General features: G+C 44.0%; 1 protein-coding gene across 1 annotated transcript; it reads left to right on the top strand.

The window, feature by feature from the left end:
• Window positions 1-114,730: 114,730 nt before the first annotated feature.
• LOC138651861 (galactoside alpha-(1,2)-fucosyltransferase 2-like) lies at window positions 114,731-284,212 on the top strand. Its single transcript, XM_069742422.1, has 3 exons — window positions 114,731-114,892; window positions 216,649-216,717; window positions 282,126-284,212. The coding sequence occupies exon 3, from the start codon at window positions 282,191-282,193 to the stop codon at window positions 283,259-283,261; it is 1,071 nt and encodes a 356-aa protein (XP_069598523.1). The 5' UTR covers window positions 114,731-114,892; window positions 216,649-216,717; window positions 282,126-282,190; the 3' UTR covers window positions 283,262-284,212.
• The last annotated feature ends 4,146 nt before the right edge of the window (window positions 284,213-288,358 follow it).

Raw genomic sequence — 288,358 nt, 5'->3', positions numbered from 1 at the left:
CAGCAAAGAGACAATTATATGCAAGCTGGACAAGACAAAAATAAAGCAAAACGTGGAACAAGAAAATCAAAACTTAGCTTGTCCTGAAGATTACTGAAGCCAGAAGCTGAGGTAACAAAACACTCTGATAACCTTGATAGCCGTCGGGGAAATGACAAGAAAGCCCGGTTAAATAGGAAACTCCCAAATCCTAATAGAACAGGTGGACACCAGAGACAGCAGAACACAAATCACCCAGTACCATCAGTAACCACCAGAGGGAGCCCAAAAACAGAACTCACAACACTGGCCTACAGGAATAAATCTTTGGTTTCCCCTTCTTTTTCTCTGATTCCTGCGATTAAAATTTTCTTTGAACTTAGGCCAGGTTCACATTGCGCTGCAGGCGACCGTTAGACGGACTACGTTACACCGTGGCATAATGCGGTGTAACGCAGTCCGTTAACGCCGCTATTAACTCCTATGTCGGACGCATCGCTAGCGCACGCCCATAATCTGCTAGCTCTATTAGCGCTAGCGCGCTGACATACCGGCATTTGCGTTAACAGCAGCCCGTTAACGCATGTGTTGAACGGGCTGCTGTTAACGCAATGTGAACCCGGCCTTACTAAGAGGGACATTATGCAACTTCCATCTCTTTCGGGGATCCCAAATAATCTTACACCCATCGAGAAAAGGGCACTTATCAAAAATAATAAAGACTTTGTTATCAAGGAAGCAGATAAGGGTGGGAATGTGGTCTTCTGGCCTGTCCATCTCTACACTGAGGAAGCCCGAAGACAGTTGGATAATAAGAAATTTTATGTCAAACTGCCTTCTGATCCAACGGAAACATTTTCAGGTAACTTTAACTCCTTACTTTGCCAGGCCCTTGATTATGGCATCATTAATAACAGTATCAAACAATATCTCCTGGTTGAATTCCCAGTCATTCCCACCTTTTATCTGCTTCCTAAAGTCCACAAAATCCCATCTGCTCCACCTGGGCGCCCCATTGTGTCCAGTGTAGGGAACCTCTGTGAAAAGGCTAATATTTAAATTGATTTCTTCTTACAGCTTCTTGCTACTGCCCTACCTTCTTACATCAGGGACTCGGCTCACTTCATCCGTGTTTGTCGCAATATTTCCCTCAGAAAACGGACTTTGTTAGTGACTTGTGATGTCAAGTCCCTTTACTCTAATATTAGCCATCATGATGGGCTGCAGGCAGTGGGTTACTTTCTCAGTAGACAAAGTACTGTAGATCGTCTCCATGATTCCTTTTTTATTGATCTTCTCAAGTTTATTTTACAGCACAATTATTTCCTTTTCATAGTAACATAGTAACATAGTTATTAAGGTTGAAGGAAGACTTTAAGTCCATCTAGTTCAAACCATAGCCTAACCTAACATGCCCTAACATGTTGAGCCAGAGGAAGGCAAAAAAAAACCCATGTGGCAAATAGTAAGCTCCACATTGGGGAAAAAAATTCCTTCCCGACTCCACATACGGCAATCAGACTAGTTCCCTGGATCAACACCCTATCAAGGAATCTAGTATATATATACCCTGTAACATTATACTTTTCCAGAAAGGTATCCAATCCCCTCTTAAATTTAAGTAATGAATCACTCATTACAACATCATACGGCAGAGAGTTCCATAGTCTCACTGCTCTTACAGTAAAGAACCCACGTCTGTTATTATGTTATTTTCGATCATTCTTTTTTCCGGCAGGTATCGGGAGTGGCGATGGGTGCATGTTGTGCGCCAGCCTTTGCTAACATCTTCTTGGGATGGTGGGAGGAGACCATCGTCTACAACTCTGACTCCTTCAGAAAACATGTCCAGCATTGGCATCGGTTCATTGATGATGTCTTCTTCAAATGGACCGGTACTGAACAGGAGTGTCTCCAGTTCCTTCAGTAACTGAACTACAATAAGTTTAATATTGTTCTGAAGCATACTTTTTCTTCTACTTCAGTCACTTTTCTAGACTTGAAGGTTTCCGTCCGAGAAGATGGCCTTATCACGGACCTCTTCCGCAAATCTACAGCAACCAATAGTTTACTCAGGTACGATAGCTTCCATCCCCTTCACACCAAAAGGGGCATTCCTGTCGGCCAATTTTTGAGAATTCGCCGTAATTGTACTTTGGATGAAGATTTTTCTTTCCAATCTAGGGCTCTTACGACTAGGTTCCGAGACCGTGGCTATGCTAAGAAATTAATTTCAACTGCCTTCCAGAGAGCTAGGGAACATAGTCAGGATTCATTGCTCTCCCCCAGCAAACTTTCTTAGGACAAATTTGCTTCATCTCGGACTTCAATGATCAATGGAGCAAGGTGAGAAACATTCTTATGTCCCATTGGGACATACTTACTATGGATGATAAGACCTCGCCTCTCGTTGCCCCGCGTCCCCTCATGACTGCTAAGAGGGCCCCCAATTTGGGGGATATTTTGACCAGGAGCCATTTTACACGTCAGATCAGATTGAACCGGGGCACCCGTTGGAGGGGGTCGTTCCCTTGTGGGGACTGCAGGGTTTTTGCTTATGTTCCTGTAACTAAGGACTTTTTTACCAATCCTAGTGACCAGAAAATGTATCGTTTAATGTCATAGTGGATGCTTTCCTGAAACGGAAAGTACTTGCAAGCAGCATAATACAAAGAATAGCAGGTTTACCCAGAATCCTTTGCAGTAGGCGGAGCTATGCAAATCATCTCTTTCCACCCCTGTCTAATCCACAGATGATTTGCATAGCTCCGCCTACTGCAAAGGATTCTGGGTAAACCTGCTATTCTTTGTATTATGCTGCTTGCAAGTACTTTCCGTTTCAGGAAAGCATCCACTATGTATTTCCTTTAACCCTTATCCGGCTGAATAGGTACAATTGTAACTATTCCGTTTTAAAATTGCAATAACTTTTTTTTGAAAAGACGTAGAGGGCTGAAATTTCGTGACATCTCTACATTTTTGGTCCAGAATATATTGGCCAAATTTCAATAAAATATCTCCACCCGCTTCCGAGATAAGGGGTCGAGATCTTTTTGCATCCATAACAAGCTGCATAGGTACAAATGTACCTCATATATTTTGAATGAAGATAATGCAAGGGAAAAAGCATAAATTTTTTTTTAATGATAATGCTATTTAACTATTATAAACAAGTAAAAAACTGTTCATTTACATTATAAAAGAAAATGTAAGAAACTTTTTTTTATTGATTTTCTTTGCAAGTAATGCATGTTGGCTTTGCTACAGAGTGTTCATCGCAAATGGGTTTCACACAAACCACACAAGACTTTCTAGTCTTGCGTTGTTTTCGCCTCAGGTCTCTGCAGACATAGCAACTACCAACAACAGGGGAGGGTCCACGACTACCATGAGGTATTTTGGGGCCAGCTGCTGGCTGCGATGCTACCACAATGCATCGTCCAAGCACCATTTCTACTGCACCTCGAAGAAAATGGTTTCTCATTATCATTTTGATTGTACTACGATCTTCAATTGCAATCATACACAGCTGATTTGCGAGATCTTTCAGGAACTTTCTTCGTTGATCCTTTGCCCTGAAGCTTGGATTGTGTTCTCTGTAGATGATGTAGGATGCTAACCCACTGACATCAATCATATTGTAGAAAAATGCCAAAGTCCAACGTGATGTTCGTCGTTTCACAGTGTACTCTCCCAACATTTTATCCATAACATCAACGCCACCTTTTGTTATGTTGTAGTATTTTATTATCTCTGGCTTGGCTGCTAGTGTCTCTTCAACTTCTCCCGTCATGTGCATAGATGATAGAAGCACGACTGATTTGTTCTTCTTTGGTACATATGAACAGACTGTTGCATCATGATTGTAGGCAAAATTTGTCGAGTATACAGGCCTTTCTTTGGCAGGCTGCATGTTGTTAGGTAGGAACCTTTTGTTTTTTCTCACTGTACCAACTAGTGTCATGTTCCAGGAGTTCAATACCTTAGCTAGTTCCATGGTTGTAAAGAAGTTATCGGTGGTGACATTTCTTCCAGAGCCTTTATACGAGCTCACTAGGTCCAATACTGTTCGTTCTCCAATGTTTACTTGTCGAGGACCATCAGTTGGTTTCCCAGTGTAGAGCTGACCTTGTAAAGGGTAGGCATTTGATGAGTCACAAGCCCAGAAAATCTTTATGCCATATTTAGCTGGTTTTGAAGGTATATACTGGGTAAATTTAGTATGACCTCTAAATGGAAATAATTGCTCGTCGACGGTGATACAATGATATGGCTTGTAGGCTCTCTCCAGATTACTGTTCAGCATTGTCCAGATGTCCCGTATTGGTGCAGCTTTATCTGTTTGCACACGTTCTGCACGTGTATTTTCGTTGTCAAACCTGATAAATCTGAGTATCATCTTGAAGCGGTCACGAGACATGGCTGCACGTATAAGAGGCAGAGCAGCAACATTCCACATTTCCTCCAGATTCTCTTTGTTGGCTCTGTGCACACCAGCAGCAATCAGTATGCCCAAAAATGCATGAAGTTCAGTTTCAGTAAATTGCTTGAATATTTTTTGTGGTGGCCGTTTGGAAGAATCAGGAAAACGTTGTACCAGTTCGTTGTTGTAAGCATCACAAACTCTCTTGGCCTTTCGATTCGTTTCCCGTAATATGATGTCACACATCTCGGGAGTCATGATGGACTTGAATAGCTCTTTTGCTGTATATAGGTTGCTGATTGCTGCAGGGCCACCTCTTTGTCGTAGGACATTACGAGATTTTGTTTGTGCATTTGGCAGTGGATTACTGCACCATTGAGTTTCATCCTTAGCAGTCCAAATGTCGCCTGCACTTTGAGGCACAGAATCATCCTCAACACTTTCGTCTGATTCGTATTCATTTTCATGCTCTATGACCATTTCTTGTTCAATGTCTGAATCTTCTTCAGTAACATCCACTTGTGGTACATAGTTTTCATCATCAGATGGAACATATGGTTCATCCTCATGCTCAGAATCAGATTCTTCTAGCATTCGCATTATTTCGTCAGACGTAAATCTGTAAATATGAAAAAATGTAAAATAAATAATTTTCCGAAATACTACATTATTGGCTTTTCACAAAATTATACTAACCTGCAAACACGTTTTCTTGGATTATGGCGGAAACTAGATCCAGCATTACTATCACTCATGATGACTTGCTAGATGAATTTTGGCTTCGTATTTTGTGCTGAATATAAATAAAACATCGTAAAACAATATGTAGATACTAATTATTATCCATTTTTCGTATAAAAATTATACCTATAGTGATAAGTTTCATACAAAACATATGTAAGCCAAGTCCAGGCTGAAAGACAATTTGACTGTTCTGTCCCCACATAATGAGAATAAAGGTATAACTGGCTGTTAGATGCTGTGAGACTTTCCTACCTTCGTTTCCAAGAAATTGAAGACTTCACAAGCCTAGAAATGTGTGCTCACAGCAATGAGATGAACAGCAAAATGGCTAATGAGAGGAGGGAGGCAGGAAGACAAGTAGAAGCCACTCCCAGTTTGAATTAACTTAATTGACAGCAACATAAGTGACCAGTAACAACACTGAACAATAGATATCAGCATAACATTTGTAGCTGAATGAACTTTAGTTTCTGAAACCAAGTAAAGTCTTCCCACAGTGGAGGTATATGTGAAGGTACAATTGTACCTATGCAGCCTGTTAAGGTTGTAAAATTATGCAGCCTGACAAGGGTTAAGTAGAGGGCTTTTCGGTCTCTTTCGTCCCGCTACATTTAGCCCAACTTGGGTCTCTCCCTAAGGTGGCTAGCATATATGTATCGTTTAATGTCATACATTAACTGCAAGACCACTAACATAATTTATGCCATTGTTTGCCCTTGCAGTAGGGTTTATGTAGGCCAGACTTCTCAAGAGTTCAGGAAAAGGGCCCAGAAGCATTTGTCCACAATACATTTGGCATCTTCTGATGTCAAAAAGGACAAGACCCTAACTCCGGTAGCTTCTCATTTTTTGACCCAACATGGTGGCTCTGTCTCTAATATTCAATTTTTTGGTTTACAGAGGATCTATCTGAATGCCAGAGGTGGGAATCTCAAGAAACTCTTGCTTCAAACGGAATCACGTCGGATTTTCAACCTACGGAGCCTGGCCCCTAATGGCCTCAATGAGGAGCTTGTCTACAGAAGCTTTCTGGGCTGAAGTCCTAATCAATCCGTTGTCAATTGGATTCATGACATTATCCATATGTGTCTTAGTATTGCTTATTTGCGTCATCATCATGGACTTTTTAATGGTTCCTTTGGGTATTTCCTACCCTTCCTTCAATCTAACCCCTCATGGCATCATCTTTTGTCTTGCCGTGGTGGTCATTTACTTATCATAATGCATTAATTTGGCAACTGCGTATTCCGTCCCTTGGGGTCAGCATGTACATGTGCACTGCATATATATATATATATATATATATATATATATATATATATATACAGTGGGGCAAAAAAGTATTTAGTCAGTCAGCAATAGTGCAAGTTCCACCACTTAAAAAGATGAGAGGAGTCTGTAATTTACATCATAGGTAGACCTCAACTATGGGAGACAAACTGAGAAAAAAAAATCCAGAAAATCACATTGTCTGTTTTTTTAACATTTTATTTGCATAATATGGTGGAAAATAAGTATTTGGTCAGAAACAAAATTTCATCTCAATACTTTGTAATATATCCTTTGTTGGCAATGGCAGAGGTCAAACGTTTTCTGTAAGTCTTCACAAGGTTGCCACACACTGTTGTTGGTATGTTGGCCCATTCCTCCATGCAGATCTCCTCTAGAGCAGTGATGTTTTTGGCTTTTCGCTTGGCAACACGGACTTTCAACTCCCTCCAAAGGTTTTCTATAGGGTTGAGATCTGGAGACTGGCTAGGCCACTCCAGGACCTTGAAATGCTTCTTACGAAGCCACTCCTTCGTTGCCCTGGCGGTGTGCTTTGGATCATTGTCATGTTGAAAGACCCAGCCACGTTTCATCTTCAATGCCCTTGCTGATGGAAGGAGGTTTGCACTCAAAATCTCACGATACATGGCCCCATTCATTCTTTCATGTACCCGGATCAGTCGTCCTGGCCCCTTTGCAGAGAAACAGCCCCAAAGCATGATGTTTCCACCACCATGCTTTACAGTAGGTATGGTGTTTGATGGATGCAACTCAGTATTCTTTTTCCTCCAAACACGACAAGTTGTGTTTCTACCAAACAGTTCCAGTTTGGTTTCATTAGACCATAGGACATTCTCCCAAAACTCCTCTGGATCATCGAAATGCTCTCTAGCAAACTTCAGACGGGCCAGGACATGTACTGGCTTAAGCAGTGGGACACGTCTGGCACTGCAGGATCTGAGTCCATGGTGGCATAGTGTGTTACTTATGGTAGGCCTTGTTACATTGGTCCCAGCTCTCTGCAGTTCATTCACTAGGTCCCCCCGCGTGGTTCTGGGATTTTTGCTCACCGTTCTTGTGATCATTCTGACCCCACGGGGTGGGATTTTGCGTGGAGCCCCAGATCGAGGGAGATTATCAGTGGTCTTGTATGTCTTCCATTTTCTAATTATTGCTCCCACTGTTGATTTCTTCACTCCAAGCTGGTTGGCTATTGCAGATTCAGTCTTCCCAGCCTGGTGCAGGGCTACAATTTTGTTTCTGGTGTCCTTTGACAGCTCTTTGGTCTTCACCATAGTGGAGTTTGGAGTCAGACTGTTTGAGGGTGTGCACAGGTGTCTTATTATACTGATAACAAGTTTAAACAGGTGCCATTACTACAGGTAATGAGTGGAGGAAAGAGGAGACTCTTAAAGAAGAAGTTACAGGTCTGTGAGAGCCAGAAATCTTGATTGTTTGTTTCTGACCAAATACTTATTTTCCACCATAATATGCAAAAAAAATGTTAAAAAAACAGACAATGTGATTTTCTGGATTTTTTTTTCTCAGTTTGTCTCCCATAGTTGAGGTCTACCTATGATGTAAATTACAGACGCCTCTCATCTTTTTAAGTGGTGGAACTTGCACTATTGCTGACTGACTAAATACTTTTTTGCCCCACTGTATATATACATATGTATGTGTTCATTTGTGAACCCTACCCAAAACTTAATCATTATATACTCATTGTTTCTATTATGCATATTATTTATTATTTTTTCTTTTGTATTGTGCATTTACATATATTTTCACTTTTGCATTATAATTTTAAGCAGATTCCTCGGTATTTTCTTCGCCTTCCTTTTTTCCGTTCACATTGTTTCTGTCCTCAAGAAATTCTTTTATATCTTTGCAGTGGACAGAACAGCGATATCCACCACATAAGGTCTGTGTCTATATTATACAGGTCCTCTTTGGAAGGGCTCTATTAGCATATATGCTCATTTGGCTGATTTCCTTTTGGTCTTCTCGTTCCTATGCTTTGAATATTGTGCCCCTTAACAGGAGATCGCTTTACATGGCGCAGGCGCTGGCCCTTTAACAAACGTCATTGGCTTTCTTGCGCCTGCGCCCTTTGCATCTGGTTACTCTTTCTTATATGAAAGGTTTCTTTTTTGGCGCATGCGTTTATCCTGGCCAGGATAGGTTTCTGGGTACGTACACTTTGTTCCTTTCTACACACCGGCCACACTTTATGCCTGATTGATCCACTATTTAAGGTTCTTTGATTCCTTCCCCTGACACAGTTCCCCTGACAAAGCTGCAGTCGGCAGCGATACGCATGGGGCTTCCCATGTCGCTCTGGTCCCTGAACCACTGTCTCTTTACTTTATACCTTTGACGCCTTTGAATTGCCTTACCTGGTGATTAGATGGTCATTCTATTTCTTGGTGTCATTCTTTTCTTCCTCCCTTCCCCCTTTTTTGTTCATTATCTATAGCCTCCCTTTATTTTCCACACTTTCAGGGAGCCATCTGTCTATTTGTTAAGAGGGGTCTTATGTTTACTTTAGGGTCTATTGTGGCCCTATTTAAGGTCCTTATCTATTTATCTCTCTGGGGACGCCCAGTGTGAGGTTCTATTTGATTTAACATTAAGTTATTATTTGTAACTAGTATTGATATATATATATATATATTTTTTAGGGTTGATTTGTACACATATATGATGTGTTTCTTTATGGTACTGTACTACTATGCATTATAGTTATATGGGACTTTGAGTGATGTGCCTTGTTTTTAAAATGTTTTTATTGTGGGTTTTTGTCTACTAATAAATTTTGCACATGGATTCATATATATTGTATATATGCAGTGGTTGGACAAAATAATGGAAACACCTGGAAACATCAATAAAAAGTTAGTTTAATATGGTGTAGGTCCACCTTTCTCCGAGGTATGGATTCATACAGGTTGTGAATTGTTTCCAAAGGAATTTTAGCCCATTCTGAAGTTAAAACAGCCTCCAGTTCTTTGAGCGACGATGGCAGCGGAAATCGACGTCTAACTTGAATCTCTAAAATCGACCATAAATGCTCAATAATGTTGAGGTCTGGGTATTGTGAGGGCCAGATGAGAGGCTCATCTTCATTAGAATGTTCCTTGTGCCATGCTTTAACGATTCTAGCTGTATGAATTGGTGCATTATCATCCTGAAAGATGGCGTTCCCTTCCGGGAACAGTGCTTGAACCATTGGATGCACTTGGTCGCCCAAATGCCTAAATAATCTCGGCTGTTAATTCTTCCATGAAGGGATATCATTGGCCCGGGGCATCTCCACAAAATAGCCCCCAGATCATCACAGAACCTCCACCATGTTTTACGGTTGGGAGAAGGCAGTCTGGATGGAATGCTTCTTTCGGCTGTCTCCAAATGTACACACGGCCGGAGGTCGGAAATAGGGTAAATGATGATTCGTCTGAGAATATCACGTTTCCACTGCTCGAGGGACCAATTCTGGAGGTTTCTACACCACTCTAAACGCTTGGAAACATTTGTCATTGAGAGCAGCGGTTTTCTAATTGCAGCTCTTCTGTGGAATCCAGATTTGTGCAGCTCCCGACGAACAGTTTTCGTGGAAACTGGGTTCTGTAGGTGTTCATTGAGCTCAGCAGTGATTTTTGGAGCCGTGGTCTTGCGATCCTCTCTCACAATTCGCTTTAGAGTCTGACGGTCTCTCTCAGTCAGCTTAGACTTTCGGCCGGACCTGTGCTTTGCTGCGGACGTTTTTCCTTCTCTTTCAAACGCAGTCATTACTTTGGGACAGTACCTCTTGACACGCCAAGCATTTGGGCACTTTCTGTTACACTAGCGCCTGCCATATAGCGCCTGCCATACGAGCACCAACAATTTGGCCTCTTTGAAAATCCGAGAGGTCTGCCATTGGTATCAGGTTCTCATCAATGTTCTTACAATTATACAAAACAAACAGTTAATTTACATACACATATCACATAACACAAATAATGAACTACAAAACATTACCATATGTCACAGTTTGCATGTTTATCACATATTCGAAGATTATGATGCCAAAATGTTGGGTGTTTCCAGCATTTTGTCCAACCCCTGTATATATATATATACATACATATATATATGTATGTATATATATATATATATATATAAAGAATTTCTTCATTATTTTGGGTGTGCGCCTTTTATGCATGGTTCTTTCTCCTTTTTTTTCTTGCAAGGATTATAAGAAGCACCACCATTTTTTTTTTTTTTAAAGTTTCTTATTTTTCTCCTCAAAATTTGGGGTGCGTCTTATAATCCGGAGCATCTTATAATCCAAAAAATATGGTATGTTGGAAAGGGCAAACGGTGTGAGGCATGTCAGCTGCTCCTGTCAGCACCACTAAGCATACACAGATGTTAATTTCACCGCAATCCCAATGCGATCGCGTCGGGCCTATTTCTAGTATATATATATATATATATATATATATATATATATATATATAAGTGACATATACAGTCATGGCCAAAAGTATTGACACCCCTGCAATTCTGTCATGTAATACTCAGTTTCTTCCTGAAAATGATTGCAAACACAAATTATTTGGTGTTATTATCTTCATTTAATTTGTCTTAAATGAAAAAACACAAAAAGAATTGTCCTAAAGCCAAAATGGATATAATTTCACACCAAACATAAAAAAGGGGGTGGACAAAAGTATTGGCACTGTTCGAAAAATCATGTGATGCTTCTCTAATTTGTGTAATTAACAGCACCTGTAACTTACCTGTGGCACCTAACAGGTGTTGGCAATAACTAAATCACACTTGCAGCCAGTTGACATGGATTAAAGTTGACTCGGCCTCTGTCCTGTGTCCTTGTGTGTACCACATTGAGCATGGAGAAAAGAAAGAAGACCAAAGAACTGTCTGAGGACTTGAGAAACCAAATTGTGAGGAAGAATGAGCAATCTCAAGGCTACAAGTCCATCTCCAAAGACCTGAATGTTCCTGTGTCTACCGTGCGCAGTGTCATCATGAAGTTTAAAGCCCATGGCACTATGGCTAACCTCCCTAGATGTGGACGGAAAAGAAAAATTGACAAGAGATTTCAACGCAAGATTTAGCGGATGTTGAATAAAGAACCTCGACTAACATCCAAACAAGTTCAAGCTGCCCTGCAGTCCGAGGATACAACAGTGTCAACCCGTACTATCCGTCGGCGTCTGAATGAAAAGGGACTGTATGGTAGGAGACCCAGGAAGACCCCACTTCTTACCCCGAGACATAAAAAAGCCAGGCTGGAGTTTGCCAAAACTTACCTGAAAAAGCCTAAAACGTTTTGGAAGAATGTTTTCTGGTCAGATGAGACAAAAGTAGAGCTTTTTGGGCAAAGGCATCAACATAGAGTTTACGTGAGAAAAAAAAGAGGCATTCAAAGAAAAGAACACGGTCCCTACAGTCAAACATGGCGGAGGTTCCCTGATGTTTTGGGGTTGCTTTGCTGCCTCTGGCACTGGACTGCTTGACCATGTGCATGGCATTATGAAGTCTGAAGACTACCAACAAATTTTGCAGCATAATGTAGGGCCCAGTGTGAGAAAGCTGGGTCTCCCTCAGAAGTCATGGGTCTTCCGGCAGGACAATGACCCAAAACACACTTCAAAAAGCACTAGAAAATGGTTTGAGAGAAAGCACTGGAGACTTCTAAGGTGGCCAGCAATGAGTCCAGACCTGAATCCCATAGAACACCTGTGGAGAGATCTAAAAATGGCAGTTTGGAGAAGGCACCCTTCAAATATCAGGGACCTGGAGCAGTTTGCCAAAGAAGAATGGTCTAAAACTCCAGCAGCGCATTGTAAGAAACTCATTGATGGTTACCGGAAGCGGTTGGTCGCAGTTATTTTGGCTAAAGGTTGTGCAACCAAGTATTAGGGTGAGGGTGCCAATACTTTTGTCTGGCCCATTTTTGGAGTTTTGTGTGAAATGATCAATGTTTTGCTTTTTGCTTCATTCTCTTTTGTGTTTTTTCATTTAAGACAAATTAAATGAAGATAATAATACCAAAGAATTTGTGATTGCAATCATTTTCAGGAAGAAACTGAGTATTATCTGACAGAATTGCAGGGGTGTCAATACTTTTGGCCATGACTGTATATATATATATATATATATATATATATATCTTTATATTTCATAGAGAGATAGCAGAATAGCCGATAATTCATTTGTCAGCTTCTGCAAAATCATCGCAGAAGCTGACAGGATAGGAGACATGGTTTACATACAGTAAACCATTGCAGAACAGTTAGATTTATATATGTCAGTGACTAAAACTGTTAGTATGTGTGTGTAAAATGTGGGACCTATAAATATTTAATAAAAGAATGTTTTCATGGAAATAAATGGCGTGGGCTCCTGTGCAATTTTGTGCGTCAGAGAGGGAAAGCCAGTGAGTGAGGGCAGATATTAATAGCCTAGAGAGGGACCAGGGATAATGCCCCCCCTGGCTAAAAACATCTGCCCCCAGCCACCCCAGAAAAGGTGCATCTGTGAGATGCGCCAATTCCGGCACTTAGCCTCTCTCTTCCCACTGCCCTGTAGCAGTGGCATATGGGGTAATAAGGGGTTAATGTAACTTTTGTATTGTATGGTGACATTAAGCCGGCTTAGTAATGAAGAGGTGTCAATAAGTCACATATCTATTACTAATCCTTTATTTTGTAAAGGGTTAAATAAACACACACATGCAGAATAATTTTTTTTAATGAAATAAAACACAAAACACTGTTTGACCATTTTATTGTTACTGGTAATCCATGCGACGCCCTCGATCTGCTGTAATAAATGATAAAATAACAAACCAACAATATACCCATACCTGTCCGGCATACAGTCAGTCCCACACCGTAATCCATATCTGACGTATATACAGTTTACAACCGGGAGTGGTGCTAATGCGTCCATCCTGGTTGTAAATTACTGGGGAATGAATGAAATGCTGGGAGCGGAGCTTCAGTGACTAGCGGTGATGTCACCGAAGCTACGCTCCATGCCAACATGAACTCAAATGAACTCTTGAGCATGGGAAAATGTCAGCTGATTTTCACACGCCAAAGAGTTCATCTTAGTTCAGGCAGGCAGGGAGCGCGGCTTCAGTGATGTCACTGAAGCTCCGTTTCTACCATTTCATTCATTCCCCAGTAGTTTACAGCCGGGACAGTCGCATAAGCATCGCTCTCGGTTGTAAACTGTATGTAACCCAAATTTGGATTACGGCATGGGACTGACTGTACAACGAACAGGTATGAGTATATTGTTGGTTTGTTATTTTTTCATTTTTTACAGGAGATCGAGGTCTTTGCTTGGATTACCAGTAACAATAAAATGGTCAAAACTGTGTTTTGTTTTATTTCATTAAAATACTTTATTCTGGCTGTGTCTTTATTTAACATCTACCAACTATAGGATTAGTAGTGGATAGGTGTCTTATTGCCACCTCTACATTTCTAACTAAGCTGGTTTAATGTCACCTTACAATACAAAGGTATTAACCCCTTATTACCCCATATGCCACCCTTAGAGGGCAGTGGAAAGAGAGAGGCTAAGTGCCAGAATTGGTTAACAATAACTGACATATTGGAAACACATTGAAGGTACTGACCCCTAGGCCACGAGAGTACGAGAGTAAAGTGTGTGTGGGGGGGGGGGGGGGGGGGCAAGAATGTATTAGTAGCAAGTCAAGGTATTGACCCAGAGCAAGATAGTGCATGTATAATTCTCCATGAAACAAGAGAGATCAAATCGGCAAATGCCAGACACACCCAGGAGAAATACTATTGCTCACCCTATCTAAGAGGGATCAAATGCTTACCCATGTAAGGGAGGTGAGGTGTGAACGCAGCAGCAAGTGGACGCACTAGCCCCAGTGCTACACATTTTAGAGATGCGTCATTTCTGGGGCGGCTGAGTGCTGGTGTTTGCAGCCCGGGGGGCCAATAACCATGGTCCCATCCTATGCTATGAATCTCAGCCTGCAGCTGTCTGCATAGACTTTTCTGGCTATTAATTATAGGGGGACCCCACGTCATTTTTTTGGGGAGTCCCCCTATTTTAATAGCCAGTAAAGGCTAAATATACAGCTACGTGCTGAGATTCATAGCCTGGGAAGATCCATGGGTATTAACCCCTTTCTAGGCTACAAACATCTGTCCCCCAGTCGCTGGCTTTCCCTCTCTGGCGCAGAAAATTGCGCGGGAGCCCACGCCAATTTTTCCCCTGAAAAGATTCTTTTTATTAAATACATACATGTCCCCTAATTTGTACACAGACTATATTAATTGTATTGGTTACTGACATCTATATCTCTAACTATTCTGCATGGATTTACTATATGTTATCCATGTCTCCTATCCTGTCGGCTTCTGCATTGATATTACAGAAGCCGACAAGTGAATTAATGGCTATTCTACTATCTATCTGTCTCTGAAATATAAAGATATATATATATATATACAGTACAGAGCAAAAGTTTGGACACACCTCATTTAAAGATTTTCCTGTATTTTCATGACTATGAAAATTGTAAATTCACACTGAAGGCATCAAAACTATGAATTAACACATGTGGAATTATATACTTAACAAAAAAGTGTCAAAAAAATAAAGGGGACACTAAAACAGCAGAATATAACTCCAAGTAAATCAAACTTCTGAGAAATCAATCTGTCCACTTAGGAAGCAACACTGTTTGACAATCAATTTGGTTTCAAGCAGCTGCTTGAAAAGGGTTTACTACGCTGAACCGAAATGTCGCCATGATGGGCTGAATAAAATAGCTCCTTATTCAGACAGTGGTGTGCTGCTTCCTTTTTTTGGACTACTACATGCAAGGTTTGGTATATGCCTGCATGCCTGTGGAAGCTTTTTTGCACCCAGATTCTTTCCATGCTGAATGTGCTGCTCTGTTTTTCTATTTCTTATCTATCTATCTATCTATCTATCTATCTATCTATCTATCTATCTATCTATCTATCTATCTATCTATCTATCTATCTATCGTTTTAAAATGATGTGTAAATTACTTAAAGAATTTCTCTATGTAAATGTGGATCGCCCCCACGTAAGGGCAGTGGGGTACCCGGTACCGGGTCCTTCAGTTCCCTCAGCTGGGATGTCACGGTGGCCCGACCCGGACCGTGGCCCTTTGAGGGGCGCCTGTTGTGAATTCTGCTTTTGGGCTCCCTCCGGTGGTTGTAGGTGGTAATGCAGTTGTCCCTGGGACGATATTTTGATTTTTTCCGATGATTGGGAGTCTCATGTGCAACAGGTCAGGATGGTATTTGAGATCCTTCGTGACAATGCTTTGTTTGTGAAAGGGTCTAAGTGTCTCTTTGGGGTGCAGAAGGTCTCTTATTTGGGCTTTATTTTTTCTCCCTTGTCTATAGAGATGGATCCGGTTAAGGTTCAGGCCATTCATGATTGGATTCAGCCCACATCCGTGAAGAGCCTTCAGAAATTTTTGGGTTTTGCAAATTTTTATCGCCGTTTCATTGCTAATTTTTCCAGCATGGTTAAACCCTTGACCGATTTGACGAAGAAAGGCGCTGATGTGGTGAATTGGTCCTCTGCGGCTGTCTCTGCCTTTCAGGAGCTTAAACGTCGATTTACTTCTGCTCCGGTGTTGCGCCAACCAGATGTTTCTCTTCCGTTTCAGGTTGAGATTGACGCTTCTGAGATTGTGGCAGGGGCCGTTTTGTCTCAGAGGGATCCTGTTGGTTCCTTAATGAAACCGTGTGCCTTCTTTTCCCGTAAGTTTTCGCCTGCTGAACGCAATTATGATGTCGGCAATCGGGAGTTGTTGGCTATGAAGTGGGCGTTTGAGGAGTGGCGACACTGGCTTGCTTGAGGGAGCTAAGCACCGTATTGTGGTCTTGACCGATCATAAGAATTTGATTTACCTCGAGTCTGCCAAACGGCTGAATCCTATACAGGCTCGATGGTCCTTGTTTTTTTCCCATTTTGATTTTGTGGTCTCGTACCTTCCGGGTTCTAAGAATATTAAGGCTGATGCCCTCTCTAGGAGTTTTTTGCCTGATTCTCCTGAGGTCTTAGAACCGTCTGAAAGAAGGTCTGAAAGAAGGGGTGGTCCTTTCTGCCAATTTCCCTGATTTACGACGGGTTCTTCAGGAATTTCAGGCTGACAAACCTGACCGCTGTCCTGTGGGGAAACTGTTTGTTCCTGGCAGATGGACTAGTAGAGTGATTTCTGAGGTTCACTGTTCCGTGTTGGCTGGTCATCCTGGCATTTTTGGTACCAGAGACTTGGTTGGTAGGTCCTTTTAGTGGCCTTCTTTGTCACGTTTGATGTGCATTCTTTTGTGCAGTCCTGTGGGACTTGTGCGCGGGCCAAGTGTTATGGCTGGCAATCAGGCAACACAGCGTGCAGTAATCAGCGCACATACAGAGATCTGGCAATAACCCAAAACAATAGAACGAGCTCTGAGACGTGGAATCTCTGTAGACTGCAGTACCTGATCTATCCTCACACAACTGGAAGCAGCAGTGGATTGCGCCTATCAACTACCTATGCAACTCGGCACTGCCTGAGGAGCTGACTAGCCTGAAGATAGAAATACAAGCCTGACTTACCTCAGAGAAATACCCCAAAGGAATAGGCAGCCCCCCACATATAATGACTGTTAGCAAGATGAAAAGACAAACGTAGGAATGAAATAGATTCAGCAAAGTGAGGCCCGATATTCTAGACAGAGCGAGGATAGCAAAGAGAACTATGCAGTCTACAAAAAACCCTAAAACGAAAACCACGCAAAGGGGCAAAAAGACCCACCGTGCCGAACTAACAGCACGGCGGTGCACCCCTTTGCTTCTCAGAGCTTCCAGCAAAAGATAATAACAAGCTGGACAGAAAAAACAGAAAACAAACTAGAAGCACTTATCTAGCAGAGCAGCAGGCCCAAGGAAAGATGCAGTAGCTCAGATCCAACACTGGAACATTGACAAGGAGCAAGGAAGACAGACTCAGGTGGAGCTAAATAGCAAGGCAGCCAACGAGCTCACCAAAACACCTGAGGGAGGAAGCCCAGAGACTGCAATACCACTTGTGACCACAGAAGTGAACTCAGCCACAGAATTCACAACAGTACCCCCCCCTTGAGGAGGGGTCACCGAACCCTCACCAGAACCCCCAGGCCGACCAGGATGAGCCACATGAAAGGCACGAACAAGATCTGGGGCATGGACATCAGAGGCAAAAACCCAGGAATTATCTTCCTGAGCATAACCCTTCCATTTGACCAGATACTGGAGTTTCCGTCTAGAGACACGAGAATCCAAAATCTTCTCCACAATATACTCCAATTCCCCCTCCACCAAAACAGGGGCAGGAGGCTCCACAGATGGAACCATAGGTGCCACGTATCTCCTCAACAACGACCTATGGAATACATTATGTATGGAAAAGGAGTCTGGGAGGGTCAGACGAAAAGACACCGGATTGAGAATCTCAGAAATCCTATACGGACCAATAAAACGAGGTTTAAATTTAGGAGAGGAAACCTTCATAGGTATATGACGAGAAGATAACCAAACCAGATCCCCAACACGAAGTCGGGGTCCCACACGGCGTCTGCGATTAGCGAAAAGCTGAGCCTTCTCCTGGGACAAGGTCAAATTGTCCACTACCTGAGTCCAGATCTGCTGCAACCTGTCCACCACATAATCCACACCAGGACAGTCCGAAGACTCAACCTGTCCTGAAGAGAAACGAGGATGGAACCCAGAATTGCAGAAAAATGGAGAGACCAAGGTAGCCGAGCTGGCCCGATTATTAAGGGCGAACTCAGCCAACGGCAAAAATGACACCCAATCATCCTGGTCAGCGGAAACAAAACATCTCAGATATGTTTCCAAGGTCTGATTGGTTCGTTCGGTCTGGCCATTAGTCTGAGGATGGAAGGCCGAGGAAAAAGATAGGTCAATGCCCATCCTACCACAAAAGGCTCGCCAGAACCTCGAGACAAACTGGGAACCTCTGTCAGAAACAATATTCTCAGGAATGCCATGTAAACGAACCACATGCTGGAAGAACAAAGGCACCAAATCAGAGGAGGAAGGCAATTTAACCAAGGGCACCAGATGGACCATTTTAGAAAAGCGATCACAGACCACCCAAATGACAGACATCTTTTGAGAAACGGGAAGGTCAGAAATGAAATCCATCGAAATATGTGTCCAAGGCCTCTTCGGGACCGGCAAGGGCAAAAGCAACCCACTGGCACGTGAACAGCAGGGCTTAGCCCTAGCACAAATTCCACAGGACTGCACAAAAGCACGCACATCCCGTGACAGAGATGGCCACCAGAAGGATCTAGCAACCAACTCCCTGGTACCAAAGATTCCTGGATGACCGGCCAGCACCGAACAATGAAGTTCAGAGATAACTTTACTAGTCCACCTATCAGGGACGAACAGTTTCTCGGCCGGACAACGATCAGGTTTATTAGCCTGAAATTTCTGCAACACTCTCCGCAAATCAGGGGAGATGGCAGACACAATGACTCCTTCCTTGAGGATACTCGCCGGCTCAGATAACCCCGGAGAGTCGGGCACAAAACTCCTAGACAGAGCATCCGCCTTCACATTTTTAGAGCCCGGAAGGTATGAAATCACAAAATCAAAACGAGCAAAAAATAACGACCAACGGGCCTGTCTAGGATTCAAGCGCTTGGCAGACTCAAGATAAGTAAGGTTCTTATGATCAGTCAAAACCACCACGCGATGCTTAGCACCCTCAAGCCAATGACGCCACTCCTCGAATGCCCACTTCATGGCCAGCAACTCTCGGTTGCCCACATCATAATTACGCTCAGCAGCAGAAAATTTCCTGGAAAAGAAAGCACATGGTTTGAACACTGAGCAACCAGAACCTCTCTGTGACAAAACCGCCCCTGCACCAATCTCAGAAGCATCAACCTCGACCTGGAACGGAAGAGAAACATCAGGTTGACACAACACAGGGGCACAGCAAAAACGACGCTTCAACTCCTGAAAAGCTTCCACGGCAGCAGAAGACCAATTAGCCAAATCAGCACCCTTCTTGGTCAAATCGGTCAATGGTCTGGCAATGCTAGAAAAATTACAGATGAAGCGACGATAAAAATTAGCAAAGCCCAGGAATTTCTGCAAACTTTTTAGAGATGTCGGCTGAGTCCAATCCTGGATGGCCTGAACCTTAACCGGATCCATCTCGATAGTAGAAGGGGAAAAGATGAACCCCAAAAATGAAACTTTCTGCACACCGAAGAGACACTTTGATCCCTTCACGAACAAGGAATTAGCACGCAGTACCTGGAAAACCATTCTGACTTGCTTCACATGAGACTCCCAATCATCTGAGAAGATCAAAATGTCATCCAAGTAAACAATCAAGAATTTATCCAGATACTCACGGAAAATGTCATGCATAAAAGACTGAAAAACAGATGGAGCATTGGCAAGTCCGAACGGCATCACCAGATACTCAAAATGACCCTCGGGCGTATTAAATGCCGTTTTCCATTCATCTCCCTGCCTGATTCTCACCAGATTATACGCACCACGAAGATCAATCTTAGTAAACCAACTAGCCCCCTTAATCCGAGCAAACAAGTCAGAAATCAATGGCAAGGGATACTGAAACTTAACAGTGATCTTATTAAGAAGGCGGTAATCAATACACGGTCTTAGCGAACCATCCTTCTTGGCTACAAAAAAGAACCCTGCTCCCAATGGTGACGACGATGGGCGAATATGTCCCTTCTCCAGGGACTCCTTCACATAACTGCGCATAGCGGTGTGTTCAGGTACGGACAAATTAAATAAACGACCCTTAGGGAATTTACTACCAGGAATCAAATCGATAGCACAATCACAATTCCTATGCGGAGGAAGGGCATCAGACTTGGACTCTTCAAATACATCCTGAAAGTCCGACAAGAACTCTGGGATGTCAGAAGGAATGGATGACGAAATAGACAAAAATGGAACATCACCATGTACTCCCTGACAACCCCAGCTGGTTACCGACATAGAGTTCCAATCCAATACTGGATTATGGGTTTGTAGCCATGGCAACCCCAACACGACCACATCATGCAAATTATGCAGTACCAAAAAGCGAATAACTTCCTGATGTGCAGGAGCCATGCACATGGTCAGCTGGGCCCAGTACTGAGGCTTATTCTTGGCCAGAGGTGTAGCATCAATTCCTCTCAACGGAATAGGACACCGCAAAGGCTCCAAGAAAAATCCACAACGTTTAGCATAATCCAAATCCATCAGATTCAGGGCAGCGCCTGAATCCACAAACGCCATGACAGAATATGATGACAAAGAGCACATTAAGGTAATGGACAAAAGGAATTTGGACTGTACAGTACCAATAACGGCAGAGCTATCGAACCGCCTAGTGCGTTTAGGACAATTAGAAATAGCATGAGTAGAATCACCACAATAGAAACACAGTCTGTTCAGACGTCTGTGTTCGTGCCGTTCTACTTTAGTCATAGTCCTGTCGCACTGCATAGGCTCAGGCTTACTCTCAGACAATACCGCCAGATGGTGCACAGATTTACGCTCGCGCAAGCGACGACCGATCTGAATGGCCAAGGACATAGACTCATTCAAACCAGCAGGCATAGGAAATCCCACCATTACATCCTTAAGAGCTTCAGAGAGACCCTTTCTGAACAAAGCCGCTAGTGCAGATTCATTCCACAGAGTGAGTACTGACCATTTTCTAAATTTCTGACAATATACTTCTACATCATCCTGACCCTGGCATAAAGCCAGCAGATTTTTCTCAGCTTGATCCACTGAATTAGGCTCATCGTAAAGCAATCCCAGCGCCTGGAAAAATGCATCAACATTACTCAATGCAGAATCTCCTGGTGCAAGAGAAAACGCCCAGTCCTGTGGGTCGCCGCGCAAAAAAGAAATAATAATCAAAACCTGTTGAATAGGATTACCAGAAGAATGAGGTTTCAAGGCCAAAAATAGCTTACAATTATTTCTGAAGCTCAGGAACTTAGTTCTGTCACCAAAAAACAAATCAGGAATCGGAATTCTTGGTTCTAGCATCGATTTCTGATCAATAGTATCTTGAATCTTTTGTACATTTACAACGAGATTATCCATTGAGGAGCACAGAGCCTGAATATCCATGTCCACAGCTGTGTCCTGAAGCACTCTAATGTCTAGGGGAAAAAAAAGACTGAAGACAGAGCTAAGAAAAAAAAATGATGTCAGGATTTCTTTTTTCCCTCTATTGGAAATCATTGAATGGCTCCTTGTACTGTTATGGCTGGCAATCAGGCAACACAGCGTGCAGTAATCAGCGCACATACAGAGATCTGGCAATAACCCAAAACAATAGAACGAGCTCTGAGACGTGGAATCTCTGTAGACTGCAGTACCTGATCTATCCTCACACAACTGGAAGCAGCAGTGGATTGCGCCTATCAACTACCTATGCAACTCGGCACTGCCTGAGGAGCTGACTAGCCTGAAGATAGAAATACAAGCCTGACTTACCTCAGAGAAATACCCCAAAGGAATAGGCAGCCCCCCACATATAATGACTGTTAGCAAGATGAAAAGACAAACGTAGGAATGAAATAGATTCAGCAAAGTGAGGCCCGATATTCTAGACAGAGCGAGGATAGCAAAGAGAACTATGCAGTCTACAAAAAACCCTAAAACGAAAACCACGCAAAGGGGCAAAAAGACCCACCGTGCCGAACTAACAGCACGGCGGTGCACCCCTTTGCTTCTCAGAGCTTCCAGCAAAAGATAATAACAAGCTGGACAGAAAAAACAGAAAACAAACTAGAAGCACTTATCTAGCAGAGCAGCAGGCCCAAGGAAAGATGCAGTAGCTCAGATCCAACACTGGAACATTGACAAGGAGCAAGGAAGACAGACTCAGGTGGAGCTAAATAGCAAGGCAGCCAACGAGCTCACCAAAACACCTGAGGGAGGAAGCCCAGAGACTGCAATACCACTTGTGACCACAGAAGTGAACTCAGCCACAGAATTCACAACAGCCAAGCCTTGTTGCTCCCGTGCTAGTGGGTTGCTTTTGCCATTGCCGGTCCCTGAGAGGCCCTGGACGCATATTTCTATGGATTTTATTTCCGATCTTCCTGTTTCTCAGAAGATGTCTGTTATCTGGGTTGTTTGTGACCGATTCTCTAAGATGGTTCATTTGGTGCCTTTGCCTAAATTGCCTTCGTCTTCGGATTTGGTTCCGCTGTTTTTTCAGCATGTGGTCCGTTTGCATGGCATTCCGGAGAATATTGTGTCCGACAGAGGTTCCCAGTTTGTTTCTAGGTTTTGGCGGGCCTTTTGAGCTAGGCTGGGCATTGATTTGTCTTTTTTTCTGCATTTCATCCTCAGACAAATGGCCAGACCGAGCTAACTAATCAGACTTTGGAGACTTATTTGAGATGCTTTGTGTCTGCTGATCAGGATGATTGGGTGGCTTTCTTGCCATTGGCCGAGTTTGCCCTTAATAATCGGGCTAGTTCGGCTTGGTTTCGCCTTTCTTTTGTAATTTTGGTTTTCATCCTCGTTTTTCTTCTGGGCAGGTTGAGCCTTCTGACTGTCCTGGTGTGGATTCTGTGGTTGACAGGTTGCAGCAGATTTGGGCTCATGTGGTGGACAATTTGGTGTTGTCTTAGGAGGAGGCTCAACGTTTTGCTAACCGTCGTCGGTGTGTTGGTTCCCGGCTTCGGGTTGGGGATCTGGTCTGGTTGTCTTCCCGTCATGTTCCTATGAAGGTTTCTTCTCCTAAGTTTAAGCCTCGGTTTATTGGTCCATATAGGATTTCTGAGATTATTAATCCGGTGTCTTTTCGACTGGCGCTTCCGGCCTCTTTTGCTATCCATAATGTCCTCCATAGATCTTTATTGCGGAAATATGTGGAGCCCGTTGTTCCCTCTGTTGATCCTCCGACCCCTGTGTTGGTTGATGGGGAGTTGGAATATGTTGTTGAGAAGATTTTGGATTCCCGTTTTTTTGAGGCGGAAGCTTCAGTACCTTGTCAAATGGAAGGGTTATGGCCAGGAGGATAATTCTTGGGTTTTTGCCTGTTATGTCCATGCCGCTGATTTGGTTCATACCTTTCATCTGGCTCATCCTGATCGGCCTGGGGGCTCTGGTGAGGGTTCGGTGACCCCTCCTCAAAGGGGGGTACTGTTGTGAATTCTGCTTTTGGGCTTCCTCCGGTGATTGTAGGTGGTAATGCAGTTGTCCCTGGGCTGCAGTCTTGGACAGGTGTATCTGCTGATTGCAATTCTGACTGGGGTATTTAGGTTTGCAGGACTCATTAGTCCTTGCCAGTTGTCAATGTTTCTTGGGAAGTGTTGGATCTTTGTCTGGCTTCTCCTGCTTAGTTGCCAATTCAGCAAAGATAAGTGTCTGTTTCTTTTTCTGTGGCACACAAGCTGTGTGCTTATATTCTGTGCTATTCATTTGTTTTCTCTTTTCCAGCTTAGACTGTGTCAGTGTTTTCTCAGTCTTGTTGGATTCTCTGGAGTTGCAGATATACGCTCCACGTCTTTAGTTAGATGGTGGAATGTTTTGTATTTTCTGCTGTGGATATTTTTGGAAGGGTTTTAATACTGACCGCTTAGTATCCTGTCCTATCCTTTCCTATTTTAGCTAGAGTGGCCTCTTTTGCTAAATCCTGTTTCCTGCCTGCGTGTGTCTTTTCTTCTACTACTCACAGTCAATATTTGTGGGGGGCTGCCTGTTGTGAATTCTGTTGTCGGGCTCCTGTTGTGAATTCTGTGGCTGAATTCACTCCTGTGGTCACAAGTGGTACTGCAGCTTCTGAGCTTCCTCCCTCAGGTGTTCTGGTGAGCTCGTTAACTGCTTCATTACTTAACTCCGCCTGATGCTGCTATCCTTGCTCCTTGTCAATGTTTCAGTGTTGGATCTGAGCTTCTCCTGATTGTTCCTGTGACCTGCTGCTCTGTATAGCTAAGTGCTTTTTGCTTTTTTGTTGCTTTTTTTCTGTCCAGCTTGTCTTTTGTTTTGCTGGAAACTCTGAGACGCAAAGGGTGTACCGCCGTGCCGTTAGTTCGGCACGGTGGTTTTTTTTTTGCCCCTTTGCGTGGTTTTGCTTTAGGGTTTTTTGTAGACTGCAAAGTTCGCTTTACTGTCCTCGCTCTGTCCTAGAATATCGGGCCCCACTTTGCTGAATCTATTTCATCCCTACGTTTTGTCTTTTCATCTTACTCACAGTCATTATATGTGGGGGGCTGCCTTTTCCTTTGGGGAATTTCTCTGGGGCAAGTCAGGCCTATTTTTCTATCTTCAGGCTAGCTAGTTTCTTAGGCTGTGCCGAGTTGCCTAGGTAGTTGTTAGGCGCAATCCACAGCCGCTTTTAGTTGTGTTTAGGATAGGATCAGGTGTGCAGTCTACAGAGTTTCCACGTCTCAGAGCTCGTTCTTGTATTTTTGGGTATTTGTCAGATCACTGTGTGCGCTCTGATCGCTAAGCACACTGTGTTTCTGGATTGCCTTCATAACACCTGTCATTAGCAAACATAACAGTACAAGGAGCCCAAACTAATGATTCTCAATAGAGGGAAAGAAAAAGTTCTGACATCATTTTTTTTTTTTTCTGCTCTGTGTTCATTTTTTTTTCCCCTAGACATTTGGGTGATTCTGGACACAGGTGTGGACATGGATATTCAGGGTCTGTGCTCTTCAATGGATAATCTCGTTATAAATGTACAAAAAATTCAAGATACTATTGATCAGAAATCTATGTTAGAACCAAGAATTCCTATTCCTGATTTGTTTTTTGGAGATAGAACTAAGTTTCTAAGTTTCAAAAATAATTGTAAGCTATTTCTGGCCTTGAAACCTCATTCTTCTGGTAATCCTATTCAACAGGTTTTGATTATTATTTCTTTTTTGCGCGGCGACCCTCAAGACTGGGCATTTTCTCTTGCGCCAGGAGACCCTGCATTGAGTAGTGTCGATGCGTTTTTCCTGGCGCTCGGATTGCTGTACGATGAGCCTAATTCAGTGGATCAGGCTGAGAAAAATTTGCTGGCTTTGTGCCAGGGTCAGGATGATATAGAAGTATATTGTCAGAAATTTAGGAAATGGTCAGTACTCACTCAGTGGAATGAATCTGCGCTGGCAGCTTTGTTCAGAAAGGGTCTCTCTGAGGCTCTTAAGGATGTCATGGTGGGATTTCCTATGCCTGCTGGTTTGAATGAGTCTTTGTCTTTGGCCATTCAGATCGGTCGACGCTTGCGCGAGCGTAAATCTGTGCACCATTTGGCGGTACTGCCTGAGGTTAAACCTGAGCCTATGCAGTGCGATAGGACTATGACTAGAGTTGAACGGCAGGAATACAGACGTCTGAATGGTCTGTGTTTCTACTGTGGTGATTCCACTCATGCTATTTCTGATTGTCCTAAGCGCACTAAGCGGTCCGCTAGGTCTGCCGTCATTGGTACTGTACAGTCCAAATTCCTTCTGTCCATTACCTTGATATGCTCTTTGTCGTCGTTTTCTGTCATGGCGTTTGTGGATTCGGGCGCTGCCCTGAATCTGATGGATTTGGATTATGCTAAACGTTGTGGGTTTTTCTTGGAGCCTTTGCGGTGTCCTATTCCATTGAGAGGAATTGATGCTACACCTTTGGCCAAGAATAAACCTCAATACTGGGCCCAGCTGACCATGTGCATGGCTCCTGCACATCAGGAAGTTATTCGCTTTCTGGTGTTGCATAATCTGCATGATGTGGTCGTGTTGGGGTTGCCATGGCTACAAACCCATAATCCAGTATTGGATTGGAATTCCATGTCGGTATCCAGCTGGGGTTGTCAGGGGGTACATGGTGATGTTCCATTTTTGTCGATTTCGTCATCCACCCCTTCTGAGGTCCCAGAGTTCTTGTCTGATTATCAGGATGTATTTGAAGAGCCCAAGTCCGATGCTCTACCTCCGCATAGGGATTGTGATTGTGCTATCAATTTGATTCCTGGTAGTAAATTCCCTAAAGGTCGATTATTTAATTTATCCGTGCCCGAACACGCCGCTATGCGCAGTTATGTGAAGGAATCCCTGGAGAAGGGACATATTCGCCCATCGTCATCACCACTGGGAGCAGGGTTCTTCTTTGTAGCCAAGAAGGATGGTTCGCTGAGACCGTGTATTGATTACCGCCTTCTTAATAAGATCACTGTTAAATTTCAGTATCCCTTGCCATTGTTATCTGACTTGTTTGCTCGGATTAAGGGGGCTAGTTGGTTCACTAAGATAGATCTTCGTGGTGCGTATAATCTGGTGAGAATCAGGCAAGGAGATGAATGGAAAACTGCATTCAATACGCCCGAGGGTCATTTTGAGTATCTAGTGATGCCGTTCGGACTTGCCAATGCTCCATCTGTGTTTCAGTCTTTTATGCATGACATCTTCCGTGAGTATCTGGATAAATTCCTGATTGTTTACTTGGATGACATTTTGATCTTCTCAGATGATTGGGAGTCTCATGTGAAGCAGGTCAGAATGGTTTTTCAGGTCCTGCGTGCTAACTCTTTGTTTGTGAAGGGATCAAAGTGTCTCTTCGGTGTGCAGAAAGTTTCATTTTTGGGGTTCATCTTTACCCCTTCTACTATCGAGATGGATCCAGTTAAGGTCCAAGCCATCCAGGATTGGATTCAGCCGACATCTCTGAAAAGTCTGCAAAAGTTCCTGGGCTTTGCTAATTTTTATCGTCGCTTCATCTGTAATTTTTCTAGCATTGCCAAACCATTGACCGATTTGACCAAGAAGGGTGCTGATTTGGTTAATTGGTCTTCTGCTGCTGTGGAAGCTTTTCAGGAGTTGAAGCGTCGTTTTTGTTCTGCCCCTGTGTTGTGTCAGCCAGATGTTTCTCTTCCGTTCCAGGTCGAGGTTGATGCTTCTGAGATTGGAACAGGGGCGGTTTTGTCACAGAGAGGTTCTGATTGCTCAGTGATGAAACCATGTGCTTTCTTTTCCATGAAGTTTTCGCCCGCTGAGCGTAATTATGATGTGGGCAATCGAGAGTTGCTGGCCATGAAGTGGGCATTCGAGGAGTGGCGTCATTGGCTTGAAGGAGCTAAGCATCGCGTGGTGGTATTGACTGATCATAAGAACTTGACTTATCTCGAGTCTGCCAAGCGCTTGAATCCTAGACAGGCCCGTTGATTGTTATTTTTTGCCCGCTTCGACTTTGTGATTTCGTACCTTCCGGGCTCTAAAAATGTGAAGGCGGATGCTCTGTCTAGGAGTTTTGTGCCCGACTCTCCGGGTTTATCTGAGCCAGCGGGTATCCTCAAGGAAGGAGTCATTGTGTCTGCCATCTCCCCTGATTTGCGGCGGGTGCTGCAAAAATTTCAGGCGAATAAACCTGATCGTTGTCCAGCAGAGAAACTGTTCGTCCCTGATAGGTGGACTAATAAACTTATCTCTGAACTTCATTGTTCGGTGTTGGCTGGTCATCCTGGAATCTTTGGTACCAGAGAGTTAGTGGCTAGATCCTTCTGGTGGCCATCTCTGTCACGGGATGTACGTACTTTTGTGCAGTCCTGTGGGATTTGTGCTAGGGCTAAGCCCTGCTGTTCTCGTGCCAGTGGGTTGCTTTTGCCCTTGCCGGTCCCAAAGAGGCCTTGGACACCTATTTCGATGGATTTCATTTCTGACCTTCCCGTTTCTCAAAAGATGTCAGTCATTTGGGTGGTCTGTGATCGCTTTTCTAAAATGGTCCATCTGGTGCCCTTGGCTAAATTGCCTTCCTCCTCTGATTTGGTACCTTTGTTCTTTCAGCATGTGGTTCGGTTGCATGGCATTCCTGAGAATATTGTTTCTGACAGAGGTTCCCAGTTTGTTTCAAGGTTTTGGCGAGCCTTTTGTGGTAGGATGGGCATTGACCTATCCTTTTCCTTGGCTTTCCATCCTCAGACTAATGGCCAGACCGAACGAACCAATCAGACCTTGGAAACATATCTGAGATGTTTTGTTTCTGCAGACCAGGATGATTGGGTGTCCTTTTTGCCGTTGGCTGAGTTCGCCCTTAATAATCGGGCCAGCTCGGCTACCTTGGTTTCTCCATTTTTTTGCAATTCTGGGTTCCATCCTCGTTTCTCTTCAGGACAGGTTGAGTCTTCGGACTGTCCTGGTGTGGATTCTGTGGTGGATAGGTTGCAGCAGATCTGGACTCAGGTAGTGGACAATTTGATCTTGTCCCAGGAGAAAGCTCAACTTTTCGCTAATCGCAGACGCCGTGTGGGTCCCCGACTTCATGTTGGGGATCTGGTTTGGTTATCTTCTCGTCATATTCCTATGAAGGTTTCCTCTCCTAAATTTAAACCTCGTTTTATTGGTCCGTATAGGATTTCTGAGGTTCTCAATCCTGTGTCTTTTCGTTTGACCCTCCCAGACTCCTTTTCCATACATAATGTATTCCATAGGTCGTTGTTGCGGAGATACGTGGCACCTATGGTTCCATCTGTTGAGCCTCCTGCCCCGGTTTTGGTGGAGGGGGAATTGGAGTATATTGTGGAGAAGATTTTGGATTCTCGTGTTTCTAGACGGAAACTCCAGTATCTGGTTAAATGGAAGGGTTATGCTCAGGAAGATAATTCCTGGGTTTTTGCCTCTGATGTTCATGCTTCCGATCTTGTTCGTGCCTTTCATGCGGCTCATCCTGGTCGGCCTGGGGGCTCTGGTGAGGGTTCGGTGACCCCTCCTCAAGGGGGGGGTACTGTTGTGAATTCTGTGGCTGAATTCACTCCTGTGGTCACAAGGGGTACTGCAGCTTCTGAGCTTCCTCCCTCAGGTGTTCTGGTGAGCTTGTTAACTGCTTCATTACTTAACTCCGCCTGATGCTGCTATCCTTGCTCCTTGTCAATGTTTCAGTGTTGGATCTGAGCTTCTCCTGATTGTTCCTGTGACCTGCTGCTCTGTATAGCTAAGTGCTTTTTGCTTTTTTGTTGCTTTTTTTCTGTCCAGCTTGTCTTTTGTTTTGCTGGAAGCTCTGAGACGCAAAGGGTGTACCGCCGTGCCGTTAGTTCGGCACGGTGGTTTTTTTTTTGCCCCTTTGCGTGGTTTTGCTTTAGGGTTTTTTGTAGACTGCAAAGTTCGCTTTACTGTCCTCGCTCTGTCCTAGAATATCGGGCCCCACTTTGCTGAATCTATTTCATCCCTACGTTTTGTCTTTTCATCTTACTCACAGTCATTATATGTGGGGGGCTGCCTTTTCCTTTGGGGAATTTCTCTGGGGCAAGTCAGGCCTATTTTTCTATCTTCAGGCTAGCTAGTTTCTTAGGCTGTGCCGAGTTGCCTAGGTAGTTGTTAGGCGCAATCCACAGCCGCTTTTAGTTGTGTTTAGGATAGGATCAGGTGTGCAGTCTACAGAGTTTCCACGTCTCAGAGCTCGTTCTTGTATTTTTGGGTATTTGTCAGATCACTGTGTGCGCTCTGATCGCTAAGCACACTGTGTTTCTGGATTGCCTTCATAACACCTGTCATTAGCAAACATAACAGGCTCCCTCCTGTGGTCATGAATGGTACTTCGGCTGGTTCTGTCCATGGACTTCCTCTGGTGGGTGTTTCTGAGTTTCCTTCCACAGGTGACGAGGTTAATTCGTTAGCTGCTGCTCTATTTAACTCCACTTAGATCTTTGCTCCATGCCACCTGTCAATGTTCCAGTATTGGTCTAGTTCACTCCTGGATCGTTCTTGTGACCTGTCTTCCCATCAGAAGCTAAGTTCCAGCTTGTATTTCTTTGGTTTGCTATTTTTCTGTCCAGCTTGCTATTTAATTTGTTGTCTTGCTTGCTGGAAGCTCTGGGACGCAGAGGGAGCGCCTTCGCACCGTGAGTCGGTGCGGAGGGTCTTTTTGCGCCCTCTGCGTGGTCTTTTTGTAAGTTTTTGTGCTGACCGCAAAGTAACCTTTCCTATCCTCGGTCTGTTCAGTAAGTCGGGCCTCACTTTGCTTAATCTATTTCATCTCTGTGTTTGTATTTTCATCTTTACTCACAGTCATTATATGTGGGGGGCTGCCTTTTCCTTTGGGGAATTTCTCTGAGGCAAAGTAGGCTTTATTTTTCTATCTTCAGGGCTAGCTAGTTTCTTAGGCTGTGCCTAGTTGCATAGGGAGCGTTAGGCGCAATCCACGGCTATTTCTAGTGTGTTTGATAGGTTTAGGGATTGCGGTCAGCAGAGTTCTCACGTCCCAGAGCTCGTCCTTTATTATCAGTAACTATCAGGTCATTCCGTGTGCTCTTAACCACCAGGTCCATTATTGTCCTGACCACCAGGTCATAACAGCTGCCTATCCTTTGGGGTTCTGCTCTGAGGCAAGGTAGAATTCCTATTTCCATCTATAGGGGTATTTAGTCCTCCGGCTGTGTCGAGGTGTCTAGGATTTGTTAGGTACACCCCACGGCTACTTCTAGTTGCGGTGTTAAGATCAGGATTTGCGGTCAGTATAGTTACCATCTACTCCAGTGAAAGTTTTCATGCTGCTCCAAGGTCACCTGATCATAACAGGCGCCCAATTAAAAGGTGATATAAGTTTGTAGAAATGATGGTAGTGTTCGTGACGCCACCTGTGGTATTTGGTCAGAGTGACCGACGCTGCTTAGGGGTCCGCTGGGGTGATGGAATGGCAGCTAGATGGTATACCTTGCCACAGGTGAAGTATATCCCCAGGGCTTCCCAGAAGTGTAGATGTTGATGGTAGATGGTGCAAGACGCGGTGAATAACGAGGACACAATGGGTGCAGTCTCTTTACCTTTACTGAAGGCTTCAGCATCCACAGTCCAGGGTGCCGGATCACAGGGTAGGCAGAGTCCGGCCGGTCCGATGGCAATTCCAGAGTTCCCCTATCCAGGTGGAAATCAGCAGCCTTCCCCTTGCGCACAGTAACGTAGTAGGTCCCTACGTGCATTAGCTCCCATAGGGTCCTCACTCTTGTTACTCTTCTCTCGGTTCCCCAGATGGATAGGACCAACCCGTATGACGGTGGTGGCCTGAGGCTATTTTCTAGGGACCCTAGCGTCGCCCCTCCTTCGCGTTGCCACCTTGTCTGCTTAGGTTCTTAGGTCGGGCAGCCAACTTGAAGATGACTGTCCTGCCGGTCTCTGAAGTAAAGCATAGAGTCTATTTCTCCCTCGGTGTTCCGGCTACCGGATCTGCGCTCAGTAGGAGGCAGCCAGCTTCTAGCTGGTCTCCCACTGGTGTTGTACTCCTGTTGCTACGACTTCGGTGCTCACTCACTATGGCACACTTCCTTTCTTGTCCTCTCCTTGGAGGCTGCCGCAATCAGGTGCAGGCGCAGCTCTGTGTCCTTCTTTCCTTCCTGGGCTGAGCCCAGTCTGCTCCTCTCCTCTCCTTCTGACTCTCTCCTTCTCCCTCCAGTCAGCTTCTCTCTCCGTCTCCTTCTGCCTCACTTCCTAACCAAACCCCCAGTTTTACCCAAGTGTGAGGAGTGGCCTAATAGATAGAACCTTTTGCTCCCTCTGGTGGCTGACGTGTGAAATGTGTGTGTGGCTGTGATACCTGACAGGGTGAACTCCTTTGGTGCCATCAGACGTAAGATCGCTCCCCCAGGTGGAAGAACGACATTACTGCAATGACCAGGACTCTGGGGCGCTGCAAATGTTCATGTTAAAATCACATTGCAGTCTGATAGCAATCGCACTGCATTCGGATGTAAATTGGGTGCTAGGTGTGAAGAATCGGATTGTACTCTCACAAAAAGCGCATGACACTCGCATGACAATTGCATTGCACTCCTCCGACTCTCCTGCATTAAAAGCGGACCGATTTTAAATCGCTAGTGTGTCTCCAGCCTAAGAATCTAAATACCTGTGTGATTACTGAGTTCACTCATTATTATCTCCCTTGAGCAGCCATATTTCCACCCTCTTGATCAGGACTATCCATGTAAAATTTTATTCCCATCATACTATAGAAGAGACCTCAGCATGGAAGAATACAGAGGTTATGAATTCTTGCTTCGGGTTATACATTTATTTAGATCCAGCAAAAGGAAGGAAATGATAAGGTCCGATGATTTGACCAACAAATAGTCTTTTTCATGGACATCTGTAATATGAAGAGCTGGGCATGTGAGAGGTGGTGGGGCTGTCCAATGCCGGATATAAATGCATTTATAACTTGAAGAAAAAAATGTTTAACCTCTGTCTTCTTTTGTGCTGAGGTCTTTAATAGCCCTTTCCTCAACCACGTAAAATTCTTAAGCAATGTTGACGATTTTTCGCAGATTTGTATTTCAATCATAGGCATCTTTTGTCAACTTTGGAGGTCTCAGAGAGCCCGAAAGATTTAAGTGTAGTGACACTACATCAACAAAAAAAACAAACTAAACATTTGAGGTTGAAAAAAAGATATACTATATTCCTTGATTACAGCTGCAAGTCGCTTTGGATAAGTCTCTATGAGCTTTCCACATCTGGCTACTGTGATTTTTTCCCATTCCTGAAGGCAAAACTGCTCCAGCTCCTTTAAGCTACATGGTTTTCTCTGGTGAACAGCAATCTTCAAGTCTGACCACAGATTTTCAATTGGATTAAGTTCTGGGCTTTGACTAGGCCACTCCAAAACATTTATACATGTCCCCTTAAATTACTCGAGTGTTGCTTTAGCAGCATGCTTTGGTCATTGTCTTGTTGGAAGGTGACCTTCCGTCACAGTGTCAAATCACTGACAGACTGAAACAGGTATTGCTCAAAAATATCCCTGTATTTTGCATGATCCATCTTCCCTTCCACTCAAACCATTTTCCCAATCCCTGATGCTGAAAAACATTCCTACAGCATGGTGTTGCCACCACCATTTTTCACTGTGGGGATGGTGTTCTTGGGGTGATGAACTGTGTTGGTTTGATGACAGACTTGGCATTTACCTTGGTGGCTAAAAAGTTCAATTTTGGTCTCATCTGACCACAGTACCTTCCTCCAAAATCCATTTGGTGATAATGGATTTGATGGTGCTCCGGGGAATCAACAAAGATTGGGATTTTTTTTATAATTCAACTCTGACTTATACTTCTCAACAACTTTGTCCCTGACTTGTTTGAAGATCTTCTTGGTCTTCATGGTGTTTGGTTAGTGGTGACTCTTGTTTAATGATGTGGCCTTTCGGAAAAGGCGTACATATACTGACATCCCATTTCACACTTAGATTGCACACAGGGGAACTTCCTGTCACTAACCATGTGACTTATGAAGGTAATTGCTTGCATCAGAAATTTTGTGTGGCTTCATGGCAAACGGGGTGAATACATATGCACCATATGCACATGACAATTTTTAGTTGTTTGATCACATACATTTAATTTATGTCTATATTTTTCTCACTTCACCAACGTAAGCCAAGGGGGGGTGAATATTTTTGCAAGCCATTATATGAAAAAACTTTACAGGGATTGCACTATTTTTATATGATAGTAAATTTAAATTTCCCAGCAACAAATGATTCTTAAATGGAAATCTCCTTGTGGATCCTTTCATTTGTGTGAGACTTCTTAGAAAAGCACTAGTGGGCTAATTTTTCGGCTTTAATTTTTGTTGTATGACTAGTAAAAAAAAAATTGAGATCATGTCAATACCAAAAAAAAAAACAAACAACAACAATAAATTCATGCTTGAGGCTCCTTAAAGGAGTCGGTCAGTTAAAAAAAGTATGCTTGGATGGTACATAGAAGGATATTGTGTGTCCTAAATTAATTGCTGAATCTGTTTCCGAAAACGTAACAGCTATTGGGTGTCCAAAATCAGCTGCTGTCCCATTTCTTATAAATTTACAGACTGTAACAGGCTTGAGAAGAATAGAAGAGAACTGCGCTATGTAGGCTGGGTACAATGCGGTTAAGTGGTTATATGGAAAAAGGATCTCATCTTTGAGGGTTATGCATCTATATCAGTGTTCCCCAACTCCGGTCCTCAAGAGCCACCAACAGGTCATGTTTTCAGGATTTCCTTAGTATTGCACAGGTGATGGAATTTTGACCTGTCCAGGTGATGCAATTATCACCTCTTCAATACTAAGGAAATCCTGAAAACATGACCTGTTGGTGGCTCTTGAGGACCAGAGTCGGGGAACACTGATCTATATAGTCACAATGCTATAGTTGTTCTTGTCCGAAGTGGAGGGTTTTCCTGGAGCCATAAGTCCCCTTATTGCTGGTGCCAACCTTGCTGTGGAGGTTCCAAAACCACAGACGTTTTTTATTCTTCGATTACTTTTTTGAGACAATAATAAAATAATAAATATCATCTATGGCTTCATCACCTCTTTCTTCCAGTATGAGGCGCATTGGCTTCCTGAATTTAAAGACGCTGATGATATTGATGGACTAAGCCACTAGTATCAGATCAGTGAGGGTCCAGATCCCAACACCCATCAGCTAAGTAAAGTAGCCTACTTTATTATTTCCCAAACTGATACCTTAGGTTGTGGCTTTGCCAGGTATTGCATCTCGGCATAATTTGCTGCTGTCCATTCAGTTAGCAGACTGGATTGGACGTTTAGAGTTATTATTATTATTATTATTTATATAGCACCATTGATTCCATGGTGCTGTACATGAGAAGGGGTTACATACAAGTTACAGGTATCACTTACAGTAAACAAACTAACAATTACAGACTGATACAGAGGGGCGAAGACGCTGCCCTTGCGGGCTTACATTCTACAGGATTATGGGGATGAAGACAATAGGTTGAGGGTTGCAGGAGCTCCGGTGTTGGTGAGGCGGTAGCTCCGGTGTTGGTGAGGCGGCAGCGGGGTCAGTGTAGGCTGTAGGCTTTCCTGAAGAGATGGGTTTTCAGGTTCCATTTGAAGGATCTGAATGTGGTTGATAGTCGGATGTGTTGGGGCAAAGAATTCCAGAGGATGGGGGATATTCGGGAGAAGTCTTGGAGGCGGTTGGGTGAGGAGCGAATAAGTGTGGAGGAGAGAAGGAGGTCTTGGGAGGACTGGAGAGGGAAGATATTGGGAGATTAGAGTCAAACCCTATCTTGCAGCGTATATGAACCTTTAATCTTTGGCACTCAGCCCTTATCTAAAAAGAACAAAAAGAGAGAAAAAAAATATATTTCTTTGTTTACATGTGAGACATGATGTTCTTTATGATCTGCTCCATTACATCTGATCATTACCGATATTTACTATTTACACACTCGTAAGTGGCCCTTTGGTCTCACAAGTATTATCACAACTGGAATTCCCCAGTGAGACACCTGACTTTTACTAGTATGGTGTCATAGCAGTAATGGGATGTAAGTCATCAGCTTCTAGTATATGATTTATTTGACTTTTCTTTTACTGTGTGTAGAAAGTACATTACATCACATGACATCTACATTTAAGTACACCCACGAGGAGGAAAGGAAGGAAAATATGGGAATGATAAACATAGCTTGATAACTTCATTATTAACCATCTTGGCACATACACAAAGGAAAAAGACTGAGTGTACCTCTTGAAAAACAAACAGGAAACCTGATAACACATGTTTAATATACATGGGCCATCATGTTCACTGGGTAACATTATTCTGTACAATGTTAGCATTTTATAAAAGGCTTAATATCATTATTAGCTATTCAGATGGCGCCAAAACCCCTAATTATTGTTAGGCCGATTATACTCTTGAATGGACTAAATTAAGGAGAACAACAAACAACCACAATTTTAGTCAGAAGCTATCAGATGAGTAGTTTTGGATCTTTGTATATAGAGAAAAAAAAGTTATTTTTCTGCTTGTTTTCTTTGTGTTTTTATATTGTTTATTCCTTTTTTTCTCATTGGAGCTCCATTAATGGGCTTGTGCATGCTTGATCATTGCATCAATTCACTGCAATACCTGAGTAGAGATTAAGTTCCATCTTTTTGTTATGTTTTCTTTCCTATCAATTTTTTAAGAATTTGTAAATATGTACAGCAGAAGCTGAATAAAATGATACCTTGATATCTGCTATCTGATGTCTTATTGCAGAGAAATCCATGACTTTCTTAATATGTAAATGAACTGTTAAGATCTATGGGTGGGGCACAGATCTCCCTAGAATCTGCCTCCAGAGCTTATAGTAAATGAAAGCAGTGTGATATGTAATGACTGACCATCTGCTCTCCTGCTCAGAGCTGTATATGATTATAACTAGCACAGTACATCAGAGCTGAACTGTCTCATTACAAATACATGTGCAGCAGCAGTCGTCCTCTAATAGCGCTTTGCTCGTAGCTCTGCTGCAGAGCTGTGCCTGATTTCTACTAACACAGTATATAGGTCAGTTGAACCTTGTCTCATTAGAAACACATTTGAAGATGTTCTTTAAGGCGATGTGCACACATTGAGTATTTGGATGCAGACATTTTTGCACCATTTCTGCATCTCTTGGGAGGAAAAAATGCAGATGCAAAAATATGTGTTTTTGACTTTTTAAATGTGTTTTCGATGTGTTTTTTCACCTTTGTCTTTCTAGCATTTTTGGATATCAATGAATGCGATAGATAAGAGATAGATAGATAGATAGATAGATAGATAGATACAGACAGACCATGGGGGAATGCTTTTTTGAATAAACCTGTCTTGTGTGTGTTTTTTCTTTTTACTTACTGGGTTAATGATGGGGGTGTCTGATAGACGTTTCCCCATTGCTAACACCTTGAGCTTGATGTCAGCTGTGTTTCTGGATACTAAACAGCTGACATCAACCCCCAAAACCATTACCCCAATTGCCAAAGCACCAGGGCATGGGGAAAAGCAAAGGGCAAAGCACCAGAATTAGCACATCTACTGTGATTGCCACTTCTGGGGCAGCTGCGGACTGGTATTGTTTGGCTCAAAAACCATGGACCTTCCCAGGTTGATCATACCAGCTCCCAGCTGCAGTCAACTGCTGCTGCACATGTATTTGTACTGAGACAGTTCAGCTCTGATGTACTATGTTAGATATAATCATACATGAGCAGCAGAGCAGATGGTCAGTCATTACATATCACTCTGCTTTCATTTACTGTAATATCAGCTCTGGAGGCAGATTCTAAGGGAGATCTGTGCCCCACCCATAGATCTTAACAGCTCATTTACGTATTAAGAAAAATGTGGCATTCTCTGGAATAAGACATCAGATCGCAGATATCACAGTATGATTTTATTAAGCTTCCTATGGCCTACATTCCAATATAGACGTCTTAGCAGGGTTGATCCTACTGACAGATTCCCTTTAAATAATAACGATCTACGTTTAAAACAAAAATTATTTTCTGGTGACCTATTTTTGCTCATCTTACACAATTTGAAGGTGCTGATTCCAAATATGAAGTCAGAATTGATGTATTAGGTCAGAAATTTTTATAAACGCAAAAATCTTTGTTTACACAATGTTATGTTTAATGTGATTAATTATCAAAGTTCTGAAGAAGAGAACTCTGAGTTGTTCAACACATAATCTGCGACCTTATGTGAGGCCCATGTTGCCCTATGATGCTTTTCTTGTAAATGATCAATTCCAGCTGAAACCAGACCAGCTATACTGTGAGGACAGGTACTGACTGGAATAAATGGATGTGAAATTTGGATTCGGCACACCAAAATTTACAAAGATGTTATTTTGCTGTTACCAAAATTGATGTAGACCATTGTTGTCCATACTGTATACATGCAATTGATGTGAGATTGACCAATTCAACATCCGCAATCAAGTGATGAAGTTGGCATACTTCTTCTTTGTTTTGGAGACATAATGGCGCTTTTTCCTAGACTCTGAATAGGTCAATACAGCTCAGCTCCAAACTGACTAATTCTATTAACGTGTTTGACAAGAGGTTAGCTACGATAACCCTTTGAGGTGCTGCAAATGTTTTAAAGGTGGGGTGATAAAGTTTTAAAAAAGTCCTCATTCATCCTGGGGTTATGGCCGCAAATTTACTACATTGTCTTTTCATGGGTGTACATAGAAATCATTGGGCCCCATAGCAGAAGTCCTAATTGCAGAATCCAGGATGCAGAAACAGTAGAAATTGTGGTGCCTGCTGTAGGGGCTGTGGTATATGGGCTGTAGCGGAGGGGCTGTGGTGGAGGGGCTGTGGCATAGGGGCTGTGGCATTGGGGCTGTGGTGGAGGGGCTGTAGCATTGGGGCTGTGGTGGAGGGGCTGGGTGTAGGGGCTGTGGTGGAGGGGCTGTAGCATAGGGGCTGTGGTGGAGGGGCTGTGGCATAGGGGCTGTGGCGGAGGGGCTGTGGTGGAGGGGCTGTAGCATAGGGGCTGTGGTGGAGGGGCTGTGGTATAGGGGCTGTGGTGGAGGGGCTGTGGCATTGAGGCTGTGGTGGAGGGGCTGTAGCATAGGGGCTGTGGTGGAGGGGCTGTAGCATAGGGGCTGTGGTGGAGGGGCTGTGGCATTGGGGCTGTGGCGGAGGGGCTGTGGTGGAGGGGCTGTGGCATTGGGGCTGTGGTGGAGGGGCTGTGGCATTGGGGCTGTGGTGGAGGGGCTGTGGCATAGGGGCTGTGGCATTGGGGCTGTGGTGGAGGGGCTGTGGCATTGGGGCTGTGGTGGAGGGGCTGTGGCATTGGGGCTGTGGCAGAGGGGCTGTGGCGGAGAGGCTGGGCCATTTCGACCTTGACTCATAAGCTTCAGAGTGGCCACAAGGTCTGCCGCTATTAACCATATGCCAATGTGTATTTGTTATCCTTTCCTACTATGCGCTAAATATGTACTCATTACGTATATCTGTTCATTAGTTACTCCTTAACTCAGGGGTAATGTAAACTTTAGTGTTGCAGTTGTTTTTTTAGAAGCTTGTAACACATTAACAACATAAAAATAGTCTTGTGTAGAGGAAATGAATAAACTTGGCTAACCACATTTTAAAGCTATTTTCAGGAACTGAGGAAAATACTGAAATACATTTTAACTTGGAAGTTAGAGATTTAAAGACATATATGCTACCTCATTTAACTGTTACGGGATCACCTGGGGAGGTGGATTCTCTAAGTCTAGGAGAGCAATTCAGACCCTAGGCGGTGACACAGGCGGCAAGAATTACTAGATGGCACAGGGTTCAGCCTAGACCAGGACAGTAGATTATACAGGCAGGCAAGTGGAGCAGGAAACACTTGAAGAAACAGAGCCAGGAGTGTGGATATTCAGGAAATGTAGATGTAACATGTTCACACTCACACCATGGAAACACAACACAACACCTATACCCAACTGGTCCCTGTACAGACTAAAAGCGCCCTAGCTGCACATCTGAAGAACACCACCTCAGACCTGGCTCTCTAGTAAAGGCTTCTCGTTCCTCCTGAGGAACCAGAGGGAAGGTTGAAACACACTACCGACAAGGGGAAAGGAAAATGTGCGGAGAGATAGGAGAAGGTGAGAAAACCAAGACACATTCAAATAAGGTGGAGGTGTGAAGGTTAAGTAGTACCAAAAATAAAAGAAACAAGTAAGATCTCCCAGCAACCTAAAGGTACCGTCACACTCAGCAACTTTTGAACAATAACGATAGCGATCCGTGACGTTGCAGCGTCCTGGCTAGTGATATCGTTGTGTTTGACAGGCAGCAGCGATCTGGATCCTGCTGTGACATCGCTGGTCGGAGCTGAAAGTCCAGAACTTTATTTTGTCGCTGGACTCCCTGCAGACATCGCTGGATCGGCGTGTGTGACGCCGATCCAGCGATGTGTTCACTGGTAACCAGGGTAAACATCGGGTTACTAAGCTCAGGGCCGCGCTTAGTAACCCAATGTTTACCCTGGTTACCATTGTAAATGTAAAAAAAAAACACTACATAGTTACATTCCGGTGTCTGTCACGTCCCCCGCCTTCAGCTTCCAGCACTGACTGTGACCGCCGGCTGGCCGTAAAGCAGAGCACAGCGGTGACGTCACCGCTCTGCTTTACGGCCAGCGCTCACAGTCAGTGCTGGAAGCTGAAGGCGGGGGACGTGACAGACACCAGAATGTAACTATGTAGTGTTTTTTTTTAACATTTACAATGGTAACCAGGGTAAACATTGGGTTACTAAGCGCGGCCCTGCGCTTAGTAACCCGATGTTTACCCTGTTTACCCGGGGACTTCGGCATCGTTGATCGCTGGAGAGCTGTCTGTGTGACAGCTCTCCAGCGACCAAACAGCGATGCTGCAGCGATCGGCATCATTGTCTATATCGCTGCAGCGACGCTAAATGTGACGGTACTTTAAGAAACCCGGTAAAAGGAAAAAGTACTGGTAGGGAAAGCAAATCAACTTACTGCAGGAAAAAATCTGGAGTTTACCCAGCAAGGTAAACCCCAATATAAAAAGCTAAATATACATCCACTGGGAAATATTTCAAAACTGCAGTTAGTATCTTCTATCACATAAGGTCTTATCTTAAAGTGATTACTCTAGGCTGGATCAAGGGTAGTGAGTTGCCCGCCAGGACCGTGGGGTACTCAGTACCGGGTCCGTTGGTGTTCACAGGGAATGTCACAGTGGCTGCAACCCAGTCCATGGCCCTGGGCACCCATGTAAAAGGGAAAGGTCATTAAAGGGAATAAAGTTTGTGTTGGTGACGCCACCTGTGGTATTCGGTCAGTGGGGACCGACGCTGCTTTAAGGGGTCCTCTGGGGTGATGTTATAGCAGCTAGATGGTATAACTTCCCACAGGTGAAGTATGTTCCCAGGGCTCCCGGTGTGTAGATGGAAGATGGTGAGGAGTGCAGTAAAGAACGAGGACACAAGGTTGCAGTCTCTTTACCTTGGTTTACTGAAGACTTCAGCATCCGCAGTCCAGAGCACCAGATCACAGGGCAGGCAAGGTCTGGTCAGCTTGAAGGCAAGTTAGGAGTCCCCTTAGGCTAGGTTCACATTGCGTTAGGGCAATCCGTTAAGCGCATAGCGCTAGCGGATTGCGCTAATGCAATGTTTATTTTGGGGCCGCATTCACTGTCCCCGCTAGCACAGATCCCCGATCTGCGCTGCAAGCAGTGTCCGAGGTCCGTCACAAAAGAACGGCACATCGCTAGTGCGTGCCGAAAATGGCATGCGCTAGCGATGCGCTACAGGCAGAAATCACATTGCTGTCAATGGGTGCGCTAACGGACCCGTTGCACGGCGTTAATTGCGACATTTTCACCGTGCAACGCAGTCCGTTAGCGTTAACCCATTAAGGCAATGTGAACCTAGCCTAACCCAGGTGGAAGTCAAAGCCTTCCTCTAGTGCCGTGGTGGTGTAGTCCCTTACGGCTTAAAGCTCCACATAAGGTCCTCACAGATGTTATCTCTCTCTCTGTTCCCTGGGTAGGATAGGACATAACCCGTGTGACTGGTGGCTTGAGGCTGTTTATAGGGACTCTAGCACGCCCCGGTCTCTGAGGGGTGCCACCGTGCCTCCTTGGTGTTAGGTCGGACAGGTAACTTAAAGTTTGGCTGTCCTGCCGGTCTCTAATGTAAGTCATATAGGTCCTTACAACCTCGGTGTTCCAGCTACCGGTCTCTGCGCCTCAGAAGGAGGCAGCCTGTTCAGGGCTGGTCTCCCCCTGATATCTTCTCCTGTGCTTTGCTCTCCTGCACGTTCGCTGCAATTAATTCGGCCTTCTAAATGTCTCTTTCCAGGAACTGCTGCACTGCAGCAGCACAGCTCCATAAAACCTTCCTCTGCCTCAGACTGATCCAGTCTTTTAGTGAGAAGAGACCGGACTACGTCCGTTTCGCGCTACGGCGCTTCTACGGGTCTCCGGTCTCTTCTCACTCCCGCTCCCTCACAGATCCCTGCGAATGCCGTCTAACACTCTGTATGGCTTGTATCGCGGAATAAAGGACACATGTTGAAGAAGTTTATGGGTGAGTGCTGCGTCTTTTTTCTTCTTATTCTATGGTCATGGACTTATACTGATGTACGCACAGCACCACCCACAACTCTTATTAAGGAGACCTCACTCGTCCTGCTGAAATAGATCACTTATGCAGACTTCCTATTGCGGTTCAATGAACCCTAGTGCCGGTCAATCTTTTTTCTCTTTATAACTTGATCCAGTCTTTTTCCTAGCAAGACTGAACTCCTCTCTCCCTCTGTGTCTCTGGCAGGAACTCCCTAACTTTCCCTCCAAAACTACCTTATATATGGGGAGTCACCTAGCAAGTAGGATCCAAAGCTCCCCCTGGTGGCCTGGAGTGTGAATGTGCTGCATGTTTGTGGTACCTGGTTGTAGTTATCCCTTGTTGCCCTCAAGCGTAACATCACACTCCCCATGAGGAAAGCAATGCTACTGTGACAACCAGGACCCTGGGGTGCCACACTAGCACTAGAAGGGAAGAGGTGGAGGATGACATTGGTGACCGGCAGCAGCTAATTTGTCTAGGCTATTGAGTTACACGTGAGAGAATGTGAAATATAGTGAAATGTATTCTGTATACAAGATTTTAGCAGAATTTTTTTTTTATTTACACACTTATTTCCATTCTTTCAGATCATATCTGTTTCTGCTACTTCTCATCGTGCCTAAGCAGCCTTGATTCCATTTGTTATATCTGTGGCAGTTTCACCATTTCCAGTCAAACGACGAACAACAGCACATTTGTCAACAAGCCCATCTTGCATATTTCAAAGTAAAACTTGCTGATCAAAATAAGTCTTGGCCCCTCGCAAGGTGTGCAAGCAGTGTGTCAAGAGTATATGGAAGTGGACGAAGGGAACACTTAATAAGATGCAATTTGGTATACCTATGGTTTGGAGAGAGCCAAGAGATCATTCCAGTGACTGTTACTTTTGTAAAGTGAAAACTTTAGGCTATAACTAGCAAAATAAATATGAAGTATCCTAGTCTACCATCAGCTGTGCATCCAGTGCCTCAGTCAGCTGAAATCTCAGTGCTAGTTTTCCTTAAACTACCCGCCTTCAAGATCAACATTATGGTGAAGAACAAAGTGACAGCTATGACGAAGATTTTGAAACTGAAGATGTCTCCGTTCGTAAGGGATTTGACCAGCATGAGTTGAACAATTTGGCACGTGATTTGGGACTATCAAAAAAGGCATCAGAACTCCTAGCATCAAGACTACGTGAGAAAAACTTGCTTCAAAAAGGAGCAAAGGTATTCCACCCTGCGATTAGAAGTGACAGGGGCTTGTTTATTGTCGTAACATACATGTTTAATTGAAAAATTGGAAATTCCAGTCTATAACTCAAAAGAATGGCAACTGTTCATCCATAGCTCAAAGCAGGGCTTGCAATGTGTCCACCTCCACAATGGAAATTTATTTGGTGTAGTCACAACTGGCTGTTCAGTTTCTCTTTGCGATGAACAGGAAGATATAAAAAGAGTAACTGAGTTGTTGCAATATCAAAAATACAATTGGATCATCTGTGTTGACCTTAAAATGGTATGCTTACTTCTTGGTCAGAAATGCAGATACACCAAGTATCTTTGTTTTCTGTGAATATGGGACAGCAGAGACTGATAGAAGCATTGGGTAGAAAAGAATTGGCCTCCAAGATCTGACCCAGGGCCGGACTTGGACTAAAATTCAGCCCTGGCATTTGAAGTCACACAGGCCCCCTTGTCACATGGTGACTGTATAATATCTTTGTACACTTGTAGGTTACAAGAAGTGAGGGGAGTGTAACACGACTATATAACATATAATTACAGCTGTATCCAGCATTACAGCTCAGCCCCCATAGAATGTAATGCAGCCAGTCCCCATAGAATGTAATGCAGCACAGCCCCCATAGAATGTAATGCAGCACAGCCCCCATAGAATGTAATGCAGCCAGTCCCCATAGAATGTAATGCAGCATAGCCCCATAGAATGTAATGCAGCACAGCCCCCATAGAATGTAATGCAGCACAGCCCCCATAGAATGTAATGCAGCCCAGCCCCATAGAATGTAATGCAGCCCAGCCCCCATAGAATGTAATACAGCACAGCCCCCATAGAATGTAATGCAGCACAGGCCCCATAGAATGTAATAGCCCCACAATCCAGTTATCACTCATTGATATATAATAAAAATAATAAAACAAACACTCTCCTCACCTTTCCTCTTGCCCCGCGCTGCTCCTGGCTCCGGTCTCAGCAGCTGCAGTCTGCCCACCCGGTCACACAGCAGGTGCGCGATGATATGACGTCATCGCGCACCCACAGTGTCAGCGGCAGACAGAGCGGGGAATGATGGGAGAGGGAGCGACAGCAGACACTCTCTCCCCCCATCATGCATTCAACTGTACCGGTGTTGAATGCGGAGCCGGGAGTGTGCCGACAGCGGGGGGAGTGTGCCGACAGTGGCACACTCGAGCGGCCCACTACTGCCACCGGCCCTTCTGGCATTTGCCAGAACTGCCCGATGGCCAGTCCGGCCCTGATCTGACCTCAAGCCTGATGATCCAAACATTCTACATGAGCCACTTGATCATAGAAAGAACATTATCTTCCCACCTCTGCACATGATACTAGGTCTTATGAAGCAATTTGTTAAAGCATTACCAACTGAAGGAAACCTCACATACCTCATTTTGGTATTTCCTAGACTGTCATTTGTAAGATAAAGGCTGGTGCATTTGATGGTCCCCAGATTCCATACCTCATCAAAGAGGAAAATTTCATTGGGACAAAGTCAGATCCACCGAAGGATGCTTGGTTATCATTCAAAGACCTTGTCATGGACTTTCTTGTAGATACACAAACAAACACTTCCACTGAAATTGTCCATAGATTGTTTGACAGCCACAAAATACTTGATTGCAACATGAGCATCGAGGTGCATTTTCTGCATAGCCATCTTGCTAACTTCCCTGAAAACCTTGGTGTAGTCAGTGATGATCAAGGTGAATGATTCCAGCAAGATTTGAAGGTCATGGAGGGACAGTATCAGGATAGATGGGATGTACGTATGATGGCTGACTATTTTTACAGTATCAGGAGAGATTGAACACTCCAGGAAAAACCATAAGCGTCCATTTTAACCTTAATTGCTACCTAGTTTTACTGCTTGCACACAATTTGACTTACATTAACAATATATCCTTTGTATCAACACAATAGCATTAAATAAACAAGACATTGGTATTATCGATAACCAGGTAATAGGTGCATACCCATGGCTCCCCAACCCCTCCCCACCGACCCAATAACGACAGGACTCCCAAATTGGATAATAATTGGCTACAGTGGCCTTTATTATAGAACAAACAAAAACACATAACAGTAAGATAAGCTGGGAAGGGTCCTTGAAGCTCAAAATCTGGTGTTAACCATACAAGAAAATTAGTGGACAGAAAACCAACCATAATTTACTCTTAGCCGTTACCCCACTGGCTCGAGAGCACCAAAATCCCCTGAAGGGTTACCATTGTCCACTTCCAACTTAGGAATCTGGCCTACCGTTGCCAAGATTCCCCCCAATTCACCAGACCCGAAACCAAAATTGATACCAATTGAAGATACCATATCCCGACGGATCCCCCAGGCCAATTTAGCACCAACTCCAAGGACCCCTCCCACCGCCTAAAGCCACTATGACCCAAATACATGAGATCAAACCGAAACTGCACAACGATCGACACAAGGCTGGGCGGGACTGCTCCATGGCCTCCTGAGCGGGAAGTGACCAGGCTCCACCCCCCAACACTTTCAAAACCTTTCCATCTTTTTCCCTCCCGATAAACTCCACCTCTCCTACCCCTTCTCTCCAATCCCCCTGTCATGACGGCTTGCACGTACGCCACCCGTGGGAGGGGGTGGGGCAGCTCGCTCCAGCCTGCTCTTTACATTCAGGTTATTTTTTTGTTTTATTTTCCATTTTATGTTCTTTTTTCTGGTTTTGGAGACAAAAGTAGGGTAGCTTAAAATGTTGTTTTGATGAAAAAAAAATGAGGTCACTTTTGGATTCAGAAGCCAAAAGTTAGTCAAAAATAAGTGTCGGATCTAACTCAACCAAAATTGTGTTCCCCAGTGAATTGGCAATTCGGTACCCTAAGTCCAGATCTTACATGTCGGGGCATGTCTGAACAGCTGGCCGACCTAATTTACCGGACGTGAAGTTTTTGTATACAGAATTCAAACCGTTAAGCTGCTTGGTAGCGCAAGCTGGTAATAACACTCATTCCATTACAAATTTCCGGTTACGCTTTTCCCTCCCCAGGATATCATGTGCTCTGCAATTCATTAAGTTTACTTCACGTCAGAGCTGCGTTCATTTACCAGATTTAGCCAAGAAGAAACTTTCCCAAGTTCAAACGTTGTGAAAAAGACAAGCTGTTTTCTTAACTGTAATATATTCCAAACATTTGTAGGCACTTTTTGTCCCCTGCACCCCCTTCATCCTGCTGGTCACATCAATATCTAAACCTGCGTAACCGCGGAAAGTACAGGACCCTCCAGAACACTTCATTGTCAACCACAAGATTCGGACATATCAATTCTTCATTACAAAGAATTGTTTACAATTACCGCGCAAGTAACAACTGGGAGAACTGTGTACTTCTCCAGTCCCTCAGCCTAAACACTTTACACGAATTAAAGAGAAATCCAAGTGGCTGGAAATTAGCGCTGTTCTTCACTGCCAGATACAAAAATAATCATTATTGTGCTATGCACAGCACTACGATATTCATCTAGGTTTAAAACTAAATACTGTTTGTAAAATACCGAACATAGATTCTTCTCACATACAAGAAATGTCATACATGTAGCCTAGTTTTTTTTATATATAATATTTTATGTTAAAGGAATTGAATGAGGTTGAGCTATCAAAGGATATCAATATGAGACCATGGGGGCTGCATCGGCAATGTGTCCGCCCTTGATCAGAGGTATCAAGCCATAAGACCAATAACTTTTCTAAGTGGGGTTCTTCTCTTGAGTTCTACTCCTTTTTTAATGATAGAATGTCATTAACTCTATAAATATACTAGCTATTGAACCCGTTCTATGCCCGGGTGCCGAGCATTTATATTGGTATATGGTCTCCATCCTGGTATGTGCTGCTCCATCCTGCGTCCCCATCCTGTCATGTGCTGCTCCATCCTGCGTCCCCATCCTGTCATGTGCTGCTCCATCCTGCGCCCATATTCTGTCATGTGCTGCTCCATCCTGCATCCCCATCCTGTCATGTGCTGCTCCCATCCTGCGCCCCCGTTCTGTCATGTGCTGCTCCCATCTTGCGCCCCCGTTCTGTCATGTGCTGCTCCCATCCTGCGCCTCCATTCTGTCATTTGCTGCTCCCATCCTGTCATGTGCTGCTCCCATCCTGCGCCCCCGTTCTGTCATGTGCTGCTCCCATCCTGTGCCCCCGTTCTGTCATGTGCTGCTCCCACCCTGCGCCCCCGCTCTATCATTTGCTGCTCCCATCCTGTCATGTGCTGCTCCCATCCTGCGCCCCCGTTCTGTCATGTGCTGCTGCCATCCTGCACCCCCGTTCTGTCATGTGCTGCTCCCATCCTGCGCCCCCGTTCTGTCATGTGCTGCTCCCATCATGCGGCACCGTTCTTTAATTTGCTGCTCCCATCCTGCGGCACCATTCTTTAATTTGCTGCTCCCATCCATATGCCCCATACGCTGCTCCATAAGATGCTCCATAGTATTGCCCCGTATCAGGTGGCGTAAGTAACAAATAGCTGTGGCATGAAGTGCCACAGCCTCATGCCACAGCAATTTGTTACTTACGCCACCTGATTCCTTTCCGCCGCCATTTTCTTAGTCCTCCTGCTGGCGGAATCGGCGCCTGCGCAGTCCGCCCTTTCCGGCGCCATTTTCTTGAAGACACACCTGCAGTGTGTCTTCAAGAAAATGGCGCCGGCAGTGTGTCTTCAAGAAAATGGCGCGTTCAGTGCTTACGCATACCGCGATCTCCTGGGAGCGTTACTCTGTGGGGGCCAGACTGCGCCTGCGCAGTCTATAAAGGCTTCGGACAGAGTGACGCTCCCAGCGTTATATTATAGTTTCTCTGTTAGATGGGGTTACGTTTGAAAGCCAGAGTTAAGCAGTCAACTTCCTAGCTATGTGCAATAGTATCCCTATTTCTACTTGACCAAACTCTTCTGTTGGCGGTTCATCCAGATATCCCAACATGAACTCAACTGAGTCTCTTAATACTGAAATAAGAAAGTCGGTGTTTACAATAGCTAAACACTCACTGTAAAGAGGTTTATGTGTGTACACATCCAAAAGTAAGTCTGCTTGGTCAGCAAGGCATTTAGAGTGCTGTTGTGAATTCTGTGGCAGAGCTCCCTCCTGTGGTCACAAGTGGTACTTCGGCTGATTCTCTCTATGAGCTTCCGTTGGTGGAGGAGAGTGGTACTGCAGCTTCTGAGTTTCCTTCCTCAGGTGATGTGGTGAAGTCGTTAGGTGCTGCTCTATTTAACTCCACCTAGTGCTTTGATCCTGGCCTCCAGTCAATGTTCTAGTATTGGACTTGCTTCCTCCTGGATCGTTCCTGTGGCCTGCTGCTCTGCATAGCTAAGTTGCTCTTGCGTTATTTTTGTTTGCTGTTTTTTCTGTCCAGCTTGTTTATTTGGTTTTTCTTGCTTGCTGGAAGCTCTGGGACGCAGAGGGTGTACCTCCGTGCCGTTAGTCGGTACGGAGGGTCTTTTTGCCCCCTTTGCGTGGTTGTTTGTAGGGTTTTGTGTTGACCGCAAAGTTACCTTTCCTATCCTCGCTCTGTTCAGAAAGTCGGGCCTCACTTTGCTAAATCTATTTCATCTCTACGTTTGTCTTTTCATCTTAACTCACAGTCATTATATGTGGGGGGCTGCCTTTTCCTTTGGGGTATTTCTCTGAGGCAAGGTAGGCTTATTTTCTATCTTCAGGCTAGCTAGTTTCTCAGGCTGTGCCGAGTTGCATAGGGAGCGTTAGGCGCAATCCACGGCTGCCTCTAGTGTGGTTGGAGAGGATTAGGGATTGCGGTCAGCAGAGTTCCCACGTCCCAGAGCTCGTTCTATGTTTTTGGGTTATTGTCAGATCACTGTATGTGCTCTGACTTCTATGTCCATTGTGGTACTGAATTACCAGCCATAACAGTACTGGAGGCCATAGTACTAATGATTCTCAATAGAGGGAAAAAAGAAGTTCTGAGACCATTTTTTTTTCTCTGCACTGTGTTTTGCCTTTTTTTTCCCCTAGACATTTGGGTGGTTCAGGACACAGGTGTAGCGATGGACATTAAAGGTCTGTCTTCATGTGTGGACCGGCTCACGGCAAGAGTACAAAATATTCAAGACTTTGTGGTTCAGAATTCTATGTTAGAACCAAGAATTCCTATTCCTGATTTGATTTTTGGAGATAGAACTAAATTTCTGAGTTTCAAAAATAATTGTAAACTATTTCTGGCTTTGAAACCTCGCTCCTCTGGTGACCCAGTTCAACAAGTTAGGATCATTATTTCTTTTTTACGTGGCGACCCTCAGGACTGGGCATTTTCTATTGCGCCGGGAGATCCTGCATTAAGTAATATTGATGCGTTTTTCCTGGCGCTCGGATTGCTGTACGATGAACCTAATTCAGTGGATCAGGCAGAGAAAAATTTGCTGGCTCTGTGTCAGGGTCAGGATGAGATAGAGGTATATTGTCAGAAATTTAGAAAGTGGTCCGTGCTCACTCAATGGAATGAAGGTGCGCTCGCAGCTATTTTCTATTATTCTCTGAAGCCCTTAAGGATGTCATGGTGGGATTTCCTATGCCTGCTGGTCTGAATGAGTCTATGTCTTTGGCCATTCAGATCGGTCGACGCTTGCGTGAGCGTAAATCTGTGCACCATTTGGCGGTATTATCTGAGCATAAACCTGAGCCTATGCAGTGCGATAGGACTTTGACCAGAGTTGAACGGCAAGAACACAGACGTCAGAATGGGCTGTGTTTCTTCTGTGGTGATTCCACTCATGCTATCTCTGATTGTCCTAAGCGCACTAAGCGGTTCGCTAGGTCTGCCACCATTGGTACGGTACAGTCAAAATTTCTTTTGTCCGTTACCTTGATCTGCTCTTTGTCATCTTATTCTGTCATGGCATTTGTGGATTCAGGCGCTGCCCTGAATTTGATGGACTTGGAGTATGCTAGGCGTTGTGGGTTTTTCTTGGAGCCCTTGCAGTGTCCTATTCCATTGAGAGGAATTGATGCTACGCCTTTGGCCAAGAATAAGCCTCAATACTGGACCCAGCTGACCATGTGCATGGCTCCTGCACATCAGGAGGTTATTCGCTTTCTGGTGTTGCATAATCTGCATGATGTGGTCGTGTTGGGGTTACCATGGCTACAAGTCCATAATCCAGTATTAGATTGGAAATCCATGTCTGTGTCCAGCTGGGGTTGTCAGGGGGTACATGGTGATGTCCCATTTCTGTCTATTTCATCATCCACCCCTTCTGAGGTTCCAGAGTTCTTGTCTGATTACCGGGATGTATTTGATGAGCTCAAGTCCAATACCCTACCTCCGCATAGGGATTGTGATTGTGCTATCGATTTGATTCCTGGTAGTAAATTCCCAAAAGGTCGACTGTTTAATTTATCTGTGCCTGAGCACGCCGCTATGCGGAGTTACGTGAAGGAGTCCTTGGAGAAGGGGCATATTCGCCCGTCATCGTCGCCATTAGGAGCAGGGTTCTTTTTTGCGGCCAAGAAGGATGGTTCGCTGAGACCTTGTATAGATTACCGCCTTCTAAATAAGATCACGGTTAAATTTCAGTACCCCTTGCCGCTGTTATCTGATTTGTTTGCTCGGATTAAGGGGGCTAGTTGGTTCACCAAGATAGATCTTCGTGGTGCGTATAATCTTGTGCGTATTAAGCGAGGCGATGAATGGAAAACTGCATTTAATACGCCCGAGGGCCATTTTGAGTATCTAGTAATGCCATTCGGACTTGCCAATGCTCCATCAGTTTCAGTCCTTTATGCATGACATCTTCCGAGAGTACCTGGATAAATTCCTGATTGTATACTTGGATGATATTTTGATCTTCTCGGGTGATTGGGAGTCTCATGTGAAGCAGGTCAGAACGGTGTTTCAGGTCCTGCGTGCTAATTCTTTGTTTGTGAAGGGATCTAAGTGTCTCTTTGGTGTTTAGAAGGTTTCATTTTTGGGGTTCATTTTTTCCCCTTCTACTATCGAGATGGACCCTGTTAAGGTCCAAGCCATCCATGATTGGACTCAGCCGACATCTCTGAAAAGTCTGCAAAAGTTCCTGGGCTTTGCTAATTTTTATCGTCGCTTCATCTGCAACTTTTCTAGTATTGCTAAACCATTGACCGATTTGACCAAGAAGGGTGCTGATGTGGTCAATTGGTCTTCTGCTGCTGTGGAAGCTTTTCAAGAGTTGAAGCGTCGGTTTTCTTCTGCCCCTGTGTTGTGTCAACCAGATGTTTCGCTTCCATTCCAGGTCGAGGTTGATGCTTCTGAGATTGGAGCAGGGGCTGTTTTGTCGCAGAGAAGTTCTGATTGCTCGGTGATGAAACCATGCGCCTTCTTTTCCAGGAAGTTTTCGCCTGCTGAGCGAAATTATGATGTTGGCAATCGAGAGTTGCTGGCCATGAAGTGGGCATTCGAGGAATGGCGTCATAGGCTTGAAGGAGCTAAGCATCGTGTGGTGGTCTTGACTGATCATAAGAACTTGACTTATCTCGAGTCTGCCAAGCGGTTGAATCCTAGACAGGCTCGTTGGTCGCTGTTTTTTGCCCGTTTTGACTTTGTGGTTTCGTACCTTCCGAGCTCTAAAAATGTGAAGGCGGATGCCCTGTCTAGGAGTTTTGTGCCCGACTCTCCGGGTTTGTCTGAGCCGGCGGGTATTCTCAAAGAGGGAGTAATTGTGTCTGCCATCTCCCCTGATTTGCGGCGGGTGCTGCAAAAATTTCAGGCTAATAAACCTGATCGTTGCCCAACGGAGAAACTGTTTGTCCCTGATAGGTGGACGAATAAAGTTATCTCTGAGGTTCATTGTTCGGTGTTGGCTGGTCATCCTGGAATCTTTGGTACCAGAGAGTTAGTGGCTAGATCCTTTTGGTGGCCATCTCTGTCGCGGGATGTGCATTCTTTTGTGCAGTCCTGTGGGATTTGTGCTCGGGCTAAGCCCTGCTGTTCTCGTGCCAGTGGGTTGCTTTTGCCCTTGCCGGTCCCGAAGAGGCCTTGGACACATATCTCTATGGATTTTATTTCAGATCTTCCCGTCTCTCAAAAAATGTCAGTCATTTGGTTGGTTTGTGATCGCTTCTCTAAGATGGTCCATTTGGTACCCTTGTCCAAATTACCTTCCTCCTCTGATTTGGTGCCATTGTTCTTCCAGCATGTGGTTCGTTTACATGGCATTCCAGAGAATATCGTTTCTGACAGAGGTTCCCAGTTTGTTTCGAGGTTTTGGCGAGCCTTTTGTGCTAGGATGGGCATTGACTTGTCTTTTTCCTCGGCTTTCCATCCTCAGACTAATGGCCAGACCGAACAAACCAATCAGACTTTGGAAACATATCTGAGATGCTTTGTTTCTGCTGATCAGGATGACTGGGTGTCCTTTTTGCCTTTGGCTGAGTTCGCCCTTAATAATCGGGCCAGCTCGGCTACCTTCGTTTCGCCGTTTTTCTGCAACTCTGGGTTCCATCCTCGTTTCTCTTCAGGGCAGGTTGAGTCTTCGGACTGTCCTGGTGTGGATACGGTGGTGGACAGGTTGCAGCAGATTTGGACTCATGTAGTGGACAATTTGACCTTGTCCCAGGAGAAGGCTCAACGTTTCGCTAATCGCAGACGCTGTGTGGGTCCCCGACTTCGTGTTGGGGATTTGGTTTGGTTGTCTTCTCGTCATATTCCTATGATGGTTTCCTCTCCTAAGTTTAAACCTCGTTTCATTGGTCCTTATAGGATTTCTGAGGTTCTTAATCCTGTGTCTTTTCGTTTGACCCTTCCAGATTCTTTTTCCATCCATAACGTATTCCATAGGTCATTGTTGCGGAGATACATGGCACCTATGGTTCCATCTGTTGATCCTCCTGCCCCGGTTTTCGTGGAGGGGGAGTTGGAGTATATTGTGGAGAAGATTTTGGATTCTCGTGTTTCAAGACGGAAACTCCAGTATCTGGTTAAGTGGAAGGGTTATGCTCAGGAAGATAATTCCTGGGTCTTTGCCTCTGATGTTCATGCTCCCGATCTTGTTCGTGCCTTTCATATGGCTCATCCTGGTTGTCCTGGGGGCTCTTGTGAGGGTTCGGTGACCCCTCCTCAAGGGGGGGTACTGTTGTGAATTCTGTGGCAGAGCTCCCTCCTGTGGTCACAAGTGGTACTTCAGCTGATTCTCTCTATGAGCTTCCGTTGGTGGAGGAGAGTGGTACTGCGGCTTCTGAGTTTCCTTCCTCAGGTGATGTGGTGAAGTCGTTAGGTGCTGCTCTATTTAACTCCACCTAGTGCTTTGATCCTGGCCTCCAGTCAATGTTCTAGTATTGGACTTGCTTCCTCCTGGATCGTTCCTGTGGCCTGCTGCTCTGCATAGCTAAGTTGCTCTTGCGTTATTTTTGTTTGCTGTTTTTTCTGTCCAGCTTGTTTATTTGGTTTTTCTTGCTTGCTGGAAGCTCTGGGACGCAGAGGGTGTACCTCCGTGCCGTTAGTCGGTACGGAGGGTCTTTTTTCCCCCTTTGCGTGGTTGTTTGTAGGGTTTTGTGTTGACCGCAAAGTTACCTTTCCTATCCTCGCTCTGTTCAGAAAGTCGGGCCTCACTTTGCTAAATCTATTTCATCTCTATGTTTGTCTTTTCATCTTAACTCACAGTCATTATATGTGGGGGGTTGCCTTTTCCTTTGGGGTATTTCTCTGAGGCAAGGTAGGCTTATTTTCTATCTTCAGGCTAGCTAGTTTCTCAGGCTGTGCCGAGTTGCATAGGGAGCGTTAGGCACAATCCACGGCTGCCTCTAGTGTGGTTGGAGAGGATTAGGGATTGCGGTCAGCAGAGTTCCCACGTCCCAGAGCTCGTTCTATGTTTTTGGGTTATTGTCATATCACTGTATGTGCTCTGACTTCTATGTCCATTGTGGTACTGAATTACCAGCCATAACAGAGTGCCTCCCCAGATCCTCGTTGAACAAGATCCAGGTAATTTGCAGAACGGAGAGCATGGGTAGGGTGGTAGACTGAGACCAGAGAGGAGATGTAGGGTGGTGATGAGCCATGGAGTGCTTTGTGGATGAGGTTAGTAGTTTTGTACTGGATTCTGGAGTGGATGGGTAACCAGTGTAATGACTGGCACAGGGTAGAGGCATCGGTGTAACAGTTGGCGAGGAATATAATCCTGGCTGCAGCATTCAGGACAGATTGGAGCGGGGAGAGTTTGGTAAGAGGGAGGCCGATTAGTAGAGAGTTACAATAGTCCAGACGAGAATGAATAAGTGAAGCAGTAAGAGTTTTTGCAGAGTCGAAAGTAAGAAAAGGGCGAATTCTAGAAATGTTTTTGAGATGCAGATAAGAAGAGTGAGACAGTGATCGCATGTGGGGGGGTGAAGGAAAGCTCGGAATCAAGTATGACCCCGAGGCAGTGGGCTTGTTGCTTTGGAGTAATGGTGGAACCGCACACGGAGATGGCAATGTCAGGCAAAGGTAGGTTAGTAGAGGGAGAAAACACAAGGAGTTCAGTTTTACATTCTTCAACATCCCCCCTTATAAGAACCCAAATACAGACCATGAAAATAATTTGATACACTTCCAAAATAAGTGAATTCTCCAACGAAAAGGGAAGTACAAAACCCAAAGTAAAATAGAATAATTTATTGACAAATAGGTTAAAAGTTAGAATCATGAATATTTAGATAAGGGAAAATAGAACAAGGCAGAGTGAACTCCGAGCAACCTACACCATAAATACTCAGTCAAAATAAGCGAAAATCATTACAGAGTCCATTGACAGCCACATGAAAGGTCATAAATATCAATATATGATTTGTGATCATTTACTATGTAACATTCAAAACTAATAAAAAGAATGTTAAAATGAAAAAAAAGAAATCCATACTGATGTAATTTCATTCCTTTTTCTCCTTGTAGCCCTTGCTCAAGAACGTTTGGTAGACATGATTAAACGCTATTTACATACAGATTACCCCACCATCTGCATGGAAATAGCATTTGAGAAAGTGAAGGGTTCCATTTAATAGGCTGAAATAATTCATTATTTGATCATCTTGGGCATAGAGCAAGATTTTATCTAATAGAAGAAACTTTCAATTTGACTAACGTGGAAAATATTTTTAGAGTCTTCAGCTGTTGTTGGTTTGTTTTCCATGGAAATCTTTTATTACGTGGCCTTAGAAGAAGATGACAAGCTTTGCAATCTAGGAAAATTACAGGAATACTTTCATTATTTTAAGATTAGACAGTACGCGTCCTGTAAACTTATTTTCCAGGGTGGTCAGTAATATCGTTCCAAGGTAACCTGACACCAGATTTCCAGTGTCTAATCTAACGTCATGATGCCGTAGGACGGGTAAGCAGCATTCTAAACATGCCTTTGTTGAAATCAACCATTTCTCATTCTGGATAAAAAGGAAGTTTAATCTCAGTTTAAGGCGGAATTCAGATGTCCGTATATCACAAGTGTGGACCAAGATTCACAGAGTGGCTGCGGGTCTCCTGCCCAGCAAGTGCTCGCTACTTTGCATAGGGTGCTCAGGTGACATGCTCGAGTCCCTGCCCCACATGTTTCATGGCTGTAGACACCAAAAAAAAAACATGCAGGAATCCGCGAGCACTTGTGCTCTACACTAGCCGTCATATCATCTTTTTTTTACTTTTAATCCCCGCCCAATTCTAACTTCAGCCCTAACACACGCCTAACCCAACCCTAAACCCCACCCTAATGCCAAAACATCCCTAACCCTAACCGGGGTTTCTGTCTGTACATTGCGCTGGTCTCAGATTAGGTGGCAAAAACCTGGTGACAGATTCCAGATCCATCAAACACCAAAACTCATGGCCTGGTCCACTGGATCATAGATGCTGCTAGCTTTCGTCAAGTTGTCTGTTTTCTGCATGTGGAATCTGCAGAGATTTTATTATACAGCTACTTCCTATGTGGAAAACCACTATAGACGCATGTATAGGGAACCCTTTTCAAAAACCTGACCTGCACATCCAAACATAGACTAAGTGTGAACAGGTGCTGAACCCAGAGTCGCCAACTCGTATATAGTTAAGTAAATAAGGCAGCACACTGCAGCGCTAGAACATACAAACTTGAAAACACGAAATTTGAACTGCATTACTGCACTAGAAATATGAAAAATGAGAGCGTTTAGCGCATAAAAATGGCCAATTTTATGTGCACCTGGTAGCCTCTTTACGGCATCTCTCTTATACCAGGTCCTACGCTTGACCTACCTCGCTGAGAATAAACGTCTCCATCTGAATGGGTACATGTGAAACCTCTTCCTAGACTAAAATTCTCTCTCTCTGTGGAGGGGTAAGGGACCTGCTGTAATTAAAACACCTGTGGCTAGGAGGCAGAGTGCACGATCAGAAGGCTAAAGAATACATTTCAAAAACCTGACCTGCACATCCAAACATAGACTAAGTGTGAACAGGTGCTGAACCTAGAGTCGCCAACACGTATATAGTTAAGTAAATAAGGCAGCACACTGCAGCGCTAAAACATGCAAACTTGAAAACACGAAATTTGAACTGCATTACTGCACTAGAAATATGAAAAATGAGAGCTTTTAGCGCATAAAAATGGCCAATTTTATGTGTACCTGGTAACCCCTTTACGGCATCCCTCTTATACCAGGTCCTACGCTTGCCTTACCTCGCTGAGAATAAACGTCTCCATCTGAATGGGTACATGTGAAACCTCTTCTTAGACTAAAATTCTCTCTCTCTGTGGAGGGGTATTGGACCTGCTGTAATTAAAACACCTGAAGCTAGGAGGCGGAGTGCACGATCAGAAGGCTAGAGAATACATTTCAAATACCTCCTAGCTTCAGGTGTTTTAATTACAGCAGGTCCAATACCCCTCCACAGAGAGAGAGAATTTTAGTCTAAGAAGAGGTTTCACATGTACCCATTCAGATGGAGACGTTTATTCTCAGCGAGGTAGGGCAAGCGTAGGACCTGGTATAAGAGAGATGCCGTAAAGGGGCTACCAGGTACACATAAAATTGGCCATTTTTATGCGCTAAAAGCTCTCATTTTTTTATATTTCTAGTGCAGTAATGCAGTTCAAATTTCGTGTTTTCAAGTTTGCATGTTTTAGCGCCTCAGTGTGCTGCCTTATTTACTTACTTATGTATAGGGAACCCTGACCTTAGATCGCCAAACTGTCCATGGCACAGCTATTCTTAGACGGATCTTGTAAATGAATGACAGGGGGCATCACCCTGTGATAATGGCGGCCGGAGCACACAGTATAGTACAACACTCAGCGGTGCTGGGCCATGAGCCCGGAAATAACATACGGTAATGCACAGGGCGAACATGAAGACAGCATAGAAACAAGGCAATGCTGGATTAATTTACTGTAGACAGTGATGACATGATCAGTAAAAGCAGCAATACCACGCTGGGCAAAATGTTAATTTACAAAAGTGTTCATCATTCGTACCATCGTATTGTAGCCACATAGTGAATAATACCACCATACACAGTGCTAAGACTTGTATTACCTCCATACAGGCAGATAGCAGTATTACACAGGCAATCTGCAACAATCCAGTGACTCACAGGTTACATTTCTAATTGTAGAGGTTCACTTTCCATTTTCTTCTCCATCCAGGCCAGACCGCCATGAAGACTTCTCCCAGCCACACATTTCACTACTCTATGTGCCTCCACACTGTAATAGTATCCCATGAAGATGATGTTTTGATGATTTATAGCGAATCTATCAGTAGGTTTTTTGGCTATAAAATCTGAGAGCAGCATGATGTAGGGGCTGAGACCCTGATTCCAATGATGTGTCACTTCACAGTTTTCATAAAATCAGTTTTTTTATCAGCAGGACCTTATAGATAGAGGACTAGTAAACCTGCAACCAGGTAGTCAAAAATATTCAACGGATCTGTATATCTCCACCATACCACTGATTGGCAGCTTTCTGCCTATGCACAGTGTACATAGAAAGCTGACAATTATTGGTGTGGACTGGGTCATACAGTGCTCAGGATTCAGAAAACTGCTTGATCAGCAGCAAATAAAACTGTGATTTTAACAAAATGACAGCAAGTAGCTCAGTGAGTGACACATTGTAGGAATCAGGGTCTCTGCCCCTACATTATGCTGCTCTTAAATGGAGCAGGGCTGTAATCACTCCCCGGCGGCACTTTGATCGACAACCTGTTCTGCACACAGGGTGCTTACAAGCTGCGGAGCGGCTACCAATCAGGAGGGTAGTACCTGGTCCTCCAGTGGATATAAAGAGCTGTCAGTCACGTCGGTTTAAAAAGAAATAGATAATAATACAACAATAATAATCATCTGCAAATGTAGTAGCAGGCTCAGCTTGTCTATTTTCTTTTTTAAGGGTAGGGGTAGGTGGAGGGCACTATTTCAGTTTTTGTCTCAGCCCTAAAAATCCAGGAGTAACACGTCACAGATATCATTATAGCATTAATACAAGACATTAAACGAAAAAATGAGACTTTTTGGATCAGGCCTCAATGAGAGATCTGGAGCCATTCTGAGATGGAGCGGGGCCTGATTATTTATCTACACAGTTACATCCGACTTCTGTCTGCGCGGCCAGATCAGCTCATCAAATGACAAATCCGCTTACAAAATAATTACAGCACCGCCTAGTGGCCAAATACAATATCTAATATGGTTACTGAACGTCAGCTTAAAAGAGGACATCTAGTGGCCACATGGAAGAGTTACAATGTGAAAAAACCCTATACTTTACAATGGTGGGATTATTCCGTCACCAGAAGAAAAGGACAAAAATTAGGGTTTCCACACAGTGTGATGTCCCTTTCATGGCCCCCACAGTACCCCCCTATTCAAAGTATTCTACCCTCACAGTATGAAGTCCTCCACACAATATGATGCTTCTTTCATGGCCCCCACAGTACCCCCCTATTCAAAGTATAATACTGTGGAGATCAGACTGAACTAAAACAATCCATCTTATCTTCTTCCTGAGAAATCTCGCTTACAACAAGATACATTTCTGCTGACTTGACATTTCCTTTTATGGAAGTAATCATGTGTGCATTCCTTCTTTCAATAGCAGCCTTTATTCACCTTCTAGATGATGTAACTTTCTACTGATAAAGACTGGTATAGATTGTTTATGTAAGAGATAGTGAAATATGAGCGCTTGTGCGCATGTCTGTAAAAGAATAATTATTTTCTATATAAAGGGAGGGCAAAGCCCAGAGAGAGAGATGTGCTCCTGGGCTTCCCCTGTATATGATCACACAATACCTTGTTTGCGTGTCATTTACTCAGGATCCCTACCTCTAGTAAGCCAGGGACTGAGAAGGACTTAACATTTCTTTGGCGCACCGAACAGGGACCCGAGATGAGAGTATTTGCTCGAGATTCACCTGCGGATACGGACAATGGAGATCTGGGATAATGGACGGCAAATGAACTGAAAAACCTGGCCAGGTAAGAGACATTATTAGTTCTCTTTTATCTGCCTTGTATTATCCGAAAGATCTCTATGAGCCGTGTCACGCTGGGTTAGTCTAGTAGTGAGTAGATACCTATAAAACTCGGGTTACTATATTGTATAGATTTATGAGTCCTGTCCCTGGCAGTGTGTGAACAGAGTGAAGGTTGTGGTATGTTGTGAAAGAAGAGCAAAAGTGCGTAGAAAAATAAGCCGAAATAGTTGGGGTATAAGCCTTATACACGGAAGTCAGCCTAACTGGGTCATGTGGTTGCGTCCTTTCGGGGAGACCTCCGCCCATGCTTGACTCTCATTTAAGTGCTTAACCTCCTTCATTTCTGGATAAGGTTTGATAGAATGAGCCCAGGACGCGGGTCCATGAGCCTGGGACAAGTATGCTAACTGACACAGAAAGTTTTGTGATCTGTATGGTGTTGCTGGGTCTGTTTGCGTGCATAATAGCACTTAAGTACATTCTGCACATTAGAAAGAATGGAGCAGATCAGCCCTTCAATATTTTAGCTCCCTAGGAGAGAAGGCAACGAGACATCACCTAGGATAAGTGATTGTCCAAACGTCACCTGGGGTAGAAATAGCTAATATTGAAAAAAAAAAAAAAAAGAAAAATGGGAAATAAACAGACAAAAACCGTCTTAGGACAAGTGGAAGCAGCAGATATCATACAGGAAAGATGTGGGAAGACAGTCAGAAGTCAGATTAGAAGGGTAAGAGAAAAATTGGGAATTTCAGAAGCACTTATGTTCAGTACAGAATGGGAAAAACTGAGTAAAGAACGAGGTGGAATTATCAAAGACAATGGGTGGGAAGAAATCATACACTGTATGATAGAGGTCTCAAAAACAGCTAAAGAGGAGAATTGGAAGTATGATCCAGACACTTCCAAATGGATTATGGGGAAGGGAAAAAGTTGTGACATAATCCCACCACCTTACCTAGATCCAAAAGCCCAATCATTTGTACCATCTGGAGGAGCAGAAGGAGGAAAACAATTTCCAGCCTTGTATCCCAATCTTGGTGGGGTAGGAGGATGGGTATGTTCACACTGTGGACAACAAAATCCAGATTGGAGAAATGATTGCCTAGTCTGTGGTACACCTAGACATGGCGCTGTACTTGCCCCTGTTAGGGTAGTACCAAGACCCTTTAGGGAACCTGGTGCTGACGGGGTAATGGGAACTAGATATCACCAGACCCGACAGTATTTTCCTTGGTCCCCTGCTGAAGGTATGTCCCTCCTGCATAATGCGCCTGATCCCACTCAATATCCCATCCGATTTGCACAATACATACAACAAATCATGCAGACTCATGCTGGGGTCTGGGCGGACGGGGAAGAATTATGTAGAATGAAAATGTCCCCCGGACTTTTTCAGGAATTATTGACACACCTACAGCCCAATAGACCAGTGGCAGAAGGGGGTGCCTTACAGACAGAAGCATCAGGTACCCAGTTCACAGAGGCATTAATAATTTTCATGAGAGAAAAACAGAGGGAAAGGGGATCTACGGGTGTGATTATGCAGAAATTTGGGCAAAGTATTGAAGAATATAGTCAAGAATTAGAAAATAGCTTTAGGGATGAAGGATTGGATTTGACTGATGCTTCAGTAAGGAGACTTTTTACAAAACAATTAATAGAGGGGCTAGATCCGAAAATCAGAGAAAAATTTAAATCCTCTACTCCAGATTGGAGAACAATTGAACAACCAAATATTGTGAAACAACGATGTTTAGGAATAGTCATGGATATGAGAGAGAATCGTAAGCCTGTTAGAATAGCACAAGCTAATACAGGAGGAAGAGTGAAACACAACTTTCCTTGCCACTACTGTAAAAAGCCAGGTCATTTCCAAAGAGAGTGCAGGAAGAAGTTGGCAGATATAAAGTCAGGCAAATTTGTTCCCAGAAATAACCCTCCCCAAACGGACAACCAGCAGAAATCTACCATCATAGATGGTCCCATACCAGATTCAGATTGACTCGATGTGTTACAAACTTCCCTACCAGCTAGAAGACCTATGATACAGGTGAATGTGGGGGGGAGAGAGATTCCATTTTTGATAGATACAGGTGCAACTTCCTCAATTTTGAATCAAGATTTTCTTCCGAATCCGGAAGATATTTCAGAACAAACAACTTTTGCTGAGGGTTATGATGGGGTAATTCGAACACTGCCATATACTGTGCCCCTAGAGGTCTCATTAGGACCTAAATGTTTTGCATCCAGATTTTTGTATGCCAGAGGTGCCCCAACATGTTTGTTAGGAACTGATGTCCTAAAGAAATTAGAAGCTAACATCAATTTTAGGGAAGATGGCACAGTTATACTGACTATCCCTGATGATGCAGAAACATTAGAACAATATGTTAGAATTCAGGCTTTTGAGGATTATGCTGAAGAAAAAGAGTACACCACAGATCTAGACCTCTCAATGGTCCCAGAAACACTGTGGGCACAGGGTGACACCGATGTGGGACTATTGCATATCTCTCCTGTAAAACTATCTGTGCAACCAGGAACTGTTCTCCCACAGCTCAGACAATACCCTGTGAGTGCCCAGCAGGAACTAGCGATTACAAAACAGATAGAGGGATATAGAGAGAAAGGAGTTTTGGTAGAGATACAATCACCTGCTAACACTCCTCTGTATCCAGTCAAAAAGAGAACTCTTGATAAGAGTTCTATGCCCAAATATCGTATGGTACATGATCTAAGAGAAATAAACAAAGTTCTAGATCCAATCACCCCAGTTGTACCCAATCCTCATACGTTACTATCACAGATACCAGCCAGTTCTCAAGTATTTACTGTAATAGATCTTTCAAATGCATTTTTCTCGGTTCCTTTACACCAAGATAGTTGGCATTTGTTTGCATTTACATTTAAGGGCAAACAGTTGGCGTGGACACGCCTTCCACAGGGAATGATACACTCCCCTACTCTTTATTCAAATGCCCTACAAACAGTCCTTCAGAGGTTTGAACCCGAACCACAGGTAGTAATTTTGCAGTATGTGGATGACCTACTACTTTGCTGCCCAGATCTAGAAACTGCAGAAAGGTCCACTGTGAGTTTACTATGTTTTTTAGAAAAAGAAGGGTGTAAAGTGAATAGACAAAAGCTACAAGTTTGTCAGACCAAAGTGGTCTTTCTAGGTCATTGCATTTCTCAAGGTAAAAAGCATCTTACACCACAAAGAACTGAAGCAATAAGACAGATGAATGAGCCTAGAAATCATAAACAGCTACGAGCATTTTTAGGAATAGTGTCTCATTGTAGACAATGGATTATACATGCCAGTCAACTAATGCAACCACTGTATGACTGTGTAAAAAGTGAACCTTATTTGTTGACAAAAGAAGGTCAGATTTCGTTCCAACAATTAAAAGATGCCCTTGTTTCAGCTCCAGCGTTAGGGCTACCAGACTACACCAAACCATTTCAGCTTATGGCTGCAGAAGTTGATTCCCATGCTACAGGAGTTCTTACCCAGAAGCATGCAGGGAAACAAAGACCAATTGCATATCTTTCAGCAAGGTTAGATCCCGTAGCTAGAGCAGCGCCAACCTGTGTACGTGTAGTTGTTGCTGTCTCACTATTGTTGGACAAAGCATCAGAAATTGTTCTAGAGTATCCACTCACAGTTCAAACTACACATGATGTTTATGGGATATTAAACCAGGTCCAACCAAAACACATTTCCATGGCCAGACATTTGCGGCTACAGTGTTCTTTGTTGCTCCCCTCTACTATCACATTTGCTAGGCTTCAGACTCTCAATATAGCTACACTGCTACCTCTCGAGTCTGAAGGGGGGAATAAGGACACTGATCCACACGCAAATTTTTTCCCTACAGACACACATGATTGTACAGAGCTCATTTTACAAGAAACGGTAGGCTTACCCAATGTATCCGAAACACCACTTCAAAATCCAGATTTAGAGCTGTTTATAGATGGTAGTAGGTTTGCAGATGACACAGGTAACTTCCATACAGGGTATGCAGTTGTGTCAGGATCTGAAACTCTCAAAGCAGAACCACTTCCACCGAAACAGTCTGCACAAGAAGCAGAACTAACAGCATTGATTGAAGCTCTTAAAATAGCTGAGAACCAGACAGCTAATATATACACTGATTCTAGGTATGCACATGGTATTGTGTTTGATTTTGGAGTAATCTGGAGAGCTAGAGGTTACATGACAGTGTCAGGACAACCTGTAAAACATGCTTCTCTGATCAAACAGATCTTAGAGGCTGCACAAGAAACAAAAGAAGTAGCAGTAATCAAGGTAGCTGCACATGTGAGACTCGACACTAGGGAATCTAGGGGAAATGATAGGGCTGATAAAGCAGCCAAAGCAGCAGCTGTCAAACCCTTACAACAGGTTCATACTGTAAACCCCACAGAAAATACTGAAGATAGACTGAGACAAGCACAGGAAGATGCAGGAGAAGAGGAGAGGGACAGGTGGAAAAAGGAAGGGGCAGAAGAACAAGCGGGAATTTGGAAGAAAGATGGACTAATATGTCTACCTAGAGCCTGGTATCCGATTGTAGTTGGTGGACTGCACCACCCTACTCATGTGTCTGCAAATGCAATGACACTACTGGCAAAGCAAGTCTGGTTGGCTCCAGGTTTTGGCAACTATGCAAGAGACTATTGTGCTGCATGCGCTATATGCCTGACACATAATCCCGGATAGACAGCAAAGACCCCTATGAAGCACCACGTCCGACCTCTCTACCCGTTTCAGCGATTACAAATAGACTTTATCCAGCTGCCAAAAAGTAATGGGTATGAGTATGTGTTGGTATGTGTGGACATGTTCTCGGGGTGGCCAGAGGCCTATCCAGTTCGGAAGGCTTCAGCTAAAAACACTGCTGTAAAGCTAGTTGCCGAACTGATACCCCGTTATGGTCTCCCTGAAGTGATCGAGTCAGATAGGGGTACTCATTTTACTGGAGAAATATTTCAAAATGTACTGAAAATGTTGGGTGTTGAAAGTCAGTTACACACTCCGTACCATCCTCAAAGTTCTGGTAAGGTGGAACGCATGAATGGAACTTTAAAATTAAAAATACAGAAAGCCATGGCTGAAACAGGAAAGCCTTGGACAGAATGCCTTCCACTGGCCCTTTACTCAATACGCAATACCCCAAGGGGTAAGACTAAACTGTCTCCATATGAAATTTTGTTTGGCAGGACTGCCAATTTAGGATGTTATTTTCCACAGCAACTTGTGTTAAATATTGAGTCATTGACTTCTTATGTGCAAAATCTTCAGAAACAATTAACTAAGGTGCATGCACAAGTTTTTGCTTCCCTTCCAGATCCTGACAACACAGAAGGAAGTCACAAGTTGGAACCAGGTGATCAAGTCTATATAAAAAGACACACCAGAAAGGCTCTAGAACCAAGGTTTGACGGACCCTTCCAAGTCCTGTTGACAACACCTACATCAGTCAAGCTTGAAGGAAAGGCATCATGGATACATGCAAGCCATTGCAAGAAAAGCAGTATAAACTCATGATATTGATGTTAATAATGATAACCTCAACGGAGGCGTGGGATAGACTGAATTCTCTAGCCCCTTTGAACAATAGATTCGTACAACATCATAGAAAATTAGTGCATGACTTGTTAAACAATACACAAACCCTGACAGATTGTTGGATCTGTACCCATTACTTATTGCAAAACAAAGAAAAGGTTGCGAGAGTTAAACGGAAGAATTAATACTAGATTTGATTCTCTTATTGAATACAAGCATGTACATGTGTAATACCAAATAAAGGCTTTGTCTTTGGCCCTGTGGTAATAAAATAAATAAAAGAAAATGTCAAAGGGGGGAATTGTGGAGATCAGACTGAACTAAAACAATCCATCTTGTCTTCTTCCTGAGAAATCTCGCTTACAACAAGATACATTTCTGCTGACTTGACATTTCCTTTTATGGAAGTAATCATGTGTGCATTCCTTCTTTCAATAGCAGCCTTTATTCACCTTCTAGATGATGTAACTTTCTACTGATAAAGACTGGTATAGATTGTTTATGTAAGAGATAGTGAAATATGAGCGCTTGTGCGCATGTCTGTAAAAGAATAATTCTTTTCTATATAAAGGGAGGGCAAAGCCCAGAGAGAGAGATGTGCTCCTGGGCTTCCCCTGTACATGATCACACAATACCTTGTTTGCGTGTCATTTACTCTGGATCCCTACCTCTAGTAAGCCAGGGACTGAGAAGGACTTAACAATACCTACACAATATGATGCCCCAAGTGCCTTGTAATATTTCAGATTTTATCACATTTTTTTTTGTTACTCTGGATCACAGCGATTAGGACCCGGTGAAAATTTATTATGATTTTAATTTTTCTTTAATTTTATTTATTTATTATTAAGAATTGTCCAGGGGCAAAGTATTTTAAAGTAAATAATAGAAAGATTCTTTGTTAACCATTATCTTGACATAACCATTATTGAACATCCACCAGGACCGTAAGGCTAGGGTCACATTGCGTTAGTGCAATCCGTTTAGCGCTAGCGCTAGCGGATTGCGCTAACGCAATGTTTTCTATGGGGCTGCGGTCGGGGTAGCGGTAACGTCCCCGCTCTCGCAGATCCCCGATCTGCGAGAGCGGGGAACGGACCGCGGGCGCGCCTCGGACGCTGCAAGCAGCGTCCGCGGCGCGCCAGGAATCACCGGCGCGTCGCTAGCGCGTGCCGAACATGGCACGCGCTAGTGAAGCGCGTTCCCATTGCCTTCAATGGGCGCGTTAACGGACGCGTTGCACGGCGTTAATTTCGCCGTGCAACGCTGTCCGTTAAACGCGGTCCCATAACGCAATGGGAACCCAGCCTAAAGTGAGTAATAACCCAAGACTTGTACAATGCTTCGGACAAATCCGGCACAGTTTGATTTCAGAGGCTTTTATATTTTTCTTTTAAAAGGCAGTGAATATAAAAGGTATTGGGTAGTAACAATTGAGAACTAAAATGCCCAAGTGCTCGGTACTCGAATCGAGCAGGTCGGACGCTCGGACGGGCTTGACTTGAGCGATGAGTATAATGGAAGTCAATGGGAAACTCAAGCATTTTTCTGGAAGACCTTAACAGGAGGGTTGAGGGGAAGGAAAATCTCTAAAATGGATGGGAACAGTGCTGAAATGACAGGGGGACAACATGGGGAAGACCCCTGGAAGCATCTCTGACTCCCAGGTCACTGCTGGGAACAATGTTGTCAGAGTATTAGTAAAGGCTAAGCAAACAGCTTTTGGGATATTGGCCCCTTCCCCAGATTATTAAGATCAGCACCCAGCTTTGGGCTTTCCCTCTGCTGGTTATCAAAATGACACAGGAGCCCACACCAATGTTTTAATTCAATTTTTTATATTACAGATTGCTGAATACAGCTCCCATCATGGTTGTCTGGTCGGGCTGATCGCAGGGAGAACAGACGACAATGATGAGAGTTGCCTTCAGCACCTAGCGCCTGGGAAAAGCGAGAACTGTGCGGGTTTTTTTCAGTCTCCAGTATGTGTCAAGCTGATGACACACGGATGTGTGTGAACGTGTGCAGCACCCGTGTGTCATCAGTGTGAACGTGTGCAGCACCCGTGTGACATCAGTGTGAACGTGCGCAGCACCCGTGTGTCATCAGTGTGAACGTGCGCAGCACCCGTGTGTCATCGGTGTGAACGTGTGCAGCACCCGTGTGTCATCGGTGTGAACGTGCGCAGCACCCGTGTGTCATCAGTGTGAACGCGTGCAGCACGCATTTTGTTCGTGGTGCGTGTAAAAAATCGATATGTCTGCGGCGTTTTCACACGGACACACGGTCCTTGCGGAAACTTGACATGTGCACACCATCAGTGAATACAATGGGTGTTTATGTGTCCGTATTTGCGATTCTTAAAAAACGGACCGCACACTGACACAAAAAACGGACGTGTGAAGGGGGTCTAAGGCTATAATTCAATGCCAATAACTAGTGCGTCAATGAACTGATGAGCCAAACAGCTGAAATAGACGTAATAACATTTTGTGAATCATTATTATTAACCCTATATTATTAAATATATTTTTTTGTGAATGTATATGTGTAGTGAACATTTATTAAACCATGTATATGGAAAGGGTTTGTATTTATTAAAAAAAAAATAATTTAATCTATGTTTTATTAGAAAAGAATTCCATTCAAACTAAATAAAATCAAAATTCTATTTATTCAAACATTTGATTTTATTTAATTTTAATGGAATGACTTTCCTATCGAATATACTCTTGACCTTGAATGTCTCGTCACACGTGTTACAAGCTGCTTTTGGATTTGTATCTGTATTGTATTCCCTCCATGTGGTATTGCACTTGGTGGCGTCAAGCTCCGCTGTGTTCACTGCTCTCTGCTGGTTTAGAAGCTTTGTTACTGGATTTAGTAATGGATTAGACTTTCATTCACTCTTTGAAAATGTGTTGTGCTGCAAATACAAACGTCATGTACCAGCCGGGGCCGATTCAAGCTTTTCTGCTGCCTTAAGAGAAAAAAGCAAACAAACATCTGAAGCCGTCAATTGAATTGAATATTGCATCATTGGATGTTTTCCCGATGATGCGCTGTTCAAACCATCTGACCGCTGCATCCAATCACAGGCTGCAGTGGTCTTGTGGTTGGTTAATAGTGATGCTATCATATCTAGTGCTCGCTGAATCCAGGCTGTGACAGCAGGTGTGCATGTTTGATTGTTGCAGGTGGCAAATCCAAGTCCCCATTCAATATTACATTTGGCCTGGATTCCCCCTTTAAATTGCCCCATGCAAAGATCTAAGAGCCCCGATCATAGGCTGGTGCCCGGCATCGCCTGAACCTGAGAGGATCCCACCTTTTTTATTATTCAGACTCCTCCTCATCATCCTCGTCATCCTCCTCCTCAAGTGCCATTTCCATTTTTGCACTTTCATTTTTTCCTCCCCGTATTCCAAGAGCCATAACTCTTTTATTTTTCCATCCCCGGGACTTATTGTTTGCTAAACGAGTTGTACTTTTGAATGCACCATTCATTTTATCATGTGATGCACTGGAAAGAGGGAAAAAATTCCAAGTGCTCTGAAATTGCAAAAAAAGTGCAATTCTACAATTGATTTTTTTTATTTATGATGTTCACTATATGGTAAAATAGACCTGCCAATATGATTCCCCAGGTCAGTATGAGTACGCAGGTACCAAACATGTATAGCCATTTTCCGAGATCGGTAACTTTTTCATTTTTCGGCATCTGGGGCTGGATGAGGGCTTATTTTTTGTGCCCTGAGCTGACATTTTCCTTGATACAATTATGAGGTAGGTACAATGTTTTGATCACCTCTTGTTGCCTCTTATTGTAATGCTGGGGCAGACAAAAAAACATAAATCTGGCGGTTTTATATTTTTCCCGTTATTTACCGATTGGATTAATTTATTTAATATTTTGATAGATTGGACACTGCTGAACGCAGCAATGCCAAATATGTGTTTTTGTTTTTCAATTGCTTTATTTTTAGTGGCGCAAAAGGGGGATAGACTTTTGAGTTTTTAATTTTTTTTTTCATATTTTTAAAACCTTTTTTTCTCACTTTTTACTGTAATTGAAGAGTCCTCTTAAGGGACTTGAAGCTGTGATCGTCCGATTGCTTGTACATCAATGCTATGATTAGTTTATGTTTTTTGTTTGATTAAAATCTCATTGGTTGTTTTTATAAAAAGGGGTGCCAACATTTTCCCCCTCCAAGAGAGAAACTGCAATGTCCACATTATGTGTCTGTGCATTATGTTTCTCTAGCGGGCCACTCCCTAACATCAAAGGGAGATAACTGAGGATCTGTTTACACTGGTTGATCGGCGGCATGATACGACCGCTGATTGGTAAACTTTTACCGATCTGTGGTTGTTTGAATGTAAGCACACAGGCAGAGCAAAGTAAACGATACACCGAGAGATCTATACTAGATCGCTCTGGGAATATAGGCTGCCATGGCTTTTGGCAGTGCGAGTCCTGTTTATACGGGACATTGCTAGGCTGCCATGGCTTTCGGCAGTGTGAGTCCTGTTTATACGGGACATTGCATCTCCAAGAACTAGACACTTTTGCTCTGCATAAATGATCATTTCACCTGGATGAGTGTTATGGACCTGGTGGTTAGGAGCACCCGGAATGACCTGATGGTTAAACTAACACAGGACAAGCTCTGGGAAGTGGGAGCTCTGCTGACCGCAACCCCTAATCCTATCACACACACTAGAAATAGCCGTGGAGCGTACCTAACTTGGCCTAGACGCCTCTTCACAGCCTAAGAGCTAACTAGCCCTGGAGATAGAAAAAAAAGCCTACCTTGCCTCAGAGAAATTCCCCAAAGGAAAAGGCAGCGCCCCACATATATTGACTGTGAGTTAAGATGAAAGTCACAAACACAGGAATGAAACAAGTTTCAGCAAAGGGAGGCCAGATTAACTAAACAGACTGAGGATAGGAAAGGTATCGTTGCGGTCAGCACAAAAAACTACAAAAGACCACACAGAGTGTGCAAAAAGACCTCCGCACCGACTCGCGGTGCGGAGGTGCCACTCTGCATCCCAGAGCTTCCAGCTAGCAAGGCAAAATCATGATAGCAAGCTGGACAAGAAAACAAAGAACACATAATAAACTAGCAGGGACTTAGCTTCTGCTGAAGTAGACAGGTCACCCGAAAGATCCGAGAGCGAACTGAACCAGTACAAGAACATTGACAGCTGGCATGGAGTAACGATCTGAGTGGAGTTAAATAGAGCAGCCAGCCAAAGAATAAACTACGTCACCTGTGGAAGGAACCTCAGAAGCAGCAGCTCCACTCACAGCCACCAGAGGGAGTCCATGGACAGAACTCGCCGAAGTACCATTCATGACCACAGGAGGGAGTTCAATAACAGAATTCACAACAGTACCCCCCCCTTGATGAGGGGTCACCGAACCCTCACCAGAGCCCCCAGGCCGATTAGGACGAGCCAAATGAAAGGCACGAACCAGATCAGCAGCATGAACATTAGAGGCAAAGACCCAGGAATTATCTTCCTGACCATAACCCTTCCACTTAACCAGGTACTGGAGTTTCCGTCTCGAAATACGAGAATCCAAAATCTTCTCCACCACATACTCCAACTCCCCCTCAACCAAAACCGGGGCAGGAGGATCAACGGATGGAACCACAGGTGCCACGTATCTCCGCAACAATGACCTATGGAATACATTATGGATGGAAAAAGAAGCTGGAAGGGTCAAACGAAACGACACAGGATTAAGAACCTCAGAAATCTTATACGGACCAATGAAACGAGGCTTAAACTTTGGAGAGGAAACTTTCATAGGAATATAACAAGACGACAACCAAACCAAATCCCCAACACGAAGTCGGGGACCCACACAGCGCCTGCGGTTAGCGAAACGTTGAGCCTTATCCTGGGACAATGTCAAATTGTCCACTACATGAGTCCAAATCTGCTGCAACCTATCCACCACAGTATCCACACCAGGACAGTCCGATGGCTCAACCTGCCCTGAAGAGAAACGAGGATGGAAACCAGAATTGCAGAAAAACGGAGAAACCAAAGTAGCCGAGCTGGCCCGATTATTAAGGGCGAACTCAGCCAAAGGCAAAAAGGACACCCAATCATCCTGATCAGCAGAAACAAAGCATCTCAGATATGTTTCCAAGGTCTGATTGGTTCGTTCGGTTTGGCCATTTGTCTGAGGATGGAAAGCCGAAGAAAAAGACAAATCAATGCCCATCTTAGCACAAAAGGACCGCCAAAACCTCGAAACAAACTGGGAACCTCTGTCAGAAACGATGTTCTCCGGAATGCCATGTAAACGAACCACATGCTGGAAAAACAATGGCACCAAATCAGAGGAGGAAGGCAATTTAGACAAGGGTACCAAATGAACCATCTTAGAGAAGCGATCACAAACCACCCAAATGACCGACATCTTTTGAGAGACAGGGAGATCCGAAATAAAATCCATAGAGATATGTGTCCAGGGCCTCTTCAGGACCGGCAAGAGCAAAAGCAACCCACTGGCACGAGAACAGCAGGGCTTAGCCCGAGCACAAGTCCCACAGGACTGCACAAACAAACGCACATCCCGCGACAGAGACGGCCACCAAAAGGATCTAGCCATCAAATCTCTGGTACCAAAGATTCCAGGACGACCAGCCAACACCGAACAATGAACCTCAGAGATAACTCTACTCGACCATTTTTCAGGGACAAACAGTTTCTCCGCTGGACAACGGTCAGGTCTCTCAGCCTGAAACTTCTGCAGCACCCGCCGCAAATCAGGGGAGATGGCAGACAAAATTACCCCCTCTTTGAGAATACCCGCCGGATCAGGCAAATCCAGAGAGTCGGGCACAAAACTCCTAGACAGGGCATCCGCCTTCACATTCTTAGAGCCCGGAAGGTACGAAACCACAAAGTCAAAACGGGAGAAAAACAGCGACCAACGAGCCTGTCTAGGATTCAACTGTTTGGCAGACTCGAGATAAGTCAAGTTCTTGTGATCAGTCAAGACCACCACGCGATGCTTAGCTCCCTCAAGCCAATGACGCCACTCCTCGAATGCCCACTTCATGGCCAGCAACTCTCGATTGCCAACATCATAATTACGCTCAGCAGGCGAAAACTTCCTGGAAAAGAAGGCACATGGTTTCATCACCGAGCCATCAGAACTTCTTTGCGACAAAACAGCCCCTGCTCCAATCTCAGAAGCATCAACCTCGACCTGGAACGGGAGCGAAACATCTGGCTGGCACAACACAGGGGCAGAAGAAAAACGATGCTTCAACTCCTGAAAAGCTTCCACAGCAGCAGAAGACCAATTGACCACATCAGCACCCTTCTTGGTTAAATCAGTCAACGGTTTAGCAATACTAGAAAAATTATTGATGAAGCGACGATAAAAATTAGCAAAGCCCAGGAACTTTTGCAGACTCTTCAGAGATGTCGGCTGAGTCCAATCATAAATGGCCTGAACTTTAACAGGGTCCATCTCGATAGTAGAAGGAGAAAAAATGAAACCCAAAAATGAAACCTTCTGAACACCAAAGAGACACTTTGACCCCTTCACAAACAAAGAATTCGCACGCAGGACCTGGAACACCATTCTAACCTGCTTCACGTGAGACTCCCAATCATCCGAGAAGACCAAAATATCATCCAAGTATACAATCAGGAATTTATCCAGGTACTCTCGGAAGATGTCATGCATAAAGGACTGAAATACCGATGGAGCATTGGAAAGCCCGAATGGCATAACCAGGCACTCAAAATGGCCCTCGGGCGTATTAAATGCTGTTTTCCATTCATCGCCCTATTTAATACGCACAAGATTATACGCACCACGAAGATCTATCTTGGTGAACCAACTAGCCCCCTTAATCCGAGCAAACAAATCAGACAGCAGCAGACAGGGGTACTGAAATTTGACTGTGATTTTATTAAGAAGGCGGTAATCAATACAAGGTCTCAACGAACCATCCTTCTTGGCCACAAAAAAGAACCCTGCTTCCAATGGCGACGACGACGGGCGAATATGACCCTTCTCCAAGGATTCCTTTACATAACTCCGCATAGCAGTGTGCTCAGGCACAGACAAATTAAACAGTCGACCTTTAGGAAACTTACTACCAGGAATCAAATCGATAGCACAATCGCAATCCCTATGCGGGGGTAGGGCACTGGATTTGGGCTCATCAAATACATCCCGGTAATCCGACAAGATCTCTGGGACTTCAGAAGGGGTGGATGATGAAATAGACAGAAATGGAACATCACCATGTACCCCCTGACAACCCCAGCTGGACACAGACATAGATTTCCAATCCAATACTGGGTTATGGACCTGTAGCCATGGCAACCCCAACACGACCACATCATGCAGATTATGCAACACCAAAAAGCGAATATCCTCCTGATGCGCAGGAGCCATGCACATGGTCAGTTGGGTCCAGTATTGAGGCTTATTCTTGGCCAAAGGCGTAGCATCAATTCCTCTCAATGGAATAGGATACTGCAAGGGCTCCAAGAAAAACCCACAGCGCCTAGCAAACTCCAAGTCCATCAAATTCAGGGCAGCGCCTGAATCCACAAATGCCATGACAGAATAGGATGACAAAGAGCAGATCAAAGTAACGGACAAAAGAAATTTCGACTGTACCGTACCAATGGTGGCAGACCTAGCGAAACGCCTGGTGCGCTTAGGACAATCGGAGATAGCATGAGTGGAATCACCACAGTAAAAACACAGCCCATTCCGACGTCTGTGTTCTTGCCGTTCAGCTCTGGTCAAAGTCCTATCACATTGCATAGGCTCAGATTTATGCTCAGATAATACCGCCAAATGGTGCACAGTTTTACGCTCACGTAAGCGTCGATCGATCTGAATGGCCAAAGACATAGACTCATTCAGACCAGCAGGCATAGGAAATCCCACCATGACATCCTTAAGGGCTTCAGAGAGACCCTTTCTGAAAATTGCTGCCAGCGCACATTCATTCCATTGAGTGAGCACAGACCACTTCCTAAACTTCTGACAATATATCTCTACCTCATCCTGACCCTGACACAGAGCCAGCAAGATTTTCTCTGCCTGATCCACTGAATTAGGTTCATCATAAAGCAATCCAAGCGCCAGAAAAAACGCATCAAAATCACATAATGCAGGATCTCCTGGCGCAAGGGAAAATGCCCAGTCTTGAGGGTCGCCACGTAATAAAGAAATAATGATCTTTACTTGTTGAACTGGGTCACCAGAGGAGCGGGGTTTCAAAGCCAGAAACAGTTTACAATTATTTTTGAAATTCAGAAACTTAGCTCTATCTCCAGAAAACAACTCAGGAATAGGAATTTTAGGTTCTAACATAGGATTCTGAACCACTAAATCTTGGATGTTCTGTACGTTTATAGTGAGATTATCCATCAAAGAGGACAGACCTTGAATGTCCATGTCTACACCTGTGTTCTGAACCACCCAGATGTAAAGGGGAAAAGAAAGACAAAACACAGTGCAAAGAAAAAAAAATGGTCTCAGAACTTCTCTTTTCCTTCTATTGAGAAGCATTAGTATTTTGGGCCTCCAGTACTGTTATGAACTGGTGGTTTAGAACCACAATGGACCAGGTGGTTAGGAGCACACAAAATGACCTGATAGTTACTAATAACATAGGACGAGCTCTGAGACGTGGGAACTCTGCTGACCGCAATCCCTAATCCTATCACACCACACTAGAAGTAGCCGTGGAGCGCTCCTGACCAGACCTAGGCGCCTCGGCACAGCCTAAGAAACTAGCTAGCCCTGAAGATAGAAAAATAAGCCTACCTTGCCTCAGAGAAATTCCCCAAAGGAAAAGGCAGCCCCCCACATATAATGACTGTGAGTAAAGATGAAAATACAAACACAGAGATGAAATAGATTTTAGCAAAGTGAGGCCCGACTTACTGAATAGACCGAGGATAGGAAAGATAGCTTTGCGGTCAGCACAAAAACCTACAAACAACCACGCAGAGGGCGCAAAAAGACCCTCCGCACCGACTAACGGTACGGAGGTGCTCCCTCTGCGTCCCAGAGCTTCCAGCAAGCAAGACAAACCAAAATAGCAAGCTGGACAGAAAAAATAGCAAACAAAAGAAACACAAGCAGAACTTAGCTTATGCAGGGAAGACAGGCCACAAGAACGATCCAGGAGAGAGCAAGACCAATACTGGAACATTGACTGGAGGCAAGGAGCAAAGAACTAGGTGGAGTTAAATAGAGCAGCACCTAAGGACTTAACCTCGTCACCTGAGGAATGAAACTCAGAAGCCGCAGCCCCACTCACATCCACCAGAGGCAGCCCATGGACAGAACCAGCCGAAGTACCACTCATGACCACAGGAGGGAGCTTGACCACAGAATTCACAACAGGTCTCATTATTAGACCGCCCTCCTCAACACGGTCGTGGTATGTGCCTCCACTGCGTGTAAGCATGACGAGCACCACATGTGATCTCTGTTATGTCATGCCCTCAGAGGATGCCATTGGCCAACATACAGGGGGTGTGAATAAATTATAAGAAATGGGATTGCTTCTGAACATATTTGGATTTTTTTTACCTTGGGAGGTGTCATCAATGGCAATGAAGGCTTGGTATATGGTCCATCTACTGCCTAACTTTGAGTAGCAATATAACATACAATTCGTTTTCATGTGTATGTGTATCGTCCGATTATTTAATCCAGGCTATAGTTGCTCTCATTAGAGTTATGCCACCCCCAGAAGAAGGCAGATGCCAAAACGTACGTCGGGGTATTTCCTGGGTTTAGCACCGCAGTCCTGCACAGGTATCATGCTACCTGTTGCTTCTATCTTACTTTGATATACCCATGTTTCGTCATGTGTCTTAATCTATGAATGGCAAATTTACATCACTAGAGGTTATAGTAAGGTACTTCAATCGATAGTGTGCTCCTATTTACTTGTCACTGATTCCTGTATGTAGGATTGTGGTACCACCTAGTGGTCTCTCACTGCTTTTACATGTTTTTTAATCCATTTTTTTATTTTTCTATTTTTCAATACAAATTGAATATTAATCTTCACAAATATGGTTCTTTAGTACACTCTTTTCTTATGTGATTCACCTCACAGTCTTGTGAGCCTGTATAGTTATACATTGATTGACACCAGTATAACAGACCATAATCAAAATTCAAAGCAAAATATGCATGTGCTATTATGTACTACATTACTAATTTACAACAAATGCCATTCAAAGAGAAAATCATGTAGTATTCTCATTAATAAAATAGAACTGGTGAGAAAAGTAAGCTTGAGACCAATAGGGTCAAAACCAGTACTCTCCAGAAAGAACAATGTTTTCATTTTCATGCTGTTGACTTATTGACAAGTGATGGCAACTTTAATCCACCCACGTCTTGATAACTGTCATAGCTACTAGCCTCATGTTATGAAACTGGTGTAATTAGCATGAAAATAAGCAAAGTTTGGAAGTGACTTTCTTTTCTGTTATATCTGCAGTCATTCTACTGTGAGAGCTTGTGTCTTACGCAGCTTACTCGGTCAGAACTCAGCCAAGTATGTGCATTAGTTACATTCCTGGCTGAAGAGTTAACTCCTGAGATCCCAGCCTCATCTCTTGCCAAGTATGTGCATTACTTACATTCCCGGCTGAAGAGTTAACTCCTGAGATCCCAGCCTCATCTCTTGCCAAGTATGTGCATTACTTACGTTCCTGGCTGAAGAGTTAACTCCTGAGATCCCATCCACTTCTCTACAACCCATTAATTTCAACACAGTAAAACACAGTAATTAGCTGCCCACCTACCCTTCTTCCAGCTTCTAACCTAGAGTTGATTATATTACACCTGCAAAATTACAAATCCCACGACCCCACCTAATTTTGCTTCCAGAGCAGTTCTCCTAATCACTGCTCTAACTTTCCTGAACCACGTGCTTGTTTAATGACAGTTATCTCTATATGCAAACATAATATTGATAGCACTGCGTTATTTGAATATTGTCTATTGTTGACCAAGTTGAAGTTACACATGGATTTGCACTCTAAGACTATCGGAACTGCTATTTTTCTACATAAATATGCAAATACAGTGATAACAGTGTAGCTTTCAGAACAACCCAGTGACAAATCTAAGTGTATCACATTGGCAATATAAGCTCAGCAGAAGAATAGTACCCAGACCTGTCACTCAAAGAGTTATGCCTTCCCCCCAGCAACGACAAAGTGAAGAGACTGGAGAGCTGCTGAAGTCACATGTTGGAAATATCCTTTTAACTTTAGGCTCATCCTAGTATTTCTCAATTTGTTCACTAGCTATTACAAATGTTGACAATTTTTTTCATATCTACCAACTTTTGTATATTTTATATCCGTTTTTTATATGCTCAATTATGTATTGATAGTGCTAAAAGATAACAAATAGAAATTATGTATAAAGGAAAAGTAATACATCTTTAAGATTAATCAAAGAGATTGGCTAAATAAAAAAAAAAAAAGAATATTGAGATGTGTTCCCAATAAAAAAAAAATATAATTTACTAACGAATTTGAAGCCAAAGATGAAGTTATCGGGAGTAAAGAAGACACTGATGCGTCAAACAAGTAATAATGATTTTGATAACAACACATTTATAACTTGACAGCCACATTAATCTCAATTTTTAGTTTCTCTGAATATGTATAGTGTACAAAGGACATTCACTTAAAAGTTTATTTTCTCAGAGATAGAGCTGATGACTAAAATATATTTTGTACATTGGCATTAATAAGAAATATGAATGGGGAGGTTTTTTTTTTTCATTTTACAGCTGATCTCTGCTCATTAAGCATCTGAACTATGCTGCAATATATATTCCCATTGCTGATTTCTGCTTCACCCCGGGGAGCAGTTACTGTAAGAAATACGTATGAGCTTCATCTTCACTATCGGGACTGTGGTTTGCACAATATGTCCTGGTTACAGGCTCAGGATTGTTTCAGCGATGCTTCAAGCCCATATCACATGTTACACGGACTAAAAGCAGGTAGGAAAATAAAATTACTTTGTATTTCACTATAAAATTTACGTCTTAATCTAAAATTGTGGGTTGTTTGCATCCAACTGGATCGGAAGCATTATATATGTTACAGGGGATCTGTCAAAAGATTTCACAATGCAAGCTGTACATTTTACAATATTAAATTGATCTTAGATCTAATGAATTAGATGCATCTGCTTTGAAATCGAGGTCAGAATACATGTATAATCTGGGAATTATATGATTCCTGGTTAAGAGTTGCGGAACTCATGAGTCCACGTGTATTCAGTCTCTGCCTACCTATCCTGACTGACAGCTGCAGCTTGTACTGAGCAGTGCCAGATTTCAGCAACAGGAAGGAGGGACATTGAGGAGCTCATAAGGTATTAGGAATCTATTTAACCCCTTCACAACATATAATGTACAGTGGGGGAAATAAGTATTTGATCCCTTGCTGATTTTGTAAGTTTGCCCACTGACAAAGACATGAACAGTCTATTTTAAGGGTAGGTTAATTTGAATATTGAACGTTAGACTATCAAATATAAAATCCAGAAAATCACACTGTATAAATTATATAAATGTATTTGCATTTTGCACTGAGAAATAAGTATTTGATCCCCTACTAACCATTAAGAGTTCTGGCTCCTACAGCTCCTAATCAACTCGTTACCTGCATTATAGACAGCTGCTGTCTTACATAGTCACCTTTATAAAAGACTCCTGTCCACAGACTCAATTAATCAGTCAGACTCTAACCTCCACAACATGGGCAAAACCAAAGAGCTTTATAAGGATGTCAGGGACAAGATCATAGACCTGCACAATGCTGGAATGGGCTACAGAACCATCAGTAAGATGCTGGGTTACAAGGAGACAACTGTTGGTGCAATAGTAAGAAAATGGAAGAAATACAAAATGACTGTCAATCGACATCGATCTGGGTCACCATGCAAAATCTCACCTTATGGGGTATCCTTGATCATGAGGAAGGGAGAGATCAGCCTAAAACTACACAGGGGGAAACTTGTTAATGATCTCAAGGCATCTGGGACGACAGTCACCAAGAAAACCATTGGTAACACATTACACTGTAAAGGTTTAAAATCTTGCAGTGCCCGCAAGGTCCCCCTGCTCAAGAAGGCACATGTGTAGGCCCGTCTGAAGATTGCCAATGAACACCTGGATGATTCTGTGAGTGATTGGGAGAAGGTGCTGTGGTCAGATGAAACAAAAATTTAGGTCTTTGGCATTAATTCAACTCGACGTGTTTGGAGGAAGAGAAATGCTGCCTATGACCCAAAGAACACCATCCCCACTGTCAAACATGGAGGTGGAAACATTATGTTTTTGGGTGGGTTTATCTGCTAAGGGCACAGAACTACTTTACTGCATCAATGGGTGAATGGATGGAGCCATGTACTGTAAAATTCTGAGTACAACAAACAAACCAAAAGACATGCTACACATCAGGGACCACCAATTGAACGTACAAATATCAAAATTTATTAGAGTCAACACAACACCAAAGATTTAAAAAACATTTAAAAACAATTCATAATATACACTCCCGTAAATGGGATCCACCCACCGGACATGAAAAACGCCAAAAATACCTATATGCCCAAACAATATATGTAATGATAATACAATAATCCTATTCAAAAAGAATCTGGCCACTAATCACCTTAATTTAATTTTGACACCCTATATGAGCACACAAGATGACAGAACCTATTACTCCAAGGAAACAAAAGGCTTGTGATGGTTATGGGAACCTAAAACAGATGAAAATATGCATGCTCATGAGTGACAACCTCCTTCCCTCCGACAGGACATTAAAAATGGGTTGTGGCTGGGTCTTCCAGCAAGACAATGACCCAAAACATACGGCCAAGGCAACAAAGGAGTGGCTCAAATAGAAGCACATTAAGGTCATGGAGTGGCCTAGCCAGTCTCCAGACCTTAATCCCATAGAAAACTTATGGAGGGAGTTGAAGCTCTGAGTTGCCAAGCAGCAGCCTTAAAATCTTAATGATTTAGAGATGATCTGCAAAGAGGAGTGGACCAAAATTCCTCCTGACATGTGCGCAAGCCTCTAAAAGTCCAAAACTTTCTATAAGTCTGTGCCTAATTGCAATTCCCCCAATTTTTAGGGACAAAATGAGCCACTTCCTTGTTCACTTTAATGCTCTCCTCAATAAGCCTACCACTGACATCCCTTGCCGCCAAGTATGCCAGGCTCCAATGTCTAACCATATAATAATAATCCCATGGACAGATGTCCACAACCTGAATAAAGATAACTTAATATTAGCTATTAACTCCCTAGACGATCATACAACAATATGATAACATGTAACACTAATACATCAAGTGGTTGGCCGACACGGCAATAATAGGAATTCTCTGGCAACACTCTTCTTCAAGTCAGATCACTGATGAAAAAGATATCAGTGTACTCAACAAAAATGGACTGTCATCAATTGCACCTTCCTAGCTCAGTTCAAAGTAGCCATGCTTGCCTTCAAACCAGCCATCTTCTCCTGAGGCAGCCTACATATCATCACAATGGCATCAATCTCTATGCCCAAAAATACATTACCATAGTTGGTCCTTCTTTCTTATTCAGCGCTAACGGAATTCCAAATGCATACGCCACCCTCTTCACTGTATACAGCACAAAACATACAGTAGAACTAGGAGGACCCACAAAAAAGGCAATTCACATAATAAATTACAAAAGTTATACCCTGCATGCCTCGCTCCATCCTCTCAACAAAGGAGCTAAAGGTTTCAAAATATAAGCAAGAAACAAATCACGCATTTGGCAAGCAATCGAACCCAGAACAACCGGTGTTTTCCACACTGACATCTGTGTGACAGCGCGAGGAACACCGGCTCTTATCGGCAGTAACCTTTCAAGTTACCGCCGCTCAGAGTGCTGCAGCTCCCACACTGTCATTCTGATGACAGCATGTGAGCCAGCAGCTGTGACCAGCGGTAAAGAAGTTACTGCCAGTTACAGGCGTCGGCTCCCTACCCTTTCCTTTGTCATGTTGTCTGTATGCCCATTTAAAGCTTCCCACCCTTTGCAGTGACTTTTCACTTTGGCTGAGAGGGAGAAAGAGATAGTAAAAAGTGAACACCCCCATCTCATCTACGGTATATCACCTTATAGGCATTTATGACAGAGGTTGCCATAATTTTGAGAACCCCTTTTGAACACATGTAGAGGTAGCACAACAGGGCCCATATGCTTATGGGGGCTCAACATCCCCATTGCCATTTAAGAAGACACCAGTATTACAAAATGCAAATTGTAGTTGTAGAGCCTAGGAACTCCAAGCTGCACCTCGTTATTAGAATTTAGGCAAATGTGTAGCAAGAAATTTTATTTACTCTAAACTTAGTTCTTTTAAAAAGTCTTTCAATTACGGTAACAGTGACACATATATCATATTTTCCGTACTATTTTTGGACTTAGTGGAACGCTTTCTAAGTGAGGGTTTCTATTTTTGAATATTCTTCTTGCCAATTCAGAGCACTTATGATCCAGTGATTACATCTCGTGTAGGTGGTGGTATGTGAAATTAGGTCATATCCTCCGTGTCTGTCTGAGGATATCATTCGATATTATATCACGCGTTGACCATGAGTAAAAATGCATAACAAAACTCACTTTTCTTTATTCACATATCCTTGGCTAGGGTAGAGAATGGATTTATCGCTAGAATAATATGGTTTTCTGGAGTTGCAAAGGTTTGAATAGCAGCAACAGCAGTTTATGAGGATGTAATGGCAGCATTGCTGGTGCTCTAAGTCAGTAAAGTATTGAAAATGAAAAAAAACTAGGCATTAATGTTTTGGGTAGGAGATTAATCAAGGAAAAATTCAAATTTAAAAATGAAAAAAAAAACAACTAGACATTAATGTTTTGGGTAGGAGATTAATCAAGGAAAATTTCAAATTCGGCTGTTTGGACAGATTTTCCTGGGAAATGTGATTTGCGCAGATGTTATTCTTCATGAATTTAATGTCTCATATTATGTCCTGATTTCATAATGTCTCAGTATGAGCCATGATCTTTGTGTGCACATGAGCAGTACCCTCTCGGCCTATCAAACCCGGAAGCCCTGCCCTAGCGTGAGAGGCCTGGGAATTTTAAAACAGCAGAGGGTGATCTGAAGATGTTGACGAGCACCGGCGAGGTGTTAAGGAGTGGAGGGACCAAAGAGGTGAGCAGTGAGTATAAAGATTTTTTGATGGCCTTTTACAGTTCAGAAAAATGGCTGTCAGTATGCGCCATCTTGCTGAATTCATGCAGAATCGAACTGCAAAAAAACACAACATTTTAATGAATGTGAATCCTTGTAAAATTCAAGTAGAATTCAATTTTACTCAAATGTATTCATTCATGTCAAGTACATACTTAATATTGCTACAGTATGCACTCTTTTTCAGCTCTTTGCATGGTACTAATCGTCCAGTTATTATAAGGTACTATCTACAATCTGTCTTAGACAATGATTAGCAGCTTCCTAGACAATGACAATTTCAAGCAACAAAATTACTAGTGATGGGTGAACCAGAATGATAAAGGTTAGGGGTCCATGCTGAACAATTAGTGTCCGTGCACGGACTCAGAACACGGACTTCCCACGGAAGTCCTTGTTACTGTTCGGGTTCGGTAGCCTGAACAAAGCTTGTTGAAAGGTTTGTTGAAAGGCTGCAGAGCAGCCAATCAACAAGCTTTTCTGGTATGGGCAGTTCTTGGCCCATCACAGCCATGCCAAGTGGGGATGACCGAACTCAAACTGGAAAGTTCTTAATTTGTATCGGACACCTGCTATCTGGTACCGAACCCCAAAAATGGACTAATTACTGCATGTCCGGTTTCCTGTTCGGGTTCACCAGTCTGATAAAACTTGTTGAAAGGCTGGAGCACAGCCAATTAACAAGACTGTGGCCACTTCCCGAGCCATCACAGCTATGCCAAGTACTGTCCTTTAAGCCGCTGTATGTACTCTGCACCCCACTGCCTGTGAGAGTTCTGTCCTTTAAGCCGCTGTGTGTACTTCGCATCCGCTCACCAGAGTGTGTACTATTAATTTAAGCCACTGTGAGCTTTTTATCAGTCTGAGAAATAAATAATTGGCATTAGCCATCTCATTGCCATTAGTAGGCCAAATAAAAAAAATTTCAGGACCGCTGTGTGATTACTAGCAGTTTTTCAAATCCATGTATTGCATCAGCTTTCTCATTACCATTTCTAGGCCCCAAAAAATATTTTTTCTGGATTTGTGTGTCTTTTTTATTAGTTCGGGAACTAAATAATTGGCATCAGCCATCTAGCTGCAATCACTAGGCAAAGAATTAATTTTCCAGAACTGCTGTGAGTTTTCTAGTACTGTTGCAAATAAATAAAGCTACTCTTCTACCATATCTTTGCCAGTAGTGTTTAGAAAATCAACTTCCAAAAATTAGGAAAGCATCAAATAAGACATGGACGTGGTAGCTGTTGATGTTGGTGTAGATGCTGATGGTTTTGGTGGTGGTGTAGCTGATGCAGAGAGAGGACGTGGTCATTCTGTACCTGCTACGTGCCAAAATACAACACCTTCCTCTGGCGCATGCAGGTGACAAGACGTTATGCGTCCTTTCATAGACCCGTATACTGCTGCACGAATAGTGAGGCCACAAGATGTTGAAAAGATTTTAGATTGGATGGCTGAGAGTAGCTCCAGTTCCTTTGCATTATCTTCCACCCGGTCCAGTGCAGAAAGTGCACAGTTGGCACCTGAGGACCATGGTCATCAGGCTTCCACCTCACTCCCTTGTAAATCAGCCATGCAGTCTGGGTCCCAAGTCTCTTCTGCTTTTTGATGACTCCGCTGCCTGTGGTTTTGTGGCCCATCCACCTGATCCTGCTCCAGAAGTGGAGGAGACTGAGTGCACTGATGTCCAGCTACTTTTTAGGTTGGATGATGAGTTCGTGGGAGTGCTACTGCCCACAGTCAGTGGACGACCGCAGCACATGTCAGATGACAACTCAGTTGCCCACTACAGCATCTTTAGGCAGAGTGTAGACTGGCAAGGAGGGCAGGATTGAGGAGTCGGTGGAAAATGATGCTGAGGATGATGAGGTCTTAGACCCCCATGGAGCAGAGTGATGTGCACAGTTCGGAGGAAGAGGAGGTGGCTACGCCAACACAAGCACACAGCAAAATAGGGAGCAGGGTGCAAAGGCACAGCGCGCATTCCCTTCCAGTACATCAGGTGCTACTGCCCACTGCGCTGCTGATATCAGCAAACCAAGGAGAGCTGAAAAGAGCTCCCTGGAGTGGCATTTCTGAACGGAATGTGCTGCCGTCAAGCAACAGGTGGTCTGCAATATATCACAAGGCAATTGAAATCCAAGCACTGAGCCTCCTTCTGCTCCCTCTTCTGCTGTGGTCTCAGCCTCTTCCTCCTGCTCACAATCAACTGGGTCACATGCCTCCCACAAAAAGAGGATGTGACAGAATCACCACCACCACCTGTGTCACCGAGCATCTCCACACCATCAAATGGAAGTAATCCTCCAAATCAAAAAGAAAGAGGAGATACCAAGAAATATACCCACAAGCCGTGGTCCTGAATGACAGCATTTCCAAACTACTGGCATTTCAAATGCTGCCATTCCGGCAAGTGGAGATGAACAGTTTTAAAAAACTGATATCGATGGTTGTCCCGCAGCACGTTGTTTCCAGCTGCCACTACTTTTCCAAGTGGGCCATCCTTGTCCTGCACATAAATGTTACGTACCAAATGAAGTGTTGTTACAACTGCCGCTTCTACTTACCTGTCCAGCCGTCCCACTGGCTCCTCCTCGCTCGCACCCATTCCCGCTGCGGGTTCTGCTGCAATGTCCGTCGCCTCTCTTCCTCCTCGCCGCTCTTCTCGTCTCGCTGTCCTTCCCTCCATTGCGGTCGTTGCTGTTCCCAAGCTTCCTGTGCGGCCGGCTCCTCCTCGCTCCAGACGTCTTCCTGGTTCTCTGTTTCCTTCTTCTGCCACTAGGGGGCTTCAGCATGGTGCTCCTCTTCCTGCATTCTCTCGGTCAGTCTCTGCTCCATTCAGGTGCTTTAGGGCACGGGCGCGGACTCCTTGTTTCAATTAACTCTTCTCTGCCCTCTCCCAGCAGTCCTTGCCTTCCAATCAGATTTAGGCATCAGGTATATCTGGCGTTTCCTCCCAACCAGCGACGCCTGATTTTCGTGTACATTCCATGCAAGCTTCTGGCCCCGTATCAGACTCGTTCTTGTTTCTCTGTCTCGCCTTTTTGCTGTATTTCTCTGTAGTCTGTTTTCTCTCACTAAACTCTTCTGAGCCGTCCCTCTTGGTTCCCAGCAGTTGCGGTATCTGACTCCTGGGACCTGCTCCTCACGATCCCTGTATAGGGGTTGGTCTCCGAGGTTCGCTCGCCCGTTGGAGCTTCAGTGTCGTGACCCAGAGGGTCCACTCTCTGTCCGTTTCCTCTGTCCTCACGGTCGCAACAGTAAAATCAGGGCATGGACCCCGCTGATTCCACTACAGCTACACAAAAGGAATTACTTTTTTTGCGTGAAAATCAGTCTCGGATCATGTCCATTATGAAATCTATGGACACCCAGTTGTCTGCTTTGCAGGCGTCTGATCCTGGGAATGCTTCCCTTTTGGCTGGGCTCCAGCAAGAACTCGCGCAGCAGGGAGATACCCAGTCGCATATACTCAATTACATAGCGTCTGTCGACAACTGCCTGCTTTCTCTTCAAGCCACGGCTACTGCAGCAGCTTCTGTCCCGCCTCGTGATTCTGTGTCCCATCCTCCGCCACGTTCACGTTTGGGTAAACCTCCTAGGTATTCAGGAGATCCCAAGTTATGTCGGGGTTTTTTGAATCAGTGCCGATTTCATTTTGAGTTATTACCCCAACAATACCCTTCTGATCGAGCCAAAGTGGCTTTTATCGTTTCTCATCTCGAGGGGGAGGCTTTGGCCTGGGTAAACCCCTTATGGGCGCGGGATGATCCTGTAGTCACTAATATTTAAGTTTTTTTGGAAACTTTCCATGAGGTCTTCGACGAACCAGGGCATTTGGCTTCCATTACCAAGTCCCTCTTCAGCCTTCAACAGGGCACTCTTACAGTGGGGCAATACGCCATTCGCTTTCGCACTCTATCTTCTGAACTGGGGTGGAACAATGAGGCTCTGGTTGGGGCTTTTTGGAGGGGACTCTCTGGTAAAATTAAGGATGAGCTTGTTGGTTGGGACATTCCAACCTCTCTGGAGGATTTAATTTCCCTTGCTACCAGAATCGATTTACGGTTTCAGGAGTGTTCCCGCGAGTTTGGCAGAGAGAGGAGACCACCTAAGTCTTATCGGTCACCAGTTCTTACCTCTTCCACTCTTCCCAGTACTTCTGCCCCAGAGCCTATGCAAGTCGATCGCATAAAGTTGTCGGAACAGCGATGCAAGGATAGGCTGGCGCAGGGCTTGTGTCTCTACTGTGGGGGAGCTAATCATTTTTTGCGCTCTTGTCCAGAGAGAGTGGGAAACTCCTCCACCTAGGACAGGTAAGAGAGGCTTTCCTAGGTGACTCAAATTCCTCTCTACCATTAACTTTCTCAGTTTTGATTTTTTTAGGTCGAGAGCGTAGATCTTGGGAGGCGTATGTGGACTCGGGTGCAGCTGACAATTTCATTCACCAAGAGGAGGTGGACAAATTCCATATACCAGTTGTCACCCTAGAAGATCCGCGTATTATCTCGACTGTGGATGGCAAACAGTTATCAGTTCCCGTTACTTCAGTTACGCTCGAATTGGAGATGCAAGTAGGAGCCCTCCATCAAGAAAAAATCGCTTTCTATGTTTTGCCCAATTTATCCCACGCCTTGCTCCTAGGTCTGCCTTGGCTCAGGTCGCATGAGCCAGTCCTAGATTGGCGTACCGGCGAGGTTCTTCGCTGGGGACACTCCTGTCATGAACATTGTCTCCGCTCTGTGGTTCCTTCTACCCTCTCTCCAACACCCAATAAACTTCTTGGTCTTCCGCAGGCATATCATATGTTTGCTGATGTTTTTGATAAGAAGGAGGCTGAGTCTCTACCACCACATCGGGCCTTTGATTGCCCCATTGAGCTTCTTCCTGGATCCACGCCTCCACGAGGGAGAACATACCCTTTGTCTGCAGTCGAGACATCAGCCATGTCCGAGTACATCAGAGAGAACTTGGCCAAGGGCTTCATCCGGAAGCCTTCCTCTCTGGCGGGGGCCGGATTCTTCTTCGTCCGAAAGAAGGATGGCTCTCTACGGCCCTGCATAGACTACCGGGGTCTAAATAACATCACGGTCAAAAATAGGTACCCTCTTCGGCTTATCCCAGAGCTCTTTGATCGCCTGAGAGGGGCTCGAATCTTTACCAAATTGGATTTGCGGGGGGCCTATAACTTGGTCCGAATACGTGCCGGAGATGAATGTAAGACGGCTTTCAACACGCGTGACGGCCATTATGAGTATTTGGTCATGCCCTTCGGTCTTTGTAATGCTCCGGCAGTCTTCCAAGAATTTGTCAACAAGGTTTTTCGGGATCTTCTGCACTCCTGCCTAGTAGTCTATTTGGATGACATTCTTATTTTTTCTCCTGATCTTGCTTCTCATCGAAAGAGTGTCCGGCTTGGTCTTGCAACGCCTTCGAGAGAATCGTCTCTACGTCAAAATTGAGAAGTGTCTTTTTGAACAAACCTCGTTGCCGTTTTTGGGCTACATTATTTCCAATTCTGGATTGAAAATGGATCCTGAGAAGTTGTCCGCCATGCTTAAATGGCCACGTCCACTTGGGGTAAAAGCCATTCAACGTTTTTTGGGCTTTGCAAATTACTATAGACAATTCGCGCCCCATTTCTCTTCTTTGTCTAGGCCGCTCTCCATTCTTACCCAGAAAGGAGCTACACCTAATTCTTGGCCGTCGGAGGCTGAAGATGCCTTTACCACCCTGAAGCAGGTCTTCGCTTCTGCGCCAGTTCTACATCGGCCAGTGACCTGTAAGCCCTTTGTTTTGGAAGTGGACGCTTCCTCCACAGGAGCCGGGGCGGTACTTTTTCAAAGGTCATTCTCCGGACATCTTGTGCCCTGTGCGTTCTTCTCTAAATCTTTTTCTTCCGCAGAATGCAATTATTCCATCGGTGATCGAGAACTCCTGGCCATTAAATTGGCTTTAGAAGAGTGGCGTTGTCTTTTGGAAGGAGCCATCCACCCTTTTACAATTTTTACCGACCACAAGAATCTTGCCTACCTTCAGTCAGCACAGAGACTCAATTCCCGACAAGCCAGGTGGTCTTTGCTCTTCAGTCGTTTTGACGTCAAGCTTCAGTTTCGACCAGGTAGCAAGAATACCAAAGCGGATGCTCTCTCTCGATCCTTTCAACCCAAGGAGGTGGACGACGTTCCTTCACATATTATTGATCCGGGAAAATTCCTCACGGTAGCCCCTGTGAGAGTTCTTCCTGCTCCGCCTGGTAAGACTTTCGTCCCGCAAGACAAGAGGTTAGAGGTACTTCGCTGGGGGCAATCTTCTCTCTCGCTATTACTGGTGGTCGTCACTTCGTCAAGATGTGCAGGACTTTGTGGCCACTTGCACAACTTGTGCTAGGAATAAAGTTCCTAGAAAATTGTCTTCTGGTCTTCTGCATCCTTTGCCTGTGCCGGAGGGTCCTTGGCAGCAAATCGCCATGGATTTCATCACTGATTTACCTTGCTCCTCTGGTTGCACAACAATCTTGGTGGTAGTGGATCGATTCTCCAAGATGGCTCATTTTGTTCCACTCCCTGGTTTACCTTCGGCTCTGGAATTAGCTAAGATCTTCATTCTTCAAATCTTCAGGCTGCATGGCTTACCTCAGCGAATCGTATCTGATCGTGGGGTACAATTTACGTCTCGTTTTTGGAGAGCTCTCTGTAAACTTCTGGGCGTTTCTCTGGATTTTCCCTCCTCCTATCATCCACAGACCAACGGGCAAGAGGAGCGTATTAATCAGGTGCTAACATCTTATCTACACCATTTTACCAACGCCCATCAAGATGACTGGGTAGAACTTCTTCCCTGGGCAGAGTTCGCCCATAACAACCATTCCAACGAGTCGTCCACCAAGTCTCCTTTTCTTGTGGTATATGGACGTAACCCTGGTGTACCTCTTCCTGTGCCTCCGTCTTCTGGCGTTCCAGCAGCTGATGCCCTTTCTCATGACTTCTCTCAGGTTTGGCAAGAGACCAAGGAGGCTCTTGTTCTTGCAGCTACACGAATGAAAAGACATGTGGACAAAAGGAGAAGGGATCCGCCACCGTTTCATCCTGGCGACAGAGTGTGGCTGTCTACTAGACACATTCGCTTGAAGACTCCGTCTTACAAGTTGGGACCTCGCTATATTGGCCCCTTTGAGATCCTTAAACGCATTAACAATTTGGCCTATAAATTGAGGTTGCCTGCTTCGCTTCGGGTCCCTAATGCCTTCCATGTCTCGCTCCTTAAACCTGTCATCCTTAATAAGTTTTCTTCTCCTACAGTATTTCCTGTACCTTTAGGGGATGACAATACTTTTGAAGTGAGAGATATTCTGGCCATGAAGAAAGTTAGAGGGAGGACTTTCTTTCTCGTCGACTGGGAGGGTTTCGGTCCTGAGGAGAGATCTTGGGAGCCTCGTAGGAATATTAATGCTCCATGTATTTTGAGAAGATTTCTTGACAGTCATGGGAAAGGGAGTCTTAAGAGGGGGGGTACTGTTACAACTGCCGCTTCTACTTACCTGTCCAGGCGTCGCACTGGCTCCTCCTCGCTCACACCCATTCCCGCTGCGGGTTCTGCTGCAATGTCCGTCGCCTCTCTTCCTCCTCACCGCTCTTCTCGTCTCGCTGTCCTTCCCTCCATTGCGGTCGCTGCTGTTCCCGAGCTTCCTGTGCGGCCGGCTCCTCCTCGCTCCAGATGTCTTCCTGGTTCTCTGTTTCCTTCTTCTGCCACTAGGGGGCTTCAGCATGGTGCTCTTCTTCCTGCATTCTCTCGGTCAGTCTCTGCTCCATTCAGGTGCTTTAGGGCATGGGCGCGGACTCCTTGTTTCAATTAACTCTTTTCTGCCCTCTCCCAGCAGTCCTTGCCTTCCAATCAGATTTAGGCATCAGGTATATCTGGCGTCTCCTCCCTACCAGCGACGCCTGATTTTCGTGTGCATTCCATGCAAGCTTCTGGCCCCGTATCTGACTTGTCCTTGTTTCTCTGTCTCGCCTTTTTGCTGGATTTCTCTGTAGTCCGTTTTCTCTCGCTAAACTCTTCTGAGCCGTCCCTCTTGGTTTCCAGCAGTTGCGGTATCTGACTCCTGGGGCCTGCTCCTCACGATCCCTGTATAGGGGTTGGTCTCCGAGGTTCGCTCGCCCGTTGTAGCTTCAGTGCCGTGACCCAGAGGGTCCACTCTCTGTCCGTTTCCTCCATCCTCACGGTCGCAACAAGTGTGCACTTCGCAACGCTATCAGAGGCAAGCTCCACATAACCACCGATACGTGGACTAGTAAGCGCGGCCAGAGACATTACATCTCACTAACTGCCCACTGGGTAAGGATAGTGGCTGTTGGGGCAGAGGCAGAAGGCGTTCTAATTCATATCCTACCACCATTTATCTGTCCAGGTTGACTCCCCTTCCTCCTCCACCGCCTCCTCATTCGGTCACAGGAAGACCTGCACCACCAAGTTGAACACAGCCAGGGATAAATGACAGCAGTCTTTTTTTAAACTCTTCTGTTTGGGGACAAATCCCACAACGCACAGGATTTATGGACTGGGATCAAACAGCAGACAGATGAGTAGATGGTGCTGGTGAACTTCAAGCCTGGCTTGGTGGTCTGCGATAATGGGCGAAAGCACATAGCAACTCTGGGCCTAGCCAGTTTGACGCACACTGATTGACCTGTACCTTGAATATGCTGGAGTGATAGTGCGAGCAGCCGGCAATGGTGGAGTTTCAGCTGTATCACGCACGGCTGAGTAGCGCTGCAGAACAACACCACTTCTCCACCAATGAGTGGGCCTCCATGCAGGACGTGTGTACTGTGTTGTGCTGCTTTGAATATTCCACCAATATGGCCAGTTTTGATGACGCCATCATCAGCTTGTTATACCATTTATATGCCTGCTGGAAAAAAACAATACAGGCCATGATGGATGAGGTGGTGGCACAGGAGGAAGAGGAGCAGGAGGAGGAGCAGAGCCAATTCACATCGTTATCAGGTCTGTCATCCACATATGTCTAGGAGGGTGGGTTACTGTCCCAACATCGGCCAGGTACCAAACTACAGAGCCAGGGGACAGATTGGGAGGATGATGATGATGGTGGAGAGGAGGAAGTGATGAGGAAAAACAGTGTTCTCAGCACTCAGGGTGGCACTCAGATCAGCCCAGGGCAGTAGCATAGCTACCAGAGGGACAGAGGGGTCCTCGCCCCGGGCCAGGAGCTCAGAAAGGGCCCACTCAGAGCTATGCTATTGTAACTGTATCGGCAATCGCAGCGCACTGATACAGTTACATTCTGTGGCAGAGCAGGGAGAATCGATCTCCCTGCTCTGCCACCTGCCCGCTATGGGGCCCCTGAGCAGACAGGGGGCCCGGTGCCAGCAGTGGGCCCGCGCCCGTCACCGCAAGGTCAGCTGTTTTGGCATTTAGCCAATACAGCTGACCGCATTGATGAGGGAAGGAGCGCTAAGCTCCTTCTCCCATCATCCCTCTGACAGCATCTGACGGCACCACTCGGCACCCGCTATCAGGAGATGAGCAGGAGCTCGGAGCACCGCTGGAACAAGGAGGAAGAGAGGTGAGTATTTATTGTTTTTTATGGGGGCTGCCTTATACTACAGGGTCTGCCTATGTGTGTGCTACCTTATACTACATGATTTGCCTATGGGGGGGCTGCCTTATACTACGGGATCTGCCTATGGGGGTGCTGCCTTATACTATAGGATCTACCTATGGGGGTGCTGCCTTATACTACAGGATCTGCCTATGGGGTGCTGCCTTATACTGCAGGGTCTGCCTATAGGGTGTTGCCTTATATTACAGGGTCTGCCTATGGGGTGCTGCCTTATACTACAGGGTCTGCCTATGGGGTGCTGCCTTATACTACTGGGTCTGCCTATGGGGTGCTGCCTTATACTACAGGGTCTGCCTATAGGGGGCTGTCTTATACTTCAGGATCTGCCGATATGGGTGCTGCCTTATACTTCAGAATCTGCCTATGGGGTACTGCCTTTTACTACAGGTTCTGCCTATGGGGTGCTGTCTTATACTACAGGGTCTGCCTATGGGGTACTGCTTTTTACTAGAATCTGCCTATGGGGTGCTGCCTTATACTACAGGGTCTGCCTATGGGGTGCTGCATTTACTAGTGTCTGCCTATGGGGGGCTGCCTTATACTAAAGGGTCTGCCTATATGAGTGCTGCCTTATACTTCAGAATCTGCTTATGGGGTGCTGCCTTATACTAGAGGATCTGCCTATGGAGTGTGTTGCCTTATACTACAGGGTCTGCCTATGGGGTGCTGTCTTATACTACAGGGTCTACCTATGGGGTGCTGTCTTATACTACAGGGTCTACCTAAGGGGTTGCTGTCTTGTGCTATAGAGTCTCCCTATGGGTGCTGCCTTGTGCTATAGAGTAGCCCTATGGGGAGTGCATTATACTATATGGAGTCCAATGGGGAGTGCATTATACTATATGGAGACCTATGGGGGGTGCAATATACTATATTTAGGATGATCTGGTGCATTATGCTATATGGAGGCTATCTAGTGGGCCATCATACAGTGTGGGGATTACAGTGAAGGGGCCATCATACAGTGTTGGAGCCATCAAACAGCTTGGGGGCTACTAAGGGGTCAGTATACTGTGTGGATGGTACTATACAGTGAGGGGGCATTATACTGTATAGGGGAGCTGTGCAGGGGGGCAGATTTGGGACATTATTAAATGTAAAGTGGGCACTTCTTGTTATAGGGGATCTCAGGTTACTGTGACTATCAAAGGGGCACACATGGCAATATTACTTTCTAGGGAGCAAAATGTGGGCACTGTTTTCTAGGGCACTTGCACCCGGCATTACTATATAGAATTTAGAAGGCACAGAGAACCGCACAGCAATATCTCTGTTAAAAAAAAAGAATTAAAATAAAAAATAGTTATATACTCAACCTCCGACGTCCACCGATGCGCGCGAGCGGCGAGGCTGCCGCCAGCTTCCATTCCCAGTGATGCATTGCGAAATTACCCAGATGACGCTCGCGAGCATCGGTGGATGGCGGAAGGTGAGAATAGCACCAATTTTTTTTTAAATTATTTTTAACATTATATCTTTTTACTATTGATGCTGCATAGGCAGCATCAATAGTAAAGAATTTGTCACACAGTGATAATAGCAGCGTTAACAGACTGCATTACACTGCGTTCTGCTGTGGTGTAACGCAGTCAGTTTATCGAACTGCTAAAACGCTATGTGGGCGGAGGGCGCTGACTGGGAGGGGAGTATGGAGGGGGCACTGACTGCAGGCGTGTAGGGAGCGGCCATTTCACAGCCGGACTGTGCCCGTCTGGCCGCGACCAATCAGCGAATTGGGATTTCCGTGACAGACAGACAAACAGACAGATGGAAGTGCCCCTTAGTCGATTATACATATGGATTCACAGTTCTAACTCCAGGCCAGAAGGGGGAGATCTGAACCCGGTTTCAGGGGAGCTACCCTGTATATAAATATATATTCTGGTCTGGGGGAGGAGTTATACATTCTGTCAGAGGGACAGAACGGAGAGGAAGCAGACGGTGAGAGTCTGAGAGAGAAAGAGGGGGCCGTGCAGCCATGAGAGGTGCTGCAGCTCCTAGAAGCAATGAGAATAGAACAGTTTGTAGAGACAGTGAAGGAGGGAAAGTAGCAAAGGAGAGTTATGAGCTGGAGAGAGAAGCAGCGCTAATAGGAAGCCTTCCAACCCCCCCTTAGGAAAAGGGGATTCGAGATTCGCTTCCAAGCCGGCCGGATCATATCTGTACCTGTGATCTGGTACGCTGGACTGTGGCTGCCTGAATTCATCAGTAAAGAGGTAAAGAGACAGCAACCCTATGTCCTCTGTTTCTTTCAACACCACTTACCACCTGTCTCAACTACACCGGGAGCCCTGGGGACCCAGCTGCACCTGTGGGAAGCCATACCACCCCAGCTGCCATAACACCACCCCAGAGAGCCCCTTTAAGCAGCATCAGTCACCCCTGACTGAATACCACAGGTGGCGTCACAAACTTTTATTATTTCACAAACCTCTTTAAAGACCGTCCGTCCCTTTTTGCTTGGGCGCCCAGGGCCACAGACCATGTCACCGCTGCCGTGACACATCCCTTTAAGTACCTGACCCGGTACCGAGTACCCCACGGCCCTGGTGGGTGTTCCACATTTATCTACTGGTGGTGGATTGGTGCCATATTCATGTACTGATGGTGGTTCTTGTGATGTATTCATATACTGATGATGGTTCTAGTGACCTATTTATTTACGGATGATGGTTTAGGTCCTGTATTTACGTACTATTGATAGCTCTGGTGTTCTAGGCTTTGTTTTTTTTAATGGCCTTCAGCTCGATCTTGCCATGGTGATTTGATGGATGGCAGCTCTGTAGGAAGTTCAATCTTGTGAAAGCTTATATAGTTCCACAAGGGACTTCACTGTCACTATCTTTATGGTATCAAGCCATTGGTTTGCTGGTCTTTGTCTTTGCCTTGTTCCTTCTGTTCTTCCAACCATGATTTCTTCTCTAATGATTGCTCTTTTTGCATGATGTGTCCAAAGTAGGCAAGTCGTAGCTTGGTGATTACTTTTACAAGTTATAAGTCTGGCTTGATTTGTTCCAAAATTGTTTTGTTTGCTCTTCTTGCCAACTATTGATAACATCCTTCTTTATCACCACATTTCGAAGGTGTTCATTTTTTTCTGTCTTATTTCATTATCATCCAGTTTTCACATCTGTATGTTACCACAGAAAAGACCAAACTGTACTAGCTGTAAACTAGAAGTTTGCTACAAACAGGAAAAACTGACTGGTACATCAAACGTGTGTAGAGGTGCAAGCTAAGACAACCAAGTCAATAAATGTAAGACAAAATAGCTGCACCACTCTGAAATGCTAAAAGCAATAAATTTAGAAAATTGGAATTGCATTACTGACTTAGAAAATATGTGAATTGACTTGGTTGTCTTAGCTTGCACTTATACACACTAGTTTGGATGTGCTGGTCAGTTGTTCCTGTTTGTGACAAACTCCTTCTCACCTGAGCATTCCTACATCCATTATAATTAGCTGGATCCTTCCTGCCCCATAAATTGTAGGCTTTTCAGCGCAGGAGAGGTGTCTTATCAGGATAGGGTTCCAACAATAAGATAAGCCTTGTAGATGGCTGTTAAGGTACTTTCACACTCAGCAACTTTACAACGAGAACGACAGCGATCCGTGACGTTGCAGCGTCCTGGATAGCGATCTCGCTGTGTTTGACACGCAGCAGCGATCTGGATCCCGCTGTGCCATCGCTGGTCGGAGCTAGAAGTCCAGAACTTTATTTGGTCGTCAGGTCGGCGTGTATCGTCATGTTTGACAGCAAAAGCAACGATGCCAGCAACGTTTTTACATGGAGCGAACAACCAGTGAGAACGATAAGTGAGTCGCCGTTACGTCACTGGATCGCTCCTGCATCGTTCTGGTGTTGCCGTGTTTGATGTCTCTACAGCAACCTAAACAGCGACGCTTCAGCGGTCGGCTCGTTGTCTATATCGCTGCAGCGTCGCTGAGTGTGACGGTACCTTTAGGCTCCCATGAATTGGCCAATTTATATGCTAAGTAGCTTCCTTTTTTATGCATTTTTGTAGGCTTTTCAGCCCAGGAGAGGTGACTAGTCAGGATAGGGTGCCAACATATTTGTTTTCTGTGTGCTGTATTTTTTTTTGCAAGCATGGCTGTTTTTTACTTTCTAAGTGATGTCTTTATTGATTTGTATTTCTCTTCTCTGTGATTTTTTGAATTTAGTGTAAGACTCGCAAGATAATGAGGACCCTTGGTGAGGGTCTATTTTGGCCAAAATATCAACCAATACCTCATGAAATATTTACATCTTTTTTGCACATTTTTTCAGGGTGCAGGCCAAGTCTTTCTAGTGGTGGCTGGGTAAAGTGGGGTGTTTAGCTTGTAGATGCACATATGGTATTGGCAGCCCGCCTGATGTAATAGTAGGGGTGTAGGTAATAGGCTGCTATAGGGATAGAAGTGCATCTCACATAACGGTGTGAATGACACCCTATGCAGACCTGTTTGTAATTATAATACTAGGCTGACACTCCATGGATGTTTGGTGGGTTACTAAGTGGTTTGTTTTCAGTATTTTGGGGGTTTTGGGTGGTGATGTACAGTGCATTTTGGCCTCCAAATATAGAGGCTCTCCATGCATGTACTGTGACTGTCACACAGCCGCGACACATGCAGCTGCGGCGCCGGACAGCTGATCAGCCGACGCGCTCCTTGAATCTGGGTTCCCTCTGCAGCTTATTCGTCAAGCGCTATAGCTTGCCGAATAAGCAGGGACCCGATCAAATTCGCTCAACTCTACTTGCTTGCAGACACTCGGTTAGGTGTTAAATGTGTGAATCTTCTCACTTGTCCATCTTCTTACATCTGCATGGATCCATGTCTGATTCTTTTTGACAAATCATATGTTTTCCATTTTTGTCGCCAATAAACGGTCCATTTTGACATGACAAATCCACCAGCAGTACTGAACACCCTCTCTGACATGACACTGGAGACTGGACACAAATATACTCCCATTGCAAATGGATCCAGTTATTGCCAATTTGTTAACCCATAAATCCATGGGATCGGAGCTCAGGGTATTTGTCTGAGCAATGTCACAGTCTAGGTATGACTAAATCTGCCTGTTCACACACTGCATTTGGTTTCCTGAAGTGTGTCAGGTTGTCAAAATGAGAAAAACATCTGGTCCATCATGTCAAATATACTGTAGGTGTGGCTTCTACTACTTTTTGTAGCTCTAACACTGGCACAGTTGAGGGAACATTGTGCATGTGTTGATTGCAGATGGGTCAGCCGGTCAGTTGTGCAGGGACAGGTGTTTGCTTGGTGAAAGCTTCGCAGTGCAGGTAACAGAACATTTCATTTAAGCCAATTTGGACTCCCTTTCCGAAGCTGAAAAAAATTCCCCTGTTTTGCTAGTATATCTCTGGTCTAAAAAAATTCCTATCTAATAGTCATCACTTTGCTTCCTATTAGCAATATGCCTGTTCGCCCACAGGCCCGAAAGAAAGATCCATCCAAGAGGAGAAAGAAGCAGATTTCCATGATAAGAAATATTACAAAGTTTCTTATATTCATGTGTACTATTAATGTATGGAATAAAAGTTACCAGCGATTACTTTTTAATAAGACTACATCAGACATGATTGTCATAAAGAGAAATAAAAACATGACTGAACATACATGATGTGAATATATCAAATATACAAATATCTAGTTGTGAAAGGCCTTCTAATTGTCATGACCACAAGGGTTGGTCCAACAAACACCAACAATGGGATGCGAAAAGGGGGATGAAGGCCCTAATAGTAGGGAACGAGGGGATGGGGAACCTCCTAACTCAGCCTGTGCCTATCCCTAAGCTCCCCTAACACCCTATGCGGGTCCTTTCCCACGCCACCATCATGAACCTGGTCCCTAGCTGTCACCTCACTGAACACTGGCTAGTGCACTGGCCGTCAAGGATGCTAGCATCACCACTGCAGATGATACAAACCCAGGTGACAGTGACAAGCACAAGACAGACAGGGAAACAACACAAGTAACTTAGCTCGAGGCACTGCTGCCAAGCTCCACACTGCAGAGGACACGGAAAGAGGACCCCGAACTCCACCAAATTAGCTGCACACTCCAGGGCTGGTCTACATAAAAAACTCTATCACCAACAGTCAGATGATGCATCACTTGACTATTTAGAGGATGGTGGGAGTGGCCACCACCCACATGAGCTGACCTAGCAACTCAGCAGCTTGCAGCAAGGAAAACTAACATTAACCCTTGCTGGCACAAAAAAAACAAAAAACAACGTATAAATTAAAGCAGAGCAAGAGCTGTCACAAATCCAAAAATGGATTGTGACACTAATGCAAAAAAGCTGTGGTATGAGATGACATGGGTGATCGAAAAGGTAAGTGAAAAAACAGGCAAAAAAAAACCCACCTACAGTATTTAGACTAATAGAAACCGGTTGCATAGTCAAAAAAGGGAAATGTGAAATAATAAATCTAAATTATGATTGTTCTACAGTACCGTGTGGGCACAATAACTGCAAAATCAAGAGACTGTGGTTTACTGGACAGGATGTACGCTTCTTGTGTCTGGGGAGAGGAAGACAAAGTGTGAAGATGTGTGGTGTGAGATGATGAGATTTAAAATGCTTATAGAGTAACCACTGTTTTAATTTTAATTTCATTTATCAATAATGCACATTAAAATATCAGCTTCGTAATATATCTCATCAGAGAAATCTGCTTCTTTCTCCGCGGCGACTGATCATTCACCCTCAAAAATTCTCAATTCCTGTTTTCTGTTTTCAGTGAAGACAGATTTTTACATTACTGAGGCAGGAGATGAGAGTTGTTTTTTTTCATAAGATTCTGTGAATTTATTGATGTGAAACCATTTGTCACACACCCAGGGTTGCCATCAGGGATTTCATGTCCCCAGACATCATACAATTGACAGGGCACTCTGGTGCCGTGCACCATTTTCGAACTCTAAAGTCTAAAATTGTACCTCTAAAGCTTAAACAGAAATTCCCTACACTCTAAATGTATAAATATATACCAGCATTGATAAAAAAAACATATAAATAAACATATAGAAATAGTTAATAGACCATGCACCGAAATTTATACCTTCAATGAAAAACTATATACAGAAATATATAACAATTGTGTGTAAGAATCATATATACAGTCATGTTCGAAAGTGTTGGCGCCCTCAAAGTTGTTCCAGAAAATGAAGTATTTCTCCCAGAAAATTCTTGCAATTACACATGCTTTGTTATACACGTTTATTTTTATGGACCATTTCTGGGATTTTGTGTTGAACTTATGTCCATTTTGCCTTTTACTTTGTTTTTTGTGTTGCTCCAATACACGCAAAGGAACTAAACATGAATATAAAAAAATGTTTAATTGCATTAATATTCCGGGAGAAATGCTTCATTTTCTGGAACAATTTCAAGGGTGCGAACACTGTTGGCCATGACTGTATATACCACATACAGTATACAGTATATAAATATTCATAAAGCTGACTGCAAAAAAAAGACACCAGCAGTAGAAAAGCTGCAATAATGCTATTGAACTGCGAGATCATTCCATCAAACAGGGTCACTAATGGTGTCTATGTCTAATACTTGCATGTTCGTCTTCTCACCATGTAGCCTTCTAGAGAAGAGCAGAATGCTATAAAGGGCATGACAATCAATTAAAAAAATGTAATCAATCAAGATATGTATGAATCGCATATATACAGTAAAATACTGTATACATAGGTGCAAGGGGCATTTACATATATTAAACACATTATAGCAAAGTTGATCTCCCCCCTACAGGCACAGTGGATCCCTGCACCAGAAAAAACATCTGGTTCATCATGTCAAGTATACTGATACTTAGATGCTGCTGCTGCCTTGTCTACTTATTGAAGTCCCGACACTGGCATAGGTGGAGGAATGTTGTGTATTCATTGATTGTAGAGGGGTCTCAAGGCAGCTGTGCAAGGGCAGGGTTTGGTCCACAACGCCTTCGCAGGGCAGGTATCTATCATGTAAGCCAATTTGGACTCCCTTTTGGAAGCTGCAAAAAAGTTTCCCCATTCTGCTTTTATAGTGAATGTCTAAAAGCATGGCTATCGAATAGCAATCATTTTCCTTCTTGTCTTCCACAAGCATTGCCGCATACAGCCATGCCCCTCAGCATGATCAAAGGCCTGTTGTTTCATTGTCATGGCCAGTGTAGTAGTCATCATCATTTTTGCTTCATCTGCCTCATCCCCTGCCTGTGTAGCGTGGAGCAGGGCGGTAGCCATGGACGAGGTACTCATCTTCCACATCCCGGAACAGTGCAGAAAGGCAGGGTCTCTGGGTGTGTGTGTGTGTGGTGATATTGCTGCAGATACCTTCAGGTCCAGCTCCGCCACACTTTGAGAGGCGCCCGTCCCATTTGACCCCATGATAAACCATACCAGCTCGCAAAAACAAAGTCCTTTTAACTGACAACCCAACTTATAAACAGATATTAGCAGGAGATGAGCTTGCCATGTTCTTATGTACAATACAGAGGCATTTTCTTATCTTTATTTTTTTATTTTTGTTTGGGGGGCCCCTCTCTAAGGATGTCCGTTTTTGTATCTCTGCTCCTAACAACTGACAACTAAACCAAGATGTGACTCACAGATCTTCAATTCTCCTACCCAACTAAGGGCCGATCCTTCATTTAATCTTGTCATGTCTGACTAGCAGAAACTACAGCCTCCAGGATGATAACACATATAATGCAGTACATTTAAAATAAAAAGGGGTTCCAGAGGGGTGCAACATCATCCTCTCCACCCCTACACCTGCGTCAAGTCTATGTCCTCCTCCACTTCCACCTCCTGCAGCTACTCACTCTCCTCATCTTCTTCCTCCAAATTCTGCACATGTAACATAGACCTTGAAGGTCCTCAACAGACACAGAGCAGCTGTCCTTCCTCCATCCTCTCTTGCATGCTAATGTTTTTTCCAACATAAATATTAGTGGGGCTACATCGCTGATTCCACACTTATCCCTACTGACAAATTTTGCTGCCTCTTCAAAGTACTTAAGCAGGTGACATGCATCCCCCATTATCCAATATCAGATTTCAAAGTAACTCGAGCTCCAACTTGACTGCTACTGCATGATTTAGTATGTCATCGCTTTACACTGTTCGTGCAAATGCTGCAACATATAGATTGTCAAATTCCAGTGGGTTGAGACACCGCAAACCAGGAGATGCTCTGGCAGCCATTTTTCTTTTCAGAGCTAAGAGGGCATGCTTTAGCGCATAAGACCTATTGAATGGGCTGACATTTTTTCTGACCATAGCCACCACCTTTCTCAAGCATGTACATTTGTGAAAGAAAACTTGCACTATTAAACACGGAGCTTAAGTTATTTTTCCTGACCATAGTCAGCTGGAATGTTCCCAGGTATCAGTGTACATGACAATTCCAAGTTCCAGTTCACAGGGAGCCAGCTACTGGGTGCGTTGAAGCTTGATGTATAGTAGCAACACTTCTGCTGTGTAGCTTTTCACTTCCAGGCTGTTGAGCTGTAAAACTTTGTGATTGTGCTTTACCTTGCATGATCAAAAAAGAAAGTACTCAATGTATGGAATCAATGATATTCCCTGTGTCTCTTGGGGATGAAGCTTGTCAGATGAACAGGATTTGGAGGTGTAGGAAGAAACAAATAACTGTCACGTGGCAGTAGAAACAGCCATACCTCCCAGTTATGGAAATTTGACCAATCTTTTTGGTTTAAAATTCCCCCACCCTTGACAAAAAAAAGCGTAATCCTACAATAAAAGGTCACTGTGTAGGTATATGCACGGAAAGTAATTTGTGGCATCAGCCAGAAGAATTATTGTGGCACCTACAATTATTAAATGTGATTAATCAAAGAATTGCAAAACGTATATCTCTTATTGCTGGGCTTATTTATTTATTTTTCTGTAATAAAACCAGAATGAAAAGTAATTTTATGAAACTCAAAATGCTAGGTTTGCTACACGTAGGTTCAAGACCGATAACGAGCATGTGGTATCAACGGTAGTATGGTTGAGTGATGTACAGTATCTGTAGTAGGCAATTAAAAGAGATATTTAAAAAATAAAAATACATTTTTATATTGGAATTAAAGATAAAAGTCCATGTACTTTTGCAAAATAGGATGGGATCAGAAAATATAGGTAGAATCACATCCTAAAAACAAGCACCTGCAATTGGCCGCTGAATTCAGGAGGCTTGTCTAATATTAGACTATTGGTGCAATGAAGGGGGCTCAACACATTACTTTAAACAACACACTCACTTTTGTAGGTAAAAACTTGTGTTTAATTTTCAGGATTAATTAGATTTTTCCATAGAAAATAAAGAATGATGTGTTTCAAAATACAGGGATCACATTTTTATACAAACAGAAACAAGCCCTGAATTCAGAATTTGGATTAAGTTGCAAAATCTGCAATGAGTAGTTCAACACTTCCCTTGTTTTATGGCACTATTATGGTGCTGTTGCTGCTGCATATCTTAGTTTTGTGCTGCTTGGCTATATATCTCACTAAGTGTGCACTCCAATATTTTATTTGCATCTCGCAAATTCATATGGCTAATTTCTCCTGATATACCAACCTAATATAGATCCATTGGACATATTAGTAATTGTCCACCCTACATAAAGAGATACGTGTGGACCTTTCTCTTGCTTCTTATTTCAGTCACACTCCCCCCGGTCGTGTGCGCATGCCCGGACCCGAATTCCCCGGATCTTACCGAGGTTGTCCGTTTGACTTGTACATTATTCGTTTGCGTTCCATAAGTACAGGTGGAAGTATCCCATTCAGGGGGAAGTTCACAACCGCACATGCGCCGATTCTGATCTTTCCCTCACATCATTGAAAAGATTGCACTCCTGATAGGCTGACTGCTTGCATATATACTACCCCTTTTACTGGTGTAAGCCACGCCTCCTGATGAAGAACAATGGCGAAACGCGCGTTGGAGCGGCGGGATAGGACCTTTCACATTATACACACAATAAGTATCAGCCCTTTTTATGTATTTGTACCTTTTCCTACCTTGGTACATGCACTTTACGTAGCCCTTATTTTCAGCAGCATGTCACGGGCACACAATTTGGAGTGAGCATAGTCTGAGGACTAGCCAGGCTCTTTGTTATCAGGCATACAGTAGACTGGTTTAATATTTAGCTCTTTCACATTGGGTTATGCAATTGGTGTATACAGAATTATTCTCCCATACATTACCATATACTTCATTTGGTAGCATACTTGATTTAGGACCTTCATTTCCTCCTTCATGTAGTGGTACTCTTGTTTTATGGTTTTAAATGTTTGTGCAATAACTTTAATATAATAATTCTACTTGGTTTTAAAATACTCTATGGTCTCCTGGATGCTTTAAGTTTGCCAGTCTGGGGTTTTTGTTACTACTATGAATATCAAAGATGTATAAGTCACAGTTATACACTGAGTGGTGATGATGAGACACTACAACAGTGTACTGTATATCACTTGAATCTTGGATTTCTCTTCACAGACTAAGTTTATTATTCTTATTATTAATCTAGTACATCAGCAGTGAAGTAATTTTCCCCAGGTGGGATGGGTAGTACCAGCTGAAAGAGAAGGACACTTCCTGGATTAGTTAGTTGGAAAGAGATCAAGATTAGATAACAGTGGTCAGAGCAGTGGTTCAAGGACAGAGGCATGCAGGTCACGTTTAATACAATATAGTGAGAGAGCAGCATGAGAAAGGCTGCAATAAATTTCCCAATGGCCTGAATTAGGAATGGGGGAGCCTGCCTTGCTTTCGTCCCCAAAGAGGAAAATGGATGGGGATTCACAAAGGAAAATCGGGATCGGGATTCTGGGAAGCTGTGGAGCCAGGCGGAACTTTCCTGGGGCAAGAAGTGGTAACAAAGAGAGGGAAAGCTGAATAAACTGTTATCACCTTAACATACTGTGCTGTATTGGTGATTAAGATTGAACTTGATCTGCTGAATAAAGTTGAATTGTTCAAAAAGAAGAAAGTTTCTGCTATCGACTGTGTGACTGCATCCTGATCTGGAATTGCGGAGCTGACAGAGTCCTCTGGACAGAAAGTGTTATACAATTCACACAGAGCACATGGCAGAGGGGACACTATTTACTTGTGGGGTGCGCACACAACAGCCCCTCACCCATGACTACTGCCCTGTGCACCTTGCACACTCAGGACATGGAAAGCAGACAGGAGACCGTTAACAGAGATACTGAAAACCGCAGACTTATTGTAGAATTACTGGAAGCCACTGGTGGCAGGTAGCAGAGTTACTGAATACATCAAACAGATTGCAGAGTTACTGGAAGCCACTGATGGATAGGTAGCAGAGTTACTGAAGATCTCAGACAGATTGCATAGTTATTGAAGAGTGCAGACAGACTGGAGACTCAAGGACTGCAAGTCGCAGGCAGACAGGAGGCATCATGGAGGACAAAGACAGGTAGTAGACAAAACTCCAGAATAACAAGAAAGTCCAAATACCATGGAAGGCTGGTAGGAGATGTCCTGGACACCTTCGGACATGCAGCAGAGGTCCTAGAAGACACAACTCCAGAGTAACTGGAAAGTTTGAAACCCATGGAAGACACAGGCAGTGGGGAGACATCCATAAGAATCAACCAGTTCGCAGACATGAAACTCAGGGAATGGAAACCACAAGCGTCTTGTACACTATGGATGGGAACTGTGCAGACAAATTATGTAGTCCTAATTCCAAGACATAGGTGTGTGTCTTGGGAGGCCTTAAATAGGCCTAGGACTTCTACATATGGGAGCACGCTGGCCTACTCTCAAAGCTCAATGTGGCGCACAAGAAAGTGAGCGAAACACAGCACCGATCCAAGACAGGCGTGTAACAGTACTCTTAACTGATATCCTTATACAGTACAAGCATAAAGTGGTGTTCCTTGGCTGCCCCATGTTTTATGCTGCCTGTAAAAACCCCCGTGATTGGCTGTGCTCCACAATATATAGTAACATAGTTAGTAAGGCCGAAAAAAGACATTTGTCCATCCAGTTCAGCCTATATTCCATCATAATAAATACCAGATCTACGTCCTTCTACAGAACCTAATAATTGTATGATACAATATTGTTCTGCTCCAGGAAGACATCCAGGCCTCTCTTGAACCCCTCGACTGAGTTTGCCATCACCACCTCCTCAGGCAAGCAATTCCAGATTCTCACTGCCCTAACAGTAAAGAATCCTCTTCTATGTTGGTGGAAAAACCTTCTCTCCTCCAGACGCAAAGAATGCCCTCTTGTGCCCGTCACCTTCCTTGGTATAAACAGATCCTCAGCGAGATATTTGTATTGTCCCCTTATATACTTATACATGGTTATTAGATCGCCCCTCAGTCGTCTTTTTTCTAGACTAAATAATCCTAATTTCGCTAATCTATCTGGGTATTGTAGTTCTCCCATCCCCTTTATTAATTTTGTTGCCCTCCTTTGTACTCTCTCTAGTTCCATTATATCCTTCCTGAGCACCGGTGCCCAAAACTGGACACAGTACTCCATGTGCGGTCTAACTAGGGATTTGTACAGAGGCAGTATAATGCTCTCATCATGTGTATCCAGACCTCTTTTAATGCACCCCATGATCCTGTTTGCCTTGGCAGCTGCTGCCTGGCACTGGCTGCTCCAGGTAAGTTTATCATTAACTAGGATCCCCAAGTCCTTCTCCCTGTCAGATTTACCCAGTGGTTTCCCGTTCAGTGTGTAATGGTGATATTGATTCCCTCTTCCCATGTGTATAACCTTACATTTATCATTGTTAAACCTCATCTGCCACCTTTCAGCCCAAGTTTCCAACTTATCCAGATCCATCTGTAGCAGAATACTATCTTCTCTTGTATTAACTGCTTTACATAGTTTTGTATCATCTGCAAATATCGATATTTTACTGTGTAAACCTGTGATCGGATTGCTGCAGGACATGTTGAGGAAACCCACATTGCCACACATGATGCCTTTAGCCCACTGAGTATGCAGCATTTGTGATATGGTGCCAGGCATTTTCCGGTCCTTGTGGAACCTCGCCGTTGAGATTTGATTTTAATTCAGTGCTCCGCAGATTGATCCACTCATATGTAGTGTCAGTAATATACCTCTCCAAAGAGTTATAGTAGCCGATTCTAGTCTCCACTTTCCTCATCTTCTTCTCTGCACCTACAGTCTCTTGTTCCTCCTTCTCTTTTCTTTCTTCTTCCTCTCTACGAAACTACTCTGGTTTCTCCAGTTCATTCTCCTGCTGTCTATTTCCAATCACTACTCACTTTTCACTGAGAAGATAGCATCAGAACATAATGACCAACTTCTTGGTGCTGGTTGAACTGATGAGTTAGTGCATCAGCAGCTGGAAGATGAGGGCTTGTGTTTGGTTTGTGGTCTGTAGTACTCGTACCTATGTTATTCTATGCACGAGAAGAAAAAAGATTTTCAGCATGCACAATTTTCCTCCAACAATGAGATGGCACTCCCCCAATCATGTGTATAGGTCTGTGAAAAACATCAGACCACACTCGGATGACACCCAATGGAGAAGGTGGGGAAACTTTCTTTTTTTTTTTCTCCACCTTCGAGAAAATCAGATCCCACTGTGACCAGAGTCTGGTCAGCATAATTGGACCAATTTTCTTAGATGGAGAGAAAACAGTAGTCTGCATGAGCCCTAATAATTTATGGGCTTGTTCTCATGTCTTCAGTGGTTAGGACATGTTGTCTGGGCCAGATGGAGACGAAAAGGGAACAGAGCTTTACTAATTGGAGAAGACATCACCTGTGAGTTACTGGATTTATCAAGGACCTGTATTCTGACTCCATAGCTAAGCTCCAAGTGTAGAGCACTTGAGACACTGTTTCTAGGCTGCCTCAGTATAAACCAGTACCCACACATAGTATATCATCAGATAACTTGAAGTTGACTTCTGGAAGATTCCAGAAGGTTTATTTTCCAGCTGTTTTTTGTAGTTATGCACAAAAACAGTAGGTGAAAAATACTTTATTGTTAGAGATGCAAATACATGAGGATTTGCTTTTTCTTTCCATAACTAATTAGATCTAAACATTTTGAATTCTGTCGCTGTTCCAATGAAAATAAACATTGTAATAAAGTGGCACATTTGTTAACTCCTTTACCCTCAAGGGTGGTTTTGCACGTTAATGACCAGGCCAATTTTTACAATTCTGACCACTGTCCTTCTATGAGGTTATAACTCTGGAACGCTTCAACAGATCCTGGTGATTCTGACACTGTTTTCTCGTGACATAATGTACTTCATGATATTGGTAAACTTGCGTTTATTTGTGAAAAAAATGGAAATTTGGTGAAAATTTTGAAAATTTCGCAATTTTCCAACTTTGAATTTTTATGCCCTTAAATCACAGAGATATGTCACACAAAATATTTAATAAGTAACATTTCCCATATGTCTACTTTACATCAGCACAACTTTGGAACCAATTTTTTTTTTGGTTAGGGAGTTATAAGGGTTAAAAGTTGACCAGCAATTTCTCATTTTTACAACACCTTTTTTTTAGGGACCACATCACATTTGAAGTCACTTTGAGGGGTCTATATGATAGAAAATACCCAAGTGTGACACCATTCTAAAAACTGCACCCCTCAAGGTGCTCAAAACCACATTCAATAAGTTTATTAACCCTTCAGGTGTTTCACAGGAATTTTCTGGTTTAAAAAAAATTAGCATTGAACTTTTTTTCACAAAAAATTTACTTCAGCTCCAATTTGTTTTACTTTACCAAGGGTAACAGAAGAAATTGGACCCAAAAGTTGTTGTGCAATTTGTCCTGAGTACGCTGATACCCCACATGTGGGGGTAAACCACTGTTTGGGCGCATGGCAGAGCTCGGAAGGGAAGGAGCGCCATTTGGCTTTTCAATGCAAAATTGATTGGAATTGAGATAGGACACCATGTCGCATTTGGAGAGCCCCTGATGTGCCTAGACATTGAAACCCCCCACAAGTGACACCATTTTGGAAAGTAGACCCCCTAAGGAACTGTGAGTGCTTCACAGAAGTTTATAATGCAGAGCCGTAAAAATAAAAAATCATATTTTTTTCACAAAAATGATCGTTTCTGTTATGGACCTGGTGGTTAGGAGCACCCGGAACGACCTGGTGGTTAGGAGCACCCGGAACGACCTGATGGTTAAACTCACACAGGACAAGCTCTGGGAAGTGGGAGCTCTGCTGACCGCAACCCCTAATCCTATCACACAACTAGAACTAGCCGTGGAGCATACCTAACACTGCCTAGACGCCTCTTCACAGCCTAAGAGCTAACTAGCCCTAAAGATAGAAAATAAAGCCTACCTTGCCTCAGAGAAATTCCCCAAAGGAAAAGGCAGCCCCCACATATATTGACTGTGAGTTAAGATGAAAGTCACAAACACAGAAATGAAACAGGTTTCAGCAAAGGGAGGCCAGACTTACTAAACAGACAGAGGATAGGAAAGGTATCTTTGCAGTCAGCACAAAAAACTACAAAAAGACCACGCAGAGTGTGCAAAAAGACCTCCGCACCGACTCACGGTGCGGAGGTGCCACTCTGCATCCCAGAGCTTCCAGCTAGCAAGGCAAAATCATGATAGCAAGCTGGACAAGGAAACAATGAACAAATAATTAACTAGCAGGGACTTAGCTTCTGCTGGAGTAGACAGGACACCAGAAAGATCCAAGAGCAACTGAACCAGTACAAGAACATTGACAGCTGGCATGGAGTAACGATCTGAGTGGAGTTAAATAGAGCAGCCAGCCAAAGAATAAACTACGTCACCTGTGGAAGGAACCTCAGAAGCAGCAGCTCCACTCACAGCCACCAGAGGGAGTCCATGGACAGAACTCGCGGAAGTACCATTCATGACCACAGGAGGGAGTTCGATCACAGAATTCACAACAATTTTCGCCCCCATGTTTTTATTTTCCTAAGGGTAACAGAAGAAATTGGACCCCAAAATGTGTTGTGCAATTTGTCCTGAGTATGCTGATACCCCATATGTGGGAATAAACCACTGTTTGGGCGCATTGCAGAGCTCGGAAGGGAAGGAGTGCCATTTGACTTTTTAATGGAAAAATGACTGGAATTGAGATGGGACACCATGTTTAGTTTGGAGAGCTCCAGATGTGCCTAAACATTGAAACCCCTGACAAGTGACACGATTTTGGAAAGTAGACCCCCTAAGGAACTTATCTGGATGTGTGGTGAGCACTTTGACCCATCAAGTGCTTCACAGAAGTTCATAATGCAGAGCTGTAAAAATAAAAAATCATATTTTTTCACAAAAAGGATATTTCGCCTCCAATTTTTTATTTTCCCAAGGGTAACAGAAAAAAATTGGACCCCAAAAGTTGTTGTGAAATTTGTCCTAAGTGCGCTGATACCCCCTGTGTGGGAGTAAACCACTATTTGGGTGCATAGCAGAGCTCGGAAGGAAAGGAGCGCCATTTGACTTTTCAATGCAAAATTGACTGGAATTGAGATGGGACACCATGTCGCGTTTGGAGAGCCCCTGATGTGCCTAAACATTGAAGCCCCCCACAAATGACACCATTTTCGATAGTAGACCCCCTAAGGAACTTATCTAGATGAGCACTTTATCCCACCAAGTGCTTCACAGAAGTTTTTAATGTAGAGCCATAAAAATAAAAAATCATATTTTTTCACAAAAATGATCTTTTCACCCCCAAGTTTTTATTTTCCCAAGGGTAACAGAAGAAATTGGACCCAAAAGTTGTTGTGCAATTTGTCCTGAGTACGCTGATACCCCACATGTGGGAGTAACCACTGTATGGGCGCATTGCAGAGCTCGGAAGGGAAGGAATGCCATTTGACTTTTCAATGCAAAATTGACTGGAATTGAGATGGGATGCCATGTCGCGTTTGGAGAGCCCCTGATGTGCCTAAACATTGAAACCCCCCACAAGTGACACCATTTTGGAAAGAAGACCCCCTAAGGAACTTATGTAGTTGTGAGAATTTTGAACCTCCAAGTATTTCACTACAGTTTAAAACGCAGAGCCGTGAAAACAAAAATTATTTTTTTTTCACCAAAATTATTTTTAGCCGCCAGTTTTGTATTTTCCCAAGGGTAACAGGAGAAATTGGACCCCAAAAGTTGTTGTGTAATATGTCCTGAGTACTCAGATACCACATATGGGGGGGTAAACCACTGTTTGGGCGCATGGCAGAGCTCAGAAGGGAAGGAGCGCCATTTGACTTTTCAACGCAAAATTGACAGGAATTGAGATAGACGCCATGTCGCGCTTGGAGAGCCCTTGATGTGCCTAAACATTGAAACCCCCACAAATAAAACCCTTTTGGAAAGTAGACCCCCTAAGGAACTTATCTAGATATGTGGTGAGCACTTTATCCCACCAAGTGCTTCACAGAAGTTTATAATGGAGAGCCATAAAAATAAAAAATCATATTTTTTCACAAAAATTATCTTTTCGCCCCCAATTTTTTATTTTTCCAAGGGTAACAGAAGAAATTGGACCCAAAAGTTATTGTTCAATTTGTCCTGAGTACGCTGATACCCCACATGTGGGGGTAAACCACTGTTTGGGCGCATGGCAGAGCTCGGAAGGGAAGGAGCACCGTTTGACTTTTCAATGCAAAATTGACTGGAATTGAGATGGGACGCCATGTTGTGTTTGGAGAGCCCCTGATGTGCCTAAACATTGAAACCCCCCACAAGTGACACCATTTTAGAAAGTAGACCCCCTAAGGAACTTATCTAGATGTGTGGTGAGCACTTTGACCCACCGAGTGTTTCACTACAGTTTATAAAGCAGAGCTGTGAAAATAAAATAAAAATTTTTTTCCAGAAAAATTATTTTTTAGCCCCCAGTTTTGTATTTTACCAAGGGTAACAGGAAAAATAGGACCCCAAAAGTTGTTGTCCAATTTGTCCTGAGTACGCTGATACCCACTGTTTGGGTGCATGGCAGAGCTCGGAAGAGAAGGAGCACCGTTTGGAATGCAGACATAGATGGAATGGTCTGCAGGCATCAAATTGCATTTGCAGAGCCCCTGATGTACCAAAACAGTAGAAACCCCCCTCAAGTGACCCCATATTGGAAACTAGACCCCAAAGGAACTTATCTAATTGTGTTGTGAGAGCTTTGAACCCCCAAGTGTTTCACTACAGTTTATTACGCAGAGCCGTGAAAATAAAAACTATTTTTTTTCCACAAAAATTATTTTTTAGCCCCGTTTTATATTTTCCCAAGGGTAACAGGAGAAATTGGACCCAAAAAGTTGTTGTTCAATTTGTCCTGAGTACACTGATACCCCATATGTTGGGGTAAACCCCTGTTTGGGCGCACGGAAAAGCTCGGAAGCGAAGGAGCACTGTTTTACTTTTTCAACGCAGTATTGGCTGGAATTGAGATCGGTTGCCATGTCGCGTTTGGAGAGCCCCTGATGTGCCTAAACAGTGGAAACCCCCCAATTCTAACTGAAACCCTAACCCAAACAAACCCCTAACCCTAATCCCAACCCTAACCATAATCCCAACCACACCCCTAACCACAACACACCCCTAACCCTAATCCCAACCCTAACCACACCCCTAACTCGAGCACACCCCTAACTCTAATCCCAACCATAACCCTAACCACACCCCTAACCCTAATCCCAACTGTAAATGTAATCCAAACCTTAACTTTAGCCCCAACTCTAACTCTATCTTTAGCCCCAACCCTAACTGTAGCCCTAACCCTAACTTTAGCCCCAACCCTAACCCTAACGGGAAAATGGAAATAAATACATTTTATTAAGTTTATTATTTTTCCCTAACTAAGGGGGTGATGAAGGGGGGTTTGATATACTTTTATAGCTTTTTTTTAGCGGATTTTTATGATTGGCAGCTGTCACACACTAAAAGACGCTTTTTATTGTAAAAAATAGTTTTTGCGTCTCCACATTTTGAGAGCTATAATTTTTCCATATTTTGTTCCACAGAGTCATGTGAGGTCTTGTATTTTGCGGGACGAGTTGTCGTTTTTATTGGTACCATTTTCGGGCATGTGACATTTTTTGATCGCTTTTTATTCCAATTTTGAATGTGGTTTTGAGCACCTTGAGGGGTATAGTTTTTAGTATGGTGTCACTTTTGAGTATTTTCTATCATGTAAATTTTGTTGTAAAAATTATAAATCGCTCAACTTTTAACACTTCTAACCTCCTAAAAAAAATTGTGCTCATGTAAAGTAGACATGTGGGAAATGTTATTTATTAACTTATTTTGTAAGATGGCTCTCTGATCTAAGGGCATAACAATTAAAATGTGAAATTTGTAAAATTTCCAACATTTTCTCCAAATTTCTGATTTTTTTTTCACAAATAAACATAAGTCATAGCAAAGAAATTTACCACTATCATGAAGTACCATATGTCAGGAAAAAACCTTCTCAGAATCTGTGGGATCCGTTGAAGTGTTCCAGAGTTATTACTATGAAAGGTAACAAGCAGGTACACGGGATGGCAGAGCAAGGGTTAATAGGTTTATTTACAGGGGAGATACTCCACGCAGGGAGGTAAAGAGTCAAACGGAGTTAAAGGTACAGCAGACTGCAACAGTTCAAAACACAATAATTAGGTGGCAAGAGTATAAGGTAGTCCTCACAGTGCACCTCCTGCTGCACATTAAATAGCGCCGGCAATGGTGGGCACAGTGCCTCCTCCTAGATGGTACTGTAGTCGCTGGTTTCGTCTTCTGGCGGCAGTGGTCGGTCTCCAGTACCTCCCACTGTTCCTTCTCCATATACTAATGCGGCTAATAAAGGCATGGGCCACAGTCCGGTGTGAGCCCAACGAGGCTCTTTAACTATATTAGCTGGAGGTAGTCAAGTAACGACAGTCAGGACAACTCTTGTGTGTCCACGTCAGGGTGCGAGTGTCAGTCCTATGTGTGATCTTTTGGGCAACGCATGTGCGGTACTCATGGTCACTTCATGTACAGCACCTGATACTCCCTGGCTGTCACTGGACACACACCGCAAATCCCGCTCTCCCGGGTCCCTGCTGTTGGCGGCGGGCGTTGCTGGTCTGTTTGGCGCTTGTGCTCCCGGCCGGAGCACTCCTCTCTATGTCTACTGAGACACCCAGCTCAGCTCCGCTCTGTATGAACGGCGCTGCACACCTCTGTCCTACATGACTCTACTCCGCTCTGCACGGCTTTCTCTGCAGAACGGTGTCCTGGACCCCTTGTCCAACTGCAGCACAGTACTCTGTCTCAGGATGGGGAGCAGAGCGCGCTGCTCACCTGACTCCATGCTACCCTCCACCTGCGCGCCCTTTTCTGGCTTTTCCCGCCCCCCTGGGACAGCAGGAAGCTCCGTCTCACTAGGGATTCCCCCAGGCTGCAGGGGAAGGTCAACCTCTCTAAAGCTTCCCCCGGGAACAGAGGATGCAGCCCTTTCAGTTCCAGACCTGCAATGCAGGTACCTGCGGTCCGGTCTATCTCCTGACAACTACATAAAGTGACACTGGTTAGAATTGAAAAATCAGCTTGGTCTGGAAGGTGAATGCAGGCTTCAGGGCTGGAATGAGAGCAGACCGGGGGAATAAGTAAAATGAAGAAGACTTCTATTACTATTTTAACCCATTGGGAGATCTTAAAAAAAAAATCCCTGGCTGGATACCGCTTTGAAAGTGTTCTCCTACTATGTCACGGCTTATCACGAGGGAAGCGGACTGATTGGAAACCCACAGATTCCTAGAATTTGAGCTGTGGTTGCTCTCAGTGCTAGTTTAGGGCATGAGTTTAAAAACAATCCTAAAGGTCAAGAATGGAGATATGCAGAGAAGCACAAGCATAACATTTCATGGTAATTTCACTTTTTCTATACATGACAAATTCATGTCTGTCACTATTTTGCTGTCAGTGCATATCATATTCCTAAATCTGCTTAGCACGTGGGTGAAAGCCCCCGTCTATCTGACAGAGGGAGCTGTTTACACACGTTATGCCAAAATTAAACTGGAAGCGTAAACCGAAACATTACTGTCCTCTGAAACAGTCTACAGTTCTGGGTGTGGATTCTCAGTGCGGAGGAACAAGAGATTTGCTCCTAGAAAAGACATTTAATGCACGAACAGGCAAAACATCGAGAAGGTCATCATCACCATGTGTCACAAATGGACCTGCTGCCTTCTGATGGACTATTTCTTCTGAAAAAAAAACCCAAGTCTATGAGAAATTCCTGTAAGTATCTTACTAAATGAGTCGCGAGCAAGGGTTAGGTCTTCTAAGGTCAAAAGTAATGGGAGTTCCGGTGGAACAATTGTTGACCATCATCATTTTATGATTGATTCTAGTAATACGATTGTACTCCCATAATTTTCTCATAGATGACATGCTCCTTTCATAGATATCTAAAATGTGTCTCATTGTGATCATGATATTATTTTACCAGGCACTAAAACTTGGATAAAAATTGCCAGTAAAGAAGAAAAAAATCAGCACAGATTGTTGTATCCTGTAATATCCACTCAATATATCCTGTCACTTGTCCCATTGGTTATTGTAATTTGGGTTTATTATTGTACGTATTGAACGTAATCACATTCACTTTATATCAAAATATGGGCAAATAATGTTTAGACGTGAAATCCACAGCAAAAACGCCAAAGATCAATGCTGATTGCAAACGTATAAGGGTGGTCTCACAACCGAAAAACCGGATAACCTACCGTACGTAAAAGATACCGTGTGAAATGGATCATCTGTGGTAGTTTTGCTTTTGACAAATTTATCAAAATGTTTCTTGAGATTGCTAAACTTGTGGCATCATTAGAATGTTGAGAGATATTTTCACAAATGTTATGCCACCTACTGATGTGAGACTGTGCAAAAAGTTTTAGAAAAAAAATTGCACCCATGAGTTTAAATAACGGCTGAGCAATTTTTACCTGATTTGGTTAATATCGGGGGCGCAGAATAGATCAGATATTGGTGCTAATTTACTAAAGGTATCTAGCTTGTAAATAATTTGGACGAGCGTCTGAGTGCGATCTGGCAAAATATCGGGTCGCACTCAGGCCAATGTTACTCTATGGGGCCGTGCACATCTCCAACATTTTTCATCGAATTGAGATGAAAAAAAAAATTGCAGCCCAAATTTGATCCGATATTTGGATGAAAGTCGGAGTTTATGGGGTCATTGGACGACATCTGAGTGCAACCCAACTAACATCATGGAGAACTTTTGTTTTCCATCGTCTCCTCATCCGAGAGAATCGGACCACACAGTGCTCACGCTCTAATCAAAGTCTGAACAGTTTCATGTACATAATGGATAGAGTTTTTCTGATGAGAGAATCTACGGTGGTCTGTACCTGCCCTTAAGAGAAAATGTATCATCCTTTTGAAGCCAGGAAACTGGGGTCAAAAAGTTTCAAAACTTTCAAGAATTGTAGATGCCATGTCCCCTTCTGCTATACTGTATCTCTGCACCACAAATGTACCACATTGCAGCTGAGATCTACCCCAGCTCATGGATGGCATGTATTTTGGGCATTTTGCACACCAGTCTTGATCATTTACTTTGCTGGAGTTAAGTCTGCCAAATTTATTAAGAGGCATACACCTCTTACTAACCTGGGTGCCTAGTAATGTGCCAGAAAATATGATCTTTGGGTCCAATTAACCCCTTCACGCCGCAGCCCATTTTCATTTTTTCGTTTCTGTTTTTCCTCCCCTTCTTCCCAGAGCCATAACTATTATTTTTCTGTCCACATAGACATATGAGGGCTTGTTTTTTTGCGGGATAAGTTGTACTTTTGAAAAACACCATTCATTTTACCACATAGTGTACCCAAAAACGGAGAAAAAAATTCCGAGTGCTGTGAAATTATGAAAAAAAAAACACAATTCTGACATTGTTTTTTGGGAATTGTTTTACAAGTATATTTTGTAGTAAAAATGACCATGGAATATGATTGTCCTCATGAATACGATTACGGTGAGACCCAACATGTCCAGTTTTTTTAAATTATTTTAGTGGTGGAAAAAAAAAATCTGAAGTTTTGTGAACTCTGCCACACCAACGGGTTTTTCTTCAGGTCTGTGAAATAAAGCAGTTATTTTTACAGTAAGATTTAACAGCAGTTTCTGTTAAGAGGCAGTCTCTGTAAAAGCCCCTTTTGTAAAACCAGTAGGGAGCACCTACTGAAGAAGGTGCAAACTATGTACAGTGGACAGTTTGTGATCATGCAACAGTCCATGATTCTGCAGTTCTTTAAAATAGAGTAACCTGTGCAAAAACATAGGATCCCTTTAAGAGTTAATCCTAGACAGGTTTAAAGACAGGGAATGTTTTTAAGAACTATTTACATTCAGCCAGTGTTCTGAGGCTTATTTAGATGGCTTCCAGGGCTTTACCTGGCACATAACCCTCCTTGGCCTAGGAAGGGTTGTTTGTCATACTTGCTTCAGATGCGGTCCCTCTGGCGCCGGTCTGGAACGCTGGTTGCAGGGCCTTGCGCTGCGGCATTGTCATCTCTGTTTGCAGCATCTCACTTTCCGGCAGGGCCTTGCTTTCTGGCTTCGGAGCACCGGAACTTCTTTCTTGCTCCGGACAAGACAAGGCTGCCGATGAACGTCTGGTGAGGCTTCCGACGGAGGTCTTCTTCCACCCGGCCACAGCTTCCAGCTCCTGGCGCACGAGCTGACAGGTGCATTCTTCCTCTTCCTTCCGGAGGTCCGGATTCATCGTCAGTGAAGGGTGCAGTTCTTGCAAGCCCTGGTCCTCGTGCTCCATCTGTCACGGGGCTACGCGACAGAGAGGTTCCAGAGAACCGCAGCGCTCTGGGCCTCGTTCACACACAGTGAACAGAAGCTCTTCTCCTGTATTCTGACCTGGCTGCTTTGTGCCAGCAGTGCAGGAGTTAACCTTGTTGCTGAGTTGCTGTGAACTGGGTCTCTCAGCTGAAGTGGATTTTGTAATCTCCTCCTCTATATAGACCCAGCCTTGACTACAGCTATTGTCAATGATCAGTTCTGCTGCCTAGCTTGGAGGTTAAAGGAGCCTGATATTAGGAGCTTGGAGGTTTATTTACAGAGATTGGTGTCTGCTGTTTTGGTTGCATGTTAAACCTGTTTTCCTTCCTAGTTTTTTCCTTCTCTTCCCTTCTCTGTGTTTCCTCTGTGGTTGTGTGAGCATTTAGTGAGTTTGAGACTTTTTGTTACCTTGTCGTATACCCTGTTTAATGTTGTATTTATACACTGGTGCAGTCCTCGTCCCTGGGGGGAGAGGGGGCCACTGATAGGGCCTGCACAGGAGACAGGGATATGCTGGCGGCTCAGGCCTCCTAACCATCATAGATACCCCTGAGATAAGGGAAAGCCAGGGCCCCTTATAGTGGCAGGAACAGGTGCGGGTCCCAGTACGCCGTCCTGCCCTTATCGCCGTAATCGGCGTGACACCATCCCATGCTCCGGGGTCCGCTCACCTCCCTCCGCCATGTTGTTTTTCGGCACCTCCTCCTTCCTCACATCACAGTCTTGGTAGAGGGCGGGCATATTTTTAGCACCGCTCTTCGGTTCTCTACTGGGATGTCACAGTGGCTGACCCGGTCCGTGGCCCTAGGGGACGTCCGTTAATAAATGGGGGGAAGGGTCTTTAAAGGGATAATGTCCGTGATGCCACCTGTGGTATTCGGTCAGCGTGACCGACGCTGCTTAGGGGGTCCATTGGGGTGATTTAAAAAAAAAAAGTTAATAGAACGAAAAAAGTAAAATAAAATAAAGAACATCCCAAAAAGTCACAAAACACTTCAAGAAGCAGCAAAAGATTAGAACTTGACCCTCAAATTTGTACCATTTGTTAGTTGACTTACTTTTATCCACAAAGTTATAGCAATTGTGGAGCGATGGACCACGATTTAGGCAACAGCCTCTATCCTCCTGCCTTCTCACAGGTCGCACCTACTCATATATGGCAAAAATGCCTCTAGAATGTGTCTAAGGTAAGATTCACACATCCGTGTTTTGTAGTCCAATCATCAACCAGCAAAAATTTCAATACTTTCATTTTACAATCTTTGTTAAAAAAAAAGAATGTGAAAAAAACCCAGCAGAGATAAAATCTTGCAGTTTTCACTCTGATCACTGAGGGTATTTTAGACTCAATGCCCTTTCAGGAAGAGTTTTCATCAGTTTCCTTATCATCAGAGACCATATTGCGATGACAGATAACACATCTATCCACATCTGATAAGACAGGATATAACACAATAGGTCGATGTCACAGCTGACTCCGCTCCCTCCCTTCAAAATGACCTTTGCACGCGTTCACTAGATGCTTAAATACAAACGATAGGATCTGACAATTGTGGCTATGTACATGTGTTGTTTCCTGAAACAGGAAATTAAGAGTCTAAAAAATCCCCAATGACAAGTAGGAAATTTGTAAGATTTCTATTTTTCTATTTAAAACGTTGCCAAAATGTTTTATGAAATACATATAACAGAAAAAAAATATTAAATCAATAGGTCATTTTCTGATGATAGCTTAACTTTAAGTCATTTTTTTTTCACATTTACCTACAGATATTAGACCCATTACTTTGATGTAGAATGCAATAAAGAAAAAGCAAATGCAATGATAAATGTGGGCCATGGTAGCTAAACCATTATGTACTTAAGTAGCCACTAATGGGAAAATATGAAGTGGTTAAAGTAATTTCTTACCAAAGGAATGCATTTTTATTTGCAATAAGTGGATATGGTATGACATATATTATTCTTTATTTTTACTCTCATGCTCCTTTGATGGAGGTTCTGGAACTTGAGAATAAAGAATAATGCTTTTGTGTGAAGAATACACTATCGTCCTGTAATGCTGATAACCAGGCTGTGACATCCCCGAGCCCTGACAGTCATTTACAATGAAAGAATGTTTCACACTGGTCAAAAACAGTATAACTGTTGCGTGAGAACGATGAATCTCTAATATGTAGGCTAAATCCACATCATGTTGAGGTTTACATTGTGCAACGTTTTACAAAACAATGTCCTTTTAGCTACTTTATGATGATGAACCTTATTTTGAATGATGTTGAAATGCACAGTATGTATTTTTGAACTGTAAAAGTTAATGGCAAATATGTGTAGACGTGTTTAGCAGCACTAACCAAAGGTTTATGCCAAGAACAGAGCCCAAAGTATGTGTGAATTTGGCCCATTCTGTGACTCTCCGGAAAGTCCCGGCATGCTATGAAATTCTGGATGGATAATCCCTTCCTGCCTGAGATATACCAATATGCCTTGGTGGGCAGTTAATTAACGTGAATTATCGTATAATTGTAAGGAACCCACTATAATCTGCAGGCAACTTGTCAATATTGGCATGTTTTATATTGTGGAGGTTCCTTCAGGATGTGTCTGCTAACAATGAAGTGCATTCTCACTGTCTTTGGGAGCATGTCGTCCAAGTATCCTGGATCTAGAGGGACATTCTTAAATTTGGTGAGCTGTCCTGCTGTCCCAACAGGTTGGTGTCATGTCTTGGCTTAAACCGTACGTGTGAATTAAAGATGCAGATACAGTTACAGGGGTTGTCCACTATTTATATATTGGTGTCCTCTCTTTTGGATAGGTCATCAATATAAGATCGATGGCGGTGTGACACCCGGCACCACCATCAATCAGCTGTTCCTGGTGATGACCGGATGTGATCGGTTAAGGAGCTGTACCGCTCCAGCAACTGTAAAATGGCTGTAGCAGTGAGCTGCAGCATTTATTCTAAGGATGGCTGTCACGCACAGTGAAGGGAGACTACTGTGTAACACAAAAGGATAAGGGAAAGGGAACCAAACACTAGGGAAGGGGGGACTGGAGACCCCTAGACAGATTTAATATCACCCTGTCTGCCCTATCATCCCTATATAGGTTCTGCACCTATCACCGAGCAGGATATCTAATCCCTGCTGTCATGGTTACGGATGGGGTTCCACTCATGCTTTCATGGGATTAATGTTGTGTGCCTCTTTTTGGATCTGGGAGGGACATATATACCCCTTCCTGGCTAAGATTCCCTGTCAGTAATACTTTAGTTCTGACTGTGTGTCTGACCCCCTGGTGTGCGTTTATACTGCATTGCTTGATTGCCTCCCGTGTATGCAGGGCCACTATCAGGGCATTACTGCCATGACTGGCATATGGGGCCCAGTGGGCAGAGGGGGCCCACATCGGGCCCCATCTCTTCTGCTCATCGGGCCCGGGCCCCAGTGGCAGGCTTCTATCGGAAACCTGATCCTGCGTCCGAGACAAAGGTTCAGTTACTCTATTGCAGCTTTGCAGGCCCGTGTGGGCCCGCACGGCAATGGTTAAAGCCTCCAGCCAATCGGAGGCTGGCAGGTGACGTCAGCGCGCATCGTCGGCGTATGACGGCATTGTCATTCGCCGGTGAGTGAGTGCTGAAATGCCTGGAGGGATCTCCGCCGCAGGAGCACAGCAAGGTAAGAAGAAAGTTTTTTTTACATTTTTTTTAATTGAAAGCGGCAAGCCGCAATGTTTCACCGGCAGGATAGAGACACGTGGACCGTGTGTCTCCATCCAGCCCGGCACAGAAGGGAGACAGGGAGCAGAATGGAGACAAGGGGGCAGAATGGAGACAAGGAGGCAGAATGGTGACAAGGAGGCAGAATGGAGACAAGGGGACAGAATGGAGACAAGGGGAAGAATGGAGACAAGAGGGCAGAATGGAGACAAGGGGCAGAATGGAGACAAGGGGCAGAATGGAGACAAGGGGCAGAATGGAGACAAGGGGCAGAATGGAGACAAGGGGGCAGAATGGATACAGTGGGCAGATTGGAGACAAGAAGCAGAATGGAGACACGGGACAGGATTGGAGACACAGGGGCAGAATGGAGACACGGGGCAGAATGGAGACACGGGGGCATAATGGAGACATGGGGCAAAATGGAGACAGGGGGCAGAATGGAGACACGGGGGCAGGATTGGAGACACGGGGCAGTATGGAGACACGAGGGCAGAATGGAGACACGGGGGGCAGAATGGAGACATGGGGCAGAATGGAGAGGCAGAGGCAGATGGGAGACACGGGGCAGAATGGAGTCAGGTGACAGAATGGAGACACAGGGGCAGGATTGGAGACACGGGGCAGAATGGAGAGATGGGGCAGAATGTTTCACCGGCAGGATAGAGACACATGGACCGTGTGTCTCCATCCAGCCCAGCACAGAAGGGAGTCAGGGAGCAGAATGGAGACAAGGGGGCAGAATGGAGACAAGGGGCAGAATGGAGACAAGGGGCAGATTGGAGACAAGGGGCAGAATGGAGACAAGGGGCAGAATGGAGACACGGGGGCAGAATGGAGACAAGGGGGCAGAATGGAGACAAGGGGCAGAATGGAGACATGGGGCAGAATGGGGACAAGGGGCAGATTGGAGACAAGGGGCAGAATGGAGACAAGGGGCAGAATGGAGACACTGGGGCAGAATGGGGCCAAGGGGCAGAATGGAGACTAGGGGGCAGAGTAGAGACAGGTGACAGAATGGAGACACATGGGCAGAATGGAGACACTGGGGCAGAATGGAGACAGGTGGCAGAATGGAGACAGGTGGTAGAATGGAGACACGGGGCAGAATGGAAACACGGGGCAGAATGGAGAAAGGGGGCAGAATGGAGACACGGGGCAGAATGGAGACAGGTGGCAGAATGGAGACACGGGGGCAGGATTGGAGACACGGGGGTAGAATGGAGACACAGGGCAGAATGGAGACATGGGGCAGAATGGAGACACGGGGCAGAATGGAGATGGGGCAGAATGGAGACACGGGGCAGAATGGAGACATGTGGCAGAATGGAGACACGGGGCAGGATTGGAGACACAGGGCAGAATGGAGACACGGGGCAGTATGGAGACACGGGGCAGAATGGAGACACGGGCAGATGGGAGACACGGAGGCAGAATTGGAGACATGGCAGAATGGAGACACGGGGCAGAATGGAGACACAGGGGCAGATGGGAGACACGGAGGCAGAATTGGAGACATGGGGCAGTATGGAGACACGGGGCAGAATGGAGACACGGGCAGATGGGAGACACGGAGGCAGAATTGGAGACATGGCAGAATGGAGACACGGGGCAGAATGGAGACATGAGGGGAAGAATGAAGACAGGTGGCAGAATTGAGACAAGGAGCAGAATTGAGACAGGGGGCAGAATGGAGACACGGGGCAGAATGGAGATGGGGCAGAATGGAGACACGGGGCAGAATGGAGACAGGTGGCAGAATGGAGACACGGGGCAGGATTGGAGACACAGGGCAGAATGGAGACAGGTGGTAGAATGGAGACAGGTGGCAGAATGGAGACACGGGGGCAGGATTGGAGACACGGCAGCAGAATGGAGACATGGGGCAGAATGGAGACATGTGACAGAATGGAGACACGGGGCAGGATTGGAGACACGGGGCAGAATGGAGACACGGGGTAGAATGGAGACATGGGGCAAAATGGAGACACGGGCAGATGGGAGACACGGAGGCAGAATTGGAGACATGGCAGAATGGAGACACGGGGCAGAATGGAGACACAGGGGCAGATGGGAGACAAGGGGCAGAATGGAGACATGGGGGCAGAATGGAGACATGAGGGGAAGAATGAAGACAGGTGGCAGAATTGAGACAAGGAGCAGAATTGAGACAGGGGGCAGAATGGAGACATGGGGGCAGAATGGAGACACGGGGCAGATAGAGACATGGTGCAGGATGGAGACAGATGGGGCAGGAATATGGGGCAGGAAGGAAACAGATGGTGCAGGATCATGGGACAGATGGGGAAGGATGGAGAAAGATGGTGTAGGATCATGGGGTAGGATGGATACGAGGGAGACAGATGGGGCAGGATCATGGGACAGATGGGGCATGATCATGGGACAGATGAGGCAGGATCATGGGGCAGGATCATGAGACAGATGGGGCAGGATCATGGGGCAGATGGGGCAAGTCATGGGGCAGGATGGGGAGATCATATGGGGCAGTGTGATGGTGTGATATGCTATGTGGGTATCATTTTTGTGTATATTTCTATTTTACTTATTTTCATGGTGTTCTCTTGTAGAAGGAGTTATTTGATAATTGATGAATGGCTGTTGCTGCCATCTGATATCAGCCCCCACAGTACTGTATTGTTTGCTTATATGCTAATGACATGTTGACCTAGCTTGTTGAAACAATGAGCCCCTGAGACCTTCCCCCTCCTGACCTGTGAATGAGGAGAGAGACTTTTGAAAATATCAGGGAGGTGAGACACAGATCAGATCCTGTGTGGAATGATGATTTGTACACAGCATCTCAGAGAGAAAGAAGAGTATATGGACTGTGCTATCCTCTGTATGCTGGATTGTTGGACTTTTATCCTGTTACTGAACTGCATTCGTGTTCTGGACTATTGTATTCTCAGTGTGGTGGATCGTATATGGACGTTTCATATTTTTGCCTAAATAAAGGTCTTGGGATTGTTCACTCTTCGCTGGCTCTGTTGATTGTGTGGTATCGGAGAAGGACCCCGTGTCAGGCAGGATAGGAGAACATATGGCTGGAGCCAGGAATGAGACACACGGGGCCAGAATGGGGGATATTATTACCATAGGGGCTAATTAAGGGATATTATTACTCCAGTGATGTATTTATTTTATTTTTTGAGGATATGGTTTTACTGTATGTTACTGTTACCGTATGTTATGTATATGCAGCTGTGCAGAGTAACACTGTTGCTTTTTTTCTTCATCTGTTGTAGTTTAGAATTTGGGAAAAAAATAAGTAATGTTTTCTGCAAGCGGTGCTCTAGATAACTGATATTTCCTGCAGAAACAAGTCCTGGCTGGATGAAGTGACGGCGGTATGAGCTGGATGAAGATTAAAAGCAAAGATGAAGGACTTCACCTAGAGACGTCACTGGTGAGTCAGTGTGTTACCTGTACACTGATGCTATACACTATATACTATATACAGCAGTCCTGTGTACAATATCACCAGTGATCACTGTATTACCTTTACATTATACACTATATACAGAGTTCCTGTGTATAATGTTATCGGTGATCACTGTATTACCTGTACACAGACACTGCATACTAAGTACAGATCTCCTGTGAATACTGGCACTTATGGTGATATTAGTATTGTGTTTTTTTTATTACTGATCAGTATTGTAGTATTCAGTCACTATGTGGTGCTAATATGTTGTCCGGCCTTGGTGTGACGGTATTTGTTCCTTGTATGTGCTATTATTTGGTCACTATGTGGTGGTAATATGTGGTCTGGTCATATTGTGGTGGTATTTGTTCCTTGCATGTGGTTTTATTGGTGATCAAATGGTGGTAATATGTGGTCTGGACATGGTGTGGTGGTATTTGTTCCTTGTATGTGTTATTATTTGGTCACAATGTGGTGGTAATATGGTGTATGGTCATAGCGCTGTGGTATTTGTCCCCTGTATGTGGTTTCTGAGGGATGTTATTCTGGATTATCTCAATGAGAATAACTGTTTAACTCCATATCAGCATGGGTTTATGAGAAATCGCTCCTGTCAAACCAATCTAATCAGTTTTTATGAAGAGGTAAGCTATAGGCTGGACCACGGTGAGTCATTGGACGTGGTATATCTCGATTTTTCCAAAGCGTTTGATACCGTGCCGCACAAGAGGTTGGTACACAAAATGAGAATGCTTGGTCTGGGGGAAAATGTGTGTAAATGGGTTAGTAACTGGCTTAGTGATAGAAAGCAGAGGGTGGTTATAAATGGTATAGTCTCTAACTGGGTCGCTGTGACCAGTGGGGTACCACAGGGGTCAGTATTGGGACCTGTTCTCTTCAACATATTCATTAATGATCTGGTAGAAGGTTTACACAGTAAAATATCGATATTTGCAGATGATACAAAACTATGTAAAGCAGTTAATACAAGAGAAGATAGTATTCTGCTACAGATGGATCTGGATAAGTTGGAAACTTGGGCTGAAAGGTGGCAGATGAGGTTTAACAATGATAAATGTAAGGTTATACACATGGGAAGAGGGAATCAATATCACCATTACACACTGAACGGGAAACCACTGGGTAAATCTGACAGGGAGAAGGACTTGGGGATCCTAGTTAATGATAAACTTACCTGGAGCAGCCAGTGCCAGGCAGCAGCTGCCAAGGCAAACAGGATCATGGGGTGCATTAAAAGAGGTCTGGATACACATGATGAGAGCATTATACTGCCTCTGTACAAATCCCTAGTTAGACCGCACATGGAGTACTGTGTCCAGTTTTGGGCACCGGTGCTCAGGAAGGATATAATGGAACTAGAGAGAGTACAAAGGAGGGCAACAAAATTAATAAAGGGGATGGGAGAACTACAATACCCAGAGAGAAGGTTTTTCCACCAACATAGAAGAGGATTCTTTACTGTTAGGGCAGTGAGAATCTGGAATTGCTTGCCTGAGGAGGTGGTGATGGCGAACTCAGTCGAGGGGTTCAAGAGAGGCCTGGATGTCTTCCTGGCGCAGAACAATATTGTATCATACAATTATTAGGTTCTGTAGAAGGACGTAGATCTGGGGATTTATTATGATGGAATATAGGCTGAACTGGATGGACAAATGTCTTTTTTCGGCCTTACTAACTATGTTACTATGTTACTATAGATTAGCGAAATTAGGATTATTTAGTCTAGAAAAAAGACGACTGAGGGGCGATCTAATAACCATGTATAAGTATATAAGGGGACAATACAAATATCTCGCTGAGGATCTGTTTATACCAAGGAAGGTGACGGGCACAAGGGGGCATTCTTTGCGTCTGGAGGAGAGAAGGTTTTTCCACCAACATAGAAGAGGATTCTTTACTGTTAGGGCAGTGAGAATCTGGAATTGCTTGCCTGAGGAGGTGGTGATGGCGAACTCAGTCGAGGGGTTCAAGAGAGGCCTGGATGTCTTCCTGGAGCAGAACAATATTGTATCATACAATTATTAGGTTCTGTAGAAGGACGTAGATCTGGGTATTTATTATAATGGAATATAGGCTGAACTGGATGGACAAATGTCTTTTTTCGGCCTTACTAACTATGTTACTATGTTACTATGTTACTATGTATTGGCCATTTTAAAAATTGAAAAATAAATAAAAATATACCTAAATTGTATTGGATATTTTAACAAATGTTTAGTAGGTTAGAGTAGGGTAGGGCCCGACCTTGTCGTGGTGGCGGCTTTAAAAATCTTTTGACTGTGGACAGTTGGAGGGGTGGAGGTTCAGCTGGGGTGGAGCCTGGGTGGAGTCTCAAGGGGGCCCCAAAATTTTGCCAGTATGGGGCCCCAAAATTCCTAGTGGCAGCCCTGCATGTATGACCTGGTCTGCCTGTTCTCTCTGTTCTCTGTCTCACGTTTTGGTAATATTGTCTTCTTCGGTTCTGATCTTCTGGCTTGGTTATTGTTACTCCATTACAGTTTGTCCCTATTGTACCGCACTGCTTATTCTGGCTTTTTGACCTCTGGCTTCAACTTGACTACCACTACATCTCAGCCCACGGTACCTCTCGGATCTCTTGATTTTGATTTCGACATGCATTGACTTGTCTCTGATTTTCTTTGTCCCCGCTGGCCATCGGTGCCTGGCTCCGCCCCCGGCCACTTCGCCGCAGTCACGTGGGACAGGTCCTGTACACAGTCTAGTGAAGTTGTCTGCTGTTCCCTGGCCACTTCCCCAGAGTCACATTGAACAGGACCTATGCACAGACTAGTGAGTTCACCCCCGTTCCCTGGCCACTCTCCCTGAGTCATGTGGGACAGGTCCCGTGCACAGTCTAGTGAGTTCGCCTATGTTCCCCAGTTACTTTTCCTATTTCGGTGTGCAGCCTCCTGCAGTAGGTGGTGCAGGGGGTCATTACAACTGCCTGACCCTGGCGATAAGCCCTGCATTCAGAAGGACAGGATGGGCGCTAGTCATTCTCCATTACCTCTAAAGACAAATGGGATACACAAACAATGGGGAGGTTGTCACTGGGTCCTAAAGTCATAAGAACTATCAAGGAGACTGCAAAGCCAAGCGCTGAGACCTTCTACAGCTAGATGCAGTGCGACTGTCTGCAGCCTCTGACACACCTATGACAATAGCACATCAATATAAAAGTAATGGACAACTCCTTTAAGTTCAATTGTGAAGCAGGGAGCCATCAGCTTACTGCTCCACCACTCAGCCTGAACTGTCTGAGCAATTTATTTTTTATTCAGCCAGTGCACTAATAGGATGGAGCACAGGAGCACCATACTGGAAGGGGACAGAGTGGGGGAATTATAGTGTGTAGGCAGGGCCGGCGTTAGTGGCAGGCAGACCAGGCAGCTGCCTAGGGCCCCAGCTCCCCCAGGGGCCCCTAGTCAGTGGTGTGCTGCTAATAGCAGCACATCATGCAGCCACTATGGGGCCCGTGGGTCAGGGGGGCCTGCCTGCTGCCAGCGCCCACTCCCCCCGCTGCCGTTGCCGCATTGAACTATCCTGGCGTCTATGATGCCGTTACAGTTCAAAGCAATGATAGAGAAGAGAGGTTCAGATGACGCTCCTTCTCCCATCATTCCACTCTGCTTCTGAAACTGTGGGTGCGCGATGGGAGGGGCGTTGTATTATGTTCTATTGGTGATACATTATATTCTATAGGGGAGGTGGGCTGTATTATATCTATGGGGGCTATATTATATTCTATGGGGAGATGAGCTGTATTAAAGTCTTTGGGGGTACATTATATTCTAAGAGGATATGGGCTTTATTATATTCTATGGGGGTACATTATATGCTATGGGGAGGTGGGCTGAATTATATTCTATGGGGTACATTATATTCTATTAGGAGGTGGGCTGTATTATATTGTATGGGGTACATTATATTCTATTGGGAGATGGGCTGTATTATATTATTAGGGGTGTACATTATAGTCTATGGGGAGGTGGCCTGTATTATATTCTATGGGGGGTACATTATATTCTATGGGGAAGTGGGCTGTATTATATTCTATGGTGGTACATTATATTCTATGGGGAGGTGGGCTGTATTATATTCTATGGTGGTACATTATATTCTATGGGGAGGTGGGCTGTATTAAAGTGTATGGGGTACATTATATTCTAAGAGCACGTGGGCTTTATTATATTCTATGGGGGTACATTATATTCTATAGGGAGGTAGGCTGAATTATATTCTATGGGGGTACGTTATATTCTATTAGGAGGTGCCTATATTATATTATATGGGGGTACATTATATTCTATGGGGAGGTGGGCTGTATTATATTCTAAGGGGGTACATTATATTCTATGGGGAGGTGGGCTGTATTATATTCTGTGGGGGTACATTATATTCTATAGGGAGGTAGGCTGAATTATATTCTATGGGGGTACGTTATATTCTATTAGGAGGTAGCCTATATTATATTATATGGGGGTACATTATATTCTATGGGGAGGTGGGCTGTATTATATTCTAAGGGGGTACATTATATTCTACGGGGAGGTGGGCTGTATTATATTCTGTGGGGGTACATTATATTCTATGTGGAGGTGGGCTGTATTATATTCTATGGGAGTACATTATATTCTATGGGGAGGTGGGCTGTATTATATTCTATGGGAGTACATTATATTCTATGGGGAGGTGGGCTGTACTATATTCTGTGGGGGGTACATTATATTCTATGGGGAGGTGAGTTGTATTATATTCTGTGGAGGGTACATTATATTCTATGGGGAGGAGGGCTGTATTATGTTCAGTGGGGGGTACATTATATTCTATGTGGAGGTGGACTGTATTATTCTGTGGGAGGTACATTATATTCTATGGGGAGGTTGGTTGTATTATATTCTATGGGGGCTACATTATATTGTATGGGGGGGCTTCATTATACTATATGAGGAGGGCTACATTGTATTCTCTGGAGGGGCTGCATTATATTCAATGGAGGGGCTGCATTATATTCTGTGAGGGGCTACCATATATTCTATGGAGGGACTGCATTATACTAAGAGGGGGCTGCATTATATTATATGGGGGTAACATAATATTCTATGGGGAGGTGGACTGTATTATATTCTGTGGGGGGTACATTATATTCTTTGGGGAGGTGGGCTGTATTACATTGTATTCTATGGGGGGCTACATTATATTGCATGGGGGCTTCATTACACTATATGAGGAGGGCTACATTGTGTTCTGTGGAGGGTCTGCATTATATTCTATGGAGGGGCTGCATTATATTATGTGAGGGGCTACCATATATTCTATGGAGGGACTGCATTATACTAAGAGGGGGGCTGCATTATATTATATGGGGGTTACATTATATTGTATGGCAGGGCTGCATTATGCTTTGTGGGGTGGCTGCATTATATTCTGTGGGGTGGCTGCGTTATACTCTGTGGGATGGCTGCATTATACTATATGTGGGCTGTATTATACTCTGGGGTGGCAGCATTATACTATATGTGGGCTGCATTATACTGTATCGAGGACTATGGGGAATACCTTATACTATATGAAGAATTATGGGGTGCATTATACTATGGGAAGTGAATTGTACTACATGGATGACTATGGCGGTGAATTATACTATATGGAGCACTATGAGGAGTGTATTATACTATATGGAGGACTGAGCAGTGTATTTTAATATATGGCGGTCTATGAGTGTATTATGCTATATGGAGCACTAGGAGGAGTGTATTATACTATATGGAGGACTGAGGAGTGTATTATACTATATGGAGGACTGAGGAGTGTATTTTAATGTATGGAGACTATAGGGAGTGTACTATACTATATGTAGGACTATGGGGAGTGTATTATACTATATGGAAGACTATGGGGCACATTATATTATATGGAGGACTATGGGGTGTATTATACTAAATGCTGCATATTCATCGATTGATTGGATTGTTTATGCCGGAACAGAAATCCTTGTTCTCAGCAGCACATCGCCGGTGTAAACTGTAGATATGCTGCTGATAACATGATACTGTATGGGGACAGATTGATCTAATAGTGATTGTTCTGTTCTTAACATTCTTTCTCAGTAGGTGTAAAGAGGCCAAGAAACAGGCGAACGACTTCAATATTGTCGATCACAGTCATTTAGTGGCCTGAACTCAGCGCATGTAAATACGGCAGAAATGCTTCGGTGTGATGTGCAATATGTGAGCATTAGGGGCCCCATTTAAAAATTTTGCCTAAAAGTGGCCCTGTGTGTAGGGGCACTCTTCGCACCATACTGAGTAAGGTGATCATATAGTGCCTTGTAAAAGTTTTCGGCTCCCTGGAACTTTTCAACCTTTCCCACATATCATGCTTCAAACATAAAGATACCAAATGTAAATTTTGGGTGAAGAATCAACAACAAGTGGAACACAATTGTGAAGTTGAATGAAATTTATTGGTTATTTAATTTTTTTGTGGAAATTCAAAAACTGAAAAGTGGGTTGTGCAATATTACTCGGTCCAATTCAGTGCAGCAAACTCACTCCAGAAGTTCATTGTGGATCTCTGAATGATCAAATGTTGTCCTCAATGCCTAATTATGATAAATATAATCCACCTGTGTGTAATCAAGTCTCCGTATAAATGCACCTGCTCTGTGATAGTCTCAGGGTTCTGTTTGAAGCACAGAGAGCATCATGAAGACCAAGGAACACAACAGGCAGGTCCGTGATACTGTTGTGGAGAAGTTTAAAGCCAGATTTGGATACAAAATGATTTCCAAAATTAAACATCCCAAGGAGCACTGTGCAAGCGATCATATTGAAATGTAAGGAGTATCATACCACTGCAAATCTACCAAGACCCAGCCGTCCCTCTAAACTTTCATCTCAAACAAGAAGAAGACTGATCAGAGATGCAGCCGAGAGGCCCATGATCACTCTGGATGAACTGCAGAGATCTACAGCGGAGGTGGGACAGTCTGTCCATAGGACAACAATCAGTCGTACATTGCACAAATCTGGCCTTTATGGAAGAGTGGCAAGAAGAAAGCCATTTCTCAAAGATATCCATTAAAAGGGTCATTTAGAGTTTGCAACAAGCCACCTGGGAGACACACCAAACGTGGAAGAAGGTGCTCTGGTCAGATCAAACCAAAATCTAACTTTTTGGCAACAATGCCAAACGATATGTTTGGCGTAAAGGCAACACAGCTCATCACCCTGAACACACCATCCCCACTGTCAAACATGGTGGTGGCGGCATCATGGTTTGGGCCTGCTTTTCTTCAGCGGGGACAGGGAAGATGGTTAAAATTGACAGGGAGAAGGACTTGGGGATCCTAGTTAATGATAAACTTACCTGGAGCAGCCAGTGCCAGGCAGCAGCTGCCAAGGCAAACAGGATCATGGGGTGCATTAAAAGAGGTCTGGATACACATGATGAGAGCATTATACTGCCTCTGTACAAATCCCTAGTTAGACCGCACATGGAGTACTGTGTCCAGTTTTGGGCACCGGTGCTCAGGAAGGATATAATGGAACTAGAGAGAGTACAAAGGAGGGCAACAAAATTAATAAAGGGGATGGGAGAACTACAATACCCAGATAGATTAGCGAAATTAGGATTATTTAGTCTAGAAAAAAGACGACTGAGGGGCGATCTAATAACCATGTATAAGTATATAAGGAGACAATACAAATATCTCGCTGAGGATCTGTTTATACCAAGGAAGGTGATGGGCACAAGGGGGCATTCTTTGCGTTTGGAGGAGAGAAGGTTTTTCCACCAACACAGAAGAGGATTCTTTACTGTTAGGGCAGTGAGAATCTGGAATTGCTTGCCTGAGGAGGTGGTGATGGCGAACTCAGTCGAGGGGTTCAAGAGAGGCCTGGATGTCTTCCTGGAGCAGAACAATATTGTATCATACAATTATTAGGTTCTGTAGAAGGACGTAGATCTGGGGATTTATTATGATGGAATATAGGCTGAACTGGATGGACAAATGGCTTTTTTTAGCCTTACTAACTATGTCACTATGTTACTATGTAATTGATGGGAAGATGGATGGAGCCAAATACAGGACCATTCTTGAAGAAAACCTATTGGAGTCTGCAAAAGACCTGAAACTGGGACGGAGATTAGTCTTCCAACAAGACAATGATCTCAAACATAAAGCAAAATCTACAATGGAATGGTTTTCAAATAAACGTATCCAGGTGTTAGAATGGCCAAGTCAAAGTCCAGACCTGAATCCAATCGAGAATCTGTGGAAAGAGCTGAAAACTGCTGTTCACAAACGATCTCCATCAAACCTCACTGAGCTCGAGCTGTTTGCCAAGGAAGAATGGGCAAGAATTTCAGTCTCTCGATGTACAAAACTGATAGAGACATACCCCAAGTGACTTGCAGTTGTAACCGCAGCAAAAGGTGGTGCAACAAAGTATTAAGTTAAAGGGGCCGAATTATATTGCACGCCCCACTTTTCAGTTTTTGATATTCCACAAAAATTTAAAATAACCAATAAATTTTGTTCAACTTCACAATTGTGTTCAACTTGTTGATTCTTCACCAAAAATTTATATTTGGTATCTTTATGTTTGAAGCATGATATGTGGGAAAAGGTTGAAAAGTTCAAGGGGGCCGAATACTTTTGCAAGGCACTGTATGTGTGGGTATTGTGTGGGGGCATCAGTGAGTGTGGGGGTACTTTTTGGGTTCACATGGGTCAATATTTCATTTTGAGCACACAAAAAGAAGTGGGTAAAATTTGTAGAGTGGCTTAATGTAAAAGAAAAATAGCAGTGATACACTGCAATACTTTTCCTATCTTCCTGCCTTTCAAAGTCAGGAGATATGCCAGAAACTACACTGTGCGCAGAATTATTACCAATTTGTATTTTTGATTAATTTTATTATTGAACAACTACAGTGCTGTGTGTCAATGCAAAAGATTAATAAACATGAATATTTAACAAAGTAAAAGTGAAGTTTTGTGTTTCTTTTTTTTAAATTCGTTTATTAACCATAATGTTGAGAAAACAACAACATAATATACAAATTTATACTCCTTAGTATTACATTCAATATTGAGTACGTACAATGTATACATAACTGAATATCATAGTGTGTGTCCAACATATCCTTTACTCCATTGAAACCATACATATCTGACGTGGAGTCATGAAAAATTTACCGTTATTAAATCTTAACTATAACTGTATCCTACTAACTACCTTTCTGCCGCCTAACAATAAACCTACGTCCCTTTCTGCATGATACCTAAAGAGAATTGACACTTTGCACTAGCATAAATAACCATGAGTTTATAAAGTTAGGTGAGAGGAGTTCCAGCCGCTCCAGATCTTCTCAAATTTACCTGGGCATCCTCTATTCTGGTACAGTGTACGTTCGTATGGAATGATCGAATTTACTAACTCAATCCAGGCTCTGAGGGAGGGACACGAACCCCCCATCCACCGCATTGCCACCACCTTCCTTGCCATGAAAAGTGACTCTCATAAGAAAATTGCAACGTGATGACCCAAAGTCTCCTCATCCCATACCCCAAATAAACAATTTAGTGGCTCAAGAGGAACAGGGGCCAATACTATGGAGGAGAGTAATGAGGTCACCTCTTTCCAATATTGAAGAATGATTGGGCAGCTCCACATCATGTGAATAAAGTCCGCATCTGACAGGTGACAGCGTAGACATTCCGCAGAGTGAAGTCGACCCATTTTAAAAAGCCGCACGGGAGTTAGATATGATTGGTATATTATGTATAATTGTGTCATTCTGTTATTAACCGACGGGGATACCTTCATCGGGGACTCTAAAATTTCCTCCCATTCTTCTTCCTGTGTGTCAGGGATGAGTCTCTCCCATTTCTCCCTGATGAGTCTTATAACTGATTCCGCACCCACTGATAGCATGTAGGTATATAAAGAGGAAATGAGGCCCTGGGGTCCCTGGGATTTGAGGATTCCTATTAGAGGCAAAGACGAGATTGTGCGGCCCGTAGCCACCCCCCTCATATATGACTGGAAAGCTGACCTTAATTGTAAAAAACGAAAAAATTGGGATCTCGGAATATCATGTTTAGTCTGCAGCTGTTCAAAGGACACAAAGGTCCCCCGGTCATGTAGATCCCCCACCGAGGTAACACCATGCATCACCCAGAAGGCGGTGGACGGGTGATTCAACAGCGTTGGAAAGTAGCCATTTTCCCAAAGGGGCATTTCAGCTATAATATCTGTATATCCAACAATTTTTTTAATTTGTCTCCAGATTAATCTTGCCAGTCGAAGCATGGGCAGCGGATGAGGGGTGATCATTCTCTCCGATTCTAGAAAACCCAATGGACACTCCACCCGAGCCGAATGAAGCAAATGATGTTCAGAGTTAGGAAGATAACCACCAGGCATCCACGTGACCAATGCCTTAGCCTGCCCAGCCAGATAATATAGAAAAAAGTCCAGTAACGCCGCTCCACCCCCCTGCTTAGGTCTCTGCAAAACAGAAAATTTAAGTTTGGGCCTAGATTTCCCCCATATAAAGGAAGTTATTAGGGAGTTTAAATTAGTAAAGAGGGACTTAGGTACTGGTACTGCGCTATGTTGCAAACAATAATTAAATTTAGGAAGCAGAATCATTTTGATTAGGTTGATACGGCCCGCAACAGATAGTGGGAGTTTGCTCCATGATGCAAATTTGGATTTGACTAGTTCTAGCAAAGGATAAATATTAAGTTGTAAATCGGAATTGCTACTTTGGGACATATAAATACCCAAATACTTAAAATTGGATACGACCGGTAGTGAGGACAGAGTTTCAAGGTTTAGCATGGGGGTATGAGAGAGAGGCAGCAAAGCAGATTTGTCCCAGTTTATATACAGGCCAGAGTATTTACTAAAGACGTCTATGATAGCAATCACTTTGGGCAGTGTTTCCTTTGCCTTATCCATGAATATTACCATATCATCGGCATATAAGCCGATGGTATCCACCCGACCCGCTATATCTATGCCTCTGATATCCGGGGAGGATCTCATACGTATTGCCAGTGCCTCTATTGCGAGAGCAAAGAGAGCCGGTGAGAGGGGGCATCCCTGACGAGTTCCCCTAAACAATGAGAGGGACTTAGAGATGGAATTATTTATAATTATGCGCGCCTTAGGTTTCATATACAGTTAGGGCCATAAATATTTGGACAGTGACACAATTTTTGCGAGTTGGGCTCTGCATGCCATCACATTGGATTTGAAATGAAACCTCTACAACAGAATTCAAGTGCAGATTGTAACGTTTAATTTGAAGGGTGGAAACTATCATATTGCAGCAGGGAGTGTGCACTTTCAGCCCATATTATATATATAATTGTATTTCTGAACATGTTTTTGTAAACAGCTAAAATAACAAAACTTGTGTCACTGTCCAAATATTTCTGGCCCTAACTGTATAATACACTGATCCACCTTAGAAATTTATCTCCAAAGCCATATCTCTGTAGGCATGCTGATAGGAAGGGCCATTCAAGAGAATCGAAGGCCTTGGCCGCATCCAAGGATGCTATTGCCCAATTGTTATCTGACACCAAAGAACTATATTGAATTATGGATTGAACTCGCCTAATGTTAATAGAAGTATTTTTGCCAGGCATAAAGCCAGTTTGATCTGGATGGATAAGGTCCAATATGATGGAATTCAGTCTAATGGCCAAAATTTTAGTGAAAATTTTATAATCTACATTAACTAACGATATGGGCCGATAGGAGCCACAATCCAGAAGGTCCTTCCCCTCTTTTTTAAGTATAACAATATTTGCCTCATAAAAGGTATCAGGCATGCATCCTCCCTCCCATATGCCCTGGAACACTTTCAGTAGGAGTGGTGCTAGTATACCCCGGTATCTCTTATATAACTCAACAGGAAACCCGTCCGGCCCAGGAGCCTTCCCAGAGGACATGTCCATTATGGCATATTCTACCTCTTCCAAAGTGAATGCAGCATCCATAAGTTCTCGTTGAGTGGGATTCAGTGTGGGGAATATTACATCTGATAAATAATCTAGACATTGTGAAACGCCGAGGCCACTTTTGGAACTATATAATGATTCATAGTAGTCATAAAAACATTGAAGTATTTCTTCGGTCGTGGACACTAATGAGCCGTCTGGTGCACGAATCTGTAATACTGTATTAGAAGTATTATGCTGACATACCAGATAGGCTAGAAATTTACTGGTTTGATTTCCCAATTCAAAGTATGACTGACGTGCGAAGAACAGCTTACGTTTAGATTTGGTGTCCATGTGCTGAGTGTATAATCTCTGTGAGGTCAACCATTCAATTCTATTGCCATTGGTTTGGCTAGCTATATATGCGGCCTCCGCATCTTTCAGTCTCTGTTCCATCCCGTCATCCTCCCTCAAGGTCACCCTTTTTATGTATATAATCGTGGAGGACAGACATCCCCTCAAGTATGCTTTGAGGGTGTCCCAGAATAAATTGGTGTTCTGGGGCTCTGAGTGAGACAATATGAAACAATTTAACTGATCCTCTGTTCTGTCGTTATTATCCATTAGTTTAAGCCAAAAGGGGTTCAGCTTCCAGACCATGCCACTCCTTGATTGTCCAAATTTGAGTTTAAGTATAATCGGGCTATGGTCCGATATCCCCCTATTACCGTGTTCCACGCTATCCACCCACGTTGCCAGCCCACTAGAACCGAATATGTAATCTATGCGGGATAGAGATTGTCTAGTAGATGAGTGACAGGTATATCCCCGCACTCCAGGGTGACGTATCCGCCACAGGTCAAGCCATCCACTACTCTCTATAAATGATGCCAACTGGGTCGGGGCCGAAGAGGGGGGCTCCCCAGATCTCCCGTCGTCCAGTCTCAATTTATCAAGGCTATTATCCATGACTAAGTTAAAGTCTCCCATACAAATGACTTGTGCGTCTGGATAATTTAGAGCAAAGTTCATTGCCATCCGGAGAATTGACATACTAGCAGGGGGAGGGTTATAAACACATAAAATCACATATTCGCTAGAATTAATTAATGCATGCACAAATACAAATCGGCCATCAGGGTCCCTTCGAGCCTCCTTAGCTTCCCATCTAACATCTCTATGTATTAACAATGAAACTCCTCTCGAGTAGCTGGTGTGGAAAGCATGTATGTACCATTGTACCCACGGTTTCTGTATATATCGGGCCGTATCCCTGGTCAGATGAGTCTCCACAAGGGCTATTATGTGAGGGTGGTAGTGCCTGATTTGCGAGAAAACCTTAATTTTCTTTCGGGGGGATTTGATGCCTCGTATATTCCACGTCATGCATACTATTTCAGACCCCATGTCCATTTATCCAAATATGATACATGCTATTACTCAGGCAAAGGTCAAAGGTGGTACATAGGAAGCAAGAACACTGTCGACGGCAGTTTCTACTTAAATAACAGAGAAAACCAATAAAAGAAGAAAACTTGAACAAAAACCAAACAGTATAGGAGCAACGTCCTGTGCTCCCATTGTTAAAGAAATAAGGGGATACCCCTGCTGGATTCAGCGTCCGGTATAGTTGGTAATCTGGACTTCTCCAGAGAGAGCTCCTTATTTGGTAATCCAAAGAATTCTACTTGACTAGACATATTCAGGATTCCTTTACTCAAGACTCCCAATGAGATCGTAGCCATTCGGTCACCTCCGCCGGATCCGTGAAAAACACCGAGGAACCCTTGTAGACAACACGGAGCCGGGCCGGGAAGACCACTGAATAGATGATATTTTTGTCCCTGAGTTGCCTCTTGATCTCCATAAATCTGGCCCTTTGTTTTTGAAGTTCCACGGAGAAATCCGGGAAGATCGAGATTACAGCATTATCGAGTTTAATAGGGCTTTTCTGCCGTGCCAACCGTAAAATAGTATCTCTATCCTTGCAATTGAGGATCCGTGCCAGAAAAGGTCTAGGAGGGGTCCCGGGAGGAAGAGGTTTTGTGGGTACTCGATGGGCTCTTTCCACAGCAAATGTCGATGAAAATTCATCTCCCAGAGAAGATTTGAGCCACCCCTCCAGGAATGCCTCAGGTTGTTGACCCTCTGAGCGCTCCGGCAGACCAATGATACGGATATTATTCCGGCGTAGTCTGTTTTCTAGGTCATCTGCCTTTTGTTTCCAGGCATTTATAGAGCCGGCTACTTTTGTCAACTTGGCCTCCATGGGTGTGATGGTATCTTCTACATGTGCTACCCTCTCCTCTACTTCTGTAATGCGTCCCTTCATAGTCTGCATGTCTTGACAGAGACGTCCCACCTCAGTGTGTACATCCTCTATCTTCTCGGTGAGAGATGTTCTGGTTAGGGAAATAGCTTGCATTAACTGGTCCGACGCTTGTTTAAGCGTCAGTTCCTCCTGTTCACTTCCCTCAGTACCATCAGAGGGACGATTTTTGCGTTGCACTTGAGAGGGGTTATTTCTAAGATTACGTGTGTTATCAGAGGGATCAATTCTGGCAAATTCCTTCAGTTTGTCAGCTGCCCCTGAGCCCTTAGTGCGCTGCATGATTAGCAAGGTCAGAGTCACAATATATATATATAAGCCCAGCAAAGTTATCACAGGATGGTGGTTGCAGCAAACTGAAGTTTAAGTTATAAATGGGACAATCTCAAAGTTCCACTGGGGTGCCGCGCACCAGGGAAGGTTCACCGTGCCTGCAGTGTCAGCAGCCAAAAGAGGGATCCAAAGCCCTCAGGAGTAATGGCACCGACAAGTGGAGTGTCTTAGATATGAGGAGCGCAGGGCCCAATCTTCCAGGGCACACACCGCGCGTCCTCCCAATGTGTCCAGGATATGTGCTCGCTCCCCCACTCTTAGGCTATATTCACACTTAGCGGTTTTTACCGCGGAACCGCCGCGATTTTGATGCTGCGTGTCCGCAGCAGTTTCCATAGCGTTTACAGTAACATGTAAACCCTATGGAAACCGCAAACCGCTGTGCACATGCTGCGGGAAAAACCGCGCGGGAACGCAGCGGTTTACAACCCGCAGCATGTCACTTCTTTGTGCAGAATCGCTGCGATTCTGCACCCATAGGAATACATTGAACCGCTTACTTCCCGCATGGGGCTGTGCCCACGTTGCGGGAAGTAAGCGGATAATGTGCGGGTGGTACCCGGGGTGGAGGAGAGGAGACTCTCCTCCAGGCCCTGGGAACCATATTTGGGGTTAAAAAATAAAAAATCTGGTTATACTCACCCTCTGATGTCCGGAGCTCCTGGGCGCTGCACGCGGCTGTCCGGTCAGAGTTGCTGTGCGACCAGGACCTGCGGTGACGTCGCGGTCACATGACCGTGACGTCACGAAGGGTCCTTCTCGCACAGCATCTCTGGAACCGGACCGCCGGGTGCAGCGCCGAGGGATCGGGACGTCAGAGGGTGAGTATAACCAATTTTTATTATTTTTAACATTACTATTGATGCTGCATATTGCTGCATATGCAGCATCAATAGTATAGGTGGAAACCCGCAGCGGAAAACGCGGAACAAACCGCGATAAATCTGCAGGGAGAACCGCAGTTGTTTTGCCCTGCAGATTTATCAAATCCGCTGCGGGAAAACCCGCAGAGGGACGCCGCAAGGTGTGAACATAGCCTTACAGTGCTGCAGAGATATTAAGATGGCGCCGCGTCTTCAACTGCCGAAGCGCGCGCTCTGAGGGTGACAGCCGCTCCACACAGGCACCACTTCCGCCCCAGTCTCTCACTCACCCGGTGCACCGCAAACCCTCAGCGCCCACAGCTGGCGTCGGCAATCGCCTGGGGATCAGAGCGCGGTCCCGTCCTGACTCAGAGTGGCACCGCGCTTCTCCCTGCAAAGCGCGCTCTGCCCAAGATGGCCGCTTCCCAGCCGCGGGTCCCGAGATCTTCAATCCCCGCAGCTCCCCGGCCACATCGATCTCCCGGCAGGGTCCCGGAAAGTCGCCTGGAGTCTAGGGGGTCCGACGGTGGTGAATATATCACCGTATGCAGGGGTCTTGGTGCAGGATATTAAGAAGGATTTGGGAGCTCTCTCACAGTGCGTCCTCTCTCCTTCACTACATAGCCACGCCCCCAAGTTTTGTGTTTCTTAGGAGAATATCTATCTATGTGTGCAAAAGTATTAGGAAACTATTAATGTGCAGGATTATTATGCAATTAAACATAAAACATAAAGAGAAAGTGTCCTCTGAAATCTGGCAGTAGGTTTGGGAGTTGAATTTGATCCCACCATCAACCTGAAATGGTCCAAGCAGCTCATCTTTTATAATACTAGCCTACAGCAGTGCCCACCTCCACCTTATCACGGCACAGAAAGTGAAGTGAGTTCATTGGCTGTGGACTCCCAGGACCTGTTTCGGCACCGCGAGCAAGAGAACTTTCTCACGCTCGCGGTGCCCTCAGACAGGGAATAGGAGTTCACATGGAGACACTGAGCTCACAGTGCTCAGTGTCTCTGCTGGATGGATGTATGTGTTTGTGTTTTGATGAATATTTCCTTTGAAAACGATATGTAAATGACAGAGAATTGCTCTATGTAAAAACTCATGTTAAAATCGCATTGCAATGGGATACCAATCGCACTGCATTCAGATGTAAATCGGATTCTAGGTGTGAAAAATCTGATTGTACTCGCTGTTAGGGTTGGCGGATTGCACTAAATGAATATGACAATAGAGTGAAATCGCAACCCGGGGTCCACCGTGCAGAAATGTTAAACTGCAGCTAATAAGAACAATGGCGGAACATGCAGCAAGCGATTGCTTGCACTCACAGAGTCAAACATCACTCAGTGAACTGCACAATAAGCTGTGTCACTCGCACACAGAAATGGAATAAATGCTCTGCACTAGAGCCATGTCACTCGCACACAGTAACAATATAGATGCTCTGCTATAGAGCTGGGTCACTCGCACACATAAACAGAATAGAAATGATGCTGCATATGACCCCTGTTAACCTCACAGAGGATCGAAGCTCACTAACGGAGCAGGTAGCATACAGTGGTCATACAGTCAGCAGCTGCACTCAAAACAACTCCTCTCCGGAGGCGCCGGAATTCTAACAGCTTACAGCCGACCCTGAGCACATGCAGACACAGACCACCCAGTTGCAAAGTTCATACACACATGAACATAAGTTGATACTAGAGCACAGGCATGCACCATTGAGAGCCTTTTATACCTTAAGCTCAAGTCCAGTCAGACAGGACCTTTCCTGTGGACCAATCTGAAGGTGCCACATCACCAGAGCAGCTGATGTCCGAGCACTAATGAGTAGGCTTCACATTACAGACATGCTCAGTAGGGTGAAATCTGGACTTAGACTCCAGAGCACAATGCTGCACGTGTATACCAGAAGTTACCATAGGCTTAGCTGGAGAGCCAGCAGTAACTACACATGCAGCATGAGCCTGGGCAAGGTGCTGGGACTGGAGTCTGTGCTGAGCAGCCATCCCAATGACTGAGCCTGTAATGGGAGACCACAGCACCTCACCAGACAAGGCTTGGGATCTATCCCGTGCAGCGGAAAAATCCTGATGCATTACACTCATGTGACTCTCAGCAGAGAGACTCGGCACAATTTTCATATTTTTAGTATGACTCCGGCCTAACAGTGAGTCACAGGCTACACTGCTGTCTATGGAGGGAGTTGGTTTGTTTTTTTTTTCTTTGCAATTAATCCACAATAAAATTTAATGTACATGTAGAACTGTTATATCTATATATATATATAGATATAACAGTTCTACATTTATATTAAATTATATGTATACACAGCAAAATGTGTAAAAAAATATGTCTCAATTTCCAAAAATCCAGGACCTCATTACTTGATGTTAATTTGTTGGTGTAAATTATGGCTGCTGCTATGTCTGTAGAAAAATAAGAACAAAAAAATGACATTGCAACAAGTTCAGCACCCTCATTTTTTACAGTAAAAGAGCCTGTAAATGTCAAATGGTGTAAACATTTTAATGAGACACATTTGCAAAAATGATTTTTGGCCTGAAATACATATGTTAAGGGAAAGAAAATGTTTCAAAGGCGGACAACCCCTGTAAACATAGCAGCACTAAATACTGTGCAGTAGAGAATTAATCTTTGCATGCACTTCAGTAATACAGTGCCCCACTGACTGCCATTATTTGCCCCCAAAGTGATTCGCGGAATCCATTCACCGGTGAATTACCCCTGCTATCTGTTCTGATTTCCAAGAATTTGTTTTCTGTTATCTGATGATTTATCATTTCAATTCAAAGTAATTTGAAGAATTAGAATCCCAATTCTTCTGCATATCCTGCCACAGTAGTAGGGTCTGTTTACAGCGACCAACTGGCGGCATAATACGACTGCCGATCGGTTAACCTTTACTGATCGGCAGCTGTTTATTAGACTGCAGTAAACGATGCGAACCGCGTGATCTATGATAGATCGTTTATTTTTCGCATAGGCTGCCAAAGTTCTCAGCAGTGGGAGTCAAGGATACACAGGATGATGCACCACCAAGAATTTTTTTTTTTTTGCGCTGTGCAAAAGATCATTTAAACTGATGTATGAGTCTTTTGCTTGATCTTTCGGCAGACCGCCATCTAAAGTGTATGGTCGGCCTTAGGAAAAATGCTATCCTTGTATTAGTGCACATTGCCTAGCGTATTATTTACTCTGATGAGGCTATGGATGAAATGTTCCCTACAGTGGATTTTCTCATTTTTTTTCCCAACCTCCTAGGATTCTGCTAATTACTAACTGGCATTGGTTCCTTATCGTACTACTTGGCGGTTGAAAGTGTGATACTCAGCCAATCATAAAGTCATAAGATGATAATATGATTCCTCTAATATCTTTCGCTTCCGTGTTTTCTAAGATACAGTTTGAGCCAAGGTTAAAGTAAATTTGTCTATATGTTTCCTGGTTCAGGAATTTGTTATTAGAGTATGTTCACACGTTATATTTTTGCTCTGAAAAAATGCAGCATTTTACTGTACCAGCAAAGTGAATGCGATCTCTGAAATCTCATGCACACTTTGTTTATTTTTGCAGATGTGACGTAGTTTCAATCAATTCTTTCAGGCAGAAAAGTGTAAAAACACATGTATTTTCCTCACCGATTTTCCTGATAACACTTCAGTATTTGCAGCAGATTTTTTTGCTCCAAATACTAAATGTGTGCCCTGATCGACTCACTGGAGCTGTGATATATTTTATGGCATACCAAGATTACAGGGAACCTGTCATCTGATTTATGCTGCCCAAACCACGGGCAGTATAATTCAGAGCAGGACTGCAGCCAAGGACATTTTTCTCTGAATCGCCCCAGAATTTCAGGGTGAACAATTTGAAGATTTGGCTAGGGACCAAAGTAATAGACAAAATGAGTGCAGCGCTGACCAAACTAGTTGATTGACAGGTCTGTCCTATATGTGTACTTAGAGAGAGACCTGTCAATTACAGGGAGAAAGCTGGCTGGGGGTGGCACTGGCCTAGTCTTGTCTCTCTTTGTAGTCCTTGGATGGCTTTTCAATCTATGATATCTCTGAAACGCCGAAGCATATGACAGGACTAAATTAAGAGCATAAACTGGTCCCTTTTGACTTGTTGACAGCTTCTCTTTAAATGGTCACTGATATTTCAGACTTCATCGATAATATGTAAAGTTTCAATCTGAAAATGAAAGTGCCAGCCACTATGTGTCTTCCTTCTGTCTAGCTAGCTGGTAGTGCCAGTTATCAAGTGCAATCCTTCTGTCTACCTAGCTGGTAGTGCCTGTTATCATGTGCAATCCTTCTGTCTAGCTAGCTGGTAGTGCCTGTTATCAAGTGCTATCCTTCTGTCTAGCTAGCTGGTAGTGCCAGTTATCAAGTGCAATACTTCTGTCTACCTAGCTGGTAGTGCCTGTTATCAAGTGCAATCCTTCTGTCTAGCTAGCTGGTATTGCCTGTTATCAAGTGCAATCCTTCGGTCTAGCTAGCTGGTAGGGCCTGTTATCATGTGCAGTCCCTCTGTATAGTTAGCTGGTAGGGCCTGTTATCATGTGCAGTCCCTCTGTATAGTTAGCTGGTATTGCCTGTTATCAAGTGCAATCCTTCTGTCTAGCTAGCTAGTAGTTCATGTTATCAAGTGCAATCCTTCTGTCTAGCTAGATGGTAGTGCCTGTTATCAAGTGCAATCCTTCTGTCTAGCTAGATGGTAGTGCCTGTTATCAAGTGCAATCCTTCTGTCTAGCTAGATGGTAGTGCCTGTTATCAAGTGCAATCCTTCTGTCTAGCTAGATGGTAGTGCCTGTTATCAAGTGCAATCCTTCTGTCTAGCTAGCTGGTATTGCCTATTATCAAGTGCAATCCTTCTCTCTAGCTAGCTCGTAGTGCCTGTTATCAAGTGCAATCCTTCTGTCTAGCTAGCTGGTAGTTCCTGTTTTCAAGTGCAATCCTTCTGTCTGGCTAGCTAGTAGCTCATGTTATCAAGTGCAATCCTTTTGTCTAACTAGTTGTTTTTGCCGGTTATCAAGTGCAATCTGTCTCCTGCAGAAAGGCCAAGATGGATTACAGGAAGATAGGACGGGTATTTGTTTCTCTTTTCTACTCTCTGTAAAGGCATAACAAAGGCAGATTTCAGTTCTCTGCAGGTGTACAATTGGACAATGACAGGCACAAGGCATGCTGGGAAGTGAGGTAAAGAAAGTCCCTGCAGCTAAAGTGCTGGCAAAATAGTAGTGAAGAGGAGATGCCTGTTTTATAGGTTGATGCATTTTTTTTCTTTAGAGTAGGCCAAGATCTCATGAACATAACATGGACTTGTTCATGGACCCTACACAAGGTGCTGAATGCTTCCATATAATAGAAGATATCTACAAAGCACAACAGGCAGTAGAGCGTGCCGCCATTTTTTTTCCGCTCATGACCTCATATGAATGTGTAAGAAACAAATCTTTATGTATTAAATATAAAATAGGAGCCATGTGGACGTATAGTATATGCTAAAAAATACTCTATGGGGACAATATGAGTGGTGGTGTTTCTGCAGCGCTTTTTCAGGTGGAATCCCCCTGAACAGACATTGTGCGCAGATACCCTTAGGTGGCAATAAATTGGGTTTTAGACCTTGCAGGGTCTTTGTGTGCCTTCATACAGCCTTATTGTACATGACTAATTTTCCATCACGTAAAACTTTTTTTTACGTAACTTTGCATTACCACTTCATTTTTTTTTGAGGTTAGGAGAAACAAATGTGGTGAAGTTTTAGCTGTGTTACGACGGCGATTAGAGGGGAAGTAAAACGCTGTTCTGAATCTTTGCCTTGGCTACTGAGCTTTTGATAATTTCTTGCTTTCCAAAGATCTGGTTGAGGATAATGGGAACCATTCATATGACCAGAGCAGTGAGTGAAGGGTGGGTGCTGACTGCTAATTTCACGAGCTACGTCGCCCCCTTCTCTCATGTACAAACAGCCTTCGCGAGTTCTGCCAAACATGAGCCCACGCTGCACGCAATGCCTTCTTTGGGCAGTGACAGCCTATTCGCCTTTCCTGAACTTCTTGATGAGTCAAACAACACTAAATCTTATAGCTCTCGGCCCCACAATAACTGCCGCAATGTGACGTACTGGCAGAGGGACCTCACACTTGAAACTGAAGTTCAGAGACCTAGACAAGACCACCAGTGAGTGAGCAGACAGAAGGCCCAAGCCATTGACGTTGACCCTGTTGCATTAGAGATGCTACCTGGTTCTTTAAGGGGAAACTGTCAGCTGATCCTTGCTGCCTGACCCATGGGTAGCATAAATCAGAGATCCGGGATCATCTATGGAAAACAGCATATCCCCTCTGGCTTTTTCCCGCACTCTCAGCTCTCACAAGGATGTTTGTAAACCAGTAGTCAGTCTCTGATTCATGCTGCCTGTTGTTCTGGGAAGCAGAAATCAGCTGCTAGGTTCCTTTGAGGTTCATTATTGCAAAGTGGTAACGTTTCTCCTTGCGGAGAGTAACATGGCATGCCAATGTGAGGAGACTTTTAGGCCTTGCAAATGCTTCTCTTCAGAGTGGAAGTGGACTAGAACTCTACTGCCAAATATTGGAAGTAGCAATCACCCAGCCAAACCAGATCTCACACTTTGCACTCATGATGGGCAGCACCCCAGTGTCTGCAAATTGAAAGTCTGGTTTGGCTTTTATCTTAAGTAATAGGGCAAGGCTCGTTAACGGGTCGATACTGACTTTTAGGATCGCTACTTTCAATAGGTGACACTAGAGTTCTAGTCTTCTTCTTTCCTTCCTGAAGCAGAAATCAGTTGCTAGGTTCCCTTGAGGTTTCTTATTGCAAAGTGGTAACGTTTCTACTTGTGGAGAGTAACATGCCAAGCCTGGCATGCCAATGTGAGGAGACTTTTAGGCCTTGAAAATGCTTCTCTTCAGAGTGAAAGTGGACTAGAACTCTACTGCCAAATATTGGAAGAAGCAATCACCCAGCCAAACCAGATCTCACACTTTGCACTCATGATGGGCAGCACCCCAGTGTCTGCAAATTGAAAGTCTGGTTTGGCTTTTATCTTAAGTAATAGGGCAAGGCTCGTTAACGGGTCGATACTGACTTTTAGGATCGCTACTTTCAATAGGTGACACTAGAGTTCTAGTCTTCTTCTTTCCTTCCTGAAGAGACAATTTGCATACTTATTGCAAACTATATGCCATATTTTCTCTAAAATCATGTTAGGTCATGTGTTATATTATGTTGAGCTTCCTTGCTGCGTACCGATAGTCATGTACTATTTCTAGATAGTTTCTTATCTGAATAATGTATGCTCTTGTTCGCACATTGCTTTTTTGATGCATCTTTTTTTGCACGCAAAATTGTTTCTAAAGCCTCATTAGCACGGTGCATTTTTTTCCTCGCATTTTTGAAAATTACAACATTTCAATTCTCTCACCACTTTTTCCCTATAGAGACCAAAATGGGTTAACAGCAAAAAAATAAAAAGAACAAAAAAAAAATTATTTTTGCAGTGGTTTTCTGGACATGGTTTTCTGCATTTTATTAGTGAAGAAAAATAAGTGTATCAAAAAAGCTATGTGTGATACACACCCTAAGTATTGCTGTCATGGAACGCGTTGCTACAAGTTAAGTAGGACAGATATGTGAAATACAATACAACAATAAGGCTGTGGCTACATTGCAGCATAATGCATGAGAATAGGGTCTCCTAGCTACTCCCTAGGGTATTTATTGCGACAAACAAGTTGCAAAAAAAAAACAACTGTTTCCAACTTTCTTGTCATATTTGCTGCACTCTATGGGTCACAAATTAACCCCATTCGTCTGCATTACGCTGTGATTCAGTAGCAGCACAGAGTGATTTTTGGCAGCGCACCTTGAATTGAAGCCAAAGTTGCCATTAAACCCCAGTGAAGTGATGTCAGTGAATGACTGAAGGTAATCTGTCACCAAGGTTTTGCTACCCAATCTCAGAGCAGCATCATATAGGGGCAAAAACCCTAATTCCAGCGATCTGTAAATTGCTGAGCTGCTTGCTGTCATGTTGATAAAACTCCTGCTTTATCTGATGCCAGATGTAGAAGTTCTCTGAATGCTGAGCTCTGTACAGTCATGGGAAAAAGTGTTTGCCCCCTTCCTGATTTCCTATTCTTTTGCATATTTGTCTCACTTAAATGTTTCAGATCACCAAACAAACGTAATATTACACAAAACTAACACAAGTAATCACAAAATTTAGTGTTTAAATGAAGGTCTTTATTATTAAGGGCAAAAGAAATGCAAACCTACAGGGTCCTGTGTAAAAAAAGTGATTGCTCCCTAAACCTAATAACTGCTTGGGCCACCCTTAGCAGCAACAACTGTACTGTGGTACCCGAACGCCTGGGGTGCCACACACTCATCTTTCCAGAATTGTTGTAATTCAGCCACATTGGAGGGTTTCCGAGCATGAACAGCCTTTTTAAAGTCATGCCACAGCATCTCACTCAGATTAAGATCAGGACTTTGAATAGGTCACTCCAAAGTCTTAATTTTGATTTTCATAAGCCATTCAGAGGTAGATTTGCTGATGTGTTTTCGATCATTGTCAGCTGCATAACCCAGGTGGGCTTTAGCTTGAGGTCACCAACAGATGGTCGGACATTATCCTTTAGGATTTTCTGGTAGACAGCAGAATTCATGGTTCCATTTACCACAGTAATTTTTCCAGGTCCTGAAGAAGCAAAGCAGGGCCTGACCATCACACTACCACCACCATATTTTACTGTTGGTGTGATGTTCCTTTTCCAAAATGCTGTGTGACTTGTACACCAGATGTAATGTGACATACAGTGGGGGAAATAAGTATTTGATCCCTTGCTGTTTTTGTAAGTTTGCCCACTGACAAAGACATGAACACTCTATAATTTTAAGGGTAGGTTAATTTTAACTTTGAGAGATAGAATATCAAAAATAAAATCCAGAAAATCACATTGTATAAATTATATAAATTTATTTGCATTTTGCAGTGAGAAATACGTATTTGATCCTTCTGGCAAACAAGACTCAATACTTGGTGGCAAAACCCTTGTTGGTGAGCACAGCAGTCAGGCGTTTCTTGTAGTTGATGATGTGGTTTGCGCACATGTCAGGAAGAATTTTGATCCACTCCTCTTTGCAAACCATCTCTAAATCATTAAGATTTTGAGACTGTCACTTGGCAAATCGGAGCTTTCACTCCCTCCATAAGTTTTCTATGGGATTAAGGTCTGGAGACTGGCTAGGCCACTTTATGACCTTAATGTGTTTCTTTTTGAACCACTCCTTTGTTGCCTTGGCTGTATGTTCTGGGTCATTGTGTTGCTGGAAGACCCAGCCATGACCCATTTTTAATGTCCTGGCGGAGGGTAGGTGGTTGTCACTCAGGATTTTATGGTACATGGCTCCATCCATTCTCCCATTGATGTGGTGAAGTAGTCCTGTGCCCTTAGCAGAGAAACATCCCAAAAACATAATGTTTCCACCTCCATGCTTGACAGTGGGGACAGTGTTCTTTGGGTCATAGTCAACATTTCTCTTCCTCAAACACGGCGAGTTGAGTTAATGCCAAAGACCTCAATTTTTGTCTCATCTGACCACAGCACCTTTTCCCAATCACTCACAGAATCATCCAGGTGTCCATTGGTAAACTTCACATGGACCTGCACATGTGCCTTCTTGAGCAGGGGGACCTTGCAGGCACTGCAGGATTTTAAACCTTTATGGCGTAATGTGTTACCAATGGTTTTCTTGGTGACTTTGGTCCCAGCTACCTTGAGATCATTAACAAGTTCCCCCTGTGTAGTTTTAGGCTGATCTCTCATGTTCCCCATGATCAAGGATACCCCATGAGGTGAGATTTTGCATGGTGCCCCAGATCAATGTCGATTGACAGTTATTTTGTATTTCTTCCATTTTCGTACTATTGCACCAACAGCTGTCTCCTCACAAAGTGTCTTACTTATGGTTTTGTAGCCTATTCCAGCTTTGTACAGGTCTATGATCTTGTCCCTGACATCATAATAAAGCTCTTTGGTCTCGCCCATGTTGTAGAGGTTAGAGTCTGACTGATTAATTGAGTCTGTGGGCAGGAGTCTTTTATAAAGGTGACTATGTAAGACAGCTGTCTTTAATGCAGGTAGTAAGTTGATTAGGAGTGTCTAACTGGTCTGTAGGAACCAGAACTCTGAATGGTTGGTACTAATTTCTCACTGCAAAATGCAAATAAATTTATATAATTTCTACAATGTGATTTTCTGGATTTTATCTTTGGTATTCTATCTCTCAATGTTAAAATTAACCTACCCTTAGAATTATAGATTCTTTATGTCATTGTCAGTGGGCAAACTTACAAAATCAACAAGGGATCAAATACTTATTTCCCCCACTGTACACCTTTCAAAAAGTTCAACTTTTGTTTCGTCAGTCCACAAAGTATTCTCTCAAAAGTCTTGGGGATCATCTGTGGCACCCCAGGAGTTCAGGAGGTACCACAATAGTGCTGCCTTCCTCTCAGGGAGGGTAGTGCTATGCCTGGACACAAGAGGGATCCCTTTGGCAGGTTATCCCACACACAACACAGTCTGAATCCAGGCCAGGGGGGGGGAGCTCAAAACCCGGTATCAGGGGAACTTCCCTAAATACATCCTGGACTGGATGTGGAGTCAGTTGAGTCTGGAGCAGACAGCAATGAGTGAGGAGCAAAGGAGAGATTGAGGGCTCAAAGAGGCTGGGAGTGGGCCTCCTGTGAGCCAGAGTGCAGAAACCGGGGACCGGAAGCCTGAGGCTGTGAGGAGCTGCAAGCTCCATAGCAGAACCGGAGGGCATAGAACTACACGCAACCTGCCCGTACAAGACCTGAGGTACAGCAGTAGTCAGAGCCTGCAGTCACTAAGACCCAAAGAGAACGGCTGAAGCCGGCTACCGTGCAGGTACTGTCCCAGGACAGGAGATAAAGGAGTACCTTGCCAGCAAACTTTGGGGAGCGAGGGATCAGAAAAGCAGCACATAGTGGAAGGCTCCCAACTTGACCTGCCAAGGGGCTTTCCACTTGTTTCCGGACTGCCTGGACTCCTTTTGTACCTGTTGCCGGTACCCTGGACAGTGGCCTGCTACGATCAGTAAACCAGGTACAGACTGCAAACCTGTGTCCTCTTTCTTTGCCATACTATCCACCACACCATCGGTGCCCTACACCTGGGAAGCCCTGGGGACCTTAACCTATGTGAAGTGTCACCATCTTGCTGCATACCATCATCCTAGAGGACCCCTTTTAAGCAGCATCAGTCCCTACTGACCGAACACCACAGGTGTCCTCACGAACAATAGACTTTATTACCAAAAAACCCTTTAAAGACATTTGCCCCTTTAACATGGGCGCCCAGGGCCACGGACCGGGTCGCCGCTGTGACATATCCCCTTAAGTACCGGACCCGGTACCGAGTACCCCATGGCCCTGGATGGCGTTCCACATCCAGATGCTTTCTGGCAAATCTCAGACGAGCCTTTATGTTCCTATTGTTCATCAGTGGTTTTCGTCTTGGAACTCTGCCAGTCAGGCTACTTTTTCCCAATCTCTTTCTTATGGTGGAGTCATGAATAGAGATGAGCGAGCCTTTCAAGGTTCAGTTCGGATTGGGTGAACGGACTAATGTTTGCCGAAGTTTGCCGACCGGTTCCCCTAACGTGTCCAAACCTCATTAAATTCAATGGAAGGCAAAATCAAATGCATAGACAACACAATTGGGGGCAAAAAGCTGGCAAAAAAAGCTCAAATTAAGGGCAGACACCATGAAAAGTGCCATTAATTGACCCACAATAGAAAATTTATAATGGTGCAGCAGTCAGGCATTGTCCATGCATGAGACAAGGTCTGAGTCAGCATTTACAGCTTGGAATTGAAGTTTCAAATGAGGACCTTGTGGTTAAGGGAGCAGTGTAAGCCTTCTAAGCAGGGAGACCTGATACCTCATGCAACACATACAATTTTATTTTATTTTCAATATTTCAGCCACGCTCCCATGGCACAAACATCAGTTTCATACCGTGATATTGGTAGAAAAATGTAAGGAAAATTACAAAGGTAGTTGACTGAAAGTAAGTGCAGGCCTGCCTGTCTGGGAGACCTACTTACACAGGCAACCAACCATATGGAGAACCAACTTGGAGTCTCCACATTTCATAAAATAATTGTCACACACCACTAAAGTGGCATCAATTTCCACAGAGTAAAAATATTAGAATAGGCCTCGACACACCTTCCACCACAGGCAGCCCACGAGCTGGATACCCAACTTCTAGTCTCATTGCAAAAAATTGTTTGTAACATCAGCAGCAGTAGCAACAGCAGGCGCAGAAGACACCGCAAAGATGGCACAGACTGCAATAAAGAGAGATCAATACATGACTCTAATAACTACACCTTGTCTGCCCAGTCTGCGACTGGGGTGCAAAAGTCATTGGAGCTCCATGACTTGTTCATTTTGATGAAAGTTAGAAGGTCTACACTTTGAGAGGACAGCCGGATGCGCTTATCTGTCAGGACACCACCAGCAGCGCTGAAGACACGTTCTATGAGAGTGCTGGTTGCTGGGCATGATAACATTTCCAAGGTGTGACAGGCGAGCTCAGGTCATTCTTCATTTTTTGAAGACCAAAATGCAAAAGGGTCCAATGCCCTGATGGCATTGATGTTGAGCTCCAGATACTCCTGCACCATCCTCTCCAGTCATTCACAACGTGACTGACTTGTACTATGCTGGTGCACAGTCTGGTCTAAAAAGTGTGTGAAACGACTCACAGAAATTGCTTGTGCTACTTATACTGTCGCTGCTGGGATGCACACTGTGTGCCTCACTGCTGTCTTGGGGAAAATCACTCTTAAGATTGTCTACAAGCGTATTTCGATACTCCAGGATGCGCGTGCCCCTTTCTAGGGGGTGAAGCATCTGGCTATATTTACTCTTCTACCTTGGATCTAACAGTGGCATCCTGGTAGTAAGCACTATTTCTAACCCTAAGAATACGGGCATCATGTTGAAGATAGCGCAGCAAGAAGACGCTTATGTGTCGGGCACTTCCATGAGGTAAGTCCATGGTGTGTTGGTGGCGCGGTAACACTCAAGGTTGCTTCTTCCATCCCCTCCCACCAACCACGGACAACAGAGAAGGGATCATTATCCTCATCATCTGCCGACTGTTGCGCGTCCATCACCTAATACCAGAATTTTCCTTTAGGTGTCAGCAAATCACCACATTTCTTCCTTATCAGCTCGGCACTTCTTGCTAGTACGGGCCAAATATAAGCAAGTGTCTTATGATAGATGACGAATTTGATGCATCCTTCAACCTTTTTTTTTTTTTGTTATTTCATTGTATGTATTTGAATAATTTTTGCAGTTGGGTTTCTTAAAAACGTTTGCACCGTTTTGCTTTTACAGGCTCTTCATTTCCCCGCACATTCAACTTTAATGTGATTTTTGGTCCCAACCCAGTTGAGAAGGGCTCAGACAAAGACAGACAAAAGAGTTATAAGCTCAGGATTCAGTCTGTTAGAGCTCGCAGATGGATTCTCAGATAACTGATTTCTACAGCCGACAATAGGCTGTAACACAAAGGCTATACTGCAAAGGGTGTACTGCAAAGGGTGTAAAATGTTTAATGGAACCCAATGATGATTCAATGATTTTTAGCTATAAATAAATGTATGTAAAAAAATAAAGTTTCTAAAAGTGAAATACCCCTAAGGTACACCATTGTTGGATGAGGCAGGAAGGAGCTTCTAAAATACATAGAAATTTTAGCTCAATTTGAGCCATAATCTTGCCACATTTTCAATAGTCAGGGTTTGTGCAGACGACCATAGTTTTGGTCTGAGTTCGATCCTATTGCTCTTGGATCGATGTTGTTCTATGGGGCCGTACATTTTTTTTTTTGCTTTTCCTCGGAAAGAGCCTTGTCGAGGAAAAAAAAAACCACAGCTCAATTTGCATCCGTAAATGCCATCGGAGCAATTGACTCAATTGGTCCGTCAAATAAATCAGGCTGCACTCGGATGACATCTGAGTGCAGTCTCATTTTCATGGACTAACACAATGGAGAAGATGGTGAATTTCTTTTCCCATTTTCTCATTTGAGAAAATCAGATCACACTGTGATCACACTCTGATCAGAGTGTGATTAGTAATCGGACCGATGGAAATAGTCCATGGTCTAAAACTGTTCCTCGTTATCTTTGAGATTGAGCAATCTGTGAAAGCTGCCTGTGTACGGGTTTAACATGTGCCCCCCATTCTGGTACAAAAACCACAGAATTATGCTATCCAAACCCCGCTTTTATGTAGTAGACTGTTGTGTTCAGGGTGGACTATCCTTTAATAGTCACTATGGGTCTCAATTAGTCCTGTTGCTATGCAAATGTCACCTGGTTTTCTATAGGCCCCATACACATTAGTACTACTAAGTCATCCAGAGAGTGGGCTGATAATCTGATATACATGGGGTCTCCTGGCTATCTACTGTATGACAGACAAGATAAAGCTGGACACTGTGGGTCTGACTGGTGGGAAACCCAGTAATGCTGCCCCCCTGGCTGACCTAATATTAATGTCGGGGGTCTTTTAGAGAATTAGGTGATATATTCACAGCAAAGAGGCCTAAGGTAAACAATAGGAACCATAAACTCTAACTACTGCCCTGACAGAAGAGGGCCCCTGTGCAAGGACAGCATATGGGCCCTTAGTTCTGTAACGTGTCTGTGACAGAAGCTGCTTGCTTGTCTGGAGCTTGGTGTGTGGCCCCTTCCCTCTTGGGCCCCTGTGCCGCTCCACAGCAAGTGGCGCTTGAGTGGTCAGATGAGCCGAGTCAGAAACCGTCAGGACAAGAAGTGCCAGAGGTCACAGCATTACACGTGGTCAAATGCAAGCCAGAAGTCAGAGTCACATGGGAGCAAATATAACCGAGACGAGAAACAGTAAAACAGGTCAGAAGACAAGCCGGATCAAATACCAAGAGGTCCAAGCACAGGGAAAGAACACTAAGACAAAGCGAGGTGGCAGGAAAGGCAAGTCACGGGAACAGAATACAAAAACACGGTATTAAGGGGTTAGCTGCTCTAGCCTGGGAGCATGGGCTATCACTGACACTGGTCTGCAGGCCACAGCAGACTGAAACAGCCACACCGAACCCAAAACGAGGCAGAGGTTAACCCCCGCATGACCAGACCGGGGAGAAAATAACAAGAAACAAACCCCGGCCTGGATCATGACAGTTTAGAGTTCGTACCGAGTAACGCCTGGAGTAGAATTTCCCTGAGCGTACCATTACTGACTAAGTGCTTTAGTAGTGTGAGACAATGTGGTAAATTGCACACACAGTAAAGCATAATACAGAGGTTGTCAGAATTACATAGGTTGAAGAAAGTACATACTGTGTTACCCATGGTTGAAAATCACAGCTGACTCAGAGATGGTGGCTGCACGCTGTCTCCCCTCACCCCAACGCACGTTTCAAAACTGCTTCTTCCTGGGGAGACGTCACAGTATTATGTTGCTATGTTTGTCACCTTTTTTAACTTGTGTATGATTTATATGATCATAATTAAGAGTTGAGATGTTTTAATTTATCTTTTGTGTTTAACACTTCTTGATCTGGACATGAATCTATCACGGGATCAGTATGGTTTGCTATGTTTTTTGGAGTGTTGCCCTGTCTCTAATGAGGTAAAAACGGTATGGGTATTATGTTCAAAGAACTGGATTTAATTACTTTAAATAAAAAAACAACAGCATTATATTAGACAATTCATAAATTGCAACAGTACATTTGTAGCATATTGCATCCATTGTTTGGAATGCAATGTCAGATACGTTGGCGGCACTACCTGTAAATTAAGGCAGAAGATTATTGAGCATATACCAGACTCCACGAACCCTAAAGCTATTAACGCTCCCAAAGTATTGAAACATTTTTCTGAAAGAATGTAATGGTGATTTAAAGAACTACCAGTTCTATGGTATAGAAAGGGTGAATTGTTCTGCTAGAGGTGGGGCTCGTAAAAAAGGTTTGCTGACTCGCAAAGCGTGTTGGATACTCATGCTAAATACTTCATACCCTGAAGGTCTAAACAGACGAAAAATGTAATTCTACATCATTAATCTCTGTAAATGTATTAAGTTATATACCATAATGATTCTTGTTTTTAATTTCACTTTGTTTTTATCACAGTTTCTCCTGTTATAACACATCTAGTAATTAGATTATTCATCGTGTATGTATAGGTGGGGTTCTTTGGGAGGGTTCTATGTTCTGCTAGAGTTTCATTCCCACAACAGGTTATAACTACGGTAAGACGTTTTCGTTTGTAATGCATCGAGCAAGACTCTAATCTCATATCTCTCTTTGTCACCTTTTCCTCGGATGTTATAGCCAATTATTGGATGACTAGATGGTGGCCCGATTCTAACGCATCGGGTATTGTAGAATCTGTATGTAGTTTATTTATGAAGTTTTCAGAATGCAATTTACACACAGGATTCGGCACAGACACGTAGTATATTGCACAGACAAGTAGTATATAGCACAGACACATAGCATATTGCCCAGCCAAGTAGTATATAGCACAGACACGTAGTATATTGCCCAGCCACGTAGTATATAGCACAGACACAGAGTATATTGCCTAGCCACGTAGTATATAGCACAGACACGTAGTATATTGCACAGACAAGTAGTATATAGCACAGACACATAGCATATTGCCCAGCCAAGTAGTATATAGCACAGACACTTAGTATATAGCACAGACACGTAGTATATTGCCCAGCCACATAATATATTGCACAGCCACGTAATATATTGCACAGCCACGTAGTATATAGCACAGCCACGTAGTATATAGCACAGAGACGCAGTATATAACACTGCCCATGCAGTATATAACAACGGCCACGTAGTATATAGCACAGCGATGTAGTATATTGCCCAGCCACGTAATATATACCACAGCCACGTAGTATATAGTACAACCACGTAATATATTGCACAGCCATGTAGTATATTGCACAGCCACATAGTATATAACACAGCCCATGCAGTATATAACACAGGCCACGTAGTATATAGCACAGCGATGTAGTATATAGCACAGACACGTAGTACAGACACGTAGTATATAGCAAAGACACGTAGTATATTGCCCAGCCACATAATATATTGCATAGCCACGTAGCATATTGCACAGCCACGTAATATATTGCACAGCCACGTAGAATATAGCACAGCCATGTAGTGTATAGCACAGACACATAGTACAGTTAGGGCCAGAAATATTTGGACAGTGACACAAGTTTTGTTATTTTAGCTGTTTACAAAAACATGTTCAGAAATACAATTATATATATAATATGGGCTGAAAGTGCACACTCCCAGCTGCAATATGATAGTTTCCACATCCAAATCGGAGAAAGGGTTTAGGAATCATAGCTCTGTAATGCATAGCGTCCTCTTTTTCAAGGGACCAAAAGTAATTGGACAATGGACTCTAAGGGCTGCAATTAACTCTGAAGGCGTCTCCCTCGTTAACCTGTAATCAATGAAGTAGTTAAAAGGTCAGGGGTGGATTCCAGGTGTGTGGTTTTGCATTTGGAAGATGTTGCTGTGAGCAGACAACATGCGGTCAAAGGAACTCTCAATTGAGGTGAAGCAGAACATCCTGAGGCTGAAAAAAAAGAAAAAATCCATCAGAGAGATAGCAGACATGCTTGGAGTAGCAAAATCAACAGTTGGGTACATTCTGAGAAAAAAGGAATTGACTGGTGAGCTTGGGAACTCAAAAAGGCCTGGGCGTCCACGGATGACAACAGTGGTGGATGATCGCCGCATACTTAATTTGGTGAAGAAGAACCCATTCACAACATCAACTGAAGTCCAGAACACTCTCAGTGAAGTAGGTGTATCTGTCTCTAAGTCAACAGTAAAGAGAAGACTCCATGACAGTAAATTCACATCTAGATGCAAACCATTCATCAATACTAAAAATAGACAGGCCAGAGTTAAATTTGCAGAAAAACACCTCAAGAAGCCAGCTCAGTTCTGGAAAAGTATTCTATGGACAGATGAGACAAAGATCAACCTGTACCAGAATGATGAGAAGAAAAAAGTTTGGAGAAGAAAGGGAACGGCACATGATCCAAGGCACACCACATCCTCTGTAAAACATGGTGGAGGCAACGTGATGGCATGGGCATGCATGGCTTTCAATGGCACTGGGTCACTTGTGTTTATTGATGACATAAGAGCAGACAAGAGTAGCCGGATGAATTCTGAAGTGTACCGGGATATACCTTCAGCCCAGATTCAGCCAAATGCTGCAAAGTTGATTGGACGGCGCTTCATAGTACAGATGGACAATGACCCCAAGCATAAAGCCAAAGCTACCCAGGAGTTCATGAGTGCCAAAAAGTGGCACATTCTGCAATGGCCAAGTCAATCTCCAGATCTAAACCCAATTGAGCATGCATTTCACTTGCTCAAATCCAGACTTAAGACGGAAAGACCCACAAACAAGCAAGACCTGAAGGCTGCGGCTGTAAAGGCCTGGCAAAGCATTAAGAAGGAGGAAACCCAGCGTTTGGTGATGTCCATGGGTTCCAGACTTAAGGCAGTGATTGCCTCCAAAGGATTTGCAACAAAATATTGAATATAAAAATATTTTGTTTGGGTTATGTTTATTTGTCCAATTACTTTTGACCTCCTAAAATGTGGAGTGTTTGTAAAGAAATGTGTACAATTCCTACATTTTCTATCAGATATTTTTGTTCAACCCTTCAAATTAAACGTTACAATCTGCACTTGAATTCTGTTGTAGAGGTTTCATTTCAAATCCAATGTGGTGGCATGCAGAGCCCAAATCGCGAAAATTGTGTCACTGTCCAAATATTTCTGGCCCTAACTGTATATAGCACAGACATCTATTATCTGGACTGCTGTGACACAAGGAGAGAAGGTAACTGCACTCGGAGGAAACAGCCTAATCCATCCCATATTGCATGTACAAGGGGCCGGGGTGTTCATAGACCATGTTTAGTGGGTGAGCTCGGTCCGGACTACCACCCAGTTCCCCCCTGCTACATTGTGCTGCTTTGAACTATCCACCAATATGGCCGGTGTTGATGATGCCATCATCAGCGTTACTATACCACTTATATGCCTGCTGGAAAAAAACAATACAGGCTATGATGGATGAGGCGGTGGTACAGGAGGAAGAGGAGCAGGAGCAAAGCCAATTCACACTGTTATCATGCCTGTCATTCAAACATGGCTCGGAGGGTGGATTACTGTCCCAACATTGGCCAGGTACCCAACTGTACTGGCAGGTGACAGTTTGTGAGGATGATGAAAAGAAGGAGGCAGAGGAGGAGGAACTGGATGGCACTCAGAGCAGCTCATGGGCATCGCTGGAGCATGGCTGGGGGGATATAGAGGGCCAAAACTATACACTTCCCAAAAAGGACAGCTTGTTGTTGTCTCTGGGCAGCCTGGCCCATGAGCGAATACATGCTGCAGTGCCTGCGGAATTACCACCGAGTTGCCCATATTGTTACCAGTGCAGATTACTGTGTGGCCACCCTGATGGATCCCCCACTACAAAGGCAATGTACCATCATTACTTCCGTCACTGGAGTGGGATCACAAAATGTGTGAATACAAGCACACGCAGGTAGAAAAATTACTAATGGGGTTCCCACCTGACAGCAGGAGCTCAGTGGAACAACAAGGCAGAGGATGAAACCGCCAACACAGCTAGGTCACCACCAGCACGTCAGAAGGCAGGGTTAGCATAGCCGAAATCTGGAAAAACTTTATGAGCTAGACACTTCTGGCACCACCATATGATACAGTCCATATGAGCAGGAGGAAGCATTATAACAACATGGTTGAAGACTACATGTCGACACATCTCAGGATACTAACAGATGGGTCTACCCCATTTAGCTTCTGGGTCTCCAAATTGGACACGTGGCTTGAGCTTGCCTTTTATGCTTTGGATGTGCTGGTCTGCCCTACAGCTAGTGTACTGTCAGAATGTGTGTCTACCATGGCAGGTGGGGTCATCACAGACACAAGCATCCGCATGTCTACATCCAATATGTGGAACCTAACATTCCTTAAAATGAACCAGGCACAGATCCCACACAACTTGTCCATACCTTTAGATGATTAGACAACTATAACAGCAGCACCCAGCCTGTCTTCAACTCTATTTGTGATTCTTTTAATTTGGGGTCCTCCTCCACACCTCCACTCCGCCTCTTCCGCCTATACCGCTACATCCACCTTCTCCTCCACTTGGACCTGTTCCTCCTGGTTCAAGATTTTTATTTTTTATTTCTACTCTGCTTAGCGTAGGGACAGGATGCAGCTGTAGTGAGGAACAGTATTAGGTTTTGCATGTGTGTGTGTACACTCTCTAAGTGTACTCTGCACCCTCTCTGTGATAGTACCGTGGGTATCCAAAACTTTTTAGAATCTTCAACTGATTGGTGGGAGTGATGTGTGTGTCAAAACATTTTTCTACTCTTAGTCAACCATATCTTTCATAGTACTGTGCCAAAAGGCACTGTGGAGTATTCTTGAACCCATATTTGTGGGAGTAGTTTGCCAAAAGCCTCTGTGTATACTCTGGAACTCTGCCTGGGTGGGTACTGTGTCATTGTCTGAGTGTGAAATTTGTTATCAGCTTCTGTGGTGGGAATTTGGAAACATGCTCTGTGGGTGCAATTTTTAACTGGTCTGCCAGTGGTAAGCCTTGCTGAGAACAGCCAGCTCAATCCAAGATCATACTTAAGTTTTTCATAGGCGGCATTTGGAACATACAATGCTGGAGCAGACATTTTGGAGCTCTGAGGTACTCTGCCCCATCCTCTTTGGGTTCAATTAGTAAACTGCTCCTGGGGGGGTACTCTGCCCCTTGGTCTGTGGGTGAAATTTATAAGCAGCTTTTGAGGAGGTACTCTGCATCATTGTCTGCTGGTGAGAATTGTTAGCTGCTAATGTACGGGTACTGTGCCCCATGGTCTGTGGGTGAAATTTTGAACTGGACTGGAAGTACAGTAGCTAGTTTCAGTACCTGTGAGGGCACTGTTACTTTTTTTATGTTATTCATTTACTTCTTATTTTTCCAATGATTGCTATGGTGACAGATGTCCTGTAATTGATTTCCCTATTTACATTTTTTTTTCATGGCAGTTGTCCTGCTCTTACCCCCAGTTTGCTTCCTTTTGCCACCCACTACCCCTCACTATGACCATTTTACAGCCATTTTACCCAAACCAAACTTTTAACTGTACAGTATGCTCGTCGATCTCGAACATCCAGGGTCCGCCCAGCTCTACTCACAATCTCTGTTTTATTTCATCTCAAAGATGTAGGTGTTATGAAAGGTAATTCAGTACCACAATGGACATAGAGGTCAGCGCACATACAGTGACCTGGCAATAACCCAAAAAACAAGAACGAGCTCTGAGACATGGGAACTCTGTTGACCGCAATCCCTAATCCTCTCCAACCACACTAAAGGCAGCCGTGGATTGCGCCTAACGCTCCCTATGCAACTCGGCACGGCCTGAGAAACTAGCTAGCATGAAGATAGAAAATAAGCCTACCTTGCCTCAGAGAAATACCCCAAAGGAAAAGGCAGCCCCCACATATAATGACTGTGAGTTAAGATGAAAAGACAAACGTAGAGATGAAATAGAGTTAGCAAAGTGAGGCCCAACTTTCTGGACAGAGCGAGGATAGGAAAGGTAACTTTGCGGTCAATACAAAACCCTACAAAAACCACGCAAAGGGGGCAAAAAGACCCTCCGTACCGAACTAACGGCACGGAGGTACACCCTCTGCATCCCAGAGCTTCCAGCAAGCAGTAAAAAACAAATAGACAAGCTGGACAGAAAAAAACAGCAAACAAATAGCAAAGAGGAACTTAGCTATGCAGAGCAGCAGGTCACAGGAACGATCCAGGAGGAAACAGGTCCAATACTAGAACATTGACTGGAGGCCAGGATCAAAGCACTAGGTGGAGTTAAATAGAGCAGCACCTAACGACTTCACCACATCACCTGAGGAAGGAAACTCAGAAGCCGCAGTACCACTTTCCTCCACCAAAGGAAGCTCACAGAAAGAACCAGCCAAAGTACCACATGTGACCACAGGAGAGAGCTCTGCCACAGAATTCACAACAGTACCCCCCCCCCTTGAGGAGGGGTCACCGAACCCTCACCAGAGCTTCCAGGACGACCAGGATGAGCCATATGAAAGGCACGAACAAGATCGGGAGCATGGACATCAGAGGCAAAGACCCAGGAATTATCTTCCTGAGCATAACCCATCCACTTAACCAGATACTGGAGTTTCCGCCTTGAAACACGAGAATCCAAAATCTTCTCCACAATATACTCCAACTCCTCCTCCACCAAAACCGGGGCAGGAGGATCAACAGATGGAACCATAGGTGCCACGTATCTCCGCAACAATGACCTATGGAATACGTTATGTATGGAAAAAGAATCTGGAAGGGTCAGACGAAAAGACACAGGATTAAGAACCTCAGAAATCCTATACGGACCAATAAAACGAGGTTTAAACTTAGGAGAGGAAACCTTCATAGGAATATGACGAGAAGATAACCAAACCAAGTCCCCAACCCGAAGTCGGGGACCCACACAGCGTCTGCGATTAGCGAAACGTTGAGCCTTCTCCTGGGACAAAGTCAAATTGTCCACTACATGAGTCCAAATCTGCTGCAACCTGTCCACCACAGTATCCACACCAGGACAGTCCGAAGACTCAACCTGCCCTGAAGAGAAACGAGGATGGAACCCAGAGTTGCAGAAAAACGGTGAAACCAAGGTAGCCGAGCTGGCCCGATTATTAAGGGCGAACTCAGCCAAAGGCAAAAAGGACACCCAGTCATCCTTATCAGCAGAAACAAAGCATCTCAGATATGTTTCCAAGGTCTGATTGGTTCGTTCGGTCTGGCCATTAGTCTGAGGATGGAAAGCCGAGGAAAAAGACAAGTCAATGCCCATCCTACCACAAAAGGCTCGCCAAAACCTCGAAACAAACTGGGAACCTCTGTCAGAAACGATATTCTCTGGAATGCCATGTAAACGAACCACATGCTGGAAAAACAATGGCACCAAATCAGAGGAGGAAGGCAATTTAGACAAGGGTACCAAATGGACCATCTTAGAGAAGCGATCACAGACCACCCAAATGACTGACATCTTTTGAGAGACGGGAAGATCTGAAATAAAATCCATAGAGATATGTGTCCAAGGCCTCTTCGGGACCAGCAAGGGCAAAAGCAACCCACTGGCACGAGAACAGCAAGGCTTAGCCCGAGCACAAATCCCACAGGACTGCACAAAAGTACGCACATCCCGCGACAGAGATGGCCACCAAAAGGATCTAGCCACTAACTCTCTGGTACCAAAGATTCCAGGATGACCAGCCAACACCGAACAATGAACCTCAAAGATAACTTTATTCGTCCACCTATCAGGGACAAACAGTTTCTCCGCTGGGCAACGATCAGGTTTATTAGCCTGAAATTTTTGCAGCACCCGCCGCAAATCAGGGAAGATGGCAGACACAATTACTCCCTCTTTGAGGATACCCGCCGGCTCAGATACACCCGGAGAGTCGGGCACAAAACTCCTAGACAGAGCATCCGCCTTCACATTTTTAGAGCCTGGAAGGTATGAAATCACAAAGTCAAAACGGGCAAAAAACAACGACCAACGAGCTTGTCTAGGATTCAACCGCTTGGCGGACTCGAGATAAGTCAAGTTCTTTTGATCAGTCAAGACCACCACGCGATGCTTAGCTCCTTCAAGCCAATGACGCCACTCCTCGAATGCCCACTTCATGGCCAGCAACTCTCGATTGCCCACATCATAATTTCGCTCAGCAGGCGAAAACTTCCTGGAAAAGAAGGCGCATGGTTTCATCACCGAGCAATCAGAACTTCTCTGCGACAAAACAGCCCCTGCTCCAATCTCAGAAGCATCAACCTCGACCTGGAACGGAAGCGAAACATCTGGTTGACACAACACAGGGGCAGAAGAAAAACGACGCTTCAACTCTTGAAAAGCTTCCACCGCAGCAGAAGACCAATTGACCAAATCAGCACCTTTGTTGGTCAAATCGGTCAATGGTTTAGCAATACTAGAAAAATTGCAGATGAAGCGACGATAAAAATTAGCAAAGCCCAGGAACTTTTGCAGACTTTTCAGAGATGTCGGCTGAGTCCAATTATGGATGGCTTGGACCTTAACAGGGTCCATCTCGATAGTAGAAGGGGAAAAGATGAACCCCAAAAATGAAACCTTCTGAACACCAAAGAGACACTTTGATCCCTTCACAAACAAAGAATTAGCACGCAGGACCTGAAACACCGATCTGACCTGCTTCACATGAGACTCCCAATCATCCGAGAAAATCAAAATGTCATCTAAGTACACAATCAGGAATTTATCCAGGTACTCTCGGAAGATGTCATGCATAAAGGACTGAAACACTGATGGAGCATTGGCAAGTCCGAATGGCATTACTAGATACTCAAAATGGCCCTCGGGCGTATTAAATGCAGTTTTCCACTCATCGCCTCGCCTAATACGCACAAGATTATACGCACCACGAAGATCTATCTTGGTGAACCAACTAGCCCCTTTAATCCGAGCAAACAAATCAGATAACAATGGCAAGGGGTACTGAAATTTAACCGTGATCTTATTTAGAAGGCGGTAATCTATACAAGGTCTCAGTGAACCATCCTTCTTGGCTACAAAAAAGAACCCTGCTCCCAATGGCGACGATGACGGGCGAATATGCCCCTTCTCCAAAGACTCCTTCACATAACTGTGCATAGCGGCGTGCTCAGGCACAGATAAATTAAACAGTCGACCTTTTGGGAATTTACTACCAGGAATCAAATCGATAGCACAATCACAATCCCTATGCGGAGGTAGGGTATCGGACTTGGGCTCATCAAATAAATCCCGGTAATCAGACAAGAACTCAGGAACCTCAGAAGGGGTGGATGACGAAATAGTCAGAAATGGGACATCACCATGTACCCCCTGACAACCCCAGCTGGACACAGACATGGATTTCCAATCTAACACTGGATTATGGACTTGTAGCCATGGCAACCCCAACACGACCACATCATGCAGATTATGCAACACCAGAAAGCGAATAACCTCCTGATGTGCAGGAGCCATGCACATGGTCAGCTGGGTCCAGTACTGAGGCTTATTCTTGGCCAAAGGCGTAGCATCAATTCATCTCAATGGAATAGGACACTGCAAGGGCTCCAAGAAAAACCCACAAAGCCTAGCATACTCCAAGTCCATCAGATTCAGAGCAGCGCCTGAGTCCACAAATGCCATGACAGAATACGATGACAAAGAGCAGATCAAGGAAACAGACAGAAGAAATTTTGACTGTACCATACCAATGGTGGCAAACCTAGCGAACCGCTTAGTGCGCTTAGGACAATCAGAGATAGCATGAGTGGAATCCCCACAGTAGAAACACAGCCCATTCAGACGTCTGTGTTCTTGCCGTTCAACTCTGGTCAAAGTCCTATCGCACTGCATAGGCTCAGGTTTAAGCTCAGGTAATACCGCCAAATGGTGCACAGATTTACGCTCGCGCAAGCGTCGACCGATCTGAATGGCCAAAGACAAAGACTCATTCAGACCAGCAGGCATAGGAAATCCCACCATGACATCCTTAAGGGCTTCAGAGAGACCCTTTCTGAAAATAGCTGCGAGCGCACCTTCATTCCACTGATTGAGTACGGACCACTTTCTAAATTTCTGACAATATACCTCTATTTCATCCTGACCCTGACACAGAGCCAGCAAATTCTTCTCTGCCTGATCCACAGAATTAGGCTCATCGTACAGCAATCCGAGCGCCAGGAAAAATGCATCGATATTACTTAATGCAGGATCTCCTGACGCAAGAGAAAATGCCCAGTCCTGAGGGTCGCCACGCAAAAAAGAAATAACGATCCTAACTTGTTGAACTGGGTCACCAGAGGAGCGAGGTTTCAAAGCCAGAAATAGTTTACAATTATTTTTGAAACTCAGAAATTTAGTTCTATCTCCAAAAACAAATCAGGAATAGGAATTCTCGGTTCTAACATAGAATTCTGAACCACAAAGTCTTGAATACTTTGTACTCTTGCCGTGAGCTGATCCACACATGAAGACAGACGTTTAATGTCCATTGCTACACCTGTGTCCTGAACCACCCAAATGTCTAGGGGAAAAAAAAGGCAAAACACAGTGCAGAGAAAAAAAAATGGTCTCAGAACTTCTTTTTTCCCTCTATTGAGAATCATTAGTACTTTTGGCCTCCAGTACTGTTATGAAAGGTAATTCAGTACCACAATGGACATAGAGGTCAGCGCACATACAGTGACCTGGCAATAACCCAAAAAAGAAGAACGAGCTCTGAGACGTGAGAACTCTGTTGACCGCAATCCCTAATCCTCTCCAACCACACTAAAGGCAGCCGTGGATTGCGCCTAACGCTCCCTATGCAACTCGGCACGGCCTGAGAAACTAGCTAGCCTGAAGATAGAAAATAAGCCTACCTTGCCTCAGAGAAATACCCCAAAGGAAAAGGCAGCCCCCACATATAATGACTGTGAGTTAAGATGAAAAGACAAACGTAGAGATGAAATAGATTTAGCAAAGTGAGGCCCAACTTTCTGAACAGAGCGAGGATAGGAAAGGTAACTTTGCGGTCAACACAAAACCCTACAAAAACCACGCAAAGGGGGCAAAAAGACCCTCCGTACCGAACTAACGGCACGGAGGTACACCCTCTGCGTCCCAGAGCTTCCAGCAAACAGTAAAAAACAAATAGACAAGCTGGACAGAAAAAAACAGCAAACAAATAGCAAAGAGGAACTTAGTTATGCAGAGCAGCAGGCCACAGGAACGATCCAGGAGGAAACAGGTCCAATACTAGAACATTGACTGGAGGCCAGGATCAAAGTACTAGGTGGAGTTAAATAGAGCAGCACCTAACGACTTCACCACATCACCTGAGGAAGGAAACTCAGAAACCGCAGTACCACTTTCCTCCACCAACGGAAGCTCACAGAGAGAACCAGCCGAAGTACCACTTGTGACCACAGGAGGGAGCTCTGCCACAGAATTCACAACATGTAGGATGGGGTTGAGTTCAGGTGTATGGTCGATCATGTTCTTACACACCAAATTCCCCCAACCATGTCTTTATGGACCTTGTGAACAGCCATGAGGAACACAAAAGGGTCTTCCTCAAACTGTTCCCACAAAGCTGGAAGCTACAATTTTTATTTTATTCCCTTATATAGCGTCATTAATTCTACATCACTTTATAGACATCATTATCACTGTCCCCTTTGGGACTCACTTTCTAAATTACTTATCAGGATGTCTTTGGAATGTGTGAGGAAACAGGAGAACCTGCAAGAAACTCGCGCAAAGACAGGGAGAACATACAAACTCCTTGCCGATGTGGTCCATGATGAGATTTGAACCAAGAAGCATGATCAGAAGCATGATCCCTCTTTTACCCGAACATGTTTCCAGAGTCCGGTAGTGGCGGCTTTACATCACTAAATCCAATGCTTGACATTGTGCTTGCTGATGTAAGGTTGCTCGTATTCTGACTCATGGATATGTTGAACGTAGTGGTGTCTGGATAGACCTTTCTTTTTAGGCGCTTCCGTATTCACCTGTACTCACGTTCATACCGATTAATCAGACAGCTTAACTTAGCCATGATCTCATGTAAGAAGACTCCAGGAAAAGAGGGTTGCTTTAACTGAAATTCTTGTATTATGATGAAAGTAGCAGGTAAAAAGGAATATTCAACAGAGGACATGTAGTAGGATGCATACAGATGGAGGAATGATGACAAAATGGAGAATAAGGGCGAGAACAAACATACATCACAGGACTACAGTGAGAGAGTTGGGCCAAAATACAGGGAAAGGCAAACTTCTGCCTAGAAAGAAGGATCGAACACAAGCAATGCAAACATTGAATGATTTCCTAAGTCGTGAGACATGACACTCCCCGTCTGAAATCCTTGGATTTCACGATATCCGTAATTCTTCGAAGTCGTTCGAACCTGAAAAAACAAGAGGAAAGAAAACATGCATGCAATAATAAACATCAAAGATTTTAAAGTCCAAACTCGTTGTTGTTGACCCGTAGATCAAACCGAAAGATAAGTCCAAATATATTAACCCATCTTCAGATTGGGGAAGCCGCAAACATGCCAACTCTTCCACCAACCCAGAATCCAATGGGAATGTTAACAGTTCAATCCAATGGAAAATGTCAATATTCAATAAAACTGGGGGACGACGAGGAATGCTCCCCGCCGTGAGCAACGTCCAGGAGCATGTTCAGTTCATGTGATGTCCTCCTTTCGTAGAAGCAGCACGAGTTCAGTGACCGGGCGGAAGAAAGTTCGAGTAGAGCCCTCTTTTGTCACCTTAACTTCTACCTTATGAGTCTTTCCGTCCTCACTGGGTAGGACCTTGGCGATAAGTCCCATTGGCCAGTCATTGCGATGAGCCTCTTTGTCCATTAAGAGAACGAGGTCTCCTTCTTGGAGATTGGGACTGGGCGTCTGCCATTTGTGACGGTTTTGAAGCAAGTGCAAATATTCAGTCTTCCAGCAATGCCAAAACACGTTAGCCAGATGTTGTACTTGCCTCCACTGACGTTTGTAAATGTCCTTGTTATCGAAATTCCCAGGCGGAACTGTAGCAGCTCCAGTCTTCTGTGTAAGAAGTGTAGCTGGAGTAAGGATCGCTGGAGCATCGGGGTCGGATGATACTGGAACCAAAGGTCTAGCATTTATTATGGCTGACACTTCTGCGAGGAAAGTGACCAGAACTTCATGAGTAAGGGGAAGTTTATGGTCCAGCAACATGGAGTCGAGGATCCATCGTGCAACACCAATCATGCGTTCCCAAGATCCACCCATGTGTTAGGAGTGTGGAGGGTTGAATACCCAAGTGCATCCATTGTCGAACAAGAAGTTGTCAAACTGCAGTTCCTTGCAGGCTCCTACAAAGTTTGTGCCGCAGTCGGACCGAAGTTGCTTGGCAGGTCCCCGGATGGAAAAGAATCTTCTTAGGGCATTGATGAAGCTGGAGGTATCCATGGATTCAATTATCTCGATGTGAACTGCACGGATACTGAGACAGGTAAATAGGACAGCCCACCGCTTACTGTTCGCGGCTCCTCCACGGGTTTTCCTGGTAACAACCGACCATGGCCCGAAGACGTCTACACCAACATATGAGAACGGTTGGTCCGTGCTCAGTCGATCTGCTGGGAGGTTCGCCATTTGTTGTTGGTGGTGTTTTCCTCGTAACCTTCGACACTTGACACATCTATGGAGAACTGAGGAGACGCACCTTTTCATTCCCATGATCCACAAGCCAGCAGACCTGATGGCACCTTCAGTAAGATGTCTGCCTTGGTGCTGTACTCGTTCGTGATAGTGCGAATCAACAGAGTAGTGACGTGATGTCGACCTGGAATGATGATAGGGTTCTGCTCCTTATCGTATAGGTCTGATTTACTTAAACGTCCACCCACTCTTAGAAACTTGAGATGATCGACTACTGGGTTCAAGTCGAGTAGGGTGCTGTTTTTGGACACACTGACTCCCTTGGTAATACTGCCAATCTCATGTGAATATTCTTCTTGTTGCACACACCTGATGATGACTTGTTCAGCATGGTCTATGTCAAAGATGTTCTGCATAAAATCAATGAAATGCTTCTCCATCTCTGGTTTCCTCTTTAAGGTACGCTTTAAGGATGAGAACCTTGCAGTTGCTTGCTGCAGGTTGTTCGGCAACCTCACTCTTGGGAAACGAAAGGGTAAAGGAGCTACCCAACTGTTGGAGTCATCTTGAGCAAATTCTTTATCCATAACCTTTATGAATTCTTTATCTTCCCTTATGGGTGCCAACTTGTTGTCACTACTTGTAGAGTCGAACACTGATGACCCGAGGTTTTCATGTGTGTTTTGTAAGAGGAGATGTTGTTAGGTCTCTTCATCTTGTGTATGCAAACATTGCCTACGATTACCCAGCCTAGATCTAAGCGTTGGGCAAATGGTGCATCGTGTGGTCCGTTAATTTGCTGATGTACCTTGTGCAGCCGGAGAATGTCTCTGCCCAGCAGAATCAGGATATCTGCATTGTTGTTGAGGGCTGGTATCTTGTTTGCTATCCTCTTGAGATGTTGATGATGAAGAGCAGCCTCTGGCGTTGGGATCTCTTCTCGATTGGATGGAATCTGGTTGCACTCGACCAGTGTAGGTAACGGTATCTTGACGGTGTTCTCGACAGATGTCGCTGTAAGACCACTGGCCCTTCTCCCAAAAACCTCTGTAACACCACTGCAGGTACCTAAGGTGTAAGGGTAAGCATTTACCTTTAAGTTAAGTTAAACATATCAAAGAGTTCTGACCTTGCAAGTGATCGGTTGCTCTGATCATCCAGAAGGACATACACCTTCACGGCTTTCTCTGGGTGACCGTTGGGATACACGTTCACCAGGCAAATCTTCGCACAGGACTTGTCCCAGAGGTCTTCTCCGTAGACTTCTGTGCATGAAGAAGATATTGTGTGTTGTGAATTCTGTGGCAGAGCTCCCTCCTGTGGTCACAAGTGGTACTTCGGCTGATTCTCTCTGTGAGCTTCCGTTGGTGGAGGAAAATGGTACTGCGGCTTCTGAGTTTCCTTCTTCAGGTGATGTGGTGAAGTCGTTAGGTGCTGCTCTATTTAACTCCACCTAGTGCTTTGATCCTGGCCTCCAGTCAATGTTCTAGTATTGGACCTGTTTCCTCCTGGATCGTTCCTGTGGCCTGCTGCTCTGCATAGCTAAGTTCTGCTTTGCTATTTTGTTTGCGGTTTTTTCTGTCCAGCTTGTCTATTTGTTTTTTCCTGCTTGCTGGAAGCTCTGGGACGCAGAGGGTGTACCTCCGTGCCGTTAGTTCGGTATGGAGGGTCTTTTTGCCCCCTTTGCGTGGTTTTTGTAGGGTTTTGTGTTGACCGCAAAGTTACCTTTCCTATCCTCGCTCTGTTCAGAAAGTCGGGCCTCACTTTGCTAAATCTATTTCATCTCTACGTTTGTCTTTTCATCTTAACTCACAGTCATTATATGTGGGGGCTGCCTTTTCCTTTGGGGTATTTCTCTGAGGCAAGGTAGGCTTATTTTCTATCTTCAGGCTAGCTAGTTTCTCAGGCTGTGCCGAGTTGCATAGGGAGCGTTAGGCGCAATCCACGGCTGCCTCTAGTGTGGTTGGAGAGGATTAGGGATTGCGGTCAGCAGAGTTCCCACGTCTAAGAGCTCGTTCTATGTTTTCGGGTTATTGTCAGGTCACTGTATGTGCTCTGACCTCTATGTCCATTGTGGTACTGAATTACCTTATCATAACAGTACTGGAGGCCCAAAGTACTAATGATTCTCAATAGAGGGAAAAAAGAAGTTCTGAGACCATTTTTTTTTCTCTGCACTGTGTTTTGCCTTTTTTTTCCCCTAGACATTTGGGTGGTTCAAGACACAGGTGTAGCGATGGACATTAAAGGTCTGTCTTCATGTGTGGATCAGCTCACGGCAAGAGTACAAAATATTCAAGACTTTGTGGTTCAGAATTCTATGTTAGAACCGAGAATTCCTATTCCTGATTTGTTTTTTGGAGATAGAACTAAATTTCTGAGTTTCAAAAATAATTGTAAACTATTTCTGGCTTTGAAACCTCGCTCCTCTGGTGACACAGTTCAACAAGTTAGGATCATTATTTCTTTTTTACGTGGCGACCCTCAGGACTGGGCATTTTCTCTTGCGTCAGGAGATCCTGCATTAAGTAATATCGATGCGTTTTTCCTGGCTCTCGGATTGCTGTACGATGAAACTAATTCAGTGGATCAGGCAGAGAAAAATTTGCTGGCTCTGTGTCAGGGTCAGGATGAGATAGAGGTATATTGTCAGAAATTTAGAAAGTGGTCCGTACTCACTCAATGGAATGAAGGTGCGCTCGCAGCTATTTTCAGAAAGGGTCTCTCTGAAGCCCTTAAGGATGTCATGGTGGGATTTCCTATGCCTGCTGGTCTGAATGAGTCTATGTCTTTGGCTATTCAGATCGGTCGACGCTTGCGTGAGCGTAAATCTGTGCACCATTTGGCGGTATTACCTGAGCTTAAATCTGAGCCCATGCAGTGCGATAGGACTTTGACCAGAGTTGAATGGCAAGAACACAGACGTCTGAATGGGCTGTGTTTCTACTGTGGGGATTCCACTCATGCCATCTCTGATTGTCCTAAGCGCACTAAGCGGTTCGCTAGGTCTGCCACCATTGGTACGGTACAGTCAAAATTTCTTCTGTCCGTTACCTTGATCTGCTCTTTGTCATCGTATTCTGTCATGGCATTTGTGGATTCAGGCGCTGCCCTGAATTTGATGGACTTGGAGTATGCTAGGCGTTGTGGGTGTTTCTTGGAGCCCTTGCAGTGTCCTATTCCATTGAGAGGAATTGATGCTACGCCTTTGGCCAAGAATAAGCCTCAGTACTGGACCCAGCTGACCATGTGCATGGCTCCTGCACATCAGGAGGTTATTCGCTTTCTGGTGTTGCATAATCTGCATGATGTGGTCGTGTTGGGGTTGCCATGGCTACAAGTCCATAATCCAGTATTAGATTGGAAATCCATGTCTGTGTCCAGCTGGGGTTGTCAGGGGGTACATGGTGATGTCCCATTTCTGACTATTTCGTCATCCACCCCTTCTGAGGTTCCAGAGTTCTTGTCTGATTACCGGGATGTATTTGATGAGCCCAAGTCCGATACCCTACCTCCGCATAGGGATTGTGATTGTGCTATCGATTTGATTCCTGGTAGTAAATTCCCAAAAGGTCGACTGTTTAATTTATCTGTGCCTGAGCACGCCGCTATGCGGAGTTATGTGAAGGAGTCCTTGGAGAAGGGGCATATTCGCCCGTCATCGTCGCCATTAGGAGCAGGGGTTTTTTTTGTAGCCAAGAAGGATGGTTCGCAGAGACCTTGTATAGATTACCGCCTTCTAAATAAGATCACGGTTAAATTTCAGTACCCCTTGCCGTTGTTATCTGATTTGTTTGCTCGGATTAAGGGGACTAGTTGGTTCACCAAGATAGATCTTCGTGGTGCGTGTAATCTTGTGCGTATTAAGCGAGGCGATGAATGGAAAACTGCATTTAATACGCCCGAGGGCCATTTTGAGTATCTAGTAATGCCATTCGGACTTGCCAATGCTCCATCAGTGTTTCAGTCCTTTATGCATGACATCTTCCGAGAGTACCTGGATAAATTCCTGATTGTGTACTTGGATGACATTTTGATCTTCTCGGATGATTGGGAGTCTCATGTGAAGCAGGTCAGAACGGTGTTTCAGGTCCTGCGTGCTAATTCTTTGTTTGTGAAGGGATCTGTTAGGACTGGCGGAACGCACCAAGACAGATGGTATAGATGCGTTCGCAGTCCGGGGTCCACCGTGCAGGTGAAAACCTGCTGCTAGCAATTAGCAGACTATATGGCGGTACACTAAAGTATACACGCGTGGGTTAACCTCACCCAGCGTGAAAGAAACAATCCTGTTAAGGCACAGGACCGCGGTACCGCACCTAAAGCGCGAGCAAGTAGTCAGCGAACTCAACCCCAACTAGGATTGAAGTCCGATTAGACCCTTGCTGGCACAACACCGCAACTGGGTGTGTAAGGAGACTGAAGAGCAATATTAAGGCACAAGAGTGCATGCAGTGCCGCACTGACGAACGCCACTAACCACCCAGGCTTGGGTAAGGAAAGCACAGAGGAAGTGCACGGCGCCGTACTGGCGGTCACAGCAACTGGACGCTATAATGTGTGACTAGTGCTGTAGGATAAGTCGGACGCTAGGTAGCAGCCATACACCTTCCGCGAACAGTCATCCAATAGGGTAGGGGTATCCAAGGACGACTTGCACTCACAACATACACACATTAGCGATTGAAAGACAATACTAGCGCATGGCCGTGCGGTCATGCGCAGTTTATATAGCAGCAGCACAGGAAGTGGCCACAGCACCTTTGCCCTTCCAAGACCTGCCAAGAGGACCAATGGAATGTGCTGCAGAGCCTGAGCACATGACCCTCGATCTCCAACGGGAGATCTTACCCTGGGCATGCTCAGTACGTGCAGACAAGGACTTAGTCCCAGAGAAGTCCGCTCGCTGCTGACCAGCACTGACTTTAATGGCAGAGACTGGAGAAGCAGCATGAACTCTCAGAACAGAGTGAGAATGAGCAAGACGCTGGGACTGACGTCTTTGCTGAGCAGACTCCACTGTGGCTGGACAAGAATGGGAGACCGCAGCGGAGGTGGCTCGAGATTCCCCCTGTGCAGAAGTGGGAACTCGACCCCTAACAGGATCAAAGTGTCTCTTTGGTGTTCAGAAGGTTTCATTTTTGGGGTTCATCTTTTCCCCTTCTACTATCGAGATGGATCCGGTTAAGGTCCAAGCCATCCATGATTGGACTCAGCCGACATCTCTGAAAAGTCTGCAAAAGTTCCTGGGCTTTGCTAATTTTTATCGTCGCTTCATCTGCAATTTTTCTAGTATTGCTAAACCATTGACCGATTTGACCAGGAAGGGTGCTGATGTGGTCAATTGGTCTTCTGCTGCTGTGGAAGCTTTTCAAGAGTTGAAGCGTCGTTTTTCTTCTGCCCCTGTGTTGTGTCAACCAGATGTTTCGCTTCCATTCCAGATCGAGGTTGATGCTTCTGAGATTGGAGCAGGGGCTGTTTTGTCGCAGAGAAGTTCTGATTGCTCGGTGATGAAACCATGCGCCTTCTTTTCCAGGAAGTTTTCGCCTGCTGAGCGAAATTATGATGTGGGCAATCGAGAGTTGCTGGCCATGAAGTGGGCATTCGAGGAGTGGCGTCATTGGCTTGAAGGAGCTAAGCATCGCGTGGTGGTCTTGACTGATCATAAGAACTTGACTTATCTCGAGTCTGCCAAGCGGTTGAATCCTAGACAGGCTCGTTGGTCGCTGTTTTTTGCCCGTTTTGACTTTGTGATTTCGTACCTTCCGGGCTCTAAAAATGTGAAGGCGGATGCTCTGTCTAGGAGTTTTGTGCCCGACTCTCCGGGTTTATCTGAGCCGGCGGGTATCCTCAAAGAGGGAGTAATTGTGTCTGCCATCTCCCCTGATTTGCGGCGGGTGCTGCAAAAATTTCAGGCTAATAAATCTGATCGTTGCCCAGCGGAGAAACTGTTTGTCCCTGATAGGTGGACGAATAAAGTTATCTCTGAGGTTCATTGTTCGGTGTTGGCTGGTCATCCTGGAATCTTTGGTACCAGAGAGTTAGTGGCTAGATCCTTTTGGTGGCCATCTCTGTCGCGGGATGTACGTTCTTTTGTGCAGTCCTGTAGGATTTGTGCTCGGGCTAAGCCCTGCTGTTCTCGTGCCAGTGGGTTGCTTTTGCCCTTGCCGGTCCCGAAGAGGCCTTGGATACATATCTCTATGGATTTTATTTCAGATCTTCCCGTCTCTCAAAAGATGTCAGTCATTTGGGTGGTCTGTGATCGCTTCTCTAAGATGGTCCATTTGGTACCCTTGTCTAAATTACCTTCCTCCTCTGATTTGGTGCCATTGTTCTTCCAGCATGTGGTTCGTTTACATGGCATTCCAGAGAATATCGTTTCTGACAGAGGTTCCCAGTTTGTTTCGAGGTTTTGGCGAGCCTTTTGTGGTAGGATGGGCATTGACTTGTCTTTTTCCTCGGCTTTCCATCCTCAGACTAATGGCCAGACCGAACGAACCAATCAGACCTTGGAAACATATCTGAGATGCTTTGTTTCTGCTGATCAGGATGACTGGGTGTCCTTTTTGCCTTTGGCTGAGTTCACCCTTAATAATCGGGCCAGCTCGGCTACCTTGGTTTCGCCGTTTTTCTGCAACTCTGGCTTCCATCCTCGTTTCTCTTCAGGGCAGGTTGAGTCTTCGGACTGTCCTGGTGTGGATACTGTGGTGGACAGGTTGCAGCAGATTTGGACTCATGTAGTGGACAATTTGACTTTGTCCCAGGAGAAGGCTCAACGTTTCGCTAATCGCAGACGCTGTGTGGGTCCCCGACTTCGTGTTGGGGATTTGGTTTGGTTATCTTCTCGTCATATTCCTATGAAGGTTTCCTCTCCTAAGTTTAAACCTCATTTCATTGGTCCGTATAGGATTTCTGAGGTTCTTAATCCTGTGTCTTTTCGTCTGACCCTTCCAGATTCTTTTTCCATACATAACGTATTCCATAGGTCATTGTTGCGGAGATACGTGGCACCTATGGTTCCATCTGTTGATCCTCCTGCCCCGGTTTTGGTGGAGGGGGAGTTGGAGTATATTGTGGAGAAGATTTTGGATTCTCGTGTTTCAAGACGGAAACTCCAGTATCTGGTTAAGTGGAAGGGTTATGCTCAGGAAGATAATTCCTGGGTCTTTGCCTCTGATGTCCATGCTCCCGATCTTGTTCGTGCCTTTCATATGGCTCATCCTGGTCGTCCTGGGGGCTCTGGTGAGGGTTCGGTGACCCCTCCTCAAGGGGGGGGTACTGTTGTGAATTCTGTGGCAGAGCTCCCTCCTGTGGTCACAAGTGGTACTTCGGCTGATTCTCTCTGTGAGCTTCCGTTGGTGGAGGAAAGTGGTACTGCGGCTTCTGAGTTTCCTTCTTCAGGTGATGTGGTGAAGTCGTTAGGTGCCGCTCTATTTAACTCCACCTAGTGCTTTGATCCTGGCCTCCAGTCAATGTTCTAGTATTGGACCTGTTTCCTCCTGGATCGTTCCTGTGGCCTGCTGCTCTGCATAGCTAAGTTCTGCTTTGCTATTTTGTTTGCGGTTTTTTCTGTCCAGCTTGTCTATTTGTTTTTTCCTGCTTGCTGGAAGCTCTGGGACGCAGAGGGTGTACCTCCGTGCCGTTAGTTCGGTACGGAGGGTCTTTTTGCCCCCTTTGCGTGGTTTTTGTAGGGTTTTGTGTTGACCGCAAAGTTACCTTTCCTATCCTCGCTCTGTTCAGAAAGTCGGGCCTCACTTTGCTAAATCTATTTCATCTCTACGTTTGTCTTTTCATCTTAACTCACAGTCATTATATGTGGGGGCTGCCTTTTCCTTTGGGGTATTTCTCTGAGGCAAGGTAGGCTTATTTTCTATCTTCAGGCTAGCTAGTTTCTCAGGCTGTGCCGAGTTGCATAGGGAGCGTTAGGCGCAATCCACGGCTGCCTCTAGTGTGGTTGGAGAGGATTAGGGATTGCGGTCAGCAGAGTTCCCACGTCTCAGAGCTCGTTCTATGTTTTTGGGTTATTGTCAGGTCACTGTATGTGCTCTGACCTCTATGTCCATTGTGGTACTGAATTACCTTATCATAACAATTGTGGTATGGCTTGCAGTTTGAGCTGCGTCCTCCCCGCCATGGCTCGTGGTGGGGGAAGGAGTAAGTGTAGAGTCAGGACGGAATGGGTGGAGTGCTTGTACGTGGTCCTCACTGTCACACTCCATGCACTTAATTGTAGTTTTACAGTCTTTAGCAAGGTGTTCAGTAGAAGCACAACATCTGTAGCATACCCCGAACTTCTTTAGAAGCTCCTTACGTTCTTGGAGCGGTTTCTTCCTGAAGCCGATGCACTTTTTTAAGGGATGTGGCTTCTTGTGGATGGGACATTCACGATTTGGGTTCTCTATCTTTTCACCCTTGTTACTCTTGCCTGGGGCTGATGTTGGTAAGGGAAGAATATCCGTCTTCTTCACTGACACTGGACCCCTGCGGTTCCTGTCATTCGAGCGTGCGCTGACGTATTTAGAAGGAGGTGAAGCTGGGCCACTGGATTCTTCGTAGGAAAAGCTTGGGTCATTCTTACGCTCTGCCACGTCTTTTATAAACTCACAGAAGTAGGAGAATGGAGGAAATGACACTTGATGGTCTTTCTTGTATTTTGACCCAAGTGTAGTCCACTTTTCTTGTACGTTGTACGGTAGCTTGGAGATAATGGGATTTACTCCACGGGCAGTGTCCAGGTAGCTGAGGCAAGGTAGGTGGGTGTCTGCCTTGGCCAGCTGGAGCTCTAACAGCAAGTCACTGAGCTCTAGGAACTTTGAACTGTCTTTGCTTGATATCTTTGGAAAACTCTGTAATCGCTTGAACAGTGCATCCTCTATGGCTTCTGGACTGCCAAAGTTTTTCTCTAGTCTTTCCCATGCAGCCATGAGACCAGCCGTTGGATTACTGATATGTACAGACCTGAGTCTCTTAACACGCTCTGTGGATTGTGGTCCTAGCCATCTGATTAGCAGGTCCAGCTCTTCGGTAGCAGTGATGCCAAGGTCACTAGTTACGGTTCTAAAGGCATTTTTCCAACCTCTGTAATTTTCAGGTTGGTCGTCAAACCTTGTGAGACCGGTTTTAGTAAGTTCGCGGCGAATCATGTACCTTGCGAAGTCGGACATGTCTGTTCTTTCTGACTTAGGATGCACGAATGTAGGCTGAGCAGTGTTGTACATAGGGGTGGAGACGTCCTGGCCTTGAAACGTGGGAAAGTATGGAGTGGCATATGCATTTAGTCCAGCAACCGGTTTGGTGGGTATAGTCTCTGCTACATGCGGAGCTGGCACTGCGCGGTTGTCGAGAGTATAATGACCTGCCGGCATATTGGGTTGCGTGTAGATATTAGCCTGTGGAGTTTGGTGAGATGCGGGGTCTTGGCACATACTGGAATACGAAGGAAGTTCAAGTTTGGGAGCATTGTACTGACCTTGAATGCAGGGTTCTGTAAGTGGATTGGCATCCTGGTGCCCTGGAGAAGCATGAACGCCATCAGGAATGTTAGTAATGATCTGCGGTTCGCCATTTTGGCTTAGCACGTAGTCTCTTGTGCGTTCAATAGGGTCTTCTGCCTCCACTTCACACAAACTGATGCTGTCTCTTTGACTCCCACTGATAGCTCGCTCCAGGATCCTTAACTCTGCCATGGCTGTCGCGTGCTCACATTCCTTCTCCATAGCTTCCTTGCGTGCTGCATCCGCATCCATTTCTGCTCTCTTTTGTGCTGTGGCTGCATCCATTTCTGCTCTCTTTTGTGCTGTGGCTGCATCCATTTCTGCTCTCCTTTGCGCAAAGGCAGCTTGTATCTTAGACGTTTCAGCCTTAGCACGTGCTCTTATAAGCTGCTCGCTGAGAGTGGAATATTTTGATGAACTTGACCTAGATGAGCGTTTTGAGTGCTTGGACAATTTAGATGAGCAAGTTGATGCATCTGGTGTCCGTGCAATTTTAGCCTCTAACTTGGTTTTAATGTCACGTACGGTGCAGTCTCTTTCAGAATTAAGCTGCTGGAAACTTTGCAATTCGTTTAAAGTCTCTGGCAGATTCAGTTTTTTCAGGAGAATAATGTATTGGTCAGTCTTCTCCATATACATTTGGTATGCTGTGCATAATTGTTCTAGGGCTCCCTCAAGTGGTAACTCATGAGAAGCAGGCCTTGATACAGTGTCTATGTGATTCAGCACTTTCTCCCACAGTGAAGACACATCATTATATATGACACATTTTGCAGTCTCTAAATTCTCCATGACTTTCCATGTAGGTTTGACTGTACGTTTTCCCCTTTCACTAGCTGGTGGATGGGGATCTGGGTCTCTTTCCTGTGTTTGTAAGTCTGGTAGGGACATTGACTTCAGACATGATTTGATTGCAGGCAGGAAGAGTGGAGGATGAGGGTTATACTTCTTCCTGTTTATCTGCAGTGTGTGCTTCTATGCACGCTGGGGTCTGGCTGGGAACTGGGTGCTATCTATCTGGGAAATGTCCTTTTCCACTGAGGTTCAGCACAGACCTTGAGTTACTGTCTCTGAAGGCAGGCTATTCCTTTTTACTATTCTGACTCATGGATATGTAGAACGTAGTGGTGTCTGATAGACCTTTCTTTTTAGGCGCTTCCGTATTCACCTGTACTCACGTTCATACCGATTAATCAGACAGCTTAACTCAGCCACGATCTCATGTAAGAAGACTCCAGGAAAAGAGAGTTGCTTTAACTGAAATTCTTGTATTATGATGAAAGTAGCAGGTAAAAAGGAATATTCAACAGAGGACATGTAGTAGGATGCATACAGATGGAGGAATGAGGACAAAATGGAGAATAAGGGCGAGAACAAACATACATCACAGGACTACAGTGAGAGAGTTGGGCCAAAATACAGGGAAAGGCAAACTTCTGCCTAGAAAGAAGGCTCGAACACAAGCAATGCAAACATTGAATGATTTCCTAAGTCGTGAGACATGACAGCTCGGCCATGAAGATCCCGGCAGTAACACAGTTTTTGTGCTGATGTTAATTGGAGAAGAGGTTTGGACTCTACAGTTATGGAGTCAGCAGAGCGTTTCGGCCACATAGCCTGATTACAGTAGCAGGAGAAACATGCGGCCTGGTGCTGTGCTGAAAACCCAGCTCCTGGCACACTTCGGAAAAAAGAACTGTACCACTAATTCTATGACCAAATCAATGGATCGTCGATTTATTTAGGTACCTGGAATGAAGACTGGAGGAAACAGACAGAGCATTATGCCATCCCACATCAGAATCCCAGAAGTAGGAACAATGTGACATTCCTCATGAAGGTGAAGAGTTGTTCTCATGATCTCCAGACCAGAGTTCGACTATCATTGCATCTAATAGAAAAGTAGGTCTCACCGCTAAAGAAAACAGACATCCATTCCAGCCTTCATTTCTCTACTCCAGCCTCTGGACTCCATCTGGAGACCAAGTGGGCAACACCATGAATAGACCTTCCCAAGAGAATGTCACTCAGGTCCTACTCCCGGAATTATGGTATGGGGTGGCATAAAGTATGGTACCAGGATTCCTCTCTTCTTCATTCCAAGTACACTAACAGCTTGGCCTTGCATTGATTTTTTTCATGCAACTAGTGGTATGGCCATTTCTCCAAATTGTTTCAGGAGCCATTCTTCCCAGTTTCTAAGTCAATGGTGTTACTGTGAGCAGCCTGCGTGACATAAATGTGCTTCCATGTCCGTCTCCATTCTTGTCTTCCATCAAGGCCATCTTTGGCATCATTGGTTTTTATTTATACAGGGAGCTGCCAGCAGGGGATCTTGATGATTTGCTTGTCCAAGTGCATTCAGTGTGGCAGAACCTTCCCCAGGTGACCATTAACCCCTTAATCCCTGGTTTTGCATTTTCGTTTTTCACTCCCCTCCTTCCCAGAGCCATAACTTTATTTTTCCATTGATATGGCCTTGTGAGGGCTTTTTTTTTGCGGGACGAGTTGTACTTTTGAACGGCACCATTGGTTTTACATGTCAAGTACTAGAAAACGGGAAAAAAAATTTCAAGTGTGGTGAAATTGCAAAAAAAGTGCAATCCCACACTTGTTTTTTGCTTGGCTTTTTTACTAGGTTCACTAAATGCTAAAACTGATCTGCCATTATGATTCTCCGAGTTCATAGAAACCAAACATGTCATGGTTATTTTTTACCTAAGTGGTAAAAAAAAAAATCCAAACTTTGCTAAAAAAAAATTGTGCAATTTTCTGAGTCCCGTAGCGTCTCCATTTTTCGTGATCTCGGGTTGGGTGAGGGCTTATTTTTTTGTACCAAACTGTTGTTTTTAATTATACCATTTTGGTGCAGATCCGTTCTTTTGATCGCTCGTTATTGCAATGCAATAATGCAATGTTGCGGCAACCAAAAAAACGTAATTCTGGCGATTTGAATTTTTTCTCGCTACGCCGTTTAGCGATCAGGTTAATCCTTTTGTTATTGATAGACCGGGCGATTCTGAACGTGGCGATACCAAATATGTATAGGTTTGGTTTTTTTTGTATTGTTTTATTTTGAATGGAATGAAAAGGGGGGTGATTTGAACTTTTATATATTTTTTATTTTTTTCATATTTTTAAAAACTTTTTTTTAAACTTTTGCCATGCTTCAATAGCCTCCATGGGAGGCTAGAAACTGCCATAGACTGATCGGCTCTGCTACATAGGAGCGATGCACAGATCGCTCCTATGTAGCTGGATTACAGCATTGCTATGAGCGCCGACCACAGGGTGACCCTCACAGCAATCTGGCATCAACAATCATAGAGGTCTGCAGGAGACATCTGGTTGTTATGCCAACGCATGGATGAACCCCGGATGGCCGGAAGCGCTTGTTAAATGCTGCTGTCAGAGTTTGACAATGGCATTTAACTAGTTAATAGGTGCGGGCTGATCGCGATTCCACCCGCACCTATTGCGGGCACATGTCAGCTGTTCAAAACAAGTGCCACCAGGTATGTCAGCCAGGCTTGGAGGCTCTATGGCTTTGTCCTCAGCAAGTCATGCATATTCCTTAGGCCGACTTCACACTCAGTGTATGAAAATACGGTCCGTATATTACGGCCGTAATACGCTGAAATGTCCCGAAAATAGTGGTCCGTAGCTCCTCCGTAGGCAGGGTGTGTCAGCGTTTTTTGCGCATGGCATCCTCCGTATGTAATCCGTATGGCATCCGTACTGCGTGGTTTTCTCGCAGGCTTGCAAAACCAACATACCGCTATAGAAATGATCCATGTGTCCCAAAAAGAAAAAAAAATATATATATACTGTCTATATATATATATATATATATATATATATATATATATATATATATGTCATTAGACACATATATGTATATATATTAATATTTTTTCCAGCGCTATACAGCTTGAAAGCCGGTAATTCAATTACCGGCTTTTTGTTTCTCCTTCCTAAAACCCGACATGATTTGAGACATGGTTTACATACAGTAAACCATGTCTTCTCTCCATTTTTTTTTGCAGATTCCACACTACTAATGTCAGTAGAGTGTATCTGCAAAATTTGGCCGTTCTAGCTCTTAAAATAAAGGGTTAAATGGTGGAAAAAATTGGCGTGGGCTCCCGCCCAATTTTCTCCGCCAGAGTAGTAAAGCCAGTGACTGAGGGCAGATATTAATAGCCTGGAGAGGGTCCATGGTTATTGGCCCCCCCCTGGCTAAAAATATCTGCCCCCAGCCACCCCAGAAAAGGCACATCTGGAAGATGCGCCTATTCTGGCACTTGGCCACTCTCTTCCCATTCCCGTGTAGCGGTGGGATATGGGGTAATGAAGGGTTAATGCCACCTTGCTATTGTAAGGTGACATTAAGCCTAATTAATAATGGAGAGGCGTCAATTATGACACCTATCCATTATTAATCCAATTGTAGTAAAGGGTTAAATAAAACACAAACACATTATTTAAAATTATTTTAATGAAATAAAAACAATGGTTGTTGGAGTATTTTATTCTACGCCCAATCCAGTCACTGAAGACCCTCGTTCTGTGAAAGAAAAAACATAATAAACCAACAATATACTTACCCTCCGCAGATCTGTAACGTCCAACGATGTAAATCCTTCTGAAGGGGTTAAAACCTTTTGCAGCAAGGAGCTTTGCTAATGCAATGCTACTCCTCGCTGCAAAACCCCGGGGAATGAGGCTAAATATAGATCAATGAGCTATATTTAGCTTCATTTGCGGTGAGGCGCCCTCTGCTGGATGTTCATAGATCGTGGGAACTTTCCTAGAAAGCCTGGGAGCTTTCTCCGCCAGAAAGAAAAAGCCGGTAATTGAATTACCGGCTTTCAAGCTGTATAGCGCTGGAATAAATATTAATATATATACATATATGTGTCTCACTGACATATATATATATATATACCTATTCTATGTGTACACATTTATTCTACCTATTCTACTGTAAGCTGTCAGTGTGATTTTACTGTACACCGCACTGAATTACCGGCTTTTCTCTCTAACAGCGCTGCGTATTTCTCGCAAGTCACACTGCTTGTCCGTGTGTAATCCGTATTTTTCACGCTTCCATAGACTTTCATTGGCGTATTTCTTGCGCACTACGGTGACAAACGCAGCATGCCGTAGAAAGCCGTATAATACTGATCAGTAAAATACGGCAGATAGGAGCAGGGGCATAGAGAATAATTGTGCCGTATTTTTTGCGAGTTTTACGGACGTAGTTTCTGCGCTCTTACGTCCGTAAAACTCGCAAGTGTGAAGCCGGCCTTACACTGGGCTCTTGAGATAAAGCACCATATTTACAGATATAAAACACACAGATCACGATCTATCATGCCATGAAACAGTATGAACAAATCTGACCATTGTAGAACTATTCCATCCCAGTCCAAGGTTCAGTAGTTTTGTACACCTGCCATATTATAACCTGTGATTACACGTCTATTATGCCCACCCTTTGACAAGAGCCTAGAAAATAATCTTGCTGTTATAAACTCCATTGAACAAAAAAAAAGCTCCAGCCGGAGATTAATTCTTTCTAGTGACCGCACGGATACAGAATTACGTACATATAATTATACTAATTACAGTCACACCTGACGCCTTCCCATAGGCATTGCTTGAGCTGACACCTTCCATGAGCAGTATGAAATGTTAGAATACAGTCCTGAAATTGAAAGGAGAAAGATCTTTTTTTTTTTTTACGTATTTTTAGTATTTAATTTGCACACTGGCGTTTGAATGAAATTATACACTGGCACCATCCTCATAAGACCAGTTATGTGCATAAACAGATACAGGGTCATAATAGGCACATCTGTATTGGGGTCTTTTTTAGGCCCCACACTGTATACATCTGCATTGCTGTGGTAGCAATGGAGCAAGCCCCTTCCTCTAAAGGGTTAATGGCTAGGTTGAAAAATAACAATTAGAAAAGACATTAGATCCCCTAAGAAATAGCATTAATTAATATATTCTTTAAAAATATAGGTATTAACAATATATAGAACAGAAACTCTCAGGGTATTTCAGGATCCAAGTCACCAAAAGACAAGCTTTACACAGGGGCCAAGGTTAAAAAAAATAAAAAAATTTATTGTTACAAAAAACATATAAAAGCATATAAAAGAGAAGTGAGACAAACAACTGGTAAGGCAAGTCCATGTGTGAATTAATATAGACTGATTATTCAAAAATTCAATATACGCTTATATGCACAAATTAGAGTATATTGCACAGGAGACCATAATGCATAAATCAAGAAAAAATGATTAAACCATGCCCCATCAATAAATTCTGATGTCCAAATGAAAACAGACATAAGCTCAATAGTAATACATTACAAAGTTGTTAATAATAATAATAATAGTAATAATAGGCTTGTTGATAAATGAAGGTATAATAGGAATTAAGTATACCAGACATGATGGTGTCCAGTGCAGAAAGATACCAGTACAAGAGAAAGCAACAGCAAAAAAAAAAGATTACCTAGCGTAAGAGTAAAGTGACAGTGCAAAGCGGCATACAATTGTGGCACACCAGGAGTTTGGGTACCACAGTAGTGCTGCCTTCCTCTCGGGGAGGGTAGTGTTATGCCTGGAGACAAGTGAGATTCCCTTTGGCAGGTTATCACACACACAACACCTTCCAAATCCAGGCCAGGAGGGGGAGCTCAAAACCCTGTTTTAGGGCAGCTTCCCTGGATAAAGATCCTGGTTTGGAGGAGGAGCTAGTTCAGTTTTGTACAGACAGTCTGTGAGCAGGGACAGACAGGAGATGAGCAGAGGAGAGATTCAGGGCTCAAGGAGGCTGAGAATAGGCCTCCGAGGAGTCAGTGCACAGAGACCGAGTACCGGGAGCCCGAGGCTAAAGTGGAACTACAGGACACTCAGCAGAACTGGAGGGCATAAGATCATACAGACATTGCCCAAATTACATCTGTGGCACAGTAGCATCCTGGAGCCTGGAGTCACCGTGTAGAGACCCCAGAAAGTACGGCTCAAGCTGCCTGCCATACAGGTACCTGTCCCAGGACAGGAGTAAGAACTGAAAGAAGTAGGACCTTGTTTGGAACACTTCAGGCAGCATGGGACTTTAGCAAGCGCAGAGTGGAAGGCTCTTAACCTGACTTGCCAAGGGGATTCCGCTTGTTTCCGGGATGCCTGGACTCCTAAGTACCTGTTGCCGGTGCCCTGGACTGTGGCCTGCCACCTTCAGTAAACCAGGTAAAGACTTTGCCACACTGTGTCCTCTACTTATTCGTCGGCATTCACCACCTTGCCACATATACCTTGGGAGCCCTGGGGACCCCGCTTCACCTGTGCGAAGTGTCACCATCACGGCTGCATCAACATCCCCCAGAGTACCCCCTTTAACTCTAGAACGCATACCCATAGAAATCTACACATTCACGCACCTGGGGCCTTTTAGGCCTGTTTACAATTATCATGGAATAACTCAAATAAAAATACTTTTCAAAGTTTATTGCAAAGTAAGGATGCATTCCCACTAGCACAGGGGTCCGCCAGGATGGGATTCCGTAATGGATCTGACCTCCTGGTGACCCCAGCTAAAGCTGGCGGATGCATACCTGGGGCCTCGCAGGCCTGCCAGGTTACTTGTTTTTCTGTAAAATTACTTTAGTTAGAATTTTGAAACTCTAGTTATTCCTCAGGTATAGTTGTTAGTAATTTCCAGTTGTTCATATATTTTTATGTTATAGGCATTTCGGTATAACAACCTTTTTTTGGGACTGCCCCATATTCACGCACCTGGGGCCTTTTAGGCCTGTGTGCAAATAACACGGAATAACTCAAATAAAAATACTTTTCAAAATTTATTTTACAATTGCAAGGTAAGGATGCATTCCAACTAGCGCTGGGGTCCGCCAGGAGGGGATCCGTAATGGATCTGACCTCCTGGTGACCCCAGCTAAGGCTGGCGGAATCCCGTCATTCCGGCAGCCTTAGCTGGAGTTACCAGGAGGTCAGATCCATTATGGATCCCCTTCTGGTGAACCCCAGAGCTACTGGGAACACAGCCTAAGATGTGTATATTTCAAAATATAATTATGTGCATAAAACAACAAAAAAGTAAGTAAATGGGCACTCCAAATATAGGCATTCTATATGCAATTTTGTTATGAAAACATTTTTTGGTTGTAGCAAACTTGGTGCAGGAATATTTATTTGGAACTTTACATATTCCCCCGACAATTCTCGCATATTATTTTTTCGGCTGAATGTTCCTTGCATACATTTTGTCCGCAAGTAGAACAGAAACGCTCCGATTTTCTTTCCTTCTTTGCTGGACAAATATAGCAGCTCTTTCTTTTTTTTTCTCTTTGCTGTGGATGTTCCAGAAAGCGTATTCCACATCGGATCATTGCCTCCGTAATTTGCCTTGATAAGCATATCATGCTGCTTCTCTCCATCATAGTAGGCATCAAAAGTTCATAACAAAGTTCTGTCAAAAATAGACGTCTCTTGTCTTTCCTGTTGGCATGGAATTCTGGATTAGTTTGACAATAAACAATGTAGCTATTGAGGGCTGACAAATCAAGGATATTGGAAAAAAGGGCAAGAGGCCAACGTTTAGTCTGCCTTTTGCACGAATACTCTCCAATTATTTCGTCCATCTTGTCGACACCTCCTTTTGTCTTATTATAATGCAGTATGATTTCAGGTTTTTTTTTCCTGACATTGGTGTCCATACTTCCATCATGATGCATTGTACTCAGTAATATCACGGATTTTTCTTTCTTGGCTTTATAAGACACCATTGTTGCTTGATTGCAGAAACCGAATACACTCTCGTAGATTGTTCACTGTGCATTGTGCTTCATGATTGAAGGAATTTCACGGCGGTTTGGCCTGATAGTACCAACAAGTGTAAGTTGCTTTTGAAGCAAAAAGTTGGCCATTTCATAATTGGTAAAGTAATTATCCATTGTAATATTTTTTCCTGAATTGAAAATTGGTAGAGCAAGTGTTTTTAGAGTGTTTAGAGAGTTTTTAGCAAGTGTTTTAGAGTCATAAAAGTTCTTCCCCAGCAACAATACAGACAAAAAGACTGAGTATCATATGTAAACCTAGTACAGGCCTAAAAGGCCCCAGATGCGTGAATATGGGGTAGTCCCAAAAAAAGGTTGTTATACCGAAATGTCTGTAACATAAAAATATATGAATAACTGGATATTACCAACAGCTATATACCTGAGGATTACCTAGATTTTCAAAATTCTAACTAAAGTACTTTTACAGAAAATAGTAAACAAGTAACCTGGCAAGCCTGCGAGGCCCCAGGTATGCATTCTAGGTTTAAAGCAGCGTCGGTCCCCCTGACCGAAAACCACAGGTGGTGTCACGAATAGACTACATAATACCAAATCCCTTTAATTGAGTCCCAGGGCCACAGACCGACCGGACCTGTTGCCGAGTACCACAGGCCATGGTAGGGCGACTCACAATGTATATCATTCTGTGTGCTTATAAGATAAAGTGCACAAGTGCTAGTGCGCCAGTACCTATTATTCATTTTAATGCAAAACTTCAGAAAAAAACATAAAAATGGGATATAAATAATATTACATATCTCAATATAAAAGAAAACTATAGATGAGTAAAAAAATTTGTCTAATGAATAAAGTGCAAAGAAACACAGGACACAACGCCTGTTGGTTCGAACAATATGGAACACAATCTGTATGAAGAAAGATAAAAAAAGTAAGACGAGAAGCAATAATTTAAAACAAATGAAAACCAGCAAATAATACCAGTCAGTCCAAAAAACAGCAAGTAAATGCTGTGAAACTAATATTGTACACAGGATCACAGTAGAAAAAAATCTACAAACACAGTCAAAATTTCCCAAAACATGTATGTGGATATAGAGACCCCTAACATCATTGGACAAGTAAGGCACTTAGCTGTTGTGATCAAGGTGTAATGGTATTCAATTTATATATCCATCTTGCCTCTTTTTGAGCCAGTAAGCATCTCCAATTGCCACTTCGAGGGCTGATGAGTATTCTGTCAATCCCTGTAATCTCCAGTCCCATGGGATCACAATTGTGCGCTATTTTGAAGTGGCGGGGAACAGGTTTTAGTTTGGAGGGATCATTTTCTGAAGTTGCGACGTCTATATCCAGGATATGTTCCCGTACACGTCTCCGGAATACACGTGTGGTCATGCCTACCTATAGAAAGTCATATGGGCACGTGGCATGGTACACAACAACTTTAGTGACCCAATTTATACTATGCATAATAGTGTAGACCTTGCTTTTAGTTGAATCAGTGAATTCTTTAGTGGTTTCAATGTTTTTACAGGCCCCACATTTCCCACATGTGGAGCATCCCGATGCTGGGCCTTTAGAGCCAAATAGATATCTCAAGGAGACACCCTTGTGATAACTGTGTACCAAGTGATCCTTCAAGTTTGGTGACCTTCTAAATGTAATAGCTGGTGAGGGTTTTGCAAATTTTGATATACTGTTATTAAGCAATACCACTGGCCAGTGTTTTGTAAGGATTATCCTCATTTCGTCACTGTGAATTGAAGTCCAAGTATGACTTGACAAAGGCCACTCCGGCCGAAACGTTGTATTTCTCAGATGGCAGAATAAATATCGTTTTGGATACTATTCACCCAGTATGGATGCTGCTCTTTTTTCTTCTCTTGTGACACACAGATCTACATCTCTGGACCAGATATCACCACCCTACTAACCAGAATCCCTCAATGTCTGTCCGCTATTTCATCCTTCTTCTCCGCTAGATTTCTAAAACTTAACATGGACAAAACAGAATTCATCATCTTTCCCCCATCTCACGTAACCCCACCCCCAATGAACCTATACATTACAGTAAACGGCTGCCTACTCTCCACAGTCCCACAATCTCGCTGCCTCGGGGTAATCCTTGACACTGATCTCTCCGTCAAACCACATATCCAAGCCCTTTCCACTTCCTGCCACCTTCAACTCAAAAATATTTCACGGATCCGTACATTCCTAAAGCAAGAATCCACAAAAACCCTAGTCCATGCCCTCATCATCTCCCGCCATGACTACTGCAACCTCCTGCTCTGTGGCCTCCCCTCGAACACTCTCTTACCCCTCTAATCTATTCTAAACTCTGCTGCCCGACTAATCCACCTGTCCCCCCGCTATTCCCTGGCCTCTCCCCTCTGTCAATCCCTTCACTGGCTCCCCATTGCCCAGAGACTCCAGTACAAATCCCTAACCATGACATACAAAGCCATCCACAACCTGTCTCCTCCATACATCTGTGACCTCGTCTCCCGATACTTACCTGCAAGCAACCTCCGATCCTCACAAGATCTCCTTCTCTACTCCCTTCTTATCTCCTCTTCCCACAATCGTATACAAGATTTCTCTCGTGCATTACCCCTACTCTAGAACTCTATACCACAACATATCAGACTCTCGCCTACCATCGAAACCTTCAAAAAGAACCTGAAGACCTACCTCTTCTGACAAGCCTACAACTTGCAGTAACCACCTGGATCGCCCCCGTAGGGCAGTGGGGTACTCAGAGCCGGACCCTTCGGTTCTCAAAGGGGATGTGACGGTGGCTGACCCAGTCTGTGGCCCTCGGGACATCCGTTAAGAAAAGGGAAAGGTCTTTAAAGGGATAATGTTTGTGACGCCACCTGTGGTATTCGGTCAGGGTAACCGACGCTGCTTAGGGGTCCGCTGGGGTAATGTTATGGCAGCTGGATGGTATACCTTTCCACAGGTGAAGTATGTCCCCAGGGCTTCCCAGAGTGTAGATGGTGATGGTGTAAGGCGCAGTGAAGAATGAGGACATAAGGGTGCAGTCTCTTTACCTTTTTACTGAAGGTTCAGCATCCACAGTCCAGAGCACTAGATCACAGGGTAGGCAGAGTCCGGCCAGTCTGAAAGCAATTCCAGAGTCCCCTTATCCAGGTGGAAATCAGTAGCCTTCCTCTAGCGCCTGAGTGTTGTAGTCCCTCCCTGCTGAGCTTCTCGGTGAGGTCCTCACAACTGTTGTTGGTGTTCTAGATGTTAAGTCTTTCTCTCTGTCCCCCAGATGGATAGGAACAACCAGTATGACTGATGGCCTGAGGCTTTTTACAGGGACCCTGTCACGCCCCAGCCCCCACAAGTTGCTACCGTGCCTCCTGAGTATAAGGTCGGGCAGCCAATGTGGAATTAACTGTCCTGCCAGTCTCTGAAGTAAAGCGTAGAGATCCTTACTCCCTCGGTGTTCTGGCTACCGGCTTCTGCGCCTCAGAAGGAGGCAGCCTTTTACAGGGCAGAACTCCTTCTGGTTTCCTCTCCTGTGTTATGACTTCGTTTCTCACCCGCTACAACACAATTCTCTTTGAGTCTTTTCTTAGGATGCTGCCGCACGTCGGGCAGGCGCAGCTCTGTGGCCTTCTATCTAGGCCTCTGACAGGATCCCACCCCTGTCAGAGACCACTCTGTCTGCATCTCTTAGATGTTCCTCCTTCCCCCTGTCTGCCTGTCAGGTGCTGCCTGGGTGAAGCCTAGTCAGCTTCTGCCTAACTTCCTATCAAGCCCACCAGTTTTACCTAATTGTGAGGAGTACCCTACTAAATAGGAGCAAAGCTCCCCCTGGTGGACTGGAGTGTGAAGTGTGGTGTATGGTTTGTAATACCTGGTAAAGTGATCTCCTTTATTGCCATCAGACGTAACATCACTCCCCCTGGTGGAAGAATGACAATTACTGCAACGACCAGGACCCTGGGGCGCTGCACACCGATCGCCAAAACCGCCGCATGACCAGCTCTACCCTCACCTATTGTATCCTCACCCATCCCGTGTATCTTGTGAGCCTTCGCGGGCAGTGTCCTCTCTCCTACTGTACCAGTTGTGACTTTTATTGTTTAAGATCATTGCCTAGTTTTTATTATGTATACCCCTCCTCACATGTAAAGCGCCATGGAATAAATGGCGCTATAATAATAAATAGTAATAATAATACTGAAGCAATCCCCCTGCCTGATTGATGCTTTTATGACCTCAATCACATAGAACGAGATACATCTGACATCTCCCCCATGTTTCAGATACACATGCCTGGCAAGTAGTGTTTCCCTGCAATGTCTCACGTCCCCAAGAGGTGTTTGCTAACGGTTAGTTTTAGCTACTTATTCCATTGGGCACGTGCATGTGCAGAGATACACCACTCCCTAGGTCCGGCAGTTGGCAGATTCACCACTCGCCAGGCATGTGAATTTGAAACACGGGGAGATGTCGGAGTACCCGGAAGGCATTGCCCTAACCACCTTAAGTTGGTGGCACGTGTGCCACACTTTACACACAAAACTTTTTCTGGCCATATGGAGAGAGATTGTGGTCTCCCTCCGTTCGCCTGATGAACCCTGAATAACGCAGGGAGAAACGTGTCGGAGCTACTAATGATAAGTGTCGATTGTTTCTTTGTATCACTCTATATTGTTAGAGAGCCAGCTGCGTGTGTCTGATATGGGACAGGCAGACAATAACTCTGATCCTGCTATACACAGTTAGGGTACCGTCACACACTGCCATTTCGATCGCTACGACGGTACGATTCGTGACATTCCAGCGATATCGTTACGATATCGCTGTGTCTGACACGCAGCAGCGATCAGGGATCCTGCTGAGAATTGTACGTCGTAGCAGATCGTTTAGAACTTTCTTTCGTCACTGGATCTCCCGCTGTCATCGCTAGATCGGTGTGTGTGACACCGATCTAGCGATGCGTTCGCTTGTAACCAGGGTAAACATCGGGTTACTAAGCGCAGGGCCGGGTTACAAGCGTAAAACTAAAAAAAAACAAACAGCACATACTTACATTCCGGTGTCCGTCAGGTCCCTTGCCGTCTGCTTCCCGCACTCAGTGACTGCCGGCCGTAAAGTGAAAGCAGAGCACAGTGGTGACGTCACCGCTGTGCTGTGCTTTCACTTTCACTTTACGGCCGGCAGTCAGTGAGTGCGGGAAGCAGACGGCAAGGGACCTGACGGACACCGGAATGTAAGTATGTGCTGTTTGTTTTTTTTTACCTCGGCATCGTTGGTCGCTGGAGAGCTGTCTGTGTGACAGCTCCCCAGCGACCACACTACGATTTACCTACGATCACGGCCAGGTCATATCGCTGGTCGTGATCGTAGGTAAATCGTATAGTGTGACGGTACCCTTAGTCTAATATGGAAAAATATATAGATAGGTGCCAAGTTTTGTTGTCTCCGTGTCCCCTGGGGATTGGACTAGAAAGAATGAGGTATCCTGGAGCTACAATTTTGTCTTTTTGTTTTGAATCAGAGACATAAAGAATACGACACATCTATATATGGTGGATAATCTACCCAAATTAGTTACTTAGGGCTGCTAGTGTACTCCCTCCCCCTGGGAATCGGACTAGTGGATTCGGAGAGTTTCTAGAGCATCAACCTCTGTTCTTTACTCTGAATTTAAAATATTGATAAATTGACAGCTCCACATATGACATACGGTCTACTCTTCACTAGTCCTCTTAGATCTGTCTTTTATCTTTTGAGGACCGAACCAGAGGGATTTAGAGAAGATTTGTCTCTTAGGCTAGGTTCACACTACGTTAGTGCAGTCCGTTCAACATATCCGTTAAATGGACTGCACTAACGCAAGTACCGGCGCTTGCACAGCGCTAGCGCAGATGGAGCTTCTGCTAGCTCCATCTGCGCTAGCGGCGCGCTAGCAGTGACAGACCCGGAAACGCTGCAAGTGGCGTCTCGGGTCCGTCACTCAATGACGGCACATCGCTAGCGCACGGCCATTGTGGGCATGCGCTAGTGATGCGCTCGCCATTGCTTTTAGTGGCAGCGTTAATGAACTACGTTACACCGCGTTATGCCGCGGTGTAATGTAGTCCGTTAAACGGGTTCACACAACGCAGTGTGAACCCAGCCTTAGTAGGGTCACTCTCAACCTGAAATAGGGCTACATAGATGCAGGAAAGATGTATATCTTGGTCCCGTGTTATTACCCCATAGATAGTGATCAATCTAGCTGACAGGTCCTCGTATGGTACCCAGTCTGCTTTATGCCAAGTTGCCTGTGATTTGTCCTTATCCCCTGGGGATTGAACTAGAAGGATTCAGATAATTCTTTTTTTTCCCTCTACATAGTCTGAATTTGAAGCATTGATGCGGTGCAGGTTCCATACCTAGTGTATAATTGGGCCTTTATTGGACCTGATATTTTTTGGCTGATATATTTCAATATATTTTAATTTCTTCACCGTCTGTGAATAGTTAGACTCTCATAGGGTATGTACTAGAGCGGTTAAGTAGACCGACGTTGAGCAGGGGCGCCATTTCGTAAAATACTAAGGTGCCGACCTCCACTGCCAGTTGGGTTGAGAGGAGGGGAAGGACAACGGATTTCATAGGTCTGTCATCCCTGTCTGGAATAATGAGATCAACCCTACTGGATCCTAAAATATCCTGAGAGTTTCTGTTGTGTATGTGTTTACTGTAATACCTATGAGTCCTATATTTTGTAATAATATATTAATAAAAGTTATTTTTTAAGGATCTAACGTCATCATAGGTTGAACATTAACTCCTAGGTTATAGGCTATGTTCACATGAGTTTATAAAAAAAATAAACATCCGTTTTATCCAGTAAAGATTAGAATGAACTATTTTTCATCTGTATCGTCATCCATATGGTATCTGTATTTATACATCATCAGTAGACAGTATAAAGACCAAAATCTGTTTTCTAGCTTAAGATTAGCATTTTATCCATAAAAATCAGATGATTTGTGTGGGATTCGGTTTTTTTTGCAGCATCCTTAAACATGAATGGGTAAGACTCATCTGACATACGGAAAAGACTAGCGCATGCCACCAGATTTTTCAGTCCGTGTGAATAAAAGCAGTCATCTGAACAACCCTATTGAATGACACTGGTTTGACTGCTGCCCACTTTTTCACTTTGTATCTGCCTCTATAAGTTTGGAATATGTCTGCCTTATTGTAAGTTCTGGACAGGAGGCCTATCGCCAAACTGGACATAGCAGTCCATTTACGGACCATTAAGTACGTCTTTGTAAACCCGTAATAAAGTTTCCTATACAAATTAGTGCCACGACAGACAAACCCACCCATTTTAACAAATCCAGATAGCCATCTAATGTGTATGGGTTTTCTCTTAACTTTCACCAGACATATGTTGTCAAGGAAAGATGAATTGGGCATATTGAATTTCGGAGAGCAATTTTTGTAAAATTCGAGTAGAATTCAATTGGACTCAAAATTATTCCATCATCTCTATTGAAGAGTGCATCTGCAAAAAAAAAAGTGACAATTAGTCAGTGAAAGCCACAGCAGCGGAAGACTGAACCCTAAAGCTTGACTGTAAAGAAGTGTGCTCTATTAGACATGGTAACAAGATTGGTGTCGGTCAGGGACTAAAGGTACCATCACATTTAGCGACTTTACAACGATAACGATAGCGATCCGTGACGTTGCAGCGTCCTGGATAGCGATATCGTTGTGTTTGACACGCAGCAGCGATCAGGATCCTGCTGTGACATCGTTGGTCGCTGGGAAAAGTCCAGAACTTTATTTCGTCGCTGGATCTCCCGCTGACATCGCTGAATCGGCGTGTGTGACGCCGATCCAGCGATGTCTTCACTGGTAACCAGGGTAAACATCGGGTTACTAAGCGCAGGGCCGCGCTTAGTAACCCGATGTTTACCCTGGTTACCATTGTAAAAGTAAAAAAAAAATACACTACATACTGACATTCATGTCACGCTCCCGTTATATAGATGATGTTTTGTTTTTGTGGGGGGGAACGACCCAGCAGCTCGAAGAATTCATGAACCGGCTTAATGATAATAAACTTAATATCAAATTGACATATCAATTCAACCATCTACGCATTGACTTCCTGGATGTCACATTTGAGATCGATGAGGCACGTCAAATTCAGACGGACGTTTACAGGAAGTCTACATCAGTCAATGCGTTGTTACATGCCGGTTCAGCACATAATCACAGCACAATTGGGGCCGTCCCGGTCGGACAATTCCTGAGGATGAGGCGGATATGCTCCACTGATAACAGATTCCTCGCACAGGCGGAGGACCTGAGGGGACGTTTTGAGGCACGTGGATACAGCCGTAGGTCCTTTAAGCGGGGGTTCGAAAGAGCCAGAAGGACACCACGGAGGGACCTGCTGTACCCCAAGAATAATAAACGGGAAGCATCAACAGAGGGAGATAGGGTCCGGTTCATTACAACCTACAACCATGAGTGGCCGAAAATGCGAGAAATTTTGAATAAACACTGGCCGGTCTTGCTTACGGAACCCGCACTAGCTTCGGTGTTGGGAGACTTTCCATCTATGACTGCCAGAAGATCACCCAATTTGGCTAACCTTCTGGTCCGGAGCCACTATGTCCCTCCTCCCGTGAACCCATTTGGCACTAGGGGTCCAGTGTTGGGCTCCTTTAAGTGTGGTCACTGCGTGGCATGTGTCAATATCATACGAACCTCAACCTTCACATCTTCGGATGGATCCAAAATATATGACATTAGACAACACATTACATGTGGTACGTCTAATGTCATATATTATGCCACGTGCGGATGTTCTCTGATCTATGTGGGACTCACGTCCAGGGAACTTCGGACGCGCGTCCGGGAACATGTCAGAGACATCCGCACCGCACGTGGGGCCACTGATGACTCTGACCTGAAGACACTCCCCCGCCATTTTAAACGATTCCATAATTGTGATGCGGGGACTCTTCAGGTCAGGGGCATCGAGTGTGTGCACGTTGGGGTCAGAGGTGGTAATTATAAGAAAGTGTTAGCACAATGGGAAGCTGCTTGGATTGTGCGCCTTAACACCCTGACCCCGAATGGGCTCAATGAGTCCCTCAGCTTCTCCTCCTTCTTGGGATAAATTTGTGTTTCAATTTGTATTTTTTCCTACCATGAATATTCTCCTCCATTTTTTACCCATGTTGGGTATTGTCTCCTACTGCATTCCTGACCAGCGCCCTGATCTGGGCCTAAAATGTGGGTCCCGCTACGGGATTCTTTCTGTTTTAATATGTTTTTATTCACTTTATTTCTTTTTCATTATTTTCAGTGTTTACATTATTCCCATTATCTGCTCCGACTCTCAGGACTTTTCTTCTGGATGGACTCCCATACACATCGGACCTGCATATGCGCTGTACTTCCAGCCAATGTGTTTATCCCTATGCATCTTTATTATTGTCAGCCTTTTATTCATGTTTTGTGCATTGTGGTATGGCCGGGACTGTGTTATATGTATTGATGCATATGTCTTATATATCCAGCAAAACTCCCATTAGGGGTGTATCGGTTTATTTAAGCTACATGCACTTATCATAACTGGCTGGCTATGGTGCGCATGCGTCGCTTGTGGTCTCCTTGGTTCCCGGTCCGAGCGGCGTCTCTTATGCCTCGCGCAGGCGCTGTTGGGGCTTCTTCCCTGCGGCGTCTGGGCGATGCCTGACGCCGTCTCTGACGTGGGATGGGATGCCTCAGACGCGCATGCGCCGCTTACTCGGCTGCCATTGGTTAAGGCACCCCACGTGGTTGGTCACATGGGGATGTGTCCGCACTATTTGAAGGGTCTTTTTGCGGTCTAGAGCACTTCCCCTTGAGAAAGCAGAACACCAGCGTCAGCGAAACGCGCGTCGGGGATTTCCTTAAATCCTGCCCGGTACACCCTGCCCTCCTACACTCTATTGGTAAGCGCTGCCCTGTTGCTAGTACTTTACTCTGTGGGGGGTATACTAGTTACCCACAGGAGTGACATGGTTTATGTTTATAGCTGCTGCCTGAGTGTTACCTACCTATGGGATATTTATATTCGGCAGGGTGCTTACCGGTGGTGACTCACTTCCCATTTTAATCATCCTTTTGTAATATTTAATATATATTTATGCACTATTTGCCTGTGAAACAATAAATTATATTTTGCACCATTCTTTTGCTCCGTTTCTACTCCTGTTTCCTTATGGTCTATATGGAGTTAGCTTGCCTTTTTGGTTGCGGGTTCTTTCAGCGCTATTTAGTGCTTTAACTTCCCTGCTGATATGTTGCCTAGTTTTGTTATTATATACTTACATTCCTGTCACGTTCCCCAGCGTCAGCTTCCCTGCATCCCCCAGTGTCAGCGCCGGCCGTAAAGAAGAACACAGCGGTGACGTCACCGCTCTGCTTTCCGGCCGGCGCTTACACAGTGCAGGGAAGCTGACGCTGGGGAACGTGACAGGAATGTAAGTATGTACTGTTTTTTTTTAAACTTTTACAATGGTAACCAGGGTAAACATCGGGTTACTAAGCGCGGCCCTGCGCTTAGTAACCCGATGTTTACCCTGTTACCCGGGGACTTCGGCATCGTTGGTCGCTGGAGAGCTGTCTGTCTGACAGCTCTCCAGGGACCAAGCAGCGACGCTGCAGCGATCGGCATCATTTTCTAGATCGCTGCAGCGTCGCTAAATGTGACGGTACCTTAACACATTGCCAGTGTGTGAGTAGATCACAGGAACCTATGTTACAAACAACAAACTCCTCTGTGATTGTAACCACCAAGTTTGTGGCCTCTTGACTTGAGAGACCCTGTAACAATCAAGCTCATTACCTCACCATGAGTAAAGTTTTGTAAATCTGTCTCATGCCTGGACTCATCACTATGAGGGGAAACCATTTATTATCAAGCGTCACTACATCTTTAAACCTTGATTTATCAAAATCTTCAATTTTCTTGCTGGTCTTAATGAGGGGGCATGGTGGATCCATAAGCTCCTGATTCATGAAGAGGTGCATGGCGCTTCATGAATCTGGAGCATCTGACAAGTTGCGTGTGCCTCCGCGCGTCATATCAGAAATTTTACTCTGAGTTTCTCTGAAAGTTTTTGACTTTTCTATGCGTTTACATCAGAATTCTGATGTGTAAATTTTGTTAAACCAGAATCTTTATGCATAAAGAGGACACACCACAAGGATTTTAGCAACAGCCACCTATTATATGCACATTCATTTATTACTATAGGAACTGCTGACCAGCTTAGTGTTTCTGAATTGTGCTTATGGTGGTGTGGCTGCCTCCATCTTGTTCTTAGAACACTTTTACTCAGTCCCAATTTCTCAAGACCATAATGGCATACTACACTGCTCAAAAAAATAAAGGGAACACTCAAATAACACATCCTAGATCTGAATGAATGAAATATTTTCATTGAATACTTTGTTCTGTACAAAGTTGAATGTGCTGGCAACAAAATCACACAAAAATCATAAATGGACATCAAATTTATTAACGAATGGAATTCTGGATTTTGAACAATACTCAAAATCAAAGTGAAAAATCAAATTGCAGGCCGGTCCAACTTCAGTGGAAATGCCTCAAACAAGGAAATGATGCTCAGTGGTGTGTGTGTGGCCTCCACGTGCCTGTATGATCTTCCTACAATGCCTGGGCATGCTCCTGATGAGGCGGAAACGGTCTCCTGTGGGCTCTCCTCCAAGACCTGGACTAAAGCATCCGCCAGCTCCTGGACAGTCTGTGGTGCAAAGTGACATTGGTGGATGGTGCGAGACATGATGTTCCCGATGTGTTCAATCGGATTCAGGTCTGGGGAACGGGCCGGCCAGTCCATAGCTTCAATGCCTTCATCTTGCAGGAACTGTTGACACACTCCAGCCACATGAGGTCTGGCATTGTCCTGCGTTAGGAGGAACCCAGGGCCAACCTCACCAGCATATGGTCTCACAAGGGGTCTGAGGATCTCATCTCAGGACCTGATGGCAGTCAGGCTACCTCTGGCGAGAACATGTGCAGCGCCCCAGAGTCCTGGTCGTTGCAGTAATGTCGTTCTTCCACCAGGGGGAGTGATGTTACGTCTGAAGGCAATAAAGGAGATCACCATACCAGGTATCACTAACCACCCAACACACTTCACACTCCAGTCCACCAGGGGAAGCCATGCTTCTATCTATTAGGGCACTCCTCACAATTAGGTAAAACTGGTAGTCTGGACAGAAAGTTAGGAAGAGGCAGAGGAGAAGCAGACTGAAGCTGAAGCTGGCTGGAGTGAGAGGGAGCCAGATGCAGACTGAGGTCTGCGGAGAATGAGGGTGTAACGGGGTCTAACAAGCTGGGGTACCTCTTTCAGTACCACCCCGTGTTTCAGGAGGTCCACTCTGCTTTTGCTGGATTCTGAATAAAGGACGCTGGCTGGAATTCCTTGGTTACGTGAGAGCATATAAAAGCTGACTGCTACCCCATGTATTTCCAGTCTAAAAGAACTCACTTTATTTACAGCACACAGAATATATAACACAGATACACAGGGCAGGCCAATAGAAAAAGCAGGCCAGACATACATTACAATAGCCGCAGGGGGCCGGAGCCTGCTGATATTTACTGAGGGAATTACAAAGGTGGGGGAGGACGGAAGGGGGATATCTTGTCCTCTCTGCCCAGGGGCGCAGCCTGTGGACTGATGCATTTCACATGGAACCTATTATACATAATATATACTGCATAACATATTCTTGGTGCTGGGGGTTCTGTAACACGGCTCCCCTTTTCAGCGACGCGATCGGCATACACAGTCTGATCCCTAACGGATCGGTTTGGGGATGACCGAAGTTTATGGGGTTGGTACAAGTTCCGTTTGTCGATTTAGTCCATCGGCATTACCGTTTTGTTTGCCGGGTCTGTAGTGGATGGTGAAGTCCAGAGGTTGTAGCACTTAACTCCACCGCAGTAATCTGGCGTTGTCTCCGGAGACCCAATTAAGCCAGACTAGGGGATTATGGTCCGTTAGGAGGGAAAACTGTCGTCCATACAAATAAGGTTGTAACTTTTTGAGTGCCCATACTATTGCCAGGCACTCCTTCTTGATGGCCGCATAGCTCACTTCACGGGGCAGTAGTTTCCGACTCAGGTAAGCTACCGGGTGCTCTTGGCCGTTCGGCCCGACTTGGCTTAGTACTGCCCCCAATCCAAACATAGAAGCGTCTGTGTGAACAAGGAAACGTTTAGTTGGATCGGGTTCGGTCAATACAGGGGTATTGGTGAGGGCGTCCTGTAGCTGGCGGAAGGCTTCCTCACACTCTGGGGTCCAGGTTACCTGGCGGGGTTGGTTCTTACGGGTCAGATCAGTGAGTGGCTTGGCCACGCTGCTGTAATTGGGAACGAATTTCGTGTAATACCCCGCTGTCCCTAGAAATGCCATGACCTGGGTTTTAGTGCGTGGGGTGGGCCATTTGGCTATGGCCTCAATCTTGGCTGGTTCTGGTCTCTGTTTCCCACTTCCCACCCAATGCCCTAAATACTGAACCTCTGCTTTGCCCACGTGAAACTTGTTTGGGTTCAGGGTGATTCCGGCCTTGTGGATCCTGTCTAATACTGTCTCTAGGTGACTTAGATGCTCTTCCCATGTCGCGCTGTAGATGGCGATGTCATCCAGGTAGGCACACGCATAGTCCTGGAGACCATCCAGAAGCCGGTCAGCCAGCCTCTGGAAGGTCGCCGGGGCAGTCTTCATCCCGAATGGCATAACTCGAAACTGGAATAAGCCAAACGAGGTGACAAATGCCGACTTGGGAATAGCATCAGGACTAAGGGGAATCTGCCAGTAGCCTTTGCATAGATCGATGGTGGTCAAATACTTTGCCCCTGCCAGCCGGCCTAACAAGTCATCCACACGCGGCATGGGATACGCATCCGTCACTGTTTTCTCATTGAGCTTACGATAGTCTACACAAAACCGTGTACTCCCATCCTTCTTGGGCACTAACACTACGGGGGATGCCCAGGGACTATCTGACTCTTCAATGACCCCTAAACGTAACATCTCTTGTATCTCTTGTCGCATCCCTTCTCTTACAGACTCAGGGACGCGGAAGGGGGGTTGTCGCAGGGGGGTTTGATCCTGGGTCTCAACCTTGTGTTGTGCCAGGTGAGTGTACCCGGGTTTCCCCGAAAACATCCTCTGTCGCTGCCTCAACAACTCCTCTGCCTGCTGTCTCTCCCGGGGGCCTAGGTCTTCACCCAAGTGTACCTGGTCCCATGTTTTAAACTGAGTCCTCTCCCCTAAGACATCAGGCAAGGGAAGTCTGGCTAAATCCTCTGCTTCAGGTGCACGGATGGCCACTACCTCTTCAGGGCGCTCCCGATAGGGCTTCAGCATATTCACGTGGAACATGCGGATAACCCTAGGGTCGTCACAATCGGCGACATTATAGGTGGTGTCGGCTATTTTCCCCACTACCTGGTAGGGCCCCTGGCATGGAGCTTGGAACTTGTTCTGCCTAGTGGGCTCTAACACCAGGACCTTCTGCCCTATTTCCAAGGTGCGCTCTCTGGCCCTCCGATCGTACAATACGCGCTGGCGCCGCTGGGCCACCTGCATGTTCCCACGTACAGCCTGGGTCAGCTCCTGTAGGCGGTCCCGGAATTCCAGCACATAGGGTACAATAGGTACCCCTTCTATGATGCCCTCCCCTTCCCAGTGTTCTATCACTAAGTCTAGGGGTCCCCTTACCCGTCTCCCGTATCCCAGTTCGAATGGGGAGAACCCCGTGGATTCTTGGGGCACCTCTCGATAGGCAAACAGGAGGTGAGGCAAGAATTTCTCCCAGTCCCTGTAGGTCCTGGTAAAAGTCCCAATGAGTTGTTTTAACATCCCGTTAAAGCATTCACACAACCCATTGGTTTGCGGGTGGTACAGGGTGCTTCTAATGGACTTTACGCCGCACAGCTTCCACAGTTGGTTGGTCACCTCTGCTGTAAACTGGGTACCCTGGTCTGAGATAATCTCCCGGGGAAATCCAGCCCGTGAGAAAACCTGGAGCAGGGCAGCCGCCACTGTCTCTGCCAGTATGTTAGGTAACGCAACCGCCTCTGGATACCGTGTGGCATAATTTACCACTGTCAATATATACCTTTTCCCTAACAGACTGGGTTTGGCTAACGGCCCTATCAGATCGACCGCTACTCGGCTAAATGGTTCCTCCACAATGGGGAGGGGGCGTAATTTGGCCTTGCATCGATCTTCCCTCTTGCCAATGGGCTGGCAACTGTCACAGGTCTGGCAGTATTGACGAACATCATAGGTTACCCCCGGCCAAAAGAAGTATTGTGTCAGACGATGCCTGGTGCGGCTGACGCCGAAGTGCCCGGCCAAGGGTATGTCATGAGAGATTCGCAGTAACTCCTGCCTATACTTCTTGGGAACTACCAGCTGTCATTTTATAGTGGGGCTCATCCCTGTGTAGTGCTGCTCTGTGATCCGGTAGAGGAGTCCCTGCTTCCATATAACCTGTTCCCCTTCCCTTCCCCCTCTCCCCTCCTGTGCCTATCCACAATATCCCTCCAATGAAGGATCCTCAAGTAACTCCCTCTTAAATTCATCTGGGGTGGCCCAAGAAATGTGTCTGACTATGGGAATACGTGTAGGGCTGGGATGTCTTACCTGGGCCTCCTCTGAGTGTGATTCCGCCTCCGCAGCTCGAGCTTGTCTCCGGGTGGTCACAGGATATGTCCCCAGTTCAGGTGAATCCTGGCAGTGGGCAGTCGATGTATGGCTCCCCCTGCTGCACGGACTGCCACTGTCCGGTCCGTCTTCTCTTGGTCCTGGACGAGATGAGGCTTCACAAGGGTCAAAGTTGCTTCGGAATCTCTTAGTCCCTGCATGCATTTCCCATTAACCCACACGACATGTCGATGCTGTTGTCGATTATCTGCCCGGGATGCCTGCACGGGGTCTACTTCATGCAGCACTTCCTCCATGTCTTCCACCACTTGGTTAGTTGTAGCCCCCAATGCCCGGTCAGCTTCGCCTTGGTAGCAGTGTACAGCAGTCCGGCGGAAGGTAGCTGTTCCCGCCTTTGGCCACTGGGTATGCTGAGTCCGGTTGGGACATTGTCTTTGCAGGTGGCCCAGCTGACGGCAGGTGTGGCATCGCGCCCCAGGGGAACTGTGGTAGGCCGGGTTTCTAGCTGGTCCCCCTACAATCTTCGGTGGTTTGGGGCCTTCCAGGTCCATGGGCGGACCCCTAGTGACCATCTTTGATCCTGACAACTGCCTCCTGGCGTCATGATGTTCATCGGCCAGACGAGCGGCTTCCTCAAGAGTCATTGGCCTCCTGTCCCGAAGCCATTCCTGTGTCTCGGGGTTTAGTCTATTAAAGAATCGTTCTAACAAGAAGAGCTGAAGGGTGTTCCCCTTAGTGGTTGCTTGGCTCCCTTGTACCCACTGTAGCAGTGACCGCCGTAATTTACAGGCCCATTCAGCGTGGGTATCGGTTACTCGTTTTATAAGTCCGCTGAACTTTTGGCGGTATGCCTCTCGTGTCAGCGCATACCGGGCCAAGATCACTTCTTTGATCCTCTCATAGTCCATACAGTCCTCATCAGGTACCGTGCGATAGGCGTCCGCTGCCCGGCCTGTCAGCTTGCTGGCCAGAATCTGAACCCGTTCCTCCGGCTTCACTTGATGAAGGGCACACTGCCGCTCAAAGTCCTGCAGAAAGCCATCAATGTCTTCCTCTGCCTCCCCCAACTGTCGGAAGGCATTATACTGGATCTTTTTGTGGCTTACTGTTGAAGGTACCTGGGCGGAAGCCAGAGCTCCCCCTGCTCGCTGACTCTCCTCTCTCCGCTCTGCCATCTCCATCTTGGTCAGCTCCACTTTGGTCCGCTCTGCCATCTCCATCTTGGCTAGCTCTATCCTGGTCCGCTCGGCCATCTTTTCCTTCAGATCAGTACGCACATCAGCCATCACCTCTCGTATGATCTCTACTGCAGGGTTTGGGCCATAGAACGCCAGTCTGTTCTTTACCTCCCTCTGGAATTCAGTCTCCTCCACGTTCACATTGGGGGGCGCTGCACTGTCGTGTTCCATGATGGCTGCTATCAAATCTGCTTTTGTTTTGTTGCTGGCGATTAACCCTCGGGCTTCCACCAGATCTTTTAATGTAGTCCTCTTTAACTTCTGGTAGTTGTCTTCCATTCATTCCTTTCCTCCTGTAGAAGGGGTATTAGATCCCGCTGTCTGCCACCAGTGTAACGGGGTCTAACAAGCTGGGGTACCTCTTTCAGTACCACCCCGTGTTTCAGGAGGTCCACTCTGCTTTTGCTGGATTCTGAATGAAGGATGCTGGCTGGAATTCCTTGGTTACGTGAGAGCATATAAAAGCTGACTGCTACCCCACGTATTTCCAGTCTAAAATAACTCACTTTATTTACAGCACATAGAAAATATCACACAGATACACAGGGCAGGCCAATAGAAAAAGCAGGCCAGACATACATTACAATAGCCGCAGGGGGCCGGAGCCTGCTGATATTTACTGGGGGAATTACAAAGGTGAGGGAGGACAGAAGGGGGATATCTTGTCCTCTCTGCCCAGGGGCGCAGCCTGTGGACTGATGCATTTCACATGGAACCTATTATACATAATATATACTGCATAACATATTCTTGGTGCTGGGGGTTCTGTAACAGAGGGTCCATGGAACTGCGCCTGCCCCACGTGCAGCAGCATCCAAAGAAAGAGACATCAGAAGGGAATTGTCTTGTAGTGAGTGAGAAATGAAGTCATAGCAAAGGAGAGGAAGATCAGAGGAAGACCAGCCAGGAGTAGGCTGCTTCCTTCTGAAGCGCAGAAGCCGGTAGCCAGAACATCGAGGGAGTAAGGATCTCTATGCTTTACTACAGAGACTGGCAGGACAGTTGATTCCACGTTGGCTGCCCGACCTTATACCCAGGAGGCACGGTGGCAACTTGTGGGGGCTGGGGCATTGTAGGGTCCCTGTAAAAAGCCTCAGGCCATGAGTCATACGGTTTTGTCCTATCCTATCCATCAGGGGGACAGAGAGAAAGAGACATTACATCTACGATAGTTGTGAGGACCTCACCGAGGAAGGCTACTGATTTCCACCTGGATAAGGGGGACTCTGGAATTGCCTTCAGACCGGCCGGACTCTGCCTGCCCTGTGGTCTGTGCTCTGGACTGTGGACACTGAAGCCTTCAGGAAAGGTAAAGAGACTGCAACCTTGTGTCCTCGTTATTCACTGCGCCTCACACCATTCATCATCTACACTCTGGGAAGCCCTGGGGATACACTTCACCTGTGGGAAGATATACCATCTAGCTGCCATAATATCACCCCAGCGGACCCCTAAGCAGCATCGGTCACCCTGACTGAATACCACAGGTGGCGTCACGAACACTATCCCTTTAAAGACCTTTCCCCATTTATCAACGGACGTTTCCCCTAGGGCCACGGACCAGGTCAGCCACCGTGACATCCCCAAAGGGCCCAGCTCCAAGTACCCCATTGCCCTACTGGGGGGGTGATCCACATGGAGGGCTGTGCGGCCCTCCAAAGAAATGCCACACCACACCATTACTGACCTGCTGCCAAACCGGTCATGCTGAAGGATGTTGCAGGCACCATGTCGCTCTCCACGGCATCTCCAGACTCTGTCACGTCTGTCACATGTGCTCAGTGTGAACCGGCTTTCATCTGTGAAGAGCACAGGGCACCAGTGGCGAATTTGCCAATCCTAGTGTTCTGTGGCAAATGCCAACCATCCTGCACGGTGTTGGGCTGTGAGCACAACCCCCATCTGTGGACGTCGGGCACTCAGACCATCCTCATGGAGTCGGTCTCTAACGTTTTGTGCAGTCACATGCACATTTGTGGCCTGCTGGAAGTCATTTTGCAGGGCTCTGGCAGTGCTCCTTCTGTTTCTCCTTGCACAAAGGCTGAGGTAGTGGTCCTGCTGCTGGGTTGTTGCCCTCCTATGGCCCCCTCCATGTCTCCTGGTGTACTGGCCTGTCTCCTGATAGCGCCTCCAGCCTCTGGACACTACACTGACAGACACAGCAAACCTTCTTGCCACAGCTCGCATTGATGTGCCATCCTGAATGAGCTGCACTACCTGAGCCACTTGTGTGGGTTGTAGAGTCCGTCTCATGCTACCACGAGTGTGAAAGCACAACCAACATTCAAAAGTGACCAAAACATCAGCCAGAAAGCATTGGTACTGAGATGTGGTCTGTGGTCTCCATCTGCAGAACCACTCCTTTATTGAGGGTGTCTTGATAATTGCCAATAATTTCCATCTGTTGTCTATTCCATTTTCACAACAGCATGTGAAATTGATTGTCAATCAGTGTTGCTTCCTAAATGGACAGGTTGATTTCACAGAAGTTTGATTTACTTGGAGTTATATTCTGTTTAAGTATTCCCTTTATTTTTTGAGCAGTGTATATTTCTTAGATAAGCAATTCTTTGTGAACCATCGGAACACAGACAAGCATGCCTGTTTCCAGATGGTTTGGGGCAACATAAAATAGCATTACAGGTTACAACGAAAGCAATTGTTACCATCCACCTCTCGTGTCTCCTCTTTTCCTCATAGTTTGTAAGCTTGCGAGCAGGGCCCTCATTCCTCTTGGTATCTATTTTGAACTGTGATTTCTGTTATGCTGTAATGTCTATTGTCTGTACAAGTCCCCTCTATAATTTGTAAAGCGCTGCGGAATATGTTGGCGCTATATAAATAAAATTATTATTATTATTATTATTATTATACATGAGGAACTCAGGTAGCAAAATGTGCTCTCCAACTCTATGGAATGTGTTGTCCATGTAAGACAGCAAGATAGGTACAGTACATGTAAATGATATACAGAGGAAACACAGGTAAATAAACAATATTTCAATATGTACTTCAGTGCCCCTTACATGCAAATGGATATATAGTCTAGAAATAATAAATACATTTCCTTTTTGTCAATTATGCAGGCAAATTTTTCAGATGCCATACACACCCTGACAATCCTATATGTACGGTATGTACAAGGTTGTAATATTAAAGTTCACTCAACCTACAGACATGACAATAACCCTGGACTTTACTGGTTTGTTAAATAATAAAAAATACACTGGACAAAGGTTCTGTAAAACAATTATTGTTACAGAAAATTCCCTTGACTGGATATAATTAAAATTTTCCATTTTCAGGCTATTTTGCTTCATAGCTAATTTTTCACTGCCGTCATGGTTAACCAGTGTTTTTACAAAGGGTTTCACATTTGACAGATAAACTAGGCTTACTGAACTTATTACTAGAGTTGGGCAAAATTTGAGTGGAATTGAAGTCTTCTCCAGAATGCAGATTTTTTTTTTAAATTTCTCAAAATGGCTGCCAGCAGAAGGCTGGCAAACACTTAAAAAGTTTTTTTTTAAATCTCATACTCATCTCATTGGTCTCCTCAGCTGCACACCTTCCCCTGTATGGTGCCTGATTCCTCTTCTTATTGCCGCCTAGGACCTTTTCACTCTAGGTTGGGGCATCCGAGCCTGGGAAATCTCTGTGCATGTTGTAAGGTCACAGCGACTTGAGCCGCAATCTTATGTCAGCCACTTTAGATTAGGACTTTCACAGCAACTAGGCCTGGGATGTCCCTACGCATGCGCAGAGACATCCCGGGCCTAATTGTGACCTAGAATGAAGATGCAGGGTGTTTCAGCAGACTACAGCGGTAAGAAGATCCTTATAGGGGCTGTAAGCGGTGAAGTGAGTATTGGTTGCTTTTTTTCACATCTTATGTTTATTAAACTTTGGGGTGAATTCGATTCCTACATGCTGGACCACACTGGGGCTCATGCATGAGATGGAAGCCACTTTTACATCAGTAGAGCCTCTTTTTGATGCTCCTTAGGATTAAGTTGTAAAAGTTACTTCAAACTTATACATACACCCTAGTGTTTTTTTTGGCAAGTCAGAATAGAAATCACATGAGTGAGAAGAGGAAAGGAGTGTTGCTGGAAACTGGGAAAAACAGATGTCATGGGATTACCACAACAGAGAGGAGCCAGAAGACCACAGTGTCTGATTGCTCCTACTCCTGCGCTGAGATGAAGCACTTTTCCTTCATTTTAATGGTGTTTATTTCTTTTGGCAGAACAGGGGTTAATCGGCCGTGTTGGAAACGATGAGCTCAGTTACCACTTCTATCCCCTTTATAATCTGGGTCCTGATTAAAACCCATGTCAGAGCTAGCTTTTGCTGCATGGCTTGGAGGAGAGTGTTCATATGAGAACGAGTTTTGGAGGAGTTATCTGTGATTGTTGCATGGTTTTTAAGTGTGGTAATTCCCTTCTCTTCTCTACTTTGCTTTTTTCCCCATCCTCCACTCCCCGGTGTATTCCTCTGTTATATGTGAGTGAATATTTGTATGCGTCGTGTTTTCAGTTTACCCTTACACTCCTTGAGAGAAGTTATGTCGCTTATCCATGTTATGTAAATAAAAGCTTATAACCTGACATTAAATTCATCCATTGGTTGTATAAATTATTCTTTTGAAAGCTGAAACCCTCTGAAATGTGGTTTAGGTTAAGAAAATAAATTGGCATCAATGCAGAAATGTTGATCAGTTAATGGACACAGAATGGTCAGATTTTGGCAAGACAAAAGTTTTGTCGCCTGGTCATATAATTCACCCAATCCTAGTTTACAAACTCACCTGTGCTCAGTAAATGATCGGTTAATTAGTGTGTGTGTGTGTATATAAAAAAAACCCAGCACCCCAGACCTTCACTTGAACTGCAACTTGAGCTCTGATAACATGCCAAAAATCCACCCTGCGACCAAGCCTGGATTATCAAGAGGCTGAAGACCAGATCTACTGCAGAGGTGGCTGGCACCTTTAATGTGTCTCAGCGTCAAGTGTGAAGAATTAAAAAAAGATTTGAAGAGACTGGAGATGTGTTTGACAAGCCCAGGTCTGGTAGACACCGCAAGACAACTGCTCAGGAGGAACGTTTGTTGGTTAGAAAATCCAAAGCAAGCCCTTCTTCCACTGCAGGAGAGCTCCAACAAGCCTGGTCACCTCAAGTCCCTGTGTCAACGAGAACAGTTTGTAGGATTCTGTCTCGAAATGGCCTCCATGGTCAAGAAGCCAGCACTAAACAAAAGGCAAATAAAAAACCGTGTGGCATTTTCAAAGTCTCACAGCCTGCTAAACAGATGGACGCAGAATAGTGGCAGAAGGTGGATTTCTCTGATGAATCTTCAGTAGAATTACACCACAGCCACCGCAAATACTGCAGTAGACCTACTGGAGCCCGTATGGATCCAAAATACACCCAGAAAAGTTAAATTTGGTGGTGAAAAGATCATGGTCTGGGGTTACATTCAGTATGTGGGTGTGCAAAACATTTGCAAGGTGGAAGGCAATATCAATAGCCTAAAATATCAAGAAGTATTAACTACCTCTTATATTCCAAATCATAAAAGGGGTCAAATTCTGCAGCAGGATGGTGCTCCATCTCATACATAATCTCTACAACAAAGTTCCTCCAGGCAAAAAAGATCACAGTTCCCAAGGACTGGCCAGCCCAGTCACCAGACATGAACATCATTGAGCATGTTTGAGGTAGGGTGAAAGAGGAAGCTTGGAAGACAAAACCAAAGAATCTAGATGAACTCTGGGGGGCGTGTAAGACTGCATTCTTTGCTATTCCTGATGTCTTGAATAGTATGAATCATTGTTGAACCCCATGAATGCAGTCCTTCAAGCTCATGGAAGTCACACAAAATATTAGATATGACTCTAATAGCACCACAACTTTATTCGCCAATGTTATGCAACATATATTTGTATTTTAAGTTAATTTTAAGTTAATTATTTGTTTGAATATTACATTACTTTCTGTGGGTGACAAAACTTTTGTCTTTTCAAAATCTCACCATTCTGTGTCCATTAACTGATCAATATTTTTTCTGCATTGATGCCATTTTATTTTCTTAACCTAAACCACATTTCGAAGGGTTTCAGCTTTCAAAAGAATAATTTATACAACCAATGGATGAATTTAACATCAGGTTATAAGCTTTTATTTACATAACATGGATAAGCGACATAACTTCTGTCAGGGAGTATATTTGTGCAGCCTTGTTTGTCAGGTTGATGTTTTGAGGTGCACAGTAGCACCCCTCTTCCCTGGGTGAGGGAAGAGGACAGACGGAGGGCTAACTCAGGAGATAAGGCAAGGGTTGCGGACCCGGCATCTTCACCTTTAGAAGTATCCTGGGTAATAGGGTGAGCTAGGGTACCCCCTAGTGTTAGGAACAGGAAAGGAGCCCCTGATCCCAGGACACCCAACAGCTGAGTCGTGATAACAGATATTAGTAGTCATATTAACACACTTACACTATACTGCACATGTTTAGCTAATACAAAATGATTGAGCATGTCTTTTTAAATTCCAGTCGCCTCCTTTTTAGGATATGTTTACACATGGTGCTTTTTTTTACATTCTTTTTTGGTGTTACAGAAAAATGTGCCAAACGTGTAATATTTACCTTTTTGCATTATGTGCAGTAGATATTTAATCACTATGTGTTATGTGTACATGCATGCACACCTAACACATGTATATGTATGTACATATCTTACATAGTCTTGTGTACATGTATGTACTTTGCACATGTGTGAGTCATGTGTTAATGTGTGTAAAATGTGTTAAAAAAAAAGACCTTTCATTTGAATTTTTTATTTGAACTGAGCACCTCCTATGATTGGTGCTGCCCCACTAATCCTGGGACCGTTTTCTTTTGCTTCTGTGCCCCTCCGTTACAAAGTTAAAATAGTTGACATTGACTTTTAGGATGTTACTTCCAATAGGTGGCACTATAGGTCAAGTTCTCTTCCTCTCTGAAAAGGCAATTTGTATATTTAATTTCCCAGAGGAACATGCATGGCCTGTAAGTCTCCTTACATTGACATGTCAGGTATGTCTCTCTCCACAAGGGTAGATGTTACCCTGCAGACCCCTGGGAAAATAATGGAAAATAAATTTTCCAGCATGTTGATTTGACTTGTCTTTCGTGAATGCATACTGGTTGTCAGTTAATATATACTTCTCTGCTATAGACTTTGGCAGATAATCACTTGTAATTCCTTAAAAAAAATTGTACACCCTAATGTCAAAGTTATTGTATGGTCACCTTCCAAACCTCTTCAAATATCAGTATCACATCAACCATCCTTCAATATTGGGGCACTGATCCTGTTACAAGAGAGTCAAATTAGATGAGATACAGTGGTCTGGAAAATTACTGAGCTCAACTCCCTCAATACCTGTGGATGAATGTCATCCCAAGTGGATCTGGGGCTTATCAATATTTTATTTACTCAGATGCAGCCGTATTTCTTCTAGTATTCAACTAGCTCATTAGTTAACATAGGTAAAAAGTAAATTTTCAGTATCTCAGCTTTTCTTCTCCTGTACAGTTATATTCCTATGATCTGTTAAAGAGCCAATATAATTTATTTCTTCATTTCTCATCTAGTTGTGTTTTCCACTTTTAACAATTTTTATATTTTTTTAAAATGTCTGTTCTACATTAGATCCTATCCTTGATGCATTATAAATGATCAGTAACACTCCTCTAACATCGTTTACACTTGGTCTCTCTCTATAAAAATGAATTATTTGAGAGACTTCATTTTTTGGACATGTATAGCCCAATGGCACCATTCCAGTAACGTGTAAGGCTACGTTCACATTTGCGTTGTTGGGCGCAGCGTCGTCGACGCAACCAACAACGCATAAACACAACGCTGCGTTTTTTGACGCATGCGTTGACATAAACTAGCAATGTTCATGAATTTTGGCGCAGGGAAAACGCTACAAGTAGCGTCTTCCGTGCCCTGTCTGGTGCTTTAAATTGCCGCATGCGTCGTAAAATGCAATACAACGCATACCGGCGCATGTCCATGCGCCCCCCATGTTAAGGATAGGGGCGCATGACGCATGCGTCGGTATGCGTCGACGACGCTGCGTCCAACAACGCAAATGTGAACGTAGCCTAATAGGCTCTTTATGCTTTGTACTTATTCTGGGACGATACTCTGTGGGAACCATATTTTAGCCTTAATAGAAAAGAACTGCAATTTCTTATAACGATAAAAATAAAATAAGTAAAAGGTAATCTCAGTGTTCATGTTCTCTCCATGCGCTCAACAGTCCTGAAGCTACAGAAGTTATTCCCGGTAGCTAGAATATTTAAGGGGAGGGTGGAGGCTTTTTACCGGTTGTACAGGTTTTATGGGCAGCTCAGACATGGTCTCTGGTGCTTTGGCATTACGGCTTACCGTTTGAATGCACCTTTTGTTTTACATTGGTGGAGGTTTACAGCTTCCCAGGGCACTGAAATCATCACCATGTTCTTATTAATCCCTTTATATATTTTATAACAAATCCTTTTTCATGGATTATTAATGTTTGAAAATGCATAAAATTAATTTTATAACTGTGCTGGGGATCAATGAGTGACTAGTAATTAGGGGCGTTTTTTTTCCCCAGACTAATCGTCCCATTAATCATATGCCCCAGTTGTCATATGTGACATGGTTTGCAACAATGGTGTCACTGCCAGCTCTTCGCACATCTTTGCCTTCCTGGCAATGGGAAATTAAGCTAGTTGTATGTTCCCCGTCTTCATTTGCCCAGGGAGGCAGCAATAACGCAGCATTCAACCAGCCATTCACCTTTGCAAATCTCGCGGCTGGCTATGTCACCACTGCCGCCCTGGACATGCACAGTGCGCCAATGAACCTACGCCTGGCTGCACTGCGCATTCCCAGGGAAGCAGAGATTTCCGAAGAGCCAGTGGTGATATCACTCTTGTAAACCATGTTACTCGTGACAACATTATTAGCGGGATAATTAGAAAGACCACGCCCTCATGACTAGTCATCCACTTATAAAAAATTAATTTTAGGAATATTCTAAATCAGTACACCACAAAATAGGTTTATTAGAAAGTACATAGAATGTTAGAGTTGGATGGGACCTCCTGGGTCATCGTGTCCAACCCCCGACTCAATGCAGGATTCACTAAATCATCCCAGACAGATGTCTGTCCAGCCTCTGTTTGAAGACTTCCATTGAAGGAGAACTCACCACCTCTCGTGGCAGCCTGCTCCACTCATTGATCACCCTCACTGTCAAAAAGTATTTTCTAATATCTACGGTAATCAGTATCTTCTCCCTTTCAGTTTCAATCCATTGATTCTTGTGTTTCCATGTGCAAATGTGAAGTAGGATGATCCTTCTACATAAAGGGATCAATAAATACATAATAGCAAATTTGGGAGGGGTGGACTGAGGAAGGTGACAGGTAATCTTTAAAAGGAACCTATCACGTGAAAAGACACTATTAACCTGCTGATATGTTTTTGAGGTTAATCTGCAGGTTAACCCCTTACCGACATTGGTCATATAACTACACCCATGTCGGACACCCTCCCTTCGATGTGGGCTCCGGCTGTGAGTCCACATCTTTCCTGAGACATAAGTAAAAAAAAAATGCTTTTAAAAATATAAAAAAAAGTAAAAAAAATATAAAAGTTTAAATCACCCCCCTTTCGCCCCATTCAAAATAAAACAATAAAAAAAATCAAACATATACATATTTGGTATCGCCGCATTCAGAATCGCCCGATCTATCAATAAAAAAAGGATTAACCTGATTACTAAATGGCGTAGCGAGAAAAAAAAGTCAAAATGCCAGAATTACATTTTTTTGGTTCGCCGTGACATTGCTTTAAAATGCAATAACGGGTGATCAAAAGAACGTATCTGCACCGAAATGGAATCATTAAAAACGTCAGCTCAACACACAAAAAATAGGCCCTCACCCAATGCCAGATCACGAAAAATGGAGATGCTACAGGTATCGGAAATAGGCGCAAATTTTTTTTTACAAAGTTTGGAATTTTTTTTCACCACTTAGATAAAAAAGAACCTGGACATGTATGGTGTCTATGAACTTGTAATGACCTGGAGAATCATAATAGCAGCTCAGTTTTAGCATTTAGTGAACATGGTGTAAAAGCCAAAACAAGTGTGGGATTGCAGTTTTTTTGCAATTTCATTGCACTTGGAATTTTTTTCCCGTTTTCTAGTATGTGATATGGTAAAACCAATGGTGTGTTTCAAAAGTACAACTCATCCTGAAAAAAACAAGCCCTCACATGGCCATTTTGACCAAAAAATAAAAAAGTTATGGCTCTGTGAAGAAGGGGAGCAAAAAATGAAAATGTAAAACCAAAAATATATCTGGTCGTTAAGGGGTTAATGGCTTTCTGGATCTGGCCAACTTAAAGCCCTGAAGCCCCTGACACTGACTGACAGCCGGCCCTAATGCTGAGCGAGCTGTCAGTCAGTGTCAGAGGCATTGTTAAAGCCACTGCTCTCTATACACAGAGCGTTGACTGAACCCATTCTGCCACCAACCCCATAAATGAAACCCAAAAGCTGCTGGTAGGAATGAAGTTTATTTCCTCCTGACAGCGGCGCTCTCAGTGCGGGTGCAGAGCAGGTTCAACACGCTATTAACCTGCATCTTAACTCCATATCTGCAGTTTAATAGCATTTTTTTCATCTAAAAAATTTTTATTGCGAAACGCGCGTCGGGTATGGTGGACTCCTGGACTCTCTCCATTGTTTATGGTAATTGTATGTTCTCTTATGTATTATATTAGACACGCATTCAAGATGGTTGTATTTGGACATTGTGCATGTCGGTATATATCGTATATTTAATTTTATTAATATTCAGCACATGCTTGTCCTTTTTGTATGCAGGTATTTATATATTTATTCGTTCATTAGAAGGCTATAGCACTGGCTAGCAATAACTTAATAATAGCCATCTTGTGTCCTTTTTTCTCAAATTCTACCATCCATTTACCTTAATGAGAGTTCTATTTATACACAGGTATTTATATTTTATTAGTAACTTCCAAGTTTGTCCATCTTTTTTCTGTGTTTGCTGTTTCTCACCTTTGCCTGTTTTGGCTTTTTATGACCATGATTGGTCTTGTTTTTGTCATAAATAAACATTATTTTTATATTATCTATGTGTGGTGCCTTTCTTTGAAGGTGTATTTGCATTTTTTTCATGTGACAGGTTCCCTTTAACTCTCAGCACCCCTGCTAATCAATTGATCATTTTTTTTACCAGTCACAGCATCATACATTTTCTAGTGTTTGTGCTTGGTATTGGGGCTCGACTTTATTCACTTGAATGGCAAATAATGGTCGCAACCATTACAGAATCTTTTGAGCTGAGATTGGTGAGCGTTCTTGCGCCTTGGATCAGAGACACCTACTGATATGATATTGATGGCTTATCTAACACTTTAACACTTTCATGAGACTAAAGATTCAAGTCCCGAAAATTTCATTTCGGCATGGAAGTAAAATGTGCACAATGTGTACTGTAACTACTATATTGTTCCCCGAGGCAGACCCAGGTTAGTCCAACTTAAATGTCTTTATTTTGGCAACTTACAAAAATAACTCAAACTTTATCCTTTCTTTCGCAGCCGGACCGTCCATAACAGTCTGTATCAAATCGGATGCCATGGGCGACTGCAACGCCACATAACTTGTGGGTGAGTCAATGGCTTTGCTTCTTCTGGCTCTTGCTTGTGTTTAGTCTCACACAGACTTGTTCTGCACAGAGCCTCCTGCTCTGATACTTGCAAACCAAAAACTGATACACCCAAACCTTAACTGAACGTGTAAATGAAAATTCTGTACATGGGCCACTCCCAAGTGCCGGAGTGAAGGGAGAGATCTGCCCCATTACCATCCTACAGATCTCTCCAAAAAAAAGTTCATGACGGGTTTCCCTAAATCTGACTTGGTCAAATAGTTTGACCAAGTCCACATTTTATTTTATTTTGTATAGTAGCCACAGCTTTGGTTGTAATTACAATGCACTCCAGCGTGTTTCGTGTGAACATCCTGGAGGACACATAATGACCCTCTTATATGATTCCCCTCACTGCCTCACACTTGGCATATTATCCGGAAACATCAGCATCTGCACGAGCCTTGGTGTGTAATGTTTGTAGAAGTGGATGGTCAATTTATGACTTAATATATAATGTGTATGACATAGTTTGCTCATAGTAAGTCTTTCATCTTTATAACAAATTCTATTTTAGGTTTCAGTAAAGTCCTGAAACTTTGGGTTAGGGTTAACCATAACCCTAATTTTACAAGATCCATGCTCTACTCTTACATCTATTATTGTGTGGAAAAAAAACAATCATGGCCAAACCTCCTTTTTAAGACTTTTGTTTCTTCAATACAATTGATAAATAGGTGTATTGTATGCATCACATAGAATATTTGCACAACACATAAAGGTAGGTATCCTATTGCTTTCATTACAGCTGTGAGTGTTCATGAAATTTCCATACCTGCAGCAACATTCTAAAATTCTATTCATTTGATAGTAAATAGAAATAATATAAATAATTCTATAGAACTGTGAGCATCCAAACTTAATTCAATGGGCGGCAGAAAGCTAAACAAGGGCTCTTTGACACAGTGGAGCAAATGCTTCATACACTAGAAAAAAAAAGAATAAACTTCTTCAAGCTTGTTAAAACTGCATGCGTCTCAAAACATTTGAAATATTTTTAAATGTCCTAATGTCATTCAAAGAAATCTATGCTCGGTATGATGACATGGAGAAGTCAATATCTGCGCTATTTTCTAAAGATGTTAGCTATACCCCACTTTACAAACTTTAGGGTGACATAAAAAGAAATGTTGCAAAATTTGCAATTTTCTGGAGCTACTTTCATTTTCTCTGCAAATTTTAGAACTTTTGGGGGGCAATTTTGGAGGTTCAATTTACTCCAAAAAATTGTGAAATGATTACCGTTAGACAATTTTCTGTAGAAAATTGCAAATTTTCTTTGCATTTATTTGAGTTACATGTTGGTGACTTTTCTGTTATATCTCTGAGCATTTTTTGGTCATTGTCAATAATGTCAATAGTATTGGTACTAATTTGTCTCCCTTTTACTAAACTCTTGCCTCTCCATTCCATCCAGAATGCAGTAGCCGGTTGTGATGGTGTGATATGTTATGTGGGTATCATTTTGTGTATATTTATACTTTACTGATTTTCATACTGTTATCTTGTTGACCTGTATCATTCCGTGTATTCCCCATATTGTCTAGAGTCTCAATTACCTTCCAAAAGGCTGATCATTGGATTAGCTCACTTAAGGTACCGTCTCACAGTGGCACTTTGGTTGCTACGACGGCACGATCCGTGACGCTCCAGCATCGCTCCAATATCGCTCCAGCGTCATACACTGCTGTCACACTTCGCAATGCACGACGCTGGAGCGATAATTTCATGACGTGTTTGCGATGTGGAAGCCGTTGGTTACTATGCGCACATTGTATACAATATCGTGCACACCTTTGTTACACCATGCGATCATGCCGCCACAGCGGGACACTAGACGACGAAAGAAAGTTTCAAACGATCTGCTACGACGTACGATTCTCAGCGGGGTCCCTGATCGCAGGAGCGTGTCAGACACTGCGAGATCGTAACTATATCGCTGGAACGTCACGGATCGTGCCGTCGTAGCGATCAAAATGCCACTGTGTGACGGTACCCTTACTGTTTGCAGCCTGACTGTATCTATGCCTCTTGATGAACCCCCTGTAGTGCCTTAATCCCCGAGGCACCTTTGTCAGTTCTAGGAGGCCTGAAAACCACCCCAACCTGTCTGACTACCCCTGGACATAAGGAGGGGGCTGGGGAGGACAGGAACTGGGAAGTCAGTTCATGTGTGGTGAGGACAGGGTTTAAGCCATTTGATGAGGTTTCTGGAGATGTGGAGGGGTTCTTCAAGGACTTTGAGCAGCAGTGTGCTGTGATGGAGGTGGGACTCCTGAACGGAAGCATGGTGGAGGCTTAGCGAACCTCTGACTCACAGCGGATTATAACATTGTAAAGTGGACTATCCTGGATTACCATGATATCACCCCAGACTCATACAGGGCCAAGTTCCGAGACCTTCCCTGCACCACTGGGGGATCGTATCGGATGTATGCACATAAGATGTCACAGGCATGTCAGAGATGGCTGGAAGCAGAAGACGCCTTTACTGTCGAAGATGTTATACAGGCATTCCTTATAGAACAATTTCTTGCCAAGTGCCCCGCAGAGGAACGGGAATGGGTTCGGGAGCGCACGCCGTGTATACCGTGGATAGAGCTGCAGCCCTGGCCGATGAAGGCCTTACTATTCGACAGCAATGGACAAGGCTTCTGGACAATAAACAACGGCCTGCTCCCGCGCCCCGTCCCCCTCCGATTATATCTGCCCTTCCACCTAGTCGCAAGCCGATGACAATCATGCTTGCCCATCCTGGGCCCCAACAGTTCCGAACTCAATCTGGGAGTATCACAGAGAGATGTTATGGGTGTGGGCAACCTGGACATTTGCAGTCTGGCTGTCCCTCATGGATTCGGAGGGAGCGCAGCCCCACCTCGTCCAGTGCATCTTGTGCACTCCATCCTGCCTGAGGAAGAGCTACCACCACCCCTGGCTGATAATTGGATTAGCTCACTTAAGGCCCCTTCACATTAAGCGACGCTGCAGCGATACCGACAACGATCCAGATCGCTGCAGCGTCGCTGTGTGGTCGCTGGAGAGCTGTCACACAGACAGCTCTCCAGCGACCAACGATCCCGAAGTCCCCGGGTAACCAGGGTAAACATCGGGTTACTAAGCGCAGGGCCGCGCTTAGTAACCCGATGTTTACCCTGGTTACCAGCGTAAAAGTAAAAAAAAACAAACACTACATACTTACCTACCGCTGTGTGTCCCCGGCGCTCAGCTTCTCTGCACTCCTCCTGTACTGGCTGTGAGCACAGCGGCCGGAAAGCAGAGCGGTGACGTCACCGCTCTGCTTTCCGGCTGACCGACGCTCACAGCCAGTACAGGAGGAGTGCAGAGCACAGCGCCGGGGACAGACAGCTGAAGGTAAGTATGTAGTGTTTGGGTTTTTTTACTTTTACGCTGGTAACCAGGGTAAACATCGGGTTACTAAGCGCGGCCCTGCGCTTAGTTACCCGATGTTTACCCTGGTTACCAGTGAAGACATCGCTGGATCAGCGTCACACACGCCGATCCAGCGATGTCTGCGGGAGATCCAGCGACGAAATAAAGTTCTGGACTTTGTTCAGCGACCAACGATCTCCCAGCAGGGGCCTGATCGTTGGTCGCTGTCACACAGAACGATTTCCTTAACGATATCGTTGCTACGTCACAAAAAGCAACGATATCGTTAACGATATCGTTATATGTGAAGGTACCTTTACTGTCTGTAGCCTGACTGTATCTATCCTGCTTGATGAACCCCCTGTGGTGTCTTAATCCCCGAGGAACCTTTGTCAGGTCCTGGAGGCCTGAAAACCACCCCAACCTGTCTGACTACCCCTGGACATAAGGAGGGGACTGGGGAGGACAGGAGCTGGGAAGTCAGTTCCTGTGTGGTGAGGATGGTGTGAACACAGCACGTCAGAGAGAAAGGGAAACATATGGATTTTTTATCCTCTGCTGGATTATTGGACTCTCATCTCCTTGGACATTTTATCCTGTTACTGAACTACATTCGTGTTTTGGACAATTGTATCCTCAGTGTGGTGGAATGTTTATGGACCAACATGGGAGGCGAGTATAAGCTTTTAATTTTATCGGCACCAAACATATAGATCAAGGAGTGGTTGTCCTAGTAGTCGACAACCCCTTTAATAATCTGAACCTCCCACTCCCGTCTACAAGACTTCTCACATGCTGTGCCACGTCTCTTGAATGCACTGCCACAGACAATTCGATCAATTCGTGAAACCCACAGTTTTAAGCGTGCATTAAAAATGCAGTGTTGCGAGATAACTTGGAGCTATAGAAATAGAATTATTGTTAATATTTTACACCATTGTTTTATCAGTCATTTTCTCAGATTCTATTGGGGTGTTAAGTTTCTCTTTTATGCAAGCATGAAAATTAGAAAGCACTAACATGGAATTTGGATGGCATCAGAGCGCTATTTTTTTCTTGGTCCCCTAGATTTACTTTTGGTCAGCTTGTTCCATGATCTGATCAAAATCAAACATGTCTCAGTGTTTTGGTCTGGAAAATTACGTAGACATGTGAACACATCTATAGACTTATAGGTACAAGTTCTGTCTTTGAAAATTCTGGATAGAACTTGTGAGACCCTGACATCTGAAAGAGGCCCGAAGGCTAAGGTGTTACATAACATAGCATGGAAGTCATCATGTAGCAAATTGGCAGGCACAACCTACATATAATGATTAGGTGCTGAATGCTCGCATAGCAAGATACAGGAAAGAAATATATCTTGGTACCATGTTAGCCAGTAGATAGAAAAATATTTAGAATTGAGAGTCCTCAGTGGTTGATACCTTTTAATGGCCAACTGAAAAGATGGTAATAAATTGCAAGCTTTCGAGACTACATACATCTCTTCATCAGGCAGAGACTAAAACAAATTCTGAAGAAACACATATTTATGCACAACATAGTATAGAAAAAAAAAAAAGGGAAAAAAAACATAGATAAGCCAGGTGACATGAAGCAGAATTACCATGGGTGATAAACAGTTACGTCCATAAATATTGGGCCAATTCTAAGATAAAGATTGTTTTATTGTCCTGTGATTAGGGTCTCTGTTGTGGTGACCCTTCATGGTCTGAGGGGCAAGTTCCTTACTTGATGTAAAAAGACATAAATCCGTGTGACACATTCATTCCTGCATTTTGAGTGTCAAAGGTCGTCATCAGTTTATATTCCTAGATTCTTCTGTCTCTCTGGGATTTGAAATTCCCCTTTAGCACAAGTAATTTCATGTCCATAATGTTATGATTTGGGAGACAAAAATGTATTGCCACAGGTAGATCCATTCTTTTTTCTCTTATTGTGTGGCGATGGGAGTTCATCCTTGTTCTCAGTTTCTGCCCTGTCTCCCCCACATACAGACCCCCAGTTGGACATTTAGTACAAATAATTAGGTACACCACATTAGAAGTGACGCAGCTGAAAGTACCTGGTATCTTGTAGTCCTGATGTGAGTTGGGGATCTTTATCTTGTCCGTGGTCATTATAAATGGACAGGTTTTACATTTTTTCTGGTTGCACGGAAAGGTTCCTGCAGCTGTTGGAGAGGACAGGGAGCTCTTGACAATGATGCTTCTTAGTTTTGGGGGCTGACTAAAACACAGTAGTGGGGGGTCTGGAAAAATGGATTGTAATTGGGCATCTTTTTGCAGTAAAGGTTGTAATTTCCGTGCAGCTCCCCTTAGCACCTCCAGATTTGGATTGTAGGTAACTACTAGAGGTACCCGGTTATTTTCTTTAGCTTTGTAATGTAGCAGGTGATTCCTTGATATTCTGGTGGCTCTTGTGATCTGATTTTCAATTGTTCTTGGATGGTAGCCCTGATTTCAAAAAGGTCTTTCTGAGGCAACCAAGGTGTTCATCCCTGTCCATGGAGTTGGAACATATACGATTGTATCTGATGGCTTGGCTGTAGACAATAGAGTTTTTTATGTGTTTTGGATGGAAACTGTCCCATTTAAGGTATGTTGTATGGTCGTTTGGCTTCTGATACAGGGATGTCTCTATTTTATTGTTCTGCAGCTTAATGATGGTGTCCAAAAAGTTAATTTCAGTGCAGGAGTAGTTGAGTGTCAAGTTGATGGTAGGTTGAAATTGATTAAACTGTTCATGGAACTTCTTTAGCTGCGGCTCAGACTCCGTCCAGATGATTAAAATGTCATCAATGTAGCGGTAGTACGCCAGAGGCCTGATGGGACACGAGGACAAAAAGTCGCTTTCAAGCTTGGCCATGAAAAGATTTGCATACTGTGGGGCCATTTGACTTCCCATTGCTGTGCCAGTCTCCTATAGATAGATCTTCTTGTCAAACTCAAAGTAATTGTGGGTGAGTATGAATTTTAAGTTTTAAGTTTCACCACAGAATTTGCATCAGTCCCTACGTTTTCCAGGAAGAATTTGCAGGCATTTAATCCATCCTGGTGTGGGATATTGGAGTACAAAGATTCCACATCCATGGTGGCCAGGATGGTTCCTTCTGGTAGAGGACCTATTGCTGATAGTTTATTCAATAGGTCAGTTGTGTCCTGAATGAAGCTGGGTGTATCCTTTACCAGGGGTTTAAGAAAACCCTCTACCCAACCAGATACCTGCTCAGTAAGGGTGCCCACACATGAAATAATTGGTCTTCCTGGGTTTCCAGATTTGTGGATTTTGGGAAGCATGTAGAATGTCCCTGTTCTTGGACTTTCTGGTATCAGGTCATAGGTTCTTCGGGCAGACAAGATACCAACTTGTTTAGTTCCTTGTAATAATCCTGTGTAGGATCCGACTCCAATTTTTTGTAGTAGTGTGTGTCCATAAGTTGTCTGTTTGCTTCCCTCATATAGTCTGATGTGTTCATCATGACTATTGCACCACCCTTGTCAGCAGGTTTGATGATGATTTCTTTGTTGGTTTTCAGAGACTGTATGGCCTTTCTCTCCTGGGCACTGACGTCGGATGCTTGTCTCCTGTTAGTATCTATGATGGTGGATTTTATCAAATGTCTGAAGGACTCTATATAGTTATCCAAATGAGGGTTGCGTCCAGGTGGAGGTGTCCAGTCTGACCTCTTCTAGCAAGACACATATAAAAAAAAGCAAAGAACAAGAGATGTACAAAGAATAGCAGTGCACATTGTGGGAATAATGAAATATACTACTTTATTAACATGTCAATGGCAAACACAAGGAAACACAAATTGTGAAAAAGACTTCAAAAATCACACGCGAATATCAAAACCAGTTCACCATGATAAGTGGCAAGAAATGCCCCCTATCTATTGTAAACAAGGGTCGTGGGCCAATAAAAAAAGTGTATATAAGTACCACACAACATAAAATGCCTTTGTGTAGTGTCATATGCATGTGTTTTACTAGTAAAAAATTGACTATTTTTCATCCAATTTGAGTTTTTTGTTCATTTGTTCTGTTTTTCACGGGCCTATTCGAAAGACAATATCGAATCAAAATAGCGCATGCAGTGATCTTCTCTAAGGATCAACTGTGGCCCATTGACCTTGATAGATCAGCATTCCATCTGAGTGCTGTCCATCAACAGTCGCATGTTTAAGAAGTATTCACATCAAAATGTTTATCCTATTATTATACTGCAATCATCATATTATATAGAACTGTGCACTTACAATTGCTCATTGTGATCGCGTGCGCACAGCTTCTGTGCCCGCAAAATCACCTGGACGTTCTCAGTACATCTAAGGCCGGTAAGTACCAGAAGATCAAGGTTTACGGAGTACGTCCAAGGTCGGCAATAGAGATCAGAATACAAGTCCGAGTACAGAGCAAGAACACACACTACTTGAACAAAGCTACAATAGGCAATGGTCTGACCATTGTCAGAGAGCTAAATAGGCCTTTAATCACCCAGAATGGATGACACCTGCAGGATATCCCACAGACCCAGCCATATAGGACGGCTGAGCTCTCATTCACAATACTAACACCTCTGCCTCAGATTGGGCAGTTCAGCCATCACTCATTATCCTGACATTCAAAGTGTCCATAGTACACCATTCCCATAGGGCGATCGAGCTGTCATTCAAAGGGTCCATAGTACACCATGAGTGGTGGAATTGTGAGAGTGGGAAGCTGGCTGTCAATCAGAATGACTTCGGCAGTCACGCCCCATTGACAGAGCAGCTCGGAAGAAGAAGAGCTGTTCTATTGACATGGAACAGCTGAATTGCCAGCAGGAGCGGTTGGTGACCGCTCTGACTGGGCGCTGGGTGCAACAAGCAGGTGGTTGCCTATTAGTAGAGATGAACAGCTGATTAATATTAGTTTCCATTAAACGCACTTAATCCAAAAGGATCTTAATGAAACTTGTACATTTTTGGAATCGATCCTTTCTATGTAGATGTAACGATGGTGTATATTTAAATAGGTATTTTTGCATAGAGTTTATGGAGGTGAATTCATTACATATTATAAGGATATAATGTACATGATTTTTATTATATTTATACCGTAATTTATAATACTAGCATTGAATTAGCTTTTCGATCTTAGTCTAAAATTTATGAATCTTGAATTTACTGTAGCTTACCCATATGTATGTGTCCTACAGTGACTGGTATTTTTCTATAGCGTATACATTAGATTTAGGTCTTTCGAGACGAATGCTATTTGATTTGTGATCTAGGACAACCAACGCATACACTAGACAGACGGACACCCCCCAAAACGTTGTATCAGTGTGCAAGACGCTCACTGTAACACAAAGTGAAAAATCTGATGATAGCCCAAATGAGGACTGAATTCCCACAAAAATGTTGAATATGGTGGATATCCATTTAGTTATCTGTTGTCCGCGCATTTTGACAGTGGGAGTAGAAATGTTGTGAATGTACTGAAGAAAATAGTGTTATGGGTTCTTTTCTCGAAAAGGGCAGATTGACTTGTTACACCGGCTATTACCAGACCTGCTAACAGTTATTTTTTTTTACCCCTGGGCCATTTTAGTACATGGTAAAGGCGTGGCGGAAACTATACACTGGAAGTAAAGGGACGGATGTTACACACTCGGGGGCATTGGGGCTGAAGTAAAAACCTGTATGATCCTGATATTATGATGAGCCTTACTTTAGCTCAGAAGTTCACACCCAGGTGCACACATTCTCTGGTAACCCACCTGACAGCTGCAGCTTGTACGGACTAGTGTCAAAGTTCAATGGCAGCAAAAGGGACAACAAGAAACTGTCAATCACTCTAGGTGAGAGGAGATTTCGTTTTGCGGAGTTGTCCACTACGGTACAACCCCTTTATACAGCTAATCTGTTCATCCTAAACTATAAATTCACATACCCACTTCCAGAACGGTGCCGCTCCTCTATCGTCTATCTATCAAATATCTACAGTATAGCAATGCTGGGAAGATACATAGCCGATCCAATCTGCTCTACGGCTGTGGTCTTCAGCTGTATTTTTAAAGAATATACCTGGTTATAAATGTGCCTGCTGTTTGGTCACTATGAATCAGATAATAATTTCCTTTTAAGACAGCACCCAGTAAGTCCACTTTTATCGGTTTTGTTTTGTATATGCTTTTTGGTTTTCGGAAAAACAAAATATCCTTTGTACTGTACATGTATTTTCTCTTTATTTTAAATTTGATATGTTTTTGTTATATTTTGGTCAGGACTCTATCAGTATTTATAGGAGGTGGGATTTTTCTTAACATAAAACAGAATGATCTACAAAAGTTCTGCACGTTCTAACTTAAATGGGAGATTCTATGTGGCCAATCCTAAGCCTTCTATATGGGCACAGAGGTTATAAGAAGTTGAATAAAATGATACCTTGATATCTGCGATCCAATGTCTTATTCCAGAGAAATTCACATTTTTCTTAATATATAAATGAGCTATTCTGTTGTGAATTCTGTGGCAGAGCTCCCTCCTGTGGTCACAAGTGGTACTTCGGCTGATTCTCTCTGTGAGCTTCCGTTGGTGGAGGAAAGTGGTACTGCGGCTTCTGAGTTTCCTTCCTCAGGTGATGTGGTGAAGTCGTTAGGTGCTGCTCTATTTAACTCCACCTAGTGCTTTTATCCTGGCCTCCAGTCAATGTTCTAGTATTGGACCTGTTTCCTCCTGGATCGTTCCTGTGGCCTGCTGCTCTGCATAGCTAAGTTCCGCTTTGCTATTTTGTTTGCTGTATTTTTTTGTCCAGCTTGTCTATTTGTTTTTTCCTGCTTGCTGGAAGCTCTGGGACGCAGAGGGTGTACCTCCGTGCCGTTAGTTCGGTACGGAGGGTCTTTTTGCCCCCTTTGCCCCCTTTTGTGTTGACCGCAAAGTTACCTTTCCTATCCTCGCTCTGTTCAGAAAGTCAGGCCTCACTTTGCTAAATCTATTTCATCTCTACGTTTGTCTTTTCATCTTAACTCACAGTCATTATATGTGGGGGCTACCTTTTCCTTTGGGGTATTCCTCTGAGGCAAGGTAGGCTTATTTTCTATCTTCAGGCTAGCTAGTTTCTCAGGCTGTGCCGAGTTGCATAGGGAGCGTTAGGCGCAATCCACGGCTGCCTCTAGTGTGGTTGGAGAGGATTAGGGATTGCGGTCAGCAGAGTTCCCACGTCTCAGAGCTCGTTCTTTGTTTTTGGGTTATTGTCAGGTCACTGTATGTGCTCTGACCTCTATGTCCATTGCGGTACTGAATTACCTTATCATAACAGTACTGGAGGCCCAAAGTACTAATGATTCTCAATAGAGGGAAAAAAGAAGTTCTGAGACCATTTTTTTTTCTCTGCACTGTGTTTTGCCTTTTTTTTTCCCCTAGACATTTGGGTGGTTCAGGACACAGGTGTAGCAATGGACATTAAAGGTCTGTCTTCATGTGTGGATCAGCTCACTGCAAGAGTACAAAATATTCAAGACTTTGTGGTTCAGAATTCTATGTTAGAACCGAGAATTCCTATTCCTGATTTGTTTTTTGGAGATAGAACTAAATTTCTGAGTTTCAAAAATAATTGTAAACTATTTCTGGCTTTGAAACCTCGCTCCTCTGATGACCCAGTTCAACAAGTTAGGATCATTATTTCTTTTTTACGTGGCGACCCTCAGGACTGGGCATTTTCTCTTGCGTCAGGAGATCCTGCATTAAGTAATATCGATGCGTTTTTCCTGGCGCTCGGATTGCTGTACGATGAACCTAATTCAGTGGATCAGGCAGAGAAAAATTTGCTGGCTCTATGTCAGGGTCAGGATGAGATAGAGGTATATTGTCAGAAATTTAGAAAGTGGTCCGTACTCACTCAATGGAATGAAGGTGCGCTCGCAGCTATTTTCAGAAAAGGTCTCTCTGAAGCCCTTAAGGATATCATGGTGGGATTTCCTATGCCTGCTGGTCTGAATGAGTCTATGTCTTTGGCCATTCAGATCGGTCGACGCTTGCGTGAGCGTAAATCTGTGCACCATTTGGCGGTATTACCTGAGCTTAAACCTGAGCCTATGCAGTGCGATAGGACTTTGACCAGAGTTGAACGGCAAGAACACAGACGTCTGAATGGGCTGTGTTTCTACTGTGGTGATTCCACTCATGCTATCTCTGATTGTCCTCAGCGCACTAAGCGGTTCGCTAGGTCTGCCACCATTGGTACGGTACAGTCAAAATTTCTTCTGTCCGTTACCTTGATCTGCTCTTTGTCATCGTATTCTGTCATGGCATTTGTGGATTCAGGCGCTGCCCTGAATTTGATGGACTTGGAGTATGCTAGGCGTTGTGGGTTTTTCTTGGAGCCCTTGCAGTGTCCTATTCCATTGAGAGGAATTGATGCTACGCCTTTGGCCAAGAATAAGCCTCAGTACTGGACCCAGCTGACCATGTGCATGGCTCCTGCACATCAGGAGGTTATTCGCTTTCTGGTGTTGCATAATCTGCATGATGTGGTCGTGTTGGGGTTGCCATGGCTACAAGTCCATAATCCAGTATTAGATTGGAAATCCATGTCTGTGTCCAGCTGGGGTTGTCAGGGGGTACATGGTGATGTCCCATTTCTGACTATTTCGTCATCCACCCCTTCTGAGGTTCCAGAGTTCTTGTCTGATTACCGGGATGTATTTGATGAGCCCAAGTCCGATACCCTACCTCCGCATAGGGATTGTGATTGTGCTATCGATTTGATTCCTGGTAGTAAATTCCCAAAAGGTCGACTGTTTAATTTATCTGTGCCTGAGCACGCCGCTATGCGGAGTTATGTGAAGGAGTCCTTGGAGAAGGGGCATATTCGCCCGTCATCGTCGCCATTAGGAGCAGGGTTCTTTTTTGTGGCCAAGAAGGATGGTTCACTGAGACCTTGTATAGATTACCGCCTTCTAAATAAGATCACGGTTAAATTTCAGTACCCCTTGCCGTTGTTATCTGATTTGTTTGCTCGGATTAAGGGGTCTAGTTGGTTCACCAAGATAGATCTTCGTGGTGCGTATAATCTTGTGCGTATTAAGCGAGGCGATGAATGGAAAACTGCATTTAATACGCCCGAGGGCCATTTTGAGTATCTAGTAATGCCATTCGGACTTGCCAATGCTCCATCAGTGTTTCAGTCCTTTATGCATGACATCTTCCGAGAGTACCTGGATAAATTCCTGATTGTGTACTTGGATGACATTTTGATCTTCTCGGATGATTGGGAGTCTCATGTGAAGCAGGTCAGAACGGTGTTTCAGGTCCTGCGTGCTAATTCTTTGTTTGTGAAGGGATCAAAGTGTCTCTTTGGTGTTCAGAAGGTTTCATTTTTGGGGTTCATCTTTTCCCCTTCTACTATCTAGATGGACCCTGTTAAGGTCCAAGCCATCCATGATTGGACTCAGCCAACATCTCTGAAAAGTCTGCAAAAGTTCCTGGGCTTTGCTAATTTTTATCGTCGCTTCATCTGCAATTTTTCTAGTATTGCTAAACCATTGACCGATTTGACCAAGAAGGGTGCTGATGTGGTCAATTGGTCTTCTGCTGCTGTGGAAGCTTTTCAAGAGTTGAAGCGTCGTTTTTCTTCTGCCCCTGTGTTGTGTCAACCAGATGTTTCGCTTCCGTTCCAGGTCGAGGTTGATGCTTCTGAGATTGGAGCAGGGGCTGTTTTGTCGCAGAGAAGTTCTGATTGCTCGGTGATGAAACCATGCGCCTTCTTTTCCAGGAAGTTTTCGCCTGCTGAGCGAAATTATGATGTGGGCAATCGAGAGTTGCTGGCCATGAAGTGGGCATTTGAGGAGTGGCGTCATTGGCTTGAAGGAGCTAAGCATCATGTGGTAGTCTTGACTGATCATAAGAACTTGACTTATCTCGAGTCTGCCAAGCGGTTGAATCCTAGACAGGCTCGTTGGTCGCTGTTTTTTGCACGTTTTGACTTTGTGATTTCGTACCTTCCGGGCTCTAAAAATGTGAAGGCGGATGCTCTGTCTAGGAGTTTTGTGCCCGACTCTCCGGGTTTATCTGAGCCGGCGGGTATCCTCAAAGAGGGAGTAATTGTGTCTGCCATCTCCCCTGATTTGCGGCGGGTGCTGCAAAAATTTCAGGCTAATAAACCTGATTGTTGCCCAGCGGAGAAACTGTTTGTCCCTGATAGGTGGACGAATAAAGTTGTCTCTGAGGTTCATTGTTCGGTGTTGGCTGGTCATCCTGGAATCTTTGGTACCAGAGAGTTAGTGGCTAGATCCTTTTGGTGGCCATCTCTGTCGCGGGATGTGCGTACTTTTGTGCAGTCCTGTGGAATTTGTGCTCGGGCTAAGCCCTGCTGTTCTCGTGCCAGTGGGTTGCTTTTGCCCTTGCCGGTCCCGAAGAGGCCTTGGACACATATCTCTATGGATTTTATTTCAGATCTTCCCGTCTCTCAAAAGATGTCAGTCATTTGGGTGGTCTGTGATCGCTTCTCTAAGATGGTCCATTTGGTACCCTTGTCTAAATTACCTTCCTCCTCCGATTTGGTGCCATTGTTCTTCCAGCATGTGGTTCGTTTACATGGCATTCCAGAGAATATCGTTTCTGACAGAGGTTCCCAGTTTGTTTCGAGGTTTTGGCGAGCCTTTTGTGGTAGGATGGGCATTGACTTGTCTTTTTCCTCGGCTTTCCATCCTCAGACTAATGGCCAGACCGAACGAACCAATCAGACCTTGGAAACATATCTGAGATGCTTTGTTTCTGCTGATCAGGATGACTGGGTGTCCTTTTTGCCTTTGGCTGAGTTCGCCCTTAATAATCGGGCCAGCTCGGCTACCTTGGTTTCGCCGTTTTTCTGCAACTCTGGCTTCCATCCTCGTTTCTCTTCAGGGCAGGTTGAGTCTTCGGACTGTCCTGGTGTGGATACTGTGGTGGACAGGTTGCAGCAGATTTGGACTCATGTAGTGGACAATTTGACCTTGTCCCAGGAGAAGGCTCAACGTTTCGCTAATCGCAGACGCTGTGTGGGTCCCCGACTTCGTGTTGGGGATTTGGTTTGGTTATCTTCTCGTCATATTCCTATGAAGGTTTCCTCTCCTAAGTTTAAACCTCGTTTCATTGGTCCGTATAGGATTTCTGAGGTTCTTAATCCTGTGTCTTTTCGTCTGACCCTTCCAGATTCTTTTTCCATACATAACGTATTCCATAGGTCATTGTTGCGGAGATACGTGGCACCTATGGTTCCATCTGTTGATCCTCCTGTCCCGGTTTTGGTGGAGGGGGAGTTGGAGTATATTGTGGAGAAGATTTTGGATTCTCGTGTTTCAAGACGGAAACTCCAGTATTTGGTTAAGTGGAAGGGTTATGCTCAGGAAGATAATTCCTGGGTCTTTGCCTCTGATGTCCATGCTCCCGATCTTGTTCGTGCCTTTCATATGGCTCATCCTGGTCGTCCTGGGGGCTCTGGTGAGGGTTTGGTGACCCCTCCTCAAGGGGGGGGTACTGTTGTGAATTCTGTGGCAGAGCTCCCTCCTGTGGTCACAAGTGGTACTTCAGCTGATTCTCTCTGTGAGCTTCCGTTGGTGGAGGAAAGTGGTACTGCGGCTTCTGAGTTTCCTTCCTCAGGTGATGTGGTGAAGTCGTTAGGTGCTGCTCTATTTAACTCCACCTAGTGCTTTTATCCTGGCCTCCAGTCAATGTTCTAGTATTGGACCTGTTTCCTCCTGGATCGTTCCTGTGGCCTGCTGCTCTGCATAGCTAAGTTCCGCTTTGCTATTTTGTTTGCTGTATTTTTTTGTCCAGCTTGTCTATTTGTTTTTTCCTGCTTGCTGGAAGCTCTGGGACGCAGAGGGTGTACCTCCGTGCCGTTAGTTCGGTACGGAGGGTCTTTTTGCCCCCTTTGCGTGGTTTTTGTAGGGTTTTGTGTTGACCGCAAAGTTACCTTTCCTATCCTCACTCTGTTCAGAAAGTCGGGCCTCACTTTGCTAAATCTATTTAATCTCTACATTTGTCTGTTCATCTTAACTCACAGTCATTATATGTGGGGGCTACCTTTTCCTTTGGGGTATTTCTCTGAGGCAAGGTAGGCTTATTTTCTATCTTCAGGCTAACTAGTTTCTCAGGCTGTGCCGAGTTGCATAGGGAGCGTTAGGCGCAATCCATGGCTGCCTCTAGTGTGGTTGGAGAGGATTAGGGATTGCGGTCAGCAGAGTTCCCACGTCTCAGAGCGCGTTCTTTGTTTTTGGGTTATTGTCAGGTCACTGTATGTGCTCTGACCTCTATGTCCATTGCGGTACTGAATTACCTTATCATAACACTGTTCAGAACTTTGGGATGAACACAGATCTCCCCGAGAGTCTGCCTTCAGCAATTAATTTAAATGAAAGGAGGCGTTACAAGTGTGAGACATGTAGATCAGAAGAGCAGACTGTCAGTCGTTACATGTCTCACACTGGTATCACTCTTTTTCATTTGAAAAAAAAAGTCTCTGGAGGCAGATTCTTAGGGAGATCTGTGTCCAGCACTTAGATCTTATCAACTCATTTACATATTAAGACAAATGAGATCATAGCTATCAAGGTATTATTTTATTCAAATTTCTATGAGCTGCATGCCCAGGCTTAGAAGCACGGGGTACATAGAAATCATGCAGAAGTCCTAATTTGGCAACCACACAAAAAATAAATATTTGTCGGTGTCACAAGAAAGCATATATCTCACAACAGAATGACGGCACACCACCCAGCCCTCTATAGTGTCTGATGGCCCTCCATACAGTATATTGTCCTCCACACAACCCTCAACACTGCATAAAGCCACCCCACTAGCCCTCCACACTGAATAGTGGTCCAGACATAGGCCTCCAAACAGTATAATGGCCCCTACAATTTCCTGATTGATTAAAAAAACAAAAAACTCACCTCTCCCTGTTCCCCCGCTGCTCAGGTCTCTGCAGTGTATGGTTTAAAGGAGAATGGTTGAGGAGGGAGCTGTCACATTCTTGCTTTCAACTATATCTGCAGCCAAGATGGAGATAGAATTGAAAGTGTGATGCTGAGTGGAATGGGGATGATGCTGGCATCGGGCTTCACTTGACTCATGGACCCCATAGCGGCCGCGTGGTCTTCCATCATTACCAGTATGCCAATGCTTCGAAGAGTTGATACTACTGACAGATTCCATTTAACATTAATAATTAAAATTTGCCTCTTTAGGGATCAGAGCAAAAGTAAATGCAGATTACTAAGCCCTGGATACGGAGAAGGCTCAAAAATTCCCTTTGCTCCAGAAAAAACTAATACTACATACAAATTAAGTATAATTGGTGGAAACTTTTACCGATTTTTACATTGAAGCTCAATCAGCACTCATAAGAATGAATGTAGTGAGCATGATGGACCTCCACTCCATAAAGGGCTCTTCAGTACCTCGGTCCTCAGGATCAGTGGGGGTCTCAGCGGTCGGACCCCTAGTGATTGAGAATACCCCATTAAAGTCGCACCTGTATTAACAATGTAGTGAGCATGATCAACCTCCACTCCATTCATACGGGGCTCTTCATTGCCTCGGTTCTCAGAATCAGTGGGGTTCTTGGCAGTTGGACCCCTAACGATTGAGAATACCCCATTAAAGTCGCACCTGTATTAACAATGTAGTGAACATGATCGATCTCCACTCCATTCATAAAGGGCTCTTCAGTGCCTCGGTTCTCAGGATCAGTGGGGGTCTTGGCAGTTGGACCCCTAGCGATTGAGAATACCCCATTAAAGTCGCACCTGTATTAACAATGTAGTAAGCATGATCAACCTCCACTTCATTCATACGGGGCTCTTCAGTGCCTCGGTTCTCAGGATCAGTGGGGGTCTTGGCAGTTGGACCACTAATGATTGAGAATACCCCATTAAAGTTGTACCTGTATTAACAATGTAGTGAACATGATCGATCTCCACTCCATTCATACGGGGCTCTTCAGTACCTCGGTCCTCAGGATCAGTGGGGGTCTTAGCGGTCGGACCCCTAGCGATTGAGAATACCCCATTAAAGTCGCACATGTATTAACAAGGAAGTGAGCATGATCGACCTCCACTCCATTCATACGGGGCTCTTCAGTACCTCGGTCCTCAGGATCAGTGGGGTCTCAGCTGTCGGACCCTAGCGATTGAGAATACCCCATTAAAGTCGCACCTGTATTAACAATGTAGTGAGCATGATCGACCTCCACGCCATTCATACGGGGCACTTCATTGCCTCGGTTCTCAGGATCAGTGGGGGTCTTGGCAGTTGGACCCCTAGCGATTGAGAATACCCCATTAAAGTCGCACCTGTATTAACAATGTAGTGAACATGATCGATCTCCACTCCATTCATAAAGGGCTCTTCAGTGCCTTGGTTCTCAGGATCAGTTGGGGTCTTGGCAGTTGGACCCCTAGTGATTGAGAATACCCCATTAAAGTCATACCTGTATTAACAATGTAGTGAGCATGATCGACCTCCACTCCATTCATAAAGGGCTCTTTAGTGCCTCGGTTCTCAGGATCAGTGGGGGTCTTGGCAGTTGGACCCCTAGCGATTGAGAATACCCCATTAAAGTCGCACCTGTATTAACAATGTAATATGTAAATTATATCATTTTCATTAGCTATATAATAAAGTGGCACTGGCGGCGTTATTGGTCACTTTTGTAAGTTTGCAGCACAGGGAAACCTTGTGTAGCCAGATATAACAAAATTGAAAGTTTAGAGACGTGTAAGTTAAGTCTGTTCTTTAATCGGCCCGTGAGTTTTTGGAAAAAGTAAAAATAATACACCGACGAACACATTTATTCTAGAAAATCTAGAAATACACTGAAAGATGAGAAATGCTGAAACCTGACACTAGTTTACGGTATTGATGGAAAACAAAATATTCTAATTATAGGACTCCTAGTGCCAGCAGGGAGCTGCACAGTCACTCTCCTTGTATGACATAATTGTCGTACACCTGTCACGCTGCAACACTTCCACCTGCCTTTCCCACAGGTACATAGATGGTCTAGGAACGAGGCAGCCACAGCACAATGCTCCTATCCAGATCCTAAAAGGTGAGGCGTATCTATCCACTGTGTCTTATTAATGTTCATTCATTGTTTGTTCCCTTAACTCTCGCGCAAAAGTCGAAACTGAAGACTTCAGTGTATGAGCGTTATTCATTCTGGGTCAGGATTTATTTCCTCTTCTCGATTGCTTAGCAAGGCAGCGTCGCTTGACCCCGTCAGATACTGCACCTTCTCCAGGGCATATATCATCTCGGGGCTTTAGTTAAGGATCACATAACATTCCTTAGATACTTATCCCGGGGGATAAGTTTTTCACAAGCTTGCGACAGTTTTGGTCTCGAGATCAACATTAGAAAAACTGAAGTCATGTATGCCCTACAACTGTGACATCACTCGATCTAGCTTAGCCAATCAATGGGATTATCAGATGTTGTTGGTGATTTTAGACTAGTGTGAAGATGATAGAACTCAGCCATCGGGACAAGGATACAGTCGCTAAAATACCTGGCAAATACCTCTAACAGCAGTGAGGCTCAGAATGAGTGAAACACAAAATCTCACTCTTTCTTTCTCATTTGAAGACCCAACTGTCGGCGTTTCGCCACATACAAGATCAACGCAAATCAAGTTTTTGGGACAAATTCTCCAGACTTCATGAATTCCAATTTCAAGTCAACAGTTCATCTCTAGCCTACAGTGATATAACCCTAGCCTACAGAGATACATTCATGCCTATCAAAAACAGTTTTGTTTTGGTTTTTGCCAATAGGAAAGTCAAGGGGAATTTGAAGGGTATATTTCATTAGGATGGAGCACCACTAACCATGACCATATTGTTTTTCTAGAATGTAATATTTTTTATGATGTCTATCCTGAGAGCCCATAACTTAGAAAAATAGCTTTGTAAGTGTTGAGCACTGTATGCAAACTACCTGAAAAAGAGTCATCTAGACTAGCCGAAATGCAAAAGATTCAGACAGATCCATTCACTGGCTGGATATGTAATAGACGACATCTGCCAGAGCCCCAGAACAACGGGAGTGATGACAGGGGATTCCAGTAGCAACCTTCCTTCCTTCTTTTTTTCTTTCTTTCTTTCTTTCTTTCTTTCTTTTTTTATTTCTGTCTTTGTCTCTTTCTTTCTCTCTTTCTTTCTTTTTCTCTCTTTCTCTTTCTTTCTTCATGTTACTATTTATACCTTAACCTCTTCCCATGTTAGAACATGTACTAATAACCCGTAAAGAGGTCTGCATGTGTGGATGGGTTAAGGAGCTTCGGTAACTGTTGCCTATATTATATTGCCAGCATCTGTCTGAAACGGCAGTGTCGGAGCTGATCTCAGATTTCTGCTGTTAACCATTTACAAGTCCCTTTCAATCTCTGTCAGAGGCACTTTAATGACACATGCAGAGGTGTATCTAGATTTTCCGGGACCTGAGGCAAGAATTCAGTTTGGCGCTCCCCATTACCCGCCAAGCACATTGTGCAAATCGCATCTTAAATCATAAAGTAGACCTCAGAAACATTATAAAACCACTATTTATTATTAAAATCAAGGCGACGAACCCAACCCATAGTGACCAATAACCAAAACAAACCAAAAACAACATGTGCTATAAAAACACCATTGAACTAATGGGGATAGCTATATAACCCTAGTCAGGTAAGCTAGATGCTGTCCTACCTAGCTGCGGAGGTAGACACCCTAGGGGGAACGTACCGGCGCCCCCGCTCCACGATGACTGTCCCTGGGGGCCCTAGTGTACCCTATATCGACTAGTGACCACCTCTACCCAGCATCTAAAGGATCCTCTAGTAATATACAGAGATCTACTATGCTAGGGAAAGCCTATACCCCCAAAACGAACAAGGAAAATAATAGACACCTATGGCGGTAGGTAAAAGTAAGAAGGAACATAAACCAGCTCACCCGTGATTCAGCAACCAAACCTCTGGAGCACGGACCCGCTGTGTCCAGGCGTGCAAGATCCAGAAAAAGAAAGAAATGTCCAGCTTCACCGAGTCCGTAAAAAAGCTTTTTCTTTATTAACAAACTTTGAACATGGAGGATACAGACTTCAGCACAACCATATGGGCAAGAATCTCAACGCGTTCCTGGAGACTAGGCTCCCTTAATCATGACATCATCATGTCATGATTAAGGGAGCCTAGTCTCCAGAAACGCGTTGAGATTCTTGCCCATATGGTTGTGCTGAAGTCTGTATCCTCCATGTTCAAAGTTTGTTAATAAAGAAAAAGCTTTTTTACGGACTCGGTGAAGCTGGACATTTCTTTCTTTTTCTGGTAGGTAAAAGTGCCTATATCAGAACAACAGATAGTACTCCGGTACTGAGTGGACAATAGCGGGTAGCTAGAGGAGATGGGATATATTACTACCAGGCCGAACTACCTGATACACATCGACTGGAGCAACCTCACTAAGCACCCCTGATATGCCACCAGTTTCTATATCATACTCAGAGCATTACTATGTATATAGGCTATCAGTACTCATCTGTCGGCATATCCACACCACCGCCATCTATAATGAACGCCTCTACACGTTTCGATAGCTATCCATCATCTTATGTGACACTACCTATCATTGTATCTGGCCTCCTGAAGAGCCGTGGCAGGCGAAACGCGTAGAGGCGTTCATTATAGATGGCGGTGGTGTGGGTATGCCGACAGATGAGTACTGATAGCCTATATACATATATATTTAGATGCTGGGTAGAGGTGGTCACTAGTCGATATAGGGTACACTAGGGCCCCCAGGGACAGTCATCGTGGAGCGGGGGTGCCGGTACGTTCCCCCTAGGGTGTCTACCTCCGCAGCTAGGTAGGACAGCATCTAGCTTACCTGACTAGGGTTATATAGCTATCCCTATTAGTTCAATGGTGTTTTTATAGCACATGTTGTTTTTGGTTTGTTTTGGTTATTGGTCACTATGGGTTGGGTTCGTCGCCTTGATTTTAATAATAAATAGTGGTTTTATAATGTTTCTGAGGTCTACTTTATGATTTAAACCGTATGTACCTCGTGTCTTTATAATTTTTGAGAGTGCAAATCGCATCTTAGTCACGTGCCGACGAGCTGCTCTTCCTAACTCTCTCAATGTTCAAGAAAAAACTGAGAGAGGCAGGAAGAAAAGTACTTTGTCACATGACAGTAAGTATGAAAATTGCATGTGAGTGAAGCTGCCATGTGATAACTGATGGAACCTGCAGGCAGAGCTGAATCCTGACAGTGAGGATATTGCACGCTGTTAGGATTGGCTGCAGGGTTTCATTTTATAATTAAAGGCTTGTCCAGGTTTGATATAAAATTCTGCAGTTACTCTAGGTGACTGCAGGCTTCTGAATTCTTAAAGCGCGTGCACTGCACACTTTTAGGATTCTCCTTTGCCAGTGGCAAGAGTGGACGGTCATGTCAGCACAAGTATGAGATTTGTATACTTGTGGCCACATTCCAACTAGATATGTCCGGCGTCGCTCAATTAATTTCCATTGAGTGAAACTGCTCATGCCTAGTTGACTGCATGTATGAAAATCGCCAGCATGAGAGAATCCTGACAGCGTGCAGTGCGCACTGTGAGAACTAAGAAGTCTGCAGTCACATAGAAGGACTACAGGCTCATCACAAACGTGCACAATTTTAATGCTCCTAACATAAATAAAAATATGAGAATTAGTCAGTTTCACAAATAACATTTACATCCAGGTACCTGACAGATGATGTTGTCTCTGATTAGAGTCGTTCTCTTTCTTTTCTTCATCTTGTCCAGACTCCATGATGACTTTTCTCATCCAAAGCTCATCTCTGCAGACTTCCATCTTATCCAGTCTTCCGCAACACATCCTCACATGATACCCTTAAAAATAGCAGTGTCTTATAATGCTCCTGAATAAAAAATAATTCTCTTCACACTGCCCTCTCCTTTCCATACTAGGCCCCCACTTAACACTGTCCTCCCACACTGTGTCCCCCTTATAGGGCTCAGTCTCTATACTGTGCTCCCTCATCACACTCCCTGGCTCCTTGGCTTACTGTCCCCTCCTTGCAGTGACCTTACACTGTCACCCCATGCTACCTCCCACACTATTCAGTCTCTATTCTGTGCCCACTCACACCCCAATACTGTCTCTTCACACTATTCCCATCAATAGTCTCCTTACGCATTTCCCCCTCCCTCCTGATACCATTTCCTCTGACATTCTCCAGCTAACCATGGTGTCTCCTCATATATTTACCGCCTCACTCTGCATACTGCCTCCTCAAGTATTTCCCCTAATTCCCCATACTGTGTCCACTCCCATCCCACCACCCTTACTCCCCATAACGTGTCCATATACATTTTTCCCCTCACTACTTATACTGTGTCCACTCCCCTCCCCCCACTCACCAAACTGTGTCCACATGTTGTTAGGGTTGGCGGATTGCACTAAATAAAATATAAATTAAAGTGCAATCGCAACCCGGGTCTACCGTGCAGAGATGTATAACTGCTGCTAGTGTGAACAATGACGGAACAAAACAGCACACGTTACACACTGTGTTAACTCCACACAGTATGAACAGGACACAGAATACCTAGCTCTGTTAACTTCACAGAGAGGTAGAGCTCCGAGTTTGCAAAGTATTGTACCCTGTTAAACATCACAGGGAAGACAGCACGTGGAGAGAGCTTGCTCTGCAACTAAACTGTGCTAACCGCACACATGAATGAAGCAGATGCTAAGACAAGAGATAGAACTCATATGATGCTAGGTACAATACCCTGTTACCTTCACAGAGAAGTATAGCGTAAGGCCATGTTCACACAGTGCGTTTTTTACCGTGGAACCGCGGCGGTTTTGCCGCTGCGGTTCCGCAGCTGTTTTCCATGCAGGGTACAGTACACTGTACCCTATGGAAAACAGGACACACTGTGCACATGGTCCGGAAATTGTAAAAAAAAAGACGCGCTGAATAGCTCCCGGAAAAAAGAAGGAGCATGTCAATTCTTTTTCCGGAGCCGCAGCGGTTCTGCACCCATAGACCTCCATTGTGAGGTCCAAACCGCAGTAAAACCCGCAGATCAAAAATATATCTGCGGGTTTTACTGCGGTTTGATGTGCAGAACCGCTGCAGCAGGAAGTGCGGGGAGCGGGCGGAAGTGCGTGGGCGGAGTGTGGCTGCCCCCCCCGTGTTCCGATCCCGCCCCTCCGTGCTCCGATTCCCCCCCCCAGTGCTCCGATGCCCCCCCCCAGTGCTCCGATGCCCCCCCCGTGCCCTAATCTCCCCCCCTTATACTCACCCGGCGTCCCGGTGTCCGTCCGGCCGTCTTCTCCCTGGGCGCCGCCATCTTGCAAAATGGCGGGCGCATGCGCAGTGCGCCCGCCGAATCTGCCGGCCGGCAGATTCGTTCCAAAGTGCATTTTGATCACTGAGATATAACCTATCTCAGTGATCAAAATAAAAAAATAGTAAATGACACCCCCCCCACTTTGTCACCCCCATAGGTAGGGACAATAAAAAAAAATAAAGAATTTTTTTTTTTTTTTTCACTAAGGTTAGAATAGGGGTAGGGGTAGGGTTAGGGGTAGGGTTAGGGTTAGGGGTAGGGTTAGGGTTAGGGGTAGGGTTAGGGTTAGGGGTAGGGTTAGGGGTAGGGTTAGGGGTAGGGTTAGGGTTAGGGGTAGGGTTAGGGGTAGGGGTAGGGTTAGGGTATTTTCAGCCATTTTAACCCTAAAAAAATTCCTAGAAAACACACAGACTCTGGCTAGAAAACTGCATCAAAAAAACGCATCAAAAAACGCATCAAAAACGGACCAAAAAAGGACCAAAAAAAGGACCTGCGTTTTCTGCCAAGAGCTGCAGTTTTTTAAAAAACAGTCAGGAAAAAAAAAGGATGGAAATCCTGAACGTGTGAACATACCCTAAGAGTTGAGCTTGCTCTGTAACTGAACTGTGTCAATCGTGCAAATGTACCAAACAGATGCTAAGCCAAGCGGCTAGTTACCCCAATCCTGAACATTACGGAACCTGTGCCTGACCAGCACCCAAAGCATGTAGCAGACTAGACACTCAGGCGTTGAGCCAAGGGAACGAAACCGCATAAGTGTGCAACCTGCCTGCCAAAATGTACAGTCTCTGAGCCAAGACGCACATACACAAACGTGCAGACAGAGTGGTAGAGTAGCCACCCACACACACCAAACATAAATGATACTAGTGCACTCGTGTTCACCGCTGAGAGCCTTTTAAACCCTCCACCCCAAATAGTCAAACCCAGCTGGCCGTGACATCGCCCGTGGGCCAATTCGGAGCTGCCACATCACCAGAGCACATCACCGACATGCTCAGTAAGGTGTTCTCTGGACTTAGAATCCAGAGCGCAAGGCTGCACCTGCATATCACTGGTTACCATAGACTTGACAGGAGAGCCAGCAGTAACCAAACATATACCCTGAGCCTGAGCAGGACTCTGGGACCGACGTCTGTACTGAGCAGCAATCCCAGCGGCCAGACCAGAATGGGAGACCACAGAACCAGATGATGCTTGGGATCTATCCCGCACAGCAGGAGAATCTTGACGCCTAACACATATATTCCCATCCTTCCCTCCCCTTGCTGCATACGCACCCATCCTTTCTGTTCTGTGTCCGCACCAATTCTTCCACTCGCCATACTGTGTCTGCACCCATCCCCCCATACTATTTTCTAATATCTGTTCCCCATCTTCCCCCTTGCTCCTTATCCTGTGCCTTCAAATTTGTCCCACTCCCCATATTGTGTCTGCACCTGTCCCTTCCTTGCTCCTCAAACTTGTGTTCTCAAATCTTCCCCACTCCCCATTAACCTAAGTTTTCCCCACCACACCTCGTTACACAGTTACACTATATCTTTCCCACTGCACCCTCATTACTCTAAATTTCTGCCACCTCTCTCCCCCACATTAAATCTCCCCCATCTCTCCCCTCACACTAAATCTCCAAACACTAAATCTCCCCACACACTACATCTCCCCCACACTAAATCTGCCCTCCGTGACACTAAATTTTCAGTGTCTTCAGCTCCTTAGGAGCACTTACCACCAATGCGCGCCTCTGCAGCGTCAGCGAGTGACGTCCGCAGAATGATCACATGACCTGATCATGCTGCTGACATCACCCTAACCTAGTGGTCAGAGCTTCAGTGGTATTCGCGAGTACAATTGTTCACTGGGAGATGGCGCACTGCACTTTCTGCGAGAGGCGGCTGCCAGTTTCACAGCCGGTTCAGAGAACGGCCAACTCCCGGCCCTGGATTAAATGATTCAAGATTTAAGTCCTCTAAGGAAACAAAAAAAATGTTGTAAAAAAAAAGAAATACCAATTAAAAATTAAATTGCCCCATTAAAAATAAAGACAAAAATCTCAAAACCGGTATTGCCGTTTTCTTAAAAATCTAATCTATCAAAATATTGAATTTATTGCTTATGGTAAACATTGTAAAGAGGAAAAAAAATCAAAACTCTAGAATCGCAGTTTTTGAGCCACCTCATTCTCATAAAAACAATAGAATATAAAACAAATAAAATGTCATTCCTACCCAAAATTGGTATTAATAAAATTGTCAGCTAACCACCAAAAAAATAAACCCTCACTCAGCTCCATCAATGAAAAAAATGTTATGAATCTTGAAATAATGGTAGCATAGACCAAATTTGTTTTTATCACTTAATAATAATGATGCAAGTTCGGGATCGCTGTAATCGCACTGACCTAGACAATCCTTTTTCTAGGTAATTTTTACTGCACAATGAATAATGTAAAAACAAAACACAAAATATAATTACAGAATTGCAATTTTTTCGCCACTTGGAATTTTTTCCCCTATTTTTCCATACATTGTCTGGCAAAATGAATGGTGTAATTCAAAATTAATGCCTTTTCTGCAAAAAACGAGCTCTTACATGGCTGTGTTGATGGAAAAAAAAGTTATATCCATTGGAAAAAAAGATGAGGATGAAATGAAAGTGCCAAAAATGAAAAATTCTCTGGTTTTTAAAGGGTCAAATTTAACAGAAAGCTCATTCTTAAGAGGTTACTAAAGTTACCTACCAGGTCCTCACAGGCTCATCTATACCTATAGCTAAAACTAAAGGAGGATTGTAAATTGGTGCAGCCTATTGTCTCAGTAATCAGCCATTCCAGGCTGGAGAGAGACTATACAGTAACGAGAGACCAGAATACGGTCTAGTTTATATATCTCCGACATCTTCTGACACTGTCTCTTCGTGTCTGCAGATTTTTACGTCATGCATTCCTTCATATTTACATGTACACACATGCTCCCGGTTCATACTTTACTCTCCCGACTAAAGCAGCAGGTATAACATGAATGCAAAATACCGAAGCCGAAAGGAGAACTGATGTAAGATTAACCATTTCCTTCTTGTTCCCTATTTTCCCTGTCTTTATTTGTATATGTATGTGACAATCCGTGACCTAATCAATCTGTGCATGGTCAGATTGGGGTGCCAAGGGTCCACCAGTAGCGTTGACTCTGGAGGCCCACTCTTTAGCTACATGCAAACATGACATTAACTGAATTTATAAATGTACCTATGCTTCTATATAGCAATAATCCGAGTAGATTGTTACAGAGAACCAGTTACCAGATCATAAGTGGGCAGTTACTGCTCTTATTTTATTACTTCTGCTCCCTTGAGTATTCTGTTGGTTTTTTTTAATCCCCCATACAGAGATATAGGATAGGCCTTTATATTTATTTCTAATTTTGATGGTCTTTACAAATCAAGAGTTGCTCACTTGGTAATAATGGTGAGCAGTCCAAAGACACGCCCCAGAGGAACCTGTGAGTACCACCCCTTTGCTAAATAGATCATTAGCACTAAATAAAAAGGCTCATATCTCACTGGAACTATATTACAGATTTAAAAAAAATATTGAATACTCAGGGGAGTAGATAGCGGAAATTAGCAAAAACGTCCCACTTTTGACCGGGTAAAAGGACATCTTTAAATGAATGATCAGATGCTGCCTCTGTCTGTATATAGCAAAACGAAGTGAATTTGCAAACTACTGTTCATATAGTGAAGTGGAGTGGCCAGTCCTTCAAAGTGATCCGGGGGATCCATGTGTTCTCCTGTGGGTCAGTCCGAGCCTAATCTTGGGCTTGATGTTCAACCATGCCTTATGTTTATCAAGACCTTTTGAAATCAGAACTCTTTACTTATATCGACCACTACAATAAGGACATGATTTCACTTAGAAAAGCAAAATTTATACTGGAATTCATGGAATCTCTACCCATGGTATGACGTATTCCAGGTGTCATGCATGCTATCTTTTGGTGGTTTCCCTCTTGTAATACAGTATGGGCCCAAATAACACCAAACGTTGGCCAATACTCTATTTGTTAAGCTTCCCCATCACTTTACCAATTATTTTTAGCTTATTCTCAAACTATTTAATGTCACGAAGATTATTATATTATTATATGCAAAGAACAGTTGTAGAAACCCTGTATTGAAGCACATGCAAAATGAATCGGTAGTCTTCGATACATTGCTGCATTCTTATGTAGATTGGCCATTTGTATGCCTAAAATAGCGTGGCAATAGTAAGAAACTTATCCAGATGCAGAGTAAATAGATTAAATAAATTAATAATAAATATAAGTGATTATCTTAGAGATTGATTATTTCAGGATAGTCGTTTCATCAGGAGTCAAAAATAAAACGTCTGTTGGCCGCACTGCATTTTCAGCTCTTTCCGTATGAGGCCACTGTCACTCTTGGGCAGGTTTGAGTCGGTTATGTCAGTTTATTTGTGAGGTGTGAGAAACAATGGCTGCCCCACTTGTGATTAGCATGAAGGACGAGCAGCGATTCTTTATTATTGTTGTCCGAGGATGTGTCTGGTGCTGATATTTATCGAAGACTTTGGGTGCAGTATGAAGAGTGTTTGGTCCTGAAGAAGGGTGTGTGAATGGATGGAGAGGGTCAAGGAAGTCAGGCGTGAATAAGGATCTGGATGTTTAGACGGGTTTAAGCTACCTCCCTATAGCAGCGATCTTCCCCCATCAGGATATTACTAGAGTTGAGCGAGAATGTTCGGAATCGGTCGTCAAATCTGAATTTGCCATATTTGTGCCATATTGGTAACCTATTCATGCCGAATTAATGTGTGATGATCGATTCCGAACATATTCGGTCATTTCTACTCCCATTGATTCCAATGACGTTCGGCGAATATTGCAAATACAATATTTGCCGCCGATCGTAATCGGAACTGAATTTTGAAAAATTTGCTCAACTCTAGATATTACCTGTTAGGACCCCTGAAAGAAGCCATACAATAATGAAAATATTTATTTCTAATGAAAAGGTGAAGACTGTGGTGCATATGTGGCTCGCAGCTAACCCTAAAATATTTTTTAATAAGGGAATACAAAACTTGTTGACAGATGGGCAAAGAGCACTGTTGCCCCAATTGGCACAATCTCAACCCCACAACGGCTCATCTGTGCCATCCTAGATCAGCAACCCCTTTCCTACAACTCAGAGTCTGGGGGCACGAATATTGGACGAGGCGCCGAGTTCTAGAGGACTCTGAGGACTCTGGCCTAGCACTGGGCCTGGAGCGTCGGTTCCCCCCCTCCGTGCCCGCGCTGAAGCGCCGCCGCCGCTGAATCTCCCGCCCCTTGAAAGAGGTCCAGGGAAGAAGAGGATTACTCCCTCCTTGGCTGCTCCCTGAGCTCTGAGCAGTCGCCGGTGAGTGAGTGGTGCCACAGAGCCGCGGGCTCCCAAGGGATGCCTTCCCGCCTCAGCCCCGGCGAGAAATTCTCCCAGCGCTGCCTCACCTGTCACAAGGCCGACGCGCTCAAGAGATAAGAGATCTCACGCCACTTACCTAGCAGTCTGCGGTCCGGGGCTGATCTCTGGCATCTGGCATCTCCCGGCGCTCCCCCTGCAAGGCGGCCGCCGCCATCGGCCGAAGAGGAAGCCGGGTCTAACCAGCAGGAGGGATAGGAGAGCTCCGGCCGTGGACGCCATTTTCTGCAGGTGCGGTGAGGGGGGTAGGGTGGGGGCCCAGCTTTGGACCGTTAAACCACTGAGACCTGGTCACTGCTAAAGAGCTCCTCTGTTCTGGAGGGAGATATAGCCAGAGGAGATAAAATTAAAGAACCTGATACTCCCTGACCTGAGAAAAGGTGGTGCCCACACACTGAGATTTACCTTCAACCTCACTGGGCCGGGGGGCGCTCACACTGCCCCCCTCCATAACGAGCCACAACCCTGAAAAGACTTTACCCACATAAGTCACACTGTGGGGCCATGTAAGATGTAATTAAAGGGACACTGTCACCTGAATTTGGAGGGAACAATCTTCAGCCATGGAGGCGGGGTTTTGGGGTTTTTGATTCACCCTTTCCTTACCCGCTGGCTGCATGCTGGCTGCAATATTGGATTGAAGTCCATTCTCTGTCCTCCGTAGTACAAGCCTGCATAAGGCAATCTTGCACAGCGCAGGCGTGTACTATGGAGGACAGAGAATGAACTTCAATCCAATATTGCAGCCAGCATGCAGCCAGCGGGTAAGGAAAGGGTGAATCAAAAACCCAAAAACCCCGCCTCCATGGCTGAAGATTGTTCCCTCCAAATTCAGGTGACAGTGTCCCTTTAAGCTCTAAGGGGACTCTGAGGGGAGCTAGGGGAATTCTACTATAATCTGCACAGCTTACCCACAATGGTTAAAACTTCCCATAAACAGACCAGATCCAGCTCTAAATCTACCAGGTCAGGATCTCAGCCAGACATGGATAAATTCCTGAAAAAACAAGGGAATCCCACAAACACTCCAAAATCCTCCCGTCCACTTGAGACAGCTCAAGAGGACCATACAGAGTCTGAGCTTGAGAGTGAGGGAGAATCAGAAGATTTGGACAAGGGACCCCAGGTCACTAGGTCTTTCATTAAACGGATCCTAGAAAAAGCACTGGACCCTCTGGGAAAAGACCTTACAGCCATAAAACATGACCTTAACCATTTAGGTCACAGAATTGAATCTGTTGAATCTACCCAAACAGAGATCATACAAAGTACCAACTCCTCTGTCAACTGTCATAAGCAACAGGAAGATCATATTAACCGAATCTATACTATCCTCGAGGACCACGAGAATAGAGAAAGAAGAAACAACCTGTGGTTAAAATGTATCCCAGAGTCGGTCTTGCCAGATGCCCTCTCAACTACAGTAACTGAAATCTTCCGAACCATCATGGTCACCACTGACCCAACAGATCTGGAGATAGTGAGAATTCACAGAGCCTTGAGACCCAAGCCAAAACCTGACGAACCTCCTCGTGACGTGCTCTGCCGTTTCTTAGACTTTAGAACCAGAGACCTCATTCTAAAAAGAGCAAGGGAGGCCGATCAGATTGCTCACGATGGTCATTCTATTCAGATTTACCAGGACCTCTCAGCCTCTACACTATACAAACGCCGTCTCCTAAGGCCTCTCACATCAATACTCCAGCAGAAGCGCTACCCCTACCGCTGGCTGTTTCCTTTTGGCCTGTCTATCTCGGCCAAAGACAAGAGGCTTCTTATAAGATCCACATCAGATGTCAAAGAGGTCTGCAAAGAACTGGAGATTCATCTTGACCAATTTCCGATTCTGGAGACATCCTGCGACGCCCACCGCCTGAAACACCTTCCGCTTCCATCTCCGTGGCAGTCCTCCCCGACTTCAAGATCCTCGCGGGAAAAACGTAGATCGTCCAAAACATCATCCCCAAGAGTTGACGCTGAAGGCCCAGGGGACTGAAGACCCGCGTGCGGTCATGCCCCTCGACTACTCTGATTACTCTGATTTCTTTGATTCTTATTATATAGCATACTTCCTGCTATCTGAGTTCTTGTAGGTCTGATGTCTGACCGTTGTGACATACAGTTGTGTAGAAATGTTTTCTTTAACACTTACAGATCGTATTGCAATGTTCTCCTCCTCCTTCTCTCTTCTTTTGATCTCCAGGTTGTGTTCCTGCTGGCTCTCCTCTCCCCCCTTTCCCTTCGAGTAGTTCAGTCTAAATGAGCTTACTACAAATAATAATTCTTGTTATCTCTTGGCTCTCCTTGTTGGAATCTCTCCTCTCCCCCTCTCTCCCCCTTCCCCTTTCCTTTTCCTCCAAATATTTCCCTCCCCTACCCCTTCTTTCCCACGTTTGTCCCCCTATCTTCCCAGGCCCGGTGGAGGACTTCCCTTCTCATATGATTTACCTTCTCTTACAACAGCTATGACGTCAAACCGTAAGTCTTTCCAGGTTATCTCCCACAATACACATGGTTTTAATTCTCCAATTCCCAGGTCGCAAAATCTAAACTTATTTAAAAAATCAGGCTATGACATTTTATTTCTACAAGAAACCCACTTTATTACAGATAAAATTCCATCATTTGAGAAATGTTTCTTCGATAGATGGTATCACGCCAGCTCCCCCAAAAGGCTCTAGAGGTGTTTCCATAGCTCTGGCCAAGGACATCCCTTTCCTTCTCACTGGCAGCTTATACGACCCTGACGGTCGCTACGTATTTATTAAAGGCCTGGTAGCTGGCAATATGGTGACCCTATGTAGCTTATATGCTCCAAACAGACATCACTTCACGTGGCTGCGCAAGACCTTGTCCAGGCTCCGCTCTTTCCAGGAGGGTGTAGTTGTCTTGGGCGGAGACCTAAATATAGCACTGGACCCCCTCCTAGACACATCAACAAAAAAGAGTTCTATCTCTTTGAAAGATTTAGCTAGGCTTAAAACTCTCCTGCACTCCCTTGAACTAATTGATGTATGGAGATACCACCATCCCTCAGATATTGATTTCACCTTTTATTCCCATCCACACAATTCTTACCACCGTCTGGACTACATCCTAGCCTCCAGATTGGTTTTGCCCAACACCCTAAAAGCTGATATAATTCCATCACTTCACTCTGACCACTCTATAGTGCTATTGAACCTCAAATTCCATAAACCTTATACCCACTTCAGAACTTGGCGGCTCAATGAATCACTACTACAACAAGAAGACATAAAAACTCGTATACGGGACTCACTCCAAGAATATTTTGCTATAAACTCTGATCCAGAGGTAAACCCCACGGTTTTGTGGGAAGCACACAAGGCCACAATACGAGGGGTATTCATATCAATAGCTTCCTATCTAAACAAACAGAGGAAGCAGACAATGGAATCCTTATACAATGACATAGTCGCCTTGGATGCTCTCCACAAAAAAGAACGAACACAAGAGACGCTCACCCAACTTACAGAAAAACGACAATCTCTCAAGGACTTATTAAATAAGCGATCTTCCAGGCAATATATTTCCTGGAGGAACAGAATCTTTGCCCATGGTGACAAAGCTTCTAAACTCATGATCTCTCTAATTAAAAAACGCCAATCCCGTACCTATATCCATCAAATTAAAACTAAATCCGGCCTAGTTATCCAACAATATAATCAGATTATCGATACTTTCTTATTTATCCTTCTATAAAAACCTATACCAATTACGCCAAAATGATTCAACTGAGGATAACATTCAACAGAGGCACGCCTCTAGAGCCTTCCTTTCTTCTTTACACCTCCCCAAGCTATCAGATCTCCAACAGGAGAACCTACTCAAACCTTTTAGCTTTTAGCTTGCCAGAACTCCAGTCCATCCTGTCGGAGTGTTCCAAAGGGAGATCCCCCGGGCCTGACGGGTTCACAAAGACATATTACAAAACTTTCGCAAATGAGATAGGGCCACATTTGTTAACCCCTTTCTGCCAGCTGACGGAATAGTACGTCAGCTGGCAGATCCCCAGCTTTGAGGTGGGCTCCGGCAGTGAGCCCCCCTCACAGCTGCGACATGTCAGCTGTTTTGTACAGCTGACATGTGTGCGCAATGAGCGCGTGCGGAATCGCGATCCGCCCACGCCCATTAACTAGTTAAATGCACGGCCGGAAGTGCTCGCACCGCTGACCCCCGTCACATGATCGGGGATCAGCGGTGCATTGCCATATCAACCAGAGGTCTCCTTGAGACCTCTATGGTTGTTGATGGCCGATTGCTTTGAGCGCCACTCTGTGGTCGGGGTGTTCAAACTACACCTACATTTCTGCTACATAGAGGTGATCTGTACTTCACCTCTATGTAGCAGGGGCGATCGTGTAGTGCATGCTTCTAGCCTCCTATGGAGGCTATTAAAGCATGCCAACATTTAAAAAAAAAAGTGTTTAAAAATATAAAAAAATTAAAAAATATATAAAAGTTCAAATCACCCCCCTTTCGCCCCAATCAAAATAAAACAATAAAAAAATCAAACATACATATATTTGGTATCGCCGCATTCAGAATTGCCCGATCTATCAATAAAAACAAAGGATTAACCTGACCGCTAAATGGCGTAGCGAGAAAAAAACTCAAAACGCTAAAATTACGTTTTTTTGGTCGCCACGACACTGCATTAAAATACAATAACAAGCGATCAAAAGAACGTATCTACATCAAAATGGTATCATTAAAAACGCCAGCTTGGCACGCAAAAAATAAGCCCTCACCTGACCCCAGATCACGAAAATTGGAGACGCTACGGGTATCGGAAAATCGCGCAATTTTTTTTTTTTGTTGTTGCAAACTTTGGAATTTTTTTTCACCACTTAGATGAAAAAATAACATAGACATGTTAGGTGTCTATGAACTCGAAATGACCTGGAGAATCATAATGGCAGGTTAGTTTTAGCATTTGGTTAACCTAGCAAAAAAAGCCAAACAAAAAACAAGTGTGAGATTGTACTTTTTTTGCAATTTCATCACACTTGGAATTTTTTTCCCGTTTTCTGTTACATGGCATGGTATCATTCAAAAGTACATCTCGTCCCGCAAAAAATAAGCCCTCACATGGCCATATCGATGGTAAAATAAAAAAGTTATGGCTCTGGGAAGGAGGGAAGCGAAAAACGGAAATGAAAAAACGGAAAAAGCTCCACGGGTGAAGGGGTTAAACATGTGCAATGCAGTCTTGAGTGGGAAACCATTCCCCCCACAATCTCTAGAAGCTCACATTTCTCTTATTCAAAAGAAGGCAAAGATCCTGAATATTGTGGAAGCTACAGACCTATCTCCCTGCTGAATGTCGATTTAAAAATCTATGCAGGTCTTGTAGCCAAGAGGGTTGGCGCAATACTGCCGGATCTTATTTCTTTCAATCAGACAGGCTTTGTAGCCGGTAGGGAAGGGAAGGACAATACTAGTAGAATCTTACACCTGATTCAATATGCAAAAATCAATAAAACACCACTGGTATTGATAGGAACAGATGCAGAGAAAGCCTTTGACAGGGTGGACTGGATATATCTATATGAAATGCTTATGAGATTTGGAATACCTGAACAATTAGCCAACGCCATCTTCCAAATGTACTCTTGCCCTTCAGCTCGACTAAAAATTAATAATATGTTATCGGAACCTTTTCAAATACGAAACGGCACGAGGCAGGGATGCCCTCTGTCCCCGCTTCTTTACGTGCTTGTCATGGAACCTCTAATTCAGAGTATTCAACAAGACACAGAGATTAAAGGAATTCAAATAGGTGGTTCCCATCAAAATCTGCAGCATTTGCTGATGACCTTCTAGTATTCCTATCGGAACCTCACAGGGGGATCCCTGCCTTCGTCCGTCTATTAGATGCTTATGGAAAAATGTCTAATTTTAAGGTGAATCCGTCTAAATCTGAAGCGATTAGCCTAAATATATCTAAATCTGCAATAGATAACCTGAGATGACTCTATCCATTCAATTGACCACCCAAATTCATAACAAATCTAGGCATTAAAATTGGAAGATCTGCGGGCGAGCTCCTTGATCTCAACATTATACCTATGCTAAACAAGGCAATCTCAACAGTCCGCTCTTGGAGAGCACCTTTCCTATCTTGGATGGGGAGAAAAAATATATAAGCATAATACTCCCCAAATTTCTTTACCTTTTCCGGATGCATATCCCTAACCATTATCTATCTAAAATTAATTATTTCTTTGTTAACTTCATCTGGAACACTAAACGCCTTTCGAATAAACACCAGAACACTTACTCTCCCTAGATCTGAGGGCGGAATGGGGGTTCCAGACATTTTTAAATATTACAGAGCTGCAATGTTAACTAGAATTGTGGACTGGATCAGAAACCCACCCAGTAAACTTTGGTTACCTATTGAGGAACACTTAGCGCCTGCGCCCCTGAGATCTATGGCTCTCCTGCATGACTACATTAAATTACCTCATCTAGTTACAAACGAAATCATCCTGGCAACACTCAAATTGTGGAGGACAGAATTCCCTAAAGCCACCCCCCCTCTTTCTCTAATTCTGACACTTCAAGATGTAACTGGCCCCATTCCCCTTAAATTGCCTAAAGTCCCCAATGCTGCTTTGTCTGATTCGGAAGACCTCCCAATCTCTATAGATCAAGTATTCTTAGATGGCTCTTTGATGACTCTCTCGGAGCTCCAAGCTTTTAAACCTCACCTCAATGTTTCCTTTCTCCATATTAATAGGATTAGAGATTATTGTATTAAATATAAGATTCAGCTTGCCCTACCCCGCCCGACCTCTCATTTTGAACAACTTTGCGCCCAACACAAACCTCCAAAAAAAGTCTTATCCAAATTATATAATTCTCTGGTCACAGAAAGGCTGACATTAAGAGAGCTTTTATTGGACTTTGAGAAAAAGACCTGAATGTTCACTTTACACCAGATCAAATAGCCTCTATATATAAGAGGTCTCACGATCCTTCCCAATGTGTGAAAATTCAAGAAAATTCTTATAAAATTGTAACTCGGTGGTATCGTACATCAGCTCAACTGCATCAATGGCATCCCTCCGCTTCAGATGAATGTTGGAGATGCAAGGCAGACTTAGGCACCTATTTTCACATATGGTGGACATGTCCAGTGATTATGACCTTTTGGCAACTGATTGGTGAAATAATTACGGAAGTCCTGAGCCGACCCCCTTTGATGAAACCTCAATCTGCTCTTCTTAGTCTACCTTTATGGCCAGAGAATCCCTCAGCTTCCAAGATGTCTAATATTATTATAGCAGCTGGCAGATACCTAATTCTTACTCGATGGAAGTCAACCCAAACCCCCACCATAAAACAAATCCTGGAAAAAATCAGTCTATTGTTCCACACGTCTGAAATAGTAGCCAACACACAAGAATCATTATTCTCTTTCCGCAAGACATGGGGACCCTGGATCCAATTTAGATCCAATCCTAACTTTATACTAGAAATCTCTGACAGTTGAACTGATAATTAAAACCACCTACCCTACCCTTATCTTGTTCTTGGTCACTCTCCGCCGGACCCCCCCCCCCTTTTATTTCCCATCTACCCTCATCCTCTTCCCCCCTTTTTTTTTCTGTCTCCTCTCTCTTCGATATCCTCATCTCTTGAATGTCTTGAATGTCTCGTTTACTTCATCATTAATCTAACTAGTTCCAGGAAAACTAATCAAACTTTTGATTCTACTGATTCTCTTAACACCTGGACTCATAACTGATGTTATAGCTTCCTAAAGAGGACTCTGCTTCGGCACTCTCTTCATAAGCGTTTAAAGTCCTTTGTTGTCATGATCGAGATTACTGTATTTACTCTGTTCCTTGTTATCTTTTACTTAATAATAAGAACGTTGAAAGAAAGACAGAGGGGCGAAGTGCATTGAAAAGCAAGAAGATTGTGTTGAATATGATTTGTCTTTTCTGAAAGTTGATTAAAATATACTGTAAAGCCGGAGTGCAAATATTTCTCGACTCACCTTTGTACATAGTTTTGTGCATATACAACAATCTGAAGAGTATAACAAGCCATAGACTTAGCATGTTGACTGTAAATATAATATTGGGACTAAAGAGGTAGAAATAAGATGATTCTGCATTGTTCTTAGGACACTGGCATGTAAGAACAGACTATAAATGTCGAGGCTGTCCGCATTTTACTATGAGGAGACTTTCTAAAATGTCACTGCCTAGTAAAGCAGCTTCCCGAGATTGTGCTGCTGCATGAGAGCTGGCTTCCTCTAGAGAAGGGAGAGATGATTTATTACTAGAGATGAGCGAACGTATTCGGAAAACGTTCAACAATCTCAAATTCGGCACGAACGTAGCACATTCGGATTCATTTTCGCTTTCACGAGCATTTTTACTTAAAGTCGGTCACAGTTCGGTAAATCATCGCATTTCCACTAATGCTTTTGTATGACTTTGGCTAGAATAGTGGTGCTGTATGATGAGCAGGGGAGACGGGGGAGTGGTGGGTCTTGATGAGAAGAGGAGGTGCGGAGAGATTAAAGGAGTATCTGAAGAGATTACAGGAGTGGCACGTGTTTTTTTCTTTTAATTTTATGTATGTTGATTCCGGCAACGAATCAGGGTGCTGAAAGCATCCACAACGTCATGACTCAAGGTCTTCTGTGATTGGCTGCAAAAGTCACATGTGCCTGGCAATATAAAAAGCAGACATCTTGTTTTGCTGACGCCATTTGCTCAGTGTCACAGTGCAGAGAGGTTGCTCCTGCGCTAGTGCTGAAAGTGAAATTATCCTATGTGTAAAATTGATCTTCCAGCATTGAAGTAGATTGTGCAAAAACTGTGTGTGTGTGTTTGCGCTAAAATTTGTTTCAGTGGCTAATCAGAAGGTCAGATTTCCAATTAAAAATGACTTGGACTAATATTGTGTTGAAACCAGGAGGGCCAAATAACTGCTCCAAAAAGTTTGTGCTAAAACCGTGCTTCAGTGGCAAATCAGAAGGCCAGATTTCCAGGTAAAAATCATTACGCCTGATATAGTGGTGCAGCCAGGAGGCCGAATTAGCTACTCTGAATTGTTTGTGAAAATTACCGTGTATACTCGAGTATAAGCCAGGATTTTCAGCCCATTTTTTGGGGCTGAAAGTCCCCCTCTCGGCTTATACTCGAGTCATACCCAGGGGTTGGCAAGGGAGGGGGAGCGGGGGCTGTTATACTCACCTACTCCTGGCGCGGTCCCTGCACTTCTTTTCCCCGCTGACAGCTTCTTCCTGTACTGAGCGGTCACATGGTACCGCTCATTACAGTAATGAATATGCGGCTCCACCTCCCATAGAGGTGGAGCTGCATATTCATTACTGTAATGAGCGGTAACGGTGACCGCTCCGTACAAGAAGAAGCTGCCGGTGCGGGGATGCCGGGACTGTACAGCACCAGGTGAGTATAATGGGGAAGGGAGCGTTACGCTGCGCGATATTGACCTGCTCCTCTTTCCGGCGCCGCTTCGTCTTCAGCTGTGACGCTCAGGTCAGAGGGCGCGGTGACGTGGTTAGTGTACGCCCTCTGCCTGAACGTCAGTGCAGGAGACGCTGAAGATGGAGCGGCGCCAGAATGAGGAGTAGGTGAATATTGAAAGTCCCAGGGGCCTGAGCGACGGAGAGATGAGTATGTGATTTTTTTATTTTTTTATTGCAGCAACAGCAAATGGGGCAAGTGTCTGTATGGAGCATCTATGGGGCCATAATGTTTGTGCAGCACTGTATGGGGCAAATGTCTGTATGAGGCCATAACGTTTGTGCAGCACTGTATGGGGCAAGTGTCTGTATGAGGCCATGATCAACGTTTGTGCAGCACTATATGGGTCAAGTGTCTGTATGGAGCCATGATCAACGTTTGTGTAGCACTATATGGGGCAAATATCTTTATGGAGCATCTTATGGGGCCATAATCAACATTAGAATCTCATCAAAAAGTTAATTTATTTCAGTTCTTCAATACAACAAATGAAACTCATATATTATATTGAGTCATTGCAAACAGAATGATCTATTTCAAGTGTTTATTTCTGTTAATGTTGATGATTATGGCTTACAGCCAATGAAAACCCAAAAGTCATTATCTCAGTAAATTAGAATACTTTATAACACCAGCTTAAAAAAATGATGTGAGATGCACCTGTAAGTGACTAACACCATGATATGGATATTGATGCAATATTCATGAATATGCCTTCTCCCTTCAAGTGAAATGGTATTTAATAGAACGGTGCCATAATAGTGGGAAAGCTGATTGTTTTTTAGTTCTGGGGAAGATGACAAATCATTCTCTGAGCTTATCATACTAAGAGAATGATTGATGTGTTCATACACAGGAGAAAAGAGATGCAGCACTCACCCGTGAGCTGTGAAAACGAAGTCTTTTATTCAACCATGACAAGTATTTGGACAAAGTTCATGGGACGGCCGTTTCGCGAGTGATACGCTTCTACGGGTCCATATAGTAATCAGATGATGTCATTTCCTTTATAAGGGCTAATGACTACACATAATTTAACAGCACATTATAAAAAAACATATAAGTGAACATGATACCTTAATTACTCATTTTCACGAACGATGAAAACTACACATTTCTTATTAAAAAAATGGAAAGATCAAGCTTATCGTTTAATCCTATAGGTCTTTGAGCGTTAGATTTAATTATCCACCTCGCTTCTTTTCTCAGTAAGATTTTATTATGGAAATTTAGCCAATTCCAAGCCTGCGAACCTGAGTAGTTCTGGATTGGAGTCATGCTTTGCTTGAATATGGTGGATTAATCTTAACGACCCTTTTCCTGCAGTTATAGAGTGATAGTGTTCCCGGAATATAGTGGCTAAAGGTCTGATGGTTTTCCCTATGTAGAAGAAGGAACAGGGGCAAAATAAAACATATACTACAAATTTACTTTTGCAGGATATAAAATCACAAACATGGTGCTTAACCCCTTCATGGCCTTGGGATTTTCCATTTATCCGTGTTCGTTTTTCGCTCCCCTCCTTCCCAGAGCCATAACTTTTTGTTGTACTTTTGAACGACATCCTTTGTTTTACCATGTCGTGTACTAGAAAATGGGGAAAAAATTCCAAGTGCGGTGAAATTGCAAAAAAAAGTGCAATTCCACACATGTTTTTTGTTTGGCTTTTTTACTAGGTTCACTTAATGCTAAAACTGACCTGCCATTATGATTCTTCAGGTCCTAACGAGTTCAAAGACACCAAAAATGTCTAGGTTCTCTTTTATCTAAGTGGTGAAAAAAAATTCCAAATTTTGCAAAAAAAAAAAAAATTGTTCCATTTCCCGATACTCGTAGCGTCTCCATTTTTCATGATTTAGGGTCGGTTGAGGGCTTATTTTTTGCGTGCCGAGCTGGCGTTTTTAATTATACCACTTTGGCGCAGATACGTTCTTTTGATCGCCCGTTATTGCATTTTAATGCAATGTCGAAGCGACCAAAAAAAGTAATTCTGGCGTTTCTAATTTTTTTCTCGCTACGCTCAGGTTAATCTTTTTTTTTAATTCATAGATCGAGCGATTCTGAACGCGGTGATACCAAATATGTGTAGGTTTGATTTTTTTTTTTATTGATTTATTTTGAATGGGGCGAAGGGGGGGTGATTTAAACTTTTATATTTTTTTTATTTTTTACACATTTTTTACTATTTTTTTTACTTTTGCCATGCTTCAATAGCCTCCATGGGAGACTAGAAGCAGGCACAACTCGATCAGCTCAGCTACATAGCAGCGATCATTAGATTGCTGCTATGTAGCTTAATAACAGGTGTGCTATGAGCGCCGACCACAGGGTGGTACTCACAGCTAACTCAAGGACCTCTATGGTTACTATCCTGACGCATCGCTGACCCCCGATCATGTGATGGGGGTCGGCAATGTGCTCATTTCCAGCCGGATGGCCGGAAGCGCCGGTTAAATGCCGCTGTCAGCATTTGACAGCGGCATTTAACTAGTTAATAGCGGCGGGTGAATCGCGATTTCACCCGCCGCTATTGCGGGCACATGTCAGCTGTTCAAAACAGCTGACATGTTCCGGCTTTGATGCGGGCTCACCGCCGAAGCCCGCATCAAAGCGGGGGATCTGACCTCGGACGTGCTATCCCGTCCGAGGTCAGAAAGGGGTTAATCGAGCCCACCTTTAGAGGGTTTAAAGTCAGATGTAAATGGCAATAATTGCAGTTCCCACATTTATGATTACCTCTGGGGAGATTTGTGTTTAACCAATTATTGTCCGGAGATAATAAACGATGATGCACTAGAAGATCAGCCAAGTTAGATGTTCTCTTTTATCCAAACAACGGGCTTATGGAACTGATATCATGCAGGTCCTTATCAGTACGCAACACATGCCAATTTTTCCTAAGGCTGCTTTCACACATCAGGTTTTTTTGTTTCAGGCCAAATCCGGCTCTTGGGAGAAAAACCGGAACCGGAAAAAATAAAAACCGGATCCGTTTTTTCCCCCATTGACTTGTATTAGCGCCGGGTGGCCCAGCGTTCCTTCCGGTTTGATGCCGGATCCGGCGTACACTCGATTCCGGTGCCTGGAAAAACGTCTACTGTAACGTTTTTTGTCCCAAGCGAAAAAGCCTGAAGCTTCCGGCTGTTTGCTAGAATGGAAGTCTATGGAAGCCGGAAGGTGTCGGATGCAGAAAATGGCAGATCCGGCGGCCTGATGTGGTATTTTAAACTGAGCATGGTCCATTTTTTTTTGTTATCCAGTAATCTAGATAGGCTAGCCGGATCCGTCAAAAAACAGATCCGTCGCATCAGTTTTTCACAATCTGCGCCGGATCCAGTTTTTCCAACATTCGCCGGATTTAGCCTGAAACAAAAAACCTGATGTGTGAAAGTAGCCTAATTGCAGCATGCACAATTTTATCGCTGGGGAAAATCTCCTTACTTTACTAAATCTCCTTACTTTATTAGCCTGACTTTTTATTTCATTTTTACGTTTTAGCGAGTACTGCTCAATACATCAGCCTGAGATATATTCATTACCCGTTCGTGAGCCATGTCCAATATAGAGGATGGATATCCTCTTTTAAGAAACCGTGTTTTCAAATCATCTAGCTGCTTATCAAAATTAATTTCATTGTTGTTGATTTTGCGTAATCTGATCATTTGACTGTAAGGTAAACTTTGTCTCGTGTGAAGCGGGTGTGCATTGTTAAAGTGCAACATAGAGTTAGTGGCAGTCGATTTTCTATGAACTTTGGTAACCACCTCCCCTTCAATTATATCGATTTTTACATCTAAAAATTCTAAACTTTTATGTCCAAAATGGGAGGTAAAGCGCATATTTTCTGTGTTGGTCTCGTTTAGATAACTCACAAAGCAATCAAATTCATGCTGGGGGCCATCCCAGATGATGAAAATATCATCTGCAAATCTTAGAAACAGGAGTATAAATTTTAAAAATGGATTATTGATGTTAATAATATACTTATCCTCAAAAACCGCTAGGAAAAGATTGGCAAAAACACATGCGACGGGGTCCCCATCGCAGTACCGATCTTTTGTAAGTACCATTGATTCATGAATTTGAAAGCCGTGTGGGACAAAACGAAGTCAAGACCATCCAAAATTAACTAAATCCAGTCCGGCTTTTACCAGAATTAATTAGGACTTTGTGAGCTGCATCAATTCCAGATTTTTGTGGAAAACGTGTGTATAAATTTACATCTATAGATGCCAGAGAAAAGCTTGATTGGCGATTAATATCTTTCAAAGCCAGCAAAAAGTCGGCTGAATCTTTTATATACGATGGAATTGAAAACAAAAGAGGTTTCAGCAACCAGTCTAGGCATTGTGACAATGGTTCGGTCAATGAATTTAATCTCGATATTATGGGACGACCAGGGGGTTCTGTGATGGACTTGTGCATTTTAGGAATACTATACCAGTGTGCAAACTCTGGATACTTAGGAAATAAATTATCAGCCCTTTTATTAGATGATACGCCTCTTTCCGCATTCTTTCTCAAGAATGTTCTCAATTTATCTTTAAATTTATGGATGGGATTATGATCTAAAGGACAATAAGTCTGTGTGTCATTAAGCCGCGATAATAATAACACTATGTTTTCCCCTTTGTCGGCTTTTCGCACTACAATAACGTCCCATTTTTGAATCTCATGTGAAGCTTTTAATTCTCTATCTGACAAATTGTTAATTGGTGAACGGTGATATGATGCTTCGACATCTTTTATTACTAAATCCTGAAAAAGGTCTATTACATTACCAGGGGAAATTTGCGGCATGTAATTAGATTTAACTCCTCCTAAGAAAGGTTTCACATCTGAAGTGATAGATTCATTGTCACTAGATTCAAAATTAATAACCAGTTCTGAAATACTCATTAGTGTTCTGTATCGACTATGGGATCCAAGATGAATCCTAACATACCTATAGAAGCTGGCATTTCGGATACTGATTTAGGCAAAGATTGTTTTTTATTGGCATTCACAAATGATGTATGCAAATGTATTTTCCTGACTGATTTAAATAATTCTATTTTAAAATCAGTCAGGTCACACTGTTCAGGCACACAAAAATTTACTTAATGGTTCTTGATGCAGGTCAACAATAGGGTCTGTGCAGTGCATTTAGTTAAAGCTCAGCTCATACTCATTTGCATATAAATCGGACCAGTGCAATCCATCCAAGCCGGACATAGATCTCCCTGAGAATCTGTCTCCAGAGTGTATTTTAAATGAAAAAAGAGGTACCAGTGTGAGCCATGTAACGACTGATAGTCTGCTCTCCTGATCTACATGCCTCACATTGGTAATGCCCCTTTTATTTAAGATAAACTCTTTAGACAGATTATCGGTGAGATCTATGATCGGCCCAGAGATCTTAACAGCTCAGTTAAATTTTGCTGAAAGTATGGGTTGTTCTGGAATAAGTCATCGGATCGAAGATATCAAGGTATTATTTTATTCAGCTTCCTTGCTCATATTGACGGCTTAAGAGGGCTGATCCTACTGTCAAAAGAGTTTATCTTAAATAAAAGGGGCATTACCAATGTGAGACATGTAGATCAGGAGAGCAGACTATCAGTCATTACATGGCTCACACTGGTACCTCTCCTTTCATTTAAAATACACTCTGGAGACAGATTCTCAGGGAGATCTATGTGGAAGAGACCCTTCGGACAAGTTAAAGTGCGAAGTGATCCAATGTAATGTTTCTTGTCATGTGCTGATGTAACAAAAAAGTTACAAATATTGTTGCACGTTGTTTTTACTCAAAAACTTTTCAGTTTTTGCAGTTTTAACACTTTTGAAGTGTAAGTGGGAAAGAGATCAGGTCTTCAGATCAGTGTGAATAGAATCCAAACAAAATTTTTGCATCTGTAGAACTTCTCTGAAATATGGACAGAATCTCTTGAAGCTTTTGACTCGGTACTATAAGGCTATATTCACACTGGACATTTTTGCTGCTGTTTTTTTATGCTTTTTTATGCTAATTTTCAGCTGCATTTGACAGTACCAGCTATGTCTGTGGGATTTCAGAAATCTCATGCACACAGCTTGGTTTCTTTTGTCATCATGATTTTGTGCTTTGCTTTTTTTTTTTGGACATAGAGCATGTCGCTTCTTTCAGCATTTTTTCAGCGTTTTTTACCCATTGAATTGAAAAAAAAAATGTTAAAAAAAATGTACCAAAAACGCCGCAAAATCTGCATTTTTTCCACAGCTTCTTTCCTGCCAAGCACTCAGGTTTTGCTGCAGAAACAAAAAAAACGCAGCAAAAACACCCAGTGTGAACTTAGCCTAACTATAATATGACTTGCTCTCTTCTCTTTAGGGCTCATCTCCACTTGTGAGGAAAACGGACGAGTGCAATCCGATAAAAAATCGGATTGCACTCGGACCAATGTTAATCAATATGTGACACTCCATTTGCGATTTTTTTCCCAGCCGAAATCGGACTGAGAAAAATCTGTGTCGGCTGAGAAAAAAATCGCAGCATGCTGCGTATTGCTGAGATTCTCGGACGAGACTCGCCAATGCAAGTCAATGGGTGCGAGAAAAAAAACGCACAGCACTCGCACCATGCGAGTGCTGTCCGATTTTTACGCACCCGTGTCCTTAGAAAAGCCGGCAATTCAGCGCAGAGTACAGTAAAATCACACTGACAGGTTAGATGAGAGTAGATATATAGTAACATAGTTAGTAGTAACATAGTTAGTAAGGCCGAAAAAAGACATTTGTCCATCCAGTTCAGCCTATATTCCGTCATAATAAATCCCCAGATCTACGTCCTTTTACAGAACCTAATAATTGTATGATACAATATTGTTCTGCTCCAGGAAGACATCCAGGCCTCTCTTGAACCCCTCGACTGAGTTCGCCATCACCACCTCCTCAGGCAAGCAATTCCAGATTCTCACTGCCCTAACAGTAAAGAATCCTCTTCTATGTTGGTGGAAAAACCTTCTCTCCTCCAGACGCAAAGAATGCCCCCTTGTGCCCGTCACCTTCCTTGGTATAAACAGATCCTCAGCGAGATATTTGTATTGTCCCCTTATATACTTATACATGGTTATTAGATCGCCCCTCAGTCGTCTTTTTTCTAGACTAAATAATCCTAATTTCGCTAATCTATCTGGGTATTGTAGTTCTCCCATCCCCTTTATTAATTTTGTTGCCCTCCTTTGTACTCTCTCTAGTTCCATTATATCCTTCCTGAGCACCGGTGCCCAAAACTGGACACAGTACTCCATGTGCGGTCTAACTAGGGATTTGTACAGAGGCAGTATAATGCTCTCATCATGTGTATCCAGACCTCTTTTAATGCACCCCATGATCCTGTTTGCCTTGGCAGCTGCTGCCTGGCACTGGCTGCTCCAGGTAAGTTTATCATTAACTAGGATCCCCAAGTCCTTCTCCCTGTCAGATTTACCCAGTGGTTTCCCGTTCAGTGTGTAATGGTGATATTGATTCCTTCTTCCCATGTGTATAACCTTACATTTATCATTGTTAAACCTCATCTGCCACCTTTCAGCCCAAGTTTCCAACTTATCCAGATCCATCTGTAGCAGAATACTATCTTCTCTTGTATTAACTGCTTTACATAGTTTTGTATCATCTGCAAATATCGATATTTTACTGTGTAAACCTTCTACCAGATCATTAATGAATATGTTGAAGAGAACAGGTCCCAATACTGACCCCTGCGGTACCCCACTGGTCACAGCGACCCAGTTAGAGACTATACCATTTATAACCACCCTCTGCTTTCTATCACTAAGCCAGTTACTAACCCATTTACACACATTTTCCCCCAGACCAAGCATTCTCATTTTGTGTACCAACCTCTTGTGCGGCACGGTATCAAACGCTTTGGAAAAATCGAGATATACCACGTCCAATGACTCACCGTGGTCCAGCCTATAGCTTACCTCTTCATAAAAATTGATTAGATTGGTTTGACAGGAGCGATTTCTCATAAACCCATGCTGATATGGAGTTAAACAGTTATTCTCATTGAGATAATCCAGAATAACATCCCTCAGAAACCCTTCAAATATTTTACCAACAATAGAGGTTAGACTTACTGGCCTATAATTTCCAGGTTCACTTTTAGAGCCCTTTTTGAATATTGGCACCACATTTGCTATGTGCCAGTCCTGCGGAACAGACCCTGTCGCTATAGAGTCCCTAAAAATAAGAAATAATGGTTTATCTATTACATTACTTAGTTCCCTTAGTACTCGTGGGTGTATGCCATCCGGACCCGGAGATTTATCTATTTTAATCTTATTTAGCCGGTTTCGCACCTCTTCTTGGGTTAGATTGGTGACCCTTAATATAGGGTTTTCATTGTTTCTTGGGATTTCACCTAGCATTTCATTTTCCACCGTGAATACCGTGGAGAAGAAGGTGTTTAATATGTTAGCTTTTTCCTCGTCATCTACAACCATTCTTTCCTCACTATTTTTTAAGGGGCCTACATTTTCAGTTTTTATTCTTTTACTATTGATATAGTTGAAGAACAGTTTGGGATTAGTTTTACTCTCCTTAGCAATGTGCTTCTCTGTTTCCTTTTTGGCAGCTTTAATTAGTTTTTTAGATAAAGTATTTTTCTCCCTATAGTTTTTTAGAGCTTCAATGGTGCCATCCTGCTTTAGTAGTGCAAATGCTTTCTTTTTACTGTTAATTGCCTGTCTTACTTCTTCGTTTAGCCACATTGGGTTTTTCCTATTTCTAGTCCTTTTATTCCCACAAGGTATAAACCGCTTACACTGCCTATTTAGGATGTTCTTAAACATTTCCCATTTATTATCTGTATTCTCATTTCTGAGGATATTGTCCCAGTCTACCAGATTAAGGGCATCTCTAAGCTGGTCAAACTTTGCCTTCCTAAAGTTCAGTGTTTTTGTGACTCCCTGACAAGTCCCCCTAGTGAAAGACAGGTGAAACTGTACAATATTGTGGTCGCTATTTCCTAGATGCCCAACCACCTGCAGATTTGTTATTCTGTCAGGTCTATTAGATAGTATTAGGTCTAAAAGTGCTGCTCCTCTGGTTGGATTCTGCACCAATTGTGAAAGATAATTTTTCTTGGTTATTAGCAGAAACCTGTTGCCTTTATGGGTTTCACAGGTTTCTGTTTCCCAGTTAATATCCGGGTAGTTAAAGTCCCCCATAACCAGGACCTCATTATGGGTTGCAGCTTCATCTATCTGCTTTAGAAGTAGACTTTCCATGCTTTCTGTTATATTTGGGGGTTTGTAACAGACCCCAATGAGAATTTTGTTACCATTTTTCCCTCCATGAATTTCAACCCATATGGACTCGACATCTTCATTCCCTTCGCTAATATCCTCCCTTAAAGTGGACTTTAGACAAGACTTTACATAGAGACAAACCCCTCCTCCTCTCCGATTTTTACGATCCTTTCTAAACAGACTGTAACCCTGTAAGTTAACTGCCCAGTCATAGCTTTCATCTAACCATGTCTCGGTTATTCCCACTATGTCAAAGTTACCTGTAGATATTTCTGCTTCTAGTTCTTCCATCTTGTTTGTCAGGCTTCTGGCGTTTGCGAGCATGCAGTTTAGAGGATTTTGTTTTGTTCCAATCTCCTCACTGTGGATTGTTTTAGAAATGTTCTTACCTCCCTTCTGAGTATGTTTTCCTGGGTCGTCTTTGTACGAGTCTAATGTTTTTCTTCCCGTCCCCTCTTCTTCTAGTTTAACGCCCTCCTGATGAGTGTAGCGAGTCTTCTGGCGAATGTGTGTTTCCCAGGTTTGTTGAGGTGTAGTCCGTCTCTGGCGAGGAGTCCATCATACCAGTAATTCACACCGTGGTCCAGGAATCCAAATCCTTGTTGTCTGCACCATCGTCTTAGCCAGTTGTTTGCATCAAGGATCCTAGAATAGGTATATATACATATATATATGTCAGGGAGACACCTATATATATATATTTATATTTAATGCAGCGCGAGATAGCTTTAAAGCTGGTAATTCAATTACCGGCTTTTGCTTTCTCCTTCACAAACCCGACATGATATGAGACCTGGTTTACATACAGTAAACCATCTCATATCACCATTTTTTTTTGCATATTCCACACTACTAATGTTAGTAGTGTGTATAAGCAAAATTTGGGCGTTCTAGCCATTATATTTAAGGGTTAAATGGCGGAAAAAATTGGCGTGGGCTCCCGCACAATTTTCTCCGCCAGAGTAGTAAAGCCAGTGACTGAGGGCAGATATTAATAGCCTGGAGAGGGTCCATGGTTATTGGCCCCCCCCTGGCTAAAAACATCTGCCCCCAGCCACCCCAGAACAGGCACATCTGGAAGATGCGCCTATTCTGGCACTTGGCCACTCTCTTCCCATTCCCGTGTAGCGGTGGGATATGGGGTAATGAAGGGTTAATGCCACCTTGCTATTGTAAGGTGACATTAAGCCTAATTAATAATGGAGAGGCGTCAATTATGACACCTATCCATTATTAATCCAATTGAAAGAAAGGGTTAAAAAAATACACACACACATTATTAAAAATTATTTTAATGAAATAAATACAAAGGTTGTTGTAATTTTTTATTTAACGCCCAATCCACTCAGTGAAGACCCTCGTTCTGTGACAAAAAAAAATAATAAACCAACAATATACTTACCTTTCACAGATCTGTAAAGTCCAACGATGTAAATCCTTCTGAAGGGGTTAAAACATTTTGCAGCCAGGAGCTTTGCTAATGCAATGCTACTCCTCGCTGCAAAACCCCGGGGAATGAGTCTAAATATAGATCAATGAGCTATATTTAGCTTCATTTGCGGTGAGGCGCCCTCTGCTGGCTGTTCATAGATCGTGGGAACTTTTCTTGTTGGCATTAACCCTTCATTACCCCATATCCCACCGCTACACGGGAATGGGAAGAGAGTGGCCAAGTGCCAGAATAGGCGCATCTTCCAGATGTGCCTTTTCTGGGGTGGCTGGGGGCAGGTGTTTTTAGCCAGGGGGGGGCCAATAACCATGGACCCTCTCCAGGCTATTAATATCTGCCCTCAGTCACTGGCTTTACTACTCTGGCGGAGAAAATTGTGCGGGAGCCCACGCCAATTTTTTCCGCTATTTAACCCTTAAATATAATAGCTAGAACGCCCAAATTTTGCATATACACACTACTAACATTAGTAGTGTGGAATATGCAAAAAAAATGGTGATATGAGATGGTTTACTGTATGTAAACCAGGTCTCATATCATGTCGGGTTTGTGAAGGAGAAAGCAAAAGCCGGTAATTGAATTACCAGCTTTAAAGCTATCTCGCGCTGCATTAAATATAAATATATATATATAGGTGTCTCCCTGACATATCTATATGTATATATACCTATTCTATGTGTATATATCTACTCTCATCTAACCTGTCACTGTGATTTTACTGTACTCTGCGCTGAATTACCGGCTTTTCAAAGGAGACCCATGCGTAAAAATCGGACAGCAATACGGATGTCATACGGATGTTGCGATAAAAAAATCGCATGACACTCGCATGACACTCACATGGCACTCGCATGGCACTCGCATGGCACTCGCAGACGTTACATCAGTTTTTTCGGTCCGTAAATCGGACCGTTTTTTTCTCACACAAGTGGAGATGAGCCCTTAATCTCAGGTTAGCAGGCGGAAATGTTGCAGACTTTGCCGGACATCTTTTGTGTTTTTTTGTTTGGGGGGAAGCATACTTCCATTTTTCATCTATGATTAAAAGGAAAAAGTAAAATAATTAACAGAAAAGATAGTTTCAGTTGTGGAATGCAGAAGTGTGAGAGATTCTTTTTTGCAGAATAAGTTATATTTGTCGGTTACATCATTTTTGAGTATATACAACTTTTATTACCTGTTTATGGGACGACAAAAAATAGCAATTCTGCATTTTTTTTGCTGTTTAAAATTTTAAATTTTTAATTGGAACACAAATAAAGTGTTGGCTTTATTCTGTTTATTATGTGGGCACAAAGTTATATAGTTTTATCTTTTAACACCTTTGTATAATAAATACATTTGAAAAAAAATCACTTTTTTTGTGTTGTCATATTCTGAGCCAAACGATTAACTTTTTTTTCCATCATCGGATCATTGTTATAGCTTATTTTTTTCAAGGACGAAGTGAAATTTTCTTTGACTCCATGTTAGTTTTTCATTACTTTTAATGTATACTGTTTGTTAGGCAAATTGGCAAAAAAAATTGCTGACAATTTAATAACATTCTAATTTTATAGACTAATGACAATACCATATTTATTTAGCTTGGTTTTTATTTTACTACTTTTTCACACAATACTTTTTTTTTAGGTTAGCATTTTCTGAGACCGATGGATTTTTTTCAATTTTTTCTTCACCTGAGTGGAGTCCATGCTTGTTTTTTTTCTGGATAAGCTGTAGTTTTCGAGTAATATAGGATTTTTCCACACTTTTTGGTGAGTGGGATGAATAAAAACAGCAATTCTGGCATAATTTTGTGAATTTTTTTTACAATGTTTACCATGCAGAATATAGTTTTATAGTACAAGTTAATACAATTATAATGATTCTCAAGTCATAACTTTTTTATTACTTTTACATACGAAAATCACATTTATAAAATATATATTTTTCGCACTTCATTCTCAGCCACAGCTTTTTCACTTTTCTGTATCAGGGCTTATTTTTGTGTAATGAACTGTCATTTATACTGGTACTATTCATTTTGGAATACATTTTCAATGACCTTTTATTACATTTTATGTCAGCTGTTATGGACAAAATGGCAATTCTGTTATGTTTCTTTTATTTTTTTTTGTTTTTCACTCCATGTGGGATAAATAATGATAACATTTTATAGTACAGGTCGTTATGGATGTGGTGATATGTTATGATAAGGTAATTCAGTACCACAATGGACATAGAAGTCAGAGCACATACAGTGACCTGACAACAACCCAAAAACATAGAACGAGCTCTGAGACGTGGGAACTCTGCTGACCGCAATCCCTAATCCTCTCCAACCACACTAGAGGCAGCCGTGGATTGCGCCTAACGCTCCCTATGCAACTCGGCACAGCCTGAGAAACTAGCTAGCCTGAAGATAGAAAATAAGCCTACCTTGCCTCAGAGAAATACCCCAAAGGAAAAGGCAGCCCCCACATATAATGACTGTGAGTTAAGATGAAAAGACAAACGTAGAGATGAAATAGATTTAGCAAAGTGAGGCCCGACTTTCTGAACAGAGCGAGGATAGGAAAGGTAACTTTGTGGTCAACACAAAACCCTACAAAAAACCACGCAAAGGGGGCAAAAAGACCCTCCGTACCGAACTAACGGCACGGAGGTACACCCTCTGTGTCCCAGAGCTTCCAGCAAGCAAGAAAAAACAAAAAAGCAAGCTGGACAGAAAAAAACAGCAAACAAATAGCAAAAGCGGAACTTAGCTATGCAGAGCAGCAGGCCACAGGAACGATCCAGGAGGAAACAGGTCCAATACTAGAACATTGACTGGAGGCCAGGATCAAAGCACTAGGTGGAGTTAAATAGAGCAGCACCTAACGACTTCACCACATCACCTGAGGAAGGGAACTCAGAAGCCGCAGTACCACTCTCCTCCACCAACGGAAGCTCACAGAGAGAATCAGCCGAAGTACCACTTGTGACCACAGGAGGGAGCTCTGCCACAGAATTCACAACAGTGATACTAAATATTTGAGAGAGTTTTAGGTTTATTTTTGTTGATTAATCTACTTTTTTGGCAAAATTTGAATTTTTGTACTTTTTACATTTAAAAACTTTTATTTTACTTTGGTTGCACAATATTTATAGTTATTTAATATAAAATGTATTTTTATCTTATTTACAGTAGTCCATTATCAAGCCTGTCATTGCCTCCACAGCATTATCTGTTTGTCTATCATTTGTATCAGAGCTTGAAGTCATTGTTAAGCCTTTATTTGTCATAGAAGCTCAACGGCACCCTATGATTATGTTGCGTAGAACTGAAGAAGTGACAGACAGAGCCAACAGGGACAGAGAGGGAGCTCCGGGAGTGAAAGCCTCGAGTGAAAACAGTCACATCTATGAAAAGAGAGAAAAAAGCAGATCCATAGTCAAGTAGGGTAGGTGAAGGTCTACGGAAAGGGAAATTAGCTTACCTCCCAACTTTGAAAAATAGGAAAGATGGACACATACTATAGCACATGGTAATTACTTTTTACTAAGCCAGTACCTGCACCTCAAATATTGCTCCAAGTGAAGCCTAGTTTTGATCCCAAGCAGAATGATATGCCTCTTATTGCCACATATTTTTAGTTAAAGGGAACCCATCAGCAGGATTGTGCTCAGTAACCTACAGACAGTGTCAGGTCGGCGCCGTTATACTGATTACAATGATACCTGGTGATGAAATACGTCTTGTGGTTGTTGTTTAATCTTTATTTTCGGTTTTGAGTGAATGATATGCTCGTGCTCCGGGGCAGCCTGTGGGTGGGGTTGTGGGTGGCCTGTGGGCGGGCTTCATGTGGTGCTCTGGTTATATATTCATCAGTATGGCTTCTGACAGGTCACTGATCCCTCCCTGACCTGCCCCCTAGTTTACATAATGAATATTATAAATAGCTTGGAAAACAAAAACCTTCTGCAGGAAGACACCAGAGGTGGTGCCTGCGTTACAGCCTAAACACATATCTATTTTGTTGGATCTTATTCTCATATTCATTAAAAAAAATCTGTTTGAAAATGAAGCCGATAGCTGCTACCGCGCCATCCTCCAAGATGGCACCGGCGGCGCCGTCGCATGCATGTCCTTTGTTAGTTACTGGTGCACTTTCTCCAGAGACTTGCATCACCAACGCCAACCACCTTGGTGACACATATTTGCCATCCAGGACCTTACCTCCTGCTTTCTTATACCGCCAAAAATAAAAAAAACGGCCATAAAATCACAATTTGTGCCGGTTGCTTATTGTCTGAAGTGGATAGCAGCTAGTACTTAATTGCAAGGTTTTCTGCAAGTGTAGAAAGGGTCAGTTGTGATAAAAAGTTTATTTTGTTTTCTCCTTTGGGATCCTGAGACGCTATTTGCTCATGGATTTGAATATATATGGTATTTTGTGGATAACTGATAATGCAGAGACACTGACATTTCTAAATGTTGTAGTAGAAGACTGCATGGCTGATCTTCATAGGAAATTAGAACAACTAAAAAAGGAGGACGTCCAATTAGCCCTACTTGCATCTACACTTAAGGAATATAATAAAGTATTTTGATTCTATAGAGGTTTACAAAGTCCAACTTCACCTATTCTATTAAAAGACGAAATTACATGTCAATACTTTGAAGAAGTGTGAACATCTCAGCTCAAGATCATCTGATTTGCAGAGTAAATTTGAACAGGATACAAAAGATTATTTTTACAATCATGTATACTCTTAGGCAGAGCTTGTGGCTGGATAAAATTGATTTCAAGGGAAACCAGGTGAAAATTGATATTGAACAAGGTGCAACAAATAGGAGATGTATGATGTTGTTTTCTGCAACTAGAAAAGGACAATCATGGGATATTTCTTTTGGGGAAAAAACATCTCAAGAAGAAACAGATTCATAAGTTGAAGATTTTCCTCTAGAAGCCCAAGGATGTTAGAAGGATTGAAATAGATGAAATATTAATTACCAACTTACTCAATTCTTTCTAACTTCAGCTGAAAGGTCCATAATAAATAAAGGGGTGGGGTTTGTACCAACACAATCTTTGGAATAGTTTGATTTTGTTACAGATTTCTGAAAGTTATGTATGAATTTATGTGTGTTTGATGATGAAAGCTAGATCACAAACCATGAAGTTCCAGCAAAATAATCAGTTTGATCCTTTGGTTTACTGTAATTTGTTGGATCAGGATAACATTAACGGGAAAGTTAGTAAGAAGTGGGAAAACTTTAACAAGATTTGACAATTTAAGGATAAGAAAATGAAGAGCGATTGTTCCGGGCACCTATTTACCTTTTAACCCTATATCTGCATGTTAATAGTGTTATTGGACCTGACAAGTTTCCGTCAAATCCTAAAACAGAGGTTGGGAACCTTTTTTCTGCCAAGGGGCATTTAGATATTTACACCAGCACTTGGGAGTCATACAAAATTATCTTGAAATGTATCTTGCTATATTTGGTCAAATGTTTAATTGCTGTATTTTTCAGACTATAAGACGCACCGGACCATAAGACGCACCCCAAATTTTGGGGTGGAAAATAGCAGATGGGGTTCCGTCTTATCATCCGAATTTAAGGTATCTTACCTGAGGGCCAGTGGTGGTAGAGTGGGGTCACAGGAGAAATTGTACCTTCCTCAGGAAGCTGGCGGCAGCAGAAGTGGGGCAATGCTGCAGTCCTGGGGTATCCCAGTGGTGCGATGCTGCAGGTCCGGTGTCAGTGGTGAGGCAGAGCAGAGCAGAGTGTGTTGCATGGAGCAGGGTCACTTCCTCAGGATGCCCGCGGCAGAAATGTGACGAAGCTGCTGCCCGGTGTCCACGGTGAGAGCTGAGTGCATCAATGGTTTCTCGGCAGCCCTCGGCTTCAGGAAAATGCTTACAGCCTCAGGAAAATGGAACGCGAGAGGCCTAGCCGAGATCTCAATCTGCTGCACGTGACGCCTGTGGTGGTCCACGGCTTCAGAAAGATGGCCACAAGGAAACAAATGATGCACTCCGTACTGCTCACTGCCGACACCGAGCTTCAGCGTTGCCACACTTCTGCCACCGCCAGTCCCCTGATGAAGGGACACTGTTACACCAGTGCTGCAACCTCCCTGAAAGCCTGTGTTCAGACTGTTTCCTCCCAAATATTTTTGCGAAAAAGTGAGTTTTATAGTCCGAAAAATACGGTACCTCACCTAATGTAATGGCTGGAACTGATTCTCTTTTATGTGGTTGTGATGTTAGGTGGTAGTTATGATGTTGCAACTGCTTTTACAGATTTGCATCGTCCTGGAACGCAGTTGACTTGTTGCTATGAATTTTGAAAAGAACTCAGAGCAGTAAGTTCTGAACACAGATATATATTACACTAAAGGTCTCCTCAATTCATTACTGCTCATGTAACATTTGTACAGCTGAAGCAATGGGAGATCTGCTGTGTGCATCACATAGGAAACACATAGTACTGTGCTATATGCATCACATAGGAGACACAGACTACTGTATATAAATCACACAGGAGACACTGGACCTGCAGCATATACATCACTAGGGCTGCAGCACATACATTACACAGCAGATGCTAGTACTGCAGCCTATAGAGTGGGAAAAAAAATATTTAGTCAGCGACCAATTGTGCAAGTTCTCCCACTTAAAAAGATGAGAGAGGCCTGTAATTGACATAGGTAGACCACAACTATGAGAGTCAAAGTGAGAAAACAAATCCAGAAAATCACTTTGTCTGATTTGGCAAGATTTATTTAGCAAATTATGGTGGAAAAAAAGTATTTGGTCATTAACAAAAGTTCATCTCAACATTTTGTTAAATATCTTTTGTTGGCAATGACAGTGGTGAAATGTTTTCTGTAAGTCTTCATAAGGTTGGCACACACTGTTGGTAGTATGTTGGCCCATTCCTCCTTGCAGATCTCCTCTAGAGGAGTGATGTTTTGGGCCTGTTGCTGGGCAACATGAACTTTCAACTCCCTCCAAAGGTTTTCTATGGGGTTGAGATCTGGAGACTGGCTAGGCCAGTCGAGGACCTTCATATGCTTCTTATGAAGCTACTCCTTTGTTGCCCTGGCAGTGTGCTTGGGATCATTATCATGCTGAAAGACCCATCTACGTTTCATCTTCAATGCCCTTGCTGATGGAAGGAGGTTTGCAGTCAAAATCTCATGATACGTGGCCCCATTCATTCTTTCATGTACACAGATCAGTTGTTCAAGTCCATTTGCTGAGAAACAGCCCCAAAGCATGATGTTGCAACCCCATGCTACACAGTAGGTATGGTGTTCTTTGGATGCAACTCAGCCTTCTGTATCCTGCAAACACGATGAGTTTTGTTTCTACCAAACAGTTCTACTTTGGTTTCATCAGCCATGTAACATTCTTCCAATACTCTTCTGGATAATCCAAATGCTCTTTAGCAAACTTCAGATGGGCCCAGACATGCAGGGGGACATGCCTGACAGCAGGATCTGAGTCTCTGGCGGCGTAGTGTATTACTGATGGTAGCCTTTATTATGGTGGTCCCAGCTTTAAGCAAGTCATTCACTAGGTCCCCCAGTGTGGTTCTGGGATTTTTCCTCACCTTTCTTGTGATCATTTTGACCCCACGGGGTGAGATCTTGCATGGAGCCACAGGTCGAGGGAGATTATCAGTGGTCTTGTATGCCTTCCATTTTCATATTATTGCTCCCACACTTGATTTCATCACACCAAGCTGCTTGCCTACTGCAGATACAGTCTTCCCAGCCTGGTGCAGGGCTGCAATTTTTCTCTGGTGTCCTTCGACAGCTCTTTGGTCTTCATCATAGTGGAGTTTGGAGTGTGACTGTTTGAGGTTGTGATCAGGTGTCTTTTATACTGATAACAAATTCAAACAAGTGCCATTACACCAGGTAATGAGTGGAGGACAGAGGAGCCTCTTAAAGAAGAAGTTAGAAGTCTGTGAGACTCAACTTTTATTTGGAAGCGAATTTATTGTCAGCAACAAAAAATGTTTCGGTCACCAATTTCACCTTCATCAGTTACTGTGAATACAATGAGAAAGATATACACAAAAGAAAAAAAACAAAATAAATAAAGTATATACAAGACTGGACTTCCAGTGTAAAAATGACATGGCGATACGTTAGGATTGATACACAACTAGTACAAAAACAGTACAGAACCAAACAATCTTGGCACAATACTAGTAAGGAAAGAAAAGTGAGTGGCTAGATAGTGGAGTAGGGGTCACATACCGTGTAGTGGATGGTGTTTGAGAGAAGCGTGCCAATTTAGGCAAGTTGTAATTAGCTTCTGCAATAAAAGGGTTAACCTATATAAGTGACGGGCCAAATGGCAAAGTGTTATCTACATGAGGTTATCTACATGAGCGGCAGGAGCGTGTACCGCTGACCGGAAGTGGGCGTGTCCAGCATGCAGCGGTGCTGTCTGGGAAGGGGATGACGTCACCAATATGGTGGTGCGTTCCAAGGAGCGGCGCTTGCGTACCACCACTTAAAAATGACGTGCAACTATATAAGCGCTAGGTTGTGTCTCAGTACGGTTGCCTATGCATAAAGCGCTATATGGGGCTGATATAGTGGTAGCATATGGAATGCGGTAAGACCCACTAAGGAAAGAGGAAAGAGAGAGACAGTCATAACATTACTTTACTGAGCCGTCAAAGTATAGTGAGTGCCAATAGGAGGTTTGGATCCGGGGATCAATACAGGCGACTTTAAAGGAATAGAAAAGAGGTCATTAGAAACCAGGCATTAAATAACACAAATCAACCATGTCACTTTAAATAAAGGCAAATAGGTCATATTCCCTGTTTAAACCCTTAGGGGTTACGGTCTCCAGGGTATGGATCCAGAAGGCTTCCCGTTTTTTAGGAGTGAGATCCTATCACCCCCCCATCGTTGTGGGGAAACCGAGTCAATCACCTGGTATTTTAATTGTGAGATGGTATGTCCATGTGTAGAAAAATGATGGGGAATTGGTAAGAGCAGATTGTTGCAACGGATGGTGGATTTATGCTTGGATATTCTATCCCGTACAGATTGCGTGGTCTCCCCAATGTATAGTAAACTGCATGGACATTTAATTAGGTAAATGACAAAGGACGACTCGCACGTATAGTAATCCTTGATCTGGAAACTTTTGTCTGTGTATGGGTGTTGCAAAGTGTTACCCTTTTGTACATTACCACATTGCGCACAATGTAGACAGGGGAATGTACCCATTTTGAGTTGTGACAGAAATCTGGACTTTTTGGGTTGTGTGGTACCAAAGTCCGCCCTTACCAAGTTGTCCCGAAGGTTTTATGGTCTCTTGAAACATGGGAGAAACGGGAGTTTAAACTCCTGGACATTGGGGTATGCCGTAGTGAGTAAGGGCCAATGTTTCCTAATGTGCTTATGAAGAATGGAGGTGAATGGATGGTAGACATGTACGAATGGGATACGTCCACTCTGGTCCCCATCCCGAGAATTTTTTCTAAAAAGATAGAAACTGGTGACAAAATGGACTCTGTAGAGGCCACTATGGGTCTCCCAGGGGGATTCTGTAGATTCGTATGAATCTTTGGTAGGGCATAAAAAACCGGTATAACCGGACTCCTTTTGGTTAGGAACTCCACAGATTTGGAGTCTAGAATCCTGAGTTCGAAGTATTTTTGTAATATGGCCTCTATTTTGACTCGAATATCACTAGTTGGGTCCCTAGTGAGTTTGGCGTAAATGGAATCGTCTTGTAACTGTCGTACGATTTCTGATAAGTAACTGGATTTGTCCATGACTACCAGGGCTCCCCCTTTGTCGGCTGGTTTTATTATAAGGTTCCCATCCCCCGGAGGGTTCTGAGGGCCTGATTTTCGACGGTGGATAAATTGGGAGGGAAGAAGAGTCTCCCCTTTTCAATATCATCACATAAATTGAGAAAAGATTTGTGTATAAAGTTAATAAAGGTCTCCACTGCGTGTGACCCCTGGGGTGGGTGAAAATTGCTTTTATTGCGTAACCCCAGTTGGGTGATGGACAAGGGGTTGGGAGGTATGTCAGTGCAGGGGAGAGAAGATGGTATAGTGGAGAAATGTGCTTTCAGTCTGAGAAGATGAAAAAATCGTTGCAGATCCATTTCTAATTGAAAAGTCTGGCATTTATGTGAAGGGCAAAAGGAGAGACCTTTTTGTAACACACTTAATTCAGCAATCCCCAGAGACCTAGAAGAAATGTTTACCACCAATGATTCTGTACCATGGAGCGCGTTACTCTCATCCTGTCCGAGTTGTTGTCTCTGGTTCCGCCCCCGTCTCATTTTCTTCATGGGAAGCGACGTCTTGGTCCTAAAAAAGAAGCCTGGCTGGAAGAAGGCGTGTCCCGTTCCGCATCGGATCCTGAGGTGGAGAAGTCTGTTGAGGATCTTTGATTGCGGGGGGATGCACGTCTTATAGTAGAGTTGCCCTGCCATCGGTAGACTTGGTTTTGCTCATAGTCGATAGTGTCTCTGGAGCAATTACTTCTTTTCCGGTTTTCTGTATCTCTCTTATGTTGATCCACTCGGGTCTGGATCTGCGTTTTGAGTGCGCTGAGCTCCTCAGTTGTGCCCGCTGTTGTCAGTTGTGCTTCAATGTTCCTGATCTCTGCTGCGTTGGCCTCAATCTTCTTATGGAGGAACTCCACCGTAAGGGTCATCAAATCAAAGAAACATTTATTTAGTATTTGTACATATTTTGAACAATAATCGGAATTATCGTGGAACAATGTAGGACGTAAAGCAACCCTAAGCCCCCTGGGTATTCTTTTGACCCTAAGGTACTCGGTGTTACCTATGCCGCTTCTCGGCATCGTCGCTCCTCCGCTGCTCTGCCTGGGCGCCGCGGCTCTCGTTGCTCGGTCTCCGGGTCTGCTTCCGGCCGTCCTGCTCCTGGTCCTGTTAGCGCCGGATCCTTCTCTGCTGCAGCGCACTCCCGGCGTTCCACTTTCGGGTCCGTGCGCTTCTGTGCTCCCCCTGTACTTCCGGTGTCCGGGTCCTCGGCTGGTGCGCTCTCTCTGCGCAGGCGCTCCAGCTTTCCTCAGGGACGCAGGCGCAGGTTCGCTGTTACTCCTTCCTGAGGTCATGAGGTCAGTCTTCACTTACCCAATCCTCTTCCTGCCTCTACTATAAGAGGTGGGCTCTCCGGTTCTCTGGTGCCAGATTGTTTTAGCTCTTTTGCTATTGCCTTTGGCTCTCTCAGGTTCCCTCTCCTATGTGCTCTCCGTTTTCGTCTGTGGATTCGCTTCCCCTCTGTTCGTGCCCTCTCTTGGTTTTGTTCCTTTCGTTTGCTGTTCATCCTGCCTTAGTTGTTTATCTTCCTTTGTTCTTTTGTTTATATCCTCAGCGTCCTCTTCGTTCCAGCCTCCTAGTGTTCCGGTTTCCTCCTTGGATTCCTGTTTGTTTCTCGTATCCAGCTTTCTCCTGCCCTTCTTCCTGGAGCCGTCCCTCCTGGTATCTTCACCGTGGGTAAGTGACCTCTGGGCCTGCTCCTAGCGGTCCCTGTATAGGGGTCGTATTCCATCTTAGGTCGCTCGCCCAGGGGTAGGTCTCCCCACGGTCCAGAGGGTCCACTCTTGTTCTTCTCAGATCGCTATACTCGGATAGGGTGGCGCAGTGAAGCTCGATGTTGACGTGGTGTCGGAGTGCCCTTTCTAAATCACGACCACGTGTCTCGTGCGGTGGACTTTTGAGGAAATCACCGGGAAATGTTGCTTGTGCCAAGATACTGGAAGATTCTTCCGTGTTATACGAAAAGGTAGCTGAGGACATAGGCATCAGAGGCGTGCAACCACGTGAGGAAATACAGCTTAGTAAATAAACATGTGCACAGCTTTCGACATGTGGTGCCCAGGTAGGTTCCAACACCTTAATTACTGTATATATTATAAAACCTGGCACTCAACTTATATTTGGAAGCGAATTTATTGTCAGCAACAAAAAACGTTTCGGTCACCAATTTGACCTTCATCAGTTACTGTGAATACAATGAGAACAATATACACAAAAGAAAAAAGCAAAATAAATAAAGTATATACAAGACTGGACTTCCAGTGTAAAAATGACATGGCGATACGTTAGGATTGATACACAACTAGTACAAAAACAGTACAGAACCAACCAATCTTGGCACAATATTAGTACGGAGAGAAAAATGAGTGGCTAGATAGTGGAGGAAGGGTCATATACCGTGTAGAGGATGGTGTTTGAGAGAAGCGTGCCAATGTAGGTAAGTGGTAATTAGCTTCTGCAATATAAGGGTTAACCTATATAAGTGACGTGCCAAATGGTACAGTGTTATCTACATGAGGTCAGAGACATACCCTTGGTCTATGTAGAGAAGTGGTATGCATGAGACAGCCTGAGGGATAGAAAGCGCAAAGTGGTTAGGTATCGATGCCGGCCTGTGAGGTAAAACAGAGGCAGGAGGGTATCTTACCGCATGTGTATGGTGTTGTAGACGCGGTGTCCACCGCTTATCTGACGCCATGTGTGCTGCCGCATGCATTATATGTGCTGGTAGAGCGGCAGGAGCGTGTACTGCCAACCGGAAGTGGGCGTGTCCAGCATGCAGCGGTGCTGTCTGGGAAGGGGATGACGTCACCAATATGGTGATGCGTGCCAAGGAGCGGCGCTTGCGTTCCACCCCAGTAGGCGTGTACGGCATGAGGCGGTGCTATCAGGGAAAGGGGATGATGTCGCCAATATGGTGGTGCGTTCCAAGGAGCGGCGCTTGCGTACCACCCCTTAAAAAATGCCGTGCAACTATATAAGCACTAGGCTGTGTCTCAGTATGTGTGCCTATGCATAAAGCGCTATATTGGGCTGATATAGTGGTAGTATATGGAATACGGTAGGACCCACGAAGGAAAGAGGAGAGAGAGACAGTCATAACATTACTTACGCTGCATGCTGGACACGCCCACTTCCGGTCGGCGGTACACGCTCCTGCCGCTCTACCAGCACATATAATGCATGCGGCAGCACACATGGCGTCAGATAAGCGGTGGACACCGCGTCTACAACGCCATACACATGCGGTAAGATACCCTCCTGCCTCTGTTTTACCTCACAGGCCGGCATCGATACCTAACCACTTTGCGCTTTCTATCCCTCAGGCTGTCTCATGCATACCACTTCTCTACATAGACCAAGGGTATGTCTCTGACCTCATGTAGATAACCCTTTGCCATTTGGCCCGTCACTTATATAGGTTAACCCTTTTATTGCAGAAGCTAATTACCACTTGCCTACATTGGCACGCTTCTCTCAAACACCATCCTCTACACGGTATGTGACCCCTCCTCCACTATTTAGCCACTCACTTTTCTCTCCTTACTAGTATTGTGTCAAGATTGGTTGGTTCTGTACTGTTTTTGTACTAGTTGTGTATCAATCCTAACGTATCGCCATGTCATTTTTACACTGGAAGTCCAGTCTTGTATATACTTTATTTATTTTGTTTTTTTTCTTTTGTGTATATTGTTCTCATTGTATTCACAGTAACTGATGAAGGTCAAATTGGTGACCGAAACGTTTTTTGTTGCTGACAATAAATTTGCTTCCAAATATAAGTTGAGTGCCAGGTTTTATTATATATAATTAAGGTGTTGGAACCTACCTGGGCACCACATGTCGAAAGCTGTGCACACGTTTATTTACTAAGAAGTCTGTGAGAGACAGAAATCTTGCTTGTTTTTAGGTGACCAAATACTTATTTTCCACCATATTTTGCAAAATAAATCTTGCCAAATCAGACAAGGTGATTTTATGGATTTGTTTTCTCATTTTGACTTTCATAGTTGCGGTCTACCTATGATGTCAATTACAGGCCTCTCTCATCTTTTTAAGTGGGAGAACTTGCACAATTGGTCCCTGACTAAATAAATTTTTCCCCACTGTACATTACAGAGGAAATGCTGGGACTGGAACATATACATTACACAGGAGACGCTGGGGCTGGAGCATATACATCACACAAAATATGTTGGGCATATACATCACAGGAAATATTGGAGCATATACATTACAGGATGACGGGCTGATGGCTGGCAAAACGCCTGCCCCTTAATGTCTCCTGACACTGTGTGCACGCAGCATTCAATACTGAACGCTGAGGCATGTGAAATGAAGGCTTACATCCAGGCGTGTGCCAGCATCAGGACGTCCTATGTGGGCAGAGTAAGTGCACTCTGTGCTCCAGTCCCACCAATGATGACAACAGCAGCGACAGCCCAGCCCCTCCTTTAATGTATCTGTGATCCAATAATTTAATTGGAACCTCCTTTAATTGGATCTGTGATTCAATGTTTTATTGCTAAGAAATCCCTGTTTTTTTAATAAGTAAATAAGCTGTTAAGATCTACGGTCCAGACATACATATCCCAAAGGATCTGCCTCCAGTGCTTATTTTAAATGAAAGGGGGCATTGCCAGTGCGAGACATGCAGATCATGAGAGCTGTCAGTCATTTCATGTCTCACACTGGTAACGCTCCTTTTCATTTAAAATAAGCTCTGGAGGCAGATTCTCAGGGAGATCTATGTCCGACCCATAGATCTTAAAACCTGATCTACTACATATTAAGAAAAATGTGAACTTCTCTGGAATAACACATCAGATCACAGATATCAAGGGATCATTTTATTCAGCTTCCTATGACCTACATGCCCATATAGACGGCTTAGGAGGGATGATCCTACTGACAGATTCCCTTTAATTTAAATGTACTTATGAGTCTACTACCTGCCTACATGTCATACTCGGCAGCACCATATATCTGTTTTCATTCTTTAACTGTTTGACATACAGGGGTGAAAAAAGGATTGTATTCACATCCTAATGGAGAGTAGCACTTTCCATTAAAATGTGAAAACAGTTCAGTGACGGGAAGCGGTATGTGGAAGGGAATCGCTCTTATGTCTACTGCTAATTATGTCTTCATGTTCATCCTGGAAAGACTGTCAATCACTGATAAGACCACCCACTGGACATCTAAACCAAGAATATATGGAGATGTAAATGAATAAATTCCAAGTTATAGTGAATAATTTCCCAACATCATTATATATCAACCATGCTCGGCTTTTCCTTCTCTAAAACATGATGCCAGAGTATTGGACAGTTTTTTCATGTTGACCGGTTTCCTTTGATTATATGTCTCTCTTAAAGTGGGCAACAAGTCACACGCAGGCTATGTTTTTGTTTAAGTACATGCATCTACTTCCTTAAAATGGCAGAATACACTTCAGTTATATACAGACATTACTATCAGTTCCTCCTTTAGCATAGCTCATTATCTAACGTCTCGGTTTCTCACACTCTCTGGGGACGCTTTTGTCTTTCGAGCATGGGAGTAACCAACACAAACATGGAGAGAATATTCAAAGTCTTCGTAGATGTTATCCTTGTCAACAGAGGTAACCACAGAACCAGCTCTAATTAACCCATGTGTTCATTAAAGGATTTTCCCAAGCAAAACATCTAATAAATGTATTGCGTTTGGTTGGAAACTCCATCGATTGCTAGAATTGGGGTCTCATTCACTGAGGGATGGTCATTGGTCACATATGTAGTGAAAGGTCCATTCAATGTGTGGGATCGATAATCATACTCCAATACAGCTTAAATTATACATACATGTTGTATAGACATTAAATAAAGTTTAGTTCCACTTAATTCCAACTCCTTGTGAATTGGGTCAGGACCCCTATTCCGGTGATTGGGATAGATGATAAATGTTTTGTGATGGATCACTCCAAGGAGGAACAGAGATGCTTATATTCTTCGATTCAGCAATTACAATTCTCTTTTTTCTTTTTAACAGGTATTCGCATCCTTATCGATGAATCACTCCGACCAACCAGAACTTAGGAAAGGCACCAGGAAAAAATGGAGTTACCCAACCGCAAAAAGAAACTTTTTTTATTGGGCTGTCTATTAATGTCAGTTTTTATGTTCTTTGTATTATACCAATTACAGATCCATATCGAATTTTTGGCATTTTCTGCTAAACTGCCTTTATCGTTAATATGTCCAGATAAAGACAAACCTTCTAAAACAGAAGAAGATGTCTCATGGTCTAGCAGCAATGACATAGTAGCTAAATGCAAAGATTTAGGAATTTGGACTGTAAAACCTGACGGGAGGTTAGGAAATCACATGGGTGAATATGCTGCTTTATATGCCTTGGCCAAAGCAAATGGGCGCCAGGCTTTTATACTTACAGAAATGCATAACTGCTTGGCACCAATATTTAACATCACGCTGCCAGTTTTACATAACAGTGTGGCCAGGTATGTCCCATTTCAGGAATATTGGATACACGACTGGATGTCAGAAGAATATAATCACCTTGAAGGGAGTTTTATCAAACTAATGGGCTTCCCCTGCTCATGGACATTTTTTCATCATCTTCGGGAGGACATCATTAGGGAATTTACAATTCATGACTATCTTAAGACTGAGGCCAACCAGGTTTTGGAGAGCATAAAAGGTTCTCGAAAAAATGTCACCTACATTGGGGTCCATGTCCGAAGAGGCGATTATGTCCACGTCATGCCAGAGGCATGGAAGGGTGTAGTTGCAGACAGAGGATACTTGGAGAAAGCCATGAATTATTTTCGAAATAAGTACAAAGAACCCGTTTTTGTTGTGACTAGTAATGGAATGAAATGGTGTAAAGAGAACATCGACAATTCCAAGGGTGATGTCTACTTCTCAGGGGACGGCTATGAGTCCACTCCCGGCAAGGATTTTGCACTTCTGGTTGGTTGCAACCACACAATCATGACTATCGGGACATTTGGATTCTGGGCAAGTTACTTGGTTGGAGGAGAAACCATTTACCTCACTAACTTTACACTTCCTGAATCTGAATTCTTGAAAGTTTTTCATTATGATGCTGCCTTCTTACCAGAGTGGATAGGGATTCCAGCTGACCTATCTCCACTACGACACTGAAAATACCGGAAAAACCCAACGCTGCCTTTATGCTACGCTGCATACACTGTCAAAGAGACTGGTTACCATATTTATTAAGCAGAAAAGATATTAAACTACAGAAACAATGTAGATTCAACCGATAAAAATTTCTATGCTGTTTTTTTAATGTGGACTTGAATTTTACTATTTATTTGCCTTCTAAAACCAGAATCTCTATGGTCAAAATGTAACCAATTCGTATTTTTGTATGACCTAACGCATGGAGTTGCACAAAGCCTATACAGAGTGGTTCAATGTCTTAGGTACGTAGACGAAAATCAGGTATAGAATCAATGGGTTTTGTTTAATTCTTTTATATTAACCCCTTCCTGATTGGCATTTTTTTTTTGCTTTTGCCCTTTGCTTTTTTTCATACCCTTCTTCCAAGACCCATAACTTTATTATTCCATCAACATAGTCACCTGAGATTTTTTTTACATGGCCATGTTCTCACAATCCTCATTGTACTGAAAAAAAATTAGCTGACAACATAAATTCTTCAGGTCAGTAGGATTATAGCAATACAAATCTTGGCTTTTTTAACATTTTAGTGGCTAAAAAAATTCTGACTTTTTCTGAGATTGGGAGCCTTTTCATCGGTAGACCTGTATGAGGGCTTGTTTTTTGCATGGCCAGCTCACTCTTTAAATGAAAGGGTACATTCGAAGTTTTGATCACTATTTATTGCATTTTTGGGCGGCAGGGGAGGTTGGGAGTTCCAGCAACCAAAAAAACCTGCAATTCTGACATTTCGATTTTTTCTTCTCTTTATGATGTTTACTGTATTTTTTAACTGTGAAAGGGGATAATTCAAAATTTTATATATTTCTAGAAGATGTTTTAATTGCAACTCTGTTTTTGTTTCCTTAACTGACTTAAAGGGAACCTGTTACCCCGTTTTTTCAGATTGAGATAAAAATACTGTTAAATAGGGCCTGCGCTGTGCGTTACAATAGTGTATGTAGTGTACCCTGATTCCCCACCTATGCTGCGAAATACATTACCAAAGTCGCCGTTTTCGCCTGTCAATCAGGCTGGTCAGGTCAGGTGGGCGTGGTGACATCGCTGTTTCTTCCCCAGCTTTCCGTTGGTGGCGTAGTGGTGTGCGCATGTCCAAGTGCCGAATCCACTGCGCACAGGTGAAGAAAAAGCGCGCGATCTGCGCTATTACCCTTGTCATCGGTGGAGGCGGCCATCTGTGCACGCGCGGCCTCAGGAAGATGGCCGCCCCCACCGATGACAAGGGTAATAGCGCAGATTGCGCGCTTTTACTTCACCTGCGCGCAGTGGATTCGGCACTTGGACATGCGCACACCACTACGCCACCAACGGAAAGCTGGGGAAGAAACAGCGATGTCACCACGCCCACCTGACCAGACCAGCCTGATTGACAGGCGAAAACGGCGACTTTGGTAATGTATTTCGCAGCATAGGTGGGGAATCAGGGTACACTACATACACTATTGTAACGCACAGCGCAGGCCCTATTTAACAGTATTTTTATCTCAATCTGAAAAAACGGGGTAACAGGTTCCCTTTAAACCTGCGATTGTATGACCACTTGCTTTATTTATTGCAATACTACACTACTTCAGTATATAGTGAACATCATGGTGTCCTGGGGCTGTGCTTTATTGGAGTACCTAGATGGTGAAGAATGGGTCATGGCTGCTTATTAGCATCCTGCTCCAGAATGGTCACTTGAAGCAGTCTCTCTACTTAAAAGGACCTTTCCCCAGGTCAAAATTGGTCTGTTTTTGCTCTTTAATTAATCAGTGTTCCCATGCATATTACACTTTTTGTCTTTATTAGATATGCCATATGATTCCAGATATATGGGTCTTTTTATTTATAGATCATTTTATGGACTCTACCAAGTGGGTGTGGTTACAGGATTCTCTGGGGTGTGTCTTTTAAGCAGCTCCAAATTTGTTCTCTGTGGACAATGCTCCCTTGGTAGAGTCCATAAAAATCTGCATTACATGAAAAGGTCCATATCTCTGGAACCATATGGCAGTTTAAAAAAAAAGAAAAAAGTAGAATATTCAGGTGAGCAGTGGGAATAAAATAAGAAAAAAATGGACACTTTTGATCTGGTTAGAGGTCCTTTGTAAATGCCATTGTCAAAAATTAACAATTGCTTCTAACACATGTTGACTTTATTCTACAGATCGCACCTGGTGTGTATGGTGCAGGCTCAACCCATGAGCCTGCTCCAGTCTCAACCCATGATCCTGCTCCAGGCTAAACTCATGAGCCTGCTCCAGCCTCAAACTATTTGCCTGCTTGAATCTCAACCCATGACCCTTCTCCAGTCTGAACCCATGAGCCTGCTCCAGTCTGAACCCATGAGCCTGATCCAGTCTCAACCCATGAGCCTGTAGAATGTAAGCCCGCAAGGGCAGGGTCCTCGCCCCTCTGTATCAGTCCGTCATTGTTAGTTTGTTTACTGTATGTGATATTTGTAACTTGTATGTAACCCCTTCTCATGTACAGCACCATGGAATCAATGGTGCTATATAAATAAATAATAATAATAATAATAATAATGAGCCTGCTCCGGTCTCAACCCATGAGCCTGCTCCAGTCTCAACCCAAGATCCAGCTCCAGTCTCAACCCATGAGCCTGCTTCAGGCTTAACTCATGAGCCTGCTCCAACCTCAAACCATTTGCCTGCTTCAGTCTCAACCCATGACCCTTCTCCAGTCTCAACCCATGAGCCTGCTCCAGTCTCAACCCATGAGCCTGCTCCAGTCTCAATCCATGAGCCTGCTCCAGTCTCAACCCATGAGCCTGCTCCAGTCTCAACCCATGAGTTTGCTCCAGTCTCAACCCCATGAGTCTACTCCAGTCTCAACCCATGAGCCTGCTCCAGTCTCAACCCATGAGCCTGCTCCAGTCTCAACCCATGAGCCTGCTCCAGTCTCAACACATGAGCCTGCTCCAGTCTCAACCCATGAGCCTGCTCCAGTCTCAACCCATGAGCCTGCTCCAGTCTCAACCCATGATCCTACTCCAGGCTTAACTCATGAGCCTGCTCCATACACTGCCAGACTCCACTAGCGGAGGCCTTCCTCCTGCTAATCAGGTTTTATTAATCCACACATATTAGATGGTGAGCCGCTAAACTTCTCACATGTATGGCAAGCTTCAGGATTTACTAAAATCTTGTAACTTGTTTAATTGTCCCAGTTCAAATTCAGTATCCCTAGTCAAATATAAGGAGGTCCCCAAGCCCTGTAAGACAACTGCTGTCAGATAGTATCTATAAATCCCATTTGTTACCGTCTAGAATACCATACATTATATTTTTCAATAAAATAGATGTCAGAAAACTTCTATCTAATTTCATTGACACAAAATTTTGACAATGTCATATTTGGCAAGAATGTGCCCTCTATGGAGTATAAAGGGTAATCCGGCTCTGCTTATTTCCAATTTGGGAGATGAGCGAGGCCAGTGACGTCATATCTACAGAAACCTGTCAACTTGTGCACAGGAGAGGCAGGTATCGTATACCAATTCTATTCTGATAAATAGGACAGGTGCGCAATATCTGCCGCTCACTCACAACAGCCAGCAGAAATCTGTAGATATGACATTACCGACTCAGCTCTAGTCAGAGAACCCCATTATCTAGAATTCTAGTTGCCCAATTTGGAGCTGCTTCACACAATCTATCTGAAGTATTAAGCTCCAATTATCTATTGGGAACCAAGAGATGGCCAACATGCTATGCTCCCCACTACACGTAGCCTCACAGAAAATACCTAGCCTACCTGTACAGCATGTTGACCCTTGACTCTAGCTCTGTTCTCAATAGACAGTTTGTTTACCCCCAAAACAGATTTTGGAGACTTGCATCTTAGCTAATAGCCATACAATGGCTATCTCTCCTGAACTGAATGTCTTAAGTATATGGAGAATGGGTTGTGTTGCTGCCAAATACCTCCCAGGAGATTAAACTAATCAGGCATTGAAATTCAGTAACCCTGATATTCTTTGCTCCCAGGACACCTTCTTTCAGGGAAAAGTTGGGATTCCCCTGTAAACATGGTCTGCTGGTCCCACCAAAATGAATGGGGTTGGCCAACCTTTACCTAATGTGTATGTGATCCTTCCAAGTACCCATCTATCACCACATCCTGATGACATAATTGGGACAACCAGTTTATCAATAGCCACACATTATAATACATTGCTACAGGGTAAGATTTGCTTGCACTTTTTTTTATCCCCATAGCCCTCCACGAAACGTAAAGGTCTGCACTGGATTACCGTATAATGCCTGACGTTTTTTAAAATACGTGCAAGGGATCGGAAATCCTTGATGTAGAATAAGATGCTGGATGAACAGAGGCAATAATAATGGCATTAAATTATAGCATAAAATGTAACATGAAATGACTAAAGATGAGTGCAATTTTTGCAATACGTCTCAATGTTTTATGCAGTTTGCATCGATATATACACTGTAAAATTTGAAAAGAAAAGCAACTTTATAGACTTTTACCCACTGTATCCGAGCTTGTCTGAAGAATCCTGGTGGTATAATATAACGATAAGTTTATGAAAGATGTTTTTGACAAAATACTTTTACTTGGGCTTAAAATCCTTTAATGTTTACACAAAATAAATATCTACTTGAAGTCAACTGTTTATTATGGAAAGGCAGAGAACTTTGTGTGTCTTTTGCTGATTTCATTAAGGGGAATAAAACCATTACCTTTTTTACCTTTGTGTTATGACTCTGTTGTCGGGTGTCCCGGGACCAGGGGCTCCATCCCTAAAGGATATTAAGGAAATGCCGGACTCCCAAAAAGAATTCTTATTGAAAGGATTAAAATTCATTCTCAAACACAACGTCTTTAAATTTCAGGAACAGCTATATACACAGCGGCTCGGAACCGCGATGGGGACGAGGGTAGCCCCAAGTTTTGTTAATTTATTTATGGGGCTATTCCAGTCCTCATCGCCAATTTCCCAATGTAATTATGTTAACCATCTAATTCTATACTGTCGCTTTAAAGACAATCTGATCATTATTTGGAGGGGAAGTCAGGAAAAAGCAGAGA

Source organism: Ranitomeya imitator, chromosome 10 (genome assembly GCF_032444005.1).
Source record: "Ranitomeya imitator isolate aRanImi1 chromosome 10, aRanImi1.pri, whole genome shotgun sequence".
Taxonomy (NCBI): domain Eukaryota; kingdom Metazoa; phylum Chordata; class Amphibia; order Anura; family Dendrobatidae; genus Ranitomeya; species Ranitomeya imitator.
The sequence above is the reverse complement of the archived record's forward strand: the minus strand, read 5'-3'. Positions and strand labels throughout refer to the sequence as shown.

Coding starts and splice junctions, on each gene's coding strand:
- LOC138651861 (XM_069742422.1), top strand. CDS start 282,191: ATGGAGTTACCCAACCGCAAAAAGAAACTTTTTTTATTGGGCTGTCTA.